The sequence below is a fragment of the Gavia stellata genome, chromosome 11, assembly GCF_030936135.1.
Source record: "Gavia stellata isolate bGavSte3 chromosome 11, bGavSte3.hap2, whole genome shotgun sequence".
Taxonomy (NCBI): domain Eukaryota; kingdom Metazoa; phylum Chordata; class Aves; order Gaviiformes; family Gaviidae; genus Gavia; species Gavia stellata.
Genome location: NC_082604.1, coordinates 5246873 through 5535230, shown reverse-complemented (window position 1 = coordinate 5535230; position 288358 = coordinate 5246873). Strand labels below are relative to the sequence as shown.

Sequence of the window (288358 nt, the reverse complement as noted above, 5' to 3'; positions counted from 1 at the left end):
AATATTTTTTATAAGCCATCAGTGTCGGAGATCGGCAAAACGTCTTAAGGGAGAACCTTCAACTTGAAAGCTTTATTTTACTTTTTCATTTCCAATGCAAAGTTCAGGGCAAGTTCACTAAAGTTTGTGAACCCTTCAGCAACAGTTGGCCAAGTTTCAAGCAAGCCTGAGACGGTATATGGTTTGGGTGCCAATCAGGATGGGTTTGATCCCAAGCTGCTTGAAACACAGCAGTTTTGGCTGCATGCAGCTTTGTATTTCAGCCTTCATTGCAGCCCGGACCTAGACTCACCCAGAGTGAAGCTTTCATTTAAAGGCCTGTGAATGGAGCCTGCTGTACTTTTCACTGATTTAGTACTTGCAGGTACATCTAGCCATGGCATCTTAGTAGTGCACAGAAATGGTGAGCACTGTATACTTGTCTAGGGTGGATGACGTAGGTTCCAGTTCAGCTAGATGGTCATTATAGACACATCCATATGTCTAAACTTCAAAGTTGATGAGGCAACACGTGGGTCTCATCCAGTTTTCCACAGGTAGTTTTGTTCAGAACAAACTCACTCCTGGGGCTACACTAAGGCTCTGGAGAAAGCCGAACTAATTCCAAAGGGTGCATGTTGGCATTCTTCCTAAGCATTACTTCTGCTTTAACTAGTGCAAAGAAATTAAAAAAAAAAAAAAAAAAAAAAAAAATCATTATGGACTTTTTGACCTCTAGAAGTATATTCCTTCACATAAACACTAAAAGGTTTCTCAGTTCTGTTCTGTGTAGTGCAACGTCTGTGGAAAATTTCTTGCAGAAGCCACATGTTAGTTCCTGCAGCTCTCATGGATTTCTTTGTGGCAGTAGTCACGTTATGGTTACCTGCCATGATGGCAGGGTCAAACCTTAGATAATGCAAAATGAGCGGATGATGGTCCTTTCTTTGTGAAGGACTTCGACGTCTGTGGAGTTGAATAGCTAGGTAAGATGTTATTAATAATTATTAATATAATAATTTATTCTTATAAAAGCTAGGAGGACTTTTACAAAAGCTGTTATGGAGTGACTATATTTTGCTGCAAAGTAGTAGTATATCATTATTTTACTACATTGGGTATCCTTTCCTCTTTGTTACACTGAATTGAACAACTTTGAAACTCCAGCTGAGCAAGTCTCCAACCTTTCTGAATTTTCATGGAATGACTATGCCTTGGCTAGGAGTTTTCTGACATGGTAGCATTTGTTCATGTACTTTGCTGGCTTGCTTTCCTCTCTGTGAAGGACAGGTTTATGAATGAGATGACTGGGTAATAAATGCAAGCACCTTTTAAATAATAACATTAGGAGTAAGTCCACAACTCTTATGGCAAGGTTTTAAATGGTTGCCATGTAGTCACTTCCTTCAGAGCCAGGTCCTGTAAGAAAATTCCTGGGGTATGTAAGATGCTAAACCCTGGGGCCCAGGTGAGGCAGAGTTTTTGCCTCTGGTTTTCTAGTGAGAAATGGGTAAGTTACTTTCCCTGTCACTTTGATGCAGTCGTCACTGGCTGCTCCCCAATACCTTGTGTCCATTGTCACCTGAGCAGTGATTAAGGCAACATGTGTATGTCCAGTCCTTGCTAGAGGAAGGAGCTACTGTTTAGCTGTAATTACTTATCTGTAAACACTTTTCAAGTAACACAAGACTGACAGTTTTTATCTTTATGTAACAAGTGTCCAGAAAAGAACTCTCTGAACTTTTCCTTTTATGGCCTCTAGCAGAGGAGTAATTAACAATAATAGGGAAAAACTTGGGAGATGGAGTAATTTTTTTAAGAAGTGGGATTGCACAGTTTAGAAATCTTTCAGTTTGCTGTTAAACTATCTGAATGCTGCCTTGATGTATGAACTTTGAAACTGTTTTGTTCCATAGTCCACAGTGAAACCTAGCATTTGAAATAATTTGACATTGTTGAGTGCCGTTTTTAATGTGTTTCGATATAGGTCACATTCTATTAGTCTCTTTTCACTTCCAAAGAATTACTTCTATTAAAACCCAAACAAACCTAAGCTTCTGATTTTGCAGCAGAATAAATTATATGTGCATGCAGGTAATACAAAGTAGAATTTGCCACAAAACTATCTCTCCAGCAACCCATGTTCACCCTTGCTTGCTACCTCTGCCTGTGCTCCTCTTCCCAGACCAGTCTCAGCTTCCAGCCCTTGGATGCCTGCCTCCCCTGCCTATATGGGAGTTGGCCGATCACTCTAAGCTAATCTGCTAAGCAATAAAGAATTTAGGACTCACTTATGATCTGACTTATATCACTCTGAAGTCAGAGCACGGTTGGGCCGTTTATATAAAGTTAGCCTCAAAGAGCTTCCCCATTGAACTTTTTTTTTCCCAAAAAATTCTTCTGAGTCCCCATCCAGATTGAGGTTTTCATGTGGTAGCACCGTATAAACATGATTACTGTTTTAGAGGGCTTGTACTCTTAAAGAGAAAGGGTAAGTTAAAAGATTAAAGCATACAAACTAACTGGGATACTGCTAGGCAGGAGTTTTACTACTGTGTCTTTTTTTTTTTTTTTTTGCAGTGTGTGTATATAAAGCTTCCTCTCCTCCCTCTTATGCTAAACTCCTCTCTAAGTAACTGTTAGATTTTCCTTTTGTGTTTTAACTGTCAGCTTTTCCCTCTCTTCATTTAACCCACCCTGTCAGAAAGAGTCCTGAATACATAAAAAGCTTTTGCAATGTGCCCTGAAGCATGTATACTGATGAAGCACATACAATGTAATTACGGATAGCACAATGCAACATCATGAAGTGCCTTTGTTTACAGCTTCTCTATCATGAGGGTATAATGAACGGATTTACTGAGGAAATGCAAAAGCAGATGCCTTTGGCTGGCTCCTGTTGTTCTCTTTTTGGCAAAGACAGAGGGACGAATCTACACTGGGACAGCCCCACTGAAGTCAGATGAGTTACACCAGGCAGGAACTGGAACTTTTTTCTTTTCTTTTTCTTCTTCTTATTTTTTTTTTTTAAAGAACACAGTTTCCAGATCTCTTTTCCCTGACTGTCACAATTTCTCTTTCCACAGAAAGCCTATGAGAAAAGACTCTCTGCTTCTAAAAAGGTAGGATAATAGCTAATTTCCTCAGCAGTGTAAGTTCTATATGTATCTACCAATGCCTGTAATCATAAAATTAATATCTAACTATTTATAGAAAAAAGAAATATACTAAAATCATATTTATTGAATGGGACAGTAAGAACAGAGAGTACTGTGAGAGGGATGGAGTACTAACACACAGCTGTGCTGCTTCAGGTGCATGAAAGATGCTCAGAGCTGGTCTAGGTATCAGCATATGGTATCACCTTGAGCTGTATAAACATACGCTGTATGTACTGGGGTGTAACATTGGACAAAGTTTCTGAGGGCGGATGTCTGTGAAAGCACCCTGTTTCACGTGTCTGTGAAATTTTTAGGGAAGAGGAACCTGCAGCAACTCATAGTATCATGCATATTTGCAAATTATGATCTTCAAAACAAGTTTATTGGGGCAAACCTGGGATTACACTTCATAGCATGGTATAATAACAAAAGTTAGATGGGCTGCTGATGCTTTGTGCTTGCTAGTGCTGTGGCCATACTTTCCCGTCCCCCCCCCCGCCTCTACTGAGGGCCTGAATGGTGCCTCTCATATAAAACCTGCCATTTACAATTTGCCTTTTGCTGAGGCCTCCTTTGTGTTCACACAAGGGAGCTGGCAGGAGTGCTGACCTCCCCAGAGCAGAGCCTTGCCAGTGCTAGCTAATCAATATTCAGTAGAGTCGGCTGCTCATTACGAAGCCATTGATTATCTTTAGAAGGTTACTTCCCCTGTGTATGTGTCATTTTTCAGTCTCTTCCCTTTACCACCCCTCCACCCCCCCATCCCGAGCTCTCAAGGGGACAGAGTACAGGGATGGAAATGAGGTTCCTTTTCAGGATCTGAATAGTTTGTCGTCATATGTCAAAACAGTCTTTGGAAAAAAAGTGATTTCCCCACTGCCAGATTTTGTTTATACCAGGTTTGTACTTTTAATTTCTGATATATTTCTAATGATTGCAAGCTGTGGCGCTTGAAGTGTTTGTTGTATTTGACTTAGGCAGGTTGCATTAGTTAATCTGAACCTTGGTCTCCTGTGACCGAAGGAAAAAACGCCACATCTTTTACACAGCTGTAGCTGACCTGTCTAACCTCTTGCACAGAAAGGGAGAGCCATGGTTTCATATTCCATGCTCTTCACAAGCAAATGGACAGGGATGCTCATGGAGAAATAAAAACATGGTGTAAGCCCTGTCTGCTGGCGTGCTCTGCTCCGAGTATACCCACGTACAGTACACAGTCAATTCCTGTTCTCTAACACAAGAGGGGATGCCAGTGAGGTTTGTATGGGACAATACCTGCCCATTACCCTGAAATCAATTTGGCAAAAATCATAACAAATTCTCTCGTTTTAAATGTGAATTGTCCACTTAAGGGTGTATTCAGTCATCAACACAGCAATAGACAACTGTGAGTTAAATATGCAAGTCTAAACACTCTAATTTATTAGGCGTGATAGATAGTTGCCAGGTATATAGACTGATACAAAAGACTTACTAAAGCAATTGTTTTGGTTAGTTTGATTTGGTTACTTTGATTGTAAATATAGCATTAACAATCACAGCAGAGACTACAGGTCAAAAAGGCCAGGTCTGAGGTCTCAAAGGAGGAGAGCAGGCAGCTGGAGCTAAGAGACAGATGGGTAAAAGAAAGGCAGTTGGCAGAGAATACAATACTTATCTCCATAAAACTACTCAGTTCAAGTTAGTACCTTCTCCAAAGAGCAGAAACTGCACTGTGCTGTGACCATCTACCTTATGGAGTGACTCCATTAGCAGAAGAATTGAACTTGCAGTTGATGGGTAGTAATTCAGTGTCCAACTTTCTGTTTGAATAAGGGGATCGACAGTCAATAGCTCTCAAGCTTTATCCTGCTTGTTTCTTCTCGGCTTGGATTTAAGCATCGCTAAATTCAAGCTAGATGCTTCTGTCTGTGTGGGAGTAGAGTCAACAGTGCAAGTCAAAGCACAGCAGAAGTTAACAACTCAGTGAAGGTGAGCATCTTTTCTTCTCCTGCACTGAGAGCACTGAGCACTGAAGGCAGAGCTGTTGCCACATGGAGAGCAGACCTGGCTGTCTGCTTCTGATTTTATACAAAGTGCTGTATTACTAGGGAATGGAAAGCCAGAGAATGCACTATTGCTGTGGCACTCCTGTAGTGGATGGCAGTATTCACTGTTGATGGAACAAAACATAGACCATACCTGGTTAGCACCTTGCATTGGTACATCTTGGCACATCTCACAGAGTGTCAGATGCTGATGATTTAGCCCATGTCTCCAAGGGCTAGTTCAGAAACCAGCTCTGTGACCATTGCCAGCAATTTGATCTTGTCCAGTCATTAGCACATACCAGAGAGATGATGACAGGGATGTGAAAAATGGCAAGCTGGCATTAACTGGGGTTTGTTTAGCCAAGGGGGTTTCCTGTCAGCTCCTTGTCTTCCTAATGGAGGCATGTGACACAATGGATCTGTCTGACTGCCAGAGAAAGTTTGGTGAACCGTAAATCAGGAGTTAAAGTAAAAGTGGATGATGGAGAGACAGCTCCTCAGCTGACAGAGAGGGAGCTGTCCCTGGCATGGGAGAAGAGTGTCTCCACATGCCATCCTGTTCATCAGGAAGTACTTCCTTTCTGATGTCAGTTGTCAGCTGGTTGGCATTAATTAGTGTTTTGGCTATTTTCTGCAATAAGGCTGTGTTGCTACTCGAGGGAGAGGATCCCTGGGATACGGTTTTATAATAAGCTTGGAACAGATGCCATTTACATCCATTTTGGTTTTAAGCTGTCTTTAACACACCTGAGATGTATTTAAAGGATGTGGTGAAGGACTAATGTTATGCCTTGGTCAGAGAATATTACCAGTGTATTACAAAAGAAATCTTAACAGAGAGCATACTGTTCCAATTCCTCTATTTGGCAGAATTTTTCCTGTCCCATTTATATTGACATTAGCCTGTAGTAATCATTGCAGACCTAGAGGGAAATACTGAATTGAATGTGTTTCTTGCTATTACAGCAGATGGAGTAAAGTAAGTTAGCGTGTTGGGACCAAACAGCTCACACCAATTGCCAGCAAATCTATCTGATGCAGCACAAACATCTGTCCTCTGTATTTTCTTTTCTTAGTGTTCATACCACTTGTGCTTTGGAATGTAGTAAGTTCTTAGAGAAGCAGAGTCCTTTAAGGAGTGCAGTGACAGCCAGTGGGTTAAAAAGCAGTGACCTCTTTGTGAAACACTGTATGAAAAACCACCAAGGAGATGTGAAATGTCTCTGAAGCCATCTTATGTGTTTGGCAAGTGAAATTTAACCACAGAGTGTGTTCATGTTTTTCCTTCTGGATTTTCATTATGCAGATTACGCCTTCTAGCTGCACAATGACATTTAAAGTAATAGAAAAGAAAGTTCTCATATAAATAATGAAGTCCTGAGTATGTATTATGTTGAATATGAGAAGCCAGCATTTGTTTCAAGCATGTTTTTTAGTGGAGAAAGAGTATGTGTTCCTGTCTTGGCAGCTAACATGGAAGGAGATATACAGAGATTAACTGTGTAAAGACTTTTTGTAAAATCTTACATGTCAGTGTGGTCATGCAGTCAAAATAACTGTAGGACTGACCTCCACAAGTGGCGGGTATAGAGCCTGAGTTCTCCTATTTGCAGTGTAGCAAATGAAATATCCTTTGGAATTTGTGAGTGTAGAATAAAATTATGAAAGATCAAGAAGGCTTTTGGTGAGAATGTTATTCTTGCATTTTTGAAAACTCCTCCCTTAAGGAACATAGATGTGAAATAATGGCTGGTATTTTGGCCTATGCAGATTCTCAGAGCAACTGTACATCCTGTGGCTAACAGTCTACAGACTTTTCAGACTGCTTTGGTGTGGGTCTGAACCAGTGAGTCTGTTCATATTGGAGATAGCTATGGTCACTGAACCCATATGGACCTCATTTTATTAGAAGATTCCATAAAAAACCTTCATATACTACCGTCTGGAAGTAATAAAACTCCAGCATCCAGAATTGTATGGGAGGCCATGCAGGCTTCAGTAGCAGGAATGCCAGTTCAGATGCTGCTGTGTACTTATCTTTGAAATGACTGGTCAGAAAGTGTTTTTAATAATCCTTGCCCCCAGGCAGCAGGCTATGTGAACCATTTGTGCAAAAGACAGCATTTGACATTACAAATTAAATATACTCCTATCAGATAGAGGTGAGCTCTTACCCTGCATCATCAAATACTATCTTCTGGGTTTTTTTGTCTTTGATTAAATACCAGTAAAAAGGCTTCCTAAGTAATCTGTCTTGTGTGTTTGTTACCTGAATTATGATTATGAAGGTGCTACAGATCTCTATTGCCTTCCATGTTGCAGTTGTGCCAAGTATTTTCTCCTGAATTGATGAAGTGTAATGTTGGTTATTCTCTATTTGCTGTCAGTGCAAGTTCTGAAAGCAAAGATAGAATCTGGATTCATTTGTCTGCAATTATAACTTGCTTTCATTCTGGTACTTCAGAGGCTGTTGTATAAAGAGTACACTGGTGATATGTGTTTGTTTGTACATGACAGCTGCAATTGTTGCATGCAATGATTATACTTCTCAGATACTTGCTCTGCAGTCAAGAGAATGAGTTTGTGTCATTGGCCAAATTTAATTTAAACATGGAATTGGTATGTAATAAATTCACCGTTAGCTTTCTGATAACTTGTGTTAACTTTTAATGTAAAGAAACACTTAGAAGATGACTGTGTCCTTTGCAAAGAAGGAAAAGAGAATGGTAAAAGGAAATTTGTTACTTGCAAATGCTAAAGATTTTTTATGGTAAAGAACAAAAACCAAAAGAGCTTGGAGGAGGAGAACTTTCAGGAGAACGCATAGTTTATAGAGAGTCAGGACAGCATTATCTTTTCCTTTAAATATGCCTATACTTTTTTTTTTGTATAGAACTTTTTTTGTATAGAACTTATCACCATGGTGTCTGAGTGCCTTCTCCATGAATTCAGTCTTCCAGTATCTTTTGTGATGTAGCAAAAGGAGACTGAGGGGTGGATACAGTGAATTATTTACTCAAGGTCATTCAGAAAGTCTGAGACAGAGCAAGGAACTGAATGCAGATAACTTAACACCCATATAGTACCTATCGTTCTTTATTTTAGGAATGAATGAATCCCAAAGATTGAAAGCAACCCACAATATTGTTTCCTATAACTATTTTCAGTTTATATTGACTCAAACCCAGGCTTTTCCTTGGCATCCATTCAAAGCAGTAGATACAAGGCAAATGTATTCAACAGTAAAACCCTGTTTACAGCATGACGTTTGAGCTTGTATCACTGTAGCCTCTCTTTTTGTTATAACTGTTTCTGTGCAGTGTCTTCTTTGTCTGCCTGGTGCAGCGCGTCACTTCCTATAGAAACTGGCTTGTAAACCCCTGGGCTCATGGTCAGTGAGGACAAGGAGTTAGCCTGAGGAGAGCATAGAACTACTTCCTTTACATATTGCTGCTCTGGCTGTCTTCAGTCATTTGTGAAATGTTGCAGGTTATGCAAACAGTAACTCCTGTTCAGGGTGAACCTGGCCTAGCTCCTCCTAGCTCAGCATGGGGGTAAAGTGCATTTCAATATCTCCATTTTATGGTAGTGTTGACATTTCCGTTTGTGGCTGTGCTAGGCATTATATAAAGAGCACTGGGATGCTCGTAAAGATACTTTCTTCATGGTAGATGCCTGCTTCTGTTGGTGGTTTTCTCACTCTCTAGAGTTTATCGCAAGACTCAGTTGTTCAACAGCATGGAGGCCCAACTTGTTCGTATTTCCATCTCAGTGTCCCTCAGCAAGGGCAAAGTTCTTGGCTAAAAGACATCCCTCATCCCCTCAATGCTGTGCTAGCTTGGGAGTTCAAAGTCTTTTATTTCTTGTTTCCTGAACTCAGTTCCTGTCTTCTGTCAGGTGAAAAAGTGAACAGGTCCCTGGGGAAGTTATGCTCCCGTCAGGTGCTTTATCTGATCCAATATGATTTCAAATCAGAATTTTTCCACTAACTTTGGAGTTAGGTGGCAGGATCCATTGCAAGTCAGGCTGCTGAGGAGTATGACTGTACTGTACATGGATCCTACAATTTCTACCTGTTGCTCCAGTGGCTCAAGATTATCAGCTTCAGTCTCCCTTTAAAATAAAACTAAAATTGGTCTATGGCTTGCATTCAGAGAAGTGGAAACAAGGAGGAGTAGAATATTGGAAATTTCTCAGTTAGGTGAAATTGATGAATAATTTCATACCCACTCTTAGTTCCCTCTGGGGACTCTCGGTGCAGATTCGGGCTCATAATTAAGATGCATAATCTGCAGGATATATTGCTTTTTAAGTCAAATACATGGAGCTATTCAACTATTATTTTCACCAGGTTTTTGTGGAGAAACATTTTGTGAGACTTTGGACTGTAGACAGCATGTATATGAAAGTATGTGAGGTACTTCAAATTATAATAAGGAAAAACTGAGTTCAAACCTTGGAAGACGAAGTGCTAAAGCATACATTTCATATGATATTTGCTTGTTTGCAGCAAGTATGCTGCAGCCTGTGCAATTATTCACACTGTCTATGTTATAAAGAGAATAGGGCATCTGCTTTCCAAACACAGATTTACAGTCCAGTGAACACTTCTCGTGTCGTGTACAGCATGAGATACATCAGGAAATCAGGCTTAATCATCACCACCCAGATGAAAACATGTTGAAGGATGGAAAGTAATCCAGAAGTCCTAGATCTATTTCATTCTAGAGAGATTTCATTAGAACAATTGATGTCACCACTTTGCAGTACTGATCTGGAAGATTGATGCAATAAACCAGTATCTGGTGAGCATACTCATACTTTTTATACCTTGTTTATGTTTATTCATTACATGCTGATGTCTGCAGCATATCTGTGTAACAAATAAATTCAGACTGTGGTATTACAACAGACTCTGCAGCAAATATGTGAAGGTGTATAAAGTAAACTCCCTCAATCATTTGATGAAGAGACTCCCTAAGAATACAGTGCTCTCTCCCTCCAACACCTAGTTTAAGGTATTATGTATTTGAAATGGCTGCTGCCCAGCCTTTCTAACTCGCATACTAAGCACAACACACACACTTCACAGATCTCCATATGCCACTTTCTGTTTTTCAAACTGCCCAATCATTGCTTGACACTCAGCGAAAGCGTTTGAGTGTTCAGAGTTCAGTAGGATTTTTTTCCACATGGGGTTGGAATACTTTTTATCAAAATCTGCATCCCTGGAGGCTATGGATGTGTTTCTGTCCTTACGTGTATACCGATCCATGGTAACTTAAGCTCTGCTGCCATTACATCTGTGAAAGGTGTGGGTTACTGGGAGTCCTAACTGTCCCAAAATGGGCAATGAGGGAATGCGATTGTACCCACTATCAGAGTGAACACTCTAACTTCTGAAATGGCAAAGGACCATCTTTTACAGTCCCGAAGAACTTGAAGAATCACTTTTTTGTAAGTTTTTGGCTTAATTCCTAAGGGAATGAGGCAATTGAGAGACCTATGTCTGTCTGTCTCCCTGCATGTAACTTTGGAAACTACTGACAGTTTTTAACAAAATTTAAAAGAGAAGTAGAAGTATCAAAGCTTGCTGCAAGTTTCATTACCACTGTCAGTTGAGCGAAAGAGGAACATCCAAATTAGTGCTCTTACCAAGGGAACTCTTCTAATGCGTGTTTTTATTGACAAGCCCCATCTGGCCAGTCAGCATTTATGTATTGACAGGGCAATGTGTAAGGAGTATGGGTGGGAACAGAGCTAATGTGGTGAGTAGAGGGTATGTTAGAGGACAAAAATCTGTAGGAAACCAAGCTTAGTCAGTTCTGCCTCTTGGGGAACAAGCTGTTGTTTAGCAGAACACAGAGATGCTGCATAGATGCAAAACTTCAGTTACAGTTTAGCTTTTGTCTTTTAGTAACAGAGTATAATGTGTGAAGATTCTTTCAAAATTTGGACAGTGGAGCTGAACAAAAAAGAGACCATTATATGCAATATCTGTGAAGACTGGAGAATGGTGTATACTAGCTTGCCAAATGCAAATGAGGATTATCCATTCATCTAGTCCAAAAGAGAAAATTATATAATTTCTTTGGTTCAGTTAGTTTTTTGTGACAAATAAATAAGAAGAGGACTCCAATATGGCAAATGTTCAACTCACATAGCTTTAAAGGCTGTAGAAATCATACTGCTCTGATGGTAAGCCTTATTTTACATTCTTTGCTCAGAGTCCCTAGATCTTAAAAGTGTTTTATATGCTTTTTTCAGTCTGTTTGGTTTTTTCCTAAGTAGAGAATCTTGTAGAAGAATTGAGACCCAAGTCTCACTTACTTGCCTTGAACTTTTAAGGCAAGGATACCCTCACCTTGGTTGGATTGTGGGTTATTCTCAACCAGCCTGAGCTACCTGATTTACTCTCTGCTGTATTAATTAAAGCACTAATGCAATTTTGTACATCTCTGTCATGAAGTAGAGACATTCCAGATATTCATTTGCAAACTGCTGGTCTGTACCCATAGGTGGGATTGAAGGAACATGGGAGATGTGGAGCTGAAACATGCTGGCTGGTTTCTAACGTATGAGTCCCAGGTGCTTTGCAGAAAGAGGCCACAAGGAAAGGGTTCAGCTGCTCCTCTGCACTTCAGCTGAGTTTGTGAGACTCACCTGAGGAGTCAATAAGGCTCTGGGAAAAAGATGGGCAGGCTAGAGGGGAAGCAAACACACCTTTGTGGTTAGTGTTAAGGTTGACCCTAACTGTTGGTGATGGATCAGCAAGATGATGGGCCAGATTCAGCCCTGAGGTCAACAGACTACTACAAAAGTAGACTGTCACATAAATGACCTTCCTCCACAAGCTGGAGCTTTCTTGGCAAAGTAGCTGTATTTCCTTGCAAAGCCTCACATCACCACCAGCACCATGTTATGGTTGGTCACTCAGCACAAAAACCTCTTGTGCATCATATAGAGATCGCAGACCTTCAGTACCTAAGGCTTAAAGCAGATCTCATTGTTCCCCTTTCACTAAGTCTTAGCGACTTAGTTTAGAAAAGTAAAAAATGAGAAGGTTTGCAACCTTTATCTCCCAAGAGTGTTTTTTAGAAAGGTAACGGACTACCTGGGTTGAAATAGGGTCATTCCAGGAGCCTGATTTGGAGGGGCTCTTGATGTTTGGCTCATCTTTCTCTCCCCCCCTAGGCAGTACTGGCGGGTTCCTGCCTTTCCCCCAGCCCCAGCTCAGTCCAAAAATGTCTTTGCTCAGCTGTACTTGCAGAAAATGGGAAGCGTGAAGCTATGTCAGGAGAGGGCTGCCCGGTGCCGGGGCTGGAGTGGGGGCAGCTTGCCCTCTGGTGGCTGCGGGCACTGAGTGGCTCGTTGAGGAGTGAACCACTTCTGCGGCCTGGTCACTGACTTTCCGAGCTGAATTCATGATCTGTCCAATCCTGCTGGAATATAAACTGATTAGACCCGAAAGGGTGTTGACATAAAAGCTCCTTCTTTAAAGTGGCTGCCATAGGAAGTGCAGTTGTCTATCTACAAACCAGCATGAGCAGTAGGGTAATCATCCTCAGACTTGAACTTGAACCATCAGGGGTCAGTCTAGTTCTGTCTCAAGGGTTTTCAGTGCTGGGTTATACCAATTATCTTCCTACAAGCTCCCTTTCTCTGCTCCCACCATACACACAAGACTGAGGGACAGGTGCTCCCAGTGAAGTCCACAGTACCTTCATATTCCATTGGAGAGAAAGAATAAATAAAGGGAGAGATGGTTAACTCAGGAATAGCGAGAACTGCTTTGTGCATGCTGAAGTGTGTTGCTCTCTTTTACAAGAAGGTATAACATACACACACTGTGCTCTCCTGCTCCCTTCACCGGTTGCAGGGAAGGTGGACAAGGGTGGCACGGTCCCTCCCAGAGCTCCAATGTGCACTGAGGGTTATATAAACTTTGTGCTTCCAAACTTAAACCTGCCCGCCCTACAGCTTCTCTGTCCTTGTGAATTGGTTCTTCAGCCACCTTGAAATTGTTTTGCCATGTCCTTCTGTCAAAAAGAAAAGCTGTTTCCATAACCCTTATATTTCATGTTTTGATGTTAATCCTGACATTCTTTACCCAAATCCAAATAATATGCATTGCCTTTACAATTCTAAAAGAAAAATACTTATCTTGGATCTTAAATGCTTAATTGCATCTGATTAAACAAAGTCGTCTTAAAATAGACCCAAAAAGAAAAAGATCCAATTGTTGGCCTGTTAAATACCAAAATAAAACAAAACCCTGAGGAAATGAATGGGTAGCAGTCAATGGTGTTACAGTTGCTTAGGGACTGATAGTAAGAAAAGTGGCATATGTCCAGAAGAGGCCCACAGCAAAGAGAGGAAACCTCTGTCTCACACCGAGAGTGGGATAAGGCAGTGCAGAGACTGATTTATATTTGCAAGTGCAATTTAAGAGACAAATGTGTATATATTTTATAGTTTGAAGACTATTCATGAAATAATAGGAAGGAAAGTGAAGAAGAAAGTAACTATGATGACAAGAAACAACTCAAAACACTACTGTATTTTTCTTCAGCTCCCTGAATACTGCAGGTCTTTGTGTTTCAATGCATGAGCTACTGTTTGGCAGGTTTCCTGAACCACTTTGTCTATTCACTTCTTGCTAATGTGAAAGTGCCCAGACTCCCTGGAAAGACAGCTTTGTTGGAAACCTTTCATTATCAAGGATTAGCTGTTTGGTAAACCTGTGCCCCCTTTAACAGTCTGACGGGAAGTGCTGGCTAATGAAGGGCTCATTGTGGTGGTGCTGCGAGTGTGGGACTTGGGCCCATTTTATTGCTTAGATTGCAAGCCTGGCTTCTTTGTGCTCCTGAGGACTGAAGGGAAACTGAGTCATGCCCTTTGGCTCTGCTGAAAACGTGTGGTGAAAAATGTGCTTTCCTTTCTCAGTACTCTTGCCATGTAGGTTTTATGTAGCAGGCAATTTTGTTGTATGTTATAGAATTATGTGTGTAGATTTAAAAAGTGTTGTGTCGATGCTTGGGGACAGCTTACTTGAAACATTTCCATGTAATACCAACAGGAAAAACTGAAATAATGCAAACTGTTAAGTGCCTTTATCACTTCTTAGTGTAGTTGTAAAGCTCTTGAAAGAACCAAATCTTAACATCCTCATCCCACCTCTAGTCAGGTAGAAGGTGTGGCAGACAAGTGTAGGATTTACTTCTTTGCTGATAAACTTCCATATGTGTTTTAAATCTCAAGGGAGATTTACCGAAAACCTTTATGAAAGTAATGTGCTAGAAATCCATTCTCTGTGAAAAGTATTCCAGTACAACTTAAATCATTAAGAAATATGCTGAAAATCATCATCAGAGTCTGTGATGTCAAATAGGATTCTTTTACCTCTACAATAAATCTTTCTCATTGGAACTCCCAAGCCACTCACAATGCCAGGGATGCCCAGTGCCTCCAAATGCAGGGGAGTGAAGAAAGGCAGCCCTGTAAAACCTTCGGGAAAGAAAACAAAGCCCTACCCACACCCCCAAAGAGGCTTCATGTGTTTGGGGAGGGGCGTGTGGAAGGACCTAGGGAACTGTTAAGCACCAATGCTTTTAAGCCAGCAGGTCAGTGTGAAACTGCTTGTATTAAATTCAGAGGAGGGCCCAAGCAGTACGAAGAATTCAATTTAATTATGATAATAATTATTATAATATAATAATTGCAACTAGAGAGCCCCTTTCTGATTAACATGGAGACCTTACTTTAAAGCTCTGTAAACATGATTCTAATCAAAATTTTAGAAGTCTTGGACATAAATACAGCAAGTGCTGTCTACCCACTTGTCAGAAACTAGGTGACCACATAAAGGAAGGTGCTGTGCTAAAAGGGGTCTCAACCATTCTAGCTTGGCCTAGTGAAGCTCTCCTGCCCCTGGGCAGAGGATATCTGCTCTGGGTTTGTTCCTCCTACTTTGGTCTCTCCTGGCTTAAGTCATAAGTGGCCCATCCATAACCAGAGCCTGACTTTCCAGTGAAGTGAAGCAGAAACATGGAAGGCACCTGTGGCCTTCATCTGGCCTGTGCACACCACCAGGGTTTTCCTGCCTGGGGCTGTTCTGCAGAACCTTCTTCCACCAGAGGGCAGCTGGTAAAAGGAGTGTGATGGGCTTGCTTGGCTCAAGATGAGACAGGAGCTAATTTGATGCTAATTATTATGGTTGTAATTTCCTCCCTAACCAGATGCAATCCCCTTCAGCCATCTCCAATGGCGTTACACTTAGGGAATGTTTCCCACAATAAAAGCAAAGGCAGTATTCTTTCCCAATTGCCTACAAGATGCATCCTCAGCCTTAATCTGAGCTAGACACAGTACAATTAGTTATTTGTGTTCCTGAATTAGCAAAAGACTAAGCTTTAAAAATCCAATAATGCGTCAGAAAGATGTATTTGCAATCAGTTTACCCCTGAGCTCCATTCGCTGCAGATCTGGCATGCTTTCTGCAGTCTAAGGTGGGAAGAGCAGAGGAAGTCGGCAGCTATTTACAGAGAGCTGAGCACTGCATCTACTCCTTTTATGAATGGTACAGAGCCACTTTGACGTCTAGACATAAAAAGCCTATGGTGAAAAACTACTGTAGGATCACAAGTAAAAATAAGTGACAGCTGTTTCCTGGTGTAGTCACACATGAAGAATATAGGGAATGAAGAAAAACTACTTGTGCTAAGTACTTATTTTGCCTTTCCTTGTGATAAAAGAAGAGTGCAGTAGGAAATCAGCTACCAGACTTGGGATCTGTCTGTGCTAGCATATCCCACCCTCCCTGGGTTTGTGATGTGTGCTTTTACTTTTATGAGTTTCAGATAATCACTGAAGACAGAGCCCAGAGTTTCAGTGTGTTTCAAACAGAGACAAGTAGCAGCTCTGATCACCTCGTAAGGACTAAGCTCAATCTAATTGTGTTTCTTGCTCTTCATCTTTTCTCTTTCACAGTTTCTTTCACTTACTTACCCTTTTATGTATACTGTTACTTTCTCTGTGGAGAGAGATTTTCTCCTCTGTTTCATGTTGAGGCTGAATTCAGCTGAAGTCGGTGTGGTCTATTCTGCACTAACAGCAATTCTTCCTGTGGAAATAAATGGGACTTCAGAGAAGTTGGAGCTTGATGATGCTTGCAATTGAAATATTATTTTGTTTTCATGTTTGATGTTGTAAACAATCATATTGCATAAACAAACCAAGTGAGACATCTCCACAGTACAAGCCTGGAGGACGGGAACACAAATTCATGACCTTCACCCTCATCAGATGCTCACAGAAGGAATTTTCCATGATAAACCAGACACTGAGATTTTCTTCTTTGGCCAGATGATAAAGAAACTCCTCCCACTGTATTCATCTCCCACAAAGATAGCGAAACCTTACTTATGACCAGTTCTTCTCCCTCCAGAGATGTCACTCATGTCAAACCTGAATGTTTGTCGTTATTTCCAAAGTCTTCATTAGGACTTTGCATTGAACTGAGAGAGGGTATGTACTCTCAGAGCTGAAGGCATTCTGCCACTTGTTTCCTTTTTATCAGTTTTTGACTGGGAACTTCACATTTACATATCCGTGATCCCTCTTGGTTTGTGTGGCTGGTGTCTGATGATCAGGATAAACATGGGAGACAGTGGGCAGCAACATTATCTCCAGATGACTACAGGTTGAGGACAGATGGGATATGGAAAGAGCGGAGGGATAAGAAGATAAGAGAAGGACCAGTTGATCTCTAAGGCATGTAAAGAGTGCCTGCACTAGTGAGAAAGCGAGTTCCTGTGCGTTGCCAGAGCTGTAAACAGCAGAAACGTTTCTCCTCCTGGAAATCCATAGTGGTACCCAAATGAAGCCACAGCTGGCTGCTGGCAAGGGAGCATGGGCTGTGCTCTTCTTCCCCACCAGCATGCCCTCAGTTCTGCGTAGCACATGAGGCTATAGAGACATTTTTGGTGCCTAACACAGTTGCTTCTTCCCACTTCTTTGTAGCCTGAACAATGATGATAAAGCCAACTATTGAGTATTGTCCATTCCTGTGTTGAGTGAAGCATAGAACTTGTTAAAAACCCTTTATGTTATATAATTAAAGACTGTACTCAAATACATAAGGGAACTGCTCTAGTGTCACACAAGTAATCTTAATTCTGGTGATTCTTAATGTTTGAGAGCTTGATTTTGCAGCCAGAGTGATGTTCCTTTAACCCTATTTTATATGCATAGTTTTTACTTAACTCAAGAGAGCTTTTTTTTTTTTCCCCATGGGCAGGCAAACTGAAAGCAATAGTACTGATGGCTCCTTGTTCCCTAAAGGTTGAATTGTGGTTTTTTTTTCCTTCCTATATCTCTGCACAGGAGTGCCAAGGAAGTGCTGTAACAAGGACTGCTGGAGAAAGAGAAGAGAGTACTTCTGAGAAAAGGCAGCTCCACATCCAGGTGCAGAGCCATTTCTGTTTGAGTTGGGAACATGTTTTCATTCATGGTATATTCAGCAGGGCTCCTTGTATCTGCGGGGTCTGGAACTAATCATCTGTGTTCTACCAGTTTAAAACAAATTCTGACTTCTTTAAGTGGGAATGTTTGAGCATCTCAAGAAAATGTGCAGAAAAAATCTTTTTCAACATGGTCCATAGCAGGTTCAAGCTTGTAGTCATTACAGCTGTCTTTAAAGAAATTTCAGGAACATCCTTTAATGGAAAGCTAATTTTATAGCATAATCATTCTACCAAGCTCTGACAATACGAAGTATACAGTTGTAAGTTCACTCATTCCTCTTATGCATTATGATATTGAATTATGACAGATTTTTAATTATATGACAGTACACTAAATTTCATATACAGTATAACAGAATGTAATTTAATGATTCATCTGAAGACAATGCAACCTAAAGGTGTTCAGCGCTTCCTATGATTGTGTCCCATGTTGTACAGTAACTACAGCTCAAAAGTTCAAAGCAGCAGTATAATTTTTTTTGCATAATTATGAGCTATGGGGAGTTAACTATTGTTTGTTTCTGTCAAACTATGAGTTTCCAGAACTGAATCCTTTTTTCATATTAGACGGAGTTTTTCTTGGACAAGTCAATGTCTCAGACCTTGTACCTGGAGCCCTGTTTGATGCTAGTTTCACTAGTTCATTTCGTTAATTTTCCTGGTATTATGTAGACCTGTTTTATGAAGGTTAATAATGCTCTCAGAGTCCTCACACCTTTCTATGTAATTCGTGTGCCTCCACTGTCATAGGATGTCAGTGCCTTGCATTCTTTGTGTTTGCGGTTCCATTATAGCAATTCAGGGAGGCACAATTGTCCTTGGGGAAAAGCTAAGGAACTGGGAACATGGACGTCAAATGCTATATCCAGAGAAGTTTTAGGTAGAAATAAATACCTGAGTCCAAGATATAAATCCTCAGAACTTCTTTTCCGTTACTGTGCAGCTGGGGTTGCTCCCTAAGTTCCTCAGTTTCTCAATACGTAGTAAAATTCGTAAACTAGACATTCTTCCATTCATCTTACCTGAGGTGCTTTATCTGGTCAATATTTGTATGGATTTGGGCCTTGCATACAGTGAAAGACTAGGCAGGTGATGGTGGTTTCACTTTCTATACAATAGCTCAGTAGTTAGAACACTCAGGAAGGACCCAGGACACTTATCTTTCATTTCTTTCCTCCATGCAAGGGTTAAACCCCATGTTTCTTACTCTTTGGAAAAGTTTTCTTGCCCCTCATAGCTTAACCATGTGTTGAACTGTTTTGCCGTAGGAGTGTTCTTGTGCCTTCCCATTGAAAATGTTCTACTCTACATGGTATAATAAAGGATCAGCTGAAACGAGAAAGATCAAAAGAGATTACTCTTTAGTTGTTAGGACTGTGGAGGTGGAAGGGAGGTGCAACAGCTATGATACGGCTTGTCTCTGCTCTGTCTTTTCACATCATTGCTCTTAAAAGCTTGGTCTAGTGTCTCCCATTTTGCTTCTTCTCTGTTTCTTGTTTATTACATCTCCATTCTTCCCAAAATGTTTCCTCTGTAGCTAAAACTAACTCATCATATAAAGCAAATTGCTCTGTTTAGGGAAGAGCAAGTTAAAGGACTGTATCTGTACTTGTGTGTGGTTCTGGGTGGGAGTCTTGGGGGGAGGTTTAAGTTGAGAAGAAGCCCAATTTAGAACACAACTAAACCAAAAAAATAAACCTATTCACTTAATTCCAAGTAAGGTTAAGAGGAAAGCTTGCTAGCCAATGCTGTCAGTGGCCTATTTGCCAGCTTATGTCCTTTTCTAGAAAGCACCAATTTAAAGTGATTAATATGCAGTCTCTTCCTTTGAGTGAAATGTAAACAGCATGCAATTTTCTCTGTCAGTTTAATACATGTGAAATATTCTGCCAAACTCTGGAATTTCGTGCTGCAGACACATAAATGTATCCCCTTCCCTGTGTTCTCCTAACAAGAACAAGAACATCAGACAACACCCCGTACATACCTGCCTTTGAAAAGACAGCATGGTAAAACTGGTTTCATAGAGTTCCTGTCTGAGAGAATACCATTCTTCAAACATCCTGGATATTAAATGTTTCTGCTTGCTCCCTGGGAAATTAAGTAGTAAAACAAGCTTGTGTGTATGTGAAACCAGTTATAGAAGGCTTCCAGCTGAAAGTGGGTTGCCTTCTTATAAACAGTCTTAAAAGTGCAGGGTTTTTTACATAATGAAGTAACTTCTGTTTGCTTTTAACATGGGAGCTGATGATCCTTTCTTGTTGGAAAGGTACAGCAAGTGTTTGGGAAGATGAGGGCCTTGGTGTTTCAAAAGCTGAACAGCCTCATCTCACTTCTTTTTCCTGATCAGGATGGTGCTGACTTATAAGCAAGTTCAGACCTTGCAAACAGCACTGACAATCCCCTGAGCTCAAGAGGAATATTTGATACTTCTGACATCTCAAGAGTGGAGTAGGAGACTGTTCACAGTGAGAGCTGCACATCATATTTAAAATCCTAAACATTTTATGAGTCCTGACCCCTGTTTGAAAATAGGCATCCTAAAAGTGAACTGTGAAATGATAGTTGAGATGATCAGCTGCGTACCATAGATATAAGAGCCTGTCTTTAGTACTCCTGTTTGAAAATTTTGGCTGATAGTTACAGTCTCTACAGATTCCTCTCCTTGCAGAAAGAAATTAGGTGTTAATTCAAACCCACCATGGATATTCATGGTTTACCAAATTTAGGTTTCATATGGAAACTATGCTTTCATTTATATTTAGGGCTCCCTAAGCAAGCAAATTTTCCTGGGGTAAAGCTGATTATCAGTGGAACCTTATATGAAAATTTATGTTTGCTGAAACCATATCTGATACCCTCATATCCCTTTCATTGATTTGCAGGAAATGGAAGGCATGGGCTTCAGCAATAGCTCAAAGATGAGATATGCCACATAGACTTATGTGATACAGAAAAGGTTGTGGAGGAAATTAGGTTGTTTTTCAATCTTCATTTTCCTAGTTGTTCTTCAAGTGGATATTACCTACAAAACCTAGGATCCCTGGAAGTAGAAGTACAAGCGCTATTACTAAAGATAAGGCTTGCATGTAGTTAAAATGGAAGAAAATCAGTCTTGTGTGTGGTTTGAACTACTGGTAGGAGAATAAAAAGCTTTATAAAAAGGTGTGCTGTGGTTGCTGACATAAAAATGGTTATGATATAGAAATGTGTAATACAGACAGCTTTGCTGCTCCTCTAATGTTGCCTTCATTAGAAAATAGGTATACTGAGTGAGTTACTTGGAGATGTCATCTAAATGGAGATGCAGTTGCTTGAAGAGTTCAAACAAAATAGCAAGTGTAGAGAAAGGAAAGAGTTGTCCACAACTAAAATGGATTTATTTACTTGAGGAAGGGGTCCTAGCATTAGATGATTGGAAGTTATTTAATTTAATGAGACAGTTGGATGACACAGATGTTTTTCTAGGTGGATGTATGACCTCGGTCAATTTGCAAATCGGAATCAGTTTTCCCAATTTGAAATGGAATTATCTAGAATTCACAGAATCACAGAATCACTAAGGTTGGAAAAGACCTGTAAGATCATCAAGTCCAACCTAAAATTCATTTCATCTTGAATAACTTAGGTCAAATAAATGGAAGCCTTTATTTTCTACTGTACAGTAGTTCAGCACTATGGTTGGTAGAAGAGTTTTAAGTATTATTATTTCAATAGCTGGCATAGCATTGTCAAGACATGAAGCAGCATGCTACTTTCCTGATCTATCAACACTGTCCTAGGAAGTGTAAACTAAAGTGAACTTCTATATGTAGAAAAGATTGTTGGGGTGAGATTTTCCTTAAAAACAGCACAAAGGTCAGGTGAGAAAAAAGCAAGAAAATACTGTTAATTTGCACTGAAGGAAAGATGGCAAATGGAGAATACGGCAAAAAAGAATTTGGCTTCTTTCCATGACACTCTATGGCTTTCACTGTCCTGGAGCTGTGCAACTAGTTTTGTGTGCATGGAGCAGATGGGATATGACAGGCTTAATCTTGTTTTTCTTGATGTTGGTGACTCACCTAAGCTTTAGTACCTGTGATTTGAAGCCCAGTGATTAAACAGCAAGGACTGAAAGGGCATAAGGAATGACATACTCTGTAAGTCAGTGCAGTGCTGTTTCTAGTATGGTTTGGTATATAGCTGACAGCCTGAGAAAACCAGCTCTTCTAATTTTATACGTTCTGCAGGCACATAAGTGTTTTCTTGGAACATTTTTAGTCTGTATCATACTTTGTAGGAAAGAACCGGTTTTGTGGCGAGCCAAAGGGAACATCTGGCAGGCTATTAAACTAGTAGCTAACCCTTAATGACTCAGAAGAACGCTTCATGTCCTGCTTTGATTTACTGCTAAATCATAGACAATCAAGCTGGCTTTCAGTCCAATTACTAATGCCAGGCATACACAAACAACATAAAGATTGGGATGCAGTGACATCTTCCCTGTTTGAAATATTTCCGTTTCTTGCCTGAACTGCACATTTTGGGGCAGCATTCTCTCTTATCACCATCTTCTCTGCTTTTACTGCTCTTTGGAAAGAGATTTTTGCAGGTTACTTCTGCAAGATAGGCCCAGTGCAGTGGACAGGAGCAGAAGTAATGATCAAAGCAGGCTTAGTACTTACAGATGGGTGTGTGCAAGCTTGAACTTGCAAGTACATAGCACTGCATTAGTGCATAGGCAAAGGCAAGCCAAAATATTTTCATTGTGTTATACGCACACTGTGTAAAATTTGGCCTACTACTGTAAAAATATTTTAAAACTATTCTTCATGGGATAATGTGGTTGAATTTCTTTTCTTTATGCCATGAACTCACAAAGGGATCTAAAACATTTAATAGCAGTGCTTGGCAAAAATGAACAAATCTTCTACACTTGGCCCATTTTAGAACATGGATTTGCCAGATCTTCTTTTTTCTAACAAAGTGCTGCTGTTCAGGGTGTTTAGCCAGAGAGACTCATCACCTGTTTTTTTACTGGCATTGGTGTCTGGGTTCTTTGGGCTGTGCAGACAAAACAGCCTGGCAAATGTGAATTCATTCAAGTGTATAATGCTCTGCATCTCTGACTTTCTCCATTGCTTAGGTGATCCAGAGACAGTTTTCCTCTCTGGAGATGTCGTAACTATTTTACTTTTATCTCACTGTCAGCTCTTCTCAGCTTTTCCATTTCTTGTCATTGAAAGTTGCTATGAGAAGGTCTCGGAATTACAATATAATTATTGTAGCTCTTTTGGGAAGCCAAAAAATGAAGGGTTTTGTAGGTTGGAATATTAAACTACTTTTTTAGTTTTTATTGTTCCAAACCTTTTCCCTGAGTTACTCCTGAGCTCTTCAAGCACAAGGACTCTGTTCTTGGAAAAGTTACAACACTGTAAATGGACTTCTGTGGTATGTGTGTCTCAGTGAGAATCATCAGTTGGTAAACTCAGCAAGTTACTGTGTTGTTTTTTCTCCCCTGCAATGCTGAAATCCATTATTATTGTAGAACTGCTTACCTCAAAGAGCAGGAATGGTAGTTACCTGATTATGGTATCCCTTTTCAATTCTCCCTCGATGTTTGTGGGGACATCCTGTCACTTGGGTTCCTCTGGACAGGTTGTTCAACGTGTTGTTAGCAGAACATAACAGTGAACATAAACCATATGTTACTCTGCTGTGCATTAAAGAGTGAGCAAATAGTTGGAGTCCCATAGTATCCAGAAGAAAAAAACAATGTTTCTGGCCCTCTAGGTGTAATAATTGTCTCCTAATCTTTCCTCACCACCTTGAATGAAGCTTTCAAGTTTGGGGGGGGAAGTTAAAATTTTAAGTAGCCAAGTTTGTAGCTGTATACGTCCATTAGGGAACATCCTCTTTTCTGGCAATTGCAGCTGCCTTGAGCAAGATTTTATCCCTCTCTTTAAAGTCAGTGTGACAAGCCTGGGTTTTTGGCCAGTGACTAGGTTGTCACTTGACCCATGGTATATGTGAATAATTACTATCCGAAATATCTCAGATGCACGAATCTAAAAAGATCTTAGTGTGAATAGACATAAATAGGTCCATGAGTTCTTATGATCACCCAAATTGTTTCTGTTCACCCAAACTTAACAATATTTTACCAAACTGAAAATGTTCTGCATAAAACTCAACAATGCAAATAACTGGAAAGGCAGTGAAGCCAGCTGCCAGTCAGGAATGTCATTTTGTCTATTGCTTTGTGCTTGGCATTCAGCAAGTGCAAGTATATGTTGGACTTCAGCAGGCAGAATTAAGAATACAATGACAAGGCCTTATGATCTGAGTAAAATGCAAGTGACAATAAGAGAAGAAAAAGCTTACAAAACTCCTACAGTGCAAAAGCTGAGTATATAGAGACATTGTGTGACAGATGTTCTGGGGCGACTGCATACGCAGTGTGCAGCTTAGCAGTTTAGGATTGTGTGATAGTTTTGGCACTGTGATGAACATGCTGTCTTGAAATCTGAGCAGGAATGGCTGTATCTGTTTTCAGGTCACTCTGCTTGTCCAAGTTCTATCCATAAACATGCAGAGATGCTTCCCTTAGCTTGTAGTTCATAATGTACCTGGAAGCATTACATGGTCAGCGCACACCTCTCCATACTAATTCTTGGGTTTAGCAGCAGGCAGGAAGCAGGCCTTTGCTGAACTCACTGGGACTCCTTGATAAAGCCTTGCCTGTCATCAGAGAGCGCGATCTACATGAGGAGGGAGTGGCTACCTGTGACTCTTGTCACCTCTGGAAAGCAGTACATGCTGAACCTTCTAAGGTATGGAGAACTGTGAAGTATCACAAGACTTTGCAGAACTTACATTAGTTCTTAGAGCTCTAAGCCATTTGAACTGGGATTATTGGAAGAACTTTGATTTACTTTGGAAAACATTTCTGTTCCTTACTGTTGTCCAGAGTGGAGAAAGGCCAAAAGCTAAAATTAGGAAGGTAACTAGATTGAAACTGTATTTTGCTTCTTATAGTGTGGGGACCAAACTAATAGTCACTGCACCTGCGCAGAAGTGGGAAACTGTATGTGTCTCTGTTCCTTCCATAGGGCTAGCTGTCACACAGTAACAACTCTCAGCTTGTTTCGATTTGTACATGCTCTGGCTTTTCTTAGCCACCTTGAAAGCTAGAGCTCTGTAGAACCAGATCAACATCCCCAAGTTGTCCCTTTTGCAGAGATCATTCAAAGGGCCTGTATGCATTGCAGCTACAACACAGGTTGGCTATATAGGGTAGCTTTATCCTACCTGGCATAAATAATAGCCATGAAAGTGCAGCTGTCTGATATCATCCTGAGTTTCCCAGTGAACTTGTACAGGTTGTGCTGAAGTGCATGTAGTGTCATCTTTATTATTATTCCAGCATCAGTATAGCCTCATAAATAGCACAACTCTACTGGCATATAATGCAGGCCAGTATTATAAAAGCTGAGTAGAGGCCTCAGTATTTGATCTGGTATCTTTTTAACAGATGTGCTCAGTTTTCTAAGATTTGACTAACATGAACATGTCCCAGAGAGGAAGTAGAGGAAGAGTAAAATTCCTGGTGGGATGAAAGCACTTACATAGTTACAGTTAGTCTCTTTCCGTTCCACACATTCTTTGCTTGTTAACACTCCAAGTGCAATAGAGACTTCTGCAGTCCCCAGCCATACGGGATGCACATTTAGGGCACAGAAAGCTGAAAATCAGCAGCTGAGATGCACCGCCAATACCAGTTATGTCCCCCATTATGCAATACATTACAAGTCTTGTGGTACTGATCAGTGGCTAAGTTGAATTCTTAGGTATTAATTTAATAGATACCAGCTGCAGAGTCAGTATACACACAGTTAATCCTTGGAACACATTAAATATATGAGGATGACTTGGAACAGCTCGAAGATACACAGCATGAGGTTTTGGCACCTGAGCCAGAGATCCCAACAGATGTTCTAGTGCAGTATCAGTTCTGCATCTGTAACTGCATTTGTCCAGCTTAATCGACTAACAAAGCTTTATTTGTGTTTCACAAATTCATTAATTTGATCTTGAATACAGAACTGAGGAAATTATGGCTACAGGAGCAAGCTAGGCTGGTAGTCTGTGAACTTCACCCTTCCTTCTTCCTGCACATTGCAGTTCAAGCCTGCAGCAGCTTCTGTTGTTCCAGTTGTAATCTTCCTTACTCCTGTCTCAGTCATTTGCACGGAACTGAGTGCATTACAGTTCTGTGACATGAACTAATGAGGGTTGCTTGAGACTGTTCTCCTGCCCAATGAGTTCAGGATTCCAAAATACTCGAGTTAATGTGATTTTGAGGCTTTTAACGCCTGTCCGCAGAGGTGTTGCTATTTGCCATGTGTAGTATGACTCAAATACCAGGTCACGGCTTGCATAACAACTGGAAGTAAGTTGCCAAAAGGAATTAATGCTAGTAACTATGTGTCTTTAACTCTTGCCAAGTGCCATGCCATGCTAAGAATGAAATGCATACTTTCTTATTTTAATCTGATACTTTCTCATCTTTATTGGACCGTTAGTGTCCGGGGAGTTTCCAGGAAAAGAGCTATTGGTAGAGGCTGAGCAACACCTGGGTTTTCCAGTGGTGGGTAAGTATACCAATGCCAACCACCAAATATGCAGCTAAGATGTGGGGTGTGCCCAGTTCTTAGACATCGAGCTAGTTCTGTAGAAGGGTGGAAACTAGAAGCAGGGGACTTGGACACGTATCGCTCGGATTCTCTGTCAATAGAACAAGGTGTTGAGTTCTCTCCTATACAACAAACTGATTACAAGACAAGATTTTAAAGATCTTTGTCAAAAAAAAGTCCTACTCAAAGAAGCCAAATCTAATATGGAGAAGTGAAAACCAGAAAACCCAGGAAATCATACAGACAATACAATACTGCAGGAAAAACACATGCAAGAGGGCAGACACAGTGAATGGATGCTGAAGATAGTACAAGAAATGTATGCCATGATTTCCTGGAAGAAGGAGTGCTGCCAGATCAACAAAGCAGGAAGCAGGAAAACAAGTTGGTCACCATTCTGTATTAAAAATGCAGACAAATATTGTTTCTTATGCCTGTATACACAACACTTTGGACTATGTGCTTCCAGGCTCAAAGGCTTGATCTGCATTTAATATTTTCCACTGTAAAGTGTAGCGATATATGACAATAGTGGCACACTTTGTCTATGGCTATACAATCTATTGTGTATTATGCAGCTATTGTCTATGTATGCACAATCTAATTACTTATGCTACAAGTGAAAGTGTACTATTGCTAACAACACCTTGGTTGAAAACATGTTGGTTAACAAGAACAGCATTTATATGTTAATCAAAGGAATAATTGTACCAAGAGTACAAGTACTTTGTTTTTTTCTCAGTTTTGAAGTAGTTCTTGGCTGAAGAACTGGCCCCATCTCAAATAACTAACCTCATGATGTCACCTGCTTGGGAAGAAAGCTCTAGACTTTCTCACTCCCCAGTGATCAGCTGTAAGATCTCATCAGAGAAGGAGATGGCAGTTGGTGGGAATTTCTCCGTTGTGTCTATTCCTGGAGTGGTTTCCAAAGATCTTTTTCTACTGACAAACCTCTCCATAAAATACTCTGCCTCTGCCACACACATTAAATTTTCTGGATTAGAAATCTGAATGTCATGAGCTCTTGAAATAGTATCATTGTCCTAACCAGAATCTGTCACCTAATTGAAGAGTATTGTCTTATTCCCTGTCTTATCAGATCTCCCCAGAGGCCTGCTTTGATTGGTTCCGGTAGAGTCAGGCCCTCAAAGTGGGACAAGGACTCTGACCTGAAAGCAATCTTTTAATAGCCTTGATATTGGCTGTTTTAATTTTCAGTCTTCCACCACACTGATTAATACCTAGTGCTGGTTTGTGTCTCTTTCTGTCCATACCCCTAATGGCTTGACACTGTAGAATCAGCCCTTCTTCTGTTATCACTGCATCTCACCTTACCGTGGGTGTATCTAGGGCTGATATGAAGATGTGAAAATGGATTTTATGTCCAGTGTAGGGTGCATTGAGATTGATGGATTGGATTCTCATCTGCACCACAGTAACGTCTCCAACCAGGCAGAGGAGGTTTTGACAGCAGACTTGAATCTGAGATAATGGTTATAACTTTGAGACAGTTGTCCTGAGTTTCTGAATAATTTTAAGAATAAAAATAGCGGAACTCTACTTCATTACGCCCTGTCATTTTCATCATCTGCATGTGATAGCACCCCTTTGCAATCCTCCTGGCCCAGAGATTGTGGAGAATAATAGGTGGAGAAGCCAGTCATGCTGCTTCTAACTAGCTTACTACCAGCAGGACTTCTCTCCAGGCACAGGGAAAAATCACAGAAGCCTACTTCCGCACCACATTCAAGTTGCCATTTGTTTGAGTTGTACTGAGCATATTTGAGCACAGAATCGTAGTTTGGAACCTCAGTACTCCCCGTCTGGACTTTCTCCGGACCCAGTAAATTCTTTCTAGAAATTCTGTTTGGAATTAGTTTCATTGGCTTTATTAGGGTCAAAAGCAACTATTACCCAGTGGTTTTTTAGCTCTTCACTGCAGGGGATTTTTAAATGAACATGAATAAGATTTTTTCTAAACCCATAGCAAGAGCTCCCTATTGCATTAGGCTACCAGGCATCTATTTCTGTCCTACCTATTAGAAAAGAACTTTGGAGATCTAACCAGCTTTGAATTAACCTTGCAAGATTTGTAGCAAGGCTGCTGTGTCTCAGAGTCTGGGCTCAGTCTTGAATGGATGTGTCAAACTGGAGTAAAAATATCTTCATCTGCCTGTGGGTATGGGACTGAGAATGTGGTGGTGACAGCAGTGACATTTCTTCTCCTTGTGGCAGCACCAGCAACTCCCCATACATGCCTTGACAGAAATCAATGCTGGTGCCATTACTGACCAAATTCCTCTCAGGGTTCGATCCATGGCTTTTGCTGTTCAGATTTTCTTTATTGTTTTTCTTTAGAAGCTTGTAATTAAAACCAAGTCTTAAACTATCCTGTCATGTAAAGCATAGCCTGAGAAGTTCTAACTTAGTTGCTGTTTGCTGATGTCCGGAAGTAATGGGATTTTGTTGGGCAATGGTGGCCAGTGTTGGTACACGGAGATTTCTGGCTTAGCAGCACAAATGTTTTCCCAGCTGAGAGCTGAGGCTGTGGTAAAGCACAGAAATACTTATGTCAGCTCCCAGAGGTGCAGTTTCCCATTATAAGCCCAGAATCTCTTACCTTCTATGAAGACAGAAAACTTAAATGCTTTGATTACAGGAAGGAAATTCAGAAGGATTTGAAGAGTACTTGAACCAACATGTTAGGCTGCATCAAGAGGTATATTTTTATGATAATGGGAATCAAATCAACTGCCTAAGGGCAAATAAGCAATTACTCCAGAGATGAAAGTGTCTGACATGATCATTCAGACATGAGACCTGTTTGGTCACTTAAGTTATCTTGCTCAGGCAGTTAGTGATGGCTGCCTGCAGCATGTCCCTTACTGCCCAGGTCAGGGTGACAGCTTAAAGTCTTCATTGCTGGATTTTTTTGTTTCAAATTGCAGTATTTCAAAATACAGGAGTCTGGGGATATAAATTAAGGTTCCACTGAGCCATATTCAATGCCTTTTTTAATAGAGGATGGTTAAATCTTTACTGACATGAAAACAAAGAAATCCCTAGACTTTGTACTCGAAGGGGAAGACAACATAGAGCAAAAATTGTTCCTTGGAGGAATCTTACAGAAGCATATGATGCTCTCAGAAGAGGCAAGAAGGCAGGTCCAGTCCCAATCCTCACTTTAAACTATGCAGTATGCACAAAAGACTTCTCTTGTTTGACCTTTGCAGCCATAAAGCTGGAATGACATCAGCATATTTTCTAACATTTGGTTGGTTTGGAAGCCAATGTGATACAGTCTACATAATACTCAGCGATGTTAAACTAATCCTAGTGAATGGTACATGAAGTAGAATAGTTGAATTCATGGGAAGGAAAACATTCCACTAGTACAGTAGTGGAGTTTCAGTGCCACTTGTCTGCCTTTAGGGAATCCTAGTCTCAATGCTCAGCAAGGTTTTGGTACCTAACTTCAGAGGGGTGTTTATGATTCAAGCACCCCATAGTGCCTGATCTACTGAAGGCAGTGTCAGTTTAAACAGTAATTTTTGACTGTGGTGGCAAAAGGCAAAATGGATTTTTTGTTCTATGATCCAGTGACAGTTTAGTTGCTGTTTTTTTAAAAAGCAGAAAAGGCATGTAGATTTAGATAGTGTATCAGTAAGAAAAATGTCAACAGTGGCTGGCCTTGGGCAACAGAGGATTAACAGCTCCATGCCTGCACCAAAGAGAATAAATCCTCATTGACCAAATGAGACCTCAGAATCATACACTGAAAAAATGATCACTGCAGTTTTGCAAGTGAAATTAATGTTAAGTGATAAACACCTCGCTCTGAAAACGGACTTGGTAGTAGTGAACTCCTGGGAACCCATTGTTTGCTTTTAAGGGGAGGGGGAAAAACTGTGAAAGGTTAGCTATGAAAAAACCCAGTCTATTGGCAGTAGGCTGATGTTCTAGACAATGCAAAATTTTGGGCATCAGAAAGCTTTTTATAGATTTACAAATCAAAGTTACTGTCAGGGACTTTTTCATTAGATGTAGGATAAAGGGGGAAGGGAGATCTTTTAGATGTTTGCACATATCATAACACGAATTAATTTAGGTTGCAGATTCTCTTTAATGCTGTTAGGTCTGTTGGTAGTCATAGTGCACCTGCGTGGTGGGGTGACGTTGGCCGGCTGCCAGACACCCACCCAGCCACTCTCTCACTCCCCCTCCTCAGCAGAACAGGGGGAGAATATAAGATGAAAAAGCTCATGGGTTGAGATAAAGATACTTACCAATTACCATCACGGGCAAACCAGACTCAACTTTAGGAAAATTAATTTACTCTATTCCCAATTAAAATAGAGTTGAATGGTGGGAAACAAAGACAAAAGCTGAAATGCCTTCCCCCCACCCCTCCTCTTTTTCTCCCAAGGTTGAAGTTCACTCCTTCATTGCCAACTCCTCCACCTCTCCTCTGACTAGTGGAAGGGGATTGGGAATGGGGAGTTGCGGTCAGCCCATGACAGTCCCTCTCTGCCATTTCTTCCTCCTCACCCTCCCCTCCCTGCTCCAGTGTGGGACCTTCCCACGGGCTGCGGTTCCTTCAGGATAAATCTGCTCCAGCATGGGCTCTCCAGGGGCTGCAGTTCCTTCCAGGCATATCCACCTGCTCCAGTGTGGGGTCTTCCACAGGCCACACTGTGGATACCTGCTCTGGTGTGGGCTTCCCAGGGGCTGCTGGGACTCTCTGTGCAGGTGCTGGCAGCACCTCCTGCTCCCACCCTGCTGCCAGAGGGCTGGTTCTCACACCTTGTCCCTCGCCCTCGCTGCCGGCCCACATTTGGCCCTTTCTTTGACACGCTGTGGCTGCGGCGCCGCCGGCTCCTCTGATTGGCCCGGCCATGCCCTGCCCTGGGGTGGTTGGAACCGGCTGGAACCGGCTGTGTCCGGCACCGGGCAGCCCCCGCCTCTCCTCACAGAGACCCTGTGGCCCTGCTGCCGCCACCTGGGCACGGGCACCTGATACAACCTATATTTTTCAGGAATGTGAAAGGACTTACGTAGCTCTATAATGGTACGTTAAGATGCAGGTTCACAACGGTCTGATTTCTAGAAAGTTTCTTGCATTTTTTCTGAAGTTTTGGACAGCAGAGTTCCAGTAATAGTGGTGTTGTCTTTAAGGAATTGCAGGATTAAGGGAATACTGTGCAATTTGCACATCCTGTGTGGTGAAGTAAACCCATCCAAGAAATGTACCAGTCTGAGGGAAAGATCTCACCTAATTTACAGAAAAGGAACGTCCTTATTTCCAGCCCACAAACAAGTAAAGCGTGGAAGAATAGGGTGAGTGATGGGCAGTTGAGCTTGAACCTTAATTTCAGAAAAGATAAGCAACTGAAAGGGGAGCCAAGTTCTTGGGATAACCCCTTGGCCAGTGGCAATGACCTGCTTCTGGTACGTTGTTTGCAACATGGGCAGTTCTGTAGAAAGTAGAAATACTTGTAGATAAAAATCAGGCAGCAAAAATCTGGCTTTTCATATGCATAGGTTGATTCTTATTAAGAACACCATAATTCGTATGTGAATAAAGCTTTATTTTCCTTTTTATTTGTGAAAACTAAATGCCAAGGCACTGCAGAGCTGGACTCATCTCAGTGGGCATTTCCTTCTGCTCCAAGAGTCTGACGTCAGGGCTCAGGCAAAGAATGCTTCAGCTGAACCTTATGAGCATAGCCGATTGAGTCAAAACCAGGAGAGGCGTGCAGGAAATATGTGTCTGCCTGCAATTTCTTTAATAAGCAGGGTGTAAAAGAATGATGGTAACTTCAGAATAAATAATGAAAAGTAATTCTTCAAAATATTTTAAACTTAAGAATTAACAAATAAAAGCATTGAAAACTCATGAGCCAGGCACATTTCCCTCCAAGGAGATTTGTTTAAAACTAACATTGGATTTTTAATTGTTCTGAGACATTTTAGAATTTTTATCTGCAGTTTTCCTCCCAAATTGTGGGCCAAAAGTTTACTTAAAAAGATTGTTGTATGTATATAATATTGACATATGTGTGTCTTCTAGAAGTAAGATTTAAGGGAAAACACTCTTTTTATCCATGAAATCGTAAGAGATGGCAGGACTGAACATCATTGAAGCAGTGTTGTCATTTGGCAAATCAAACCACAGACTATATTGCATTTGCGCCTTATGTTGCAATTTAGAAATTATTGGCTTGGTTTCTAACAAGTTAGGTGTGCCCTTCCTTATGACTATGTATACTTAACTTACACAGTTCCCACAATGGCAGAAAAATTGTCTACATGGTAAAAGCTGGCTTCCTGCTCTAAAGTATTTGATTTATGCATAAATGTCTTATTGACATGTACTACCAAAACAATAATATTTCTATTATTTGAAATAGACTAACAAGAAGAATGGTTGCTGGAAGCTATTAGAGGGGTTTGCAGTATTGCAACTCCAAGGCAAGTGGGGGCTGTGCTTACTGGAGAGGTGATGACACAGAGATCCCCTTTGCAAGTCAAAGAATATGTTTCATGTTAGAGCCAGTGTTAGTCTTGGGCGAGTGCTGGGGCATCAGACACAGTGGGGGATTTTGTCCCTCCTCCCACCTTGCTGTGTTGTGTGCACTGCACATCTGTCTGGTATTCTCCCCTGTGGCCAGCAGTGTGGAGCATCAGAAGCTACTCTGGAGCACCTCCCTAAAACACCCCTTCCTGGTGTAAAGATTTTAGTAGCGGGTGGTTTGAATAGTTCAAATATAAGCTATAGTTAGATTAAAAAATAAAGCATGCAGTATTAGGCTGTGCCTGATGGTTGCTGTAATGCAGAGTGGTCCCTCTCTGAGAACTTGCTTGCACTCTGTAGTTGCTGTCTTTAATTCTAAGTGCACTGTGAGCAGTCTCAGTCCTGGCCACTAAACATTGATAGATTCTTTACTACATGGTGTAAGTTGCATCTCTGTGTTACTGAATGTTACTGAAGCACAGATAATCTTTAAGGGACTTTAATGTTAAGTGAGAAAAAAGAAGAAACTGAAATTGCATTTACTCTTCTGCACTTCAAAAGACTTGTTCTGCAATTTTTTCTTACCTTTAAAGATAGCAACTAGAAAGCTCATAGTGTGGGAGCCTTTGCTTTTAAAGGCTGCAGCAAGCATAATATTCACTGACTGAACTTGCAGTTGGCAAAAGCAAAAGCTGGGGGGGATGTAAGGGAACATGTGCTGTCCTTTGTAGTTCCAGTTCTTTTAGAAGCACTCACAAATAGCTTTGGTTTCTTTAGCAAATACAATGGCATCATTCTGGGCATGCCTAGTAGAAGTGTTCTGGGGCTAGTAAACTGTGAACAAACCTGTTTGCATTGCTGTACTGTACAGCGCAGCACAGATAAGCCCTAATTGTTATGCAACTCCTTAGCATAAGCTCCTGGCATGGCTCATATGCTTCCCTTGTACTAAGACCGTCCAAAATAGCAACAAGAAAGCATGTAACTAAAGACACAGCAGGAGTGTAGGAATTCACCCAGGCCTTGGATGTTCTAATGATTGAACAATTCCTCATTTTAAATCTTCCAAAATGCTAAGCATAATGTATTTTCTTCGGAGCTTCTTCAAGGTAAGCAATTTCAAACTTTTCCTGAGTGTGTGAGTTTGTTTGGTTTGGTTTAGCTTTGTATTGACAAGAGAGAAACTTAGATTTGAAGTCTTTATATAGGAATGTAGAAAGTAGTTTTCTTGAGAACTGATGCCCAGTAAGTAAGTGCATTCACCAGATTTGCAATTTGCTTTGCTATGTTAACATTTGGTTTCTAGAAAGTGGTTATTTTCTGCTACAATAAAAAGGAAACACTTGTAAATTTACGTTGAGAGATCCTTATATGGTGAAAACTATAAAATTTATGGTGTAAGCCACATCCATCAACAGGGAGTTGTTAGCAGTGAAAGATGCATTTTATGAGGCAAAACCGAATTATAACTCATTTTTAGTATGTTTTCCTGAAGAGTTTGTTGTATTTTAAACATGCCAAATTGAGCAATTGAACATTACCGTGATTGAAAACGTCTTAGATGATACAAAATAAATTATAAAGTGTTGCCAGTAAGTATAAGTTTATATTTCATATTATTAAAACAACCAGACCAAATATCTAAGCTTCAGTGATGGGTATGTAACTCTCCAGGGACAGTTTCATTTTCTGTGAATTCAATAAATTCTACAGTTTTCTGGCTGAGGTCCTGCTGCTGTCTGCTGTTGGACTGAAATAGTTGTTTAAGATCTGAGTCCCAGCTGTGGCTTTCACCCTGCTCAGAATTACGGCACAGGAGTGTTGCAACTGAAGTGTGTGCTGCAGGTTTCGTTAGAAACGTGCACTGCAAAATGCGTAGGTGATTTGGAGAAGTGTGGGTCAAGGGAAATGAAAGTTTAATCGGATTAGGGAATATTGGATTATTCCATGATCGAAAATGTTAGAATTTGAAGTGCAGTAGATAATTATGCTAACTTAGAAGAAAAATACTTAAGGAATAAAATAACTGCAATCAGCTGAATTCCAGCTTCCCATTATGTTGTCACTTACACATTTTCATGCCAAACTACTTCTTGGTGAAGTATGCTGCAGGATTGGAGCCGTAGTGTAAAGTCAGCAGTAAATCTCCACCCAGAGTTGCTCTGTGGAGACCAACTGCTGTTTGAAATAAATGTGCGAAAATGTTTAATTTTGGTTCTAAAACATGTAGGTACAATTAGCACCTGCAACCACCCGATGGTTCATAGAAAACTAGCAGCACTTCTAGATAGAAGGTGGCCTCATTTTTGGCAGCCTTCCTTAGGGAGAGTGTGTGGAGCTGGTCTTAAAAATTGCCTACATTTGGGCTGAAAATATCTACCTAGCTTTTCCTGAATTACTTTGTTACTCTCAACACTGCATTCTTTGGGAGGTAAAAGCAAGGGACAGGAAAAATACAATTGGAAGGTTTTTCTCCGTTACTGGGATATGGCTACTGACTCACCATACTTGCATTGCTGTTTCATCACATGACAAGCTTTGCTTTGAAAAATTTTAGCGTAAAACATGCTGCTAAGGTGTATGTAAATATCTTACTTTAAGGTGGGAGAGTATATACTTCTCAGTACTTAAAAGAGTATTTTTTTACATAAGGATCAGACATCTACAATAGCTTTAAGACACTAGTATTTGAGAAAAACAGGACTGAGTAAAACTGGTAGCTGTCAACTGCATTATGGTGATTACTGGATTCATTCTGAAGACGATCATTTGAGTTCATAACAGCTTTGTGCCATCTCCATTGGTTTCAGTTTGAGAGATTGGCAAAGGTCAGTTTATATCTCTGAGTTTCATTTTGCGTTCATTGACTTAAATCTAACAGTCAGCTAAGTCGGTCAAACTTTGTCTGAAATGGAGATAAAATTAAGAGTGTTTTAAATACAGTTTCCTCATTGTTTTTTGTGAAGTTTTCCTGAAATAAAGGCTCTTAATTGAAAGCTGCCAAAACACAGTATATCTAGAGCTGTATTTTATAGGTCCTGCGCACTAGGCTGTACTCTGATATTCGTGTGTTTTGGTCATGCTAGAATGACCCAAATAGCTTGAAATGCAGTCTGAGGCCTTAGTCACCTTTCTCGATAGGATTTTAGCTCCTAAGATCCCCATATCCATGGCTGGGAACTTTAAAAGTATCACCCTCACCCGACTGGAATGAAAAAGTAGCCTGGGCCAAACAGTTAATAAACATGCCCTCGGCTTCGGGATAAATGCCGTTAGCCCTATGGGAGAGTTACTGTGGTGCCTCGTGTCTTCTTCTGGAAGTTGCGTAAGTGCCACTGCTGCTGGGAGGAGCAGGAGGAAGTGGGAATAGCATAAACCTGTCCCTGCATCTCTAGGAGGGAGCTGGAGCTGGGTGCAGGACTGTGGGGCAGGGTCTGTAGCAGAGAGCTCAGAACCCCCCGCCTGCCCTCATTTGCTTCTGGTTGCAAGGCTTTCGTAGCACAAGAACTATGAGTTTACGATGCATAACTGTGCGACGGCATCATAGTTCCTTTCACTGCGTGTTCAAAGTAGACACAAAATTGCATGCACATCTGATCTTGTGAAGATGTGTCAGCAGACTTATCCTGTTATATCCTGGCCAATCAAGATTTTTATCTCCCATAAGAATCCATTGAAAGGCTTAATATGTTTATCTTTGGTTCTGCCATGAGGAATGGAAAGAGATATTGAGGTTGTTATAGATGCATAACTGCATTGATTTTAGCTGCTGGTTTTTCTCACTAATTTAAATAATTCTCTAATTAAAATATTCTCCATGTCTGTTCACTTGGTGTGAAAATACTTGGTTTTCACAGAAAACGTGCAGAAATCAAAGTGTAACTCCTTATTAAATGAAAAATCATATAAATAGCTCAGATGAGCAATAATCAGTCAGTTTTTGAGAAGTGCAACAGCAAAGTTTATGGAAGTATATTATTGTTTTCTTTAATTTCAAAACCAGAAAATGCTGATTAATACTACTGTCTTTTATAATGATGGCCACAATAAGAATCATGTTTTCACTTATGGCATGGAGCATTTCAAAACAAGCAGCCTGTTGCAGTCATTTTCAATTCCTGTCTAATACCACTGGTACAGCAGTAAACAAGGCACGATGTAGATTTGCCACTAATACCTTTAATGCCTCTAAAATAGTACGCCTATTGTTCTCTCTGAACCAAAGCTCCAGGCCACTAATACCAGCTAAACAATTCCTGACCACTTTAAAAGCCCAGTGTATGCCTGAGCAGTGATTGCTGCAGTCCCTAGTTGCAGGCAGAGCTTTTGGGAACCCTGCTGCTGCTGTCGTCATAGGAAAGAGTGTTGCACAGCTGTAGAGCATCCTAAATTCGTATCAGATTTGGTGTTCAAAGTGTCATGCATTTCTCTCTCTCATTGGCCACAACTTTTGTTTAATTCTGCTCAGAAATCTTTGTCATCTGCTTGGTTGGGTTTTGCAGCCCATCCAGCTTAGACTTTGGATCCAAACCTGACTTTGCTGGTTTTCTCTTTAAACAGTATGCCAAGCTTGCATTTACATGAATCAGACTGAAGAGTTTGTTCACAATATATGTGTTTCTTTGAAGGTTTTTTGTTCTGATTTAAGAAATCAAACACCACATTTGTAGTAGTTTTAGGTCTTGTATCTGTTTCACTAGATATTCACCTATCCTGAAAGGTTAGGTTCCCCGCTAAACTTTGTGGTTTAATTCCTTTTTTATGACCATCAGTCTTTTAGCTGAGCTAATCTTTGTTAGTCTCAGTCTTGGCACCTCTAAGATACCTGTGAAATGAGCACTAAAATAACGTCTGGTTATTCTGCTCTGAGGGTCAGCTCCTCTTTCCCTTCTAGCGTAACTATAGCAGAGATTTCTAAACAAAGTTCTGATTTCAGATGGACCTGTGCCAGACATCTACACAGAGGCAGGGACCCTGCTGAGTGGACATTTCCTTGGAAAGTCAGAGTGTTGTCTCATTAAAAATGTACCTTGTTATCTGCAGAAGCATTGTTTCTGTTGTATGCAGCTGTAACATTGCTGTTGCATGGGGCCATGTCTTCAATGTACCGTATTTAGCTGAATAATGACTGTGGACATTACAGGTTTTGCCTAAAACTAAGGAATGACTGTAACATGCAGCTGTTTTAAAAATGTGTTTATCACTTTTTTGTCATCTAATCTAGACGATGTGGTGTACTAATGTGATCTTTACGCATGCTCAGCTGTCAGGCAAGCAGATACAATGCAGGTATCTTAACAATGTATTGACCTTTGGCACCCTCTGAGTGTGTGGAATCTTGGGTTTCAATCTTCTAGATATCAAGGTCATCCTGTACGGTGGGATTTCTGTGCACTGATGCTGCAGCTTTCTAAATAGCAACAAAAAGTATAAAGAACAGTCAAACAGAACATTTCAGTGTTGGGTGGGAACTGCTTTCTTGCAAAACTGGCTGAAGAATGCTCTCAGTGTTTAGCTAATGAACTTCTTGTAGCATAAATTAAACCAAGCCAATATTGAGCTAGAGCTAAAATGACAATCCTGCAATGTCAGCTTAGATCTTATAGTAACGTCTATAGCAACTGATACTACCTGAGTAACAACTCTGCAAGTAATACCAGAATACACACCTCTTCATTAAAACCTTAAAGAGGGCTGCTAATGTCTCATTTAATATGCAAACCAACAAATTTGTATGATTGCACATATGGTTGTAAGAACCCTTGGGTTATATATACATGTAGAATGAGTATTGTGGTCAATGCTGTGAATATTTATTCTTGTGAAAATATATTAAAAAATTTACTTGAGGTTTTAAATGGCTTTAAAAACACAGCTATCTTAGGAGCGTAAATTCACATATAAAACACCTCTGCGAAGGTCTTGCTTTCAGGGGAACTGAAGTAGCTGTAGAGGAATACTTTTCAACTGAGGTAACCACGAACTTTTAATTTTGTCCACAGAAAGTAAAATGCTTCGATGTGCGTTTTCCACTGAGATAGGGAGTATGATGGCCAGAGTTAAATTTTCTAATAATAGCTTTGATACTAAAGAAGAATGGAATTTCATATATTTTATTCCTGCAATGGCTTCCATCTAAAAAACATTAAGTTGTTTCCCAATACTGAATTAAGCTGCAGAGTGTATGGCAAATCATTAGGATTGGGAATTTCTTATCCCAGACAGTTACCCCGTACCTTCTTAAACCAAAAATGCTGCATAGTGCATGGCAATGGGCAGTCTTCATGGAGGAAAAAACCCTGCAATATGGGAAAGAACACCATACCAGATGAGAGTACAGGACCTCTCCATTTCTGTATCAAAAGCAAATAAATTGGTGAGATTAAACTAAGAGCTAGTTCACATATCAGAAGATTAAAGAATTAGCCTGAAAACACTATTAACTGAAAAATGGAATGAGGTTTGAATCATTCATAGCTATTGTGTCAGTGAAGATATGCTAGTAAGAAAACAAAGTGTCAGATGAACTCTCACTGTTTTTAAGGAGGGAATGCATTTTGCCTGGAAAAGGCTTAAGGAGATATAAAGGGAAAGGTAGAACTGCTTAGTATGCAAAGTATCTTAATAATTAAAAGACAGTCTCTGAAGTGTTAATGAGTCTTTGACAGTAATGGCAGCGAGGTAATTCCTGATTAACCTGCCTGTATGTAGGTAAATTAAAAGGGGTGATGCGTGCGCGCGCGCACACACACACACACACACTCTCACTCTCCATCTGAAATACTGCTGCAGGAGTTAAGTTGTCTTTGTCTTCAATGCAAGAGTGCTATTATCAGTCTAGGAGCGTGGGAGCAAATTCTGCATCCAAATCATTAACATTTGTGATTAATACTTATTTCAGTATATAGTAATACCTGTCACTTATAAGGCAGGACAGACTGATCTATGACTTACATTGCAGAGGTTGTCTACTAAAATACGAGTGTGACAATGGGTACAATTATAATGCATCCATTGACGGGAATTAAGAAATATATCCATTTGCTCAGACCTTTACTTGAGAGGAGGTACTAAGTGAGATTACATTTGATGGAATCACTTTGACTTCTTGGCCACTAGGATTATTTACAAATTGCATGTCAAGATGTGACAACGCAAATTGTAGGCCCTAGATGTTCCAATAAAAGTAGTATTGTATGTTTTAGAAAGGAAAACTTGGCCCATTAAGAGAATACATGTGAAAAGTGACATCCAAGAGTGAAGAGTGGTTTGCTTACAGGTAAAAGTGTGGGAAAAGTTGTGAAGGTCTTGGTCAGCTTTTGTGTAATCAAAGCTCATGTTACATTGAGATCAAGATTTCCTGCAAAGTGGCCATTGGTACCCAGTCAACAGTTTCCAAAATCACCAGGATTGTGACATTGTTGGCTGTGCTCCAGGCTGCTTGGGAGTCACAATTTTCTTTTACCTTCAGAGATGGAATCCTGCACAGCTAGAATAGGGCTTGCTGCTGAGAAACTTCCAGTAACATTATTGAGGTCATACAGATGAGTTTGTAATTACTTAGATAAGCAGAGTTTCAATTAACGTGATTGCAATCTAGTAGCACTTAAACAGTGTTCCTTAAGAAAAGGATTTCACCCTGTACACAACCTATAAATGAAGAATGAAAATCTGTATGATTAAATCACACCACAAAGTTAAAAATTACCAGGACCTATACATAGCCTTAGGTTCAACTTTTGACCCCACAAGAATTATTGCCTGAATAAGAATCCCAGGAGACAAGACAAGAATTTGCATCAGATTGTCAATGACAATGTTTTTGTGGTTTTATGCAAAATGCAAAAAGAAGATTAAAATAATGAACAGTTCCTTGCAACATACAAGCACTCGTTGAATAGGACCGCCTTGTTCCAGGCATCTCAACCAACTGGGGCTGGAGCCTATGGAGGCATTGTAAACAATTCGCTGAAATGCTTCACAGCTGAAACAGCATCTTTCAGATCACACTCATAAAAATAAAGGTGAAATACTGATGTGCTCTTTGGAGGACAGGTCTTGCCAAGATTAAAGGGGGAAATTCAGGCAATGCTTGCTCCAGCAATGGATGATGGCTCCTCCTTCTTCTGATTATAACACTTCTCTGTCTCAGACCCCCTCTGCTGAGCCAATTTTCTGCAATGATGTTAAATAGGTGGGGGCTAATGAGCAATCTGTTACTCTAGGAAATCTCCCATGGTAGGCTTGCCACAGACATTCACTCAGTGCCCGCACATGGCAAGTTGAGGACAGCGTTTGAATTTGAGTGAAATGCTACCTGATCATATATGTGACCTTTCTAAAAAACACAAGACAAGGGCTTTTCCTCTTCAGTGGGTTCTCATAAGCATCTTTGCTTCTCTCATACTAAAAAATTCTCCTTTTAAAAACAGTATTGTGGTCATGAAGGGCCTTGGATAAGACTTCTTTGCAGAGCCTGGGTCTCTCTACTGGCTGAGATTTAACATTTTCAATAGACAACTTTCTGATCTTACAGTATGACCTTTCCAGTTTTAAGTGCAACTTCAACAAATCTGTTTATAGCAGGTGAGCGTCAAGCCCTGTGTATTCCCTGTGCTTATGAAAGAGGTCAAGTATAATAATTTAAGAAGCAAATAACCAGTTGTATGAAGCAACCAAAGTTTTAATAAACAACCTTTGATGAAAGAGGTCAAGTATAATAATTTAAGAAGCAAATAACCAGTTGTATGAAGCAACCAAAGTTTTAATAAACAACCTTTGAAAAGCATCAACAACAATTTGATGCATTATCAGATGAGCATTCAAAAATCAGCGAATTGAGATTGGGTTAAAAATGGGTATTTCTGCAGTTCTGGGAAGGGAAAAATATCTTTCAGTTCACAGTATGTCCCTATTAATGGAGGTAAGCTTCTGCAATTTACATATAAATGAATTCTTGTCTGCTATCTCAAATTCTATCTTACATATATTCCAGTTTTTACTTTGACTTTTAAATGGCAAATATATGTTATTAAATGGTATTTGGGATATTCTTTATATATTTTTCATGGGAATTAAGTTCCATGAGTTGAAAGTCTTAGGGACCTCTGTAATTGAAATTGTAAAAAATTACGGAAAGGCAATTCATGATTGGGGTAGTTTGAATCAAGTGTAAGGGAAATTGTATCTTTTCAAAGTCAGCCACAATGCTGACTAGTAAATGTGATCCCTCTGTCTTCAGCTGACACTCTCCCTTCTATAGATTTATCTCAGAGCTTGTCTGCTAGATTGATTGCCCTGGCTAGTTAGGTGTAACACAGACATTTAGTGGGCAGGTAACTTTCAAGCAGTGAAAAGAACTGCAATGCACTTGAAATCACCAGCAGGCTGAAATAATCATGACCAAATGGAGAAGACAGGTATCTTTCATACTGTTCTTTCATCAGGCACAAAGTTATTCTAGAGCTCTCATGGTTACTGCAGGGTTTCAGCTGGTATCAGATACCATATCGATATTGATAACATTTTTGTATCACACAAAGTTTGTCTGTAGTGCATGCTGGTAGGTGATCACAGTTTCTGTAAGTGTGCATGAAGGTAATGTGCAAGTTCATTTAGCTCCATACAGAACCATGCAAACTCTCCCTATCAGCACTAATACATTTTTGTTTATTCTAGATTTCAGTTAAACAAGTGCCATAATGCCCTGGCAAATGAATCTTAACATAACATCCCACGGTAAAAAAATTCATTCCAGCTTCAGGAGACTGTTTTGAAACAGATGGCTTTAAATATTTGTCACAAATTACAATGAAGACAATTATTTCTTCAGAGGGAATGTCTATTCAGAAGTTGCAGATCATGCAGTAACACCTCAGCTAGCTTGCTTGCTGACAGTGAAGTAACATGGGACAACATGGGGATTGATGTCACAGCAAAATCTGTTTCAGTGTCCGGGTAAACAAGCGAACCTTGGGCTTGCACGGAGCCACTGCTGCTGTACCTGCGCTCTCACTCTGCGGCCAACTCTTGTTTTGGCTCGTGTCTGCACAACTGTTGCAACAGAAGTTGGTCTGAATTTTGAAATTAACATCTCCCAAGTCAGCTGTAGGGGTGTTCTTTTATTTTATTTTATTTTATTTTATTTTATTTTATTTTATTTTATTTTACTTTGGAACTGCTAGCTGATTTATTTGAGGAGACATGTAAATGCTACCTTATTCTGATTTTGACCGTCTTCAGAAGAATCAAACTGATTGATTACCCTTCATTTATTTATAAAATGAAATAGTTTTCTGATCCAGAATAAAACATTTAATAATCCTACAGGTAATGTCATGTGCTTCCTGAATGAAAATGAAAATTACCTGTAAAATTCCCTTTAAAAATTGATAGCAAAGCTAGCCATTCTTCACTGCTATAATAATATACATATAATAATATATGTATATAGGTTATATATATAAAGTACATCCTACATTGCTGTAATCCACCATTTCAACAAAAGAAAGTTCAAAGGACAAATTATATCTGTAAGTGGGAAAGCCAGAGACGTGGTGTTGCAGTACCAGAACAGAGGACTGTTACTGCAGAGGTGTGCAGTTATGGTCATAGTGTACTCCACACGATTGTTTTTTTGTTTCTGAATTTACTCCCAGTATAACATAGCTGATATCCCCATGTTAGAAGAATCAACCAGAAGACTAAAATTTTTTGTGCCTCTCCCTCTTCTCCTCCTTCCTTCACTCACCCCACAAATGCAATAGAAAAAAGAAAAAACAGCCCCACGTAGAAATAAGATGATCTGCTTCCTCAGCTTTTTTTTATCTTGCTGGCGAGAGCTCAGCTCTGCCCATTGCATTCTGCCTGCTCGGCAGGTTCAGCTGGATACTGCGGTCTCTGTGCTGTCGCTCTGTTTTGTTCAGCTTTATTCTGCTGATGAGGTGTTGTGTCTCAGTGCTGGGGGAGATCAGTCTTGTGTATCTTGTTTTCTCTTGGGTTTGAAGTTTAAACTCCTGGAAAAGTATGCTCTACACAGACAGATCTGAAAAGAGGAAAAGAAGCCAAAGTCAGCTTGAATAATGTACTCCCAGAAGTCTTATTTTCTGTGAAGAAATAATTTAAGACTCTTGCTAAGATCCTTGGCCGCCTACCATCACACCTGGCCTCTCTCTGTTAAATGCATCATCCAGCAGGCGGTAAGAGCATGGGCCTTCACACCCTGTTTTTGGAGTGCTGTTTCATACTTGCTATTGCTGGTTTGATGTTTTCAGTTGTTCATCATTCAGGCACCATTAGCTAATATCACAGGTCTTTGCCAGAAAGCCTGAAAGAACTGGAATAATTGTTATTTGCAGTATCTTAAACTTTTTCTAATTAATTTTTTTTTTTCCTTTTTGAACCCCTGTGGCATTTCTTTCTTTGCAAGACATCTGAAATAGGCCAACGTTTGCCTTGCTTACTGTTTGTTTATCCAAATCATGACGAAGGCATTTACTAAAAGCAATTTGTATGTGATCTTGGTATACCATTCATAGCCTTCCTAAGGCCAAGAGTTTCCATGACAACTAATTAATAAAGATTAGCTTTTCTTATGGAGCATAAGACTCTCAAGTACATCTTGTTTTGCGATGTAGATAATCTCTCGATCTGGTTTTGGAGACTGGGTCTTGTCAAAGAGATGCCACAGACAATCTGTTCTGATTTATAGCCAGACTTGGAAGACCATTAGGGGTGAAATCTTTTTGATAGCTTTTATTTTCCTGGTTCTTACACTTGTCCACTTGCTTGTTTGTTTACCTGTCCTTAGTAAGTGAGTTTCTCAGCCACTTTTGGTTTGAAGGACATAGGAGGAAACTACACTCCTTAACTTTTGCTAACTTTAAAATTACCTGGAGAACAGCCAAGGTCTACAGACAGCTAAATTGTGTTGAAACAAAGGTATTTAGGTGAAATGCATGATGTTATATTGCTAATAATACAAGAGGTATTGTAACACAATAAAACATAATTCTTATCTTTTAACATAATTCTTATATTATATAACATAGCTCTTATATTATTAAGAGGTATCACTGGAACTTCCAAAACAAGCTGGATTTTGCCTGCCAAATTACTTTCTGTACTAAGAACCAAATATTTGATTTCATACTTCTTTTTGCAACTGTGAAGTTGCTAACTGCTGTTGTTTTCCATGCATGGGAAAAGGGAAGACAGGCACCAAAGCTCCCTTATTCTTAAGGACTTTTATGATCAGCTGTACTTGGACAACATCTGCTGTATGTTTCAAACAGACTTTGGTGATACTTGCCTGAATGGGAGCCTATTTGTTTTTGTGTACCGGCGAGCCAGGGGCAATCTGATGGTTTACACTTGATTTTACTTGGATATCTGACCAACCTGAAATGCATTTTGTTTGCTAAAACAAAGGGTTTTAGAAGAGAAGTGTTTTAGATTAAATGAAAGATGGTGGCTTTCTGTAACCTGAGAATATAAGCTTTACATCCATGCATTGCTTGTGTTTCTGTATCAAAAAACAGAAAAAATAAGAATGGTAGTCTATCTTAACTTTTGGTTTTGATCTCCCTTTTTATCTGTGCCTTACCTTTTTGAATCAGTGAAGTACTACTTGACAGTTGTTGAGGTTATGTCAGTCCCATGTTAAGCTATGAGAAAATTCTCCCAGTAATAACAATGTAGAGCTGCGTAAGAGTGGTAGCATTCTAGTGACTACTCAAGAATTACACTTCAGCAAAATACTTTGTTTTGCCTTGACTTTTGTACCTTCTTATTGTGCAAAGCATTTTTGCAGGTGAAATCCTTTTTATTGCTGACATTTAGTTATAGACTTGTTGGTTTGGGGGCATCTTTCATCTAGCCATCAGGTACCAGATGCTTTCTGATGTGCTGTCAATAGATTGAGCTCCACTTTTTCTATCATAAACCCTTTGACAAAAGGTTAGTCTTAATAAGATCTGAAAAAATATGTCCTGAATAGATTTATTTTATCCTTCCTTTAGTACAGCAGGTTCTCTCACTAGGCTTGCACACAATAAGCAAGGCTTGACTGACAAAACAATTTTCTACAAGGTCTCTCTGTAGCCATTCAGTACTGCATCCCATTTGCATAAACTGTGCCAAGTGCTTTTGGTGCCCTGGGAATGAGGGCCATGCTCTTGAAAGCTGAGACATAAGCCAAGACCACCCACATTTAGGAGGAAACGTGCATTTGCAAACTGAAAATTAACTGATGCAGCATGTAGCATCATGGCACAGTGCATTGGGCAGAATGGCGATAATGTGGAAGATGGCCTGAAAGGCAATAAGGAATCGGACTGTCAGAAATCTGTGGAGAATCATGTCATTAACTGTAGCACAAAGGTCTGACTCTTGCCAAATTCCCAGCATCTGTTTTACTATACATCAAATTTAGTCACTACTTCTTTGCATCAGCATTTAGAGTCAACCAGAGAGCAACAGAGGAATATCCTGAGTTGCCTTTCTGCAGATGTGCACAGCTGGATTGTGCCCTACAGGGCCAGGAGTGGAGAAGCTCCCCTCCAGGAACTGTTCTGGCCCTGGGCTTTATTCTCTATGCCAGCCCCAGAGAGGGGGCTGATTCTAGTGGGGCGTCATCTTGGTGTCTCTGAGCCGGCAGGGAGGAGGCCGTGAAGAACAGCTGCGATACTAGTGAGAGAACAGGGCTAATTTACACCCAAACCTGTACCAACCCCAGGGCAGGGTAACAACAAAGGCACTTTCACTTCCCAACTCCAACTTGGATGAACTGTGATCCAGCCTGTCTCATACCTTGTTGTGCTCTTGTTGACTGAGCAATACCTCTAAAATCCCTAACTAGCATGCTAAATATTTACATATCTTGCCAGGAGAATTAGGTGTCAGTGTAGAACACAATTATCCTAGAAAGAATTTAACCCCTCATTTCTCTTAAATCACACTTGTGGAACTCCACTGCAATTAGTGGCATATGGGTCTATGTTAATGAATCGTATTTGTTATGAGTTTATGGCACTGGATCTGGACTGATACTTTGTAAGGTGTCACTTGAAAGTATATGAATTCTGCTTTTACTTCACAGTGCTTGTGACTGTCACCCTCCTGTTCCTCCCTCTCATGTTTTTGTTTCGATTTTGACACATCTCTGCTGTTTTAAGAGCAAACTTTCCACGTTTTTAACTCCAGGAGTTTGTTTCAAAGGAAATGACACCACTGCTTCATGCAAAGAACCATGTGAGCTGGGATCTCTGTGCAAATGCAGAGATTAATGTAAATGCAGCTGACTTCCCACGTAAGAAACACATGCAGGAAATGTTTTTGTTGACAAGATTATTTCCACTACTGGGCTGTAGAGGATCCCCAATATTTTGTACTGAAAATTTTACAGAGTTAGAAGTTCTATGTCAGATTATTTGGAAAAGAGGCTTTCCCTCATTTTGTAGATGGGTGAGAATACTTACTCTGCTTTTTCTTATGATGGGAGACAGATAATTCCACCTTTAAGAATTTTTAGCCTGTTGGAATGTCTCCTGCTTCTTTTTACAGGGGTCTTTTTTCAATCAGATCAGTTTCTCAAACAAGAGTAAGGGCACAGATTTGGGCATGAGGAGCTAATGCTAGGCTGAAGTAAATAAAGCATTTGTAGGCACAAGTCACTTTCTGGAGAGATGAATATGCTGGTATGAAATTTGGCCTGAAGTGTGTTAAGAATGAACAATTTCTCCTGCTGACATATTTAGTCAATTTACATATGATTTTCAAAAGAGACTGTTTTCAGCAGTGGGGGGTTATAGGCTTCATTTCTATGCTCAGTTCATACTCAGCTTGAATTTAAACATCAAAAACTATGGCATTAACCATGACACAATAGAAAATTTAAAAAATTCTGAACATTCAGTATCAGCATGAATTATTGTCATGTGTACGTCTGGCACCCCAGATACTATCTCACCCTTCAGAATAACTTGTGCTTGAAAACAAGTCCTCAGGTAACCTGAATCCTCAGGTGACGCCCTCCTCCCCCGAGGACACGGAGGACTGCGAGGACAGGGAGGACTGTGAGGATAGGGAGGATTGTGAGGCAGAGGCCTTTGGCAGTAGATGGTAGTGTACCTGGGCACAGGGAGCAACTATTGCCTGGGAGCAGAGAATATGGGGATCTGGAGCAGGGGCTATTGGGCAAAAGGTCTTTGGAGTAAGTCCTCGTCTTATTATCCACACTTGCATGACACTGCTAAACCTACGTGATGTTTTTATCAACATTTAAATAAGTATGTATTTACTATCTTTAAAATGACAAGATGTTTGCAGGTTTTCACAGGTAATATCTGTGGAAAAGCTTGACATAGACAACAAAATTTCTCTGTCTCACTGTATTTTCTGAAAGAAATCTTTAACTGTGGAAGTAGAATAACCTTTGCTCTCTGAAAACAGTATTCATTCTATTCCAGTCATTCTCATAAATGAGGCTTTCAAGAAAGAAGAAATAAGACTTTTACTTCTGAATCAATAGGGACCTCTTTTGCCCCAAAAGTAAGGGGAACAGAACACAAGGCTGTATTCTTGCAAGCGGGATGCTATTAAACCCCACTGAAGCAAGAATTCAGCCTTGGAAGTAAGTGAACCTTTTCAGATCTTGCTCTTAGTCACTCTCAGTCTTTGATACAGAGATATAACATTATTTTAAAATTATTCCTAAATGTTTAAGGGCTTGTCATACAACTTACACATTGTACAATGTGTACATTGTAAATTTAAGCTGATTCCAGAGGAGTTATTTTTACCATGCTCTTGGAGAACAAGTCCCCAGACCTTGGAAAGGAAAAATTCAAAACTGTAATAGTCTATGGGAAGAATTTGAAAATTGTATTTAACTGCTTAAAATTAGACAGAACTGTGTGTTTCCCTGTGTCGGGTTATGTGTGTATGTCATACCACTTTGTTGTCAGTTTTATTGGTGTCTGTCTTTCCCTGAGGCAGAAGTCGCTCTGATAGAGAAAGTAAACTGTGATGTTGGTAATTTGCCCCTTTGGGATTTTCAGTTTATGCTTGCAAAGATGAACTGAATGAGTTCACCCTCCTTGAACAGCTCTGTCACCTTGGCAACTCCAAAGGGAGAAAAGATGTTGGGAATGCCTTTATAAACAGAGAGCTACTCTACCTCTGCATGGAGTCCTGCCAGTGAAGACTTTGGAGTGAGTCTGCCCTCTCTGTTCTTGCTGAATCATGGCACAGGCCTTGATACTTCAGCCAGCTTTTTCAGGCACAGATAGAAACCACTGTGCCAGTTTTGGCTCTTGACGATCACGTAAATGATTCTAAATAGTATAAAAGTGAAATAGCCTGTCACATTTTGAGCAGCGGGGGACACTTAATGTTCTTCTTGTCTCTGGAGAATATGAAGAAGGTTCTGACTGCAGACGTTTCATAAACTGGATGTTTCAATAGCAGGTCATGCTCTTCAGGTGCCTGGTTTTTAGATCTTCCTTCTCTTCTCACTGCATAGCCAAACACAGATTTATGTCAAAGACATCTTTTGCATGCTGCTTATTATTAAGCATATCCCTGCAGGAGATGCCAGTAAAGCGTTTCATCTATGTGAAGTCCCTGTGGCTTAAAACATAGCAGGGCTGCTAAAAGGATTCTGCTTGAAATGCAATAGTTGTATTCGGTTTATGTCTAGATCATTGCCCAAAGCGAGAAGCTCCAACATGCTGTCAGTGCCTTTTATTCTCTTAAAAAAATGTGTTGGGTTCCTCCTCTGACTTTCTGAGCCTCGGTTACTTCTTCCAAGAACAGTATACTAAATTGATGTCTCCTAATCCAAATAACTTAGAGACAGGTCCTTAGAGGACACAGTACACATGTGCTGGAGTTTGATATGCCAGTTTGGATGTCTGGATTATGCTTTTCAGAGTTGTACAGACAACCTTGTGCTCAGTTTTCTGGATCTCTGAGCTGGAAGCATGTGACCCATTTCTATCAGAGAATCTTCACAGCCATGTTACCATAAAGCTGAGTCTGAACTAGTACGTCCTGACAGATGAATGATGCACAGCTATTGGCACTCACCCGTATGGATATGAGCTAACTTTCCTACAAAGTTTGGTACCAGAAATGGAAGCTAACTAATAGGAAGCACTGATAAAACTTGTATCTGAAATCCCTCTTCCCTCCACTTTGAAGTTGAAGACAACAGTGGAATAATGTGATGATTGTATTTTCTTTTTTGGATTACTCCTCAAACCATTTAAATTTTACAGTCAAAAACAAGACAGTAGCAGTGTGGCTGCCAGAGGGAAACCTTCAGTGGGAGGTGGTATCCTATGTATGAGTGTATCAACTGGCTGTGTCCTTTGGGTAGAACTGTTTGTTTTATCCTTTTGCAGTCATCTTCCTTGCTCTATTCTTGTTGTCAGGGATATTGTGGAGGTCTTTTAGCACAGGATACGGGAGCTTCACAGCAAGGCATTCTCAGTGTGGCCCCTGCAGTTACTGACAGCTCCATATGTCTATTCTGGGTGGTTTGTGAAGTGGGGGGGTTAGGAGGGGGTGAGGATAGAAAAGTGGGCCCATGACTGAGTATAATGGGGTTTTAGCTGGTGGTGAATTGATTGGTCACAATAAAATCTATCAATTTCAGTATTGGCATAGTAGTAAATATTGGATGGGGAGTGAGTCTGGATGTTGCTCTGAAGAGCTGCTCCCATGACCCTTTGATTGATAAAAATTGCAGGGGTATATTGGTGTATTAAAGTTGCAGACGTATATTGGAGTCATCCACAGACTGCAGCAATTGAAACGTAATGGTCCCTGCTTGGAAAAGGAGCAGACTGGCACTGAAACAGTATCACAGATATATGCAGGAAAACAGAAGTGTTTATAGGGTTGTGGCAGTGTCTGACCTTTTGAGGAAGGACAGACTGGAGTCCAAATATAATCCTATGGGGTGGTTTTGTTTAGCCTGTTCTTTTAAAAACACAATAGAGAAGACAGGTACATACTACCTTTCTATTTTGGTAAATACGGTAAAAACAGATATAGCAGGATGCGTGCAATAATAATATGCTGGCACAGCTGTACTTCTAGGTCTCATTACTGCATAGCAAAGCCACCAGCTGATAAACTTCATGGACATGCCCATTTCTGCCAGTAAACGCAATAGGGAGAAATCCTGCCTGAAATCCTGATGGAACAGTGTCTGACATGGCAGCTGTCCAGACATGGTTAAACAAATAGCTAATTATCACCACGATGGTGATCAAGCAGCTAATTAAAACTGAGCAACAGGCTTTTTTTGAGCAATGGGCTAAAACTTTGGGTTTGGTCTCGGAGCTTAGAGAAGCTGTGAAAAAGGGAAAAAGAGAATAGTTTGGAGGTGATCCAGGGGAGCAGTGAGAGACAGGAAGCATCGGCTTTAGCTGGTCTGGGTTGAATCCAGAGGAAGAGGTACTGTTACAGTGCCTCCCCTGTGAAAGAGGTAGCAGTGGTTCTAGAAGTGCTTGTGAGCCCATTTCTGACAAAAGGGCTTGAGAGTTGTGTTTGAACTTTTGATTACCTGTGCAAGAAGAATAATGACTGACAAAAAAAGTTGGAGTGGCAAAAGTGGTGCTGAGCTGGCTTTGGCTGCAGGGCTGTTCCTTGTGTTGTGATGGAGCCCTGCAACCCCAGCCACTGAGCGAGTGGTTTGCCTTGGAGCTCCTAACTCCCTCAGGATGTTCAAGGAAGTGCTTCTGTTACTTTTTGACTTACTCCTGCCACCCACAGCCACACATCTGGTACAACGGACCTACTGCAAAAAAAGAACAAGACTGCATTTGCTCCTGAATGCATTTTTGTTTTGGATTTTTCCCTAATAATAGGGAAAGATATTCCTTCTGCTGATAAATGTCTGGAAACTAAGGACTGTGTGGACGACTCTTACTTGGGAGACCCACAAAAGTCCTGAATCTATCAGAGAAATTGAGGAAATGTTGTCTGGAGTACCGTTGCATAATCTCGCATGTTTTTACATGCTGTATTTTTATTTACACAGTACTTTAGAGGGTTATTACCCCGTGTTGAATTTCAACTTCATGCCAAATGCACTTCACCCAGAGTCAAATGTTTGAGCAAGTTAAATTCTGCCAAACCACATGTGACTTGCACAGATCCAGTCCAAAGCTGTTTCCCTCCTGCCAAGCCCCATCCTATGCCTTCTAATATGTCAGAAAACCCGATCTTTTTACTTTTGCTATGAGCCAAGGTTCAGAGGGAGAGTTGTTATCTTTCATTAAAACCGCTGGTGTATTTGGGGAGAAAAACAGATATCCAACCCCTCTGTTAGCTCTGACTGAGGAAGTCTGGCTTCCTTTGGCATCTCTCTGTTCCCCAAGATGCAATAATATGCGTTGGGATTTGAAAGCAGTGGGACTCTGAGGATATGCCTCTGCCCTGAAAGGAAAGCTGTGCAGCAGCTGTTCTGGGCAAGCTGGCTTCTGAAGCTGTGCATGCTCATCACCTCTCCTAGGAGGCAGCTCTAATGTGGTATAGCTTGGAGCTAATAAACTTGGGGACTGAGTTAGTATCTCCATGTTACAGTGCAGGTACAGTAGCCTACTCAGGGCTTTCTCATCTGATGTCACACCATGTGGGTCAGACATTCCATGTGAAGAGCCTGACTAGGGACCTTTTTTGACTCTTCTTTTCCAAGACTGGAGGGTATTGCAGTCTTGTTTCATAAGGGTTGTAGATTTGTCAGCAGATATGTGAAATATTATGAGGTTACTGACTTCCTTCTTTACTATGAGGGTGGTGAGACACTGGAACAGGTTGCCCAGAGAAGTTGTAGATGTCCCAGCCCTGGAAGTATTCAAGGTCAGGTTGGATGGGGCTTTGAGCAACCCAATCTAGTGGAAGATGTCCCTGCCCACAGCAGGGGTATTGGAACTAGATGATTTTTAAAGGTCTCTTCCAAGCCAAACCATTCTGTGATTCTAGGATTCCCGCATCTAGTCGTCTTGGCCACCCAAACTGAGAGAATTTTGTCATTTGCGACAATCATTCCCTTTCCCCACTGGGCTGATCTCATCCCACGCTTAGAGTGTGAGCCTTTTTGTACAGGAAGATCCTACCTGCCCAGGCAGTGGGGCAACTATGCTTCTGTCTTTGCCCACTGGAATCTGGTGTGGGCTTCTCAAAACCAACTTGCTATGGCCAGGGCTTTCACATTAGTTTGTTCTGTGGCTGTGTATGGATATGTGTTTGTACTGCTGATCGGTGCTATTCTAACACTGACAAAACCTAAGTCTAAATAGAAGAAGCAAAACGTAGAACAGAGTAAGTTCAAGTACCTAACTTCCCTGCAGGCTGGGAGTCCTAATGTCTCGTAAGAGCATTCCAGGGCTTCCAAGCGTGATGAAAAGCTGACAGCCCTCCTCAGTGTGAAGAAAGGTGGGAGAATACCAGCCTGGAAAGGAAGCTCTAGTTCCTAGGAAAGGCAGCTGAGCATGGACTGAAAAGTAATTTCTTTCTCTGCAGAAGGGGAACAAAGAAGTCCGAGATGATCTAGTATGAGACAGGCCAGGGATAAAGAAAATCTGGGCTTTTGGGGAGGGAGAGGTGAGGCTAGGTCCAGAGAGCCTACAGCAGCTGTGGGGAGAGGAAGATAAAGAAAGGGTTGAGTGCTTGGTGTTCCAGAAGGCTCCAGAAGTCATCTTCTCTCTGACAGAAAAGCAAAGAGTCAGTGTAGTCAGCTGTGCAGTGTTGGAGAAAAACAAGGAGCCAGCAACATCAAGCCCCTGATAAGCCTCAGTAATTTAACAGCAGAAGCAGAATTGGACTCCTTAGCATTGCTCTTCATGCTCCAGACGATGCTTACTCTGCCTTCATCAGTTTGGCAAACTTTCTGGACAGACAGCGCTAGTAAAAGAAGGACTATCAGATTCATTGGAGGTACTCTCAAATAACAGAGGGCTGTCAAGTGTAAAGGTCAGGCTTGGGCTGAGCTATGCATGAGAGTTACAAGTCCTTTTCATATTAAATGTTGGCTTCCTTTTCCTCTTTTGTTGTAGAGCTCAGGTAGGGATGAGGAAGTCTCTCAGGAGGGAAATGCAGCATGCAAGATGTTAGGCCTGAAAGGTTCTTCAGAGATTTAGATTCCAGTCCTATAAATTTCAAATGTATATCCAGATGCTGGGCATTGCTTATCCGAGAGGTCTGAACCCCTTATGTCTAAATTGTTGGACTGGAGTCCTTGCAAAATTGTTGAACATGGGAGCGAGATTTCTGGTATGTCTTTGGTTAGCTGTACCAAAGTGGGGAGCCATGTATCTCTGGAAACTGCACTCAGTACATACTTCTCTGGTTTCCTTCAGGTCATCTGGGAAAGGAGTTAAGGAGTTTTGAAAACTTATGAATGTAGATCCTTTAAAATTTTGGGGAAGGGCGAATTCTTCTTCTCTGTACTATGCAGTTCTAGGACAAGTAAGTATAATTTTACTGTGTCAGAATAATCCATTTCTCAAATTCTCCTTGTCAAAATCAGCTACAGGAACCATCAGGGAGTGCAGATGAGAGTAATTTCCTGCACGGGAGAGCATTATGGCCGGGCTCCACCTGCTGCTGAGTGGGACTCTCTGCACTGGGCTGCTGCCGCCAGCCACAGCCATTGGTAGAGCTTGTGCAGAAACGCCAGCGGTCAGTGATCACACCCTTGTTTGTACCTGCTCTCTTCTGCAAGAATTAAAAATAATGGCAGAAAGGAAAATTGTGTCCTTCCTGTCCCCAAGCTGTAAATTTAACTTGCTTTAGGGTTCTCTCTTGTGTAGCTGATGCAAATGTGCAGCAGTTTCTACAGATCAGTTGTGACCTGTATGTATTAATAAGAACTGTACGTAGTACAGTATCTGCTCCTGGAAACTGCCTGAGCTTTGGTTGTTATCGTTAGTCATCTGAATGAAATCTTTGGGTTTTCTCCCACTGAACATGGAAAGGTTAACAAAGCCGAGTTCTGTATATTTTGCAGCATCAGTCAGTGTCTTTCATTAGTGCTGTTAAATAATGTTGTTTGGTCTTCATACTGCTGTAGTTAAATATATTTTTCTTCAGAAGAGCTCATAGTATACTTGGTGCTCTGTAAGAAACACAGCAAAGGAGGAAAACAAGGAAAAATTCATATTTCTTGTGCTAGCGTGATTTTGCCAAAAAGGAAAGCTCTCCTTGTATGTTGACCAGTACTGCCACATTGAATACATTCTTAGGGAACTTGATGAGCTGGCATTTGCTGCTTGCATTACTGTTCAGGCTTTGCGCCTCTTCACATGTGGTGGAGTTTCCATTTTTGTTTCTTATCAATTCTTTTTTTTTCTGCTGTCTCTGAACAGTGTGTCAGGACTCAGGCTGGATTATGAGAGTCTGGAGGCTGTGTAAAGTAGATTGATGCATTGAGCAATAAATGCTGTTTCAAACCACAAAGTGGCAGCATAAGCAGTTAGTTCTCCCTCTTCCTCATTCAATTTTCTTTGTTATGCTACATTTTGCTTTTCATCATAAGCAGAGCACTTAGTGGTGACAGACTGTGCTGTATACATCACAGTCAGGTGCTGGCCAGACTGCCCACATACTGCTTAGGACTGAAACATTTTCAAAGCACCCACACTTGTTCTTCCAGTTCTAGGACTTGTTTGGGCAGAAATTTCTGCTTCTGTGCAGTTCTGGGTTGCTTTTTTCATGGCTACTAGTGAACAGGATGAAATACCCACACTTACTTTTCTTTGAGACGGGCTTGGGCTTTGAATCCAGCTCTTAACAAAGGAAAAGATAACACATTAAACTCTGAAGTACACAACATCCTCAAATATTGTTGTCGAAGAGGAACCCGCACAGAAACAGAGTAAATAGAAGAAATCTAAAGAGGGAAAGACCAGACATGGCTATCAAAGGAGTTGACTTATGATCATTAAGAAGAGCGAGTGTCCTTTTTCCCTGGTCTTTTGTGTGAGCCAAATAACACATTCCAATGTTGAGAATTAGGAGTTGAGAGGTATAATAGGAAACCATAAAAGTTCTTGTTCTCTTACTACTGTCTGCTCCCAGTCCCTTTTTATTGTTTCTGCTTTCTAAAGTATGAGCTACTTCTTCCTAGTTAAAGAACTTTTCCTTTGTCACCTATGCTGTTCACAGCGCTTTCTGGAGCCTGTCTCTGCAGTGGCCGGGTGCCACGGTGGAAGCTTCCACTGGAGCTGAGGGGAGTCTCGAGATGAATGAGTGGTTCCCGGTGTGAAGCTGATCACTTCCACACCTAAGCTTTAGTCTTTATTTTGTGTTGAGAATTTTCCTTTCTATCTGTTCTCTTCTGACGGTTCAGCACATCCTCTTTAGAATTTCTCACTATCTCTTTAAGTCTTTCTGCATTGAGACAGACAACCTTATCCCTTGTCCCCCTTCCCAAGTGAAAAGGGGACTCTGGCCCAGCCTGAACACCATAGTACCCGGCTGGGAATGATGGTGGAGCTGATCAAACAATTGCACAACAAAAGGAATTCAGTTTTCTTTCCTGCTGCACTCATCTTGCATTTCCATTTCTTGACTTTGACCAATACCATTCATTTTATACTCTCCAGACTGATCAAGTATTTCAAATTCAAGTGGCTTGACAATTTGTTTTTGTTCCCTGAATAAATGACTATGGGTAATTCATTATTATTATTTTTAAACAAACCGTAGTTGGGGCTGGGATTGCTTTTTGTCCTTTTGACCAGCAGAGCTGTATTTCTATTAATTTTGAGCCCTTGCCAGTGTAATTCTGTCACCTAAGGAAACCTAACTTTTAGAAGCTTGGCTTTGCACAAAGAAGTTATGCAAACAGCAGCTTGGCAAAAAAACCTGTTGAGAGTTTATTAACTGCAGAAATGACAAGCTAGTGTTGTGTTGGCGTATAACCTCAAACTTCTGAGGTTTCCAAAGAACTAGACAAATATCTTCACCTCAGCTCAAAAGTAAAACCACAACTGCAGTGCCTCAGAGGGAGCCGAACACCTCTCAGGGGCTGAGGGATGAGAGCTGAAGGATGGCTTCCAGATACCAGGCAGCTGCGCTTTGCTTTTGCTTAGTTCCTAGTTCTGAACACAAAGGTGGCCAAGAGAAAAGAGTAGCAAACAGAGTGTCCTCTTAAATGTGGAGAGGACAGTACCCTTCTTTTCAGTAACCTTGAGAGCTTGCAAAACCCCCATTTGGAGACAAGCTTTCCATGGAAACTGCTATTTTAAATAAAGCAGATTACTCTTCTGTTTCTTGAGGATGTGTATTTGTATTAAGTGTGGGTAAATCAAACTGTGCATGAATGTTAGCCTTACTTGTTGAGTTGGATTCATGTAGATCTGGTCTGTGGGTACAGTTCTCCAGGGCAGTGAATAGCTCCTGGCAGGCCTCATTCCTTAGTAATGGGGAGTGGGAAGATCCCATGTGCAGTCGCTAAGGGTATATCAGCACACTGACAGGCCCTGCAGTGCAAACTAGGGGTGAGTTCAGAGCATGTCACCTCCTTTGCGGTGCCAAGTGATGAGTCTGTGTCTAAGCAGTTTCCTCTGATTCATCACTGCTTTTTGTTATAGGCTAAAGATAGTCCTTCATATAGTAAGCTCAATTTGAAGAGTAAAAAGTTGTTCTCCTTTCTCTCTGGTTGCTTTTGAGCTGCTGCTGTTCATCTTCCAGCAATCTGCACTAGCTGCTAGTTTCTCTCCCTTACCCACTCTTATCACTTTCCTCCTTGCCTTCTCTGAAGAGTTCACTTGTGAGGGACTCCCTTAATTTCCTAGTGCTGATTACATAGTGCTGGTCACTGAAAAACCACGCCCAGTGAATCTTGTCTGAGGTTTAAGATTACTATGGGGCAACCCCCCCTGCATGTAAACATGAGGTACGTATCGAGGATTTTCTCTTTTAGCATAAAATCTTTCATTAATCACAAGTCCTCCTGTGATGAATCCCTGGTTCAGAGGCTCTGTAGTTTTTGACTGAAAATGGCATGCTGAAACTCCTGAAGGGCACTTCCCATGATTCAGGGCTACTTACATGAGTGATTTAGAAGCAGAGACTTTGGCCAAAGAGTTTGTGGGCACCATGCATTTGTGTGTTGTTTGTAAGAAATGGGTGGGTTTGCATATGCAATGTGGATAAAACTGCTTAAAGGCAATGGGCAGGGCACACTCCAGCTTCAGATGTTCAGGGTTTCAGAGAAGCTGTGGTAATTTGTAGCAGCAAAAAATATGGCCTAGCGTGCCTTTATTTGAAGCAGTGGCAGCAAGAATGTAGAGGCACTTTTAAGAGTAATATTGTTTGCCAGACAGATGCACTGCAAGTCTTCCACATTTGTGCTAAGGATCAGATTTTGTATCTGGCATTTCTTGAAACATATTTCTGTCTGACAACTTGATATTGTGTCTGAAGGTACTTAAAAAACTGTTGTCTTATGCAGTAAGTGTAAGTCACTATTGTAGTAGAAGCGACACCAAGATGTAATAAATGCACTCAATTCTCATTGTTCAGTGATGCTGTCAAAATAGGAAATCTGCATTCTGCATCACAGACTTCATCCTGAAAAGGCTGAAATACAAGGACTTTACACAAAAAATCCAAGGAGAGCTAACAGAGTCTCATCAAGTGTCCTTTGAAAAGGAAAAAGTATTTCCATTTCCTTTTTTGACAGGGATTTAAGTGTTAGCATCCACCTTGGGTGTATGCTTTTGAGAGAGATTGAGGAGTAACTGTGCAGTGCCAAAAATTAATATTCCTGTAAACTAATTCTTAAGTAAATATATACATTGATTTAAGTAAATTTATACAAGTGTATGTGTCTAAATATATAGTGTGGCATGATTTATAAAGTTCATGTTGTATTTGGTTAGTGTTGCGGATTCAGTATGGTAACTCATGTTGGATTATTACACAAGGGTTCCATAAATAAGACGTGCTTCCCTCAGTGAGATGGCCTGATTAATTATTATGAGGGCCCTAATTGATTTGGCAATGTTCCTTGTTATTGCTGAATAGTATCCAAATTTTCTTGTGTTTGCACTGTTGTGGCTTAAAATTTGTATGACACAGCTACATGCCAAGTCAGCACATGTTTTCAGTCTATCTTTATAATGTGGTGCCAGGCTTTTTTTTCTTTTATAGGAGACAAAAGAAAGAATAGTTACGCAGTTACTCATAGGGGTGGGAAGGCTTTCACACTCTTGATTCTCAAGGGCTTTTTTCCCAAGAAGTCACAATTTAAAGCTCAGTGCTGTCTCGCAATACTTAATTTGTTGGAGCTTTCAAGACTGCTTGAGAAAGGGAACTTCCTTCAGCTCACATAGTGTGAGGGTCCAATTCTCTCCTCATCCTGAACCATGCCCTCCCCAGCAGCAGCAAGCATTCAGGCACTTACCAGTGGAATCACTAAAGTTTTCTGCAAAACACAATCTTGACCTTCGGCTTCTCAGTGCTCGGGAAATAGAGATGTTCTTGAAGCCTTTCTAGTCTTGCCCCAGCCAAAGAAGTTAACTAGCTCCTCATGTGTGGCTGTGGAAAGAGTGAGCCTTGCTCCCTGGGCTCATCACTATTGCACAAAGGTATTGTTTGTCATGAAGATGGAAAGGAAAGGTATTGGTCTCTGATCACTTTGGAGACACAAATCCCCATGTACACATCAGTCATCAGCCTTTTCCAAGCCTGATGATTGCCCTTGGCCTCCCACTTCTGCTGTACTGGGAATAAAAGGAGAATGTACTTGGATTTGTGCACTACAGGAAGTGCGTTTCATTCCTCCAACTGTTCGTTGTCTTGGTGCACAGTTAAGATTTTTTTCTCAAATGAAAAGAATAAACTCATACATTTCAGTTATGTGAAACTTCTGAAACTAGAGTTTTGAAATGAAATGTTGCAGGATACATTCCACATGTCTTGTCATCTTCTGGGAGCTCCAGCAAGAACGTTATAGCCAAGACCTTGTTCAAAAATCCAACGTCTGTGGAAATTAACACTTTCAAGCTTTCAGATTTATCTTAATTCCCCATACTTGTTTTAGACCATAGCAGATAATGTTGACAGCATAAATTCTGCACCTGTATCTTAGACTTCAGGTGGGAGCTAAATGTACACTTGATCACACTGATATCAGGACTGGTCCTGCACTAGTGGCCAGCCGTGGTCAGGTGCATTAATCTTGGTGTTGATCTTGATAATCTTGATATTAATCTTGACATGAATAGCATATTATTTTTGAGTTTAACTGCTGTCTCTTGCACTGTAACCTGGAGAATATCACATAGCTATCTACCTTTCCCTCTCCCTTATCTCCTTTTCTCCTTTTTTCCTTTTTTCTCTTTCTCTTTCTTTCTCTTTCTTTCTTTCTCTTTTGACATTACAGGTTTTTTCCTGGGAAAACCTGAAATTGTTGGACTGTAGAGAGTGAAAGCAATATTGGTTTCTCTGTCTCTGCTTTTCTATAATGGGATACCCATTAAGGCTGAAAAATGAAGCTATTCTATCTTTATTTTACCTCATGAAAAAAACAGGAAGAACTTCAGGTTTACCCTCAAACAATTGGCATTCATCATTGGCACAAGCACATCTTAGATGTTTCCCTCTATGAGCAGCTTTCAACATTTGAATGTTATAACCTGTTATCCCTTAATATTTCAATATTACAGTCTTATTGCAGCTGCTATGAGGGTGGCACTACCATTGCTTCATGGTCAGACTTTTTTCTCAGCTTTTCAATACTTAAAGTGATATGGGAGAACCAAGTACATACCTACAATGAAAAAAAGGGACAAGGATATCCAGAAAATCCTGGGAGCACATTCAGCAATGGTTAGGTCTTTTAAAAAAACTATTCTATCATCTTTTATCCTGTTATGTCAAATGACAGTGAATACCAGTGGATCCACAACCACCCTGTGTTCATGTCACAGATAGAAGCATTGTGGCATAACATGCAGCAAGTCAAGGTAATGCTGGAAATCTGGCCAAGTCCAACTGGATTAGAATTCTTTAAATTGTCTTGGGTCCCAGAGGAGAGGTTAAATCAGAACATTGTTTATCTCAACTTGGTACACAGAGTTGAGCAGTGAAGCAGACAACATTCTGCTTTGGAAAGAAGCCATATATTCCAGTGACTAATGAAAACAAAAGAGGGCAGGGGTAAAAGTGGCAATTAGGACATGGGAAAATGTGCATCTCATTTCAGAGTGCAAGGCTTCACTTGTGCAAACTTGGTGCACATTCCACTGTAGGGTAACAAATCTGAACATTTGCCTCACCTGAAGCTAAGTGATCCTATTCCTAACACCATATATATTTCAACTGGACATCTCCATAAAACTGTGCAAGGTTCACTGGTAAAAAAAAGTCCCCAAGCAATTACCTCATGATTCTTTTTTCATTTTAAAGAAGTAGAAAAAAGCGGCTTCTGCCAACCCAGGAGGTCTTTCAGCTATCCCCGGTACTGCTGATTCACACTTTTTGTAAGAAGTACTCACTTCAGAAACTGTGAAGTGCTTGATGAGTAATGAAAGGGATTTTCTAAAAGCTTCTAGGTAAGACTGTTGGAGTCACAATCTGCCTGCCTCATCAGAGAGCCTTTCTAGTGAGCAGTGTGTTTATTGTGACAGCTTGATGAAACACAGCTGGTGAAAAGAGTACTGTTTTGATAGGGCAATCATTTGCATCAAGCTTGCCATACTGTCTTTCTCTCTGAGGTGTTTAATGATCACTTGGCACACTGGGTCCAGCAGCCACCGAAGAAGAACTGGAACAACAATCTTCTTTATCTATAGAGGTAGGTAGGAATTGGATTAATACAACTCCTCCTCAGCAGCAGTTACTGGCATGAGCTCTTGTACTCCCTGGGCCTGATCCATTAGTTGCTTACTCTTATTAAGGGACAAGAGAAAGGTGGATTTCATGTGAAGGGTTGTTCCTGCCACCTTTGTTTGATGCAGCGATACCATACTGCGTAACTTAAGTATGTAAGCCATTTAACAGATATAGGTCTCCTAGGAGCCAGCCTCATATATTTACAGTCTTGAAACTGATGGAATCCATGCAATTGTAAAATAGTTGATGTAGGTTTTCAGTTCAGACTATTGAACTGATATGGTCATGTTGCAGCTCCTGAATTTATAGTAATGCAGGAGTTTCTGGACTATAACCAACAGAACTGACCTCCTCTTATGCTGTCAATGTGGGAATTGTTGTTTCCAGGAGGTTTAGGTCATTCGTATTAAATGCTTTGACATCATATATGAAAAGCCTTGTGGGACTGTATAAAAGCATCATACTGTGGTGTCATGTTCTTCTTAGTGTTACTGCTTCTGTAGTGAATATCACAATAATCCTGTCTGTCCTGTAACCCTAGGGTTCAAGCTTTGCTAAGATGCACAATTTATGTTTTTAAATCAGAAATATATATATATTAGTCTCTATATGTATATGTATATCACTGCAGATCCTGCCAGTACCTCCTTCTTTAAATACCACTGCTTTCAGTAGGAGCTGAACATTGCCCCTAGTGAGCTGTAGTCACCAGTACAAGGGATTTGTGAAATGCAAACTGGAGAGTCAGTCTCTATAAGCTTGACAGGTACTATTGCAACTCCCAGTGTTTACTGAGATCCAGGTACAATGCCAGCTTTCTCCAAATATGCTCTTGTTAATTTTATACAAACCTAAATTTATTTTTAATCTCATATTATCTTTATTTTATACACCAATATTGACATGTGTTTCTGCTTTGGAAGCTTTAATACTATGTTTGCCTATGCCATAGAAAATACCAAGTGCAGTTTTCCCCCCTTTCCTAATGTTGATGCTCAGTGAGGTATGTGATTAGAAAAAGTCCTTTTCAGTTGATCCTATAGGACCTGTTTCAATGCTGTAGGGTGTTATCAGCATCATCTTCCTTCACTTGAATACACGGTGTATTTGCTGAGAGGGCAAATCAAGCTGCTTTGTGATATCTTGCTTTCCATACACCGCTCTGAAAGGCAAAGTTTAGGCTTTCTGGCCAAGCTAGACAACTCTCATTGGGGGAACCTGTGAAGAAATTCTTGAAGCACCTGGTTCCTTTTATTTACTGAATACTTGCAGATAATAATTTCCTGCCCCATAGGGCTCCAGATGTCTTCCTTTCCTGTTTAATCTAGACATCCCCTCCTTTCTTCAAAATCTCAGTGTTTTTTTGGCAGACAGGCATCTCAGCTGCACTAGAGATAGTGCTGTGGCAGAGGCAGCCGCCCTGCTCCAGTGTGTTCTTTCTATGCCTGGATACATTTTTGCCATGTGAAATTGAGGGCCCTGTTTTGGAGATCTTTCATGTAAGTACTCCTCCTAAACTTGCAGATACTTCCATGCTAAAAGGCAAATCTGGGAAAGCGGAGCAGTGTTTTGTTTCCTAATGTCTTTAAATTCTATTCTGGATTAAGAAGTACATTGCTGAGCTCAGCAGGTTGTACGGCAAAGTCACGTTCTTATCTCAAATTCTGATTTCTGGCCATGCGGCCTCCTTCCTTGCATGTGATGGAAAGGTCAGATGTCATAACGCTGTGCTATGAGATGTTAATTTCATTTTTTTTAATGTCTGTGTCTGGCTAGGTTCAACCAAGGTGTTGTTAGCATGCGAACTCAGGGTTGCAACAACCTTCTGTTTAGTTTAATGAGAAGGGCTCTCTGACAGATGGTTTATTCATTTGTCTGTTTGTAGTGTGTTGTATGTCCTCCTCTCTTCTGTGAAAAGGCTGTGGCTGAGCAGCAGGAGAGGAGCTCTACGTTTTGGGTTAGGTAGACAGCTGGAGTGAAGAGTGTAGGAAAGTAACTGCATGTGTGCAGCTGAGAGGAAGGATGGAAAATACAAAGACAGATATACACCCAGTAGAAGTCTGTGGCATGGCAGGGACTGGGAGAGCAACTGACAGACAATCCACTGTACCTAAAAGATGATGGAAAATACACAGCAGTTCCTTTGCATGGGTTTACTATAACGCTGGCAGCTGTTGCAGGTTGCTGGACTGAGAAGCCCTAAAGAAAGGACTTGTCCTCAAAGGACACTGGGCATGGGAAACTTCATCTACAACGCCTTTGGTTTCGTCCATTTTGTCTGGCTGATCTGAGTTTTCTCTGCTTTAAGTCATGAGTTTTTCTGCTTTATATTCCAATACCGCTGAGGTTTCACAGTTCACAGCCACTTGGGTGTCTGTCCTTCCTAAGGTTAATATGTGTCATGGCTGGCTCAGGTAACCCAGCTACCTCTGCACCTGATTAAACCTGAAGGGACTGGATAAATGTTGCATTCTCAAAATACAGCAAGTACTTCACTCCTTGGCTGTTGAGTTCAGCCAAGCAATGAATGGGAAAAGCAGCCATTGAAAACTGAGTATATGCCATGAGCAGAGGAATTACATACCTCAGAGATCTTTTCTGGGTCAGTTTACTATTTGAAATGAGGAAAACCTTGATATTAGTCTATAGATACTGTATAATTCTTTCACCATAGAGATTGCAGTGCTTCTCAGAGAAATAACTAGAATGGACGACAGATCCATTTGCTGACAACCTTGAAATCAGCATCTCTGAAAACCCACAGCTCTGTTTCTGAAGGCTTAAATCTGGAACAGGGGAATATTTGTAATAATTTTGGTATGACATCCAAGAGAAGTCTCATGTGTTTTTCTGCATTCCACAGATAGAAGGGAGATGTTTGTCAAGCTTTGAAAGTAATCAATACAGAAACAAACTTCTGGCTGTACAGAACTTTTTGTTTGGTACTCACAAAGTATAACTGACCTCAGAGTTGCACTGATAGAAAAAGTTTGCCTAATTGTAGATCCTGGTAAAAACGGATACGACAGGCTGCCCATCTCTCTGCCATCTGGAATGTTACTGGAAGCCACAATAAACCGCAGGGTGGTAATTCTTTCTGCTGATGTCCAATAGAGGGGGAATTAGGCCTCATGGCAAATCAGACTTTTAATTATTACTGTCTGAGACTGCTTGACTGGGAAACCTCTGTTGCTATTACAAGTCACATGGAATCCTGACACTATTTACAGTGATGATCTTTTCAATACCTGATCAGGGATAAATAACATTAACAGTGTTGGCTGGGAATGGATCCTAATGGCAATTATCTTGCAAATACTACTCATGCACTGTGCCCTGGAACAAAACCTGACAGGAGAGCATGATCTTGTTCTCCATTGCTCTGAAATGTATATGAGTGCTGGCTAGATGTGATGGCATTTGGTACTGAATCCATCTTCCCTGAGGCTACCTAACACTGAGTGCAGAGGTGCAGAGACATTTCTTTTAAAATAACAGGCTTAGCTGATGTGAAACCCATATACTGGCTTCTATAATTATTGAGTAGTTAATGCAGCAAGCTAAAATGGGCAATGTCTCAGAAACTTTGGTGCCTCAGTGCTGTCCTGCAGAAGACAAAAGGCCAGGAGATGTGGTCAGGATTATTTCAGCAGTGTATTGCTAAGCCATTGAGATCCAAATGTCCTTTAATACTTGTCAAAGTGAAGAGCATGCTCCACAGCCAACCTGCTTGAATGATAGACTTCTAAAGTGGTGAGGCTGCATAATATACCTGGGAGTACTGGGGCAGAACTGGAGAAATGCTGCTCACACTAAGGCCAGCCTGTGAAAATGTGCAGTTTACAACCACAGGGACTGAGGATACAATTTGTGACAAACGCCAAATGGCATTTAAATCCACCTCTTAGAATGAATTTGCTGAAATGGGGAAGGCAGGTGAAATAAAGAAGATGATGAAAGAGGAGAGATGACATGAATTTAAAAAGAAGAGCAGATTTATTAGTGAAATGTGCAGTGATAAACATATCCATCTGAAAATTTCCATGTCCACAAAGCCCTGTAGATGTACAAGCTAGTATGTGGTTTTCAGCCAATAGGACATCCAGAGACAAACTATATAACTTGCTCTTGCCAGATCACATTATACTCATGAGCCTTGTTTAATATGGTCAGATACCACAGAATTTTAAATCTTTTAAAGAAAAGGTTTTGTTCTTCAATTTTCTACCACAAACTTATAAAACCCTAGCACCTTATTTACAGGGAGGGCAAAGAAACAGCAGCGTTCTTGGCTTTAATCAGTGACAGCAAGTGTTAGAAGTAATGCACTTTTGTGTGTTTCCGGTATTTCTAGTTTAAGTACGTGAGCAAGTGTGCAGTCACTCCTCTGAACGGTAACACAGAAAGTCTCTGAGAAGTGGGTGGGCAATGACAGAGAAAATGCCTCTTATGCAAGGCAGCTGTAATTACTGTTGAAAACTCATGTTCAGTCACATCAATGCAGAGCAAAGTAATAGTTACAGAAAGGAAGGACTTGACTAAAACATGATGTTTGCCATTCAAGCTGGTTTTTTTTTTTTTTTTTTCTTCTTTGCAATATAATAGGGTTGTTTATATTCCCAAGTCAGCAGAGTCTGGAGTGTGATGGAAAGCAGGAACATCTGACCTGCCTGCTTGGGTTTGTCTTGTGGTATCATGGTTTGTAGCCGAGAAGTTTCAAAATGGTATTTGTGCATCATTTTTAATCTTACCCAAAGTTTTTTCACATATTTCTGTCCCACCAGCGTTCTTGCCATGACGGGGCATGATGTGGGTCATGTCGTAACAGTGAAGCCAGAGTAAATGGAAGCTTAGGGTGTAGCCAGCTCTTTATACTTTGTCTATGCTGCACTGTTAATGAGTAGAGCCTAGATAAGTGTCCTGAATGCTACCGCCATTTCTCTTGACTCACAATGTTGCTCCTAACACTGAAGAGTTGTTGGCAATAATATGCCTGTGTGAATTGTGGGGAGTATTATCACTTGTATCAATAGGATTAACAGTTTCCTGTAGAAGTGGCATCCTGCCCACACGAGGGAACACAGAGCACACCCAGAGCTTTCCTGTCTGCCACCACTCATTTGCTCTATGGCATGGAGCAGAACATGCAGTCAGTGACTATGCCTTATTGACGCACCTTGCCTGCTTCACAGGCATAACTCTTAGAAGGATGGTATTCTGAAGGAGCTCTCTGTAGTTTCCCTTTCTCCTCTTCCCCTGTAAATCACCAGGGCAGTCGCTGTTTTGGGGTTCGTAGAAGCATCTCCTTCTCCTGTTTGGTCAACTGTTTCTTTTCACTGAACTCCTGTCTCTAAACAAGCCATGGGCACACGTGCACATCTGTTTTCTCCTAAGTTAGATAGCAGGTGGGGTGTTCTGCTTTTCCTCGGCAAATACCCTGACATTCCTGTGAACTTTGAATGCAGAACTCTCAGGAAGGTAATTAAGACCTTGAAAAGGAGCAAACTTCCTAACAGCTAAGTAGTAATGAAATGTTCTACCGGCATTTTGAGTGGCTTCATGAGAAAATATGAACCCCTTACAGCTAATCCACATAAATGCTCTAACTTGGAAATGTTTTATAATTAAAGCCAAGAACAAACCAAAGCATTGGCTGTTTAAATGAGGGGTGTCTGAGTACAGTTGGAGGGTGTGTCTGGCATAACAGGTCAGTTAATCTGTGCACTCCCAGTTGTCCCAACAGCTGTCTGCTATGACCATTCTGTTTCCGGGCAGGTATTCTGGTACTTGTCTGTCAGGTGATGGGCTGATGGCTCTTGGGAAGGTGGGTGGCTGGGAGCAAACTACTATTGCAAGAGCAGCTTCTCCAGCTCTGAGGAAAGAGAGTTGATGGAGATGGCCAAATTAATGTTGTTATCAAATGACTCATTCCTGGCATGATCTCTTGAAAGGTCACTTAGACATTGTTAAGGAGCACAACACACTCTGTGTGTGCAGGAGTCTTTCTGGACATCCCCAGTACGTCCAATTATTTCTAGTCATATTACACCCAGGTCAGATGGCATGTGTTTGACCCACTACATTGCAGAGGGTAAGAGCTCTTGATTTGAAGAGCTGGTGTAGTTCTAATTGAACTACACAAAGTCACTCTGCAGTGTATTTACTCTTAACCCAACCTGATCATTTTATTTTACTTTCCACAGTTCACAGTAAATGGCTTTGAACACTGATCTTTACAGGCAAGTTTTCCAAAGGAGGCATCAAGTTTCAGGTCTCAATGTTAAAAATTCATCTTGAAATTTCGTGAAGGAAGTCACTTTTTGGCATCATCCTACTTGAACTTGTTTCCTTCTTTGTGAAGTGAGAAGGATGGCCACAGTGGCCAGATTAGCTCAATATCCTGTCTCTGTAAGTGATCAAATTAAGATGTCCAGGAAAAAGTATAAAAATATAGCAAACATATAGTGAGGCTTCTCCTGAGCATTCTGTCAGCTGCCAACAATTTGTAGGGTCTTCTTTAGTCAGAGAAGTCTTTTAAATAGGGTTGTTGTTAAATATAGGGCTGGTTATCAAGAGCTGGGCTGGCAATAGCTTTTGATTATCTTTTGACTAGTATGTTTGTTTCCAGAAGTAGAGCTGCAGAGGGTCTATAGGGTTAATGAGCTGCTGAAGAAAGGGACATGGGATACTGAAGCCACGACTCTTTATCCTGACTTTGTCTCATTTATTGTCAAGAGCAAAACACATAGTGTCTCTGAGTTCCCTTTCTTTATGTGATAAGCGAGTACTGACCTAGGGATGGCATGAAGCATGATGTGAAGATGCTTGTTCAAGGATGTCTCATTCGGTCCAGAAATAGATTTGTAAAGGTAGGATTCAGAGTCCATCCCTTCTGCCTCCCTTCCGCACAATTATTCTTCTAGATTGTCTAATCTTTTAGGAAAGGAAACATTTCTTCATATTCCCCCAATGTGCATGAATAGCAGTTTTCACTTAAGCAAAATACTTTAAAAATTAGTTATGCTGCTGAAACTTCACAATCTATTAACATTATTTGATATTATCAGTATATTTCACTGATAGTTTTGTCCAGTTCTAATAAAGAGCTATTAAGAGTTTTACTTCACAGGAATTCAGACAAAAGGCTTTGTGATAATATTTATTCTTTTTTTGCCAATCCATGCACTGAATGAAGTGACTGTCATTGTTCTTGTGTATGTTAACTACAGCCCAACTCTTCCCATGTCTTTTTTGTTTGCTAGCTTTTGTCAACAGTCACGTTTTAATTAGAGCTCCATTAATTAAATTGAAATAAGGAAGTAAACCAGCACACAGACTACTGATGAATAATTTAAACCCATGTTCAAGTGTGGTAGACCCACATCCTGCCAGGTTAATTCTAGCCTCAGTGGCCTTCCTAAACTGTTGTGCTACAGCCGAGTAGTCCCCTTCATCTCTCCTCAATGTCTTCTGTGGCAGCACCCCTTCAAGAGAAAGGCAGGTACAGCACTTGAGATGTGTGGTTTGCCTCCAATGGGCAGAGTTCTCCTGCCCTTCTCCAGCCATTTTTTATGCTTTATGTCTGGTGACTACAATCCAACTGTAAGAGTGTTCTGAGCAAAGCAGTTCAAGGCACTCTGGTATTTCAAATTTTGCATAGTTTTTCAGGAAGCTCACCTTCATCTCCTTTTGTTCACTTAGCTTACTACCTTCAAGTCAGCTGACCCTGTAAATAAATTGTCAATCTTGTAAAAAACAGTGGGCACTGAGAATTTTGAGTGGCAGAAAAATGATGCCCATGGGGTAAAGTTTATAAAAATAATCAAAATCCGTGTCATTAATCTTATTGCTAAAAATGGGGCTGAGACTCTCCAGATTAATTTTAACCTAAATTCTCCTTTATTAAATTGTTGGGACAATAATTTTTAAACTTCTTAAAGTTCAAGTCTTTGAAAAACGCAAAAGCTGTTGAGTAATTCGGCATTCTACCTCCACCCAAGCTTGTTGCGTGACCAAACCTGTAGTGAAATAGCTGGTATGTTCCTGTGAAAGAGAAATGGTAAAGCAATGGGCAGATATAGGTAAATCCATGAGCTTCTCCAAGGTTGTTCAGGAATTTATTATAGCTGAAGAAAGTGGTTTATGTTACTGTTATTAAAAAAATTGATCAGTACTTCTGAACTAATGGAGTTGGCTTGTTCTTTGAGAAAGGGTACCTTAAAACTGTGATTATCTTGGCTGATACAGAGATTTGCTGCGGAGAACTGCTTAACCCTCCCTGATTACAGGATGGGATGTATAGAATCCTCCGGTCTGTTTGGCTGGGATACAGCAGACACCCACCAAAATACGAAAAAGGGCTAAAAATTGTTCCTTAGTACCATACATATTTGCAGATGTGTAGGGCAAGCAAGGCATCTCCTCCTTCTTTCTCATTATATTTTCTACAACACACTTTTGAGGTGCTGTGTTTCCAGTTGTACCTGCTATGTGATCACTGAAAAAAAGCTGCAAAATGGAGGCAGATGCAGACTCCAGCCCTGAGAAGAAAAATTGCCCATACAAAGATCTTTCTACAGTTCTGCTGCTCTTTCTTACATGCCTGTGAGACTGGTCTCTGTAAACTGCTAGTGAAGTAGTGCCACTTTTGAACAGATCAACAGGCTCTGGCACAAGAGGATGCCATTCTTAGGCATGATTGTTAAACATCGAAAAATAAAGAGCTGACAGCCTGCACCTATGAAGGCAAACATAGGTCAGCCTTGACTTTCAGCACCATCTCATTGCCGCTGTAGTCCTGCTTGCTTTCTACGTATGCCTTGGTGGCACGTGGGGATTGTTTTGCTGGTGAAGGTTGTGCTGTTAATTATTGTGAGCAATGTGTGTAAAACCATCAAACCTGCATTTTGCATTTGATTCCTGTTAAACATTTGACAAGCTTTAGTTTAGGGTGTTAGAGCATGCAACAGAAACTTCCTAGCAGGGGAGACAGTCTTTCCACCTCATTGTCTTGTTTCCTTCCCATTCCGTTTTCTCCTCTCGTGCTCACCTGCCCCCACCCTCGCTGCGTGCATGACATGTATTTCCTGCTGAGCCAGACAACCTGGGCTGGAAGGCAGGAGTCTTTTAAGTGACAAGAAATAGCTTCCTGTGACAAGAGGCAAAGCGTTTGTGATGTGCCTCCATGCTCTTGCTCAGAAGTAGTAGGACCGGTGGACCCACGTAGCGGTGGCAGTGAAGACAAGGCAGTTCCAGTTGCATCTTGCTGCTGGTTTATGTCCTACATATTGCTGGAACTCTGAAATCTCTCAGGCTCCTGGTGTCAGTGGCTGATTGTGAGATTTGGCTGATATAGATGAGTGAAACCTGAAGATTCCCTGAGGACTGTTCTCCAGTCTTTGGATGTGAAAGATCAGAGGATTTTTACAACCCTGGTTTTAGCTGCCTCCTTTTAAAAAACAATGAAGAAGCTTTCAGGGCACATTAAGCCCAGACAGAGCGTGATATTACAGAGGTTCCAGTTCAGGCAGCGGGCACAGCTGCCAGGTGAAACTTTTACAGCCTTTGCTTTGGCACTGCAAAAATTGGCATCAGCCTGTGCTTTCGGCTGTTGGCAGGAAGAGCTGATCCTGGATCAGCTAATTGACAAAGCAGCAGACTGGCGAATTCAGGAGAAGCTCTTGATGGAACTTGATACCTTGACTCTGGCCCAGGCAGTGAAGTTGGGATCGCAGATGGAGAAAGTGTTGCAGAAAACTTGCCCTGGCTTTATTTCAGTACTGACAAAGCAGTGGGAGAACTGGAGCGGTGGTAGTAAAATCTGGAAGATAAGAAATTATAATTGCTGTGATCTGTGGTACTGCCGGGGACAGAAAAAATCCCCAGCCCTCACAACAAAATATCACCAAGAGAAGCAAAATCAATTCATCCCATCTTGTCACAGCTCAGTCTCATCCACAGCAGTTATGGGGAGGCAGCACTTGGGCTGGCAACTGAGATGTCCTGCCACTTCAACTACAAAACACAGGAGAGTCGGGAACTTCCAGGTAGGCTGTTGATTGCAAAGTGACTGGGAAAGAGTGACAGAAAAGTAAACAAGGGCACCTGGGACCAGGCTGTTCAAACTATGGATCTGTTGCTTATACAGAATCCTAACTCTAGGCTAAGTTACAGTCCTCAAGGTTATACTGCAATACTTGAACACTTCCAGAGAAACCTTTCCTCTCTGGAATGAGGGTATTGGCAGTGTGGTATTACGTACTGTGACTTTTGCTTTTTGTCTTTTACAAGACTTAAATCTTGCGTCAAGGCTTTTGATGAGGTCTTAACAATTGTGAAATTGGTGTCTGCACTGGTTCTGGTATATTGATGTGTTGGCTGGAGGCTTCTACTAAAAGAGTTGGCAGAGAAATAATGTTATTAATGGAATTTTGAACTTGGTACTAGAGGAGGCTGCCTACTGCCTCAAGAAAATCTTCTTAACCCTTTATAACAAATAGGAACAGAACTCATTTCTGTAAGAGCTAAGATTTGTGGAAACCTCCATCGCTCCATAGCCATTGTGCTTTGGAATATAATGGTTGTGTGATGAAGAATCAGATTTATATAGATAACTGTAAATAAAGATGATCAATAATAACGTATAAGAAGGGGACAGGCCAATGGGCATCATAGATTTAAGTCCATATCTAACTGAGGTACCTGTGAAATAAGATTGAGTCATAGAAGTTCTGCTGTAACATATCTCTGCTCTATTTTAGTCTAAACTTCCTACTTCTATATAGTGGCAGAAGAAAGGAGGATCAGTTCCTCTCTTCTTTTTTTTTTTTTTTTTTTTTTTTTGTGTTTTGTTGGGGTTTTTTTCATTAAAAGACATAGGATTTCAACATCATCTTTGATTATGACAATCACCCTCTACTTGATTTCTCTCTGGCAGATCAGTGGAACTAGTCATTTGTGTACGATAATAACAGGGTTGGGAAGAAAGGAAACAACGATAAGGAAACTTGATGGAGCCAGATCCACGGACAGGACAATTGTTAGCAGAAGTGATAGTAAAATAAGAGAACCCAAAGCACAGTCTCTGTGGAATTGTGCTTTTTTCAAACAAGGTGATCATCACTGGGCTGCACAGAAGCAAGCTGAAGTAGTCTCTCTCTAAAAGGCTAAGAGGAAATAGGGTTCATGAGTGGTTTTAAGATGATTCTCCCTGTGCTGCTTGCTTTGTCCCTGCTGAATTCTGTGCCACGAGCTGAAGAGGCAAGCTGCATCCCCTCACAGCTGCCTTGTCTTCCCCAAGGCAAGTATGTGTGATTAGCTACCATAATGTAATTAAATGTTTAGGCTGTCCTGAACAATTGAATATTGTACCTCTAATGCCTGTTATTAGTGCTGTTGCTGACAGGTAATGAAAAAATTATCGATGTTAAAAATGTCTGGTGCTGTTTGCGTATTCAGCATTGAAGCGAGTGAAAAGGCTGACTAAAGAGAAATGAACTGTACTGAGAGGTACTCTGACCTGGAGCAGTGATAGCAGCATCTTCAAAGACTTGAAAATGTGTGATTTGCATGTTTTTGTTTCCTTTTAAATGTCACTTGATCTTTGTGGTTAAGCGCAAAATTGAGGTCTGTTTTGTTAACTAAAGTTTACATCTTTTTGGATGTTCATGCAGGTCTGTGTGCCATTTTTTTTGAACTGACCTTAAGATGGTATCAAATGAGACACAACTTTTTCAAGATTTCTTTTTTGACCTGGTAATGGTTCTAAATCAGTGCTGTGCCCAGCGAAATCACTAGGTAGGAGGCTATAGTTACTGTATTCCTGATTCTACTGTGCTGAAAGATGGATTTCGGCCTAAAATGCACATCTCTGTTTGAACTGATAAGCTTCCAAATCTTCCTGTGTATTCAAGTTAGCACTGGCTAGGTGAAGAATTGTGGTATGGATCAAGTGACTGGATCATCGTGTGTGATGATTTATCGCAGCTTCTCTCACCTCTGCCAACCTTCTCTCTAACTTTACAATACGGAAAGCCAAATCCTTCCCACTGAGCTAATGAGTGGCATGCTCTTGAAGTTAACACGTTTTTGAGGCAGGAGTTTCTGCTCCTCCTGTTTAAAAAAATAAATTACTGCTTCATTGCTAAAGTTTAGGGAAGCCAAAATGAACACTTCAGCTGCAATCCTTGAATATCCCTTGGTATTAAATAGGTATGACAGGCAGATGTGCCTAGATGGATTATGCCAAAGGACCTAGGATATGGACAACTTCTGTCCCTTTTGCTGTCTTCTTTATCGTATTGCGGTTTTGAGGCTTGAAATAAAAAACTTAAGTTATAAGGACTGGGTGGTGCCATTTTGCAGTGTGAGGTCTTTTCTAGGCTAAGCAACGGGTCTGGTTCTTTCAGTCTTCTCTCTTATGTCACACTTTCTAGACCTCTCATCTCTTCAGTGGACATTCTTGGGCCTTTTCTGAGCTCTGCATCTAATATGTGGTTGCCTGCAGTTGCAGAGAGCAACATAGGCTGCTTGTAGATCTGGATTGCTACAGGAGTTCTTTGCTTATGACTGCTCTTCTGTGTCACCTCTGGGCCTGTGTATCACAGTAAAATAACTGAATGAGCATCTACAAGTTAATAATTACTGAATCAGGGGGCTACAAGGAGCCAAAAAAGGTCTTCTCATCTCTCCTTCCACTGGAGATCAGATCTACCTGTGTCATTCCTGTCAGATGTGTATCTAATCTGTATTTAAAGTCAGAAAGTGATGGTGACTCCATGCTATCCCCTAGGCAATCCGTCCCAGTTTTTCATTATCCATACTGTTGGTGGTTTATTGCTTTTCTCTAACTTCAGTCTTCTGTTCTTCAGTTTAAATCCCTTAAGTCTTCTTTTATATGTCATACATTTGGAGAGAAGATTACTGCCTTGTATCAGTAGTTAAAGACTGTTTCACATTGTATTCTCTCTCTGGACTACACACTGTACTTTCAAACTTTCCCCATAGCTTATTCATCCTAGATCATTCTTGTTCTTCTTTTGACTACTGCTACTCGCTCCATGTATACTGATGTAGGATACACATCAAGCTTTCTTGAAGGTTCCAGCTGAGGCCTTACCTGTGCCAAGCTTGGGTTACCCATGCCACTGTAACTACTGTGTCTATTGTTTTAGCCATGTGTACTGTTGGGAGTGTCAGAAAATCCCTGGAAGCCATTCACATGAATGAGGCAGGAGTCTTGTGGCAAAAGCACGGTTGGTAGTCATACTAACTCACCCATGTAGTGAGTTAGTATACCTAATCGAAATCAAATCAAGTGACATCAAATGAAGTCATCATTGGGATAAAAGGTTCCTGAGAATGGGCAGTATCTCAGAGAGAGAAGGGGGTATTTTGGTCACGGATTCGTACAACCCTTGTGGATCTTGAAATATAAGGCAGGGCTTATGTGACCTCAATTCATCTCATGAGTCAGGAGATTTCATTCCCCTGTGCCTAGTCACTTAATCTTGTATTTACACTGCAGCTCTGAGGTCAGGAGGTGTTACCATTGTTTTACAGAGGAGGAACATAGGTGAAATCAGGTATCCAAGGTCAAAGGAGAAGTAAGGCATTAAGCTGGATACTCAGTAGCTACACCAAAAAAGGCACCTGAGTCACTTCCTAAGCCCCAGCAGCTGAATGGCTTGCACCCACATATAATAGTATGCAGTACACTTCAGCTTCAGTCCTGAAGTGTCTTCAGGTTTGAAACCCTGGCAGACAGTCAGCAAGAAAGGCTTGCTCTTCCTTGCAGTGTTCCATGTGGACATAGAAGGGGTTTGAGCTTGAGTAGGAACAGTGCACCCTGATCACAGGTTTCAGCTGCAGATCAGGCCTAGTCCTGATGCAGTTCTTGTGCCTATAGTGAAAGCGTTAAAATACCTGTAAATAGCCCTTCTACTTTCTGTTATGTGGGAAGAGAAGTGGAAACAAAAAAAAAGGTCTTTGCAAATGGCACAACTTCACACAGCTAAATCCATGCCCCACAACAGCGTTGCTAGCTAAGTTTTTCTTGAAAGTCATTTTATACAAATTGGCATGTTATTTGATCTCTTCTACTTTTAAAAGCTCATTAAGAAGATCTCTCAACCACTGTGGAGAGAGAAGGAAAGGAGTGAGCAGATTGTTGGCACTAGAATAACTCATGTCACCCAGCTAGGCTAAACTCAAATAAGGTGTGAGGATGCAAAGTTGTACTGGATTCAATTCACTTCCTCAACTCATGAGCAAGACCTAGCCTGCCCTCGTCCCATGTCTGAAAATCATCCTTCCCATGTTCCTCATTTTACTGCTAACTCCAGATCTGATACAGTCTGCTTGAAAGAGCTGCCTTTGGCTGCAAAGCCTGTCAACTGAGTTTCTGTGTAACATTAGCAAGAGTCCAGAGGCCAGGTTATATCCTTCAGGGCAACTGTGTAAGAAGCAACTACTAAAGGTCAGCAGGGGCAGTTAGGGAGGGGAAGTCCTCATGTATTTTATGGATATGGAGTGATACAGACCAGCAGTTAACTGAAGATGAAGGGCAATGACAAGAAAAGGAGGAAAAAAACTTGTCTGACTACCAAAGGCCAGGCTGGCTTTGTTAGCAAAGCTCTTACATAAAGCTATCAAGAATAGGGAGTTTGTAATGGCAAGTCAGACTGAGACATATGAAAGAATAATGCTTTTATTATTCATATATCATGATAGGGGTGCATGTTTAACTGAGTGTCCCATGGAGCCCTATTAAACTCGTCCAAACAATGCAAAATAAAGTACTATACTTTTCCTCCATATTTGTTCTTTCTTCCTGCTTATTTTCTTCCCCTTGATGTCCATCTCACTTCTGCCTTCTCCTTGAGGCCATTCCTCCTTAAAATGCAGTAAAAAAAGAGTCTACAAATGTGTTAGGTGCATTTCTGTTCTGTCAGCCTTGTGAGTCCCCAGCTGATATATATACATACCTTTTAGTTGTGTCTCTTTCCTTACTGCCCTTGAGGCTTTCTCCTCTATTTACATAGTAGTCTGTGTGAGGAGACCTCAACCCTCAGAGAGGCGTTAGACTCAGCATAGAAATGAAAAGATAAAAATAATGAGCAGGGGCTGAGATGGTTGAATTCCTGGCTCTGCAGCAGATGCTCTGGTATGACTTGAGCGAGTCATTTACTCTGAATCTGTAAAATGAAGATAGTACTTCCTCCCTCTCCCTGTTTCCCTCCCTTTATCTTACATAATTAGACTATAAACACTATGGGGCAGACACTCTCACCATGTTCATCCAGCACTTAGCACAATTAGGTCATGGGCTTTGTAGCATCTAGGAACTCAGTAGGATGAACTCAGGGTGTTTGGTGTAATAACATTGCAACATGGCTTATAAAAAAGGAGCAGCATGACCACAGAAATATCAGTTCAAAAGCAAACAACATATTCAAGAGGGAGATGCAGTGGCTGAGTGTATTGGGCAATTTGTGATGATGTTTCCAGCGATAGGAGGAGTACATCAAGAAAGGCAGGATTTTGTATCAGTCACTGCCTTGTGTCTCCCAGGCTTCATATCGGCCCTTTCTTTCAAAGTGCTCTTTTAATTAACAGTCTGAATTATAACTGTCTACAGACTAATTTTCTTGATTAAACAAAGAAAGCCTATGGTTCTAAAAATGGGCTGAGTAATTACATTATAGGACACACAAGCCATATATCTCATGACTTTGTACTTGACTTCCAACTTCATTGCAGTCCCATACTTGAACACTGAATTGCTGATCACTGAGGGAACATCAACTGATGACTTGTGGCTACATGTGCACACACACACTTAGGATTTCTTGGACCACTCTTTGTCTTTAATGGAGTCTTTTTTCCAATAGCTTTCTTCTTCAGAGGAGTTTGCCCTGTCTTTAAAGTGTTTGCTGTCTTTCTACTCCTCCGATTCAGCTTTCCTTCTACAATTTCTCAATGACACTCAGGAAAACAGAATGGCTTCTGAAAAAAAGAATTGAGTTTAAAAAATGTAAATATGTCTGTGCTAAAGTGTACTCACAAAAAAGTGACTGTAGCAAGTTTACAGTGGAAGGACAAACCACCATAGGACTCTCTGCCTGGTCTTCCAGAGCAGAAGTCTCCACTTCTTTCACCAGGAATCCTAAAGGTTCCCACTCAGCAAAGTGTTCAAGCGTGTCCTTAAACACTCTGAAGGGAAACTAACTGTGAGTGCTGTGTTTGTTTAGCAGAGAGTAGCAGGGCAAAATGATCTTTTAAAGAGTATACAAACTTCTGCTGGTAGAAGGTTCTTAGTACTTGAAGCCCCCTAGCTGCACAGCACAAGAGTTCAGCATGGGCCCTGACTTTGGAGGAGGATTTACATAGTTTCTGGGTAGGATTTTTGGGCTATGCAGAGCTTCTGCCAGACTGCTTCAACCTCATGCAAGTGCATCTGCCTTAGAGAAAGATTAATGGCAAAATTTAGACAGAGGCAGATGTACATTTCCCGCCGTGACTCTGAGGCAAGAGCTTCTCTGTGGCCAAGCAAGTTGAATTTCCATTTTAATACAAAAAGTCTTTTCACTGAGGCTTAGTGCCCTGTTTTATGGGAGCGGTGATGTTACCTGCTCATACCTTTACACTGTAACTTCAATGTGAACACAGTAACTTCTGATTTTTTTCTTCTGGGGCAGTCCTGAGCTTTTCTCTGTTAGAAAAAAATAGAGGAAGGGTGTGAGGGAGAGAGGAAGAGTATTGACTTGTTATTATAAGGCAAGCAAAATATATCCCTGTTTCCATGAAGAGATAGTCAGAAATCTAACAATGTAAGCTTTCCATGTGTTGGAGGCAGAAGTACAATGAAGCAATATATTCCCTTTTAAATTTGCCAGCAGAGGGAATATTGGATGCAATGAGTGCAGATAGTTTCAAAGAATAGGGAAGTTTCTTGAGTCTGAATTTTAACTGTTCATTTTCCAAATTTTATTTGGCATGTTATATTGTTGTGTTGACCAAAAATGATCTTTTTATATTTCAGAACAGTAACAATATTAATTATTGATACAGTTTAAACTTTACATTTCAAGAGTGAACCTACATAGTTAGTGCCTTGGCTAAAATGTAGGATTTCTTTTGGTACAAAGAAGCTGTCAGTTTTTAATGTACTTGTGAGACTAAATCTACAAATATTTTCATAATAGTTGTGTCTGATATTGCTGCATTGATAAAAATGTATTTCTGATGCAAACTGTGGTTTGTAAAACTTAATGGAAGAAGTAAACCACAAATACAAGATATAGGGAGCCATGAACTTTTCAGTTTTGTGCAATCATGTTGTACAAATGACATATCTTGCATATTTGTCTTCTACTTAACACAGTAAATCTTTATGCCTCTACACTGCCTCACCTCATCATCTGCTGGGCAGTCCTTATCTGGCTGGAGCTAAAGCAGTACTGAGGAATTTGTTGGTGAGACGCTTGACCTGCAGCACAGTAAGAAACTGGAATACAGCTTGTATTTATTAAAGGAAGTATGTATCTCTCTGTGCAAGCTGAGTCTGGCCAGGCACCTCATTGCAACCTCTAGATGGCACCCAGATTACGCATTGTTACTAGAGCCTACTACACCTTGGCCAACATGTTTTATCTTGGCCAACATTTTTGCTAAGCTATATGTGGTAGTAGGGGTGTTAATGTCAAAGGAGGGAGATAATGTTTTTGGCTTTGGGCTAAAGAGTGTTTTCATGTTGGAATTGGCTTGTTGAAAGGAATCAGAGAAGCTGTGTGGAGTGCAGCAGGCCCCCTGCTCGTGGCATTTCTCTGCTGATGCAGTCCTGTACTTACCAAGTATCATGAGACAACATCATGGTGGAGTCCCAGATTTACATCTGGGGCCAGGTTATTGGGCTGTAATGTTGAAGCACTCACTGAACAGAATCAGAGCACGGTCACTCAAGCTGGTAGGAGGGGGAAACACACTGAGTTTTTGGCAGTTGTGATGCTGTTACAATGTTTAGATATTTCACTGATTCTGTGCATTGTTTTGCCATTGTTTCCAATCCCTTCTCCCTCTTGCCTTCATCTGGCACTACCACCTCGAGTGATGGTAGCTGCCAGAGTCTTATGCAATTGCTCACGTAGTCCTGCTGATTTTGGAATTGCTTAACCATTTGGAGGCTCTCCAATGAAGCCACTAAATACAACCAGAGCAAGACACTTATGTGGAGGATGTCTGCATGTTGTTTCCTCATGCCACTACTTGTTAGTGTAGTGCAAGTTCTCACAAATCAACAGAACTGGCTTTGAGATCTTTTTCAGCAAAAAGTAACTGCACTGTCTGGGAACAATAAAAAAATGATCCATCTCTTGGGGAAAAGGGACATAAGTTATTTTAGCGACTTTCTATATGAACGGTTCTGTATATAAAAATGTTACAGCTTAAGGATGGGGTGCCCTGCAAATAGTGCTATTGCTGTGTATAGGTGATTAACAGAACAATTGTGTCACCAAACTGCTAAAGGACTTAGTGCCAAAGTTATTTTTGGATGCCTGTACATATCTGCACTGACTGAAGCAAGAACTTCCTGGGGAAGTTCTGCTTTTCTCATCCATCTGTGAATTTTGTTTCCTCTTGTGCAGTTAAGATGCAAGTGTTTGTGTCCTGCATCAAAAACTGGATAAGTTTTGCAAGTAAAATGTCATCATTCAGTGGTTATAGAGCACTTTCCTCACTACCTGCAGAGGGTTTCATTTCTAGTGTCTTTCAGAGTGCCTGTCAAACTGCCTGCCATTTGTGCACAGAGTAGAATCAGTCTGAAGGTTCAGAACCACTGCTGACAACAGCATCACTTCTCAGCAATCCTTATCAAGGTGCAGTGCTGCATCTGCTCTTATTCATACTGTTTTGCTCTTTATAAACATCTGTAGCACCTATAACATCCACTGAAATGATAGAAAATTCAGAAAAAGTGGATTTTGCTGACTGAGAAACCAAAGTTCTGTCTGGAGTTAGTGTCTTTAAATCTACTTCTTACTCATTAAGTGTAACAAGGGTTGTTTTTACAAGGAAGTAGTAGAAAATGAAGGCTTTGCCAGTGTGGCCTCTTTTCCTTTTTCATTCCCTTCTTTCCATTATTCATGATGAAGGAAATCTAAGAAAAGGGCTTGGATAGCTGGATTTGATCAGGAAGATAATTTGAGGCCTTGGGGACATTATGTGGCTATTTCACATGATGTTTTCTTTATAGTTTCTAATCTGAATCTCTGCTGGGTCATTTTTGAAGCCTCAGTAGATCAGTGCAGAGGGATTCTGGGTAGGTTGCAGCTACTGCTCTGTACCCTACACTGTCATATCCTGTCTGCAGTCCTTTCCCAAAGGTACCTTTTTTGAGGGGTGGTTGTGTCACCATTAATTTGAAAGTCTTTCCCAAGCTCTATGCTTCTGTATTATGCGAACCCTGAAAAACACAACTCTGGGCATGTGGGATAGCTCTCCCAAAATATTTTGTTTTCTCTTCAGAGAATAAAACTTTACATGTGAATTCATTTGCCATGCAAAGTTCCCCTGAGCTAGGCCTGTGACTCTTTATACCACGTATAATCCAACCTCTGACTGGCATCCAATTTGCTTTAAGGATTTTCAGACATGCTTTGCATTCATTTAAGTATGGAAGAGAGTATGTAAGTTGAAACCATTAATTCTGAGTCTGTATCTTTTCCACAAATGTGTTTGAAGGGCTTTATCTTTATAGCTCTGTGGTGACTGAGGTAGCATGACTAGTTCCCTGGGATGGTAGCTGTGCTCCATCGTTGCCATGAACCACTTTTGAACTGACAGAACACTTTTTGTGCTGTGTTTGCCTTAAATCCAAGAACATAATTTAGTTCATAGAATCATAGAATCGTTTAGGTTGGAAAAGACCTTTAAGATCAAGTCCAACCATTAACCTAACATTGCTAAGTCCACCACTAAACGATGTCCCTAAGCGTCTCATCCACACATATTTAAATACCTCCAGGGATGGTGACTCAACTGCCTCCCTGGGCAGCCAGTTCCAATGTCTGACAACCCTTTTGGTGAAGAAATTTTTCCTAATATCCAATCTAAACCTCCCCTGACAAAACTTGAGGCCATTTCCTCTTTTCCTATCACTTGTCACTTGGGAGAAGAGACCAAGACCCACCTCTCTACAACCTGCTTTCAGGTAGTTGAGCATGTAGATAACCCCAACACAGAGTGCTGAAGTAGGCACAGCCAAATCCCGAGTGCCCGGAGCTCACCTATACTTGCATAAGCAGCAGTTGAGAGTATACAGCACTCTGCAGGATGAGACCTTTTGTAAACGATGCCCTCATGCCTACCCTGGCAATTGCACATTTCCTTTACCTGATGAGCAGGACTGAGGCCCACTGAGCAGAGAGGACAGCTGGCTTACCTGTGTTAACAGAAACTACGTTTTAGTCTCATCACATTGCGAGTCAAAGCCACTGGCCTGTGCCTTTCAGTCAAACAAGGTCTAAAGGGAGATTTATGAAATGTATATTAATAACAACTCAAGAGGAGTTGTTACCATGACCTATGAAGAAAACAGTTGTCTGGATCCTTTGAAATACCAACTGAAAATGCTTTCATGTTGTCTTGAGTTCAAGGAAAAACTGTGACGATATTCCTTCAGCTGGCAATGAGGTAGTAACTAGGGTCAGGTGCAAGTTGGAATGCAAGTCAGGATTGCTTAGGGAACTTGCTTTCAAAGTAAAAGTAAAGACCATATAAATGGTCAGATTCTTTTTTATGGTTGTGAGATTTAAGAATAAAATCCTTCATTAAAAGACTGGTTCAGGTAATACCATTGTCTGTTTAACCAATCCTACCAATTGTTAGGCAGAGAAAATTAGGGAAATACAACATCTGAGAAGCTCACAGTTGTTGCAATATAATATTGTAAGTAAGTGTGAGAAAATTATGCAAATACAGAATCTGATCTAGGGAAAAAATGATACATGACTTCCCCACCAAATAAAAAAATTTCACAAGACAGGAGTGGCTGGGCCCATGGGAGCAGATGTCACATATGAGCATTGTCAGTCCTCAGTTAGAGAGCAACTTGGATGGAAGGTATCTTATTTTATGGAGACAGAGGTCTTCACACATCAAAGTCACAAGTTTTATTTTTCTGGTGACCTTAGGTTGACATGATTATGTATGGCTGCATCCAATGATAGCAAGACAGATCAGTAACTTCAATTTCATCCTTTTTTTTTGGCACATTTCAGAGACAGTGAAAGAGACACAAGAGAAAAGCAGGCAGGGGAACTTTGCTTTGATTTTTCTATTGTCTGTGAAGTGCAAAAGCCTTATTTCAGAAGTAGTTTCCTTCATATTTATTCCAGGCTCTTGTCTTCCAACTGTTTGTCTGTTTTGAGATTGAAGAGATGTACAAACATACAACTCTGTCCATGGGTGCTGAGGGTTTTCTCAAGAACCCTTCCCAGGAAAGAGCCATAATTTGACTTTTGAAATTCTCAAATTGTAATCTTATGGAAATTAAAGACATGAGGACTGTTGTCTAATCAGCAGCCTAGTTGAGGATCACTGCCACATGTCTACTCAGTTCTCAAGACTGTGATTGTCTGTGTTGGGAAGACAGGGCTACATTAAAGGACCTGCCCATTGTAAACTTCCCCCCTTCTGCTTCTACTGAGTCCTTTAGACTCAATATTTACAGAAAAAACCAGTAGAACACAAGAAGTAGTCCCACAAATCCTAACAAAATACACACACTACAGGTTGGGAGGAAATTAAACTACATATGACAGGTGGTCAGAGCAAAGGCCCGGTCTCCCAGAGGCGCTGAGGAGTCAAAGACCCATAGAACCAGAGGCACTGAGAAGTCAAAGGCCCATAGAAGAAGGTAAAAATGGCACCATCGGTGTGTTTGCCCTGGTCACCATGGGAAGTTCAGTGAGCTCATGAATTTCAGGTTTACTAGAGGTCAGCTCTAGGCCTCCCTTGTCTGTTAGGCAGAGGGCTTTGATTGATAGACGTAGCATGAACTAAAGCTTCTATGTCCTCTCCCTCCTCAGGGGAACTCCATCCCAGGGTACATCTGGTAGAGTAGGCCCCACAAGGCTGATCCTGATGCTGCCTCTTCCCTTTAGCAGCAGTGGGGGCACGTGTTCAGTCCTGGGCCTGGTCCAGGAATGATGGTTGACATTAATTGGTGCCCTTCATACCTAGAATTTGTTTCCTCATTTCCCACAAGGTATGGAGGCAATTGTGGGGCCTCTGCTTCTGCTTTAATAGCATAATTTTGTATAATACCCATTAAAAACAAATAATGAATTTGGGAGGGGTCACAGTATGAATATCCTGACATAGCTATGTTTGGAATGATAGATGGACTGTAAGGGATCTCTGCCCGAATTTTTTTGTAATTTAATTCATAATTATCCTTGGGGACAGTTGGGCATCTTCATTACTTTGTTCCTACTTGCCTGAACAGTTTTTATCTTAGTTTATTGCCATCTGTAAATTTGTGTTCAGAACCCTGTTGAAGAGGCAGTGCTGTGACTGCTGAACAGCTGCTGCTGTACTCACTGCTGTGTGAGCCAACTGCTCACAGTTTATGCTGCTCAATCATTATGTGAAATGCTAGTGTGTGCTGCTTTAATGCTGGTCATTTCTGTCCTGGTGATAGTGGGATTTGACATTATTAAAGGACCTCAATTACATGTATCACTGACTGCACACAGTAAAGGACACGTTGCTCTGCTGGTTACGTGACTCATGTTGCCATTATAGTGCAGTTTGGTCAGGTTTAATGATGTGAAAGTGATTTTTGGACTTGGTTTGAAGCACTGAATCCTTCCCCTCCCTCCTCCATTCAATTTGTATTTTTCTTCTTCTGTCAAGAGAAAATATCAATCTTCTTATTGAGACTCCCTTTTGGAAATAACCCTAGTGCCTTCCTTTTCCCAATTTACCCTCTATGTTTTGGAGTCTAGAATCAGAAACTCTGTGACATATCCTTTGATGTGATTTGGAATTTGGCTTCCCGTATGAGGACTCACACTTCCTCTTTGACAAAGCACCCCTGTGAACATGACATGCAACTCAGGCCGAGGGACCTTGTATTCTAGTTTGATGGCTGCCATTCACTTATGGGTTTGGGGTTTTTTAGAAATGTCTTTTATTGTTTATTATCTCAGTTTTCAGATTTTGAAATGTGCTGATCATACTTGTGATGACTGTTATCAAAACAGCATTAGGGTAAAAGGCTGCCATTTATATTTATATAGCTTCTCATTCTAGATGTTAATGGACTGAGGCTGGAATCAGCTAAATATCTTTGTTGGGGACATTTGTAGAACTTCTGACAATAGCTGTACCTGAAGCTGACAGATGACAAGTACTATTTTTACCTCAGGAAAGCTTACTGTGGTTTAATTTTCTACTTTAAATTTGAGAAGTATCCAGACTTCTTTCTGATAGTTAAAGAAAAGAAGACTGAGATTCTCCCAGGGTAGCTGTCTGGGACAAAGGCATTTCCTAATATTGACAGTGTGGTTTTAATCTTTCTGTTCTCAGCCACTGCTTTGGATGTGCTCTGATTACTGATATATGTAGTGCTCCTGGTATAAGCCTTCTGGAAAATGAGATCAGAGACTTCCTTCACCTTTGGTTCAGGCTTTGGTATGGGTAGTATCCGGTTATTCAAGTGCAAACCTGCTTTGCATATATTTATGTCACATTTCTGTAATTTGGACTGTAACAATTACTTCTCAGGTTTATCATATAAACCTTCTCCTCAGATTTGAAGATGGATTCATTAGAGTTTTTAGATCTACTAGCAAGGGATAATTTCCATTTGACTTATTTGAATGTGAAATGATCAAAAGAAGCGTGACCAGCAGGTCGAGGGAGGTGATTCTCTCCCTCCACTCTGCTCTCGTGAGACCCCACCTGGAGTATGTCCAACTCTGGGGCCCCCAACATAAGACAGACATGGACCTGTTGGAGCGAGTCCAGAGGAGGGCCACAAAGATGATCAGAGGGCTGGAGCACCTCTCCTATGAGAACAGGCTGAGAGAGCTGGGGTTGTTCAGCCTGGAGAAGAGAAGGCTCCAGGGAGACCTTCCAGCCTTCCAGTACCTGAAGGAGGCCTACAAGAAAGCTGGAGAGAGACTTTTTACAAGGGCATGTAGTGATAGGACAAGGGGTAATGGCTTTAAGCTGAAAGAGGGTAGATTTAGATTAGATATTAGGAAGAAATTCTTCACCATGAGGATGGTGAGGCACTGGAACAGGTTGCCCAGAGAACTTGTGGATGCCCCAACCCTGGAAGTGTTCAAGGTCAGGTTGGAGGGGGCTTTGAGCAACCTGATCGAGTGGAAGGTGTCCCTGCCCATGGCATGGGGGTTAGAACTAGATGATCTTTAAGATCCCTTACAACCTAAACCAGTCTATGATTCTATGATTCTATGAAATGTGTCTTGGTATTGGGCTATTAAAGATACGGCCAAAAGTCAAATTTTTGCCTCTGCATAACTACATATTTAAAAAAAAAAATAATTAAGAAACAAAAAGTAAGAAATAGAAAGACCTCAGGTCGACCAATAAGTAAAATATCAAGTATAACTTCCAAAGACATCAACATGTATTAAATTGTGTTTCTAACTCCCTTTTCTAATAATAATTTATGCTACCCTGCTACTGTGGGAAATGATTGCTAAATCATTCTTTTCTGTTTATTTATAGACCCCAGAGCCAGTTGAAAACTACATCAGTGAAGGAGAGTTTGAAGACGATCTGAGTTCTTCTACCCCGAGCACGATAGAGCTGGAGATACATGGATCCAGCCAAGAAACAGATGAAGATTATTTTGAGACCCTGTCACATCAGAGTGGATCTTTGTCAGATGTAAAAACTGAGCCTTATGAGAGTGCATCAGAGACAGAATCTGTTTCCAGTGATGTAACTGGGGAAACTTGCTTGGATTCAAACTGCCTTTTTACTGAAAAAAAAAATCTGTGCTGTAGTCTTCCTAAAGCAAAGGCAGAAACAACCTTCCATGAATTTAAGCGCTCAAGGCAATCAGACTTTACCCAGCAGGGGTGGTTAGAAGAGTCCTCCAAAATCAAAGCAGCACCAAGCAAAACTGAATTTTCCATACAATCTGCAAAGTCAGAAGGTGAAGGATTGGGTGATGAAGAGCTAACACTAACTAGTGATACTTCCAACACAGAGAACCAAGTCAGTGTAGAGGGAATTATATCACAGACAAATAGAAAGTTTGTAGCAGTATTGCAAAATAAAGCAGAGTTTGAAAGCAGTAAAGTGCAGTCCTGTACCAACTCAGTACCTACAGAAGGTGATGTTACAAGACAGAATGAACATCCTGCAGTATTAAGCATTGTTTGTTTCAAAGCAAACTCAGAAAGTTGTTTGATTTTTCCTGAGGTACAGCAATTTTCCTTCCAGTCAGATGCAGCATCAAGCTGTAGTTTGCCCAATCTTCATTTTGAGACAAATGGACCTAACCATAAAAGTTACACTGAGACATCTGACTGTAAGTGTGAATTAGATTCTATGTCCAGTATAAAATTCCGCAGGAGGAACTCAGCTGACAGTGAGGAAACTACAGGAAAAAGGATAAAACATGGAAGTACAGAGACCATGTTGACATCAGATTCATTCTTTTACCAGAGTTGCTTCAAACCAAAATCTCAGCCAGCACTCACAAGGTCAGAGATTACAGAAAGTAAAACATGGCATAGTGTACCTGAAAATATCAGTGCTAAAAGCAAGACAGAATATGTGGGGAACTGTATTCATCTGACAGACAAATTTAGATGGTCATGTTCCAGAATACATCTTCAAGGGCTGGATTTTGAATATGCTTGGAAAAACTTAGGAAGGGTACCTGTAAACCCTGAAAAGGCAATAAAAATAGAGGGCAAATCTGGCATAAAAAGATCTCTTCTTAATACTGACATAGGCTCAAATGAGTGTCAGCTTTCTCAACCAGCAGGCTCTCCCCAGTGCGTTGATTATTGTTTGCACTCTAAATCTGAGACGTGTGGCCTTTGCCCAGAAGCAGTAGGTACATGTGCTGATAGCTTATCTTCTACACAGATTGATGCTTATGAGCATAATCTGAAACAAAAGGAGCCTTCATTTGCCCTGGACTGTGAGCCAGTGATCATAAATGCTGAAGAACTTATAGAAAGTGACCAGTACAAAGCTGAAAGAGATCTGGAAGCAGACAGATTCCCTCATGATATTGATGTTGAGTCTGGCATTGGTGACACTGAGAACCTAGCAGCTTGTCATGTAGGTTTTCCTGCTGTTGAGGAAAACAGAGATTGTGATTGTTCCATAAACTGTGTTTCCACTGGTAGAATACAGCAGAAAAGTTTGAAGGAGAATGGCCTTGAATCTGAACTGTCAGGTATGGAGACTGTGGTAGGGAAAAGATGGGTAGATGATTCTTCTAACCTTGACTTTGGTTGGAAAGTCCTGGAAACCACATTGCAACCAGGTGGCAGTAACACTGGGGCAGAGCACAAAGAGTCAATGCAGCAAAATACAAGTTGCAAAACTGGTGCCTTAAGGAGTCAGTCTGAGCTAGTGACAAATGAACATCCTACTCATAAAGGAAAGGATGAAGGCAGTGTCTTTGCTGTTGAAATGACTCGTAGATCAGATTATATAAGCCAGAGAAAGCATTTAATGACTCCTCCAGAGTTAAAGCCTGCCCTAATTATAGTATCTGTAGAGCAGAAAGGATTACAGACCAAGACACTAAATGATAACCTTCTTACTGAAGTGGTAACTGGAACATGGGGAAATGTAGCGAGCAAGGATTTGATGTCTCCTCATGCTGTCAGCAAAGCTCATGATGAGCCAGAGAGAGTTCTGAGTGAAAGCAGTAGTTGTGAAGAACAAATTCTGGCCACCCACCTCATTCCTGGTAGTGCGGAGGTACTCTTGGGTGGGGATACAACTGAAGAAAAACCAGAAGTTTCACAAGAGAAAAGAGAGAAAACAGATGCAGTTTCACCCTTAGGGTTCATCTGTAGTAATTCCACGGTAACAAGTGCAAAAGTGGAATTCAGGAGTGTTACTGTACCACTGGGCAATGATATACTTATTGCAGAAAGTCAGGCAGATCAATGTGAAGAAGCGCTCTTAAAATCACATAGCAGAAGTGGTGTTATGATCTCTGAGAAAGAGCCTTGCAGAACAAAGACTGGTTTTGAATTAGAGACAGAAGAGTTTAGAAAGTCATGGGCTGAAACAAGAGATGACCAGGTGTCTAAGGAAGAGGAATTCAAAGCACATCAAGGCAGAGAGGAAGGCTTGTACATAGCTAGCACAGTAACACTGGAAACGTGCAATGCAAGCAATTTGTGTCAGGGAGATGGTGCTGATGTTGACCTTCAAGGGCCCAGCATCATCTCTGAACAAGCAGTAGGCAGACAAGGAACTGAGGGCTGTAACGGTTCAAAGGAACAAGTAGGTCTTTGTGAAGAACCTTCTCCTAGCAAAGGAAAGGAGGGCTCTCCTGCAGAAGACACAGCTAGCCCTAGCAAAGACAATACACTGAGTCTAGATGTGTCTGATGTCTTTAACTATTCTGTGAAAAGGGAGACCCATAATGCTTGCATCCTGGGCCTAGATAATATAAGTACCTGCAGTATTAACAGTGAGGAAATGGATGAGAACTCATTCCACGTCCTGGGAAGTAACAGCAGTCTCTATAAGGCTGTGCAAAAGCCAACAAAGAATGGGAATAGTGGGAAAGCTTCCAGGTTTTTAGTATTCTCAAAAATGACATCTTTCAGGAAAACTAAGCCTGCCACAGCAGAAAATCAGGGAAGTAGCAGCTTCTTTGGCAGCAAGGCAAAGATGGAAGAACTGGATGCTGGGAAAGAGGATGAAGACACTGAAAGTTTACAGTCTTTCAAAAGTTGTTCATCTGGTTCAGCCTTCCACAGGAAGGAAAGCTACACCTCTGAGTACTCTGATGATGACGATTTATTCTATGAGAGACCTGCAGGATTATTCAACAGAATGAGCCTGAGGAAGGCTTCTGGCTCTGGTCGAATACTAATGGAAGATGTAGATACAAATTCAACTTCTCCCACACTGGCTCCTGTCAAATATGCAGATCGACAACTTTCAGGTTCATCTGAAAACAATGACAGTGAGCTTGTGGAATACTCTGGGATTAGAAAATCATTCCCTGAAAATGAATACAAAAGAAACAAAAACCCCGAGGGCAAGAAGTTCAAGACAAGGTTGGCCTTGGCACACAAGTCCCTCTCAAGCTTATTTGAATCCAAATCTCCAGAAAAGGAAAATACTGAGCAAAGCTCAAGAGTATCACTGAAAAATGAAAAGGAGAAAGCCAAACTTCGCCAAAGCACCTGGAAAGCTTTTCTAAAAAGCAAGGAGGCAGATGGAATAAAAAGGCCTGTCTTAGCAAGTTTATCACCAGCACAGGAGAGTCTTAATGCAACTAGAGGCCATGTAATGAGAACAATGTCAGTAGAGCGACAGGATAGTTCCAACGGACACACATTTTTTAAAGCAGAAACAGCTAATGGCTCCTCAACAGACACCAATTATTTTGACACCTCTGTGGAGCCTGTTGATATCTCTTCACCTGCAGGTATGTGGAGAAAACGAATACAGTCCCATGATCTGGGCATCAGATACTCACAGAGTTCAGACTGTGATGAACAACAGGAGGCTCTGAGCAACAGTTTAAATACTTCTCTAGAGGAATACTGGATGAAATCTCCATTTAGCCCCACTGACTTGCAGTTGTCATTTAGTCAGTCAAGTCCATCATGTCCCCAGCTCTCAAATTCTGATGGTAAAGACGTGCCTTGTAGGCCCATGAGTCCTAAACCACAGAGTCCACGATCCACTTCTCAACACAAGAGCTTCCGTTATCCTGGAAGAATATGTGCCACTTCAATGATCTCTCTTGGGAACAACTCTGCAGTTGAAAGCAATTTGGAGGCTCCTGAGAGACCAAAGACACTGAAACCCAGAGGTAGTCTCTTACTTTCTGTGCATTCATTGGACAATGAATACCAGAGGGATGACAGTGGCATAAGCAGTCAATCCCAGATCAGCTTAAACACAGCTTCTTCCATTAGTGACATGCTCCGAGATGAGGTGAGTTGCCTGGGAATGATCAGGTGGTGGTTTAGTTTGCAGAGTCTTTTGTTTTAATATGGTTTAGGAATTCAAGTGAAACTCCTTAATGGTTTAGTGAACACATTGGTTAGATGGGTGCATAAATATTCCTCTTTGTTTAAGACAGGTAGCACTACGTAAATCTTTCTGTTTCTGTTCAAGACTATATGAATTGATGCATTCTTTAAGGGAGGATTTACCACAAAAATCTGAAGGAATGGAGTCATCACAACAGCACTAATGCATAATATGCCTCAGACAGATTACACAGACACCACCCTGTGTTCAACTCCAGTTTTTAGCTAGGTCTTACCCCTCTTAAGATAAGGCAGAATTGAGCCTTGTAACTAGTGTATAGTAAATAAGTTTCTTGAAGTGAAAGGCAACATAGAAATCAACTCCCATTGCTAGCCGTCACTTTTTAAGAAGTAAAATCTTTTTCTTTAGACAATGGGTAGCTGTCTTTCAAAGTACTATGAGTCTTTTGCAGTCACCATAACTACCCTTTGATTGCCACTAGAAGTCCTTTTCTGCCTTTTCTACAGCAAACAGAAAAAACCCTATGGGCTCAGGGTCTCCTTTTGATGTTGCATTGTATTCTACTCCTGGTAACACATTAATTTCCTTGTGATAGGCTGGATCTCACAGAAAGGATTGTATCTTCAATAGAGATTTCTTGGTTGGCTGAGGCCTTTAAAAGCAGAGACTTCTTCTGTCAGTAGGCTTTTAATCCCAGAGAGGATTTCCCGAGTTGTAAGTGGCTGGGAGTTTAGGAATCTCTTTCAGGGCCTAAGCACAAACCATCAGAGTGACTGAGATTGATCTGTTAGCTGAGATCCCAGCACCTGGCTTGATCATGCTACTTTTTCAGTATTGCTGGTGATGAGTTTTGACATTAAGAAATGGGCAAAAAGATTTTGTCAAGCAGATTTTCAAAAGTGGCGCTTGAAAGAGGGTATGAGATTTTGCGTACCCCAAGCAGACATTTTTCAGAGAGTTCATGAATCTGGAACTGCTTGATCAATTCTGCAGCTGAGGGCTGGTTGTGTTCAACTCAGATGAGCCCTCACAGAGCTTTTGCTGCTGCTGCTGCTGCCTTTTGTCTCTCACATCCCAGGTTATATTAAAGTTTTAAGATACCCTCCAAAATGGTCTTAGCCTGCCCTTTCTCCCTGTTTTTTTTTTTTAGAAACTCCCTATTTTTTGCATAGAAATAAAATGGTTGGTTGGAACAGACCTTGGGAAGTCATCTAAACCCACCTCCTTCTTCAGACAGGACTAGTGGCAACACCAGATAGACAAAACCATGACTTTGTCCAACCAAGTCTTGAAAACTTCCATTGCTGGAAATCTCACCACCTCTCTGGGAAACACGTTCCTGAGGAAAAATTTTTTCCTAATGCCCAACCAGAACTTTACAAGCTACAATTTCTGGTCATTGTCTTGTGGCATTGTCTGGCACTATTGAGAAGAGTTTTGATCCATCATCCATGTAACTACAAAATTGTTGCAGACTGCTCTTACATTGCCTTTAGTGCCTTCTTATCAGCTTGAATAAACCCAGTTCCCTCAACCTCTCCTCACATAGTCCTAATGAAATTTTTTTGATTTATTGTTTTGGGTTTTTTAGCTAATGCTGTCTGGAACCTAAAAAAACACGTGGGTGGCAGTTTGAGAAGTGAGGGCTGTAGTCCTGGAATTGATGTGGACAGAAGGGGAAGAGAATTTGCTTTATTCTCTTCTGTCCTCTGCTTTACTTGAAAATCTTTTGTTTTCATGGGCATCGACTTAACTTAGAAACTTAACACTGGACACCATATTCCAAAGAAGAGACTGCAGTGTTACACCAGCCTAGGAAAATGCAAGATAATTGGACTATACACACTGTCAGCAGATGAAACCTCTCAGAGGATGAATAAAATCATTGACCTGTAAATGATGACCCAAAAGAGAATGTAGAAAAGAGTGGAGAGATGAGGTATATGTAAAGCCTTAATAGGCAAGCCCACATCCTATAACAGAACAATTAGGAGCAAATAAATAATTACTTAAATTCATTGCTAGTTTAAATAATTCGAAGAAAACCATGAAAAACTTAAATGGTATCTAAGCCATATAAAGCCAGTTCAATTTTCCGGATTCTTCTGGAGGCTGCAGAATATGATATCTGATATTGGATAAATGCAGCTGGAGCCTGGAAATTAGTCTAAATGTCTCAGTTTTCAGGACACAACATCTTATCTATTAAAGCAGTTAGGGCTTTTATTTATTTCCATATTAGGAAAAATTTGTTCACTGAAAGGGTTGTCAGGCATTGGAATAGGCTGCCAGGGAGATGGTTGAGTCACCAACCCTGGAGGTGTTTAAAAGACGTGTGGATCAGGTGCTTAGGGACATGATTTAGTGGTGGATTTAGCAGGGTTAGGTTTACGGTTGGACTTGATCTTAAAGGTCTTTTCCAACCTAAATGATTCTATGATTTTCATGACATTGTGAGATGAAGTAGAACTGCACCCTGGCTTTTGTAAGTGAAGTTGTTTTTTCAGGAATCTCTGAAAATACAGCAGAGACATTGGGCAAAGTATATTTGCAGTGTTAAGTCTTTCCAACATAATTATAATCTAAACACTAAGGATGGTCTTTCTTATGTAAGTTGATAAGTAAAAAGGTCATAAATCAAGTTTAATAGTGGATTTGAATAAAAGTCCTTTTCTGTTCCTCATGAGTAAAGACATTATTGCAAAACCAATGCATAATTGTGACATTTCTTGAGCTCACTTCCCAGCGTGCCCTCCACTGTGGGGATATGTATATATTCCTCAAGCCCCCAGCCAGGTATTTTTCGGTGGTATCAGCTTTATCTGTGTTACAGTGGTGTACCAAACAGCAATGGATCAGCTTGCCCCTGATGGCTCTGGCTACCACACTAGCAAGTAATCCTTCTTAGCCTGATGGAGAACAGGCCAGCCCCTTTCTCATTACCTGCTAATGGTTAACATTCTCCAAGTTATACCTGGGACAAAGATTTTATGCTGAAAACAGCAAGACAGAACAATGACCAGTTTGCCGATGTGGCTAGGCCTTCATTACATATTTAATTCATCTGATTGTTTGTGGCATGATTTTACTTACATAATTGTGTTACCCAGCAGGCAAGAGCAAGCTGTCCTAATATGTCCCATGTTTGGAATCTGTGCAAGTTCTCCTCCTTGGTCCTCTCCAGTATGATGAGGTTAGGCACAGAATACCAGCAGGATACACTTTGCTTTTTGCATATCATCTAGTAGATAAGGAGTGTTTCTAGGCTGTGGCATCTCTTGCCAGTGGCAAAGAAGAATTGATCTGGGATTGTTGGTTAATTGAGAGTAGATAGGAAGTGCCTGCAGTGGTTCAAGGGTTGTTGTATTTGGGTCCTTCAAATGAACTGTGAGAAACTGGAGAAATACTGTTGTCAGCACACAACATTTTCTTGGCATGAAAAGAGACTCCTGAGATCATTCATTCCTCAATGTTATTATCTCCCACCTTAAATATTATTGATTCTAACACTGATGCTACCTGGAATAGTAGTTAGATGCCTCAGGGCACACTTAATTTCAAGTTGTTCCAGTATAAAAGCTGTAGTTTTGTGCAACCACTCATTAAAAGCAAGTAAGAGTGAAGTGCAAAGCTATGCAATTCCTTGCTCTCAGCCCAACATCAAGCAAATAAAATGGATAGCACAAAGAGCACATCAAGAAGCACAGGGCTTAATATATCAGACCTGCAGGCATCTAGGAAGCCTTTTCACATTGTATAACTGAAGTACAGTTGGAAAAGCACAGACAGACAAGACTGGTCATTATTCTATTTTCAGAGACACTGTCTGTCTTTGTAAATAATATTACACAGACAGAGTGACCTAAATCCCAGTAGTAATGTTATTGTAATATGCCATCTAGAATGAGGGTGAAAAGGGCATTGTCCTGTGCAGAGTGTGTATTACACTCTCAAAGGATAGGAGAGCTGCTGCTTTAGGGTGGAGTACCCCTAAGCCTATGGAGAAGGATGAGTGAGTAGACAGGCTGGTTTCGGCCAGCCAATACTTTTAGGAAAGCATTTTCTTCTGAATAGTTCTGGGGCTAGGTAATTGAGCTTTACCACCTTCTGTTCAACCTGATTTGAAGCAAACTAAATTTCCAGCCAACAAACCCTATGTTTTCACCTGCTATTTGTAAAACAGGAGTCTAAACAGCAATGTCAAACGCCGCCTGAAAAGAGGCCAAATGAGAAATGGGTTCCCCATCGCAAAAGAAGGCCCCCCCCGATTCCACCATCCCCACGCCCTATCTCCACCCTTGAGAGCAAAGCCTGGAGGCTTTCCTTCCTTGCTCCAGATGAAAAAGCCAAGGAGATTCCAGAGAGGAGGAGGAAGAGACCTAAACCCCTCTATAAGTGCTTCAGCTTCGATGATGTTTGGATGGAGAGGAACCAAAAAAGGAAGCTAGAGAAGGAGACACAGCCAGAGAGAGGGATTCAATTGCGACAACTCCCAGAGGACCAGTTAAAAGTAAGAAACTGTACACCGTCCTCCTCATTCTCTGGCACTGTCTTCCTCTCTGCGCCAGCTGCTTCTTTTTACTGTCATCATATTCCTGTCCTTGCACTTTGTCTGGTACTGGTTCTTTCTGCTTTGGTTTGGGCCCAGTAGTCTGTGGGGACTGATTAAACACTAAACTGGTCCATAAGTGATGATCTCTAAAGGTGGTGAGATTTTTAGTTGCTATAAGTGAGCAGTTCCTGCCCTGTGCCATGTTGAACAACAGGATGAGAGAGCATCAGATTGCTCCGTGAGCTGCAAGATAGGGAGGGCAGGGAGCAAATCAAAGTTGCCTTAAATCAATAGAAATTAAACTGATGAAATAGCATTCTGTGCCCCGTGGCATTGCTGTATAACTTTAAAAAGGGATTTCTAAATTAGATTTCCCTTATATCTGAGGTCAACTCCACAATTCCTACTGAGGCAAATTCCTGCTGTGAAATGCTTGAGAGAACATTGCCGTTGGAGTTTTAACTATTAGTATTCTCCTCTCCACCAGGGGAGACTTTTAGATCAGCGTTATGATTGCTTGTGGCAAACTTTGTGGCTGTTGTGACTCCCACTGATGGCATCTGTTACTCTTGGATCCAGAGCTAAGTTCTGTTCCCTTCAGGGAGAGCCATGAATTTGTATCCAAGAGCCAAATTTAGCCTTCATACATAAAAAAGAACTTGTGAGGAAAAAGGACATGAGATAGAGGGACACTCCATGCAGCATCTGATGATAATATGGAGGAAGCTTCTGAGCAAGCTTGAAATCAAGAGCAAATATTCAAATAAAAGCTTTCCTCAGGGTTTTCTGTTTTGATCTGTTATCTGCATTTGTTTCCCTTTCTCTCTGTTGTCCTGGTTGCCTGTTTCTGGTTGCTCTTGCATCAAAATGACAATCTTTGAGGGGAGCTGAGGCCCCAGTCTTGTCTCCACTTCAGCACGTGCTTGAGCTTATGCGCACAAATAGTTCTGTGGATGGTGAGGGGGAAACATTCACCTGACACAGCTCAGCTTGTCCACTATGGCTTGCCGGGAGTAAACCTGCTGCCTTATACTTGTCTGCCTGAGAGCCTCCCATCGAAGCTGACAGACACCTGGGACAGAAAGCCAGGCCAATTTCAGAAACAGCATTTCTGAAAAACTGCCCACTGTTCTCCCCTGCTCAAGAAAAGGGGCTAAAAATCTGTGCTATTTTGTATTTGTAGGGTTCTTCAAAACAAAATGTTGCCAGTTGATGCTTGGATGAGTGCTGGGTATGGTTCTGTGATGTGTTGCCTACTCTCAATTCAGTGAGGATGCTTCCCTGGCTCAGCCCCACTACTACCTATGTGTTGAAGACAATGAGTAATGCTCCTGAGGCATATATATGTTAAGATTAAAAAAATTTAAAAAGAAAGTAATTGTTTTACTTTTCTACCTTGTTGAGAGTTCTGAGTGCTTAGTGCTGTACAGGCGTGAAACAAGCTAGGGAAGATGAATCCCTGGCTTACACAGGCTCAGTGATAAACAGAAGCCAGTTAAACATGCTAAAAATATGTCTTACAATTCCTTGACAAGCATGGATAGTGATGGAAATCTAGCCCATGCTGCAGGGTATGTTGGCCAGGCCTGAGACCATTAGTGCTTCTAAGAGGAGTGACCAGTTACCTCAATAGCTTCCCCTAGAGCCATCAGATTACACAGCTTGACTGCTGTCTGTTTTGCTGATTGACTGCACATTTTGATGCTGCCAGAAAACAGCTTCTCCTTTAAGTATTTCCACCCTTATTTTCTGCTGCAACTTACCTCTAAATTGTGATCAGCTGTGTAATGATTTGCAGCTGCCCCTGTGCCCACTGAGGTACCCTCATTTAATATTGCCTGCCTGGGGGATTTATGGGCCTGCGTTAGTTTTCTGGTTCATTCTTCTTTGGGTAGTAGAGGTGAGTAGAAGATATCTAGTAGCATGTAGGCAGATTTGGTTTTTACTGTTTCTGTTGATTTAAGTGTGTTATGCAGATTATTGACACTTTTTATCTTTGCAGGCAGGCCAAGAGGGCACAATGCTAACTTTTATTGACAGAACTGTTGGGATTCAAGGGCTATTTCCTCTATGCCCATATAACTGCATTTATTGGACTGTATTTTTTATTTATAACAGTCATCACATAGTTTCTTTTTCCTATTGTGTTTTATTCTGTCTTTGTAGTGCTCTATTCCTGTAATAATGCTGGCTTATTCATACTCCTAACTGTGGTGGGAGTGCTGTCACAAGCTGCAGTGTTTGAGAGCAATTTTAGAAAGATGCTAAATCCCTTTTTATAAGAAGAAATAAATTGTTACAAAAGAAGCTTTGTAAGATGTTCATTGTCTGTTGTGGTTTTTGTGACTGGAACAAGGCAACCGTATGGGGCTTTGGAGATCTGAAATTGCAAGTCTGATGTTTTCTGACACATGGCTGCCTTGGGATGTGTGGCTTCCGTTATAACAAGTCATATTGTGTTAAGTCAAGATCAGGTCAGCATACAAGGTGATGTAATGCTGCAATATTGTGGAAACAACAGGTCAGACCAGGGAGGAATTCTTGATTTTTTTTTTTTTTCCAAGTGCTGATTTCTGATACTACTCTAGCATTGAGATCAACATACACAAACTAGTACAGTGATAATAAGAAGCTATTCTGAAGGCTGGTAGTTGAGATTCAGAGGGGGATGGACAAACAGTCAGGAAACTACCTTTAAAATAAAAAAATATCCACTTGAAATGCCAGTCCTAAACAATTCTATATACTGGTCTTTTTTTTGCTTAGGTCCAGTAAGCTGCTCATCTACTTTAAATGGGAACAGTCTGTGTAAATCCCTAGAGTCAAACTCAAAGCTTGACCCAGCTGTCCCTTATAATGAAATGCTACCAGTAACAAGCTGAGCAGCTTCTGATTTTGTACCTTAAAGTGGTAACATTTAACTGGTCATGGCAAGCCTTTGAAGGCAGCACCCCCTGAAGTGGAAGAAAAGCAACTCACATGATGATGAATCTGTTTTCTTTTGCTTGTCCATAGACTTTGCCCTTCACATGGTGATGTGTTTCACAGTGTAGCCTGGGGTCCTCTTACTTATTTTTAATGCATTATAAATTCCCTAGCTGGAGCAGAGACAATGCCCCAAACCACTGATATATGTAATGCTGTAATAGCAATAGGGTCTGTTTTGGGAATTATTTTTGCAAAAATTGTTTTAGTGATGTCTCTGAACAGCCTGTCTGCTCCCATCCTGATCTTTCCTGTTTTGACAAAAAGTTAAAACCTGACTGTTAAGCTTGATGCCTCTCCAGTGCACAGCAATAGAAGCACAGGCATGGCTTCTACATGCATTTTTTTTAGAGCGCAGTTTCTGCACTGCCAAATTAGAGAGATTCCTAAAAGGCCCATCAGGGGACTATACCCAGAGGGGGTATAGTGCAGAAAAAGCTCTCTCTTTTATTTTGAAAGAGAAATGAGAAGCAGTGAAAAATAGATCTTTGGCTTATTGTCCTGAATACGACTCCTAGAAATCTGATTTCACCCTGTCTGAAATAAGAGAAGATTAAGTTTTGCTGTGTGCTACCGTGGCTGTGAACACTGTGGGCACCTCAGATACACTTCAAGAGAGTAATGAACACAATTTGGAGAGGGGATTGAATAGGTATCTCCCTGTTGTGCACCTGAGAAGGCACAGACACACAACAGGGGTAAATGCCTCTCCCAGGGACTGAACTGCTGTGTGTAAGAGCATAGAAATAACCCCCTTGAACCTATAGCAGAAAATGTAGAAGAGAGGGTCTTCACTATGCTCTAGCCCCTCATTTCCCCTCCCCTCCCTTGTAGGTTGGGGAAAACCCTACCCCCATATTACTAACATCTCTGAAAATGCTTATTCTCCTGACTTTGGGTTGTACAGGCTTGGCTCCCCTGCTATGGCAATCAAATGATGCCTGTACCTGAAATTTGCTCTGATGTCCTGGAGATTAATAAGAGCAAAGCCTGCAGTTTTTGTTGTAATAGCCCTAAGGCAGTATTCTGCTTCTTAGTCTTAAACAGAACAATAATGCTTTCTATCATCTTTCATGTAAATAACCTAGACTTTACCCTTGGCATTTTCAGAACAGTAGCTCAGTAAGTTGCCTGTTTTGCTTGATTTCATTGTCACTGGAAGAGCATGTGCTCCCACTGGGGCTTTGCTGCGACTTTTCTAGACAAACAGGCACTGCTCAGGTTCATTTGAACAGGGTTCATGCTATCCCTTAGGAGATGGTGATTTGTGCCAAAGTATTGGCTGTGTTCTCTTTGTTTTAGGAAAGTAAGTCCAGGAAGAATGAAGCAAACCAGGCACAGAGCAGCAGCACTCTCAGCTTAGTGGGCTTAGTTTGCTGTTTAGCTTTGGAAGGATGTTTGACTAATTGGCATCATCTAAAGAAGAGGCTTCAGCATCAAGGCTAGTCAGCAGACTTTATGCTGATGGGACATTGTGTGGACTGGTAGGGAGAAGGAAAGTTCCTAGATAAACTACTGGACCTCAGTATCCCAAATTCTTGGTTCAGTGAAGGATGGGGAAGTTGTAACTGAATGTCAGAGCAGCAAAAGGAAAGGGCAGTTGTGATACAGCGATGAAAAATGGCTACACCCATGGGACCAGTGCTCACTGACCAGCTGATCTCCCAGTCACCTGTAGTCACTGATATTCTCTGTATGTGCCAGCCATAGGGAGGTATGGGGAGAAAAGAGAGAGAGGAAGAAGGAATAAAAGCATGTTTGCACTATGCATTAAGTACTACAAGTTTCAGTGACTTCTTACTACAATCTGCAGTGCTCGTTGTCAGATGATCTATATTCTTGTAGTATCTTGCTCAGTATCTTGTGATTCCCTGATGAAGTAGCAGGGGAATGTTGGTCTCATTTCCCTATATCAAGCAGACGTTATTTCTGTTTCAGGGTGGATGAGAGGAAAAGAAAACATGGAAAGTTTGTTGGTGTGGCAAGATTGGCAGAAAATACTGGTTTTGACACGGAAAAGGAGAACAACCTTGTTTACATTTTGGATTTTGTTGAAAAATTTTGTATTTTTTTCTTAAACTTAAAGCAAATGTCTGGATGAGAGAGTGGGTTAGTGTGTGGGTGGATGGAGTATCTTTAGGGCAGTGGTTTGTATGATTGTGTGATTTCTTAAACAAACAAAAAATCTTGTATTTTTGTTTATTTTAAGCCTGACTTACTGAGGCATTAGAGGTAATGTACTGTATGTATGTATCTATAAGTTTTCCCCCTTAAACCAGAAAAAGTTATTAATTCAATGAGATCTGGCAATGGTATAGAGTTTTCAAAGTTTCATAAAGTTCTGTAAGTTATGTAAAATCAATTGGCCAGGTAGAGAAGAGAGCGAGAGATACTATTTGTACCTTTAACTGAAGGGAAGAATGCTATTATCCACATCCTATATGGCTGGGGACTGGTACCAATAAATCTCTGAAGGGAAAAGGCTTTATTTACATGTTAAATACCAGAACAGGAATTATTAGTCATAAAGTTGTAGGAAACGGTTCTGTAGCTGAGGGGATGACTTGTTAGGGTGATATGCTTCCCCCTCCCACTAGATACACTTCATAGGAAGGAGTGAAACTTTCTGTGAATGTAAGTATGTGTGGCAGTATGTGAAGTATGAGTCCAGTACCTGGTTATCCACTTCTGTTCTTATTACCTTACAGTTTTCCCTGCCTTCTCACTCTTTTCTAACCTCTCTAGCCATAATCATCCACGTGTCTACTAACGTACTGCTTGCTTACGTGAGCAGGGAACAGAGGTGGAAAGAGGTGCTCTGTGATGAATGCTGTATTTTGTCCTCCAGGGCATCCGAGTTTAATGTTTGTTGTCTTTGTTTTCCCTCTCTTATATCAGCCTACAAGAAGTCCATCCATTACGTCTGCTGTTGCCTTTGACATCCTGCCGCTGAAACTGCATCCATTTTCCCAGAGCACTCCGACAGGCTTAGACTGCGTGGGCTGGAAACGGCGCATCTCCTCTCCTGGTGTGTACACTAGTCTTAGTTGGACATCAATTATGAGAGAATTAAGCTCTGGTGTATTGAGTATGGAAACTATGTGATAAGCGTTCTAACCTATTTATGTGGAATGCTGCGTCCATGTCTGAGCAGAAATCTGCTTTAGAGTTAATTCTTTCACATGCTTTTCATATTCTGGTTTGTTTTCTCCCTGAGCGAATAACCAGGGTGCTGTTTAAAGGCAGTGGTCAGCCTTTTAGTGAAGAAAAGATCACTAATGGCAATGATAGTGTGCTTGATGTAGAAACATTGTGTTGTCTCACAAGAACTCTGTCTCACCTAGGATGATGTCATATATATCACACTCTTGAATTAGGTTTCTGCAGGTGAAACAGACTTCCTGCCTTGTGTTTGCTGGAAAGCACTATGGTAGGTATGGTGAGGTTCCTCTCAAGTTGCTAATTAGGTACTAGAGCAACTACATGAGCCTCTAGAGGTAGTAGTTTCCTGTACTTTAAATAAATCATCCTAAAGAACAAGTATGCTGTATTTTCAAGAGGAATGTGCATGAAGTATTGTGTCTGCTTCATTGCCAATGACTGACACTTTCTCAGAATTAAAATGTAGGTCTCAAGGATTATTAAAGAGTGAGATGTATCTTTGCCAGGTAATTCTCCATCTGACAGTTCCTACCCAAACACTGCAGATATCTCTATCATAGCACTTTGGGGTGGGATAAGAAAAGCAGACTGCAGAGGAGTTGTTTGGTGGTTAGGAATCTAGCCAGGAAAAGCCAACCATAGTTGGGTGCCAAGCTGCTGTTTCTGCCTCAGAAAGTCTCTTTGTACCATCAATTAAACACTGCTGGAATTACCTAATTAAGGGACCATAACATTGTGCTAATTACATCAGAGTTGAATGGCCATAATATTTTGTCAAGGAAAACTGGTTTGCTTTCTGACACTTTGTGCAACTCATGCACAGAGTCATAAGGTTTCATCTGGAAATAAGAAAACAAACTACTTATTATCATAGTGTCAAGAGCCCTGCCTCTGCTCTCTCAGCACTGAGGGCTTTGATCATTCGATGTCACAAGCATCTGGTGTTGCCCTAGCACTTAGGAACAGCTCCCTGGCTGAATTAAAAAAGCTGCAGCTTTACTCCTTGGAAATCCCAGATGGAAACCCATCATTGTCAAATTGTCTGTGCATCTCTGATATTAGCTGAAATCCCTAAGCACCACTGTTATAGAAGTAAATTCTGAGTCACAGCTGATACAAATTTCATGACAGTTCCCAATTGGGAGCTGAGGGAGTTAAAAAATATATGTGAATTTCAGAGGATGAAAAGGGGGAGGAAATGTAGAGTGTCCAGTTGGTAGTGCTGTAGGTGTTTATATGCTATCTGGAAATGGGGCATGAAACCTGAATCATCTACGATTCACACAATATTCCTGAGGTAGGTACAGGTGAATTTCATACTATGACCTAAGCCTGGACCTCAAGAATTTCTGTGTAAATGTAGCAAAAGAGATGAAATGCAGCAGAACCCTTTTTCCACCACCGAAAACATACTAGTGGGGGAGAAAACTGATGAACAGAGGAAGCATTGTAATGCTTATACCGCAGCCATCTCTATTAGCTGCTGCTTGTGGGCTTCATGTGAAGCATTTTGGGGGTGATAAGTGTGTGCACGTGTCCTTCCTGTGGTAGGATGTGGCTGGGAAAAAACCTGCAAATTACTGAAGCAATACCCTTAAATTGTTGGATCAGTTTTAGGATTGGGAATGTTCTTGAGGCAGCAGTAGTGCAGCAGAATGCCCTCTGATTCTTGCACAGCTTTTTTCTGATACCTGTTGCTTTTGACAGAGCTGTAGGTAATTTAAAATAAATATAAAATTAAGTGGTTAATCCATTTAATCTAATTTTAGTGTTCCTAACTCTAAAGACGCAACTACTTGTATTAATGATTCTAGCATATGCTTTAGTCATAAAAGACACTGGATATGAAAGTACTGTGTGATATGCAGTGGTACTATATACTTCCGTGTTGAAAATACAGATAAAATTCTCACTCCCAAAGTCTGCAGCTGGCCACCTTGTGCAGGGGATGCTGTAGTGACTGTGGGGGATGGGGTATTTCAGAGTGCTCTCTAGTTCTTCAGGTGTGAAAGGATGGCTGTCATGATCCCAGCCCAAAAGGTGCCATGCACAGCTATGAGACTTCTGTCGTGTACCTGAGGACAAGAGCTTAGCTGAGCACAAACTTACTATTTTAGGTGAGCTGCCTGTTCCCAACTAGAACATACCACGAATGCTGGGAGAAGAGCTTAACTTTAATGCTGTATCTGCTGTGCTCGTTAGCTTCCTCTGACCAGTCACTGGCACTAGAGCACTGAGACATTGTTCTCTCTGCCTTTATGTCGTGCTGGGAGAAACGAGGCAGGCTCAAACCTGTCATTTGGACAGCCTAGGGATCAGGCATATTGTGGTGCTCTTGGTCGCTGATCATGTTTTGCAGACTGCCTTCCTGTCAGCTCTTCTGTCCGGAGCAGCCACTTGAGAAAACTGTAAGGAACCGGTAGATGGCTCTAACATCTGCGAAATAAAGAGCAGCTGAGGTGGTGCTAAGCTCTATATTCAGTGAAGACTGAATGAGTTGGTAGCCTCCTCCAGAGAATTATAGAGGTTGAACACCCCCACCAACACGCACGTGCACACACACACTCTCACACACACGCACCCCCGAGTTTAGCAAAGTTAACTGTCCTGTTCAAACGTCAGGAATGTTTGAACACTTTGGAAGGACCTTCTTGGTTGCACCACGCACTTTGGCAGGTAGTCTTGATGAATAGCCATCTTTCCCCTTTAGTTGTCTGGTTATGCCCATGTCTTCATTTGTACCTTGCAGTGTGTATCTGTTCCTTACTGCCTGGTTTACTGCAGTGTTTGAATAGGCTGAGCTAGAGTGAAAGACCAGCGTAGGAAATAAGCCACTTCCTAATGTAGATATGGGAATGCTTTTCTGCTTTTTGGCAGCCTCTGATGATCTTGAGAGACCAGTTGACCCAGGAAAGGAGTGAGAGGGAAGGGCCCAAAACATACTGGAAAGAACAGTGGTAGGGTAACAAGGCTTTGGGTTAAAGCAGAGGACCAGCACGTTTGTCTTTAGGCTATCTATCTTACTTATCCTCTCCTTCCCCATTTCTCTCCTGAGTCTGATACCTGTTTATTTGTAACCTGAAGACGTTGCCTAAAATTGGGGATGTTGCTGGGAAGCTGTTTGATGGACAGTGGATGCAGCTGTGAGAATGTAGCTACAACTGGGCTGAAGCTAGGAGATGAGCAGTTCTGGGCATGGGAGCTACTAGCCCACAGGTCTAGAGCAAAGGGAACTTGCTGGGGAGGTTCTGCCATCTCTGAGCTTTTCCATAGTGATTTTTCAGCAGGAGACAATCACGAGGTGGCACAGTGACAGACAGACATACATGGGTAATTGTCTGAGATTTGGAGGTGTAGTTCCTTGAAGTCCCTGCTCTCGCTGCTTTCTGTGTTTCTCACTAGAGATTTTTCTATTCTTGTGCCTGCCCTCATTACCTTCTTCCAGATGTTTTCCCCCATGCTACCTCTCAGAGAATCTGTGAAACTTCTGGATAAGGTTACACGTGTGACTGTAAACCTTGAGGGTTTGTCATCTTCTTGTGGAGGGAGAAACTTACAACTAGTGTATTACAAGATCAGGTTTGTAGCTGTGCTGTAACAGATCTTAAATTTATATTATTTAAAGTCATTATTTAAATGCAGACTGAATCTTTTTGGCAATTTTCCCTGTGTCTTGTCAGATTTAAACAGCCTAAGATCTTTAAATTTCTTGCTATCAGATATGTACAAGAGATGCCCAGGAGTTCTACCACAGTGCTGGTGTTGGTTATGCCAACCAAAGAGGCATTAACTCATTCTGACTGATGTGCACTGACAATGAACACACTGGTGGCCTTGGAAATCTTGCATAAGCAATAAGAATAGGCAAGCCAAGTTCTCAAAGTCTGAATCTTTTGTGGATAATCTGGAAGACAGTGACCACTTAGTGGTACTAAGCTATCCTCTGGCCTCACTGGTATAGCGGAAAGTATTTCTCAGAGGCAAAGGGTCTGTTTGTTAACTCAACATCACGTGGCCAACTTTCATCTTCTTTTCCCAGCTATAGATGGGCTGTTAAGCTCATGCTTGGCAACAGTTAATGTGAAGATGTTTGACAGCCACTGGAGAAATCTATTCAAGAGGGAAAATATTAGCTTAATAACAGGACTTTGTTATGTCTTATAAATATTTAGCAGTCCTGAAGTTCAGCAAAATAACAAGCTGAGCTATTTATTCCATTTTTGTCATTTCTGTGTCCCTTCAAGAACTAAAAAAAGTGGTATGCAAGTCCTCAGAAGTGTATTATTGTAGCTGTAGCATGAAATGTCCATTCCATCCTCATTAACCCATGGAAGTCCCATTGAATTTAAGTGGCTAAAAAGCAATCGTGTTGCCTACTTTATTTTTCACTTTGAATCACAGAAAGATTAGACCTGCTATGTCAATCTTGATTCTGTTTAACTACAGCCATAAATATTTGTGCTCTGTGAGGTCTCTGATAACATATGGTCACTCAAAGATTTTCATCCAACCTTAAAAGCGGGGCCAAGTGATGGCTGAGTTCCTGAATATTTGTCTTAGCAGGTTGAGTGGGATTGTAGGTATTAGCTTCTGAGGTGAAAATTTAGCATATCAATAAAAACTTTCCATGGGGCAAAGAGTGAAAAAAGATCCTAGCAAATCCTGAATGATTCTGGCAATCACCAGTCAAAGGTGCGAGACTACAGGAGAACCCAAGAGAGACTAAAGAAATCCAGCAGATATTTAGGATCAGGCTGTCCAAGGCTCTGGCTAGCTTGACTACCTTGATCAGGCTGCACAGTGAGATCCTTAACCTGTAGTTGGAGTCAGCTAGCACTACAGCAACTTTAGGTAACTTCTTTCTCTAGTGTCACAGAAGAAAATCTCTACGTAGATTTAACAAAAACCCAAAAAACTGTAGTTAGGTGGAACACCTCTGTGATGGGTTGCAGTTTTGAACTCTGATATTATATTGTGCCTTCCACAACCTGGCTTTGTAGTATTTTTCCTCTCTTTCCATTCTATCAGAAAATGCCTATCCAGTACATACATATAATATGCATACCTCTGTAGCATCTTCAGCTAGGATTACAGCACTATTGTCTCTGGCACTGAATAAACACCTTTTGATATTTGCCAAGAGCATTCAGTCCACAGAGTGGGAGGGTTAGCAGAGGAACAGATGGAGTGATTTAAGCAGGTTGAGGGCAGACATCTCCCAGGCAAGGGCAGTTGCTACAGAGCCTCTGTAAATAATGTCGGGTTAAGTTGTTCAGTCAAGGAGAGATACAGGTACGTGGAGGTTTCCTTACTTCTCATGTACCAAGCATCAATTTCAAGGGGCAGGGGTGGGATAATTAAGACTGAATTGCAGCCTCTCCTTAGCACCTTTCATGTCTGAAGAGCTGCACTGTCCCTTTTCTCAATGCCCTGTACTCCACATCCACAGAACAGCTGCATTCATCTTTGTTGTTAATGCTCAACTTGCCTTCCTCCCCATTACTATGATCAAGAAGCGTTTCTCTCCATTTGTACTTTAATGCAGGCAGTTCTAGGAGGCCCTAGAAGGACCATATCAATGCAGAAGAGTGGTTCTACTGCAGTCAAATCAAGAACACATTTCCATTTCTGTATAGGGAGGCATTAGAGAAAGATATTTTTGTCTAAGTAGCTACATTCGGAAGACAATTGAAGGAATTTTTTTGCTATGGGCCACTGTAGAAATGTTATTTTTGCTAGTACTGCAGAGACCTTTCTTGTAAAGAATAGCTGAAATATTTAAGGACTCCAGAGTTGGTTCAGCATTGTTGGATGCTTTGTAGTAACCTGTAGTGATAGAGGGCAAAGGTGTTTTTTTTTCTTTTAGAAAATAATAAAACAAAAGTCTTACTGAAATAAAATAACCCTGCTATTGCACAGATAGTGAGGCAAAGTCAAATGGGTCCCTGTCAGAGCAGGCTGTGATGGACATATAATAATGTGGCTGTATTTACTTTGGACAGAATTACCTTACACAGAAATAGTAAATCAAGCATTTTCAATTCTTGCATGAAATTAAGCTCCCAGTTTTGGGTTTGGGTGCCTAGACACACATTCGCTTTGTAAATGGTAGGAGCAGTTTAATATTTCTCGGCATGCTCCTGCGTGTCCCACCTATGGGAGGCTGTCACCCTCCCAGCTGGGCTAGTGGCGCTGAGCTCCTCATTTACTTCAGTCCAACCCCCTAGTTACAGCCTCACCTGGCTACCTTTGAGCTGACATGGATAATGTCACACTGAAGCCATCTAGTTCTGGTCTTATGCTTATTCTGGTAACTAGCATAAGAAGTTTTACAATGTTTTCTGCTGCATATGGTACAAACCATGTGGCTACTCTTAAATTATTGTGATAGTCTGACAAATCTGCCATTGTAAGGCAGGTGTTTTAGCAGAGTGGCAGTCTGGAAATGTCCTTTATCATAAAACCTCTGTGGTGTCTCAAAGCTGTTGTTAAACAGTACAGGTATTTCTGCATTCTCAGGAAACTAGTATTCTTTCAGAATTCTTTTTATAGGAACACACTGAATCACACGTTAGGTAATGAGAATATAAAACTTTCTAATTAAAATGTAGTTAGGGATGGTGTGTCACTTGGGACTGAGGTCTCTTACAAAGATCACACACTGAAATAGGGACCATCCCAGCTCTACAGTCTGGGAGTGGATGCTAAATGATTTTTTCAAAGCTCCCAGCTGTCAACCTCCCCAGATCTCAATCTGTGTTTTTCTGGCTTTGATTTCATTTTGAATTCTTTTTCTGAGGACTTACAAAAATAGTTTTTTAATAGCAGCAGCCGCAGCCAGTTCTAAACATGATTAGTTTATATGTTAAGTCCTTTCTGAGTTCTCAGGGGAAGCAGATAACACAAGGTCTCTCTCACTTGGGCATTTTTAAAATGCATGAAATTCTACTATTCCCACTTATTTATTTTTAATCTGACAGTTCTGCTAAATTAGGAGGAAAGACCTCTGTCCCACCCTTGCTTTTTTAATGCCTTGAAATCGGCTTTAATAAAAATCAGCTGCTATAAGCTGCAGCTGAGAGCAATTGAGCTGCCACAGAGGGAGCCTCCTTAGTGGACCCCTATGATGTCAGGATGCATCGAGACAAGCAGAGAGGAGGATAGGAATCCAGCTCAGTCCTCAGACAGCACTGCCAGGTACCACTGCCCTGGGAGCAGCTACAGAGCACTTTGCCCGATTCCTCCCCCAGCAGAGCAGAGCCCCTGGCTCTCCCTCTTACCTGCCTGCATGAGGACCCAGCAGTGCCCCAGTGAGTCCAGTGGGGCACACAGTGGAGAAAACTGCAGTAGCAGTGGAAGCTCCGGGCTCTCACCCGGTTCAGATTCAGACAGCAGCGGGGTGGTGTGTGGCGGTGGTGGGATGAGAGGCGTCCTGTCCAGGTACTGGAGCTTGGAGAGTCTTCACTCTGCCACAGGTAAGGGACTTTTTTATTTTTTCTTTTTTTAACTGTTCTGTGATATTGCACTGACCTTGAGAGACCAGATCAAACCTTCTGGAAAAAGTGCATAATTTGGAAATGCAGTATCTTAGTCATGAGAAGTAGCCAAAATATTCAGTGTTTGCTAGTTGTCCACCCTGCAGACTTACAGCTAAAACAAAACAACATAGACCCTTAATACACTGCTTAAGTCAGGAGGCAAGAAATAGGTTCTTAATGGCTTTGGAAACAGTGCTTAGGCTTCTACCTGATTAAAGCTGTCCTTCCTTTTGGAACAGCATTTCTTATTTCAGCTTAATTATATAGAGCCCAACATTGGGGCTGGCATTTCTCTGAGAAAATACCAGTGTAGAGTATTGCTGCCTTTAGAAAATATCCAAGTGAGGTGCTGTGCAGCATATGAGAGCTAGGTAGGTTTGCACTGCTGTGTACTGAAAGAGGGAAAGGCAGTGCCCTGAGCCAGCTGCTCAAGTTTGGTTCCTGTTTTCCCATCCTTTGTTTAATTCCTTTTTGAACCACAGATTTTGGAGGCATGTTCATATAGCCTGGATCTGTTCTGGCTCAGCCTGCCTGGATCTGGTATTCTAGCTTTTAATCACTGATGTGCCTATTTAGGGTTTGGATGTTTGAATGGCAAGCATGAGAAAGAAGCTTTCTCACTCCCAACTGATACTAGCAAAGGAGCCTGGCAATGATTTTAACAGCAATTGCTGAGCTGTTCAGTTTGTTTCTTGACTGTTGCTGTTTAGAGAGATTTTTAGTAGAGCTGCAGCAAATTAGTTCCTTTCTTAGATAAATTCAGACAAGTGCCTTCAAGGCCGCCAGTGTCTGCCATTTCCTTAGTAAAAATACTCAGTGCTACCAGCTAGAGGCAAGGCTTGGGACAAATTTTAGGTATAGTTCTGTGTAATCTGCTTTAGTTGCATATACTTTTAATTATTGAAAGGTCTTGTAATTCCATCTACTATTGTAGATTTGGGGCTGTTTAATAAAATCTCCATTGCTGCTCTTGACGTCCTCTGCTGAAGTGAGAGTAACTGCACTATCATATAGGGAAGGACTACATCAGGGTGGCCAGCCTATCTGACTTGCCAGCCCCCACACCAGACCTTCTAGGTGGCCAAGAAACACTAAACACCTACAGAACGTCCTGAGAGTCCAGGGGCAGGAAAAAAGGCTCAGGGTGAGATCAGGCCATTGGTGCTCTGTTTTGGGGAAACATCTGGGCTGCAAATGGAAGAGGATACAATTCTGCAACTCAGTAGCATCTGCTGGCTCATTTTCTCCTGTAACTGGGCATGCAAATAATCCCCAGCATAGCTCCAACATTGGCATAAAGTAACCCTGGCACAGGATCCTTTTTCAAACTACTACTCAGAGTTGCACACGAGACTGTAGTGATAGTTCAGTCCCCTCTGTCTTAGAGGATTTGCTGTCAGCTGTCCTCCATGGATGCATTCTTGGGTTTAATCAGGTCAGTTGATACAAATTATGTACGGTGATATAAAAGAAGTAAGGTTGATAGCAAAGGCAAACTTTGAAGCTAAGTCTCTCTTTCTAAATGTTCTTTCATTTCTACAATATTCTTGTTCCAAAGACTGTGAGGCATGGTGTCATTCTGTGGATGCTGCATGTGTTTGGCAAGAAATGCAGAGATGAGAGGGAACAGAATAGAATAGAAAATGGTATGGAGACAGACTGAGGACAGGGAGAAACCAAATTAAGTTTCATAATTACAGTATTGATATATCAATACAATAATAAAAGCAGATCACTGTGCTTCAGGCTCCTTGCTGCCTCAAAACACTATGGTTGGTAAGTGTCTTCTCATGTGAAAAAGATGTCTGAGCAGTTTGCCTCTAACTGCTAACAAAATTCAGGTCAGGATTAGGATTAAACCTTGAGAGCAATGCATCTCCCAAAATAATTTATTTTGGTTTGATTCTGCTCTATTGGTATTCTTCCTTGGATTAAACTAAGGCAGCTGTGGCAGAACTGCTCCTCACTAACAACACCAATTGGCTGTCAGAGGAGTGAGGCAGGATTTCTTTAAAGCATGTGCTAAATAACATCTTTGAATTGTAAAATTTAATACACTGCTTAAAACAAACAAAAAAGCCAGCAGGAGCAATAGCAGCTGGCAGTGCATGAGAGCGGTGGTAAGTAGAATGCATGGCAATGTCCACACCTTGGAGGAGCAGAAAGTCTCCAGCATCTTGGCATGTGTTACATCAAGAAGTCAGGGGGAAAAAAGTACGAACTGTGTGGAAACACTGTGAACTGCCCAATGGTGCATTAAAAAAGGGCTGGAAGATGAGTCAGTCTCTTTCTCTGTTTTAAAGCAATTCTGGCCTTAAGGCTGAATAGGTGGACTTGACGGACAGGGGTTTGCTTTTCTTCTCCCAGTGTGCACATAAACTTGTCTATAGGGATCTTCATACTGAGTCTGTTGCTGTCTAAGACTTCAGAGACGATCAGAAAGAAACCAGATTTAAGTGACTGGAAAATGGAGGTGAAAGGGAGGTGAGAGGTCTTCAGTACGATTGGAATGCAGCCATCTCAGTTTCTCTTTTACATAATTTAGATTTCAAGAGAGTGAAAAGACGGATGTCTATGTATGTTTACACATGTATGTATTTGACAACATGTGATTTCAGAAATAGAAACTGACATCCCCTATGTACAAAACACAAGTAGTGTTTTCCAAGGTTCACAAGGGGAAAAAGCTGTCTTCTGTTGATAATCTTCCTCTGCAATCAGTAATGAAGTATGATTGCTTGTGGTTTGGAGTTAACTTTCTTGTAATGTATTGATCAAGAGGGGAAGTTAGATATGATACAGAATGGAAAGAGGGAAAGACCCATTGTTAGGGCAGAAACTTCTGTGCAAATGCCATTTTGAAAAAATGATGCAAAAAACGTAGTTCAGACTTGTATGAAGTGAAAAATTCTACTGTTTTTAACATCAGTCCATGGCATTTTTGGTCTAAATGTCAATATACATTACATTACATGAGGAGGCCCTTCTCCCTGAGGCTAAATATAAACATGGAAAGAGGGAATGCTTTGCAGTTCTACCAGGCTCTCCATTTGAGGATGCCAGAGGACTTCATAAGCATCAATAACCCTGACAGAGGGCCTGAAAGGCTTTCAAAGTTTGATTTAGGATAGAAAAAGAGGTACAGATAGTTTGATACTTGGATCGTAGCCTTGGTATTTTTAAATACTTACAAGCAACTTCCAAATGTTTGGCCAGTGCAGTACTCCAGTGAGAAAATGACTGGGAGCTGGGGTTGCTCAGCAATTCTGAAAATCAGGCCTTAATTATCTCAGCTGGACAAAAAGACATGAAGCATCCAAATTAAAGGTCATTTATGATAGTGCTCCAGCAAGTCATTCAATGGCACTATGGGCACTCTAACCCCCGTTTCCTAGGCAAGACTTTGTATCCCAGGCTCATGCTGCCTATATCCCATTAATCACTGTTGTACAGCTCTGCTGAAAAGTTTGTTTCCTTTAGAATATTTCCAGATTCAAGCTTGCGAGTAGGTCTCTTTGCTTTTCCAGCTCTTTTGTTGCAGGTCCAATCCCGACCTCATTAATACTTCTGTTTATTCTTTTGCTTGTCCAAGTCAGGAAGGACTAGAAGAGCAAAGAAAGGTTAGGACAAAGGGGGAATCGCAACTTGGTGGACTAGCGGTTGCCATAGTTCCGTGAAGAGATCCTCTGCGTATTTGTGCATATGTAGCAATTTAGTTGTACAGACTACACTTCAGTGCACCTCTGCACAGTTTTGTGGCTCCTGATATGCAGATATGCCTGTCTACTAGCCTTGGGAATAGGCCAAACAAACAAAAACATAGAGTATGGGTGGGGAGTTATTTTTTTATTCAGAGCTTAAAAAAAAAAACAAACAAACCCACAGTTTTTTGAAAGGTTTTTTCAAGTCATTCATTTCATTATTGTGGCTGATGAGGGAGCCAGTAAGAGCTGTGGCAAATGCTTTGTATCTTTCTTGTTTGGTGAGAGATTTTCTTTTGAGCTCTTTCTTTTTTTCTTCCCCTAGCCCTGCCGTTTTGGTACTGATGTCTGCAGCTTTGTTCATGGACTGCAGTGCATAATTCCACTGACCCTTCTTTCTCTAGGGTCGCATAGTCAGCAGGAGTTAAAGAGGTCATACAGCGGGACATTGATTTAAGGTTCAAAGTGTTTCAGAATGCTTCCAAAGGAGAGAGCGGGGCGGGGAAAGTTAGTCCCTCAAAGCATACACTATGGCATGTTGATGTTATGCTCCACTCTTGACTTGGCAAATTGTGAGCTAGGATGTTTCAGCTGGATTCATTGATTGCATTGTAGCATGTCCTATGTGTTCCCTCCCACCCCATATATTTCCTGTGTCACCTGCCAGAATATCTTTCACTCATCTTCTGAACAATTAATCAATGAATTTAAAAAAACAAACAAACAAAAAACCCTACAACAATCCATGCTAAATTAACTTTGATTTTTTTTTTCCTCTATGTGGATTCAATTGTAACGGTGACTGATACAGTTATGTAAACCTAAGGGAGATCCTGAACTTTTGAGGAAGAATTACAAGATTAACATCTCTTGGCTGAACTAATGAGCTGCCCTAAAGCTTAAGTAAAGATTTCTTATTTGAAAATACGTCTTCCAAATAATGTGTTGAGTTTTGCTGAACTGTGACTTGGCATCATACTCAAATAGTGAGGGCATCTACATTAATAGTGGTTGAGTTCATTCTAGTGAATGCAACCTCAGTGAATGCTAAGTATATGTAAACTTGTCCACCTAACACATTTAGTACACTTAAAGAAATGTTTTTTCAGTGCAAAATATCCTCTAGCATCATCCTTTTCCATAAAAAGGAATAGAAAATAGTGTTAATGTAGGTAGAAAAGTCTAATCATGTTTTTGTACCTCTGTTTGCAGTAGAACCAATTTTTGTAAGTTCAGCTATTTTGTAGTTCTAATTACATTTTAATGTGTGTGGGGGGAGTGTTAGTTGACTTTCCCTTGAGGTTTTTTTTTTTTTAAAGGAGTAAATGCTTATTCTCATCATGCCTGTGTGAGGCACAGATTACCACCTGTGCCTACCAAGAGATATACATTCCCATCTTTGCTGATGCTGTGTTTGCAGGGGGGGAAAAGGTAAATCTTTGGGACCACTGCCTGTGACACTTCCCCAGGTGTACACCCTGTTCAGGTACACCATCTTCATTCTTTTCCTTCTCTGCTTTCAAAACAACTCCCATGAAGAACATTTAGGTTGTGATTACTATTCCCTTTGCTGAAGAATATGACATCTTCTAAGGCTGTATTTCTTCAAAGATTCAGTTATCTTTAAAGTAGCTTTTCAGACCAACAGTTCTTTCCAGTATATCTATGATTCAGTTGCTGTTATTTCTCTAGGTGGAATTGAAACAGCTTTAAGCCACCTGATTTGGATACTACCAGCATCACAGCTCTTGCAGCAGGAAACTTGCATGGTCCAAATGAGTAAATGGAAGAGGGAATGAGGTGGTACCATAAAGCCTACCTGACCCTTCCTTTCTCTACCTTTGGGTAGACGTGAAAAGGCTTGGAGTAATTGTTGAATGTGCCTGTTCATTTGGGTTATCTACTTCATGTAGGTAAAAAGCAGTGAAAAAACAGGTTATAACATGTGCTGGTAAATAGTGTGTGCATATGCCCAACGGTCATGAAGAATGTGTATAATTGTTGCCGACACATGATGAAGCTTCACTATTACTGCTTAGCAGTTAGTTAGGTTAAACAATATAGGTAACAATCATGCCTTTTCTTTGCCATGGGGATGTATCCTTTAATTTACTATGCTTGTCTGTAACTAAGCTTATTCCCTATTAAGGTATTGTTCTCCAATTGCTCTGAATCACAAGAGGTATCTTTGAAGGATTAGAGAAATATAGCCCTCTTCTGAGGGTCAGTGGAGGTTTCTATTTGAATTAGAATCCTGTCTCATCTCGAAATCCTTCGTAGTCTGAAGTTTATTAAACCAGCTAATTAGTGCAGTAGTTTGCTTACAAATGCTAGGGACAAGCTGGGTGCACTAGCCTGCACAGGGTACTGTTCTTCTGAGCAACCCCAAAGTCTGAAGGTGAGCAGTTTTAGTGAGTACTGAACGCCTTTGGTGGCTGTGCCATTCAACCAAAGCTGTTGTTACAAGTGGTGTGTATGCGCATGAAAGCAAGACATTAGCTTGGGCTAAACTGATAGGACCATAGTTTGCACCTGGTTAACTGTCTTGGATTACACTGTGTGAACATACAAGTGTTGGCACCTATCACTACAAATATACCTCGGGGTATATTTGCCTAAACAAGTATAGAGTTTTATTGTTGTTTAATCTCAATCCCTTCTAAATCAAGGAGCAAGAGATTTCCTGGACTACGATGTTGGCTCATAAGAGCTCAAGTAATATTATTTTTTTTTGCCATGGAGTACAGACAAAGAGTAAGTAATTGCTTTGCTAGAGTAATTGAACCATTTCCAACTTGTGCCCTATCCCGAGGAGCACTCATGGAAGCTCTGGTGCATCAGCCCCACGTGCAGGTAGATTTCTGTATTCTGTGGCCTCCCAGCATGATGTAGGTAGTATAACAGCAGGCAATTCATGTGTCAAAGGCAACTGAGTATGCAAAGAAATAAAATCCGTATCAGTTGTTTTGAATGTCCTTCTTGTTCTTACTCTGAATTCTCTTATTTCATGTTTGGGTGTGTGTGTATACATATGCAGTCATTCACTGGTTAAGCTTAGAATATTCCACGTAGTTATTACCAAAACTGTGAGTTTTCTCGAAAACAAGCATTTCTAGACTTGGCCTCTAAATTTGTTTATCTACCAGTGGATAAGGATAAGGTTTCTTTCAAAACTATTATTAAGGGATCTAATAAATGCCTAAATAATAATTTGAAATCCATTTCCAATGTGCTGTTAAGACATTTGGTACCATCCTGTTGTGTTGGAAGGTAAATTACATATGAGTATTTATAAAATAACTTGAAAAAGAAGGTTTTGTTTTGGGAACATCAGGAAAATGCAGACCTTTTGATTTTATTTTAATTTTTTTAAATCAAAAAACATTATAACACCATTGTAATGTTTTATATTGAGAATAAATAAAGATAAGACTGGCTATGTTTTCATAACAGCTGGCAGAAATTTATTTCTACGTGGGAGTGAAATGGCAAGAGTTTCCCTTTTGGCTAATGGAAATAGCTTCCATGAGGTAGTTTTTGAATTAGCCTCTTTTTTTTTATTGAGTTCTATCCTGAGAAAGGTAGACAAAAAGATGATGTGCCAGGAGGCCCAATATTAACACCAAATGATCTGTTTTAATGGGTAGGATTAAGCTATCTATGCTCTCCCTCTGCCAAAGAAATCTTTCCGTGCCAGGTGTTAAAAGCCCTCAGCTAAGCATGAATCAAGATGACTACTCAGATGGCCATGCAGAAAGACATACTTGGCATTTAGAAATTGCAGTTCCTAGGTTCTTTTAAGAAGAAAAGAAAGACTACAAACAGCACGTATGCACCAATTGGACGTGGCTCCCTGTTCTTGGAGCTGTCACTGAGGTTATTCCTTGCAGTGATCTTTGGAAAAATCAAGGCGTATACAAGTTTGGAGGAGGAAAAGCTGTCTACATAATTACTGAATTTAAAAAAAAAAAAAAAAAGCTGTTTGGAAACTAAAGGTTCAGCTGCAGCAATAAGGTGCAGCATGCAGTGACAATCAGTCTCATCTGCTGAATAGGTGCACCTCAAGGGCTGCTGGAGCTTCTTTTCTTGTGTGACTTCTGTTGCTGTCTCTCAGGTAACTTACCATTCTATTCTGTTATACTGCATAGTCTGGGACACAGTGAGGCTGTAAGGCTTAAGAGAATCGCACAAATCGGCAACACTGTGTGCTGAAGTGGTCAGTTCAGAGTTCATCTGAAAAATATACACCTGCAAGTGTTCAGACCCGACCTCGGTTTCAGTTGTGAAGTGTCTGCAATTGGAAGATTACAGTAGGGTGCTGAAGGCAGGAGTATGGTCCAAAAGTAAGGCACTCTGAGCTCCAGGCCTGGGTTGTTTTGTAGTCCTGCTGCTCATGTGGTTCTTGTGCAGATGTTGTTGTATGGATATATTCAAAGTGTGTCTGTTTCAGATGATACAGAGCGACCTGGAAAAGAAAATACTAGCATGAATTCTGGAGCTTTTGTTTGAAGCGCTGAGTAGCTTCTCAGTTGGCTCAGCTCCTGCTGACTCGACTGGTGCTCTGGCAGGAGGGCACTCTCCCTGAGCAGAGCTGTGTGTCAGCTTGAGGTCACTGATGGTACATCCTGCTCAAGGCAAAACCTACCCTGCATGCCTGAAAGAAGCTTTAACAATAAACCTTTTAAGAGAGTTTATTATGAAAACACAGCGTTACTAATACCCTGAAACAGTGGATTGGGATCAATTTGAAATGTGGCATTCTTATCAGCCTTAAAAGCCTGAATAAATTAAAAATATGCAGAAACCATCTGTACTGAAACTTGTTGATTGGATCTGTCAGCTCTCTTTAGAGAGAGCGCAATCATTTATTTTGGGCTATTTTTGGTCCCAATTCTGAGCTTCACCACAATCTCTATACTGCTGTAAATCTAGGGCCTGGCAGTCCTATTTCATGCTGGCTTAATGTCAGTACTCTCCACAGGCTGAATTCTGGGGGTTTGGTCAAGCTTTCTCCTATGCATCTATGGTCACAGTTAGTGGGATAATGCTCACCTGTGTTCATGCTGCTTTTTCTGGCTCGCATGACAGCATGCACTAGGCAGCTGAGACTTCTACTTGGCCCCCAAGTACCACTTGATCGTCATGTCTAAGCTGCTGGAGGAGGTGGCTCCAAATCTCCAAAGTTGATTCTATGTAGGACAGCTTATGCATCTTTTAGGCAGCCACTTGTGATGGTCTGCTCTAGATAACTATCTGATCTGGAGAACAGCTTTCTGAAGAAAAACAATATACTTCCAAGGGTAAGATAAAGAAATGTCACAGCTTTTCAAGCCTGTGACTTGACATTTGAACAGCATTATTTAAAAACCCACTGAATTAATAATAGCCAGGTCATTAGTTTTGATTCATCTAAATCATTTTTGATATCTCTAGAATCATAAATGTAGATGAGTGTGAGCACTGCTGGGTCAATTCCTGAATGATTGTTTGGCTAAATACAAGGGGTTTTTTTGAATAAAGATAGGGAGTGCAGCCTGGCACTCCGCCTTCCTCTCAGATGCTGCCTTTCCTTTTCTCAGCTTTCATTTTTGAGAAAGGCATCTTGATTGCAAAGATTTTTCCAGTTGCAATAAAAATAAAAGATGAGGATGACTTCTGTTTTTTATGGGAATATAGTGCAAATACAGGGAAGAAGGACAATCATTCTGTCCACTTGTCAGAGGACTTGTCACCTATTCTTATGCTTTACATTTCTATTAGGGCATTCACTGATGTGCAGTGGCACCAGTGCTTTAACTTTGCAGCTGACTGTGACCCAGTTCCTTTATCACACTGAGCAAAGAAGGGGCATTTCAGCAAGTTCTCAGTGCTCAGAGGAAAATGAGTCTTGGCTAAGTGCAAACCGTATGCTGATAAGGGCAGATGTAATTTCTTCCAGTTACTTCCCAGCCTTTACACATGACAAAGGTTTTTAACGATACCTTGACTTGTGTGGTTCACTGTGCTGGCTGGAGTATTGATCCTCTTCTCTGATCAGGCAGCAGAGAGGGATGGAAGCTTCCTCCTGCACCACTGCACTCTGCAAGGACGCTAACTTGTATGATTGATACAAATTGTTAATCATGCTCTTGTTTCAAGGGTCCTGGAGAACTGAAGCATCCTCTGCAGTGGGCTGCTCCTGAAAACTTTGCCTACTGTAGAAAGTTCTAATTTTGCTTCAGGGCTTCTAAAGCAGGTCTTCCTCCCATCCTGAATCTCAGAATGGTTTAGGCATCTCTGGAGACTGTCTAGTCCCATCCCCCTACTCAAAACAGCGTCACCTAGGGTAGGTGGCCAGTCAAGTTCTGAATATCTCCAGGAATGAAGACTCCGTAACCACTCTGGGCAACCTGTTCCAGGCTGTGACCACCCTTACACTGAAAGTTTTATATTTGAATAGAATTTACTGTATTTCAGTTTGTATCCATTTCTTCTTGTCCTTTGATCAGCCAGCACTGAGCAGAGTCTGGCTCTGTCTTCTACGCCCCCTCCCATCAAGTATACACATTGTTAAGATCCCCCTGAGCCTTCTCTTCTCCAGGCTGAACAATCCCAGCTCGCTCAGCCTCTCTGTGTATGTCGGGTGCTCCAATGCCTTTGGATGGCATGTCTGGCCTTTTGCGGGACCTGCTCCAGTACATACATATTTCCCCTGCAGTCTCATTTGCATTGGTTGTCACCTGAGTCCTGGCTGAATTTAATATGCTGGGGTTTTTTTGAGTCCTAACCACCTTAACGATCGTCCTTCTCCCTGTGGGTAGCAGAGCAACCGGTATCGCATCTGAAGATTTATCTGGCAAGTGCTTTCTTTGGCAAAGGAGGTAGGTAGATGAAATTTTCTGAAAACATAAAGCAGAAGTGAATCTTTCCTGCCTTGGTTTTGAGGGCCTTTCACTGATCACTGCAGGGCTTACAGGTTCCTTCCTATTGATCAGGCGAGCACATAGTTGGAGAGGAAGCTTTGTGGAGACAAGACAGGTTGGAGTTGCTTAATTGCAGCAGATCTTGTAGTTGATGGTTCATTGGTGACCTGTGCCTGTACAGACAGTGTTTCATGCCTAAAGCTCTGAAATAGTGTTTGATTTTTCTAGTCTATGGATTGCACTGCGTGAGATATTTTGTTTGTTTGTGGGTTTTTTTATGTGGCCTCTTGCTGCACATTTCTGCACTTGCTAAGCATGCCAGTGGGAAGTGGGAGAGTTAACACCTAGTCAGTGCTGGTTTTGCTTTTCTGAGAGTAATGTCAGATATTAGCTGTATCATGGCCTCAGGCATGAGCCAGGCCAGACTTTGGTGTGCATGTGAAAGGGATCTGGTTGCACAAATAGTTTATGCAAAGGTGAAGACATGCCTGAAGTATCTCTAGAAAGCACTGAGGCTATGTGCTCTTCGATCAAGCCTTGTATGTGGTTTCTGTACTATATACACTGAGACTCATTCAGCCTCTCTATTTATAGCACTCAATAAGTAACAAGTCGTGGCACAGAAGGGAGCGACCATATTGGACACAACAGCCTACTGTTTCACTGCTGCAGTACCATAGTTATTAATCCCAGAAACCTATGTGAGAGGCCAGTGTGCTTGTTAGAATGAGCACTTGTGAGTAAATTCCATTCCACAGCATCCCATGATTGTGAATGTCTTCTCTTGTTGCCCAGCCTGTGGTGCACAAAGGGTGTCAATCGAGCAATTGTTCTTACACAATTTAAAGCATTACGGTTAAATCAGGGTCTTCTCCTGTAAACACTGATCCAGACTACTTGCTTCTTGTCAAACACCTGAGGTAGCAAGACTTTGGGAGGTTCTCGGCAGAGACTCTAGAAGTAGATAGGACTGCTGGGGGAAAAGGGGTTTTGGCATTTGCTAACTCTGTGTGCTCTCTCTGTGGCAGGCAGACGCATCAGCTTCGTTCCTGCTCTGTTTTCCTCTCCTACAAAACCTAAATACAAGGGACAAGCTTGTGTGGGTTGCTAAGCACTGTCTGTAAGATAATCAAAAGGAAAACAGAGCTGGGCCATAGACCAAAACATTGCTTCAAGTACCCTACAAGGGTCATAGAAAAAGCTCTGACTCTGCTGCAGGTTGGCATTCCCTGGCTCCCTGCATAGCACTGATCCAGGATCCGAGAGCCACGAGACTAGGAGTGTCTTAGTGGGTTGTCAGAGTTTAACAGTAGTCATGTGTACCCATTCACTATTTTAGATGGATTTGTGTTAAAAGCCCAAGTGATTCACACATTGTGTAGCTCTAGTAGTGCTGGAATGGTATTTACTGTTTAGGGGTCTGCAGTACAGCAAGAAGAGCAAGGCACTCGTGTTTTCTCTTATAACATGCAGTGTACTGTGCTAAGGCAGCAGCTGGCGAGAAGAGCCTCAGGTCAGGTCCTGCAGTCTAATGGGGCTTCTTCAATGGATGATACCATTTGTAGTACCCTGCAGGGCCTTACTGCTACGTGAACCTCACTTTGCTGTGAGAAGGAGGAAAACACTGGCGAGTCCTTCTGATGTGACTTAAGAAGTTACCTGTTCTTTGCTTCTGTCAGAGTCTTCTACCTTCAAAGCAGAGCTGGTGAAATGAAGCGAGTGTATAGGCCTCAGCTCTTTCAAAATGAGGTTGGGAAACTAAATTTAAACCTTTCTTCACCAGCAGTTAATGCTTAGCTGCTTGACTCTGTACTGGAAAACTTAGGGTGAAGCTAGGCAGCTGGTTCCCTCCCTTCTGCAGCAGGAGAGAGCATGCGTGGCAGAAATGTGGTGATCAACAACTGTGAGAGCACTAGTATCTCAAAGGACCACCATTAATTCTTTGAGTGTTTGCTCACTGCCATAAGGAAGGAACTGGGTTTAAATGCAGTGCAGCGGAACGCTCTGTAGACACATGTCTCTTCCTTCTCTATTTGTTGAAGTCAAATGTCTATATTTGGCACATCCTAGGCTGTTGTCATGGAAATGGTTGTATTCGCACATCGATAGCAGAGCAGCTTTGTTCTGTACAGAAGGATCAGAAGGACGATGGGTGAGAAAGGAAGAGGCCTGTTCTCAGCATAATACTTGTTCTTCAGCTTCTTAGTTCCATTTGGAAGGCATACAGCTGTTGGATTAATTGTTTTGAGCATATTGAAACAATTATGTAGAACAATACCCAACATTTGGACTTGAACACAGAGCTTTACTGAACATCACACAGGATAGGATTCCCAGTTACAATAGCTGCCTCCTACATAGCTAGTATGCTACTCATTAGCACCATTGCAGAGCAGTAACATCTCTGCTCAGTCCTTTTTACCCAGTATTTCCAGTTTGTGTGAGATCTTGCATGTTCTTACAAAAAGAAAATGTACCTACTATTCTGAAAATGGTAGGAAAAACCACTTATCTCATCCTTTGTGCTCTCCATTTGACCATTGTAGCTGGAAACATCAGGGAACTGTAGCCAGATATTTCCTCCTGAACACATGCAAAAGAGTAATATTGAAGAGTTAATGAAGGTGAACTTAGAAGTTAGTAATTTTGGCAGATTTCATGCCTAGTGTGCTTTCTGCTGCTGCCAGGCCACCATGCACTTCCCCCAACACAGGTCATCAACAGCTGTGAGAAGGAGAAGGAATAGAAGAATGAATGTTGGCTCTGTTTGCCTCATGTCGGAGTACTTTCACAGCCTGTTGCTACAGGGAGCTTCTCAGCTTCATGCCAAGAAGAGTCAGAAGATAAGAAACTTCAGAAGCTGCATCCTGCGACTCAAAACTGAGCTCTGCAGGATTCTTTCCTCTAGTGCCTGGATCCTGTGGGAGGAGTTCCTCCCCCTTCCTGTGCATCTTGAACATGGTGGGAGCATATTTCAATGCTTTTAATCGGATATTTGGGGTTTTTTTTCCTTTGTTAAACACGCAAATAGAGGCTGGTACGTGTTTAGTAAAAGCCACGCTGTTTCTAATGTAGTCTGGTTATGTATCCATCATGATCCAAAAATCATCACAGTCAGAATGCAGATAAGGATGGCCTTTTCTGGTTCCATGTCAAAAATCTTCACTTATCATGATGGCCCCTGCAGATTGGACAGAATGCAAGTAAAGGTAGCTCCTGTCCCTGTATGACAACTGTCCCATGCACTCCAGATCCCCTCTGTAAGAAGGTAGGGCAGGACTTGCACAGAATCCACCCCTGCTGTGCTCCCAACCAATTTTAAGTGCTTTAATGGATTTAATATTTTCAGATTTCAGGAATGTTTATTCGTTAATCAACTTTCCAGATTCTGTCATATATGAGCAATCCACATTAGAGGGGTAAAAGGTATTTGTAATTAAAGCTTACCACAATTAAGTTTTCAAATTTTGCATTGCATGTTTGATTAAAAAAAAAAAAAAAAAAAAGCTTTATTGTTTTGCTTAAGGTTTTGATGTAATTTTTTTTCTGGTGCTTTTAGTGTGTGTGGATGTATGAAGGGAACCAGACTGGAAGGATTTTCAGTTTCTGTAGAAATTTGCAAGATTAAGAACATCGTCTTAATTTTTTAGCTGCCAGCTAAAAAATGTGCCAGCTGTTCTGACTGAGAAAGCTTCTGCTTCTTTCAGGGTTCTGTGGCCCTAGCACAAACTGGTCACCCTGTAAATACTGGCAGATTAGGGTTACAGAACCCATACTATTGCTGGTGTTCAAAAAAGAAGTATCAACAGCAGCAACCTGGAACTTACTGTTTATCTTTGATAAAGCCAGCTACTGAAAAGTATTCTGTAAACTTGGCCCTTAATTGTCATGACAAGTGAAATGAAAGATGGTCAATATTTATTATTAGATACCATTATCTATTTATTATTAGACACTATTTATTATTAAATAAAGTGCATCTTAATTTCTCCTCCTCCTTTTTAGGAAGACAGTTCTCTTGATTAGTGATAGCACATCTATATTGCTGCCCTGGGCACAGCTGATGAGAGCCTTGGATGGCTTGTGTCTGCAGGATCTGGTCATGGTTAAATAATGGAATGAACACAATATGAAGTATAATCAGAACAAGTTCCCAGGCAGTTTTTCATGTTAGAAATTAGGAAAGACATTAAGAAGAAATATTTCCCTTTAAAAAGCCATTTTTTTATACATTTTCTTGGAGTGAAGGGACTTTTGCAGATATTCCTAACCTTATGAAGTAATCTTTCCAGATCAAAGAACCTCACCCAGGGAAGGAGGGCCAATTGGCTGCTTTCAGTTCATCTCTCTGGTGAACTTTTTCTTTTTGTATCTTACAATGGCAATATAGAACACTTCTGGTTTTCTTTTTTTTTGATTGGGACCACCTCTGAGGTGTCGAGTGACGATTGTATGTATACTCACTTCTTTGGTAGCATAGCAGAAAAAGTGAAGAAATCACTGGGAACTTGGATATGTGTTCTGTTGAGCTGTGCATTGGCTTTGGTAGAAAATGCAGGTAGTTTGCAGATTCACCTTTTTATAAAGATAACAAAGGTATAGAACTGCTGTCCTTATCTGGCTTCTTCCAGTGGAAGTAGATAGAAATCTCTCCTGATGCTGCAGTGGAAAATTTGATATAGCGCAGAAGCAGAAAACACCAAATGCAAAAATGTTATCATCCCTATTGTAGGATGGCAACTTGGCTAATACAGAAAGTCCGACTCCATTATTTAGCAGCATGAGGCATTTGACACACAAGATACTTTGCCTGGCCAAAACCTGCTCAGTTACACATTGCAACTCTCACCAGTTTCACACAGACAGCGTTTTCACCCTGTTATCTGGTGTATCCAATTTGCATGTGTTTGGCTGCAGTTATGGTAGGCGTCTTGAGTTGTTCAGAAACACTTTTATCAACCAGAATTTAAGGGTTGAGAGGCCTATTCAGGAGGAGCAATATAAAGCTTTGTAATCAGATTCACATAGGCAACTAGTTATGGTTAAAACAGCCAAGTGTTTTACTGTCTTGTTTTGTTGTCACCTCCCTGCCCCCTGGCTTCCGAGTAATTAATTGATATATTCTGTGGAGCCTGTGACTTTCGTGACATCAGTGAGGAAATGGGATTTGGTGGCTGGTTAGGTACTTCTGATTGCGAAGTTGAATGTGCAGAAGATGGTAATAGAAATACTGAACATATTGATGTTTTCAGGTGGGTGACCTCTTGGCTGTCCTTAGCATTTGTGAGTAACATGTCCTGGATCTCTGTCAGTGTCATGTTCTCCCCTATGCTATCCATAGGGTCTACTTTTTTATTTGTGCTCCTACCTTTTCTGCTTGCACAGTCACTCATCAGTCTGCCTACTGTGGATTCCCAGGTTCCTACAGTTACTGTGGATCCATCTTCAGTTCTTCTCAGACATGCTGATTTCATCTTCCTGTCATCCATACATGACCAGCTTCAATCAGCTCTCTTCCCCTCCCAAACTTTCTCCATTATCACTTTCCCATTGCAGAACACCAATCTCATGTGCTCCTAACACAACCTATGGTTTTGGTTTGATTGGTTAAGGGTACGTGGGAAGAGACCCATGAATTTCACTTGGGCTGCATGAAAGCTTTTGACATACAGATCTATTCTCTTTGTTCTCCAGACACCTCCACCTCTGTTGGAGGCACCTTGAACTCTTTATAGGTCATCGTGTAATAAACCTATGGCTTTACTACAGGAGTTTGACTCAGCTCACCTTTCAACACTCTGCTACTGGCCTCTACTGCTGTAAACAGCACTAGGTTGTATCCTCTGCTGTGCACGTGTGTAGCTTCTTCAGTTTCAGGTCTAGATAAACTATCAAGGTGGTAGAATTGAGGTTTGCTGTCTGGAGGGCATCAGACCTTTGCCAGTGTAGGGGTGGTGTGTGCTCAGAGTGGATCCAATCCTTGTGTTTTACAACTTTCAGAGTAACCTGTAACTATTGCTAGCTGACTTCAATTAGCTTTTAGTTTTCCGAAAGTAAATCTTGTAAGTGTGCCTGGAATTAAAATTTAGGCTTTTCAGTGGGTCTATTCTGCTTGTATTGCCATGAACTGAAATCACCTCCTGCAAGAAAGAATAGTATGCAGGTGAGAAAATGCTATCTTAAGAAAAGAGAAAGTTTCCAAAACAGGTGCATAATATAAAGTGACATGGAAAATTAAAAGCTAATTTGCCTGAGAAGTTAGCTCTGACTCACTAAATCTTGCTCTGCTCAACTCTTAAAACTATCTGGAAATAGTGATTTTCAAATTGGGTGTCTCATTTGCATTCTGCAATCCTCATGCTCTGGAAGGTCATTCTTTGATTAGCTCTTCCTATGACTGATTAAATTAGTTTTCCTCCTTCAGCAGCTGAATACAGTTGTAGATAAGTAGCAATTGTGATACATATGACGCAAGTTGGGAGTGTCTCTTTTACCTGTACTCACTTTCTTCTCTATGCAATACTTTGCATAAAACTATTCGTGCTAGTCTTTGACATTCCACTTTGAATCTAATTTTAATGGCTTTCCCTTTATATAGACTTATAACCACATGAAGTGAAATCCATTTAGTTGTTTAATGTATGGATGTCCTATTGGTGGCCTTCAAGGAAATGCATTTGAAATTGGTGACTTGCTCTGTGAACAAGTAATTAGCATGAGGTATCAGAAAAGTTAATTAGCCACATTTGAGCACACAGAAGTGAAGACTTTCTGTGGCATCAACAGGAAATACCAATGCTTTACAGTGGGCAACTCCTCACTGCAAATAGGCACGAGTTAATTGGTTAAGGGCAGAGGAAGCTCCTAATTGGAATGTAAAAAAAGAGGCAAACACACAGAAGAAAAGTTGCAAGTAGAGCACTTTAGTGCTAGAGAGAGAAGTACTCTGCAATATTAGACTATGCCTATAGCATAGTTTTGGTCTGCATGCAGTGAAGAACTTTCTAATACATAGACTTGATGGTCAGTCACTTCATTTGCAGTTAATGCTAATTTATGACTTAAAATAATCCTATCTATCTATTTAGTGGGCATGGTGGTGTTGGGTTGATGGTTGGACTTGATGATCTTACAGGTCTTTTCCAACCTTAATGATTCTGTGATTATCTCTGCTTTGTCACAGCTGTTGCTTGGGAGACTGGATAAAGTAAGAACAAAACAAGACAAGCATGAGATTTGTGTAATACAGCATGGGTTTTGTGACTAAAATTGGAATATCTCTCCATCAGTGGACCTTTCTGGTGAATATCTTGTGCCTCAGGTTAAGAGTGGATATGCTCAGTGTCAGGCTGGCGTAGCTGGTTGTATCCCCTCCTACAGACTCACAGGCAGAGGCATTTAACCCTTGGTATTGCTCATGCAGAAAGGAATTCAAGGAGTGGTCGGTATCCATTTCAGATACATTTTCACACTTGATGAGGTAATAAATACAGAAGCTAGCATACAAAGCTGTTAAGTTTCCGAGGAGGACTGTGCTTTATTTATATTGATGCTCTTTTTTGATGTCAGACAAAGACTGTAAATAATTTCTAAAATGAAGCATCCATTTATGGGTGGAATTATTGGAAGTTTATCACAGGAGATAAATTGGTGCCCCAGGAATTCAGTTCTGCCCGTATGTCTCTCATTCCTGTGCTGGACTTCCAAATTTTGTGCATTCTCTCTCCAGCAGCAGCAGAGACTGTGAGGTAGTGAAAAATACTGGGTTTTGTTTTGGGCCTTTTCTGTGTCTGAAAAGTGAAGGCTTTTAGTATTGTGTTTAATGTAATTTCCTCAAGGTTTCCAATCAGCCCTTACAAATCAAGGACTTAGATACTCGTCAGCTTTTCATGTTGGAACGCTTGCCAGAGGAAGGGCATAGTTCAGCCCCTGGAGCGATGAGCTAGTGGATGGATGTCTCACTGGACTTTAGCTAGATCACAAAGACCACCACTTACCATGGAAGATCCTCTGGTATTTCCTGGCAGCTGGCCATTCATGAAGGTCTTGAGCTAGATAGCTTAGAAACTCGGAGCATGGGAACTTGAGTGGAATTAAGTTGGATGAATCTGGGCCCTAATCCCCGTTTACCTTGGTTTTCTCATCTGTGATTTAGTGGTATTAGTTACTGTATGTGGTCAGGCTGTGGTCTTGATCATTAATGCTGAAAGAGATTGAAGACACTATTATTTTCCATGCATGGGCTTCCAGAATTTCTGTGCTATCTGGACACCTATAACCAAAAGGCTTTAAGTGCTCTCAGTAGCGTGGTGGATCTCTGTGTTGGGTTCAATCTGTGCTGGAAGGAGGTTCTGTCACACTTACTGCTTGTGTTGTGTGACCGTGGTTGGTGGGACATGTAAACCCACCTAAGTTTGTGTAACCTTTCTTGTGACACTTACCATGAACAAAAGTAGGACTGTAATTGCTTAGTGGAGCCTGTGTTTGGAGTGAAATCTATTTCATCTTTGACTAAGAACATATGGAATGCCTTGCCTTCTGAGTATACTCACCACATATGGACATCTTTTCTGGGAGACAAAGGAACAGCTGTTTGTGTTCACACTCCTACTTTGTTTGATCTGATGGGCTGCCTAGGCTTAGCCCTGGGATGAGAGAGGGACAGATAGAAAGTCCCTGTAAAGGGCACTCTGTCGTTCTTAAATGGGCACCAGAACTTCTGATGCAAATGGGATTTTTTGTCTAACGAAACCCAACAATCGTTGGTGCCTCTTTTTACAGATGCCAGTTGAACTCTTGAATATTTCTGTGCAGTTTTGCTTTCAGAGGAATAGGAATGTTTAATGATAATGACTCCTACCTGAGGAACTAAATTTACAGCATCTCTAAAATCTTAGCTTGACACCTAAAATGGAATACAGAAAAGGGCTATCATTCCTAAACCCATAGCAGAGATGAAAGAAGCTGAAAGCATTAGCCTCCTAAGCCAGTGTGACAGCTTTTTTTCTATTTTATTGTTTACTTTAGAAATGAAGATGTACTTGCTTAGTTTGTTCATTTTCTGAGACTAATTTATGTTCTGAGTTCAGACACGCTATTTTCCTTAGTGCTATGGAATTTGGTTATACTAACAATGAAAGAAAAATCCAGAGGGCTGATCTAGAGACAGGCGTAATTTATTATGGAAGGAGGAAACCCAGTGGGATATCTTATCACTCCAGTTTTCAGTAATAGAAGGAAACTATTCAGCTTTTTTTGTCCAGATGTTATGGCAGATAGAACTCCAGAACTTTGGCTGCAACAGTTGCAGAAAACAGGGTTAATCACTTTGACACCTGGGAAGCTAATTTACTACTTGGCTCTGAAAAATGAGGAGCTTGGGAATCTTTATGCAAAGTATATTTGGGAAGAAATAACTATAATGAAGTAAAAATTAATCAGCTAGCCCAAAGCCTGAACTAAACAAATACTTTTGAGAAAATACTACAGACCAAATACATTGTTCAAAGATTTCAGGAGGTGTATTATAAATCCAAGGCTCTTTCTTTGAGAAAATTTTAATACTGGGTATAAAACCCAGGTAACCCAAGATGACAAATACTGCTTCAGCTTTCCCTACTCTTTTGAAGAAACTGTTCGCTATGAAAGCACTACATTTTTTGTTACATGTTGTTGTACTGTGACCTGTGAAGAGTAAGGGCACAAGAACATGAGAAGTTCAGGACCCAGTTTGTGCATTGCAGAGGGACTTGCTTTAAATTTAGAAATCGGACAAGCTGTGTAAACTTTTTTGCATTTTTGGTTTTGGTTATTTGGTAGGTTTGCTTGGCTTGAACAAAAGTTTTTCCAAGTTCCGTCCTGCTCCCATCTGTTCTTGGCTCTGGTCAACTTCACTGGGAGCAGTCAAATGTGCAGTTAGATTCCACTTGTGCAGAAAACATCACCACAGTAAGTTGAAGGTTGGTTCCAAACTCAAATGTCTTTTAATAAAAAGACAAGAATTTCCTGTTTGTATTTTACCCAAGAGTCTCTATCTTTATGCCTCAAACACCTCCTAGTGCCATGTTCCTGGATAGGGGACAATGTCTCGCTGTCTTGGGTCAGTGACCACCTGGTTTTTATTCCTGACAATGACAGCTAACTGAAAGAAGAAAGCACTACACTGGATTTTAGGTTAATATGCTGTCTTAGTTGATTGCATTTTACAGTCACAGACCATAACTGTAAATCTTCTGATATATCACGGCATTATAATGTTACCACTGACCAAAATTAACAGAAACCTGATCTGAATTAAGATTGGGGGAATTCAGTGCTTCTAATTGTGGTTTTACAGCAAGGTTTCAAAATATGATTAAAAAAAATACCTCCAATGTTTGAGGTAGCAATAAAGATTTGAAATGTGATCATCAGTCGAAGACGTTAGTGGATTTCTTGGTGTGTAATAAGTCTTAATCAGCAACATATCACCTTCCCATGGTTGTATTAGGTCTGTAAAATTAACAGGAAGGGAGAATATTATATTTTAATTAAAATAGATAGGTCTGATCAAATGTGCTTACCAGACCTTTCAGTAAGAATGATTCCTACTTTAAGATCATACTTCCACTCTTAATTCAAAAATGCAACTCAAGGCTTTAAATAATTGAGCTACAAGGATGCAGCTCTTACAGGAAGAGCAAGAGCAGGGCTTTTTTTGTTCTCTGTGACTACTGTAGGGTCACAGAATTAGGTCTCGTACCATTTATGGAGGAGCTCACTTGGGTCCGCTTTTCAGGTAGATAAGAAAACTTTATTTAACCATGTTATGCAGAGCATGTTCACTGTCTCAGCCCTATCCTCAGGTACAAGTGTCCACATCAAGATAAACGCAAATGGGGGTTTCTTGTTGTCAGGCTCTGGAGTAGGTTTGTCAATTCATCCCAAGAAGTTCTTCCTAAATAGGACTAAAGAATTGTGAGCTCCTGTAGACAGCTCAGACAGCCTCTGCCTTGGCTCCACCTGCTCTCCAAACAGATGATGAACACTTTAAAGGGTTTGGCAGCCTACTAATGTTTCTCAAGTGCTTACTTCCCATCAGAGCTGAAGGTGCTATTTGGGGACATGCCCTTGCTAACCTTGAAATGAAGTGATCGCAGCAGGAACATGAACTAATTCCTTTTACTTCTTAGTGTTCTGTATGACTTCCCTATGTCCACAGCTAGGCAGCAGCTTGTTGGCTCTGTTTCTTGTCTTCTTCCTTTTGCATCCAGATTCACCCTCTTTCATTTTTAGGCATTTAAGTTTTGATTTCTGAAAGAGAAAGAAAGGAATCTCTGATGAAAGAGGTAGGCATGACCATTCTTCTAAGAAAGGGGAGAAGGAAAAACTGAAGTATTGTGTAGCATGAGTGTTTGCTGAAGAACAGACTATTCAGTGGCACAGACTATTCATGGTTTTATTGTGAAGCAGAATGAAATTCCCAGTGGTCAGAGTTCAGACCCAGAGGAATTGGCTGTAGCAATAGGCAAAAGCAGCCCTGCTAGGAAAGCTTTTTTTTCAGAGATTTTTCTACATGAATAAATTCAGTTTGCATAATGGAGTGAGGAATACCTCTTTTTTTAGCTGACCTCTTTTTGGCTTCTCGGCTTCTTTCACTGTCTAATAGCCAGAGACAAGCTCTATCTGAAATTCCCACAGTTCTTTGCCCCTTTCATTCTCTGACCACCTAGAAACCACTTGCTATTTCTGGATTAGTGCTGGGAAAAAGCTATCTGGGGAACTTGAGAGTAAGAGGGTGCATTTCATACTAATCTCAGGATCACTAGAGCTGGATGATGAGGTATACCTGTGTATGGTATTCTCAGATTTATGGCACTTCTACTGCAACTCTGGGCTAGAATCAGAATTTTTATTTTAATATCTGTAAATGCACTAGAATGTATATTTCAGAAAGAAAACAACCAGCCATTGTAAGCTGGATTCTGATTCCTGCGCTAATTCCTGAAGCCTTCAAGAATCATACTCAATCTCTTTAAATAATGAGAGAGAAGAAGATGATAGAGCTATGTTGTAACCCCTTCTCTACTACTCTCCCCCCCCACGCCCCTTGATTTTTGGTAAAGCAAAGAACAGGAAGGAGGGAGAATATGGTATTTACAGCCGTGTCTTATTTTCTGAGCATTCTGTAAATGCTTAATTGTGTTGCTTTGTGCCATCAGAACAACTGGCTTTTTTCCTATGGAAATCTGGTTAGTTCATGTTTGAGCCCATTTACCAAGACCAATTCATTGGCACATTTCAGATGTGCTGAAGGAAAATACATTGTCTGATCAGTCTTTGCTTAGTAGGCATGTTATTTAATGGTGCCATTAAATCTGGAGAGCAGCCTTTTACTATAGTATTTTCCATGAGATTATAATTTACCTCTTGAGTCATTTATTACTTTATTTTTTTAGAGTGTATGCCTTGGGCTCTTCTCTTTGACAGTGTTCATTTACAGCATTGATCTGCAGCCAGAATGTTTTCATCCTCTTCTGGGTGACTGGTGGTTCTTCTAGAGAGTTTCTTGAGAGAAGTGCATTTGAACCCAAGTTCAACACTGCATGTCTAAACCCAGGCACCTTCTGTGCCTTCTGCTCCAAGCTGGTCAGCAAGTACAGTACAAATTTATACTGCTGCTTAGCATGTTTTCCTCTGGATTTACCAGAGGAGGTAACTCTGTAAGGTACAGAATTAGATCTCAGAAAGATTTATATTGAGGTTTTGAGGTATTTTTATTACTCTGGAAATTACACATGGAATGTAGGTCATGATTTCACAGGGAAAAATGGGTCAAAAATCTTACTGAAACAGTGAGGGTCCCCTGATACTGTAGGTATGCAGAACTGATATATCCTGTACACATTTAGTATATACGCATATCATGGGATCTGCATCTCTCATCCGCAGAAAGTGAGAGTAGATCTGGGTTTATAATTGGAAGCCCAAACCCTGTGCTGTCCATATCTAACGTGCTTGATGGCCTTAGGGGAAGTCTGTGATGCACAAGGAATGTGGGTTTGCTGCCAAGTGTTATAAAATGCGGAGATGACAGCTCTGTTCCACAGAGCACAGTCTAGAAAGATGCACAGACATCTTTTACATGATGCTGGTGTCATTCTTTTGAGCAAAAACATAACACAGACTAGGAAATCCAGTGGTAAAGGTGGCTGAAGGGTTTTATTGTCAAAAGGCATTTTGGAGTGTTTTTATAGTTTTTCTGGTGGTTTGTTTCTGTCTTGGTGACTGAGACTTTTTGCTAAATGGCATTGTTGACTTTAATTTCTCAAAAGCCTATTAACATAATGAATGAGTTTTGTAGCTCCCATCCCTTACCTATGAGCGCTCTTACTGTTTTTAGTCAGAAGTAATGTGCTTCACACCACAGATCTAGGCAAATTGATTAGGCTGTTAATCAGTGAAGTGGTTTTGAGTTGCGATAATTTCAACTAGTTTCACAGACATACTACTTCATCACCAAGTCTTGGCCAAATATCCATTAATATCATAGGCTCTGGTAAAGCAAAGACAATGTCCTTCCTTGCAAATTCTCTCTTACTAGAAAGAAAGAGAGCTTGATGCATACAATGGATTGTCAGTGGTACATTAAAATAGTGAGAGGGGTCTCACGAAACAGAGTGAGATTTCAGGTGGCTGTTGTAGGCTGTTGAAACCAGTGCTGACTTTCAGCTGAAATAGAATTCTTGGAAACACTGGGGCTAAAATCACTCTGGTTTGTCTTGGAAGAGAGGTTGCTGGGGAGTAACTTTCAGGTCTGTCCAGATATTTGTGAACTTTGAGTACTGTATTTCTTAGTGACTACTGAAGCAGCACATACAGTTTTCCAGAGGGCCTATTCTGCAAAACCAAGCTTGTGTCTGGTATCCATCTTTCAGCAAGGTCATCCTTCTAGTGGTGTAAGCACTTCCGCTCACAGTTGTCACGAACACCATGAGCAATTCCAGTTGGAGGCTAGATTCTGAACAGGCAGATTTAGTGCTGCTTTTGGTAAAGTGTGCGTGTGTGTGTGTATATCCTTCTCTCCATACCCACCAGAATCAGCCTAAGCCAGTATGTCAAGTGGTTTTCCAGCACACATCACTAATAACGTGGTTCCAGAAGCTGACTGCACATCCCTGTTTGCCTGTCAGACGCTACAGGGAATTTGTGGAGTATGAGCTTCCTTTGGGACAGACCTTCAGGCTGAGCGTGCTAATTGGTACTGCAGAAAAGGGAAGTCTGAGGGGAACTGCTCAGAAGGAGACTTTTGAACTAGGCTGGCTTTTTGTTTTGTTTCCCTGGAAAAGAACAGCTTTCCCATTTTGTAGTAGTGTTAGTAAAGAGAAGTCATTCTTGTGTTAATGGCTGCTGTGACACTGGTAGCAATGATGCCTCTGCTCTACTTCAAGCAAGTCCACTGTCTTGAAAGTGGTGTCTGACCCACTGCAGCATGTTAATAAGTCTGAAGTTGGGAATGGGAAGTGTTCTGTTGTCTATACAGGCTAAAAGATGTGAAGGGTCTGAAGTCAAAACTGACCCTTTCTTTCCACTAGAGAATAGACCAACTTCACTAGCTCATTCCCACACGTTGGCCATGATTCTGTAGTTTGCTGTGCTGACCTTAGGGCAAAAAAATCCGTTTTGGGCTGCTTTTGAGGTTAAGAGTTAATTTAAACTTTTTCAAGTAAGTATTCTCGTGGTTGTTCTCCCACACCTTTGCCTGCATCACAGCAACAGACCTCTTCAGTAATAGGTGAAATTCTTCACTTTGAGAGTGAAATGTTATTCCAGGTTGATCTCTTTTGCCAGGTGGTGTGTGTGTGTGAACAACTGGCAATTAGAAGAAGTTATGCATCATTGCTTATGCTGGCTTCATGACATTTCTTTGTTTCACTCCAGCAGTATACAATCCAGAATCTCTTTGAAAGACTGTATAACAGTTGATAGGGCAGAAGGGAGAAGTATCCTTCTTCTGTTTCAGAATACTTCTGTGCTGATTGTTTTATTTTAGGGAAATAATAGGTCTCCTAACATAAATCTGAAAACATGTTAATAGCCTTTCAGCCAAATTTGAGCACCTATTATCTTAAAAAAGAAAGAAGAAGAAAAAAAGAAGGCATTAAAACAAGAGATGATGTCAAACTCTACAAGACAATGTAATGTCTTGTCTCATGAAAACAGCTATGAAGATTGGGACTCTTAAGAGGTTTTTTCCTGTGTCTATTTGAACTTCAAAAAAAAAAAAGAAGGAAACTGTTTGAGGTATTAGTAATTAGTAGACGAGAGGCAAATCATAATGTGAAGACAAGTCCTGTGCCAGACAGCTAAATTCAGGCTTTGTTCTCTTAACAAATCACAGATACCTCACCCTGGAATTCATAATCTGAAAGGGAAGCTGGACATGGTCTGGCACTGGGCAGCTGAATTACATTTCTTCCTCAACTAATCAAGGATCTTCATGCTATATGAGCAAGTCAGACCTTGGTTTACTGTTTTGATATTAGCATACCTTTGTTTCCTGAATTACGGATGCAATCCAAAATCTGTTGGTTTCAGCAACAGTAGGATAGTACCCGACAGAGCATATCAGTGCAATAGCTAGTGAGGACATAAATGTTTATCACTGTGAAACATTTGTGAATGAGACTTATTACCTCTTTCCCTAGATGGTGGTATCCAAGATGTCCAGAGGGAACAATTTAGTAGATCATCTGTAATTGACATGAACATTTTGTGCAAATAAGATGTCTAATCCGATAGCAGGTTGGCAAACAAACTGAAAGAGCTGGTTGGTCAGCAGGTGGAAATTAATACCAAATATTTTTTTGCTGCGTCCCATATTTTTGGAAACTGATTGGAAGCCAGAAATGTTCACTGGAAATGTTCATTAAAATGATCCCCAAAGTGGATTAGTCAGCTAGTTCTGGAAGGATACTGCAAATTCTTTTCTGTTGTGCTGTTGGCCTCCTTGCATCACTATTAATTATGCAACTTAGCTCTTTACCAGAATGCTAATTAAATTGGGCTGCGGTGATATGGACCAGTATAGTACCCCTTTCTAATCTCTGCTGAGATAGTCATATATCCTGGGGTTGTCATGAGGAAAAGCCAGCCAGGCTGCCAGTTTCCTTTCCTCTAGGGATGACGTGTCACATTTCATTTGACTACCTGTCTGTTACAGTGAATCTCTCCTTTCTTTTCTTTTAATTTTAGAATTGTTTATCTCATCCTTTTTCAAGGCGAGAGTTCAGCCCGACAGTGCCTTTTTGACTTGGTTTGAGGGCTCTTAATCAGTCAGCTATGTGATTCAATTCTGTCCTGAAGGCAGTGTTGGCCATAGTGTGGAAACTGAAGGCAAGGACAAGAAGTTACTAGTAGTAGCATCTCTATAATCATACTGTCCCCATTCTATAAATCTGCTGAACTCTGATGTTTTTCTCTTGTGACACTTACTGAAGCTACAGGTGCCTTACAAACAGTGTTTCACTCTCTACGGACGCAGCCCGATTTCATCTGACTTCACTGGGGAGAGGTGGTGGTTTCATTGTATCACCTGATTTGGTGTCTGCTCTTAGCTGAAGTAACATGATGATGGAGATGGAGTTTTGTTTCTGTAATTTCATTCTGTAACTTTTTGATGACAAAAGGATGCTGAAGGAGAAGATAGTGCCAGAAGTGCAGTTTTGTGTCATCTCGGTTAAGTAAGCTACTAACTGCTGGCTGATGCATAGTGGGCTATGGCTTGCATCCTCTTGTACAGCTCTTTGTAGCTGGATATCTTTAAATTGGGAAGTCCCTTCCATATTCCTTGCTGACCTCTTGCTGGAAACCTATAGCATGATATTTGTACACCACTGCTTTTTCAATCTATTCTTTGTATGAAAGAGATTGTTTGAACCAGAGACACATCAATTTTTCGCAGAGTAAGGCTTTTGTTGCATGACATGTGGCTGCTATACCCTTCTTCTGCGCACCAGTGGAAGACTGTTTTGGAGAAGTGAGCAGGCAAATGCAATGCCATAGTAAGCAATGAGTTAACTTTCATTTCTCACCTTATGAGTGTTGAATTCCAAAGCCCTGTTGAACAGAAACTGCAACACCATTACATTTTTTGCTAGCTATGCTGTTCAGATATTGATCAAAATCTGCCTTTGCATTCACCATTTTACCTAAACAACTGATGTGTAATCTCTGAGATAGTAATCTTTCCTACCAAAAAAAGAGAAACCTCTTAACTTTTCATGCTCTCTTGTTTTTGATCTAAATATATTCTTCTCAGAAATTTAAAGCTCGTCCAGCAAGTTGTGTGGGTAGGATTTTATAGCTGAAGAATATCGGGGCACTGTGTGCATGTAACCTCCTAGTCCAAATTACAATTTAAAGCAGATCAGAGGGATTTGGAATTTGGTTAATATAAAAGGATTCACATAGATTTGTGGCCTACCCTGTTATCACCATTACATATGCATCATATTTACCATCAGTATATGAGAAGCTTATATATTGATATTGGGTTTTGTGAAAAACTAAGATTAAATTTAATTTCATCTTTTCTGTCCCAACTTTGAGTTTTCTTGTAATATTTTTCTTTTAACTTGGGAAAATGTTCTGGTTTTCTGTTGAATTTTCTTGTTTGGTTTTCAGTTTCTGAGATGTATTGGTATCTTTCCTTGCCAGACTGAAATACACAACTGAGATTTTTATAAACAGCTAATCAAACACTGGAATTCTTCATAGTATAAAAAGCCATGGTCACAACACTGGTTTGTGCATTCCTGTTACAAGATTTACTGTGATATGAAAATGCCTACAATGGGCTATTGAAACTAAATCTAGTGTGGATTAAAAATAGTGTGAATTAAAATCCCCTGTTAAAAAAAGTCTTAAAATACTTAGCACAAGACGACTGCATAATTGTCTTTAGAGTAATGGATACCTTCAGTGAGTTTATTATATTGAGAACACAAGGTTAGCCAGTGTTGTGCACACACGCACATATGAATAAAGAACAAGCTGACTGAAGAAAATTCAACATAGGGTTTGCGATGCAATGAACTCAAAATTGCCAGCCTAAAAAACTGTGAACTTGGCTGCAAACTTAGGACAAAAATTTCCCTGCAAACAAGGGGACTGATTAATCAGAGTTACATAACACACCTAAGGAAGTAATATATAGTAATAGTTTTTCCAAGCAAGTTTCAAATCTTTTCAGGCAAAATTTTGTTGTCTTCCATTAACTCTCGTGGAGAATTCAGTAGATGCTTACCCTATACAAATAGGGAAATCTTGGCTCCATTGAAAAATAGGTTAGTGTTTCCAATTCAGTCTTTATCATGAAGGCTATCATGGATGCTTTGTTATACAGAAAGGATTCTAGCCTCAAAGACCCCTTTACATTTCCTATGCACGAGAAGTTTTTGCAAAGCATCTTCTCACCAATCTTGTTCCATTTTGTGAGTCTATTCATGAGTGTAACAGGATGATCCTGGCAAATAGGTAATGATTCTCCTGAGACAGAAAGAGAAGCAAGAAACTGTTTCACAGGACTAACCTAAAGATGGTTAGAGGGATTTTTCCCCTGCTACCAGAGCTGGGCTGTTTACCACACATATTGATGGGATAGAAAGAAGATCTCTTCACCTATGTTTCCTAACAATATCTGTGTAAGTTTGTAGGTTTGATTGCGACAAGGGAAATTCTGAACAGAAATTAAGTGTTTTTTCACAATTCTGCCATCTCACTGCCTACTGCTTTCACACTAGTGAGGGGAGAAAGGTGACAATAGACTACAGACATTAGATCTGTAGTGGCCACTTCTTTGTGTGTCTGGCTCTCCTGCTTACTTCTGTTGCTGTTTGTGGTTGAAATGGCAGAGCGGTGTCTTATGGCCTACTGGCTGTAGTTGGCTGCTCTAAAGTCCTGGGTATCATAGTTTATTTAGCCTTGTGCACCTCCAAAGCTCAGTGTAACACAGGTTTCCTATTCAAGGTAGCATGGTGGATAGAAAGATAACACTGTGCTCTTGGCCAAATGACACATAGCGAAACCCTTCAGTTCAGTGGCCCAAATCTAAGCTTTGACTTTCTGTTATATGTATATTGTCAGTACTTTATTTAGTGTTTCTTTATATTTCTTCCTATAAGCTATCACTTTCTGCTGTGCAGAAAGTGCATTCACTTTCTGAATTGGTTACTTCATGTATACATGAAGCTCCAGGCTTTAGCTGTGACTATGTTCTGTTTGTGTTGTACACTTTTGAATACCATATTTGGACACTTTTCAGACTGCACATGGTACGTTGAGTGTATTTGGTACGGATCTTGGTTAGCTCTTTGACATGCTACAGATGGTCTGTTCATCAGTCTGTTATCTATCTGCTTATCAGTCATGCTCTCAAACTCCAGTCCTTGTTTCGGTTGCACAGCTGCAGTAATTAAGACTCCATTGTTTCTATGCTTGCATAGCCTTGCTTCAGCCCACAAGCAGGAGTGCTGCAGCAGCCCAAACATGCTTCTGTTTGCCAGTGCCTCCCACCCAGAGTTTGAAGAGGCAGCAAGCAACAAGTCATGCCTCTTCTGTAGTTTAGGTAAAGCCTCTTTTTCTGCTTTCTGCTCTGCTCACTAGGGTAAGTTCTGATCTTTAGCCAGGAGTCTTACAATAAAAGACCACCTGCCAGATAGAAGAGTCCTCAACCACTAGTATTCAGGGAGAGTTGGGAAAGCCTCGCACAAGGGACAAGGCAATGGGAGGAGGACAGAGAGCAATTAATAGAAGATCAGAACTCTTTCCCTTCCTGTCCTCACCCTTTACAAGGTGGAACTTTTCAGTTTCTTTGAAGGAAGCAAGAAAGAACTCCTAGGTTTGAATCAAACCAGGAAATGGCTGCGGCAATACCATCTTGATCAAAATTTTGTAGTGCAGGCAGTGCTTCACAGACTTACTTGCATGAAAAGCTGAAAAAGGTTCCAGCTTTATATCCCCTAGTCAGCCAAAATTTTGCACCCTGAGATGTGTTAAAGGATAGAGCTGTACAGGCAAGAGTTATAGCCCTTCCTGTAACTTACCCTTGGATGGGTGAAGAGGTCTGCAGAAAGGAAATTCGATCAATTCAATTTAGACTAGAGAAATAAAATGACAAGAGGATCTTATTTCTTTTATCTTTACTAAATTCTAGGGTACATTTCCTTACAAGACTTATGTGATAGTAACATTTTATTGATTTAGCATTGTATGCAAAGTAGTTAGAAATACTAGTTTTAAAGAAGCTGGAGCCATACCCTGGCATAGAGAAGTATCCAGATTCCCTTACAGGTTAATGAACCTTTCCTATACACTGTCCAATAACGATTGATAAGGGGTTTTATGTGCCTGTTATTTGAGGGTGCCAAGACAGGGATTTGAATGTCTTGAATGCAGTCAGAAAGGTAGCCCAGGGTACAGCTGAGCACAGAGTGCTTGATAGAGTACTCTTGGACTCCCCTGCCTATAACACTTGGCTCCGCTACGCTTCTTCCTATGCATGTTGAGTTAGCATCCTGACAGGTATGTGGAATGGTTTGTAACATGCTGCAGAGCAAAACCAATCTCCTTACAGGCCATAGTGTTTGACACAGGTGTCCGACTTGGGTGCTTTGTTTATGAGGTTTTTTGGGTTTGTTTGATCCCCCCCCCCCCCAGTGGTGACTGATCTTTAATTTGTCATCTTTATTTTAAAAGAAAATACAGGACCATCAGGGACTTGCTGAGTCACTGTCTTACAATCTCAAATAAGAATAGTTCTTTTTCTCTTGCAGCAAACTCTGTTCTGGGATATCTCTATAACTTATTTTCCAGCACTGTCTCTAAATCAACTAGTTTATCCTGCTCTCATCAGTGCTTTTTAGGACGCTGTTCATAACCTTACTGCTCGGAGAGTTACAAGCCTTCTGCAACTAAAATGTCTTCTCAGTCTTAAATATTCTTACAGCAAGTTTGTACACATTTGTCCTTGTGCCAGGGTTGTCCTTCCAGTTGAATAGCTTCTCCCTCCCCACCCTCAAGTTATGTAGGCATTTCTCTTCCGAGAAGCCCCTATTGCTCTGCTTGTCACAGGGGGCCTTCTCTATGCCAGGAAAACTGGGCTTTGGCATTAAAGGTTATTTCCTCAAACAAGGATACTTTGTGCTTTGTGAATTTTATGCCAACAGTTGAAAAGAACCTCAGCTTCCTCTGACCCGTGGGAGTTCTCCTCACAGAATATGTCCTTAAATAAAAATCCCCCGTGTGGGAACTTTCAGACTCCTGTTAGCTTTTGTGATTCTGTAACAAAGAGAATCCTCAGGTAACCCATGAGACAGATGTTTCTGAGCAAAAAAGGCTGGAGTGCCAGGGATTTGGGCATGTCAAAGTCAAACAATAATTAAAATTACCATCATTTAGTGGTCCTTTTGCACTGAAGAGAGTCTTACCATTGCATTTGCATCGTAGGGACAAATTTCTTTCAGAAACACCGTGAACAAATAAGATGTTTGGGTTAAAGCATCTGGCAGCTTCTATCTTGCATGCTTTTCTGACAATTATAGCTAATGTCAAATTGAAGATTTGGAGCTTCTACACCCCATATTAATGGCCCTGTCTAATTCTTTACATTCCTTGAGATTTGTTTATGTCTGTGGAGGCTAAACAGATTTGATGATGGAAGAGACTATATATTAGCTTAAACTGTGCAGGGAGAGAACTGAATTCCAGCCGCCTTAGCGTGTCTTTGGTTACTTGTGCTGAGATCAGCATGGGACTAACCTTGTCTAGGGAGTCAATTTAAAAAGAGTAATTCCTACTCAATGTTCAAGACTTGAGTTACTGTTCTGTCAGCCATCACATTTAGGTGATTTCTTTGAACACGTGGATATAATTTTTGCTTTAATTTCCTAAAAAGAATAGAATTAATTTGTGTATCATGGTTTAAGCAAGAAATCCCCATTAGCAAGAATGGGAGGTTGGACTAATCGTTGCCTGATATGTTTGCATTCATATCCTAGACCAGCGAGGTTACAGCGTCTTAGATTCTGTGGACGGATTCCTCGCTGGTTGAGACACAAACTGTGACTTGCACTTTACTAATCAACTTGAGGTTTTAGCCATATTTCATGTTCAGCTGAAATTTAAAGCAAGTCTTTTGCATCTGCCACAATAACATGACATTAACTGTGGCATAAATGTTATAGGCGCTAAAATGTAATAGCGTTTGAGCTCCTTTGCTTTGGATTTCCTTATTGTGTGTATGCTATTGAAGGAGACCTCTCTTTTTTTTCTCACTCCCATGCTACTCCTAGCATGAACGTTTTTGTAGCTGGGATGCTGAAAATCTGAAGCAAAATCTGAAGCAAGTCAGAAAAATAGAAAGCACAGGCTAAGAATCATCTTCGCCTCAGTAATGGCCTCAGCCTGGAGCTATCTGCCACTGCTCAGTCTTAAGCATTCTCTCTGTTTCTGTTTTTAAAGCTCTTTCCTGGACCCTTGGTGTTTAGGAGAGGCACTCATCCTTTCAGTAGCAAAGACAGGGTGGTGCCTCCTAATGTGTTGCAATAGAGATATATATCCACAACAGGTATAAGGTTTGTTTCATACACACCAAGGATTGGCACAGGAAAAATGTTTTGTTAAATTGTCTTGGAAACTTCAGTTGTGAGCCCAAATCTTTGCACAGCTAGACTGAGGCAGCTTTAAGACGAGGCTTTCTAAGATAAACTGTGGGTTTCTTTTGTTGCCCCCCCTTCCCAAAAAGTCATAGGTGAAACTTACAATGTGTTTTAAACTATTTTTTCTGGATGAGGATAATGAAGTCTTTTAAAGTAAAACTTCCACGCTTTTCTGTTATTCCCGACTTCAATGCTTCCGCAGTCTCTTGCATTTACTGTAAGCCTAGAAAAGGCTTCTTCAGAATTATTTTTTTCTCTTTTACGTTTTGTTTTCCTGATTCATCCAAAGTTGCCTAAATAGTGGGGAATGGGAACAGCATCAACCCAGGGGCACTGAAAGCTTTTTGAGTTCCAACATAAGCAAGATGTAGCTAAGCACAGGACCACCAGGCCACAGAGTGCCATGTTGCAGTTTGTGCAAGTCTGATGCTTGTTCAGCATCTGTGATGTGTCTAGGATGAGGGATTTGAAAACTGTGAAGTATGAGATTCTAACTTGGAGAGTTTTTTGTGGGTTTGGGTGGAGGAGGGACTTCTTGCCAGCATGAGTCCATGAGAACAATAACATCCTGGCCCGCTGCTAGCGAAACAGCATGCTTGTGTGCATTAGGAAGCTTGTGATGCACATCCCGAACGTGACTGTCGGCAATATGCTCATATTCCCAAGAAAATCAGAGGACTATCCTGGTATGAGTATGGATTGAAGGGATAATGTGCAGACTGAATTACAGAGAGCTGATTCTGTGGGTATTTTGAAGCACAAAAGTGTGTGGTTCTGGCATCTCACCACTTGATTCTGGGTATTGTCTTTTTCCCTGCTATTTTCTTTCTCTGATGTAATTACTGCTGGGTATGTGACCCAGCTTGCTGGCTTTGGTGTCATACCTATTTTCTGTGCATATAGTGCAGTAGACAGGCATTCTGGGTGTCTGCTGCTGCCTAATGAGAAAGCAAAGTTGAGGTATGCACAGCAATGGAAGAACGACCAAATGCTGCAAACCCCAGCTTTTGCTTCCTTTTTTCAAAGCATAAGTTCAGGGGTTTGCTGCACTTTTTCCTTTAGGCCAACCATATATGTGGCCATTCCCCCATCTGGGCTTCCTTCTGCAGCTTGAAAAAGTGCAGCCAAAATAGCACATTTTAGTCCATTGCAAATGTTGTATTGCAGTAGCAGTGGAGTCCTGCCAATCCACTGCATTATTCCAGTCTACGCGGTACAAGCAGACCGTGGAGGCAAGTCTGCCTTATGAGGGCAAATCTTCTCTAAATGGTTGGGCTGCATAGCATGAATGTAAGTCTTGTTGCTGACCTGATCAGACAATAACCAGATCAATAAAAATGTAATCCTTCTGGCCAGACCTCTTGCAAAGTTGCCTTTTCATTTAATCTATAGCAATAAAGTCAAGCCCTTGCTTAGGTATTTCTATTAATATTTTTACAAGTGGTAGAAAAGTAGCCTTAGGCAAGTCTTTCCTACCTGCATGTCTCAGGACATTATAATCTGAAATGGTGCTGTCATGGCTGATAGCAGTTGTATAAGATGATTACAAAAACAAGTGAGCTTTCAGGCCTGTTTACAAAAGCCATGATATAGAATAGAATAGAGTATTTCGGTTGGAATGTACCTACAATGATCATCTAGTCCAACTGCCTGGCCAATTCAGGGCTGACCAAGTTAAAGCATGTTGTTAAGGGTATTGTCCAAGTGCCTCTTAAACACTGGCAGGCTTGGGGCATCGACCACCTGTCTAGGAAGCCTGTTGCAGTGTTTTGCGAGTCTTTCTCCCAATGGCAAGAGTTCCAGGAGCTATTTTACTGGGGAGTGCAGCAGGGGAATTGACAGAAATTATTATTTAGTCCTGTCTGAGTGTGATTGCAGGTAATGACATGCATAAGTTAGTGGTGCAGCAAAACCTGCAAAAGTAAGAACGAGGAGATCTTGCTTCAATTTCAGTACTGTTACCAGCAAATTGCTTTGTCTGTCTCTGCTTTCTACTGTCAACCTTGTGTCACAGTTTGTGCCCTTTTGTACTCCTACCTAGCAGAGGGTCTGTATCCTTAAATTGCCTAGCAGAGTGGTGTTGTGATCCACTCTGAAGTCTCTTTGTACACTAGTAACACAAGGAGATATTCAAAGCTTTTATTGGAAAAAAACTCCTGTTACAATTTTGGAACATGCTCATACCGAGCATCTTCTGCAGCAAAATGTAATTGTATTCTTGGAGTAGATGGGCAGCAAAATGGTTTCCAAGGGGATATTACAGACCATGACTAAGATGTGACTTCTGCAGAGCTTTGATTTAATGACAACATATTGCTGTATATAAAACACGTACATTGAGGTAAATTCAGATTCTTTGGCACTGGCATCTGAGAGGTTATTGCATGTTCATTGTAACCAGGCAGGCACAACAACAATCTTATTTTGAGTTGGCCTGTAAGCAGCTTTGGGATTATATTGCAAAAAGCTCTGTGGTGCCTGGTTTTTATGCATTTACATTAAACCCCAACAGTTCCAGGAAGTGTCTGAGTTCTTGTGCTGCTGATCCCTTGTCTTTCTCCTCACTAAAGACTATGTGGAAGAGAGCAAGGCTGCAGTTATGGCCTAAATCATAGGAACAAATAGAGGAATGTCTTCCTCAATTATTTTTAAAATTAGTCTGCAGCTTGAGCACCCTTTCCTAGCACATAACTCCCAGTTCTTTCAAAACACTGCTTGCTTAAACAAGATCAGAAAACTGTAAACTACTACATCTTCCGAGCCCACAGTCCCCACTTGCTGTGCCTGGTTACAAGCCTATACCGAAAATGGGAGCAAAGTTCAAGACATAGGGCAAAAGATAAGAGGGCAGCTGAGGACATGTTTCCAGGATCTGGGGCTGGGAGGCAGGCCGGATTCTGCTCTGGACTGTGCTGTGGCACAGTATGAATTGGGCTCCACTTACTCAGGCTGCTGAGCTGTTACTCACTTGTGACATGTCAGTGGTTTACAAGGCACAACTGCAGAGAGGATTTGTATACCAAGGTGAGCAAAGGATTCACAGTTTAGCCTGTGACATTCCATTTTGTTTTGTTGTGGGCCCTGTTTTACCAGAACTTTAAATGGAATTTGGTATTTCTTTCCTGGAAAGATGTGTGGATAGAAAGCTTGAAAGTTAGCTTCCACCTGTCAAAACAGAGCACTGTTAAAGACTTCAAAGGTAGTTACGCATGAGCAGATATGTCTGTGTGGGTTAGATCTTGGTGGCCAGGTTGTGACAGGGACAGTGATTAACACCCTGGCTAATCAACCTGGCTGAAACAGTGAATTCATGTATCCATGCTCCTTCTGGAGCTAGGTCATTGTGGGCTAACTTGGGTATTGATCCTTCCAATCTTGAATTAAAACTTTAAAATCACCTTGTGCTTCCTGATGCATGTGTTGTGACAATAAGCTGAGACACTCCCTTTAATTAATAGCTTCATTCCTGACCCTGGCACAGCCTTGCTGTTCTGGTGGCCACAGTATACTAGATGTGATACAATCGAAAAAACTATTGTGTTTGCTGCCCTGGTGCACTGCCCATCCTAGGATTGTGGAGAGCAATAAAATTTTGGTGCAAGCCTAACCGAACTCTTAGCTGGTCCTAAATCTCAGCATCAGCTAAGTGGCTTGTATTGCAGAGTGGCTTCAGGTCCTTGGATTCTCAGGTCTCCACACCAGAGCATAGGCATGGTGCTGCATCAGAGCAAAACCAACAGCCAGGTTTATTGAGAGAATAAAATGCAAACTGCATCTTGGCCAGAGCAATTTCTTAATGGTGCTTGAAGTGAGGCTAGAAGTCATGCTCCAACTGCAAACTGCTGTTCTCAGGACAGTCGGCTAATGAGCAGCCATGAGCTAGTTGGAGCAAGATGGAATTATCCAGTGCGGCTGTTCTGTCATTGTTTGCACAGGCGACTATCACTCAGACCAAACCTTGCTGGTCAAAATCTTTCAAAATCCAGTGAGAGCTGTAGGCTGAGAGAGAGTTGTTCTGCTCCCTCCGACTGAGCTGCTCCCTGTTCCCCTTGGCTAGAGACGTGGCTGAGTGGGAGTATTCTGCTCAGCATGAATTCCTGCCCTAAGCATTCCTCCCTCCCCGCGGTGCCCCAGCAACTGCTTGGTCTGCTGTGCTGCATCAGATTGTCCTAATCCCCTGCTTCTCATATCCTCTTCCCTTGGGGAGCTGGGGGAGCCAGTGTGTACCAAGCCCTTGTTGTGAGTGCAGCCCAGCTAAGGTCTGTGGGCTGCTGGGGCAGCTCCCCTTGACCTCAGCCTCTGCTGCAGCAGGAGTCAAGTAGCAGCTGCTTAACCCAGTCCATTAGTGCTCCTACGATGGCATTTGACAGGGCCTATGCTTTATCTAGAGGGGGAGCTTTAACCAACACAAATAATAATATCTGAAAATTTTTTGCCAGTGACTGAGCGCAATTAAAAGCTAAATGTTACACAGCAGTGTAGGCTGCACTTTCCTAGTGAAAATATTACATGGTGATTTGGTGGCAGCAGTTAATTAGTTTGTGCAAATCATCTCTTGCTGTGGATGTTTATCAGTGCAATTACATTTATAGTCAAGCTAACTGGGTAAAAAAAAAAGGGAAGGGAATACTCTGTCTGCCCTTTTGCATTAGGGAGAACAGATCATCAAGCTGTGTGACTCTTTGCAATACAGGGACCTGGCTCCATGCTTTTTTCCTCAGTTCTTTGCTAAACAAAACGCTCAGTGGCAGCAGTGTCTCCTGAAGGTCACTGAGCTGCACACAACAAGAACTGACAGGTCTCTTTCCAGGGTCTGACTGAGCTGCAGTATGTAAGAGAAAATGAGAGACATCCAGGTTGAGCAGAGCTCTAAGGAGGAGTGTGTGGAAAGTTCAGGCCAAAGTGGGTATCAGTGACTGTGCTTTGTGTGCTCAGTGCAGATCAAGAGAGGCACAGTGAATAAGAGGACTTCCAAATTACAGGGCATGATTGTGCTAGAACATGTTGCGCTGGGTTTATAGAGGAGGTGTGTGACTGTCTGGCACCTTTCTCAAGGAATAGCGCTGAATTTCCATGAAGAGAGCAATGCCTACTGGTGCCCAGAAACATAGTGCCCTTAATTTAACTAAATTTGAGTGAGTTCATGACGCATATGTTCTTGTTGACCAGTCTAGTCTAAAATGCTCTGCATCAATCTTCTCTATAATTTAAAATAAAGCTGACTTGAACTCATAACGTTATAATTTGAATATGCTTAGCTTTAAGTATGAAACAGTGTGTAGGCTGACTTGTTAAGTGTATGTGTAGTTTAAAGGATATATAGTGCATATTTTTGGGCACCACAATAAGAATGCTGTGGGATGAGTTGGAGAGGATCCAGAAGAAAGTAACAAGAGTAATCTGGGGAATGTGATCTACAGGAGAAGTTTGGATGATTTTAGGGGTATGCAGTAGAGGAGAATGGGGGAAAGACATGAATCTTGAAATACCTAAAAAAGCTGTTGTGAATGAAACAATTTGTTTCTTTGTCATGGGCTGGGGAGAGTTGGGGGATAGAGGGGGCAGGGAAATCTGTAGCAAAGATGACTCAGATTAGATTCTAGGAGAAGTCCTGAGAAAAGATTATCTGGAGAGACTATGAAGTCTCAATCAGTGAAGATCTTGAGAAGGAGGTTGGGGAAACCTTTCTCAAAAGCTACTATGGCTGTTGATTCAGCTTTGGAGCAGATGGACTGGCAAGATGACTTTGTGAGGTTCCCTTCCAGTCTTGCTTTTTGAAGACAAGGTCAGAATGAACACTGGGCCACCGCTTATGCTTTGAGGTGCAGTTCAAGTAATTGGCTTAATTGATCTTTTTGTTTTATTACTGCACAGTAAATAACTTTGGTTCAATTCCAATATTCTTTACTCTGGAAAAAGTTGGATTAAATAATTTCTGCACAGTTAGGAGCATGGCTATGGTTTCAAGATATTTCATGCTAACTTGTTATGTATTTAAAAGCATTTTATGTATTTGTAAAGGATGAAGATGACTTTACAGGCTCCCCTTTCCACTTTCAGTGACATGTTGTGTAAACTTTTGAGTTGTGACTATTGTAGAACCCAGTAGGGTATTTGGATGGTCCCACAGATAATTCAAACTACCCGAGACATGCAGGGAGGAAGTACTATATAAAGTTTGGGGTTCTAGGTGGTTTAGTACCCCGTCTTGGAGAACTTATCTGTGGTAAGTCTCCATTCTATTCCAAAAATGAACAAAACTCATCACTCATGACTAATTTAGATATGATAGCATTTAACCTTTTTATTGACATCATCAGTTCCTGGTGTGGGGGAGACAGAATGCAGATGCCAAACGTTATCAGGGAATGTTTTCAGCAGCAAAGCACTGCTCAGTAGTTAATGGTACACGCAATTTTTGGTGGGTTGTCTCACGCACTGATTGTCTTCCAGCAATGCTGTGCTATGTCTGCATTTTCTTGCCTTCCTGACCCCATTCTTTCTCCAACATGGGTCAGAAACTACTAAAAATGGTATTGTATACCCACGGGGAGTGAGGGTTCCAGATTCTGCTGTGATGCCTCTGGGACCATCTCTGCGGTGTTGAGTATTATCTCTAAGTGGCTGCATTCAGCTGCAGACTTGGTCATCTTACAGCAGGGAGATAACTGGGAAAGGATTGAAGGAGATGTAAATCAACTGCTGGACCAAGAAAAAATTGAAGCAGGCTCTGAACATCTTTCTCATTAGAACCCACCATAAGTTGTTCATGGGATCTGGGAATACAATTTACAAGTTGTTCTCTCAAGCCAAAATTTGCCTCTTGCCTCTCACTGGATAAATGCAATCCATTAGTCAGAGACTGAAGGGTCTTGTTCCAGTAACGGAATTGTTTCAAACTGGTTTCTGGAACAAATTTATGTGGCTTCATATGTTGTTTCCAAGGCCCAAATCCTCTCTTCTCGCTACAGTGGACATTGATAGTAGTTATAGTAGGTTGAGTGGGAGCAAGAGGGAATCTGCCCCTTCTACAGAATACTAATTGTGGCTATGGGGCTGGGGGACATGCTCCCCTTCCTGGGGTGAGGGTAGGAAATCAAGTAGAATATCTTGCTGGCATCAGCTTGTAAAAGCCTACAGATGATGCAAGGGTAAAGAGTATGTTGATTTGGCCAAAGATACTCTCCTCCCTGCTCTGTTTACCTGCTCATTCCAAGAAAGCAAGCTGGTGGGTTATGAGGAATTCTAGAACATACTGAGTTCAGATATAGTATTTATAGTTTTAGAGATTGTTTTTTTTCTTAATAAATTGAATAAATGCAATAGAAAAATGAGGACTGGCATACTCTTATAGGTTTATACTGTAGCTGCACTGCACTAATGATGTATTCAGAAAATATTCTGCTCTGCCAGTATGTTGGGAGTGGGACCCTTCCTCATCAGGGGGAAAAGAGCTTTGAATCATGGGGCTATTACGGAGAGAGGGTTGTGGGTGGAGAGGGGTATAGACTGAGTACAAATTTTAAAGTTCCTTTCTTAAAAGCAGAAGAGAATTTTCAGTTTGTAGATGTGCCTTAGTATGGGAAAAGAAATTGCAATTGTAGTGATTTGGGGTAGAACAGTACTGTGATGCTCAGGACTTTCTGTTTGCTTGTCCTCCTATTCAGCAGCATGCTTTGGCTTGTTTTGCTTTTTCCACATCACACAGAGGAAAGTGAGAATTTACTTGAGTATGGGTAATAATAGCCTCACTCACTGATGCTGGAAGTCTAAGCTAATAACTGGGAGAAAAAATGTTTTGCATCATGGGTCCTCCTGTTCACGATATGATGCAGCCTGCACCCTTCCTCCCCTTTGCTTGCAAATATTCGATAAAGCTGCTGCTGCTTGCTTTCTAATGGAAGACGAGGTGGTCAGCTGTAAGTCCCCTGAGCAGTGCTGCATGCTTACTTCTCTTCCTGCTAACTCCTGGTGTGATCTTGCCTTTAAGGAGAGTGTCTGCTCTGGACTCTCTTTGCACATTGTATAATTCTGGGTTTTGTTGTCTTCCCAACTGTGGAAATACCTGGAATTTTAATGTAAGAAACTTTTCTGCCTAAAACTCCTATTTCCAGGTAATTAATTCTGTGACCATACTGAAGATGTTGCTTTTTGTACCTAGGAGAATATTGATGGGAGGCTGAATTAGATGCAAGTGTTTAGGGAAAAAATAAATAAAAATCAATGAATCAAAAACACCCTAAAACCAAACAACAGCAAACTTCTCTTCCTGCAGTTGTATTTCAATTTGTTTTCAAAAAGGAGCTCTAACTGTGATTATTCTAAGGAGCAAGGTGGATGCTCAGTTGAGGAAGTAGCATCAACTGTGGTGAGATGGGGGTTCACACTATTTCCATTCCCCAAAATGGAGAGGAAAATAGCAGTTAAGTCAGGAAGCCATCCTCACACAGACCAAACTCAGCTCTTGCTTGGGTTTGGCTGATTTCACAGGTCAGCTTTTCACATGTTCTAGCAATAGCTAGTGCCAGGAGAATCAAATGTATTTTGTATGCAGCCATGCCTTCAACATTGTCACCAGGAGTGTTAGAAGCCTTCTCCTCACAATTTCCAGGTCAGTTTTTCAGCTGTCATCATTTTGGAACTGAGAACACCTACTGATTTCTTCATCAACGCCAGTCTTTGTTATCAGTCCCAGAACCCATTGCTCAGAAAAGTAACATCCTGATAACAAGCTTCTCTGCCTCCTAAAAGGCTGGATTAAACTGAAGTTGGCTAAAAAGTGAAGTTGTAGATTTAGTGGTGGAGTCATTGGAACTGTGATGATCTGTGACCATAGTATCTGAGTAACAAAGGTTCCTCGATTTCAGTTGTCAGTACCCAAGCCCCCTCCTAAGTGACATCTCATACCTTTGGTGATCCCAACCACTGCACAATGTGATGAGAAATGATGATGGGTACAAGCAAAAAATTCATGTATTGTGCCTACAATATTGCTTTCACCTCAGCCAAAATCTGGGAAGGCTAACATCAAGGGATGCTATTTTCTTGCTTTGGACTGGGAGTAGTAATTATAATGGGAGTACTAATTATAATATTTTTTTCATAATCTCTCTGCTAATACCTTGTTCAGTTGTGAATTCATCTGTTCTTTTTTGTCCCTCCCACCTAGTTTCTGTTCACCATTAAGAGAGAGATGTGTACATGGAGAGCATTTTTCTTTCACCTCTGAGAGAGCTTTCTAACCTTTATCAGTCTGGAAACGCCATGCTGTATTGAAACAAGGCAAGCACAGTTGTGCCTGTTTTGATTGTTTTGCTGTTGACATTTTTGAGATTATGCAGTCAGGGATCTGTGCAGTTTGGTGAAGAGAATGAGCTCAAACCTTTAAGGTTACTGTGAGGTTAATAATGAAAACTCATACAGCTCAGAAAATGTGTCCTGGAATTGATTGGAGACAGTGCTGTGTACAGAGCAACTAGTCCCAAGAACAACAATTTCCAGTTCAAACAAGCTCAGACTGTACTTACAGCGAAAGGATAGTGGGGTCAAGGGGATTGTTTAAGTTCTGATACGCTTTGATGACATCCGCTATGTTTTCAGCAGGAAAGATAAGCAGACGCCAGGAACATAGTCTAGAAATGGTAGTTTCCTGCCTTCAGTAGAATTGCACCTGCTGAGTTCAGAAAGGGACTCAAGAGGAAAAAAAAAAGTCCCATTTTCAGAGCCTGTCCTTTGTATTTGTGTTTGAAAGGAAAGAAGGCAGACAGAAATGTAATTCATGAAGGTGCGAGGAAACAGGATTGTAAAGAGATTTATATACATCATCTGCACGTATAATGGTTCTGTCAGCTGTGTGAGAGCCTCTGTGAAGGAAGGTGGAATTTAGAGCTCTACAAGGCTGAGGCAGGTGAAGGTGGGGAGGTTGCTACAGGGTGATGTGGGTCCCTATTTCCCTCATCTTTTGGTTTTGTTCTGATCACTGCAGAACTGGGAGAAAGAATGGGAGAACAGAGGGTCAACACAGTTTGTTCATATAAACAAAAAGCTAATTTGTAAAGATTTGTGAGTTTACTTTGGGCTAGTTTGTGAGTGGAAGGGGCATACCTGAATGGCTCCTCTTTGCATTTATCTGTCATTGTCCTGTATAGGACTGCAGTTGCTAGCAGTGCTGGCTATCTCCAGCAAGAGTGAGGGATGAGGTCTGTTAATCATTTTGCTTTTCTAGGCTATCACAAAGGTGCTGCATTGCAGCATTGCCCCCTAACTCAGGTTGATACTGTGTGCTGCAGTTTAGCCATACACTCTGAATGCAGAATGCCAAATACCAAATGTATGTGCATGGAATATCCATCATTACTATATCCACATAGCCTTGCGGACTCAAAATGCATCCGGAATTTTTTCATTAATTTTACAGCACACTAAACTTCCATGATCCCCAGTATGTGCTACGTGTCTCATTCACTGGTTTTGGTCACTAGAATAATCCTCTTTTAAAGCTCCTTTAGAATATAGCAGCAATACTCGCACTATTCTCTTCTGTCCCTGAACTCTGAATTTTACAGAAACTGAGAAGCAGTAGACCAGTATCTCCCATGATTGCTTCTGGGGAAAAATCTGGAGAAGTTCAGTGAACGTTAAGGAGAACCACTTCAGACCTGCCATGGTGTGTACAGCAGTACAGCATGCAATATGGGCCTTGCCCTGCTGCTTTTTTCCACCCATTGGTCTCTCCAGGCCACTCTTTACACACTCCCTACTTGTCAAATAAAACAAATGTTTTTGGTGCTGAGAGCACTGGTCACTGTCAAAGCAAAGATAGATGGCTTTCCAGGCTGGACGGATATCTTCTGGGAATTTGTTTTAGAGGGGTTATCCTTTTTTAAAATTGGAGGAAGAAATTTATATCTTTTGACAGTAGTCTTCTGGGGGACGTTTTCCTTTATTGATACTTCAGTGTTGTCCTTTGAGTTAATAATCCTGCATTGCGTAGTCTGTCACTCAGAAATTATGAAGCTGGGCTTCTGGTGCAGGGGAATACCACCAAAGCTGAAAATAAAAATAATTATTTAAATCTACAAGACAGAGACAACAGCTATGCCTTAACTTAAAGGAAGGTGCTGCTGCACAGAACTGTTCATGATGAATATGAAAATAAGCCAGCAGCTTGGTTTCACAGAAATATAATCTAAACTGGCAGATTTTGTATTTACACTTCATCCAGCCTATGTCATCAGCCAACTTAAAATACACAGATATTTACAAGTAGCCCTTTCATTGCATATTTTTTTTTAAATATACCTCAACCCCATCCTGCTCTGTAGCAGTTTTCTCTTTGGGGAAAATAATTTGTTTGTAAGTATGGGGGGATTGTTTTTGTTTTCCTTGGAACTTCATTTGAAAATGGAATAAAGGTACTAAGACTACCAGCCCATAGGATTTCAGCCTGGAGAATTTGGGTTGCTTTGTTCAAAAGATCAAATTTTGATGTATGAGAGTAGAGCTCATAGGCAAAAAATGGCCTGCAAAGACAGAGAAATTAGCTCGGTTAAATTGTCAGGGAAAGGAGAAACTAGACACTTAGATTTCTCATCCTAAGTGAACATGCATCTGGTATAAGACCTTTTGAAAATAAGGTTAATTTAAAATTCACTTCTAAATTGGCAAGTTGTTACTGGAAGAATTCCTTCACCATTTGCTTTAGTTCTGAGGAACAGTGATTTTTAGACACTGAAGGACCAAATAATTGTGTAACTAGTAAACCACAGCACATCCTTCAGCGTATTTGAGGATAAAGTTAATTTTATACATTGAGCACTTCTGAAAACTAGGTGGCATGGGGCTTGGGTTCATTGTTTCTCTTCCCCTGACCCTCAGTCGGATACAGTGTAGCTGGAGAGATGTTTGGAAAACTAGAATGTGTTTCTGGAGTTGTGAGCCTGGAGCAGAGTCCGGAGCAAGTTATTTGTATTTTTTTTCACTGCTTTGAAAAAGCTAAGGATTGGGAAATAGTAAATGTAAGTTTCTGTTCAGAAACAAAGCATTTTCCTATTCTCATCAGTGGCACATGGGATCTAAATCAGAATCAATTCATAAATGGAAACAGTAACAGCTGCACTGTGGAATTAAATGTTTTAGATTTTGGCTAACCACAGGAAGGGTCAAGTTTGATATATATGCTTTTAAGTGAAAGGTTTATTATGTTTATTTTATAAGTTCAAACAATTGATAAAGAATTGCAGGTTTGTTGACCAGCGCTGTGCACTTGAACAGGCGAACAGAGTTGCTCTGCAAGGCACTGTCCTGTTTTAGCCTGTTTTGATTTTGCAAGTTACACCACTAATGTCAAATTTGCAAAGATCATTTTGACTGCTTCAGCTATCTCTCTAGAAGAACGTCCCTTTTTTGACATGTGCCTTAGGTAAAGCTGCATTTGACTGTACGCTGTACGTACTGGTCAAAAGAAGGGTAGGCTTGCTTTAGGTAATGTGACTTCTGAAAAGGCTTCATCTTCTCTTACCTTTTTGAGAGACCTTGTTCAGTTTGGTCACTGCTAATCAGTAATGCTCTTTTATTAGTTAGTATTGAGATTACGTTGCTGCCTGTGTTAATATACTTTTGCCACTTAATTTTACCATCTCCAGCTGGGGATGGGCTCAACTTTTAAATCAGTCTCCAAAGCTTCCAAAATATTCTGTGTTGCACCCAATGATCTGTAAGTGGTAATGTGTCATTTTGAATTCATAGTTTAAAATGCACACTTAGCATCTCAGGCTCATGATTTGCTGAAATGCTGATCTTACCAATTCTGCTATTCTTATTTCCTTGTTGAAGCCCGCAGTAAACATCCTAAGTAATGAATTTAACTATTAAAGGCACCCTGACCAATGTGACCTTGCCAGAATGCTTTCTCCTTTTAAAAGGATGATTAATAATGGCTTTGAACTGAATACTTGATGTATTCCAAGAGGAATAATGTTTTTCTTGGAAGAGATTTCTTGCTGTAGGGTGAGATTGCATCTGACACGCTCAGCTATAATTCGGATCTGGAGCTGAATGTTGTGAAAACGCTCTGAAATAAGGTACCTTCTCACATCAGTTTCCTAGGAAACTTAAAATTATTGAATATGAAGGGGTTCTTTTCCTGATATTTGAAAATTTATTGAGATGCATCAATCAACAGGTTCAGTATCTTGAGCTTAATTTTTTAAATTTGATTTGCAGTAATATATCATATCTGCACCCTCAGATTCCCAGGGACCAAATACTTCACAGTGGGCAGCTCTGTTCCTACTACAGTATGAACAGTATCAAATGTATAAGGCTGTAAGGCCTGTCCTTGAGTTCTTAAATATTTTTTATAAGCGTATTGCTGTCCATGTACAGTTTGAAATTATTTTGGTGCAGAGTCTTTCACTTCCACATATATCACTGGCAGGGAAGTCTGGAGGCCCTGGGGAGGAGAGGTAGTGAAGGCTGACTGGTGTGGGGACCACTGTTGGAGCTGGTGTGAAGCACACTCCCAGCCATGCAATGAGGGCAAGAGACAGCACCATCCTCTCATCCAGGTCACCTCTGTGCTCCAACCTTCTTCCTCCATTGGTTTGCAGAGCTGGCCTTTGACACAGGTGACATAGCAGTACTGGATATTAAAACCAGTCAGTCCTGGACTCTGGCAGCGACGTTTACACTCACAGAACTGTAAATATGCAATGTCTGAGTGAGTTTGAAATTTCCACCTTGTCCTCTGTCCATGAGGTCCCTCTAAACTGAGCTAATGTGGCACTCTCCTATTCTGCACCCATCTTCCAGTGGAGATGCTCTTGTGTCTTTGTCTACTCAGAATATAAAGACTGGGTTACACTTGGCCATGTTCAGCATCTCTCCTGTAGCCTGCTCAGAGCTGATCTCCCAGATCTGTTCTGAATAACACAAAGAAGAATCACCCCAGCTAACTCAGAGCCTGACTTTGCCTCCTTCATTTGTGCAGTGTTGTGTGATTCAAACATGTATGCTGCAAAGACCCTGATCCCTTAGCTATCATGACAGGTGTAGTTAAATAATACTAATCCTTGATTTCCTGTTTTCCCTTCAGAAATATTTGGTAGTTTGATCTTAGGGATTTTCTTAGAACTCAGATTAAAATATAAACAGGGACAGAGGGATTTCCTAAAGGTAAAGCAGTTTTACCAGTATGTTAATGAAAAGACTGTAGCCCCAGTATGAAACCATAAGATCTGTTGTGTGTTACATGAAGACTGGTCATTCAAAATAATGTCAACAAAACAGTCTTGCTGCCCCTTGAGACTTACACTTGATAATGCACAAGAGCAATTGAAAGTCTTCTCATGGCATTCATTTTTAATTACTTCTGTGGTACAAGGTCATAGATATAAGCCACTTGTCAGCCTGGATAGCTTCACAAAGATAAAGAGTAGATTTATAGCATAATGCAGAATTCTGGGAAAAAACAAAGGTCACATTTTTCAAATTTAAGTGTTCAAAGTTAACCTCTTAAATCCGTCTTCAGACACTTATATAAACAGCCTGCTTCTCAGAAGTGCCAAGCAGTGGGTCTTTCTGCTGACTTTGCTGGAAACAGTATGCGCCCAGTGCATCTGTTATTCATCGTATCAGTTAGCTAGCTGTAGGCTTGCAGGCCTCGTTTCAGGTTCTGGTGTTAAATAGTTCTGTCTTAACCAAAGGTGGCTGCGTTGTCAAACTTTTTAAATTATTATCAAGACGATTCTTCATTCTTAATTGTTTGAGTTATAATGCAGATTGCTCCATTATAAGAAAGACTCGTGTCTTTTTTTTTTCCTTCCCCTGCTCCAGGTTTGACTGTCATGAAAATAGTGTAAGGAAGTTGATATTTCCATGCAAAGTTGGCATGACTGGGTGCAACATTTTAAAGACTTTTTGTGATATGAATTGTTTTACTTCCTAGTGACATTTCTTCATAAAAATGACCTTAGCCATTCTTTACAGCATGGTCTTTTCCAGGCAGGAGTTAAAGCTTAGTGTATAGTAGAATTTTCTTGTTTTTAGACTGTGACTTAAGACTGAAGAAAACTGTATGCTTTCTGGCAACAAAACCTTTAGCAAAGACTCAGCTTCCAAGCTCTTGATCTTCTGAGGGTGTACTGGGATATAAAGACATAATAAAAGCACAGAATCTTTGGAAATATAAATCAACCGGAATTTCTTACAGCATATTTACATTCTTTCCTTTGTTTAATAAAGTAACAGGTACAAGAAAGGAGGCACTATGAGAGCCTAACACTCTCCTGTGAGTGCTCTTAGGAAGTTGTTTTAGAGGTGAAGCAAGCACCGCAGCTAAATCAATATAATTAAAACAGACAAGGGCAGTGTGAATTTTGGAAGATAACAGCACTTGCATTAAGAAAACTCCAATTAAGTCCTTGGAAAGTAGCTGCAGAGGTAGGAGGAATAACAATTCCTGAGAGGATATGGGGGAACATTTTCTATTCAAGCTCTTCATTTGAGGACTGGTGATGACTAGAAGCATTGGTTATATCTGAATTGTTTGAGGCTTTTTTGTTTGCTTTCAGGAGGAGAAAAAAAAAATTAAAACACAAAGTTTGAGTATGTTTGAGTATGAACCAGGGCTTTGGTTCAGATAAACTCAGATTAAATAATGGCAGAGCTGTAAGACCTGGTAGCAGTAAGATAGTGTGGCTCCTTTGTTTGCATGTTCCCACAGGCAAGTTTTATATACTTGTGCAAGCAAAAGATGAGAGAAGCCCAAAGGTGACCTTTAGGGGTGACGCCACATGTAACTGTGCGCTGAAGTAGGGGCAGGTGTTGAGATCATATAGGGGAATCTGTGGGAATAATCTTTTAAGAAAACAGTGTGTCTTTTTTTTTGCCAGATTATTGATCTTCCAACATGTAGGATGTGCCTGTAAGGTTTTGAAAAGCTGGAGCAGATGATCTCCTAAAAATAATAATAAAAAAAAAAAAATGAAATGCCTGAAATCTTATTGACAAAGCCCTTTCAAATTCATATTTGTCAGGCTTGTCAGCTGCACTAACACTCTTTGATGTTGCTTTTGCCTCTTATGTTTGCTGAAGTAGGTGTTGTCCACTGTAAATAACTATTGTTCTGATTTCCTGGCTCATTTGCTTCAATTTCCTCAGTTGTTGTTACACTTTTGGGTAAGAATGGGTGGATGTGGAGACACGGACATGGTATTTTCATCTGTGCAGGTGAGCTGAAAGCTCATCTGAGGTTACTGCTGATCTGAATTGACTCTGATCATGCTCTACTAGACAGTGTCAGATATGTTGTTTCTCAGCCAGCAACCTGTCAGTGTTTTGGGAGGCAGTTGTCTGATGAAGGGGCAGCTTTGTTGTTGTTGTTTTTCACTCCAAGGGAGGGGAGTTTGGTCTGGGTTTAATTTTTATTTCAAGGCATAGGGCTAAGCAGCAGAGTTAAATGGACAGGTAAAAATTCAGCATGAGTTTGGAATGTCAGTGTTTGTTACCTGTTAGAAACGAGAAATGCAACCATTTTAGTCTTCCACAGAGGAAACTTTTGAAAAATTATGATGGATGGTTTCATCTACTCCCCCCCGCAACTCCTTTAAATAGCAGCTACGTCAATGAATAAGACTTGTTGTTGGGGCAGTAAATGACATGCCAGGTATTCCAACCAGTACATGCTACTGAGGATACAGTAAAGAATGTGCCTGGATACTAGAAGGGATTTGTCTGCTAGTTTTAATTGCTACGATTGATTTAATGTTTAGATTGTGATAGGGCTTAAAGGACTGAACTAGAATTGGCCCCATCGTGTTCAACATTGTCCAGACAAAGTAAATATCATTTCCAAAGACATCCATCTGAAAAATGAGAGCAAACAGGTCAGTATGGATGAGTAATCAGACCTGAGCAAATAAACAACAAATACGTAGAGTAGGAGGACACGTCTGCTTTTTTCCAAGTCAGTAGCTGTGATGGGAACACGGCCAGTGAATTAATAGTTTGTATGCAGTACAACAGAGGGGCTTTTCAACAAAGGATCAGGCTCTGGATCAAGAAAGTACATTTATGTGATTTCCTATCTGTTTTTCCCATTGTTTCCACTCTTCTTCAAATCTAGTTAAACTGCTCCCCCTCTTCTCTCCCACTCATAACTTCACTCAACAAGGAAGGGACCGGGGGTAGCTCTCTGCCGCATGTCTGCCAAGGCAAAGCGGACCAAGCTGCAAGTGCATAGCAAGTGATACGTGGGAGTCGGAGCTGCAGAGCCATTCATAATCCGCATCTCTCTTCCCCATAATTATCTCCGCTACCCGAGAGAGCTGAGAACTCCCTTAAGCCTCCCTGCAAGTCATTTAGATTCTAATTGGGATTTAAAAACTCTTGAAACCTGAGTGGGTGGCTCAGTGCATTATTGCTGATGAATGTTACCCTGGGTGATGTGCCCAGCAGACCCACAGAGGACCTGCGCTCAGCTTTCCATTGAAGAACTGTGTCCTTTTTGTTTTCGAGCACAGATTTGTTCTTTGCCTCAGCTAATTAGGAATTAGTTTTATTCACAACAGCAGTTCCATTTGTAGCATTATACCAAAATATTAATTTGATTTTATTATGTTGAATCCTTTCCCTTCTTAATGTGTCTTTAAAATGGAGGTGATGAAGCTTGCTTTCTCCACTTAAATATTTTCTGCCTCTCCTCCCCATTATGTGTTCTTTTTTTTCCTCAAAGATTCACTGAACACAGTATAATTTCCTGCTCAGAAATGTCATCATGAGGACCTTAGCTCTCTAAGACTTGGCTTTGCAGGCCCATGTCCTTGGGTTTTTTTGTGGGTTGTTTTTGGTTTTGTTTTGTTTCTTTTTTTTTTTTTCCCCTCATGAATCTCATACTAACTTGTCATTGTTCCCTTGTTGCTAATTCCCTGCCAGACTTCCCTCTTCCTGTTAAACTGGCCCACAACCATAAGCAGAACGATGTGAGAGGGTCCATCAGCACAGTAAAGAGCTGGAGAATGGCCCTGCTGGGGCAAAAGTGGGATGACATCACTCTGATGGATTTTACTGTGGCAGCTGCATAGGGACCTCTGTATATCAAGCAGCTGATAAATGAAGCACATAATTCAGAACAGGACTGATGGAAGCTGCAGCACTACTGTGGCAGTTATTTCTAAGGGAGATGAGGGTTTAGCAATTCAGAATGGGCTAGGAGGAGGGTGGAGGGGGTCTTTTCACCTGGGCAATGTAGTCTGGGTTTGGTTTCCCCACCCCATGCACCCCTTTCATTTGTTTATCATCTTAAATCTCTTGAACTACTCCCTTCACCAGCTGCAATGCACTTTTCTGTGGGCACTGCGCACAGCCACAGCAATCTCTGCTCAGTGAGGCAGAGGGAATGATGTTGTTAGCTCTGAATTAATTTGTTCTGTGAGTGTAAATCAGGCTCCTACTGTTATTTCGGTGAATTATTTTAAATGTAAATGCTACAGAGAGAAATTAAATGTGTGGATGTGGTACTGAAAAAGCACACTTGAAAGAGAGATACTTCAAATACACAAAAGTTGTTCCCTTTGTCATTAATACAACGTGCTTTTAATAAACTATGGATGCTCTTGGCGTTCAAAGCTGTCTGTAATCATCATGGATTCCTGTCCCACCCTTACTCCTAAAAGCTGTAGGCTGTAAGTCAAGTGAAAACAGATAACCAAAATCTTGGGGAAACTGCCTCTAGCCCATTTTCCTTCAGTCCTGGGTCATTGTTCAGGTTCTGACCCAGGCACACGGCTGGAGCCCCCCACCAATGGGGAGCTACGGGGGTTTATTCTAGATGAGACATAAACCTATGTGGCTTAGAGATCTCTGTTAAGAGGCTGTGCTAGATTTGGGGCTGCAGTGTCCAACTGCTCTGAGGAAACTGTTCTAGAAATTTATTCTGTGTTTCTCCAGTGAGAGGGTGGGGGTTTTTTTTGGTGGTGGTAGTATTATTTTTTTTTCCCCAACAACAATTTGTATTCACTAATTCCTGGTACTTGGAATGTATGAAGCAGGTCCATCCTTTGAGAGAGGAGAGGAGCTCAGACATGGCAAACAGTGGCTCCTGTACTAGGTGACACTAGTCTTAACTGAACTCTGGACTATGGTTAATATTTGTTTTCAGTCTGTGGCCTTCAGTAGATCATCTAATCCCAACTTCTTTTGGTTTCCCACCGGTTAGATGAACAACACAAGGCTTCTCTCATTTTTTCCCTCCCTGCCATCTTCTGTTGGTTATTAAGATCGAGGCTGTCCCAGTGTGGCCCAGCTGTTTTGTCCTCCAGTGTCAGATAGGCTTCATCGTGGCTCCCAGGAATAAGCATCCTACCATACAGGCAGCTGCCTGTATGCATTTCAAATTATCCAAACTTGCCTATAAGCAGGTTGCAGCTGGCAGGCCGCTAGCTGGGGTGGCTATGAGTTGTAGAGCTGTGGTTTATACTGCAGCCATTGTGTGGCTTGTCTCTCACTGCGGGCACAGACTGCTCTTCTGATAACAGCTCCAATGGCTTTCTGATGAGATGGAGAGCTCTGTAACTGTGTAGGAGAAGTACCTCTCAGGGTTGCTGGCATCAACCTTTCACATGCTCCCTTTCAGAAAGGTGGGGGTGCAAGCAGAGCCCAGCCCAGGACCCTTCCCACTGTTGACTGCTTATGCCTGCATTCCAAAGCCTGTAGGAAGGTGTAAGGGTGAACCTATATACCTTCTTCCTCTGGACCATTTTGATCAAGCTTTATTTTATTTTTATAGAATTCTTCCCTTTTGTGACAGTCCTTGAATGCAGCCTGTTTCAGTGCTGTCTGCTCAGGCACTTGAAGGCAGACCACCTGTGCCCCTTGCTGTTTTCAGTACCATTTTTTGCATGACTTTTGCTGCTTCACATCCTCAAGATATTTCTTCATGGAGTCAGGCTCTTGATACCTTATTCTCTATTCAGATGCATAAAAAAGGGTTTGTATGGCATTCTTTCATGAGCTACTATTGCTAGAATTATCCATCTGCTTTTGTACTTTAATGACATAAATCCCGAGCCTGGGCTTGGACTAACAACAGTATAAAGCAGAGTTTTAATACTTGCACAGAAGGTTGTAGTACTAAATGTTGGTGACAACCCCTTTCTGTGTTCCTGTGTATGCAATTTGTTGCCATATTTAGTGAAATTTATCAGGACAGCCATATAAAATATGGAGAAATCTGCTTGAGTTAACTGGATGCTTGGCGTTATTTTTTGACAGAACATTGTTCTTTGGTGTTGCCTGATTGCCAGGGACAGGTCAGATCAGTGGTTTCAGAGAGACACAGAGAGACGAGCTGTGACCATACCAGTGGATTTTAGCATTGAACGGAGACGAGCATTTGCGGGGATAGGAACGAGGCATCCGAGTCAACTACCGTGCAGCTTAATAGTTGCCTGTCTGACTAGTACTGTGCTGTTGAGGAAGCTGATAGGCTACTTCAGCAGTCTCCACTAACTTGTCTTAAAGATTTTTGTATAGTGCTTGCTTCTTTTCTGCTTGACCTAGTTTATGTTGTGCATGTTGAGTCACTACCTTCATTCTCCTACTTTCTTGATGGATTTCTAGTGCATTGGGTTACCATTCCAGACTACTGTTTTATTTTTTTTATTTGTAATCATGTCTCCCATGTAAGCTGCTTCAGAGCAAATTCTTATTTTTCATTAGTTTTATTCTTCCCTGGAACTTTGTTAGTTTGAGAAAATGTATAATGTCTATCCTGGGTCAGTCTTCCTCAAGGATTGAGAACTTTCGTATGACTATGAACTGCGTTTTTTGGCGATATATGTCCACGAGGACTTTTCTGCCAGGAAAACTAACCCAGGTTTTGAGACTGCAGAAAATTGATGAGCTTGGTAAGATCAGAGAGGAAAAACAGATCTGTAGTAAAAGCAAACACAGCTTTCAAGGCACTTAGCAGAGGTATAGAGCATTTTAAGTAATACAGATAAATGTCTCCCTGGAGCTTTTGCTTTTTCATCTAAGCACAGATCAGAGAACAAATAGGAAAATGTGGGGGTGGAAAACAAAAGCTTTAAAGATGTCAATGAACATTTTTCAAGATGAAAATTACTTTTAGCAGTGAAAATAGCAGAAGATACATAAAGCAAAAGCAATGAAGCCATGCATAAAATAAGGGAAAAGAATGAGATCAGAGGGATGCAAAGAAAGTTTTGAATTAAGTGACTGCTAACTCCCTTCTTATAAATTATTTATTTTTATTTGTTCTTGAAAAACATTTCTGATTTGGTTTTGTTGCTGTACTAATACACTGAAAGTTGTTCATTACTATCAGACCAATGTTTTTCAGTGTATAAGCAAAAAGTGATACTTTAATACTCTTTAAAAAAAATAAGTTAAGTGCAAACCATGGTAATTCTGCATAAAATTGTAATATCAGTGGCATTCCAGCTGTTTTTGAGTTTTTTATATTAATGGGCTAGGTCTTAGCCCCAGAACTACTTTATATGCAATCTATACTACTGGCATACATTCGGTGGAGAATTTCTGTATAATGATATGACATGTCAGAGCAGAGCTATGAGAATGCTTGATTTTTTTTTTTTTTTTTTAAATGTCACCTAAAGTTGAATGGTTGGGTAGTTACACACTTCCACAGAAAATTCTGCTTTAATCATAAGCTCATATGCACCTCCATGTCCTGAACTGCCATCAATATTGAGTGGGTTCCAGGTTTAGACAATGAATGTGTCTTTGCTATGTGGTGCGTATTTATTGAATTCAGAGCATAAACAATCAAGTATTTAGTTCAAAAATAGCTCATACTCCAGTCATTTTGATGTCAAGTTACTGCACTGAACTGATAGCTGCTATGCTGAATTTACACCTCACCATGTTATTAGAGGTAATCAAGTGATGTGGCCTTAACAAAACATCACATGTAATGAAAGCATTGACGAGGACAATCTTTGCAGGTCTTGCTGTAACTTCTGACAGCACTTTATTTTGTATTACTGGGGAGCTTTGCTTTCAGGTAATAATAAGCTAATGAACCTTGAACACTTTTTCTTGGCCCATCGACACAATTAGGTTCATAAGATGCACTTGCGTTATGGAGTGAAATGAGGGCTCAAGAACAGGCTTATGTGTCCCCAGACTCTGACTGGTGCTTTTCCTATCCAAGCTGTCCAAGATCAAGCTCAAAGGTTTTTTTTCATCTGTTCTGCAAAAATTTTGAGTGTGACATCATGTGTAACTTGGACAGCCAAGACTGTCACCTGGAGTGCTCATAGCAATATCTGTGTTTTCACTTCATTCCGTTCTACTACTGTAGCTGTGTCGAGTCCATTAAACTAAAATTTTAGTTATATCAGCTGTTGTTCTCTGCATCATGTTTGTGTTAGCTACTTACTTCATGCATAGAAATCTTTGCGAAGCCCACCTCTTTGTCATGGAAACTGTTGTCCTAGGAGTTGCTAATCCCCATGAATATGTCAGCAAATATTTTCTTTAATCATTGACATTTTTCACAGATTTTGAGAAAATAAAATTTATGCTCAGTAGCCTATACAGGTATGGGATGAATTAATGATTGGACAACAACTTCCCGCTGAAGGCTATTTGCTAATACCTTGAGGAGACCTTAGGAAAAGGTTCCTGCCTGTGAAACAGATGAAGTGCCATTTTCTTCTGTGCAAGGAGTATAAAAGCCATATTTTTATTTCTCTCAGGCTTATGCTTGTGTCATGAGACTTCAATGCTTGTTCTAGCTACAGACTGCTAACCCTCCATTATCTGTAGCTTATTTGGGGCTGTGCTGAGCAGAATGGCCCTCCTGCGGTAATAATGGATGCTTCTGTAGCAAACACCCTTTTAGGCAACAAATTAAGTAAGTGTGTGGACAAAGAGGGAGATGAATGTTTTTCCCAAAGGCTCGGAGTTTCTTTGGTCTGATAGGATTTACCAAATCCTAATCATCAAGGTATGAATTAGTGACGTGAGCTTGTTACCTAGTCAATTTTCCTGTCAACACAGCAACATTGTAATGAAATCATGTTCATGTCACCTCTGCCCTGCGCCTTTTTATGGAGCCCGTTTTCTTATTCTTGATCTTTTCTTTGCAGCAGTTGTTGAATTTTTAAAAATCATACTTTCCAGTCTGGAAAAAGGCAGAATCATTTATGGTAACAAAACATGAATAGAGAAAAATTCTCTGAAAAATGGGCATGCACCAGGCTGGAATTGTGCCCTGAAATTGCCTGTATAGTTTCCTTGTCTTTTTTTTCCTTTAAACTGTGTTATAGTGTCCCTAACCCTGGCCAAGCTCATATAATTGATGCAGTGCTGATAAGGATCTTGTGGTCTATACCAAATTGTTCTTTTTGTTGTTGCAGTGATCACTGATGGGGCACTGGATAAGACAGCTCTAACAGACGATGTTGGAAGTGAGGAGGACCTGTATGAGGACTTCCGGAGCTCCAACCACCGCTATGGCCACCCTGGGGGAGGCGGAGAGCAGCTTGCCATCAATGAGGTATTGCGCTGGTTGGTTTCTGACAGGCGGGATAAAGAAGGATGCTGGTTCTTGTTGTGAACCATAAGACAGGTCAACAACCAAACTGATGATGGCAAAGTGGATGGGGCTTCAAACATCATTTACTGTGGGTACCACTTACAACTGGGTAGTGACAGGGTCTGGGTCTTCCATCAGGGTGCTGTCCCTAACAGTAAAGGACAACGATGCAAGGTAATGCAGAGCCACAACTCCTGAGCAGGTAACTCTCCTCTTAGATGTTTTTGGAAGGGAAGTTTAAAACCATTAATGAGCAGCCTGGTCAGGGCTGGTGTAAGACTTGAAATGTGGTGTACCGAAGGCATAAATGAAATTTTGGAAAAAAACCTCGTCTACATACTTCTTTATTGGTAAATGAGCAGGGTGCAAAGTTTAATGTAGGCTTGGTCTTCACTGCTTCTTCCTGTTTCCCAGTAAATTCACTCTAGGGATGTGAAAGACATGCCTTTTTAGCTAGTGCTTTTAGCTGTTTTCTTTTATAGTGCTGACACTGATTAACTTGAGAGCAGCAATTAAAAAATGTACTACTTAGTTTAACTGATGCGATGAGCAACATATTAACAGGATTTAAGATGTTGTTTCTGGAAGAATACAATGGCTTTGTCTAATGCATTAGAACTGGCATCCTGTTACACACAGAATGCTTTTTCGGTGGGGTGAACTAATAAGCTTTTTCATTGGAAGAGTGGTCTGCAAAAAAAAAAAGAGTTATTGGTCTGCAAAAGCTGCAGAAAGCTGCACAGTGAGGATAGCAGCTTTTCTTCAAAACCAGCAACAGCAAATGCTCTTCTAGCAGTTTTCCTGCTCGTAGTGCTCAGAATCCCTGACTACAGCCCTGGGTGCCTGGGGTAAGGAAGAGACTTGCTATATTTTCTTCCCCTATTGCTTACAGCCAGGAGTTGCCAGAGCTTTTTGATTTAACCTCAGCTGTTTTGGGCTGTTGTCACTGGCAAGCAAACATTAGTAGAACACTAGCAAATCTTGAGTTGCGTTCTCCCACATTTAACTGGTGTGTTTGTGAGAGAGTCCCAGCCACCACAGAAGTCAGTCCCATAGTGTGCACTGGGAGTGTGGGAGGAGGGTTCTGCTTCCCTGCCATTCAGGTGCTTGCCTTGGTAAGTCTTTTAGTGTGTCTCATCAAATAGAACATCCTCTGGGCTTTTGTTTCCTTTTTTAAAGGAAAAGGCAAAATATTTTACATTTTCAAAGGAAATCCTTACTACTCTTTAAAACCAGGAAAAAAATTAACTTGGCAGTGGGTCTGTATATCCATCATGCATGTTGTGGTTTTCTCTTTCAGCATTCATTATTATCGAGAACAATTGTTTTTCTTTCTTTTCTTAAAAGTTAATTTTATTAGAGTTAAATTCCATCATTTAACTTCTAATCAGGAAAGCAAATGGATGTGTCCAAAGCAGGTGTAATTTGTATAGTCTTTGAAGCGTATGCGGGGTTTTGTTGGCTAGTTGACTGGAAGAAAAAAGATTATTTTTGGCTTGTTCCCTAGAAGCTTGCCTGTTCAGGGGCCAACAAAACTGTAAGAACAGGCAGTACATTATTTACTTTGTCAACTGGTTCCTACGTGTAATTAATCCATCACTTAACTTCACTGAGCCTTAGCAAAGCGCTTTCCTACACAATCACTTCCTGGAACAAAAGAGTACAGTAAAATACAATATCTCTGAGGTGAAATACTAAATCTGTGAGGTAGGGATTTTACATGAACAGTCATCTTAAACGTTGGAATTCAAATATCTCAAATAGCTGGCAATTGGACAGGCTTATCTTCATCTTCCCTGCTGGACCAAAAGCTGGGTATTGATTAGTCTTGAGTATTTTCTGTAGTAGTGCTAGGAGGGTGAAGGTGTCAATGTCCAATGATTTACTCACATTTTGTGAGTAGTCTTGTCTTTTCTTTTATTGTATTCCAAGTTGCATTTTATTGGTCGTGGATAAGGAAACTATGGTAACCGTATTATTCTTAGCCTTCTTGGAAGAAGCAGCATTCAAATAAACAGAGGAGATTGAAATACTTTTTTTTTTAAGGCATTTAGCAGACCAAGTGTTGCATTAAAAAAACAAAACACCCAACCACTGAGTTTTAGTTCATTTTGGATCAAGAGAAAACGGTTATGAAATGAAAAAGAAACCTTTCATAAAACTAGAATAATTTATTGGCAAGAAGACTGACTAGAGGGATGAAAGAAAGCTGCGAAGGTTGTATATAGCCCACCTAAGAAGATCAGCATGAGAGTGTGTAAGAGCCAAGAAAAATCCATCAAAAAGTAATAATAAGGATTTGGGATGAGAAAAGAGGCAGGGGAAGTCATCTGTCTGACATTCTTTCAAATACATTCTTGGTGCTCGTGCAAAGAGATTTTCATGTTTAGATTGTACTTGGTAGAGTTTACTTTGTGTTTGTTCCAGATAAAGACCCTATCCTTGTATCTTTTTGCTTCCGTAGTATAATTAGCTAAAATGCGGCAAGAGAAAAATCTATACTGCAAATGCATTGTGGTTCTGCCCTTGCAGTGCAGAAATATTACATATAGGACAGACATAGCTTCAAGCTTCATAAAATGTGTTATGTGTAGACTGAAGTCAAGAACATGAGGGATTAAGCATATGAAAAGCCTGCCTGCCCAGCTCTCGAGTGATCATTGTGATAACAAGGAAAACTATACTGCTTATTAAGTAACTGACCTGGGTGAGTAGGCTTAGGCCTGTTCGCTTGGAAATATCTGGTGTGTACAAAGGGTTTGTTCTGTCCTGCTGTGTGAAGGGTCCATATGGCTCTGTGCTTTGGAAGAAATGCTATTGCAGTTCAACATGTGGAGTGGTTAGCCCCTTGCAGCCCTAGATGAACTGTACCATCACCATCTTGTGAAGGCAAAGTATGAAAAGTTTGGAAAATAATGGCAAGACTCTCTATTTTTTCTTTATCTCTTATGGCTCTATGTTTGATAAGTTTGGAATTTGACATGTGAAGCCTTGTTGCTGAGGAAATGCATGACTCATTGGCTTCAGCAGGCCAGGATTTTATCTAAGACATGCAACACCATTGCCTTATGTCTTAAAGTGACAATATTGCAGTATATTACAGATGTTTGTGCTAATCAGTGCTTGTTGACAAGATGCAATTAAGCTAATTGGTTCCAATGTATATGTTTCTGATTTAACACAGTAATACCTACAGAAAAATGTTCAGAAAGCGGTGCAAACAATATATCTGCCACATACAAAAGGCAGCAGGTACTGTAGCAGTCTTCTCTTTGTCTTACTGAGCAGTGTGCAATTGGGGCTGTTGAGTCTCTAAAGCATTATTCTTGTGCTAAACTCTTTGATCTCTGACTGGGAGGTTGTTCTAGTCTCACCCAATGCTCCTCCAAGCACAGCCAATTTTAAACAGGACAGACATGTAAAGTGGTTTTGGTTGGTTTTGTTTGTTTTTAAAACAAACAAACAAACCCCCCAAAAACAAACCCCAAAACTTATAAAATGTTAATGCAGATGAAATCAGAACAACATATTTTAATTTTGTTAAATGTGAATAATATCCTTCATAGAATTTTTCACATTATCTATCTACATTCCAATTAATAGAAATCTCTCATGCACTATATGAGGACAAATTTCAAAAGACAGAAAAAAATTAAAATAGTGCTGCAAAATGTTATCATCCTCTTTTTTTAAAAGAGTACAGAACAGGTTGAAAAAGCTATGGTCACAACAGATTTCCAGACTGAAAACAGAATTAGAATTATTGATCATATGGAAGCAATCTATAACATTCCTGTGTAATCTGGGTGAGGATTTATTACCACTTTTATGTCTTAATGTGAGTATATTGCTCTCGCAACTGATACTAAAGCAAATAGAAACCAGTTAAAACCAGTTAACAAATCCCGCCCCCCCTTTAATTTTTTTTTTTTCCTGGAGGGCTTAATTCCCACTTTTGTGTCTTGCGTACTTCTGCAACCAAGCTTGACAACTGTGGTCCAGAAGCAGCAGTTATGATTTATTTGCAGAGTACTGTATAAAGCTCAGTGCTGTCAAGGACAAGAAATAATGTTCCCCAATGGATGTAAATCTTTACTGGATCCGAGTTTTTGGTCCCAAGTGCTTGCGTAACTTTGTATCGGGCTCAGACGTGAATGTTCAGAGTATGGACTCAGAACTGTAATTTCTTTTACTGCCTGATGGGTTTAGTTTTTACAGTTCTCAGGTCTGCAAACTTCTAAGGGTGTTTCAGAGGGATTTCTGCAATGGATTTAAAGCAAATCAGTATATTCAAATACTCTGTAGCAATTATGTCTCATCAAACATCAGGATCAGGAGCTAAGTGGTCCCAGTGGTTACCAGAGCCATATTTCTGCTTTCTACCATGGGCAGCTGTGGCTGCTCTGAGCTGCTTTCTCATACCCTCACCAGCATTAGGACTTGGTCCTCCCCGACACAAGAGATCCTCCCCCAGCAGACTGAAGATGAAGAGAGGGTGATGGAAGCCAGTGTAGCTCACTCAGCACTGTGGATTATCCTTGTCTGAGGAAAGACTATCTTGTAAGTGGATATTGAGGTTTTTTGGAAAGGTGGGAGAAATGGGATGAGCTTTCACACTTGTAGTCATGTAGTGAGCCCTTAGCAGTCCAAATGCTTGTCCCACACGTACGTGTGAGGTGTGGGTAAGTAGCTCCCATACCACATACGCTATGGTCTGTAGCATACACACAGACCACCAGCAGGAGTTCAATCCACACAGAAGCATTTCTATAAAATATATAAATTTTTGCTAGACCCATGCTTTCTCTAAATAGCCCTATCAATCTGATACTCATTAGGAACAAGCAAAAAATTCTCAGGCTTGTCTTAGTTCTTGGGTCAAGAATAGCACATGGGGGTCTGTCACCATTTTAACTCCTAAACAAAAATGCTGAGGTGTTACAGTGGAAGGGGCCCTGCACATGCCTAAGGGAATGACTGGGTTATAGGGTCGATCTCTGAAAGGACCTAACTCCTCCTTCCAGAAGCCAAACTGAAGAAGCAGAACAGGAGAGGTAGCCTCTGTGTTTCACCTCTTTGTGGGCATGGGTGCGTCCCCACACACATACCGACACGTTTAAAGAGCGGAAGGTACTGCCCAAACTTTCATCTGTGGCTGTAAAACAGACCTAAATATGTCACTCAAAGGAAATAACTGGAGACAGCACGATGGCTTTGGAGTTCTTGCATCAGCCCTGCCAGCTGTTAAATTGTAAAGACTCTAACAGCTTCTGTTAACGCTTGTTAATGATAGCTTGTGAGTATTAGGGGACTCTTAATAATGTCTGTCGTTTGCCGGCATTAAATGTGTTCCCAGTTACTGGGGTGTAGAGAGAGGCTTGGCTCCACAAACAGTTTTCCCTTGGAGAAAAAATGATCCAACAGTGTTTTAACTCCTGAAGTTACTTGTGCCAAATCATCTCAAAGTCTGCCTGTATTTTATCCAGTGTATCCATGGGTTCCTAGAACTCTGTCTGATGCTCCCCACCACTTAAAGATAACATGGCATGTCTACTGATGCTAATCGCAAGAGGTGGTTCTCTCTTTATGGTGAAGGCTGCAACCAACTTCCAATACTTTGGCATCCTGTTAAAAGAGTTCTTTTAATCCATATCAGTTGCATTGTGTCCTGTAGGGTTAAGGGTTACATTTGCAGAAGGTCTTGGCTTCCTGCCTGCCACTTCTAGCACATGAGGGCCATCTACCATGGTGCCACTGAGGTCTTCAAATCCTTGCTCTGCTGCACTTGAGTTAGTGTGGTAGGCTAACCCTCTGATGGTCCCTGCCTGCTGAGGGCTCTCACTGGCACCTAATCATAGGCTTTCTAATCTGCCATCCTTCAACCAGTGTTGCCTGCAGGACCTGATTGTGGAGTTCACACACTTGATCAGGCCTTGTGTGACAACCTGTGAGCAGAAGACGAGTGATTTCACCATTCACGTGTAAGGTGGGAGCCTTGCTTTCAAACCTGCCCTCTGATAGAGAGAAGGAACTTGCCCTGTCCTTGATGTATGTCACTAGCTATCCTTGGGAGCTCCTTGTTTGGCATTCAGGGATCCTTGATTTGGTACCTAACTCTCTGCTGCTGTTCTATGGAAGGAAGAGCATTAGAAGCACTGCGATATTTGCACCCCTTCTAAGATCTGACTTCAGAAGTGTAGCACAAATTAAACTGCAATTATTCCTGCTTGAAATGGTAGCTTGATGGTGTGCGAAGACAAGTCTGTTTAGCAGAATCTTGCTGTTACAATTCACTCTGCCAATGTCTTTATTCTAAAAATAGTTTTGGGGATGTCCATGCTCTAATTTGCTAGTTCAAGAAACACCTGTGATGGATAAGAGCACAATAACAAAGTGGATATTGGAGTACAAAGATTTGCTGAGAGAAGGGGATGAAGAAGGAATGTGACAGTGTAGGAATGCTGGGTAAAGGTTAGTCTAGAGGTTATTCCAGGTTTAAGTGTTTGCATAGAGACAGAGAAGTGAATATATCTGGTTTTATACCATACTTGTGCCTCGGGTTCCTCTCAGCATGGTTTTGATATCAGAACATATCTTGGATTTGTTCTCCTCTCTCCAAATCCTGATTTAGAGCAGCTCCTCTCAGCAAAGTTTTGCTTTTTTTCCTAATCCCCAGAAGACATTTGAACCCTGTAGTGGAAAAATAAAATCCTTCCTGACTCTTCTGGCCCTTCAGAGAGCACTGTTAATCCCTCAAAAGATCTTCCCTGACAGCTTCAGCCCTGTGCTGTGACCAAGGCCCCTTATCCTACACTCAGTAAACTGGGGGCAGAGTTAACAGCAAGTTCAGCCATGCTTTAATGCAGTGAAGGCATTGGCATATTCCTTGCAGTTTTATATTACCACTCTGATAAAAGCAGCAAAACTGTGGGAGCTGTAGAGGGAAGAAAGACCAGTGAGTACAACCAAGCTGCTGAAGTGCCAACCCCACTTTTACTGAGGCCGGTGGAAAGACTCCCCCTCCCTCTGGGGCGCTTGGGGCCAGCCCATGCTCGGTGCCCTCGGCGTGCCCTGGGAGAGCCACTGTTCCAGTGCAGGTCAGTCATATGCCTGCTCCTTGCAGCAAAATGAGGAAATGTTACTTGCATTAACCCCGCTACTCCCACACTGGAACACACGCACGCTCCATAGGCAGGCGAACAGAACAGCCTTTGTCCCTAGCAGTATGGGAGTGAGTGGCACACCTCCATGTGGCACATACTTGTCAGGCAGATTTGCATGGAGTTGTGGAGTGTGATCAGGGCCTCAGAGGACAGTAGCGCTGTGCTGCTTTACAGCAGCTGAACACCAAGTTCAGCTTCTTTCTTAAAGTTTTGGGCTGAGGGGCAGGTGCAGTTGTAGGGAACAGTGACCTAGAAAGGTGTTGGTGGGGGTTATTTTTTTCAAACCTACTTTTCTAAAGATCTATAATCTTTAGAGAGGATCCTGCTTCTGGCTATTCCACTGACTTGCCACTGGCAAGTCTTCATGTCAACGGGTTTTGTGAAAAGAAAGCAGGCTGCTTGAGCTATCTAATATGGACTGAATATCCTGTTTTTTCAGGTTCCTTTGCCCTAATGGATGCTTTGCTAGTAAAGCAGAGGGGCACCTTGTTCATTTACTGTTGGGGCTATCAATTTCCCATCCTTGAATGATCCTTGCTGATCATCTTGACAGCCACTTGCCAAGTTTCCTTCTGAGCTGTATCTTAGATTGTGACTGATTTCTTGGTCAATGGGGCAGGCTCTTGGAGAACAGCCCATCAAGACTCGCTCTTCAGGGTGTGGTGTTCTGCTGCAGTTTCCAGCCTGCTGGCTAAAACAGAGGTATCAGGAAAAGGTGGCTTCAGAAGGCTGCTTGACCATGTGAAATTTCTGCCCTGCTTTTCTGTTGTGTAGGACATAAAAATGTCTAGCCTGTTTCTTATACACAGCTTATGTATGTCTTTTATCATCTCATAGCTTTTCTCATTATCGTACTCCATGAAGCTTGTTGTTCTCCCCAGCCCTCCTATAGCTCCTTTAATTGCATCAGAAGACAATGAAGGAGGATTCTCAAATTAACAGTATTACATGCCAGCTTGGAAGAACTTTACAGAGCTGTTACTTGTAAGCAGTTTTCCTGTTTTCTACATCCGCAAGACTGGTATATTCTGTAAGAGGTGAGGAGGCTGAGCAGTCAGAGAAGTGTCATAACACTGCTCTGCAACCAAATGCATTTTTTTAAAGATCACAGCTAAAGGAACCCTGTACTCGTATTTTATAATATGTGGGCTCAACAGAATATGCCAGACAGCCCAAAACTACATGGCTTTCTTGAAAACTCCTGTATAGTCAGAAAGAAAGGAGACTTATGGTCTAGAAACAAGCAAAAAATAAAGCTTGCCCCTGTTGCCCCTGCTCTCCAGCCACCTCTCTTAAAAACTCTTACAGGGATTACCTTTTAGTGTTTTTCAGCTCTGTACATTACGCATCTTCCTCTACCCCATGTCAGTCACCACATTCATCTTGTCACTCACCTTGCACTGTTATACATCCCCTTCTTTTCACCACTTTATCTATTTTCACTGGTTTCATTGCAGCTTCCTCTGACCTGCTCCAGGTCTCACAACTCCACTCACACCTCTTCCCTCTCTCCTTTCCCTGACTTTTCTCAGACTATTTGTCTGTCTCTGTTTCTTCCGTATTTCTCTGTTCCAGCCCATGTAGTACCCAAATGAAGACTATTCCTTGTCTTTGTGTTATCCATACGTGTCAAATTTTCAGGTCAAAAACAGGATAGCCAAAAAAAAAAAGCATTAAAATAATTTCTAGGACCTCCTGAACACTTCCTCCCTCGGTCACTAAGGATGTTGTTGGCACCCTGTCTGTTCCTCAGCAAGAGTGTCATCTTCTATTCTGACCCCTTTCTAGCTATTGCATTCAAGCTGTTAATCTTGCCAGGTCTGTAAGATGCAGCATTTCCTTTCCTATCCATCCGTCTTACCGTATATCCCATTCAGCCTGTCTTTATTTCAGACCATCATTAATACAGCATCCTTTCTTCTGCCTGTGTCCAACCTTGTATTGAAAAGATCCATTTTCCTAGGCTGTTGCATGGACTGTGCCAGCCTGTCTTTGCTTTTCTCTGCTTGTTCCTTGCTCCACCACATCTATCATAACATGCTTTGTTTTGTTTCCCAGGCCATTTCTGTCTGTATCCCTTGCCTGTCATCTGTCATTGAGTATTGCAAGAGAATTTTCCACCTTCAGTCAAACCCAAATGCACGCCCAGCAGTGCTCCAACCCACCCTGGAAATGTGTCATCTTCTGTACATGATGCTGGAAGCTCCCTTGCCGCAGCTCACAGAAGCGCGTGGGATGTGTTGTGTTGGTACGTGGCTCACAGCAGCAACACGGTTCCTCTGACACTGGAGCTCTAGGCTATGACAATAATTCCCAGATGCTTTAAACATGTTAATAGTTATTGTTGCTGTTGTTGAAAATAAAACTTGCTTTAGGGGAACTTGGAAGATTTTGTAGCTTTAGTAGCATCTGAAAGTAAAAGACTGGTTGCTAAGCAGATTCTGTCTTTTTTTTTTTTTTTTTTTTTAAAGTTGTTGTCAGGGATGGCCCATCTAACTGGCAGTTTTTCTTGCAGTGTACCAATATGGCCATGCCTTAATCTATGCACTACACAAAGAAACTATCAGGCCAATTTTCTTTCCATTGATAATTATCTAGTGAATCTTAGTACTCAAGCAAGGGAACAACTTGTAACGTTTTGGCAGTATTACATGAGTAAACTGTCCAGGGAAGTGCTGGCTGTAAAAGCTGTGTGGGCTTAAACCATGCAGTACTAGCTAGAGAAACATGCAGTGGGAGTAACTGTGCTCTAGTAACAGTGTGTTACACACTGTAAAATTCAGAGCAAATTGTGGGCCTTTGACAGACTGTTTTCCCTTTTATAAATATATGATCGTATGCTGTTTAAGAAGCTGTACTTGTTCTGATGTTTTCTGGCCATGGCTCAATAGTGAATGACATCCTTTTGGGAGGTGTTAGCTGCAGTTGTTACTGAGGATTAATTCAATGCATAACAGAGTTGATAGTTGCTTAGTTTGGATGCTGGGCAAAATGTCATAGTGCGATATTTGGGAGTCAAGAAAACTTGGTTTTCATGGATTGATTTGCAGGTATCAGTGTTTGCCCCTCTCACAATTTCATTCTCAGTCCTTGTTTTCAGTTGCTGAAATAAAAACTGAGAGGAAATTTGTCCATTGAACATCCGCTCAGAGCCTGCATTCTTTTTTGAAAGATGCATTTGAAATGTTTAGATCACCCCAGTGTTATTAGGTGGAATTATCTTCATCACCCAATTAAAAAAATAAAAATTAATAGAAGTCTCTTCCCCAAGAAGCTCTTTAACAGCTTTGTGTTATGAAAGGGGCAGTAATAATTTGGTGATTTTTATGTCAAAGAAAGGTTAAAGGGGGGAAAAAAACCAGTCATATGGATCCAGGTGAAATTTATTACTTTGGCTGTTGAACTGTTGAAGGTTTCTGCATGTGCTGAACATGTTCTTTTCCTCTGTAGTTCTGCATACACAGCATCCGAACAGCCAGTGATGCCAACCAGACGGACAGGGAAGTTCATATTTGGGTCTGTGGCTTCATTGGTGTAAAAAGAGACAGTAATGCTATTTCAGAAGATACCCTATTTAGGAACATCTTAGGAAAACTTGTAAAGAAGTTAATATTTTTATACTCCGTGCTGTGTTTGCACCGTATGCAAAGCTCTGTTGAACACAGCAGGCAAAGACACCACCGAGCTGACTGCCTGATTTGTCCATGCTCTGTGCCCTGCGCAGAGAATGAGGCAGTATGGCTGGGGCAGAAAGTATGGGCCTAATCCAGGCTCAATTCTAGCACTTCTTCTCCTGTCTTTGTTACGTGTTAATATTTTGACACATTTTTCACCTCGCTGGAGAGAGGGTGTTGATAAATGACCCAGTAGAGTGGTTTTTTCCTCTAATGATTTTTAGAGCACAGTTTGTTTGTGCCTACAATACTAATGCGTCCTTGGCTTAAAAAGGAGTTGAATTGCGTTGTGTGTCTTGTACTTGTAGCAAGCATGTCCCTGTTTGTGCTAAGTCAAGTATAGGAAGTCCTGGAAATATGCTTTAGCATGGTGTCTAGCTTGCTACTCGGAGCCTTGCTTTCCAAGTCTGCTGTCTTATGAGAGAGGGGAAGGGTGCTGATGGCGGGGCTGGTCTCCTCTGCGCGGCTGCCCTCGGGGGCCTCACTCTGGGGCACGTGCTCTTTGCTTTCCCAGTACGTTGGGTACAACTTCAACTGCTTGTCTTCTCCATTACTTATTTGCCTGTTCTACTGACGCACCTGTGCTGCTTATTACAGTTATTAATTTTTCACATTTATGTACATGCGCCTTTCAGTTCCCAGTTCAGCTGCTACAATATTGAGCTGCTCTTTTTGTTTGGCAGACAAGTGGGTTTGTCTGTACACTCCTGGCCTCCTCAAACTGACACCTGAAACAGCCTTCAGAAGCTTAGGCCCCATTTGCTGCACATACAAGCAAGGTGACAAGTAAAGCCTGGACAATAATCAGTACCGTTTTGATGAATAGTAAAGAGGTGTCTTTCTGTTTCTGCTTTATCTAATATTAGACTAGGGGTTCTTGAATAACTTACTCTCTGAAGGCTTTGTCACTGACCACCTTCTGTGACTGCAGCATGGCTTTGTGTGCAATCAGGCCTTCGAGGCTGCTCTGAGCTCACCATTTGCACCGTTTGAGCGGCAGCATTATTCCCTCGGCGCAGTCCTGGCTGAGGATGGCTTTTAGAGGAAGGATTGGAAGTAAATTATTACAATTGCAAATTAGGTTCCAATGAAGATTGTGCAACTCTTACTTGAAATATGCTCCCTCAGTGATAGTTATGCAAACTAAATCCCACTCTACTACAAGCCACAAGGTAAAACCTTCAGCTATTTCATCTCTTGCTGATGCCACCTACCACAGAAGCATGTCTGATCAGTGAGGAGCAAGAATGAGGCTTTATTTCTGTCATAGAAAAATGCCACATGGTGTTTAGCAGCATGCGGCAGGAGCTGGAGAGCCTCTCGCCCCTGCAAACACCTTGAGTTACCATGAAAGTAACTCCCCCATGCACAGACCCTGCGAAGGACTGTGTGAGGGGATTCACTGCATGGGAGCGAAAACAAAAGCCAGGTCACAGCTACAGTCACTCTACAGTTTTTGTCCTTGTTGAGACCAGTTTCTGCTCGTGCTTGCTTATTCTCTGTGGGGACAGAAGGGTGACTGCAATTTAGCATTAATTGTGTAATACTTCAAGATGTACAGAAGGTAAATGTGTTATATATGCCCAGGCAATGTAGTGCATGAAGGCGCTTAGTTCTGTACATCAGAGAAGCAAAGGAACATAGCTGTGGCTTAGGATGTTTCTTAGAGACCGCTCCAACAAATGTACCCTCCATTACAATTTTGCATCTTTTTTTTCTGCATTTTCACCTTGGTATCAGTTTCCCCCCAGCTTCTCCTTCCAGGTGGTCTCAGAGCAGTGTCCAAGAAGTAAACTATTTTCCCCTTTAAGATGTTTTTATACATATTCAGTCAAACTTTCTCTGCTTTCAGCTTCAAATGCTCGAGCACGTTCATGAGTGGCAAAGATTTCAGGAGATTACTGGAGAATTACATCATCAAGGAATTTAGAGACTGCCTGGTATCTTATGGATACCTCTGGCAGCTTGACTCACCCGTGTGTGTCTTGGTGCGTCACTGGAGTTTATCTATTTCTTTTCAGTGTAACTAAGTGATTAGAGAAGATGGTAGTTGCTGTGCAGGTTTCAAAGAAGCATGTGTGATCATGCTTCCCATTCATCATGAGTAGCTTCTCCTGAAGATCCGCATCCCTCCGAAATACTGTTCAGTGACTTATGCCCGATCTCAATCTGTTCATGAAAAGCCTTCAAAACCAGACAAGATTTGCAGAATGCCCAGGAGTTGAACAATGCAATGATATGAGTCAACTGTGGACTTGAAGAACTTTCATTAAATTGAAGTCTGCAAGCTTAGGAATCTAAGTATTATGCTGTGGTGCATATGGCAGGGAGAATCGGTTTTTCAAAGCCAATAAGCAAATGCAGGCCAAAAACTCAAAAACACCTGGGAGCTTGGGCAGCCCGTGATCCCCAGTAGTTTGCTCCATATGTGAAGTTCTGCTTATCAGGTCTTGAAGCTGCAGTGAGAGCACAAGCCCTCATCCTACATATTATTCCTCTTGTTCTATATTTAGGCTAGAGACAAGGAGATTTGCAGGATCTTTAAGTTCGGAAACCAAAATAATTCTCGACTTGATTTTGTAATGCCTAGAAAAGACATACATCTTAAATGTTACAGAAGCGTAAGGAGACAGTGGAAGCTGTTTGACTGCTTAGCGCTTTCTATATAACCCCTGCTGAGGTTAGCACAATTTGGGAAAAAACAAAATGAAAGAAAAGTACCCAGCCAGACCATAACTCTTAAACCTTTTCCCTTTTAAATCTCTTACCTGCTGTGTTCCAGGATACATACAGGAGCTATACAGAACTTCAAGAAACATTATGGGCATTGATGTGCTAACACCCAAAAAATAGAGCAATTTTATATGCATTCTCTCAATTGTGAGAGCAGCTGAGTGTGTTCTGTTCATACGCACATCATGTGGCTGCTCTTTGATTGCCCTTCCCAGAAATGGATGCTACCATGGGTGTTCAGCAGTTAGTATGTTTTAGGGGGGAGCCATGACTTCTGGTTCCTGCTCCTAGGAATCTCTGTGTGTGTGTGTATATGCACGCATGTTGGGTTTTTGGATTTACTTTTTGTTTCGTGTTTGAAACTATTGGGTAAAGTACAGAGTCATTCTCTTTGCACCCAGCTCCATGCACTAGCTACTGTATCATCTAGCCCTAGCTCCAGGGGCTGGATTGCTGGATTCATATTTCTGTTTCACGAGGCGGGGGTGTAGAGTGAGCACGTGAGAACTGGAAGATGTGGAATTACCTCCAATAGAGGTCCTGTATACTGGAGGGTCCTCTTCCTTTCCTGGGGAGTGCTATTACTGTCGGCTGTTGAGTAAAAGGTGGTTTCCGCTTTGCTGGCTAGAGGAAAGAAAAGGGCTGCAACCGTAGTCAAATAGCCTGTCTGTGATGGGTGCTCTCCAAGAACCATCCCTGACCTTTCCAAGGAGGTGTGCCTTTTCATCCTGATCCTGATCAGACGTTGGTGGGAGCTATGCTTAGGCTGGGGCATCTGTGAGTGTACACCAGGCAGCTTGCTGCTTGGTGAACTTCGCAGTCCAGCAGCAACATGTTACTCTCTACAATTACCTGAAAGGCGGTTGTAGAGAGGTGGGTGCTGGTCTCTTCTCCCAAGTGGCTAGTGATAGGACAAGAGGAAATGGCCTCAAGTTGCGCCAGGGGAGGTTTAGACTGGATATTAGGAAAAATTTCTTTACTGAGAGAGTGGTGAAGCATTGGAACAGGCTGTCCAGGAAGGTGGTGGAGTCACCATCCCTGGAGGTGTTCAAGGAATGTGTGGACGTGGCATTGCGAGACATGGTTTAGTGGGCATGGTGGTGGTGGGTTGATGGTTGGACTTCATGATCTTACAGGTCTTTTCCAGCCTTAGTGATTCTGTGATGTTAAGTTCATAAAAGCACGTTTAGGGCTCTGCAGAGCTGACTAGGGGTTTTCTGATTGCAGAGATTTGGGTTTTAAGTGCCTCAGTTCCACAGATGTGTTGGCAGAGGTAGCCAAGTCTTTTAGACATTCTGGCTCCAGGATCCTGCCAGGAAGTGGACGGTGCAGTCCAACAGGGGCCGCTTCTCCTGGACCCCCAGGAAGAGCGCTGCATCTCCCCCCGTCCTCCTCACAAACACCCAGCAGCTTGTTGCACGCTCAGGTGTGAGGGAAGCCATGCGTGCCCGCGCCGTGCCCTTGCACTGTCGCACAGCCAGCTTTCCCCAGCCCCACCTGGAGCAGCAGGATTTGCCTCCTGGCAGGACTTGTCTCTATTGCTGGCACGCTCTTAGTGCGGGTGGAAGGATTTAAAAAAGCAACCGCCTAATCCACTCCTGACCCTCCTTAAAAGCCTCCCCTGCACACCGCCACATTGGGCTGGCGCTTGCCGCGTTGCTAAGGCCTGTATGTAACCTGGAGACGGCGCCCAGCAAATAGCTGAGCTGCTCTCTGGAAAGCCAATATTGCAGCCCGGATTGCAGTGCTCTGGCACGCTCGGGCTTTCTGCAAGAAGGAATTCAATGTCTTCCTTCTGCTAAACCGATGGCGACGGTTCCTTCGACAAAGAAGATGTGGAAACCCACGGATGTGCTGATAAGCATCCTCCTGAGATAAGGGGGTGTGGAGGGGGCGTTTCGGCACACGTGCTGTATGGGACCAGCAATGGCTGTGTCAAACCATTTAGACTTCTGCTTTTGAGAGCTGCAAAACAGCTTTTGTTCTCAGCCCTCTGCCCTGATCTGTGCCCCTGCTTTGGGCTGTACAGCAGTCACTTAAGAAGCCTGCTGCTTTTTTTTTTTTTTTCTGGGGGCTGAAGCCATGGCAAAGGTCCCTGACCGAAGCAGGCACAAATGGAGTGTGCTTCACACTTTCCTCCGCTGCAACATGAACCCGGAGACCCAGCGGGTAGTGGTCTTTGTCATCCTGCTCTTCCTCATCATCGTCAATGTGGTGCTGATGTTTCTTTTGGCATTTCACTGAAGGAGGACTGCCAGTAGTGGTGTGGTGCATGGGGGTTTCCAGGACTGGGCGACAAATCAGCAGGTCAGCTTGTCGTTGTCTGCCTCTGGTCTGCTTGTCTGCCGTTACGGTAACTGTGTGTCTCAGAGTATCCCTCCTTTTGTTTTTTTAATCATCGCCTCCTTCCCCACCCTTCTTCCCTCACTCTCCTCCTGTCATCACCTATGCCTTGCAGTGTGGATCACCATTAAACCAGAGAAAGGGAAAGAGGTAACAGAGCCAACGTGCTTAATTGTAACTGCTCTCCGTGGCACTAATCAGCCTCGATTCCTAACGATGATGGTACTGTGCCTATATGTAGCACTTCTCAGCCCTGGAGAAGCCCACAGTGCTGCTGCTTTGTTTGCAGAGGGACAGTCATCCTATAATGAGCCCTTACACAAGGACCTGCTACATGTAAATACCTGCTGTAAAAAGCTGAACCCCGTAATGCCTCTGTTGCTCTGCCATTGTGAACATTGTGCTGTGCGGTGGCGTAATGCCCAATTAGCCAAAGTGATTGATCAATAGAGTGCATCAGGAATTCTGGCTGAATAAATGCTGCAGCAGTGTGGAAGGAGTATTTTGTTGGCTTTTATCCGGTTTTCTTTATTGTATCTCAGTGCTTATCTGCTATGTGCATTAAAATGGCTGGCAGAACCACAGCACAGGACACTGCTTGCAGACCACGTGTTTCTCACTGGACAGCAGTAGCCATGCACAGTGGGGAAGCGACTCAAAGACCACTCTTGTAGACCCGTTAGGAGGGAAGGGCAGCAAAGCAGTGTGCTCACTCCGGGCCTGTTCACCTCGATGATGTTTTATCGGCAGCCCTGTACATCACAGCACTTCCAGACTTGGGCACTGGCACCTCAGTGGAGCAACCTTCTACTTGATGGCATTGAAGGAGAACGGTTCCTGGAGGAAGACAGACTGGAAAGGAAACTGCGGTGCGCTGTTCTAATGACACTGCTTGTATTTGTGCTGGAGACTGTGCAAAATATCCAAGCCCTTAAAATTCAGCAGGATCCTTCATTTTGCGTGTTAAGTAATCTGCAATTTATGTACAGCTTTCACGAGGGCAGTGCATTTGCTGGCACTAGTGGTTGAAGTTAATGCAGTCCTTTCAGACCTGAATGTTTATAGCTCCTGGAGTCTGATATGATGTTGAGAAAGGCCGGATGGTGATGTTGTCTCTGTCATCATGAGTGATGTACTTTGTACCAGTTGTTTATGTGATTGTGTGTAATACATTAGTGTTGTACAAAACCACGTCACTTTAGCACACAAAGAAATGAAATTTGTACTTGCTGAGCTCCTTTCTGTTACATCTGAGTATGGAACATCTTTTCCCTGAGAGAGGAGAGTGTCCTGCAGTGCTGGGTGTGGGGCAGCAGCAGGCCCCAGCTCTCTGCACTTCTCTGGGAATCTCTTATGTAGATGAACAGTTTTGAACTATTAAAAGTCTCAAACAAGGCTATTAACTCTATTAGCTAGACATTGTGATAAACAGCCACTGGAACCATCCAGTACATGTTGTTTTCTGAAGTTACCATTTCAAAAAAACCCCGAAACCCCGGCACACAACACTAGCTTTCAAACAAATCTGTTTTCTTAACCCTCTAAACTTTACCTGTGTTCTCAGTTACAGCTGGAATCAGAACTCTATGGTGTAAGGTGGAAAAAAGATTGTTTATTGGAAAGGACAAGTGAAAGATGTGAAAGCATACCTCATTCTTCAAATGACCAAAGTATGGTTTTGGGGTCATAGGTGACAGTGACAGAAAGCTTTTGGCAGCTGCTTGTGAGGGCAGATCATGCACGAGGTTTGAGCAGGCTCTGAAAGTGCTTGAGCATTCAGAAGCTCTCACCCCTCAGCTAGTAGGTGAGTGTGTTGCTCTCAACAACAGTGGCAGCAGTAACAGACCTCAGCATCATGGCAGCCCCTGCAATGTGTTTGAACTGTCAGTTATTGCTGTCTCACCTGCTCTGTATCTTGAAATAGTGCAAACCACATCTGATGTTAGATGAGAACTGTGGTTATTCACAGGGCCTGCACGTACACACGTAGCTCTGGAGAGTGTTTGGTAGGTCAACTCCATTCATAATCCCAATGTTTGGCTCAATACATAGAAGCCATGTGGGGCAGCTGGTAAGCTGAGCACAAATGTCTGCCAGCCAAGACTGTTCGTAGATTCACGAAGTGACTCATGCTCTTGTTTAGCTCGGTGTCATGTCACTGACATGCTCCTTGGGGTGGCTTTTGTCACTGAACTGGAGACTGGAGCTGCCTGTTACACTCTGGCTAGGAAGGTGCTTCAGGGAAGTTTTCCAGGAACTTTGGTTTAGTGTCCTGCAAAATTGGTAGCTGGAGCTGGTCTTGCGGTGATGAAGTAATTCACCCTTTGCTAGCTGCTGCTTGCTCAGTTTTGGGATGCCTTATTTCCACTGCTCGCTAAAGCACCCTTCTGGGTTTAGAAGGGATCAAATACCAAACCTGATAATGGTGGGCTCCTGGGGCAGGCGGCATAGCTGTGCTGTGAGCAGGCAAGTGCTCCCACAACACTGCAACCCTCTCCTTCCCTTCTCTCTCTCCGGCCCACTTTTACCATGTCTACACCATACCTGGTACAGCACCCTTATTTCCAAAAAGTTCCCTTTGCTCTGCCCAGCTACAGCAGCTGTGTCTGTGGGAGCCAGAGCTGTTTGCCTTTGCTTCTTTGACACATCAAAGCTTGTGCAGAAGCAGCCAGTGCATGTAACAGGAGGTGGAGGGGTGTCTTGCTAACAGCTGATCCAGCACCCCAAAATGCTCAATGCTAATACTACCGAGAAAATGTAAGTCTCGGAATAGCATGAGTCTGGGCAGTTAATGCCTCTGAGGTACAGAGCTGCCACATTGCTTCCTGCAGGGCAGCTCTCCTCTCTGGGAAATGTGGCAGTTTGACACAAAGGACCCAAGACTTCCCCAGTGGGAGAAGACCTGCTGGCTACCGGAGAAATAAAGCAAAGAACTGTTTTCTTCGAGGGCTGTGGGGAGTCCACGACAGTGAGGGACAACCTGGAAGAAAAGTGTGTTATAGAAAAAGGTAATGCAACCCCTGGTGAAATTGCCTCACCCTTCCCTGTATGGGGCAATTTGTATTACCCCTGCATAGGGCAACTTCACCAGATTATTGGTACCAGAATAGTTGGGAGCAAAAAAAGTAGAATTGTTCTTGCATTTAAAAATTCTGATAAGACAAGATTACAAAGTACTCATTGGAGACGTGTTATAACACTGCCTGCCACAGGTGTTAATGCTGGTTGCTAAGAGCCTGGGAGGACTTTTCCTCTTAATATTTAATATTAGGTGAATTTTAATATTCTCTTTCCACTCCTTATCTAGATGTTTGATACCTGACTAATCCTGAAGTATGTGTGTTGAGTTTTGTTGAGTTTTGTTATGGGGAACCCAGTGTTTTTCTCCTTCCTCAACTTCACCTACAGCTGTATACATTCAGCTGGAAGCTGTGGTTGACATATAAGCATTAATCAGTCTGATATTAGTTGTGACTCATTCAAGCCTGCCTCACATCTTGGCTGAGGAAGCTGTGATGGCCGATAAAGCCCAGGAAAAATTAAGCTGGTGAAGGATCCCTGAATCATGTGCAGGAGCTGTAGATGGTGATAGAAGGACAGTGGGGGAAGAGAAGCCTTTGGCATTTCAATCAACAAAGTTGGCTTTTTTCTTTGCTCTCAGTGCACTTATTTGACACCAGAGACGGGTGCTCTGCAGGAAGGCTGTGATTGCCTTCCCTGTGGTCATCTAAACACCAGGGTCTGCCATGGCACTGGGGCCGTAGCTCCAGGGAGGGAGCAGCACAGCCATGGAAGGGGGAGCCACGCAGTCATTGCCCCTCTGCAAAGCACTTGGGGTGCCTGGTGCCCACTGCACTCTCTGTTCCTGCTGCGGACCAGGTCATGTCAGCCGGGCCCTTTTGTGGCTGCTGGACGACTCCTCCCCAGGGTGCAGAGTAAGAGGTGTGCCTCCACTCTTTTCCCCGTGCCGCCACTGCGGTGCTGGTGTGCTCCAGCTGCGTGGCAAAGCAGCGTGCAGGGATGGGGCAGGGTACCCCTGCATGGGTAGTTGGTGTTGCTCCTGTGTTGGGGCAGGTTCACCATAATGTTTAACAGGCAAGAGCTTTATTCTGCTACTGCTTTACTTTGAGCCTCACAAGTGCAAAGAACATCTATGAACAGGAGTGAGACTAAGGCACCATTTCCAAAGGGAGAGCTGGGCTTTGGATTGTATCTTTTCTTAATTTGTTCTCCCAGGCTAAACTCATTTCTGTGGTGATATGTGGTATCTGCTGTCTTTGTGATTTATTCTTGGAATCTAAGGCATGAGCTGGCCAGATAAGAAACACAGTAAGCATTTAGGATGATACCATCAACAATTACTTTTAATTAATGCTTCCAATGTTTTGATTTAAAGAAAAAAACAAAACAAAAACCAAAAGAAGTCCCATTATGCAGGTTAAAGAAAGATTATTTTTTTTAAGAGGGGGAGTACTTGTTATTTATGCCATGTCACTGGGCTTGTTAACTACAGAATGTGCTGGAAACTCTGGAATAAAATGATGTGTTATTTGAATGTTTGTATCTGTTCTTTGGCTGGTATTACTCCAGGCATGGCTGTAGTTTTCACATATAGTGCGCCCACTCTGTGTCTGCAGACGCAGAGTGGGCAGTGGTGGAAATGTGGTGGAAATGGGCAGTGGTGGAAATGTGACTTGAAGCGGTCGCCTGGACCTGCTGAAGGCCCACAATGGTGTTCTCTATCCTGCTGCATGTGTGCAAGCCTTCTGTATTTGTAACTGAGAGAGTAAGAGTCAGCTCAGCTATGCTGGTAATGCTGAAAGAAAAATGTCTCTCCAGGTACCAAAAGGATGTTGTTGAACCTTTCAGTAGAGGAGTCAGTCAGGTGTGAAGGAGCATGGAGAGGGAAATTTGGGAATTTGCTCTCCCTTGCAGCTGTGCAGCTGATCTGGCCCCTCTGGAACAAGGGCCTGGTGCAGGGCTCTGGTCCCATGCCTCCTGCTGCAGCACTGAGATCCCACACCTTCTCCTTCTCCCACTAGGGAGGGAGATCCTAGCGCAGTCCCTTCCAGCACGCTTTTCCCTCCAGAGACCACCAGTTTCACCCTGGGCACCTGAATCTCTGCTGTCCCTTGGTGGCAGAGCAAGTAGGGCCTCCACCAGCTGGGGGAACAGGGGCTGCCTTCACCCCCCTCCTTCCTTCCTGCAGCACCTCCTACCCAGAGCAGGGTGCTGAGCAAAGCCAAGGTGACACAGGGCACGGAGCAAACCACCATGGCATCCACGCTTAAAAATCTTGTGCTTGTTTGGTGTGGCATCCATTTAGGATATCAACACAAGAATGGAATTAATATGTTGTCTTCTACTAAGCTGTGCTGGTTTGTAGTGACCACTGTGCCAGGGCAGTACCTGAATGTTATTTATATGCCCGGTGCCTATAGCCTTTGTGGTAATGTGGCTCAGAACAGCATCGTAGAGCTGGGTTTGACTGCTTGTGGTTGTTTTAAATCATTATCTTGTCCAGTCTTGGCATGTTGAATGTTTGCAGAGTTGTGGCAAACTCTGTATGGAAATACAAACACTGCCTATAGGTATCACATGTGAATCTAAAGAGCTGAGAGAAGAGCTGAGAGAATCTGAGAGATCCAGGATCTCTCAGCAGCAGCCTAACACAGCTTTCTTCACCTCACCAAATGAAATAGTTCCAGCAGGAGATTAAGAGAAGACAGGCTGATAAGGAGTCATGACTTAGTATTTTTAGTATCCCAATTCACACCTGTAGTGCCCAGGAGTCAGGACTTGTTATACTAAGCACTATCTAATTATGTAGTGAGAAGATTTGCACTAGACACCAAGACAGGAGAGCCAGTATCCCATTGCTGCCTGATTTACCAGAACGTGCTCTGTGTCGAGCTGCTTTTGCAAAACTACTTTGTTGTACTGAAAAGCCTGTGGCCACTATGGGAGGGTTGCACAGGGAGCCAAGGCAACTAAACTGAGGACCTGTGGGGAACAGGAGATAACGTTGATCTTTTCCTATTCGGACTAAAGAAGCCATGTTCTGCAGGAGGAACAGAAGGTGCTTCAGCCTCCCATAGTTAGAGGGCTTGTTTGCAGTGTGGTCTTGGAAACAGGACTGTGGTTCTGGTTTGAGGCTTTAGCTTTGTTTAGGCCATTAGGTCTCTTCATCCAGATGATGTGGACTTGAGACAAATGAATAAAATGGGTATATTCAAAAGCATGATAGTGGAGGCTCTCAGATCCCAGGAACCTGCTGCTTCTTGAATCATTCTTCATTACCTAGCACAGGACATTTGCAATATGAAAAGGTTAGTGTTTTCTTCTTTTTTTTTTTTTTTTGAGCATAATTAGCTTGAAGAACCTTCTGTAGGGACTACAAAAGAAATGACTCATTTTTATGTTTACAGATACTAACAAAAAACAAGGCTAGGCAGCCTCCTTTGCCTGACAGTGAGACATTATCAAGGTTTTTTGTTCTTTTCCTTCTCTCTATCTGATATTCAGATTTTCCTCCGCCCCATTTTCAAAGAAAAGGACAGACAGCAATTCTTAATTCAGTGAAGAAAGGATCTAAAACAGTGTATGTGCATTGGGAGAGAGATCACCAGAAAGGGGGGTGGGTGGAAATCATAAGTTTTGGATCACAAAAAACCTGCAGGGTTTCTCGAGAGAGAGAAGATGAGGAATGGAAACAGATACTAAACTGTGCATGGTTCTTTTGAAGCAGCGAGACCATCTTTGAGAGCCAGGTCATGGAAATTGCTAAACAATCTCTGTTGGCCCAACATGTCCGTCAGCACCTACCAGTGTTGTACAGACTTTGGCACAGTGCTGTTAATCAAAGGGAGATGTTTTCACAGGAGATAGGAGCAATAAAAATCATTTCAGCGTGTTCTTTGCAGTGTGTTCCGTTAAAATTAAATCACACACACACATGAAAAGGAAAGCCATACGCTGTGTTTCTGGCTTACTGCCCGCTGTGAGCCCAAAGGGATGCTGACCTTTTGATGATTCAGAGTGGTTTGCTAGCAACGCAGTTTGTATCTGCTTTTAAATGTTTTCTTTAACCTTATTTGTAAAACAAATTTAGATTAATTTGCCTTCAAGCTGTAACTGATTCTGTAACTTGCTGTATCTTCTGGGGGAAGGGAATAGCAACAGTCATCAGCGGGCAGAGAGCTCTGGGAACTGTATGGTTCCGTTTCCTTTTCTTTTGCAAGAGCCAGGATGCAACATTTATCCTCAATAAACCCTTGTGTCAGATGAGCTGCAGCTGAACTGTTGTGGATATGTTGTCCTGGCAGATCTGTACAGTATATTCCTCATGTGTCCAAAGAAATAATGGTGAAGGAGGAAGCAAAAAAGGAGGTAGAAAGGAAAAATCTCAAATTAAGTCATGGGAGAGGCAGTGGAATCTGGAGCTGTCCTGCAGAGAGGGGAAAGAATGGAAAATGTCCCAAGGGGATGTGCTGGTGGGAGTGCAGAGGAAGGGAAATGCTGCAGGCAGCAGCAAGAGGACAATGGGGCAAGTTTGTAGCATCAGTGACATAAAAATATGTTAACATAACATTAAATAAAATGTTCTAAAGAAAATAATTTCTGTTTGGGTGCCTAAGAAATCATAGCATAAAAAAGATGCAACAGCAATTACCCTTAAATCTGAGAACAACCAAACAGAAATATCCTGGGCTATTTCCGTTCCCAAGTTGTACAGTTAAAATCAGGGCATCAGGAAATGTAAAAATGGCATTAACCTGGTATGCTTCATACTCTGCAGTAAATGTAGGCTTCAGAACGGTTGGTGAGGTGAAGAGGGGAGTCAGTCTGACACGGTTTTCATCTACAGCCAAACTGTAACCAGAAACTAGAAACTTTGTAGATGTGTGAGCTCTACGTCAAAGTCTTGTTCAAACCTGAGAGTTCAACCCCAGGCCTCACTCTGTTCCAGTCTTTGAAACCAAAGAAACTAGGAGAAGAGTGTGTGACTATTTCCAGGTGCTCTTATGGCACCAGCCCAGTAAACCCTGTTACAAACCTGAGTCGTTGTGTGCACCCACCTCCAGCCGCTGCAGCCAGAGCTGTCGGCTGCGGGATGTGTGGTCTGTGCTAAGCCAGGAGAGAGGGGCTCAGTGCTCCCCAAAGCACCCGAGAATAGCTGGAAAGGGTGGTAAGAAGAATGATTCTGTCAGAGATCTGGGCTGTTTGGGGTAAATGGGACTGTGGTATTTGGCTCCTACCTTAACCTGGACTGACAGGTGCCATGCAATTGGGAGAGGTTTGAGGAGTGGGTTTGCCAAAAGTTAAAGATACTTAAACCACTTTTAAGCCTTAGAGTATTTCAAGCTCCTTAAGCCACTTTAAGGCTTTAGATGGGTTTAAAATGCTTAAAACACTTTAAGGCCTTAGATGAGTTTAAGCTGTTTAAGCTGATTTAGAGCTTTGGAATGACTTAAGTTCTCTGGCTTTGAGTGCTTAAGGAGGTTTTGAGGTCCTTCGAGCTCTTAATTGTAAAGGCCTTTCTGAACATTTTGAGTGAGGATGCAGCACATACCCACTTCTGTAACCTGTGCTCAGGGACTCCTTCTCCCTGAATGCCTCCCAGGCAATGTCTGAACAGCCAGGTTTCCCTGGGTACACTGTCATCTTCCCTTTTTTGTACCAAAAAAAAAAAAAAGACCAGGAGTTGGATATCCATGTGGTAGGGACGAATGGCTACTCCAGGTGTGTGGACCTTCCTTCATGTGCCTGGCGAGTGTTGCATGAGTAGGATAAACAGTGTGTGAGATCTGTTATGTCGAAGTGCTGCACTTACCTCAGCCTGAGAAGTCCCAGCCAGGAGGACGACAGCCCTACCCCAGAGGACATTCTAATGTCCTTGTAATTACTGTGTTAGCAATTGCTAATTTTCCACCTGAACGAGAGTGTTGCTGTACCTTAGGGAACATATCTGTCCCGGTCAAGTTAACATTTTCAGGGCTCACCATTTTCAAGAAGTATTTGCAGGTAATATGAATAGTCGACGTTTCTTTTGTGTTTTTACTACCCTGATGTCCTAGGACAAGCCAGTAACACTTCTACCTGTGACTTGGGGTAACTGCTCAGGACTAGATGCAAGTACCGCCTGGCTCTTTCCCTTGTGTGCTTTTCCGGGTGTGTTTAAGACACCTCATGGACCGTATCCAGATACAATGTGTTTAAATGGCCCTAAAGGACAAACATTTGCTTAATCTCTTTTAAAATAATCTGTGTGTGTGGCTCTGTGGCATCCTGTGGCACAGCTTAATTATGTACCACAGGGGAAAAGTACTGCTTTTGTACTAAACTTCTTGCCTGGCAATTTCACTTGGGCACCCACGGGCCTTGTGTTACAAATAACTATTTTGTAAACCTTCATCTCGTGGCCACCCTCTGTCCACCTTTCTCTATTACAGCTTCAAGGTCTGTTTAGCTTATACTGGCTTAGAAGCTCTTCCCACTTCTGATTCGTGCTGCTCCTTGTGCCTTGTCTAGTTCTCCTCTTCCCTCTTTCTTTCTGAGTCATTCCTGACATTCAGACTTTCTGACTCTGATGGAGCAGGTTGATGTTTTCTTAAATCTGTCTGCAGAGACATTACTGAGGAGCAGCTCATTTAGTCAGTCATTTGTGTTAGATATTGCTTGTGTTACATTTGTCAGCATGTAATTTCATTTGCCATTTTGTCACTCTGTCACTCAGCATTGTATCTGCTTGTTTGGGAAAAGTTTGAAAAAATATTTCACTTATACCAGAAAATAAGTGTCTTACGTAAGTTTAAATAAGTATCCTCTGGAAACTTGTATGAAAGATTAAAATGGAAGCTGTTTTACAGCTTTACTTACTGTAATCACTACCAGCAACTGCAACATTTAACTATAAAATGCGATACAAAGATAACCTTTTGCAGAGTACTGACAGGTTTGAGAAGGGCTTTACTCCTGTTGTTTCCTTATGCCAAAGCTTAAGGATGTTAGTTCCCAAAATTAGCAGACTCCCTTGATACACAGGTCATGGGAGAGTGATGGTTGTGGTACTGAGGGCACTGACAGGATCTAGATGAGTACGTGTCCTCCTCAGCTACAGGTAACTATCCCCACTCTTTCGTAAGAACTTCCCTGGCCTATTTCAGCCCAAAGTAAAATGGTCTAAAGAAATTTCAGTCGATTTGTTTTGCATAATAATAATCAGCTCCCATATCTTAGGTGAGGAACTGAGAACTTCTTGCATCACTCTGGAGTTTGAAAAATCACATTTAACTGGACTTAGATGGACATGCACCTGGTATGCTCTCTCACGCTGTACTCTTCACACGCGGGTTCAAATAACATGGAGCACAGCTCTGCCTCCTCCGCTTTCTGCGAGGGTTGCTTCCCTCCTCCTGTAGCACTTGATAAAGGGAGCTTTCAAAGCTTCTCCTTGCTTGCTGCGGGGGGACCCTCCTCCTCTTCCCATCTGTTTAAATCACTTCTGAGGGGGAATCAGGACTCTGATGATATAAATAAAAGGGAATAATGGAATTAATGCCAGTCAGAATGGTTTTGCGGAAAATAGTTCTTACCAAATAAATGTGATGACAAATTTTGAATGTTTGGTAAATGGAGGCAGCTGTACTAGATGTCACATGAGGATTTTGACTACAGGCACTGATTAAAAAGGCAGCACTATAGAATATCAGTGTAGTGCACTTAATTGGATTAAGATCTTGGCTGACTGACATCTCAGATTTGTTAAGGAGAATCACTGTCAAATTAAAATATTTTGAATGGAGTTCTGCAGTGTTTGGTAAATGCCTGAGTATCCTCCACTATCCTCAATCAGTGCTCTAAAATCTATGCTGAAAAAATAGCTGATGACACAGCAGGCAAAAGGGCAACGAATGCCAAGGGCATGGCTTGACTGGGGGCATGGTGTGCAGGTCTGTGCTTCCGAAGCAATGAATGCAAACCCACTGCCTATGTGGGGACACGTGTCTGGTCTAATGCTGTGGCAAGGAGGGCTTGTGTTATCCTGAAACATGTAGACAGAGGAGTGGCGAGAAGCAATGAAGTGTTTGCCGTGGCTGTGGAGTTGTGTCAGTGGTTCTGGCACCCTGCAGCCAGGCAGCAAGTCTTAGCTAGCCCAAATTCCTCCCTGGCAGTGAAGGGAGACAGGACCCCCGCGGGCTTGATTAATTCATCATGCTAAGATAGATGCCTAAGATGAACCCTTCCCTGGGGTGTCTGTCTCTTTCCACAAAGGGGAGATGCTCCGTAAAGACAATCAAGATAACTCATTCAGAATAAATGCCTGCTGTTCAGATGACAGAAGCTCTATTTCATCTCTGTTGTCCATCATTAAACAGTGAAGCTAAAAGTTTTGAGAGGAAGCAAGAACACGCTTTCAGGATGATTTGAAAACTATCCCATGGGTTCAGTTCAAGGGAGAGGCTAGCTGGCTTCTACCCACATTCAGAAAAATAAGTATTTGCACTTTGCTTGAGAGAAGGCAGAAGAGAAGCTCTGGAAGCAAAGTGACGGGTGAAGGAACTGGGCTGAGGCATGCTTTGCCTCTGGGGTCAGGACTGCTGCAGGGTTTAAATGTTTGATGTGCTGACCCAATTCAGCTTCAGTCTGCAACATGCAAGTTCGGGGGGCGGGAAGTGGGGGGGCAAACAAGGGACACAGGCTTCACAGCGACCATTTTTAGTTCACCAGGAAGGGCTTGGGTTCAGGTGCTCTTCATGGAAGGTGTCTGTTTTAGGGTCACAGAGCTGAAAAGTAAATTCCATTTTATTGGCACCTTCTCCCTGAACTGCCCTCTTCCCGGGATCTGCTGATGTTCCTGGGTTCATTTTTTTGCTCCATATGATCCAGTGTACTTGGCATTATCAAGAGAAAGCTATTCAAATTTCATCCAATTAGAACCAAGTAGCTCAAAGATAAATGTTTCCTAAAGAAGTCTTCATTCTTCCTTCTGTAAGTTGTTGAGATCTTTTATCTCTGTTAATATTGCCTGGAGCTCCCGTCAGAACAAGACCAGGACATATGAGGTAATTATGTTAAGGTGTCCAGCCTAAGACAAACAGGGAGCAAGTAGCTGGAATGCAAACAAGCCCATAGACGTGGGCCTTGGCATGCCAGATCTGTTTGCCCACGTGTAATGGACTTAATTTGGGGCAGCTACGTGCAATAGCCCTGGCTGGGTCTCCTATTTGGCAGCCTGTGCACAGGCATTTCTTGGAGGAGTAATACAGCAATCCTCCCGCCTCTGTCTTTCTGTGACACATTGAGCAACCTGCACAAGCGCTGCTTTACCGACACCTTCCCTTAGTATCTGCCGCGTTTGTAAATGAGCAGTGAGGCTGTAGCTGCATGGGCAGTAGGGAAAGCAGCTGCAGATACACAGAAATGCCAATGCAGTATTAGAGCTGCAGTCAATTTTCAGTTTCAAAGCATCAGTGTTAGTACTGCCTTTGGGTTGCAAACACTGCTGTTTACAAACTTAAATGTTGTTATAAACAAAGAAAAATTGCCAATTTCTGTTTGTTTTCACTGCTGCCAGCTGCAGTAGCTAGAGCAGCTGCAGGGTGGCTGGGTTTGCATTCTGTCTTCTAATGTTTCTCTTTTAGGGACTGGTTTGGGGCCACTTGAGAACATGTACTGAGTTGTCCTTGATACTACAAAGCCAGCACATAAATGTTGTTCCATATGGAAATTAATAGTTGTTTTTCAAACCCTGCTTTAATTGCAAAGATCAAAACCTGTGGCAAGATGAGCCTTTTGAGCCTAGGAGCTGCCATGCTTGGAAACGGTGAGCATTTACTTTAATACATGCCTCTCTGGAAGATAAGCAGCTCTCACAATATAGCTGGTTAATTCTGTCATGCTCCAACACATTTGCAGGAAACCTTTTTATCTGCTGGTGTGTTTTATCCATCCCAGGATAGGGAGTGAGAGTCCTAACCCTTTTTTCCCCAGTAACAGTATGCTCCTTGGAGAGGACGCTGCAGTGTGCTCTGCCCCAGCTGGAGCAGCTCTGCTTGCTGCAGTGACATGCAGTACCATAGGTGCTTGGAAATGTCAGTGACATGCAGTACCATAGGTGCATGGAAATGTCAGTCCTGGCTCAGAGCTACCCTTTAGTGTTTGCTCTGGGAAAGGGACTGTTAATCTGGGTATATTTGGTATTTCTGTACCAGCCTAGGAATTGGACTGGATACAATTGAAAAAATAGCGAAAGGTACAGACAGATACAGATTGAAGGCTAACAGAAAAATGAGCACTGGGCATGGTGATTAAACACTTGTCAGCATTTTGTGTCTGCTCTCCTGCCCTGCCATTCCCAGTATACAAACACAGACCGAAGAAGTGCAGGGAGGAGACTGGGCAGAGCCTGTCAGCCTGCAGTCATGAAGGTGTTTCAAGTGCTGCTGTACTAAATTAGCTGAGACAATCCAAAGCATATATAAAGTATTTTTTTCCTCTTTCTTTCTTGCTTTATTCCATATTGATCGTTCCTCCCCACAAACATGGTGTTTGGTGTCAGTTAAGCAAATCCTGGCCTGTTTTTCGGGTGTCTTTTTTAAGTCACACCTTTGCATGAGAACGGTCTGTAGGTAGCGGCTTGTGTGCTTGCCTGTGCCTATTTGGCCAGGCTGGTGATGAGTCGGTTGTGACCTTCTGTATTTGGCAAATTATATTCACAGTATGGCTGTTGTTGAATAGAGAAAATTTAAGATATTAACATCAGTGGACGGATTAAAATACCAGCTGAGGCTTCACTAGTCAGTCACGTGGCTTTCAGTGACTCTGAGAAGAACCATGTGGCTCTGTCCCCTTGTGAGCTGGGTCTATCAACCCTAACATGCTGTTAATGCTAGGTCAGGCTTGGTCTCTTGTCTTCTCATGGAGACACTGAGATCTGACAGCTTGGTACTGTAAGGTATTCATGCCTTCACATCATCAGTGCTCTGCTTGTGGGATCATCAAAATGCTACAGAGGAAGTTCATTTAGTTTCATTCTGGTCATGGTCGTGGCATGTGCGCCAGCTACCACATCATACTCAGAGCACTGATTCAGAGTAGCATATTTAAACACACAGCAAAGGTATTTTATCTCCAAAATAGCAGTGTTTTATATGCTGGTCACAATTTATATGTTGAAAAGCCTGCTGAAAGCCACTCTTTCCAAAGATTTATTAGCATATGCCTGTTTCATGAGCAACAGCCAGCCCTTACCCATAGGGATACATATGAATAACTCAGTGTGGTATGGCAGCAGCTCCGGTGTGACCTGGTGGTAGGGCTTACCTCAATGCAGGTGACTCCCCAACAGTCTGTGTGAGATCGCCATTAACCAGCTCTTCTGTATAGGGGTGGCCAGGCACTCAGCTCCAGCCACCCCATCACCCTGTTACTGCTCTTCTCTCCTTGCAGAAGGGAGGCACTGGGCTCAGCTTGTGGTCCGCACAGTCGCTAGTTGCTGAAGTTGGACTGCTAAAGCAAATGGATGGGTCATGCACAGGTGGATTGCTCAAAGCAGCGGCAGAGCTCTTTCCAAGAGTAGCTAACATCTGCCGCCATCATCCACAGCCCAGCTGTTGTTCTGCAACTGAAGTCTGATAGCTGACTTTGGAAAAATACACACTTTCACATCCACTCTTTCCTACTCTAGTAATCGCTACTTTATGTTAGAAAGCTAAAACCCCAAAGTTTCTAGAAGCCTGACAAGACCTACAAGTGTTTCAAAAATACAAATAAAGGGCTTATTCATAATGCTGGGTATGCTTCAAGCTTGTAAAACTATATGTAATATGCCTGTTAGGTGAACTATGTGTAAAAAGCACCACATGTAACTTTAACAGCAGTATGCACTAATTGTCAAGACAAATATCCTTTCCCTCCACAGCTCATTTGGATAAGTACCGGCCATTTGACTGGGTGTAGCTGCCTCTGCTGTCTGGTGCATTCATCACTATCTCTTGATGTTTGGTTTTCTGAGACTAATGATACTACTTCTCTACTTGCCTTGTGATCAAAGCCTGTCCTATAGGAGCTAGTGAGACACTGTTGAAGACTCTGGGATTATTTTCCCGTCATGCCACTGGCCAGCTGTATGACAGCAGTATGTCCCTTATGTTCCCTGCCTGCTGGGCCTCACCACAGCAACTGCTCATCTCTGTGACGAGCAGAAACCTGCAGTAAGGACGCACCGAGCCCTGTGGTGGTGGAGCAGAGGGCAGCTGAGAAAAGGCAATATGGGCAGTGCGGGCACACTGGCTATGTAGATAAGCAGGAACCTCTCATCCTCCCCTTCCCCATCATCCTGTTATTTTTGTCAGAATGGAAATACTGCGTTACACTGTTTCTGGTTCAGTGAAGGGGCATTTGCTATGCAAAGGCAGACTCTATTTGAATTTTCTTTCAAATGCCTCGTTAATTCTCTCCTGATTTACTGTATGCATGATTATCCTAACGCTCTTTTATAACATACATCTTTCTATTTGGAGGAGTGGCAAAAATAGTAACCCAGAGCAGCAGGTAACTAACTGTGTGACCGAGCAACCTAAGGTGCTCAGCATGGATGATACGTGCATTATGTGGCTGTGGTGATACTGCTGCAACGTTGTGAGAACGTAGCATGGACAGTGGGTTTTGTACAGATGGTCTTTCTCCCTCGTGCCACATAGACTGCTCTTTCTGTTGTCTTCCCAGAATTTATCGTTGCACCATTTGCCTGGAGAAAAACAGGGCTCCACTGCCACTCCAGAATGGCTGAGTAAATCCTTTTTATCAGGACTGCAGTATATGCCTTGCCTTCTTGGGGAAATCCTTGGTGTTCAGCAGTCCCAGCCATGCTCAGGCTCTGAGAAGCCTGTGCATGTACTCTGTAGTTGTTGAAATTCAAAGGAGATTCTGATGTGATAAACCTGTGGGCATCAGGCAGGGACTCCTGTTGTAGTGGCTAGCGGGACCAGCTTACAAATACACCAGTGCACCATAGCTAAGGTGTGAATGGTTGAGAACGGCATCAGGCAGGTATAGACACAATCATCGCTGTGTTCAAGAGCCCCCTCACAGCCTCTAGCCATGTGGGTTGGGTTTTTTTTGTTTGTTTGTTTTGGTTTTTTTAATTGTTGGGGGTCCTTTTTTTCCTAGAGTAGGCCCTCTATGGGACATGTAGTAAATAACTGTTGTCCCTCAGCATAATTACTTAAACTCTCCAGAAGACTTATTTTAAGCAGCTTAAGTGCCAACTTTAACCACCTTAAAGACTTAAGGCTCTATCCATCCTAGACTAGTTCTGAGGCCTCAGAATACTTTCTGTTCTGAAGTATGTCTCTAAACATCGATGCTCAAGGTTTTATTTCAAGGCTTTCCAAAGCAGGGCTGCACTGGCAGCACAAGAGCATCCACCACCACCAATGTACCATTGAGCCTTGTTTGCTGGCTGAGGCAAAGTCACCAGTAAGAAATTCCAGAGCATCAAATTTATGTTCTTTATGGCAGTAAGCGTACTGTGTCCAAGTGATTCTGAATAAATGCTATTGAGAGCAAGGTCAGTCGAAGCAACTGACAGACTAGCACCAACTCCTTTTCACGTTGCTCATGGGGAATGAACAGTTATCAACACTTGTTTGGCTCTGCAGCAATGGTGCCAAAGCTGCCGCCACATTGGCTGACTGTGCTGCTTTCTTGGGGGGAGCTGACAGTTTGACCTGCTCTGTCCACAGCTCATCAGTGATGGCAGCGTGGTGTATGCAGAAGCCCTCTGGGACCACGTCACGATGGATGACCAAGAGCTGGGATTCAAGGCCGGCGATGTCATTGAAGTAATGGATGCTACCAACAAGGAGTGGTGGTGGGGGCGGATTCTGGACAGCGAAGGCTGGTTTCCAGCCAGCTTTGTACGGGTAAGAGCTTGATGTTTCTTTATACCTCTCCTAAGTATTTGTTCTTTTTCTCCAGGTGTAGTGTTCCGTAGTGACTCCTGAGCACTTTTACTGCTAGAGATAGTTGGTTCAACATGTCTTGTTACTATTCCTCTACACATGGCTACGGTGCATCAGGCCCTCCTGGCTGAGCTGCCACCAGTGTGGAGAAGTCCCTCTTTACATAAGTAAATCAGGACAGACTCTGGAGCTAAGCTGAGCTGTGCCAGCTGGGGAGCTGCCCTGCATGGTGGTTTGCAGCCTGGGCTCCTGCTTACTCATATGGATATTGGCTAGTTTGTGCCCCAGCAAGCAGCATCCCCTTCAGGAGCGAGCAACAAATACTCTCCTAGAGGAATCCCAGACGCAGCTGGCAGAGGTCTTCACTCTAGTGTCCACTTCAGACGGCATGGATGAGCATGGCACCAAATTTAGCTTTCTCCATCTGGTGCTGGGTCCAGTGCAATGCCACATCCCAAAGTATGCAACCACCTGACTCACGCACACACCTTCTCTTAGCCCTGGCATTTTAAAAGCATCAGGCTGCTGGGCTACCACACAGCACTGTACTCCAGGCATTTAAAAATGGGGGAGAAAAACACAAAAAATGTCTTGGAAGTCATGTAGGACAACTGGTGAGGGGGGAGATATGAAACACTCGATGCTTTTGGGCCAAGGCTCTCCCCCGGTGCCAGCTACAAAGACCATCTAGAAATAGCTATATAGAACAGTCCAGACAGTCTCAGCTGTATACTCCCAGAGGCTGGATTAATTTCCAACAGAGCAATCTGAAACACATCTGAGTTCTCTGTGCAAGTGTGGGGTAAAACAGGAGTCTGGGTAACTGCTGTGCACTCCTTTCCTGCTGTGAAGAGAAAGGCTTTTTTCCTTTCTTTGGGCTGTGACTGTTGGTGTGGATGCCTGACTCTGCTTCCATCACTTCAGGGCAGGCTCCTCAGTACAGCAAAGACAATTAGGTGCCTAAGGGCAGAGAATCTCAGCCCTTTAGCTCTTTATGCGGATCACTTCAGATCACAAGTGACCCAAAACCAGGTGAAGCATGAAAGGAGGTGATACAAGGTGATTCCGTGTCTGTAGCAAAAGTCCTTGGAGAAGTAGGGCAGATAGTGCTATAAAACTTTTGAAATGCTTTGTTACATCTTGCAGGAGACAGTCTCAGCTGGATAACTATCATCACAAACGGTTGATGTTTTTGCAAGTAAGATTACTAGGACCAAACTCTCAGCACTGGTGGGGACCAAACTGCTTTTTTCCCAGTCAAAACACAGGCCTTTTTTTCTTTCATGTTACTGATAAGTTGACTTGCTGTCCTGGCTGGACAGCAACCTGTGAGAGTACTCCAGGGGAAAGCAGACTAGTGCTAGCCATTAGGGATGCAGAGTAACAAGTTCTTTTAGCAGAGTAATTACAACACTTACTCAAGCATCTGAGTGAAGATTTCCTGCTAATTTATCACTGGGTCTCAAGCTTACTGCTGGGAAGGCTGGTATGTTTGGGAACTTGGGTAAATCTGCCGGTGTCTCAGTTACTCCACACAAGTTTCAGGCCAAGTTTAAGACTAGCCAATGTTGTTCTGCTCACAGTGAAGGAAAAACCAGGATTGCACATCTTGAGGGCTTCACCAGCTGTAATCAGTGAGTAAATGTAATCTATGCCTATGTTGACAAGGGATGGGTATGCACTGTTTTTTTTTTTTTATATGTAGATATATGTGTATCAAGTGGTAAGTAATCCTGCCTAGAAGAAACTACATTAAAAGTTAAAAGTGGTTCTGTGTCACTGTACTAAAAATGCCTATAGTTACTCATGTTCCTCCTTCAGTGTTTTTCACTTCTTCTCTGTGCTGTGTACAAAATATTCCCGTGGGCACTCTAAGAGCTACAATACCACCACATAAGTGAAATGCACCGGTAATTGCCCACTATTAACTAAGGTACTTTACTATCGTTGACAATATAGACTCTGTAGGACTGTGTGCCTACAAAACACTGGTGGTGTTTTTGCTCTGCTCATGCTGTGCTGCCATCTGATGGGCACTATGCAGGAACCATGAGCTTCACACACAACCACACACAACCCTGTAATGTAATGCCATTCCTTACCACGTTATATGCCCATTGGCATCTGTATTGGCTCTATATTAACAATAAATTATCTTTAAATAATATTGGGGAAGCAGATACTGAGAGGCCACCTGTTATTTATAGTATGGAACAACAATAAAGCTATATAAAAAAGCAACCGTTTACTGGTTTCCCTCTCCCTCCATAAGCGCCCCTTCGCAAGTAAGTACCTCAGCAGATTTCATGTGATAAAGCATTTCCTATCCTGACTTTGTACGTATTCTTCCTGGAGGACTCCGTATCATTCCTGTGACTTCTGTCCCCATGAGATGCCTGCTTTAAACCACCCATGTCACACAGTAGGAGCAGCTTGAAAGTAAAGTACCCTCCCAAATCTGGCCTTAGCTTCCCCAAGGGGAAAACATGGTTACAAGTAATATACACGTAGCAGCCCTCTTTACTCCTAATTCTAGCTCAATCTTTGTCTGCCATTCAGTCAACTGTCCCAAACTTCTTTTCCTTGGAAGAGCTGTATTTAGCAATACAAACGGTGAATGTCTTGTGTGTCTGGCACAGCTCCGAGTAAACCAGGATGAACCCATGGACGATTATCCCCTGAAGGTAGAGGGTGGCAAAGAGGACGACTCCAGCAGTGGCACTCGCCGCTTTGGGATGGGGCAGACCACCAAAGATCAAATGAGGACCAACGTCATCAATGAGATCATAAGCACAGAGAGAGACTACATCAAGCATCTGAAGGACATTTGTGAGGTAACAGAATAAAGGGGGAAGTAAATGTCTGAATTTGTCTGAAAGGAGTATGTCCCATTCTTGCCCAGAGAGTGACTCTAAGCAGGTAACTTTTCTTTTCTGAAAATGAGACTGTATTTCCATCAGAGCCTGCTCTGCTAAATGGCGTTGCATGCTCAGAAAACAGGAGACAGTTCATTACAGCAATATCCCAAATGCCTCTCTATTTGGAGCACCCTCTTGGGCTCTGATTAAGTGGAATTAATTGAACTTCCCAAGCCAGAAAAAAGTAGATGTCTAGCATTGCTGTCCTCTTTAATATATGTTCTGAGGTAACATAATCAGCAGCTCCAGCCTTCAGGCAAGTCATGCTCAGATCAAAACAACTGGAGGATGTTCAGCCAATTAGATCTTTCACTTGCAAATATGCTGAGTATTTCAACACCTCTTCCAGAAGGGACAGGCTGTCATATACACTGGGGTAAATGAAGGTAATTGATAAGAGTTTTGCAGGAACGTAGTTCTTCACTGAAATGACATAAAAATGTAGCGCCTTCCAGGAGAGCCAGCTGGGGCAAAGCAGCACACACTTCCCAAACAAGCCTTTCCTCCTGCAGTGTCCCCCCCTACGTCCTTTGTGCCCTCCTTCTCCCTTGAGTCAACCAGGCATTTCCTAACACATGCATCCAAACCAGATCCGCAATTGGATTTAATTGGCCTAAATCTATCAGTGGATCAGTGCTGGGGCCAGAACACCCCGTAGCCTGCAGACAGATAAAGGTGTTTTTAACAGGAGAGAAAGCAGCTTGGAACTCCTTCAAGAGTGGATTACAGTATCATTTAAGGCAGGGATGTAACTGTGGCTTGGTTTCTATTTCTACCATGTTTTGGGTGGTATGAGAGGAAATAATAGCTAAAACTTGCATGCACTTATGCAGGAAGCGGGTACCGGAACCTGGTGTACAACTTACTACAGTCCATGGCGTTTTCTGTTGATAACCAGAGGCCACAAAGCAAATGCCCAGGAAGCTTTTCGATTTGGTTTCCTCCTAGGGTTACATTAAGCAGTGCCGCAAAAGAGCTGACATGTTTACAGAAGAACAGCTGAAGACAATCTTTGGGAATATTGAGGACATCTACAGGTGCCAGAAGAAATTTGTTAAAGCACTAGAAAAGAAATTCAACAAAGACCACCCACATTTGAGTGAGGTTGGCTCATGCTTCTTGGAGTATGTAAGTAAATTTGACTTCATGGGAAACGGGTAGCTAAGCATGGATTAGGCCAGAGGATTTAGAAATTGATCTGACAGAACTGAAGCTCTATTTAAAAAATCCCACCAACCCAAATTAAATGCGCACACCCCCCCCCCCCCCCCCCCCCCCCCCCGCTACCCACCTCCCAACCAAACATCCTTTAGCTCTTGTGGCTGTGGAAAGAACACTTTCAAAGTGCCTTGGCACTTTTACTCCCTGCCAGACCATTCTACTTTAGGCAAAAACTAGGAAGATTCCAAAATCTCAAGCTGGACCTCAGTTTATAGCTTTTCAGGTCAGTGCAGGATTAGCAACTGCTGATCTGGTCATTCAGAACATTCAGCTGAGCACAGGCCAGAATACGTGGAAATGTCTCTGTCTCTCAGATAAGCTGCATGTGCTGTAACTTGTAATGTACCCTGCCCACCCCCAGCTTTAGGACTCCAGGCTTCAAAGTCTGGGGAGGATACAAATTACCGAACAGCCTCATGTGATACAGGAGTAGGATCTACACAGGGAACTCACACACAGCAGTTTGAGCCAGGCCATCACCCTGAAGAACATGGACAGTAAAGCCCTTCATTTCCCTTGCAGCAAACAGAGTTTCAGATATACTCTGAATACTGCAACAACCACCCCAACGCCTGCATGGAGCTGTCCCGCCTCACCAAAGTTAACAAGTACGTCTACTTCTTCGAAGCCTGCCGCCTGCTGCAGAAGATGATCGACATCTCTCTGGATGGGTTTCTTCTGACTCCCGTGCAGAAAATCTGCAAATATCCACTGCAACTGGCTGAACTGCTCAAATACACCAACCCCCAACACAGGTAGGTCAGCATGGTGGGGAGGGAAGGAGCGAGACTGGTCTCATGGAAATGGACTAATGCAGAATCGTATATTGAGAGCAGCTTGCCAAGAGCAGCCGATACTATGATTCTTCTGTGTTACCTTGTAGAAACCAGGAAAAAAAAGTGTTTTTCTATCAAATACGTAATTTTACATTACGGTAGCACCAGGCTTTCCTGTCTGTTACAGACCTGGAGTTGCAAGGTCCACCTTATTAATGGTACTCTTTTATTTGGCCCACATATCTGTGACACCAGCACATACATACTTCGGAGTTAAATGTTTCTGGTGGTGGTGCTGAAAACCTTGCCTCCAAAAGCACTGACTGAATATACCCAAAAATGTCCACGTAACTACACCATAGCACGTCGGGGCTGAGTGGTAATCATGAATTTTGCCCAGTGCTTCCCCAGTGGGAAGTCGTGGCCTACAGCAGTCAAGCCATGCACAGTCGGTGCCTCTTCAGCACTATCTCAAAAGCCTCCAAATCCATTGCTCTGTTTCAGGGTGAAGGCACTAGCCTCGGCTCAGATAACTATGTCACTTAATCAAGCATCTGAAATAATTAGCTACAGAATTAAAATATGAAAAATCTTTATTAAAGGAAAGTGTTGATAGTGGTCCATGTGGCTTGATTTAATTTTACCTTCCTACTTACAGCACTGCTATTTCTCAGAACAGTTTTAAGCATGGCTTATTAAATCTGTAAGCATGTTGTTCCGAAGCTGACCTCTTCACAGAAAGCTCCTTAATGCAGTACACAGATGTTTGAAAATTGCGTTAGAGACAAGTTGTGCAGAACAGCTCCTTCCCAGCTACTCTAAACTCGGCAGAAGTAGCTGATGGCGGCAGATGGTGTGTGGGGGAGGGCAGATCAGCTTCTGTCCTACCCTTCCAGATAATCCATCGGCTCCTATTTGAAATGAAGCCAGTCACTGCTGAACTGCCTTACCTATGCATGACGGAATCAGTCCCTGTATGAAAACAGTGGCATTATGAATACATTGTATTACGTTGCGGGGAAAAAAAAACAAGGCTTGGAAAGCCCTGGAGATTCTTCCAGCAACTTGTATTTACACCTCTGTGGCTGAATTTGATTGCTTACCCCCTTCCCTTCCACAAATCAGGTCTGTATTTGTTACAAGACTATAATCTGTGCCTCAAGACCAGCACGTGTGCGAAAAACTGCCCACAGAAACATGTACCTCCAACTTCAAGTATAAAACAGCTGGGGTAACTGCAAGTGGAACTCATGTTTTCTGCTGTCCAGCCCTACACCATGGGAGACTGCACCTCCTATTGTACCTACAATAAGCACGTGCCGTTTTGTCATGTCTAACACCTCTGCCCTACCCTAGGGATTTTAAAGATGTCGAAGCTGCCTTAAATGCCATGAAGAACGTTGCTCGCCTCATCAATGAGAGAAAGCGGCGGCTGGAGAACATTGACAAAATTGCTCAGTGGCAGAGTTCGATAGAAGACTGGGAGGTAAGAGACTTACTTTCCCCATGAATTGAATGTTCTGTGTTGCCCTTCTTCCCCCCTCTCTCCAACAGCTTCTGCCTACAGCAAGATCTTCATAAGGATTACTATCTAGCCCTACCTCAGTTCTGCTGCCGCCCCCCGTGTGTGTGGTTTTTTATTTAAACAGCTGTCATCTTTTAGTACAACTGAGAAGGTTTAGCACATAACCCTGCTAGACCAGCTGCCTTTGCATGCGCTCTGGGATTTTTGCTTCCCCATTTTCCTTGCAGAATAAAATGAGCATGTAAGTTGGTGAAATCCTATTAGTTTCTTCTTGCCTCCCCCCCTTTTATCTTGAGTGATTTCAGACTCTCTAGATGGGCAGCACTGCCCCTTAATAAGCCACATCATTCTTGCAGAAAGGCAAGCTCTGATACAGCAGCAAAGTCAGTCAAGGTTCCATGTAGACTAATTTAAAAAAAATTGCTAAATAAAAGAAACAAAACAACTAATTTTTCTCAATCCTAAACTCAATAAAACCAGACCGTCTCCTGCCCCAAGGATGTCAGGCTAAATTCTCATCTCTCTGCTTATGTGCCTCCTTTAATGTCAGGGATGGATCAGCTGCCCTGAGCAGACTTCCTGGAACAAGAGATTTTTTTCATTTAAAACAAACACTATTATTCTTACCAAATTCAGTTCCCATTCCCTGGGTGCCAAGGGCATAGTGTCTCCCTGATGTGACAACTACTGTCCTCTGGCACAGAGGCTCCCTCTCATTCCCAGAGGAGAGTTTCTACAGCAGCAATTGAGGCCCCATAGCCACGCAGGCCCCTCAGCCAAGCTATGAGACTGTGGGCTTATTTCTTCTCCCCCGTGTTCAGATGGCCGAGATCAACCTGTTCTTTCTGCTGTTCTCAGGGTGAAGATGTCCTAGTCAGAAGCTCAGAACTCATCTATTCCGGGGAGTTAACCAAAATCTCCCAACCTCAAGCCAAGAGCCAACAGAGGATGTTCTTCCTCTTCGATCACCAGCTTGTCTGCTGCAAGAAGGTAACCTCACTAGCCAGGCACAAATGCCCTCTATTTATTACAATGCTAAAGAATTTGCGTTAACTCCTTCTCTACCCCTTTGTTTCCTTAATACTTACTGGCATCACATGTGCTTCTGGCACAGAGATTTTTATGTGCATTCACTGCAGCCTTTTCTCTGACGTCCTGGTGTGTTCTGTGCACCTGACCACCTCAGTAAGCTACAAGAACTAACTACTGGCCTAATTCTATAGCGAGAGAGGAAAGCATTGCACTGCTTTTAGGGTTAATGTATGGGCTTATTTTATACAAGTCAAGGACGAGCATTGCCACCCATTTTCTTTTAAATGTGGGGTTTTTTTCAACTGAAAACTGCCATGTGAGATTAGTACCATATTCAGAAGGTAACTGCAGCTTTGATGCAAGAGCTGTGGGCCTTGACAGTCAGTAAGACCATATTAACATCGTATGTAAGTAAGCCTGTAAGTAGAGCCCATGCTATTTTTCATAACCTAAGTAATAGGTTAAATAATCTTCCTTTGTAGAGCAAATGAAAGGTATCGTCCATTGGAATTCCAGAACTGAACACACCAATTTTTTTTTTTTGCATAATCCATGGCATACAGGTAGCTTCAGGTAACTTAGGCATGAGACCCACACAGTTTTAGCACTGCTCTCGAATTTACTTTTCATTGTCAACACAAAAAACTCCAAAGCTAATTAGTGTATTTTTGCTTTCTAACCCAGCCTGTGGGATTCAAATACTATTTTCTGACACTGGCTTAATGAGGATTTGGGATCATGTGTAAGAACACAAGCTTGCTTCTCATTCAGAGCTCTTCAGGGCAGCTGATATCCCACAACAGAAGATACCAGCCTACCCTGACCCCACCACTCTCAGAAACCATGTGATTCCCCTCACTGCCAGCAGTGTCAACAGGAGCTTAGGACTCTGCAATTCCATAGATTCAACTCCAGTATCAATTTTTTTCTTACAGGACTGTCATGACTGCCCAGAAGCTTAAATTACCCCACCCTATCAAAGAAAACAAATGTTTAAGGAAAGGACAGGACAGGAACAGTAACATCTGTATGAATCTGTGTGATCTCTCTTTCAGGACCTTCTGCGTCGGGACATCTTGTATTATAAGAGTCGGATCAACATGGATGATATGGAAATACTGGATGTAGAAGATGGAAAGGACAAGGACTTTAATATCAGCGTGAAAAATGCATTTAAGTTGCACTGCCGAGACACAGAGGAAGTCCACTTGTTCTGTGCAAAAAAGCCTGAGCAGAAACAGCGCTGGCTGAAGGCATTTGAGAATGAAAGGAGACAGGTTCAGCTCGACCAGGAGACAGGTATGGAAAGAGCAATGCTGTGAGGCAGTGGGGGTTTTTTTCTTCCTTTTTTAACCACCAGCCAACGCATAGCAGTGAAAGGTGGAAGCCAGTCCATGCTCCAGTCCAGCACTCGACTGCTGAATTGCACATTCTGAATGAATCTGTGGAACTGAAAAAACCACAAAACCCAAATCACTGTGAGCAGTCTGTCCTCAGGGAGGCTGATGTGTCTTTAATGAGTTCAGGCAGGGTTTGACAAAATAGTCAATACATTACATACAGCTTCCATTATTTTGCAGTATAGTGCGAGTCCCCAACTTGGCAATATCTACACAAAACACGTTCAGTCAAAGGTTCTCATTATAAGAGAGCATTTTCATTGTTTTGTCCAAATCCTGCTTAATTCAAACATGTGATCTAATGAGATTTGAACCACAACTGGTGTGGACTGGCTTCTTCACCCAGCAAAGTGGGGGAGGGAGGGCAGGCAGTAAACCTTGCATGAGAGCGAGCTGTGCAGCACAGCACAGGCTGGGGGGGGGGGCAGTATGTGCCCCTTCCAGCTTTGGGAATAATTTTAGCTTGTGACTTCTCACTTCAGGCATTTTCCTACCCCTGTACCTCCCTTACTGCCTATGAGTACTCCCTATCTTCCCATGAGATACAAAATGAGGACCTGCTGCTGACAAACTCTATTTTATCTTCAAGGTTTTTCAATCACAGAGGTGCAGAAAAAGCAGGCAATGCTGAATGCCAGCAAGCAGCACCACACTGGGAAGCCTAAGGGTGAGTCACCTGAATGTATACATGCTGCTAGAATTGGGGGCGGGGGTGGTTCTACATTTACTACATGAGAATAGTTTCAATGAAGCAGCATTAACAAACTCTTCAGAAAGCCAGATGGTGAGCTCTGATGTGACAATCTGCAGTATAGTTCCTGGCAGCTTCAGACGGCTGGAGTCAGGAAACTATTCCTAACCAACTACAGGAGAGCTGCTTTGCACCTGATCGCTGAGCGCTGTGCCAGAAGTCAGTTAGGTACAAGCAGGCAGCTTCTGTTCAAAGGCGAGTTCACAGCCGGGCCCTAGAAGCCAGGCTCTCCAAGAAGTATGGCATTCCCTTTGTGAAAAGGCAAGATTAAGTTTTGTAGTAAGCCCCATGATTGCAGATGGGACTTGATGATCTTAAAGGTCTTTTCCCACCTAAATGATTCTATGCCTCTATGAGGCAAAGAGGTTCGCTAAAGGTCACTGCAGCAGGGAACATTCCTGCCTGGGCAGCTGTGCCTGTGGAAGATGATTTGAAACCTGAGATTTTGGCAGAATACCACAGGTAGGTACCATGCTCATTGACAGATCTGTTCCTTCAAACTTTAAGAGACAAGGAAGATTTAACAGCAGCCAGGGGTGTGTGACCTCAAGCAACAGAAAGGAAGGTTCCTTGCCCACAGCGCTGTCAGCTGAGGAGTCCTGCTACCCCGCTTTGTGATGCCACCACCCCTATTTATATGCAGGGATGTCACTTACTTGCTTTCCTTTGGACCCACAGAGAGGCAACCACTTCCTCGTGGTGGTACCAGCCAGCAGCTACATCCTAGCCAAGTCTCCAGTAAGCAAGCTTGGCTAAATTTCAAAACAAGTGAGAAGTAAGATTTGGCTGCAAAGAGAGGGAAGTAAGTCTGGAAGGAGGCCAGGCCTCTCCAGCAGAGCAAAGCCCTAAGGGCAAAGCAGTAGAGGAGACCCCCACAAGCCAGCCATGTCCGGAGGCTAGGCACTGGCCATTACGACTCTCAAATCCAGGGCAGGAAGTTCTAACAGGCAACAGAGACACACGCACATCAGCTTCTTTGCGCAAACTAGCCAAAGTCACTAAGTTTGTCACTAACGATGAGCTACAGCTATGTAGCCCTGCTCTAGTAGTGACAGAACACATGCCAGTTAGTTATGCTTCACATTTCTGGGACTTCCACAGCACCACCTCTAATCCTAAAAAAGCAGTGCTGAAACTAGGGGTAATATTAAGACAAGCCCAATTCACTCCCCTGCAGCTTTAACAGGGACTGGACAGGGGGTGGGGAAGGGAGCTGTGCTCAACTAACATGCTTCCCCATCTATCTCCTCCTCCTCACAGCTGTCACCAGGCCATACTATGACTTTCTGATGCGTCAGAAGCATCCCACCCTGCCTACTACGCTCCCTCAGCAGCAAGTCTTCATGCTGGCAGAGCCCAAGCGCAAGCCCTCGAACTTCTGGCAGAACATCAGCAGGCTGACGCCCTTCCGGAAATAAGGGCAGCCCCGTGTTTGTGCCTGAACCCCTTCTGAGAAAGCACTTTATCCATCAGCCCTGGGAGGTGGAGCCCAGGTTCTTCCAATCCTTTGTTTACAGAGGATGGCACATGTGCTCCTGCCTTCCCTATTTATTTTGCAGACCGACTGACCGCACTGGCTCTGAGGTGAGACACTGCGTGTGTGCTTGCACCCACGTGTGCATTTGTGCCAGTCCCATGGAGCCAGCTTTGCACAGCGCCCAAGATGCAACCTTCCAGGAAGCGATCACAGGAGGGAGCCTGACATGTTTCATCTGAAAAGATTTTGCCTGTCAGCTATACTTTGACTCACTCCTTCCCGCTGTGAACACTGCTGCTGTTTGGCAGCTGTCAGGGAGGGGATGGCAGCTGCCATCACCTGCCAGCTCGGTGTCCCCTGACATGCTCAGAACAACAGTTCAGAGTCACTGACACGACACATTTTCCATGGAGGGACAAACCCTTCTGCTCCCTGCCCACACCCACTCCCCACGTTTCTCAGAGACATGACTCTCTCCACACTTCTAACTAATTCAGTTAGCCTTTGCAGGCACTCAGACAACAGTGAGTATTGCACTGTGACCTTTCTCTTTCCTTTAGTTCAACACCCCTGATGAACTATATAGTACATTAAACTGTGCCAATCAACCTGCAGCATGAGTAAAGTTCAAGAATCTCTCTAGTGGGTTTGAGTTACGTAAGTTAGAAAAAAAATGTGCCTAATTAATACCTTACTCAATTCCTTAGATTCGCGTCTCTCCATCATTCTGCTGTATTTCCTGGCCAATGAAAATGCTCATTGTTTGTAATGTGTTTATTTATGGTAAAAATCAGAACTGTGTATTTTGTAAGTCTGTAATTGTTCTTGTCAGATGTTGTTAACTTGATGCCTGTTTTGTCTGTTTTATTTTATTATTTTTTTAAGGAAGGTCAATATTTGCAAACCTTGCTCCCAGAAGTCAGAGTCTACAGTTCAACTCTGAAAGACTAAAACCGTGGTTGTTACGCAAACTCCCACAGACCCTCAATTCAAGGGGTATTACTACAGCTTTTTAATACCTTCAGAAAATGGAAAGCCACTTTAAAATTTTAAGTACCCAAGTTTCAAACTGTGGCCAAAAAGAATTAATTTAAACCTTGGTTAGCAAAAGGAAAGATTTGCCTTACCACAGTGAGAGTTAGAAGCCATACTGTCTGAATTCCCTAGCTTAGGAGACATCCTGTAACACTGGAAGGAAGACACCCGCTCATTCCAACATGATGCTGGTGTGAGTGAGCACTAACTGTCTGCAGAGCTCGGACATCCAGTGTTTGTTGATGCTGTAGCTGACCAAAGTCTGGTCATCCAGGGATATCTGAATTCAGTAGCATGTACAAAGTCATTCTTGCACTATATCTCCCCCACCCCCCGCCCTAGACCCAGGGCAACATTTAATTTCATAAAGAAACTTGTAAAAGTGACTCTCAGCCTGTGTTTGTCTCCACTGTGTCTATCTGTGTGAACTTGTTTCTCTTCAAATTCACTGTAGAGATTCTGCTCTTGCAGCTTAAAAAAACCCACCACTGATCAATAGAAGCCATGCTAGAAGGCTGCCCTCAACAAAGCCATCCTTTGGATGGAAGACTGGTGAAGCAGAGACCGTACCAGAGACGGATCGGTCACTTACTTAGAACACTGATCAAGGCTAGCAAGTCACCAGCTCCCAAATTCCTGCTATTTACTTACTTTAACAGAAAGCATGTCTAGTAGACATCAAGAAAGCTGCAGGGGATGCTCAAGCCCACTTTGAGCAATATGGAATTAAAGAGGAACAGCAAACACCAAGTAAGACACATACGTGGAAGAAAAGCCAGCTGCTCCTCCTGGGACCTGCCCACCTGCACAGCCTGCAGCCTGCTCCCCTGCCCTTCTTCCTGGGAAAACACACAACTCCATGCTCTTCTCCTAGGCAGAACCAGATGTGACATCACCATTCAATACAGTCCTACAGAGAGTGGTGACTAAAAACCCCTGTGTTTCTTCTCATGCAGAAGCACATGAGATGTCTGCCCACAGAAGGTTTAGTACTTTCCCCACTCCCCCATGTCACCCTACAGTGCAACAGAGGAAAATGGGGCTTACCAATGTGGAAGCAGAGCCTTGAGATGTTGCGACTGCCTCACAGTGACCAGAACCAGCACAAACACTTACAGGCCTGGTCTGTCATTTGTCAAAAAATGCCTCTCTAATGGCAGGCAGCAATTGGGAAAACAAGCCAGTGGGACACTGCAGGAATGGTCTTCAAACACTGCGCAAGCAGGTGTGGTTCACTAAAACTGGGAAGGGGAAAAAAAAAAAACTAAAACAACCCCCAACCAACGAAATAAATTTAAAAAAAAAAAAATCAGCCCTCATTTGCACATTACATCTGCATTCTCAGCCTCACAGTGCATTGCCCGTCTTCACCCTCTTGGCCTTTCAACCCACACCCCCTCCATGAGCCCTGCCTAAGCACTCCTCATGGTCCCCAGCACAGCAGCAGCCTAACCTTTAGCAGCCAACACGGAGCTCTCTTGACAGTTGGGCCTCTCAACCTGAACTAAGAAACAGAATATCTGTTCTCTAACCTCAAGAGGACAGTGGGTCAATACCTGGGGCGGGGGGCAGGGTGGTGGTGTGGTGTGGAACTAAAAATAAAAAAATTTAGACTCTAAGAAGCCACTGAGAAGAACAGGCACCACTACTTAGTACCAAGTACCAAAATTAGCAGTGGCGCCTCCCAGACCCATGCCAGGTTACTGAGTGCTCTGCATGCCATAAGCATTACATGGTTTGGACATTTGCACCACACCCCCCCCCCCCCGCCCCAATCTAAAGGTTAATAAGAGCGGCCTGTCCACCATACAGCCCTGCTACATCCCCTAGGCTGCCCTGACCCCCTGGCAGGAGGAGGTCAGAAGCTCTACTGAGCTAATCCAGACACAGCAAACTGTGCTCCTCGACACTGGGGCTTTACCTGCAGCCCCCTGTTCCCACAGCCACACCAATATTAGCATGATACCTTTTTACAACCACAAACATTCACCCCAGCCAACAAACTTACTTAAGCCTTTGCATGCACACACTTGCCTTTTGGGGGAACAACCCCCTGCTTGCTGCCTGACTCTCAGGCCTAAGCTTAAGCCCAAGAAGTACTGCTGCACTCACACTGAGCAGAGCAACACTGCAGGCAGGACATCACAGCATCCTTGGCTGAACTACCCTTGCTGCATTGCCACAGCCAGAACAGGGCCAGAGAGTTGCAGCCAGCACCCCGCAGTAGCAGAAGGCAATTGTCACTTTTGTGTTTACCCTAAGTGTCTGCACCCTCCTTTTCCTTACCCATTGCGTGTTTGTTTTGATTGGCCAGGAAGAAAATCCATTGGCACGGAAAGGATCAGTTTTTTGAGCTTATCAGCTTTGTAGTAAGAGGGGGAGGAATGCTGGATTGGACCTGTGAAGCGAGGCTGGAAGGGACCTTGGGACAATTCCCCCCCACAACACATGCACACACCCTCAAAGCAAGACCAGCTGCGCAGCTGCATCAGGTTACTCATGGTCTCGTCCAGATGCTACCCGAGTGTGCTCAAGGCTGGAGATTCCCCCAAAAACCTCTTTTGGTCCCTGTTCAATACCTCACTGTCCCTGTTACAAAAAAAAAAAAAAAAAAGTTCTTACATCTATTCAAAGTTTCCCTTGCTGCAACTTCTGATCTGTTTTTAATTTGTATGTTGCTTCATACACGCAGCTGTATGTCTACATTGAAGTCACTCCAGTACAAATCCCGATCTGTCTTACTGAATGAAATGGTGTGACAGTGGCACAGTACCTTACAATGCAGCAGCTTTGAAGGGCAATAAAAAATGCCCCTGCCCTCCCCCCACTAAAATGCACATAAGAATTGGCTACTATTAATTATCTGTGTAGCAATACTCTGAACAGCATCGAGTTGTTTAAATTATCAGATTATTTACCATCTCTTCCAGAACTTACTCCGTATCTGACCAGTACACACAAATGATTTACAGAGACAAATTTTTTATAGCAATCTTTCTCAGTGCCAAAACAGACTTCCCTGACCAAACAGTACACCAGTTGATGAAAAGTTATTATTTCTGGTAGAGAGAAATACATTCTCGACTTGACTGCCTATCGGTACTCTTCCTAAAAACTGTCTTCAGGTGGGATTCTAGTCTTGCAAGAAACTTTTGGAGCTAGGATCCGATCCCCTACGCAAGACTGAAGTCAGGTATAAAAGCTGATCACACTGAAAGAGATGGAAACCTTGTAACACAGTAGGTGGAGTTACAGCAGCGACACTGATCAACAGGTAAGAATCAAACTCACTTTTCTCCACATACCTACCCATGCACCAGCATGTCAATAGACCGTGTTGTAAATCTGCAAAGGATTTCATCAAGAAATGCCATCCTTTATTTTCTACCCAGCACTACTTCCCGATTCTCTAACCACAAAACCTGTTATTTCCTGAACAAACTGTGTTATCAGATCATGTGTCACCTCCATTGGTTTTAAATGATGAGACACTCAAAAGTCATCTCACTCCTAAGTTACCGATTAAATGGTAAAACGCGTGTATGTTAGACAGTGGCAACGGACTAACCAACACCGAACTCCCCTCCTCGTCACCCTGGCATCTGGATTTTGACTGGAGTTACTCACATTGTACCATCAATTAAAAGTATCAGGGAGAATGCCTGTGTAGAACAGAAAGGGTTCATCCAGACATTACACCGATTCACGAGGTCATCATCTAAACTCGTACTAAAAGGGGTTTCCGACATATGAACAACAGGTCAAGTACAGCTTCTGTCAAGCCTTCTGAGCTTAATGGACAATGCAATCTTACCAAATTCACAAGAGGAGCCCATTTGAAGCATGAATAAGCAGAGACGTCAGTACCCACTCCTCTGGAGATGCACCTTCTACATGGCCAGAAATGCAGATTTCATGCAAAACAAACTGATGCTCCTGACACGAGTCTGAACAGCACCAATCATTCTGGATTTCAGGGTAGAACCTACCTAACTACTCAGAAGAATACTTCTGCATTGAGTTACATAAAGAGGACAAAAAGACTTGATCCAGGGGTGGTTTGGGTTTTTTTTAGGGGTTTTGGATCTATCTGTTCCCCTCCTTCTGTAGCTATCCATTTAGGAAGCTTCTTGTGAAAAACAGCCAGGTTTCTCAATGAGTAAAATCTGCCCAGATTTCACTTGGACAAGTAAGACACAGACTTATGTAAAGCATGTGAACCAATCAGAAGAATGATTTGCTGAAGCTACCAGTAAAATGAAGAGAACCAGTGGCTGCTAAATAATCTAGTTTCTGCTCTGACAAAAAAAAAAAAAAAAAAATCTCTATTTTGAACTATTAGTTTGGAATAACTGAATCAGAAAAGGTGGGTGTACACACTAGAAAAATGCCTATGCTTCAAGTTTTGATAGTGTCAAAAGCAGTACAAACTGTCCTTATACTAAATCAAAATAACAAATAGATCAATTCCCACAGAGCTAAAAGTTCCCACGAAGCAGACTTTAAGATCTCTTCTGTTTTGTCTGTTACCTGAAGAACAGTGGGGTGTAGGGTGGGGAGGAATCCTGTTCCTGTCCGACCTAGTCCGTCGCCTGACTGCTACACGCCGCAGGGAACTCCGGCTGTCCAGGACACTGCTCCACAAAACCAGCACTTCAGTCTGTCATCCAGAATCTGGGTGTCCAGACAGCTTCCCGAAAACATCAAAAAGCCAGGCCTCCCTCTCATTGAAACATTCAGGGACAACTGAAAATTGAGACATCTACAAGTAACGGACATTACAAGAGAACCTCAGCTTTGGACTGAAAATGCTACATTTCTTGGGATGCCAGACTAACACAAGTTAGCTTTTCTTAATAAAAAGGCCTTTCAGTTTTTACAATATATGTCCAAATATCAGGCTGTGCTCCTCCAGATTTACTGTAGCGGAAGCTTATCTTCATGTAACAGCAGAATTAAATACAACAATCTCGCCACTGATTTTTAAATGTTAACTCTTTTGAACAAGTATTGTACCACTTGCTACACAGACTGCTTAAGAGCTTTGTCAGCATTTGTGAGGTGGTACGGCTTCCAGCAAGTGCCAATTTCTTACCTTACTGTTGTTACGTCAACTGTTTTCAATTCTCATGTCAAAAGTTTCGCCGTGTACCTGCTAATGAGGGTTACGGCACTGCCATACCTTGTGGGACAGCCAACAGGGTAGTACAGTAATTCCTAAAGCTTTAAGAATGGAGCTGTTCACACTTCATTCAACTGCTGGAGCCTCAGCCGGTAGCTGCTGCTACTCAAGTCTTCTACTAAAGTTAGCAGGACTCGCCACTGCTATCGACAAGTAGCAGTACCACATCGGTACGATCGTAAGGTCTCTACTATGACGTCCTGTACCAGCCTACCAGTAGAAAGTCCCTGCCCCCAGAGCTCCCAGCCTAAGCAAAGCTGTAGGATCAGGTCTTCAGGTAAGTAACGGGTTAAAGAATAAGAGCTTTGTTAATGGATAGAAATTAATTGAAAAAAAAAAATTGAAGTGTTTTCAGATGATTTTAACCCACTGTAGTGTCGTTCATTTAGTTCGATAGCGCAGGGGAGGGAATTAATCTTCAAAGCAGCAGAGACAAATCAACTCAGCTCCTTTCAGAGCTAAGCTAGTGCAAGAAGGCAGTCACAAATATGACACCTCAGAAACCAGAATGCACCCCTGCATTTTTCTGCTGAGTGCTACACAGATCAGGGTGAGGGATCGGAGGACGGCCTACCGCATGCTCAAGAACAGCGGCAACCTGGATTTCACTTGCCTTTGTATTCCCAGCCACACAGCTGCAGGCTCACGAGAGGCCAAAGGGCTCTCCTTCCCGGCCATGCAGCAATCACAGCTTGCCCTGCCTTGGGATTAACACCTCACACCACACTTCATTTCTCACCACGTCTCCTTAACAACAAGCTACGTTACTAAAATCCCATGGCTTTGGCAGTGCTGGTGGTTTTAGGAAAAATACAGGCTGCTTGTTCTTTTTACATAACACTCCCACCATTTTCCTCCCTGCAACTACGCCGCTCTTCTCTGCACGTAGTGAGCCTTTTACACAACTTTGCTACCAAAGCAGCTCCCCGTTTTACAGCCTGTGCAAATGAAATACCTGTGATACTTAACCCAGACTTGTGTACCTTTGTGCGTGACTGTTTACATATACATTTGTGAGATGGGAAATAAACAAGCTATCAACTTTACTCTTGTCTAATTCTGTAATCCTCCCACAAAACATTAACTACTGAGTATACAAAATAAGCCTTTGTATCTGCCATAATCAAATGTAGCTATGTAACAGTATTCTGCTTAAGAGTTCCTTCTATCTTTCCACACCTGCTTCTTCCCCCTTTTCTTAGGAGTAGCAGCCTGCCTGCACATCCATTACCTAGGCTTGATAATAATTTTCTTTTTCTTTAACCTCCAGCAACCTGAAACAATACACCTGCTATCTAAATCGCACCGTCAAGAAAACCCTTAGCCCCAGCTTCAGCCATGTTAGCATTCATGCACTGACAGACGGTACAGCATTTGATCTCAGCTGTGAGGTTCACGTGACCACAATTCTTACAATAAGGCTGGTAAAAGAAAAACTGTGGAAAGGTGTGTTGCCCTCCCTCCTTCTGAGGCATCAATTTGTCCATGCGCTTTACGTTTTTTTCCCAGAAAAGAACAAGATATTGTGAAACACTACAGAATAGATTAATATAGCCCAAAAATGAAGGTCCAGATACACTAAATTAAGCTGCCAGTTGGGCTGCTTGGTGCCAAGTTTTCTCTGTCAAGTTTGCGTTTGAAGTATCTTTTAGTGCACCAAGGTCTACAGCTATGGGTTACTTGCACCCACGAGGCTCAGTCTTCCCTCTAGGTCTGCCGTTCTCTCCGTAACACGGACAATACAACTTCCCATAGCTACCAAAGACCTCTTACTGCTGTACAATTTTATTTTTTTTTTTTAAAGTAGTCACATGGACCCCATTCTATTCTTCTGGATGATTAAGACAGGATAGCTAATAGCCTGATGGATTCTGAAACAAAATCGAGGAGAGCATTTAGCCTCCCCCACCACACAAGTTAGACATTTTATCCATGTAATGCAGCAACACCTTCTACCCCAGCACTATGACTGACATTTCCTACAAAGGAAAACTCCCAGCTAAATAATAATCAGTACATCACTCCCGATTCCAGGGGAGCTCACCGACAAAACTATTTCTGTTACCTGACTTTGTCTACAGCAAGCCATGGAGTTTAGAATCTAAAGCAAGACATTAGAAAAAGCAAACTTTCTTTTTGTCCATAATCAGTTACAGGAAAACTTGAAATTCAAAACTTCTTGCCTTATTTCTGACAATCGCTAACTGAGTGGTTACTTTTCTGGAAGGGGCTCTGGCTGTTATCAAGTGTTCAAAGCTGCCTCTAAAACAAGGGGAGTTCTTATCAATACATCTAACCTTCGCAGCAAGTAACTAACAGCCACTCATTAGCAAGTAAGCGGGACAGCAATATGCATCACAACGCCATAGTAAAATGAATCTGGGAAGGGGGGGGCGGGGGGGGGGAATCAAACCATTACTGACCCACCATTTTGGTAGTTCCATGGATACATTTAAAACAAACAAGAGAGAAACCCCGTATGCAGACTTAAAAGTTCAGTACCACGTTCTTATGAGTGTCAGATACAGTACAAAGTAATTCTTCACAACCATAGGCCGACACGAGAACAGCTCCATCAGAATCCTGCGAACCCAAGAATGACCAGCATCATTCTGAAGAACAGCATTTTCCCTTTATACTCCCCCAGATTCCAGCAACCCACTGGTTTGGGATTATGAATCTTCACCAGCTCCAGTGATCTGCAAAAAACCCCAAAACCCAACCCCAAACCTATCTCCCCGTAAAATAAAAGTGATCCCAGGGTAACTAACCAGCAATTAGCTTGAGGTAAAACACACTGAAAAAAATCTGTCCATGGGACTTCTAGTGCTTGGCTACTATTTTAGAAGCTCAACTACCTGACTGAACAACAAAAAACACCTGTAGCAATAATCTCAAAAACCAAATGCTATTTCTGCAGATCGATGCAGTTACTGACATTACACCTTCCTCTTCCACACGCGTCGCTTTTCACAGGAACGTTACCGGGTAAGTTATTGTTGGTTTTGGAGACCTACAATGAATGAAAATAGCCAGTTAGTTCAGGCAGTATAGTCCTGTCCCCCCCAAATACACATACTTCCATTTTAACATTAGTGTCATTTACGGCCACCCACTCTCTAAAGAAACAGGATCATTACCGACACCTACCACCTACTCAATTCTTTTCCTTCTGGGGAACACTCAAGACACTGATTTATAACAGCTTTCTGCTCAAGGCCTGTCACCTCTGAGACAGCGCTGATTTGGTATCAAGCAAATGCTAAAGCACTGTGAATTTTTACATCTGTTCCATTATCTTTGTTTTAAGCTATAAAATAAAGTAATAAAAACTCAAACCCCAGGAAATGCCTCAAAAGGCAATGAGGCAGGGTTGCACCATCTTTACCATACTCCCACGCAGGGGCAACTTAGGGCAGCTCATTCCCCAACAGGAAGCCTCTACTACTGTGTTTTGTTAGCCATTAAGAAACCTTATTGAGAAGTCACAGAACCAACTTAAATGTTTTGCTTTGCTTGGATCAATCACCAGATTTCATTAGCTTAAAGAGTTTAAACATACTGTACTGCTACCCAGCGACAGAATCTGTTCTAAAAGGATGCCAGCAAAGACAGCAGGAAAAAAAACACAATAAGCAACACAAGTCAATCTTTATTGAAAACTGAAGTATTAATACATAACAATCCTTGTTACAATAAACGTGCTTTTAAGAATTTAAATCTGAGCTCATCTACTCATTGAATTGCATAAAAAATAAAAAAGTATGAATTTTCACAATTGAACTGGCTCAGAATGGAATCTCCACTCTTTGTGTTGATGCGATAGTTCAATGCAGGAGTGAGTGATGCCTTAAAACTTATTCTGGAAGACAACATTGACCTAAACTTAAAAAAGTACCAATACAACTGTTCGTAAGACAGTTTTTAAAAAAAGTCATAAAAAGGAAACCTGTGTCTATTTCATTAACAAACATGGAGAACTATTACTGGGGCCTCTTGTACTTCCATTGCATGCACTCACTTTTTCAAATCTTAGACAGGAGGGCAGCCAATAATAGCATTACAATAAAAAAACCCACTAACAAATCCATTCTACTTAAAACAAGTCTGTACAGCAGCCAGCTAAACAAGCTTTCCCAGTTTGCCTGCTAAGTGCCCAAAAGTCACAACAGTTTAGAAGAGTCATGTTCACTTTCTTGATGTTGAAACTTCAGAGCCCATAAGTTGTTTAGAGGTTTTTTTTTTTTTTTTAAAATCACAAATGGACCCTTACTACCTGTGGAATTCAGATGTTTCAGTGTTACATTCAACCCACCCAAGAAAAGGTCTCCTTGTCCCCAGATAAGCACTGCTCCTCTTCCCTCTCTTCTGCCTACAAAACACACCTTATTTTCTCTCAACACCCCGCCAAACAGAGGTGTACACAGCCTGCTGAAAGAGTCCCCACTACTTCAGAGATCTCAGAATGAGCTTGATTCTTGGTGAGGCTTGATACACAAAGCTACCCTGACTTTGCTGCAGTTGTTCTGTTAACTGGCAGTCTACTTCGTCAAATCTGAGGGTCTCTGCAGGAAGCTTAGAATTGATAAAATACAGGATTAGAAAGCTGACACTTACCAATGAGAACAATCGGAATGAGCTTAAATCTTTATGTCTTTTGAACAGGTGTTCGCAAACAATTCGACATGAGGATGAATGGATTGCTCTTGACCCTCTGAACATGCTAAGGTCGGCCAGTGACACCCACTGGAGAAGGCTGCGTATGGATCATGACTATTTCCTACCGACTACTGCACAAACCATGTCCTGGGCAACTGCAAATGACCATTCAACAACCGCAGCATCTGTCCTCTTTCCCACAAGTTGCAGCTGAAGCATCGCTGTTGTTCGTGTTCCTAAGATGGGAGGTTTCACATACATGGTATTTACTACTCTCTGGTATGAGTTTAAGCCTAGAGTTAAGTGGTGGTATCGGACAGCTGTGCTTACCTATTCAAGCAAAAGTATGTTCTAAACCCAAATGAATGGTATATAATACAGTGCTTAAGCACTGGGGAGTGACTCCAAGTCAATTCTGACCATCTCTTGCTCAGATACCTTAAGTGGCCTTACTACCCAAGTAGCAAAGCCAGAATCCTCCATGAAGAGTAGTCAATGTTGAGTACCCTGGTATACAACTCTGTACCATGAACTATTCTCAGACAACACTAAGACATGGTGGTACTTACAGGTGGTGGTGGTGGTTTGGTTTTGTTTTTTTTTTCAGTGGATGAAACAATACAAGGAAGGACTTCAACCAAAATAAAGGATTTTTTTCATCTACCACTCCATCTAAGCATTTAACTTGCATAGTACACTCAAAAAGAAGCTTTCTTGAACAGCATTCCTGCACGTCTCCTAGAAACTTCAAACAGGAGATGGTTACAACAAGTATAAGCAAGATATAGTAGAGGTTCTCTGTTTTCCTTCCTAGTGTTCCGTTAACAGCCACCGCGCCACTGACTAGGGCTGCATGTTTTTGGTGCCAATTATTAGCCATTTCTCTTTTGCTGCTGCTACATTTAAAAGACATTTTCATCAGTTGTTACTGACATAGGGAATACCTCAGTTTTTAAAAAATACTTATCTAAACTCAACACCTGAAATTTGAATTTAAAAAAAACAAACTTTCTTGGACTTCTCTTTGTTATTGCTGCAACAGTTATTTTCAGTTCCAGGTTTAAAGTAGTACATTTTTTTCTTTAATCATATAAAGCTGCCATAAAAGTTTTTTTGTTTGTTTTTTTTTGTTTGTTTTTTTTTTTTTTAAAGAGAAGCTTGATCTGAAATGTCTCTACGGCACTAGCTCTTTTCATTTGCTGAGGAGCTCTAGTGCAAACACATACTGCGTATTTATTTATAAAGGAATTCTAAATAGGGAATGTTATATAAAAAGCAGGAGAGAATGTTTCGTAAGACCCTCACTGTGTAAACGCCTATTTAATGATGTACAGCTTCCCCCGCCGCAGTTTAATATCCACGCTTTCTACTATTTGCAACAAAATACCATTAAGATAGTTATATATACAGATATTCCCCCCGTCCCCTGCACTGTGCTTTTGGTTACTTTCCGTATCAACTACTGGAGACATGCTCCACCCTCCCAGTAGATTATAATCGATCAAAACTGGAAGGCGTAGTACCTTTTAAAAAAGGTACAGTTTCCCCCTCGTGGATGAATCCCATAATGCAACTCAAAAAAAAGTGCTCAAGTAAAAGTGAGACTGCCTAAATGTTATGCAATACTATACAGAGACCAATTCCAAGATGACATTTAGGAATCTGAAGTTAGAGCAAATATATAGGAAGTTATATTCATTCCTTAACTATTTACCTATTGCAGCATTCTTGAAAGTTCTCTCCTATGATTTTCAAAGCTTTAGTTTATTGGGTGATGAGACAGGAGACAGCAAAGCTTTGAGCTTGTTCTTTATAGCTTCTCCCCAATATAGCACTGTTTCATACTTCAGCTCTTTGTTAAAATCATGCTCAGACAACAAAATGTCACTCTCCACTAGCTAAAATGGACAAATGGCCTGTACTGATGTTCACTGTACCCTCTGGCACACCTGACTAATCAAAGCTGCAAATCTACTACACAAATGGAATCATTAAACAGACTTGAACGAAGAAGTACAGATTCAAATAAGTTTGTCTGGGGTAATTTTCTGCTCCATATAAAAACATATGGAAGTCCCTAAGCTGCAGTAAGTGCTCATGAGTAAGGTTTAAAGTACTTACTCCAACAATATAACTATGTTCAAGGCATTAGAAATAAGGGGGCCATCCACTGACAGTGATTCATGCAAAATAAACCTAAACTTTATTAAACAAAAAAAAAAGGGGGGGGGAAGTACAAAATATGGAGAGTGCTTACTGTAAAAAATAAAGTTACTGAAGGCTCTAACCACCAACGGGTTATGAAGGTACGTAAGCCTCCCACCAGGGCAGAGTACTGGAATGGCAGCATTAAATCAGCAGTGATGCTACCCTGAAGTAGCTGCCAAATCTGTATAGGAGCAGAACACCCCAAAACAAAGCGTAACTAGATATACAACTTAAAAAAATTACTTCTGAATGGAAGTTTACCTACAAGAACAATACAGCCTGATATACCTCTGTGTAAACGCTTAAAAGGGAACAACATTTTATAACCATTTACAGCATAATTTATTGCAGACAGAATGTATCCAAAAAAAGAAAATTGCATCCTTCTGGAATTGTAAGTCAAGCAGGTCTAAGAAAAACCTTGACTTTATGTGCAATATTCAAATTTAAAAATTTAAAATCTCCCCCATAACAATTTTGGTATACAAATGGGTTCTAAGGCTAGCCCTTTATCCCCACAGCATTTGCTTTGAGGTACTTTTTAAAAATTGAAGTTGCAAGAAAGAATATCAGAAATGACTCATTGCAATGCAATGCTAATCTGCAGTCAGTCTTATTTTACGTGCTTCCAAGTGCAATTTAGGAAGTAAGAAAAGAAAATACGAAGAAAACACATCAAAATGCTGTAATCAACAAATGGCTCCTACTTCAATTACAAATATTTTCAGGAAAAAAAGGACAGGTATTTGAAATCTCTATATTCTGGCAGCCCTACTACAGCATATCCATAGTCCATACTGCAAGAAGCTAAAATAAGGAAATTGTGTTAAAATTATTTGTTCCCCTTTAACATACTCATCAGGCACACAAGCTTTCCTCAGAATAACACGCAGCTGAACTCCTCCCATTTGTTGTAGAAAGCCCTAGCACTTCTTAAGTTTCAGGAAAGCAAGCTGGATCAACTGCACATACATTTTCAACTGACTACAACATTCTTTAGGAAAAACAGCACGGACTTCCTGAACTGAGAACTAAAAGAAAGTGTTTTTCTATCTGTCTGTGTGGCAGTCTCACTTTGACACATCTTGCATCATATGAAAGATAGTACTGGATATGTATCTCCCCAGGACATGCAATTCATTATGCAGGTGATGTCACCTCCTACTACTCCTAAGAGCCAGTTTTGCCTCAAGGAAGTTTGCTTTATTTACTGGCACACAGAGCATTACCTTTGTCATTTCATTCTGATCCTTAAGAACATCTGTATAACACTGAATCCATATAATGAAAATGAAAAGGTATGAAGTAAACTAATTGTGTGCGGGATTTCTACAGCTTGTCTGACTCATTTTCCAGTCACTCCAATTTAGTAATTGAATTTGAAAAGAATACATCACTTAAATAAAAATATGCCCCCTTTAAACTGGCAACTCCATCAACCTGAAAAAGGCTGAAGCACTTCTCTAATGTATATTATGGTATTCTATAAAGAAACTCACTTTCATGATTCTACCTTTTAAGACCCTGCATACATTACAACAGTGCATTAGTGATACAAGTTGTAAAATACTTTTCGGTTCCTTTGGATTTGCATATGATGGTTTTTGCATCAGTCACTGCAGGTAGATTGAGCAAGCTTTGTTTTTGTGTTTTAACATGCATTCAACTAGATATGGATCAGAATAAATTTATACTCCCTTTTTATCATTATAATTAGCTAAAAAATTGCAAGACAGTCCACAAAACAGGATTTGCTTTAAGACTAACTGCTGGAGTTCCAAGATGTAAGATATGCAGCACTGGAAAATCTTCAGTGATCAGGAATTAGTAGTGTTTAGCCAAGTGTTGAAAGCATTCAGAAGAAAAGTCCTGGTTGGAGGCATGAGGGCTTCAGCACCAACTTTTAAACCTCAATTTCTTGATTGCATATCTCCCATCTTCAAACCTAGGTTAAGATGGGGAAAGAAGTAGGAAATATTCTCAATTATGTGAAATGCTATTTGAGTATGGCAGAACATTTTAACACCGCACACACCACATTGATATGCACACACAACATATGTTAAGCATTACATAATGCTTCCCTTGCACTTATCCAGTCAACTGAAATCTATAGGCTTCTAGGTAAAAAACTCACTACACTGATTTTCTCCTGTCATGTCCATTCCAGCTCTCTGCAACACTAGTAGTTTTGTCTTAAGCGGAATGCACAGTATTAAAAAGGTATTTTATGCTAAACTTAATTATCATCAGTCACAAGTTTAGTCACAGCAGAACTCTCACTTATTATACTCATGTAATATGACACTCTTGGATGAAATATTATATGTGAAACATTTCAGATCTGCAGACTGATATGTAGCATCATAGCAAAATGAGAAATGGCTGTTACATTACTAAGTCAAAGGGAATACAGTCACCTATAATTACAGAACACTGGACTCCTAACTGCTGAAACAGAAACCCAGAGAAAGTTAAAACAAAGTTAACTTTGTCATAAACTAAATGGACTAAAAGCGGTAATTTCTAGTTCAGTTGGTCTGACAAGTCCGTATTTCAAATGAAGCTGTTCTCAATTTATGCTGAAACAAACAGAAACAGAAGTGAGGATCCCAAAAAAAAAAAAAATATCAGGCCTTGTGTCAGTTTGACGCATATTACACCTGCAAAATCCATCCCACCTTATAGCAGGTTTCAAAATTAAACCCTTTTCTTGAAACCCATGATCTAAATTTTGGTCTACGCTAGAAATGTTTTTTCCACGCTGACTGCAAGAGGTATGAACTGAGACTTACCTGAAACAGAGCAAATACATGAAATTACCTCAAGGCTGTGTATTTGCTTCAGCAGCTTGTGAGAAAGATTCACCCTCAGAGCAAGGCAAAACACTTACCTTGCCTACATACTTAGCCAATCAAAAGTAAGACTGCAAAGTTACACACATTGCTTCATTCAGGAATCACAGTACTGCTGAATTCAACGATTACCAATGAATCCAAAATACTGAATACATTTAGTCCCAGATGTATTTTAATAAGGCAAACTTGAGGCTCATATTCAACAATCATGAACCGTGAAAATGACTCATGATTTCTGAAGATACAGACCACTGAAGACATCCCACTAGGCTTCTCTCCTTTGCAGGGATCAGCTATTAGATAAGCAATGATTTTTGTGTATTCTTACTCAAATAGAATACTGTAGAAGTATCCCAGACTGCTTACCTTCTGAAAAACTTCCCCGAAAGAACCTGCAATACTGTCACTTATATGAAAGATTAACTGCTTTAAATCTGAATCGGTAACTTACACTGACTGCCAGGATGATCACCACTGTGGGGGCACATAACTATAGGTTGGTGTTCCTGGAGCCCGATATGTGGGCATAGTAACTGGATGAGGGGCTACTGGAGTTGGGGAATGAGTTGTCAACAAAGTACCTAGGATGGAGAGAACATTATTTCAGTAAGCACAAATTCTAATACAGCGGAAAAAAAAAGGGGGGGGGAGTGTTTGTGTAGAAAAAGAGAGAGTTAATTTTAAAAACAATTACAGCTTGCTCATCTTCCGATTTAAAATTACCAGTACCATTTTGCACTCCAGCCTCAGTCTTCCTTCAAACATTTATGCAAAGGGATCATTTTGATGTTTAGTCCAATACACAGAGATACTCATTACTCAAAAATAGCTCTAGCAGAAACCCTACAACACAGGCATTAGTCACTGCAAAACTTTTTCCTCATAGCAGGCTTTACATGCTGTAAGAATATCTGATGGTAGAGATAACTTGACTGATAAACCAGAATAAATTAGTTCTTGTTTGCATTATTACAGATAGGTTTTTACAGACTATGGGGCTTCAGAAACAAACAGGCTGAGATGGCAGGATCTTACTCTACAGCAATTTGCAGAAACAGTAACAAACACCTGGGATAAGCTTGCCCACGTGCAAAACTCCAATGTTTGCTCAGTTTGTGACATGTAACTTCTCTAGTTTTGAGATTCCTCAAATTCAATGATAAATTTGACAAGATAAAAACCAGAATCTGAAAACAAGCTCACAGCTCTCATTTTTTTGTATTACTGAATTGAGCATCCTTTGAGTGAATATGGACATTTCTTTGTGAGTTAACACCCACTGAGTAACAAACCATCACACCCCCTCAGTATACACTCAAAGTTGAGTCTAGATTATTGGTTACACAACATTTTCTCCAAAACACTACCACTAAAAGAGTGTGGCATTAGAAAGTAAACATCCCTAACCATTGCCTATGACACAGAAGACCTGCAGGTAGTGCAAACACATAAAATGCTATATCTCAGCATACAAAGGTCAGCAATATGAGGGGTGGGCTGAGAACACTGCATTTTCCTCAGCCTTAATAGGCTGTGTTTTCAACTAGGCATAGAGAAATGTACTGAGAAGAGGAAGTCAGACTCTTAACACTGGTAAGATGACAAACAAAGGATGCAAGAGTAAGTGAAATTCCATACAGAAAAACTATTTTACCATAATACTAATATCTGAAAAGAGGATGCAGTATCTCCATCCTTAGAAATGATCAAAGTATCACTGAACAAGTATGCAACCTGATCTAGCTGGACCCACTTTGAAGATGCTGGACTAGATGACCTACAGAAGTACTTTCTAATAGAAACAATTTTATGATTCTGCCAAGTACACCTGTGGCATCACATTTTTGTAATGAAGCTGTGTTCTGCCTTGAACTGAAAATAAGAAAACATAAGGGTTGTATGTTCACATACCTGCTGACATTGCCATAGTCGTTCCAGCCACCATCCCCATAGTCACACCGTTTCCTCTTGGTGGCGGAATTGGAGCAGGATACATAGTTGCTGGCATGCCATTAGGCTGCACAACTGTGGTGTGGTGAATTACGTGGGGTGGTGCTGCATATAAAGGCTGTGTGTAGTAAGTGCCTTGCTGTTTGAGAAAAAGAGTAAATTAAGTAATTACAGTATATCTGGTGGGGAAAATAAATTATGTCTTCTTTCACGAATGTATCATAAAATAAAAGCATGATTCTAAAGATGCAATGTATTTACAGAGCAGAAGCCAAAACATTAATTTCAACTATTCAAATTGCATTTCACTGGCAAAGTTTTTAACATTTAGCCCGTTTTTAAGGCATTTAGGGTAACATTCAAAACAGAGACCTTTGTACAACTCCAATGCTGACTGTACCTTCAACAATAAGGGCTTATTTGTCATTCATTCCCTTCGTTTCGTATCTTTTCATATATTAATCCATGACAGAAGTTCTCATTCTTTCACAACTTTTTATTCAGCTGCTTTTAGTTACAGAACCAAAGGTTTCTGACAAATCCAAACACACTAAGCAGATTGGATAAACGTTGTTACATGCTTATTAATTCCCTTCAACTACTGAGTACATGCCAGGTAAATATCCTCTATGCAAAAAGAGGGCCAAATTTTCCCCAAAATACCATGTTTACTGAAGTGTCTTAATTTTATCCTTTCTAATAGTTTTCAACAGTTTGCCTCGTGTGAGACAGAATTAATGCAAGTTTATGATAATTTTTGACAAAATGAAATCAGGACATGGTAGTTATAGCATCCAGCAAATGGTTTTAAAACTACTGAACCTAGCGTCTCTTCAAAGACTTAACACATTATCATTAAGTGCAGAGTAACTGTCGTTCGAGAATGTAAAAAGTACACACACACTCTGTAAATCACCATACTAAGAATTCTTACTGTAGGCAGATAAAAATTCTCTCCATCCATGAAGAAATAAGTGTCATGTGAAGTTAAGAGTTCCAGCAGATATTACAAGGTAAGCAAAATACTATCCAAACTGACAGTTTTTTCGTTTTGTTCATTTACCTGTGCATATGGATTCTGCTGCGGATAGGCACTTCGAACTGGGTACACAGCAGTCTGATAGGGATTTGGTGACGAAGAATATGGCGGCACTGCTCCACTAGTGGGTGAACAAGATACTTTATATGGGGTGCCTGGTGTATAACCTGAAACAAAAGGTAAATCTGCATTAAAAACATAAAGAGCGAGCATCAGTACACTGCTTTCGAAAGTCAGGGTGCAACAATTTTCTTCATTTCCAAATTCCTTAGTCTTCATGTGAGTACTTAGTAGGCTAGTCTCAATATCCAAGCACAACGTCTATCATTTACATAATACTGATAACAGTCTGAAAATAATACTTGACTGTGTCAACTAAGCATGAAAAGTTAACTGTATTTTTGCACAATTTGCTTTACAAATCTATGGAAATGGGATAAAAAAGTGGATTTGGATTTTCGTAGTACTATCACTAAATACTTGGATTCAGCCTATTAGGCAGCATTCCTTCATAGGAGGATTTGGCACATGTTAGTATCAGCCCAGTTCTCAACAAACCCCAAATTGTACTGGCAAAACATAGTAATGGTTAACTAACCTGCAGTTACCTTCTGTAGAAGATGGTAACAGCACAAGAATAACAATTTCAAAAAAAAAGTCAGTATCATGTAAAGAGCTCAAGATGGATTTTCAGAAATAGAGAGACACAATCTGCAACCTCTACTTCAACCTACATTTATTCATATTTGTTTTCTGGCATTTTCTGAACTGGCTAGAATAAATATGAAATGCCATACCTTTAAAACACAAGCACTGTAGAGTTCACTGCAACCTCAAATTAGACTTTGAAGGCACTTTAATATCTTTAAATCTTCTTTGTGTGTTACATACATAGACATACCCTTAATCATCACTTAAGAATTTTTTTTATACATCACAATAAGACTTCAGATGCCATCAGAAAGAATTTTGCATTCCTATTACAAGGCCCCCAACATCAGTCTGTCTTGTAACTGTTGGGAACTGTTCAATTTTTAGAGGGATAGGTAGCAACTGCTGGCTCAGACCCTGCCTAAAGACAGTTCTTCCCTAATTTCTTCAGCCCTCATCAGACAAAGTCTCAGGATAATAGAAGAAGGGCTTGATGAGGCACGGAGGAGATCTACCAAAAGCACCATTGCTGCTGCATGCTACACTCCCAAGATTATACTATGGCTTAATGGCCAGAAGGGGAATACAACTACCTTAGCAGCAGCATCCACCAGTAATGACATTTAGGGTAGTAAACAACAGGCGCAACCTATTCTGGAGAAAGCATCAAGGCCCTAGCCTGTGCTATGCTGAAAAGATCTTCGGTCTCATGCAGGTCCACCACACTACGAGACACAACATCCACAGATATGATTTCTATTTAGTTGGAATTGTACAAACTAGTACTAGGGCAAAGCAAGGAAGAAAATATACTTGTTAATTGTAGAAAAAAATGAGACTATCAGAATAGACATTAGGTTGACTTTAAAAACTGTCTAGAATGTGCTGACTTCAATACAGAGAACAGATCTGAAGCCATATAGCAGAGAGAACACTGGCATTTGTGTTGTGAAAAATCAGCCTGTGCAGACAGCATGATGGCAGATGACCTTCATTCTTTTTGCAGAAGTCTGAGTTTTTTTCCAATTTCATTCCACCCTTCAAACTGAAAATTGGTATGTTAATGAAGACATAGGTTTACTACGTTTTTCTTCTTTTTTATAAGTAGAATTTATCACCTTTAGAGACACTAAAGAAAGTTACCACAGAAAGCTACCTTAAACTCTTGTTTTTAGAGATCCTAAGTATTTGACGAATAGAGCGTGCTGAGGAAGTAACTTCTATTTCTAGTATGGGGAGCTATTTGTGTTGAAAAACTCGGCTACAAAATGCTGAACACGAAGCATCACTACTGAACTACAACTGTCCTCAGTCAAGCCCACTCTCATTCTAAAAACCCACTGATACAGCTGCACAGGCAATTTAACTTCCATTCTTGCAAAGTGGTACATCTGTACAAGAGGTATTCTGCCTTCCCATTTAATTTTTTTTCTCCCTTACAGGGAACAAAGACCTTAGAAGTAAACCACATAGTTATTCAAAACCACGGAAATTTAAGAAAGATACCTGTAAAAAGGTAGCCTTTCTCAACAGCAGTGTCATGGCACATTCAAATACTGCTGCGTGATGTGAATTTACAGAAGCTTTGATTCTACAAACAAGTAGTTACATCAGAAAAGTTTAAAAAAAGTAAGAAATCCCAGCTGTTAGGACAAAGTACTTCAAGTTGTTATCTGCCTGAATTAGAAGATCTGGACATTCTGAACTTTAGTTCATAGCTTAAAGAGTAGCTAAAAATTACAGCTATTCTTAGTTCTGAAATAAAAGCTTATTTTCTATTCAACAGCAAGAAAGACTCTAATGGTACTAGCTTCTAAAAAAAACTAAGGACATTTGAAGACAGTATATGACTTCTATAAGTCTTTATTCCTTTTTCACACAGAAGTAAAAAATTTCTTACTCTTTGTTATATAGTATAAGATATATTCCAAGATTAATCAATGCAAACTAATCTTACAACACAATTAAGTGTAACAAGTCAAGAATCATCCCCAGAAACCATAACCTTCTATTACAACATAACTGACACGGAGGAAAAAACCCAATCAAACTGGATAAAATCATCAGTCTTGTGATGTGGTAAATTGATTACATGCAGCTTACCTTCATCTTCCTGCAGTAGGATTTGCAAACTGCAACCAGTAATAAGACTGGAACTACCTTTCAGTTATCTGATCCTAGGATCAAAAACTACAGCTACTCCTCAGCACAGCTGCAGGAATCCTGATGATATATATGATGGAGCACAGACGGCAGACACACATCACCAAGGTAATCTCAATCGTGAAACTGAATGGCCTATTAGTAACACAACCCAACAATAAAAGCCCACATAGGGTTTTGATTCCCATATAGGTTATAGCCCTAATGGGAACTGGTCTCCCTTGAACATCACTCAAAAATGTTCTTAAGTGACCCAGTGCAAATGCAAGCTGGTACCCCTAGACATGATACTTGCACAGAGGCAAGTATCCCCTAGCCAAAGGGCAATTTTTTTTTAATTTATTACCAGAACTTATAATATCCATCCATTTCCCTACCTTAAATTCAAGACCGAAGACAAGCCAAAATCACTTCTGCACTCACTATGCCTCTAAGCAGCAAACTGAACGGAGGCACAGAGGTTGTACCAACTAGAATACTCCACAGCTCCAAGGAAAGCTACACAGCTATACACTTTAACAGGTTCTGCAGGCAAACATTTTAGATGACTTACTCTCTCTTGCCTCAGTAATTGCTGCCACACCCTTTTAAGAGTCTCCTGGTAGTTAATGAAGTGCCATACATTACAAACATTGAACTTCAATACTGCAAACAGGCTGCCACACCGTAAGCTTCCCAATTTCAACCAGCGTCCTTTACTATCCCCGTAAGTTACACAAGGGCATTCAGGGACAAATTTGGTTATGTGTATCTCTGAAAAACTGGCATAACACATGCAAGTGAAAGAGTTCCTGAAGGTGGCCCAGATCTACATTAACAAAGCAATGTAAGGAATCCCTTAGTATGCAAAATAACCACAGGGAGAATACTGTTCTATCAGATGCACGTTCCTGGTTTAAGTGGAAATTAAACACTACCAGTTTCCATTTTGTTTCAAGCATTAGCACATCAAAATCATCTTTTATTAGCGAAAGCAGAACTACATGAAAACAACTTAGGTCAGTGCTTTGGTTTCTCTTGTGTCTGTTTCTCCACCTCCCTTTTCCTAGGGTCATCACATTCCCTTTCTCTTAAATGATGAGCATGGAAGTGCAGTTACCTAAATCCTCCCCCAGTATCCACTATGGACAAGACAGTTTTATTGAGCAACCAGGCTTTCCAGACAATTAGTTCGTGCAAGACAATTTTAAGGGCAGAAAGAAGGCAGCAAGCTGAACTTCGAAAAATAATGATTTAAGAAAAGGATGAAAAAGAATTTTGAAGACAACTGGCAGAAGAAAATACAGGAATCTGGAAACAACCAGTAGCATGCAAAGCAAACAGAATCACAAAGGAAGCAGTGAAGGGAAACACGATGCAATCCTCAAATATCAGCCTGAAATATAGAAACAGCTAAAAACTCAGCTTTTCCCTTCTCTGAAGGTGAAAGCAGTATGAATTAAGACAAGATTATACTCATTTTAATTTATCAGATGATTCTTTATGAGTCATATTCAAAGTAATGTAAAACTTATCCCACAGTGTGTTAATGTAAGCCCCTACAGCTTTTCCTCATTCTTGGTTCTAACAACTTCCAAACTCCAGGTTACTGCTCTGACATACCTATTACACATACCTGTTTGGAAGGTAGGATTTGCTCCAGGATACATATTAGGGGAATAGGCAGGAGCAGCCGCTGCATAGCCCATTGGGAAGCCAGCTAGAAGAAAGAATATGTCAAAGTTATTTTCTGACTGCACAGTCTAATCAGACTTTACTCTCAAAGATTCTCACTGTACGTCTTTTAATTGAGATAAGCTAACAGATGGCCTTCAGTCACACCTCCTTAACTAAAACATTGGGCTCCTCTTCTCCCAAGCCACCTGAAGCTGAATGCTAGATGAAGGAAACAGCTAAGGAGTCACAAGTGCCATTCTCCCTTACATACCTGTTTCAGCAAATCTCAAAGTTGGCCAAGTAACTCTTAAGTTAGTTGAACAACAAAGTTTTGTGCAACTTTCCAACCCTCCTCCCCCAGGAGTTTTAAGACCTGATGTACATAAAATATTTTATCTGAAGAGAAGGGACTTCCCCCACAGAAATAAATCTCTAAAAGTCAGAGTGACTCTGACTCTCCAGATCAGAGATATCCCAAGTCGACAGTACAAAGCAACCTTAGGTAGTCCAAAATGCTTGTTGCATTTGACACAGATTTGTTATTACACTCAGGTATCAAACAAGCTCACCAGTTTCAGGCATGTACTGTGACAGTTAACAGTAACAAGTGATTCACTGAGGTATCAGCAAAATAACAGGTAAACACTTCTACACCAGACTACAAGAACCACTATGGCTGAACTAATATCGTGATACACTGGCCTCCAACATAAGGCAAAAAACAGCATCAGCAAAAGCTACAGTTACTTGAAAGATTACAATCTAAAACTTCATATAAGTGAAATTTCTGAATTAATCACAGCTATTAGTTTTTCCAGGAACTTATTTACATTATTCCAAACTGTAGAACTGAGTAATGTCTGTATTTGGAAAGACAGAGTTACTATCACATTTTGTTACCAACAGAGAAAGATTTCAACTTCTCCAGATAAAAGGCAATCACTATTTGCACATATACTGTCAGGCTTAAAGCTGCTAGTTTTAAACTGCTATTCAAATCTGAAGGGTTTCTATTCCACTATAAATCCCAGAGTCCTGAGCAATTACTCCTAACAATAAAAATTCCTTAGCTCAGGACTATATACGCTAACCTAGTTTTGTAAAGCGCTCTGTAAACATATCAAGTGACATACACTTGGCACTACTGTTAAGTGGTCAGCATGGATAAGACTAAGAAAAGCATTAGGCTTAAAAATCAAAGGTAAAAATAGCATATCCAATTCATAACAACTTTTCAGAGTGTAAATAGCTCTCAAGTTTTCAAATCGACAAGCTGCTAGTGAAAAGCTTCAGTACAGCTTTACACCTTACTCAAACTGACTACACATCTGCAACATTATTTATGTTGTATACATTTTCAGTCCTCTATTCTTTCTTCACAGGTTTAGCTCCACAGTAGAGCATTCCAACCTGCTCAAGAAATAAGTTGTTTGTGAAAAATGTAACTACAACAAGCAGCAGTTTTAACTTCTGCACAGAACTTCCATCCATGTGAGAACATTCGGATATTGATTCCTTGCTACTGTAAACCCATCCATCAACCTCAAATAGGTGTAGTATAATATAAGCAGCTATTAAATATGCAACAGCTTTAGAAACACAGTGCCTTTAAATAATACATTCCATCTAGCGATATGTTCATTGCTGTCTATTACCATGCAACCCATGTAAAGTCAATGATTCTGAATGGAGAATCTGTAGCTTTTAAATTAGGAGAGGCAAAGAAGGGAGACTTAGTCATGCAACAGTTTTTTAAAAAATCCTAAAATGCAAGTCTACTTTTAATTTTAGAGAATGTGTTTATCCCACAATCTTTAAGCCTAAACTAGGCAGCTCAGCAAACTGTAACACTGTGGACCTCATCGACTACGCTGAATTTAAGTGTCACAGTTGTGTAAACTGACTGACTGACCACTCTAAGGAAGAATTTTGAGTGATCAACTTGCAGCATGACATTTAAGGCACTTCTATAACAATTCCACTTCAATTCCATGTATTTTAGTTATGCTAACTTACAACCAAGTGAAGACTGGCAAATATACAGTACTTACATAATTCAATATGTAGTCTCATACATGTAACAGTACACTAAAAGATTAGAAGTTGCAATGTTGTTTAAACTGCTATTTATGAATCTACAATAGTATATTTTCCCAAGCAAATCAAGGTGCCACTTAGATTACTGTAAGCAGGAGCTTCAGTGCAATGTGTAAATGGTTAAGTACAAATGAAACCCCGGTTAATACAAATCTGCGTTTAGAAAATGAGCAAAAATGTAATACAAAGTTACATTTAAATAATTCATAATAATCTTTATCTAAAGCAAAAGAAAGCCTTGAAAAAGCAATCCATTACGAATATAGAAATAATTGTACTGTAACTGGTATTAATTAGTAAACCACTGGTGCTTGCTTTATTATAAAATCACTGTAGTCCATATAACTAAGACAGTTACAGAGAATAAAACCATCCTGTGGGACTTATGGTCACACAGCATCAGCTTTACAATTTATTACTGCACCATTTCAGTCACTCAATAGACTTAAACATTGCAACACAGTTTGTGTTTTCCCCTTATAAATACCGCAGAAATCAAGAAAGGTACACTAGTTTGAGGAAAAAATATAAAGTACCTGAAAAGCAAAAATAAAGATTAAAAGGTTGAGACAATCAAGTCAACAGTAAAGAAAATTCACTTATACACCAGTATTTAGAAGAAGGAACAGAGAAAAGTGGAACAGGAGAACAGGAACTCCAGTACACTACCTACACTGAAAAACAGATTTAAAAACTGTAAATACCAGTAGGAAAATGTAGTACAGCTACAAAGAATATAAACAGTAACGACACAGAATGATTTCTAGCTCCCAACACAGAGACCAACTAAATCACTGAACAGCCTCCCTGTAAAAGCTACAAAAGTTTAATTCGTTATGATACATAAAATCTGAGCTGGAAGATCCTCCAGCATCTCCCAGGATGGAGTAATTCCCTTACCCTGCAGATATCAGAAAAAAAGACTGCATCAAGACATACGGCTTGAAATGCCTCACAGAGGCACACAGTCCTTCTCTTTGGCTTTCCTTGAAAGTTCTGTCCAAGTCTAATTATTGCCTTATCCAACTTCTGAGCTATGGGGACATCAGAAATGAAGCCAGCTCACACACGCATTAGGAGATGGGGGCGGGGGAGAAACCCTGGTGAGAAACTTGAAGCCAAATGAGAAGCAGAGAAAGCAAGAAATAAATTTAATTTCTGTTTTAAAGACATTTTTTGGCCATTTTCTTGGTCCCACCTTTGATGCTACGTTTTGCGTAGTCATAAAACAGATAGTATAAACAAGAACTAGAGGACAGAAAGGTTAACAGCACCAGCCAACTAGCAGCAGAAACAGGGTGACTCCTCTTCTTGCAGGGCGTAATTATTAGAGCTCCTAAAATAAGCGGCTTGAGAAGAAATACTGAAGTTAGAAATAAAAAACAACTTAACATCGCTCTCAAAATGTCACTTTTTAAACTTAAAAAACCTCCACCCAAATCCCAAAACAGATGGCCATACATGAAGCCATTCATAAGTGACTATTTCTTCTTGATTACAAACAAAGATCAGTGTAACTGAAACTCATTAAAAATCCGAGTTACTTACCTGGATAACCGATTCCTTTGGCATTTGCATAGGGAACCCCAGAAGATCCAGGGCTATACACAGGATTCATGATTTCAGTAACTGAATCAGGAAAAAAAGAAAAAAGTATTTACTCAAGTATAGGGAAAGCTTGAAATCTCAGCCACTAAAATGGAACTGGAAATGGGGAAAGCGTATCGGAAGAGAAAGTAACAAGAAGAAAAAACAGCAATTCAAATGCTCATCAACATTAAAACTGTAGCTACAAGCAAGAGAGAGTCACTGCAGAAGTAAGTTTCAAAGCATCACAACCCTCAATCGGCTAAAGAATGTCTCAGGAATGAAACATTCCCAGTTGCAGAGCATGCTTTCAAAGTATTTCCATCCCTAAGAGTTCCCCCATGGCATGCAAATCCATAGCCCACTGCAGGAGTTCACATCCATGTTGGACTTCTCCCCTCAGGTCATCTATCAATCACTTATCATCTATCTACCATCTATCAATCTTGGTTTCTTCCCATTTCTTTCTTGAAGCATCTAGCCAAGGGATGCCAATACTTATGGTCTATTACTACTGGCATTTCAAGCCTGGGATTCCAGTCCTTTACCAGCACTAAATTCATCAGCAGCCAACAGAGCCCAAATATTACAGAAGTGGCAAAAGACTTTCTGTATGAGACAGCTAGTTTACATTCATTTATTTGTTTACTTGCTGCTAAGTTCTTCAGAGCCTATGACAAGCTGACAGTTGGGTCCAGTCATTTCTGAATTAGTATTCACACACCAAAAAGGCACCTACAGCTAGCATCACTGGCAGGAATAAAACCAAATCCCCAGTTTTAAAAAGTCTCTTGTAAGTAAACACCAGGAAAAATAAAATGGCATTGAAGATGCTTCTCAAGTTTTTCTAGTGTGCCTATGTACTTCTGGGAATATAAATCACTCCATCACAGCTCAAAAGCAAGCCTGCCATGTGCCTCTTACAAGAGTACTGTTCGCAACTACTTCTCTCATATTTTAGAAAAAAATCCCCGTATTTTAACCCCAATATCTTCAATCATCCAATTTTCTGCATGTATTTACAGATTACCACTTCTCTTGCTGCAAGCACCCCTTTTTCACTACAAATAGCCTCCGATGGTGAGACAGGAGAGCGCACTATGAAACCAGACCATCTTATTAACTGTTAATATCCGATACTTGAGTCACTTCCTCTTCTACATCTTGAGATGCTTACTTACACGAACAGCGTGTTAAGCAGTTTAACACGGTTTAACAGAATTTTGTAAGTAAAGTTTATGAAGCAAAAAAGAGTCATAATTACACATGCACTACTTTAGTTACAGAATATGTTATGGCAGAAACCTGAGTTAAGTTTCAGTATAGCTGCACTGATAAACCTATGCTAAGTGACTGTATAAAGCACATGTAGTTTGCTTTTTGAAGTAACGCTAAAAACAGCTCCGTGCCAAGAGTTTTAGCAGCACCTAGTACACAACAGAAGTAAAAGAACCATTTGTGCACAATTAGGAAATCAAAAAGTAAGCGCTGTCAGAAAATTTATCATCAGGTTTCACAAAACACTCAAACTCCATGTAAGAGAATTACAAGATTCACCAGTTTCTTGGACTTCCCCACACACACTGAGCAATAATACTTGTTTAAACACAATTGCTTTTATTTTTTCCAGCTTCATACTCAATTACATATCAAGACAACAGAATCCATTAAGAATGAGCTAAAAAACAAGCAACCTGCCATTTACTTTGCTTAGTATGAAGAAAGTTTCCCAGTGCGGCATGTTTTAATCGCCTGACCAACATCAAAAAAAAGCAGTTTGACACAAATCTCTTCAGAAATGTTCTACAGCAAACTAGTCGCCTGCAAGTATAAAGCATTATTTTCCACTGAAGCCCCATGGAGTTTTAGTAGCATTAACTCTGCTGCACCATAACCAACAGGCATATTTTGCTGGACTAGCATTCCACTGTAGCAAGACTGTTCTTTTCTCCCATACTTTCTCCTGTGTATCCTCCTTTCTAAATAAGGACTCTCATTTACTTGAAAACTTCCAGTCTGTTCCCTTAATATCTCCCTGCATTCCCTTCTCACTTGCATCTCCGCTCCTCTTCCACTGTTGATTTTGTCACATTTTGTCTCTAAACTTACAAAACCCATAAGAGGTTCAAGCCACACTTCAGTCTCAGGATTTCCGAACTGTGGGGTAAAAGTCTTGAGGTGGATATACCCTTCCACTCAGATATAAACTGCACTCTCCCACAGCCCCACATTCCTACAAATATGCTGCTCCTCCTTGCAGCCTCTACAGCAATGAGGAGGAAAGACAACCCTGGAACCCTCTCACCATTCTTCTCATTGCCATTCAGAAAGAAAGAAAGAGGACTGGAAAACCAGCAAGAGCATTCTATGAATATTTGGGTAAAATATAAAAAAAATCCCATCTATTAGAAGTATTAGTAGTCAATAACTGCAGAAGAACACAAGGACATACATTTTGGGGGATGACTTAAACAGCAGCCATACAAAGCTAAAAGGTACCGAAAATGAATAGAAAAGGTCAGACAACTCATCAGGCTTGATCTCAAAGGAAGTGCAGATTAAGAGAAAGGAATTCCACTTAAGCAAGGGGAAAGAACCTACAGCGCTGGCAGCCTGCAAGCTGCCTCTTACTGGAAACAATGTCAACTTCCACTTCAAATGCATCCATACTTCGAAATCCATGTGTGTATACACACACACTAATTCAACTTAGGTTGAACAGGTACGTATTTTCACCACTTCGGCTTTCACACTCTAGCTTTCACCACTGAAATACAAGTAGAGATCCACCAGCCTACAAAAAGTGCTTACAGTTTTTGCAATGCAGACAAAACTTCAGATCACTTCTAATTAAAAATAATTATTTTCAGTTCTTCTCTGAAGGACCCAACATGTGTAAGTATAATTATATAGTATTACCCAGTGGTTGCAATCATCCCACTCTTACCATGATTTTACTTGGAAGGGCATCTGTTATATTGAAATATGGAACCTTGCAGTCCACTTCCCTATAACGCTTAAAGTCCACATCAAACGCCAGGGAAACTAGTATAAAATGAACCCAAAGAACCGTGGCTTTCAACCTTTTTGTTGGCATCCCCTCCAAAGCATTCTCATGTTAATGTATATGTAAATAAGTGTCTACTGTGCATCATCTGTATACAAATTGCACAGTCAACTGTATGTAAATTACAGTCAACTAATTCTTTCAGCTGAAATGAAGGCAATCATACTTATTAAAGATGCTCGATTAAAGACTATGCAAGCATGCTTGAGAAGTGCAAATGCTTCACCTCTCATTCTTGCCAAAGCCAAACAATCAGACTCGGTTTTGATCAAGCCTGTTAAATCTCATCTTGGTACAGATACCACGACAATCGTCTTCCTCAAATCCACGTTTCAGGAAGCTGAGCACAAAGGCCAACCGCTGCTAATGCTGAAGCTCTAGCACTCACAATTAGATATGCTTTTGCCCGTAGCTTTTCCTGCTACACTCAGAATGAGCACGTTTCTAGGAAATTCTGCTTTTAAAAATCATTTTACAGCGATACAAGCAAAAAAACCACAGATCAATGCAAATACTGTAAAACAAACTGCACATTCGTTTGTAACAGATACGTTTTCTTACTATTTTCAAAGTTGCGCAGAAACGCTACCAGAACAAGATCTACTGAATGCCACTTTGCGCTCATGTTACGACAATTCCATCACAAGATTTGGGGAAGAATCTCTAAGTACCTTGCCTAAAGCACACTATTGTGGTGCACTAATGGTTTCATTCTTGGAACTTAAGCAGACTTACACAAAGTCATTATAGTATTTAACATCTATCCATCCTGGAATACTTTTAGAATGCTGTTTGCTATGAGACTGTACAAACAACCCAGTTTCCACTTACATACAATTCCTTAACAAAGTTAATTATCATCTTAGTAATGTTCTATATTTTACCCATTTGATTTCCAGTCAAAGCTTAATAAAAGTAAAATACAATTCCTAAATGCCTGGTAGTTTGTAATGTAAGAAAAAAGTCATTTCCACTGCTAAGTAACAACGAAAATAATTCAGGAGACTTCAGCTCTTCAAATAACTGACAATGATTAAAGTCTCAGTCGCATTACATTCTGTTAAAACTTCAGCCACCAAAGTAGGCCCTTTGATGCAAATACTAAGCCAAATAACAGGCACTTTTGTCACGATTACTTTAAAAAAAAGGGCATTCGTATCAGCAGGGATTCAAGGCTTCACAGAGTCTAAAACAACACTTCCCATGCTGCACTGGTATTTGCAGGTAGTGCATACTTCATTTCTTCCATACATCCAAGACCTCAGAAAAGGTCACTGAATTTTACCAGGATGCAAGCATTACCCCCGTTCAAAACAGGGCACAAGTTTATGGTAGTCCATGATTGAAACCAGCTAGAACCAATGCTTACAACAGAACTGCCATGCTTCTGGCAAGCAATCCCACTCCCTGCACCAGGACAGCACTGGCACTCTAAGCCCTCAGTAAGTTAGATCAGCTAAGTCGGTTGGCAGAATTCCGGGTTTTGCTGGAGTTTTTGGGGCAAAAAGTTGCTATGTTTTCATCCTGCCAGCTTGAGAGAGCTGAGACACTTCACCAAATGGCTAAGACAGCACCAGTTCCAATGCAAGGAAGGGAGCAGGACTGGATAGTGGCAGTACAGATTGAGGTTGCAGAACCACAGCCTGGAAAAGGACAATTAACAACTCTGGCCAAAGCTCACACATAAAGTAAAATACAAAGCTTGAAACATCATTCACATGCAAGTCTTCCTCCCCTGCTCGAGTTACAAGATGTTCTTGTCATGAAAGAGAAAGAATGAGATGCCTGCAATCACCCTTCTATGTTTTGCGCGCACGCAATTTTTTTTTTTTAAGACTACAAAGGAATAGAGCAGTTCAGACATTTTAATCCGTTCTAATGAATACAATTCTCATCTGTAAGCCTATTCTACTCATGGTTTGTTGTTAACAGGTTTTTTTGTTGAATATACACATTTTGAAATACACATACCTTAACACCAATACTACTTGTACCCAGTAAGGACAGAGACAATTGATTATATATTAAACACTCAGCAGAATTAGCTCTATATGTCATTCACAAAAAGAAAACCTATACCAAAAATTTAATACTAAGATCCTGCTCATGAACCAACTTCATTTGTACATTAGTGGCATTGTTCTATTCTTCAAAGAAACCAGAACATTACCAAAACCTTTTTTCTTCAAAAAACCCCACTACCTATGGAAAGATTAAACAAATGGCCCAGCATTTCCTGAACCCTACAATTTCTGTTGTTGATACTACACAAAGGGATAAAAGTTGTCAGCTCCAAGCCTCGCATCTCCTGCCTAACTTTGAGATCGTGTATATTCTGATTTCAAAGAAGTGGAGTGCTGCAGCAAAATCGTCCATTCCTCCTGTTAAGAATCCTAGAAACCCGTCTATTGCTAGATTTAGAGGAAGTTAACCAACCAGGAGAAACAGGAAAAAAAAAAAAAGAAATTGGAAGAATAAAATTTCACTATATGAAGGAATCAATTTCACAACTTTTTGGTTAAATCCTGAAGCTCTGCTTCTTGGTAAATTTTGCATCCTACAAAGCATTTTCCCATTAGTTCATTTTCAGTTTATTCTACATTCCTTCTTGAAATAAGATGAAACTGTCACAAGTTCCAAATTGAGATAGGATCTCCAAAAGCCTCTTAATTCCTCCTACTTTTTAACCTGAAAGTTAAAGTGCATAATTACTACCACAAAAAGTACAGGTTGGGAAGCGTGCATTATACGAGCATGGAAGTTTTATGATACTAACAATTATACATCTTACAGTAAAATCACATTAGAGCAGACAGAAAGTCTAGTCAAATTAGGTAACATGCACACTACTACCGAACATTTAAGAACAAATTAAACCCAGCTCTTCTGATGCTGAGAGCTGTCTACCACCCCTTACTTAAAACCTAACTTTTTACCATTTCTCAGAGCACAGATTTCATCATTTGGCCAGTGCTTATGGTTTGGTTCCAAATGTTCTAGAAAAGCGCTGAAAGTACAGTTTGCACCAGGCCTTTTTTCTTTTTGTCTCACAACTCTTCCTAGAAGCTACAGACGACTAAAATTCTAGTCTTTCCTCCAGCTCACAGATAGAAAGGTAACAGAGCAAACACTACATGCAAGCCACACACAGCCTTCTGCACACAGCTGAAGCTTACTGATACTATTGATTTGAAAATCCAACCGACTGACCCCCTCATGACACTATACCGAATTTTTATGAAGTTACCAACTGGACGATCTTCAGCCTACACCAATAACCCAGCATTAAAGCCGCTCCAAGCATTCAAAAACAACCTACTCCATAAAGGTAACCCGAGCTCCCGGCAGCGACAGAAAGCAGAAGGGGACGAGAACCCCGGCGGCCGCGGGCCCTGCCTACACCGGTGCCGCGAGGCGGTTGGTAACTGGCTCCCCCCTCAATGAGCCCATCACCTGCCACCGTTTAAAGGCCATTTTAGACACCTGTTACCGAGAGCCCTCCGACCCCCGCGCGACGCTGAAGGTTACTCGCTGCCCCGCCTGGCGGAGAGCGGCGCGCCGCTGCCCGCCGGGCCGCAGCGCTCTCCCCGGCATCACCCGCAGCGCTGCCCGCGCCACCGGGGCGGTGCTGGGGCCCGCCCCCCGCCCCTGCGCCGGTTCCCGGGATGGCGCCGCCGCCGCGGCCCCACCGCCGGAGAAGGAGTCCCCCGGATGGCTGAGGGGGAACTGCGAAGCGGGGCGGCCCGCCCGAGAGGCCGGCGGCGCAGGCCGCGGACGAGGCGCCGGGGCCGGGCTCCCTTACATAACGGGCCCGGCGCGGCGGGGAGGAAGGAGCGGCTCCGGAAGCCGGCGCCACGCGCGGCGGGCCTCAGTGCCTCACACTCACCGGGCTGCGGCGCTTCGTGGTGGCGGCCCGGCCGCGGCTGGCTGTCTCGCTGCGTGTGTATGTGCGTGCGTCCGTACGTACGCGGGTGCGGGAGGCGGCGGCGGGGCGGGGCGGCGGGCGGAGCCGGGCGGGCGCTGCTTGCGCGGGGGCGGGGGGGGGGGGTGGTGGCAGTGGCCGCCGGGCGACTCCGGCTCCTCCGCGCCCGGCCGCACCGAACAACTGCGCACCGACCCAGCGCCCGACGTCACTTCCGCGGGGGAGGGGGCGCGCGCACCTAGCCAAGGGGGCGGAAGCCGCCGTCACGTGCACGGAAGCCCCCGGGTGCTACCCTGCCCGCAGCACGTGACGCACCCCCCCCCCCCCCCCCGCCATCCCCCCCACCCCCCCATCGCCCCGCCGCCATTAGCGGTGGTGCGGCGCGAGTGGTGCGGGCGGCGCGCGGTGCCCCTGGGCCGCACCAGCGCCGGTCGGCGGGGCTGGGGTCAAGCAACGGCGGGACTCGCGGAAGGGCAAAGGGAGCTACAGCGGGTCTCGCCTCCCTCCTGGGGAGGGGGAACCCCCGGCCAGGGCTGCCCCGGGGCGCTCGTTTCCTTGGGTGCTGCGGTCCCGGCCCAGGGGACGGAGTGCCCCGCGCCTGCTGGCCCCGACAACGCTGTTCCTGCCCTGCAGCGTTGGACGCTTTCTCCTTCGGACAGGGCTTTGCCTGTGGCGGGCCCTCCCGCCTGCTCGGGGTTGGGCACCGCACGAACCCGGTGGAAGGGTCTGGCCGAGCACCCGCACAGCCCCGGTCCCGGCTGGAACAGGCGTCCCGTGGGCTCTGGCCGCCTTCAGGCCACGCAGCACGCACTGCCCACAAAACTGCGCTGAGAACTAACCGCTGTTGGGTGTACCTGGGTGCCCGGGGGAAGGATGCTGTACCGGGGGTGACGGTCTGCACCGTGCGCTGCCGGTGTGGGGAGACAGGCTTTGGGGAAGAGCTGGGCCGAGCCCGTACAGAGCAGTTGCCGCGTAGTGAGAAGGGTCAGGTCAGAGATGCTGAGCTCGGGCAATGAATAAAGACGACCTCTGCCAGGCTGCCTGGCACGCTGGCACACGCGCTGAACCGCGCTGAGGAAACAGTGAGTGGCAGACCGGAGGAGCTGAAGGTCTGCTAAACGGAAACGGGAGGAAAAGGTAGATGGCTTAAACAGCACCTCCAAGAGTGCCAGTAGCTAAGGCAGACACCTGCACGGTAGTTCTGTGAATGCAGTAACTCCTCACGGAAATGTTTACTTTTTCAATAGTTTTTGTGTGCTCAGAGCAGGCAGACCCGTGAAACTTTTCTAGAAATCTGAACGGTACTGAACTTGGTACAAAACTGAAACAGATGAGCAAGGCAAGCTTAAACAAATTTTATCATTTTAGGTCAGGGAGCTTTCTAAGTAACTCTCCATCCTCCAACTGATGGGTGGAAGCCAGCCTTGCAACTCTCAACCTAACCAGACCTGTCAAGGTCACGATTTGATCCTCAGACAAAACACTCCTCACCTGAAAAGATCTAGAATTAACCTTTTGATAAAGCACTAAGTATCTGCTGAGGATGGGACAAGATAGCAATGTATAGTAGATGAATTTTACCCAGAGACTGTGGACATTATTGAACACGCAGCAAGAGCCCAAAGTGACAGCCACACAGAATTCATATTGCTGGTCCTTAAAAAAAGGACACATGAAGCTGCATACACTTCTGGTAAAGGCCCAAGCCAAGACAATGCTGAGCACTGTTCAACAACTGTTAAGGAAATGTAATTTTGCGAGCATCTGGAGGCAACCTTGAACAGAGAGGGTTTGTGCAGGAAAAGTCCATACAGACAGTGCCATTAATTCAGAGGTGTTCTCGACAGGCAGCGTGACTAGTACTACCAAAGAGTGGACTGCCAGCATGACAGTAAATACATTATTAATTGATGCTAGGTTGTACATGAATACGTAAGCCAGTGTGCTGCTGGAGAGAGTGATACTGGCATAAAAGCCAAACAAACCGCAGCAGGTGGGAGGCAAATGGCCAAGCGTCGTACCTCTGGGGAGAACTGGTGATCGCATGCTGCAGGGATATTCTGAGCAGCAGCCCTGCTGCTGTAACAAATTGCCAGTCTGGGTAGAAAAATGTTATGAATCAACCAACAACTCCTTAAATCTCAAAGGGATGACAATAAAAGATACCAGATTGGCTTTTTCATAAAGAAGGTCTCCAGTACAACAGGTTGAGCCCTGGCCAATACACATTCCACACAAACGGGCCTGGCATCCGTAGGCTTACCTGACGTTCAGCAGGAACCTGCTGAACTCAGATAACTAGTTTCACTAAAATTTCCCTTGCTTAGGGATACGCAACACAATTAACACCCTTTTCTGTTGTCCTACCATGCATTATTACTAGAAACCATAGGGGTATTACTATTTATGCCAGAGCATTCTGCAAGCGATGCCTAAATTGTGAGTTTAAACTTGTCTCATGGTGTAATACCATACAGCATGGTGGAAAATATTCCAGCCAAACCAAAAATCTGATACCAAAGAGGTGACAAAGCAACAATCTGAAGTCTTACACGCTGGCAGCACATATATAAGCCAATCGCTGTCTGGTTTCTGCAATTACTAGTCTCATATATTAACTATGTATCGGTTGTATGGTGCGCAACCCTTGTCAACCAGTGAAATACAAACATATAAATGTGGTTGGACAAAAAATTGCAAAAAGATGGAAATTATTTTTAAAAACTAATAAAACTGAAGACCTCCTGATATTTCTCTTGTACAATGTCATCGTTTCAGTAGTAAAATGTAGAAGTGATAATGTTCTCTGTAGCAGAATTGCAAATTGATTCACAGCTTGCTGACATTTATGACAGGTAGGACAGCTTGCTCTTTTCTAATCATTCTCAGATGTCTCCCTCTTACTGTAATACACTTTCCAGAAATGGGAACAGACATTCATCAATCATGCTGGTCAGTTGCAGAGGAATAGTACAATAAACGGAGAGTTGGTGCATTGACTCTAGCTACATTACAAAAAGAATGGTACCATTAATATCCAGGCAGGAATGAGTATAATGGTGACTCAGAAATACTGTCTCCAGCACTACAATGCAATACTTTTCCTCTGAGTGTGGTTTGTTTGGGTAAGAGGAGTGGGACCTATCTGGGGAATGAGAGGACATAACTGCTGTAACCACACTAAAGATAACCAAAAAATTGCTTCAGAAGAGGTAGTCTTACACACTTCAATATATCTGTTGGAGGGGACTAAATTTTTAATAATGAGGAAGTGACAAGAAAGGCACTATAGGGAAAGATACCATCTATGGTGAGATATTTGCTCCAAAATTAATTCCCATGTTTTCTGGACTATTCCATAATATTTGAAACACCCAACACACCACCCCCCACTATTCTGCACTGCTGAGATTTCCTCTGCTATCATCTGTCTCATCTGGAATTGCGTGAACTATTCTGGAAATCTGTGCATCCACAATACCTATGGACTTGCCCTGAAGAGGCGGATAGCTGACTTGGATAGCCACCACCCAGTGGCAATTAGAAGCTATTGCAATAGCGTGACAATTATTTTTATCTGGGTAACTGTTTTCCAGTTTTGTATATAAACAGATGGATAGTCATTTACTGTCGTCTTAATACTTTGTTTGGTGGTTTTGAGTTGTGTTGCCTTTGTATTTTAAACCCATAATACACATTCTAAAGGCAGCAAAACTTAACTGGCATGCAAGTAAGAGCATGCAATGGAGCTATTGTTCAGCAGTCTCAAATGAGCCTGTAATTAAAAAATACCCCTAAGAGTTGGTATCTTGATTGAAAAGTAGATTTTAGGCCGTTTTGATTGCCCTCAATAAGACTGGTAAATGCTATAAAATACTCATGAGCATTTCTCATTTTTGGCTTCTCCTATTCCTACCCCTTTCTTCACCATTCAGGAGCTCTTCTCATGCTTCTCCTTCTTAGTTTTTTCCACAAGATCGAAATGCGATCTCTATAGGCCTTATCACTCTCTCCATCATTAAAAGTCTTCAAAAGTCAATTTTTTGATCAAACACTTTGGGTAACAAACACAATTCAAAGGGTGGTATGCGGATGAAGAAATGTGCAAACGTGTTCTGATTTTCCGAGGGCATCTGCCAGAACCCTGCTGACACATTAACCATACAAAAATATCTCAGAATGCTATTTTCCCTGACTCTGTCTTAATAGTAGACACATATTCCCTTTTTATATGAGTTTAATTCCTTGAGGATTTCTGTATAGGACACATGCTTTTCTGTAATGACAAGTCCATCACAGGTATCCTTCATCAGGTACACAAAAGCCTCTGAGAAAAATAGTCCATGTGGACACCAGCTGTAGCACAGATCTAACTCAAATTCAGACATGAAAGATTTATTATTCAGCAGAACCATTGCTTTGGTTCTGTTTTACAGGCATCAGAAGTATTTTCACTCAGTGCATACCTACTTTATGCATAGCTAACATAAGGAAAGTCTGCTATGCCGCAGCATTTCCTTTTCCATGATGCACATGGGGTTTTTTACAGGCAGTCAACTTAGCTCTTAATTCCAAAGTACAATATGATAAAAGTAATTAATATATGTAGTTAAATAACCAGACAAAGTACTATTTCCATTGAAAATGTGCAACAGAAAACATGGTAAGAACTTCATAATGACCCCAACAAACATCTGAAAGCCAGGAATTACAAAATTAAAGACAGACATGGAATTAAACAGATTTTGGAATGTATGTAAATATCAAGGTCTCATAAATCAGTTCAACTCTACTCTGTTATTACACAGATAAATATAAACCTACAAGGTAAAATCCTTAATCTACTGGTTAGATTTCTTTTCCACTAAATGGAGGCAGATTTTAAGCCACTGTGTCCTATTGATAAATATGTGGACAGCTTTTGTAGACTAGGTATATAGTTGCTGAAAGGTGGAGCAAATAACAAGGAAACACATATTTCCTATGTTTCTGTTAGTAAGAGCTTACAACAAGGATCACTGCATTGTGGCATTTAGTGGGGCTTTACAAATGTTCCTTACTGTTGTGACTTATTTTAATGATGCAAATCATCAGCTACAGTTTTGCTGAATACTGTTGAAAGCACTGCAATAATCTCCTTTAGTTTCAAAAACAGAGGAGAGAGACTTCCAAACCTATAGGCCATTAGCAGTTGTTCTGGCAGGGTGAACACCTGCTCTGTTTTTATAGTGCTATAAGTCACCGGGAGCCTCTACAAATAAAACTGACAAATTCTTTTGTTAGAATTTAACAACAAAAATTCTACATAGAGCTAGTTAGAATTCCCCTCCCCCCCAACTTCAAGATAAGTAAACTGCTACAGATAAATATTTAACATCATTCAGATTGGTATTAGTAAAACATTTTACAATTCCCAGAGAGTGTTATGGAATACTGTATTCAATTTTGTCCTGTATTTGCCAGAATCAAGAGTAAGAATAATAGCACTTAGAAAAGGAAGCCAATTTGTATTCCCCGTCACTGACCTGTTGCTTTTTATTTGATGCCAATGTTTTGCAGAAGACAGAGAAGTAGGGTTAATTCAGTGTTGTGAAGAAGGAAGGAAAAATGTTACCATTTTGATATATTAAACAAAAAATATCTATTAATTTATGCACCCTTTTTCATTTGTTCTTTACTAAAGTGAAAGAGTATATTTGATCTTATTTATTATTAAGGTCATCAATTCCTGATTCTATTTATTTCTCTAGACACTACAACAAAGAATGACTTAAATCAAGCAGCAAGAAGTTAGGAGCTTTACCGAGTCTTTTGCCCATGTTCCAGCCTACTGGAAACTAGCTAACAGTACTAGAGCAGAAATCACCAGAAAGTATTTGCTTCAGTTCAAAAGTTTGTCTGCAAAAATTAGAATTATTTCCTAGAATCTGGAAGGAAGGAAAGAGAAAACATGACTATTTTCCTGGTGTTCCTAAGTTTTAAGCACATTTCAAATATATCTGATGAATGCATTTTTGCACAATGTAATTGTTTAACTTTGGTGTACCTGCAAGGATTTTTCTGTTGCTATTTTTTCTTTTTCTTAAAAATTGTTTGCTGTTGTAAATGAGGGCTATGTTCTGGAATTCATGGGTATAAACCGTTGTCTTTTAGACAGGGTAAATGTAGGAAACATACAATTCTTTATGGAATAGACCATGGAAACATTTAAGTGCCACCACCCAAAATACAGACTGCATACAAGAGCTCAGCAATCCAATCTGTGTGGGTGAAGTGATTTCGGTGACAGCTGCATGCAAGTGCAGCAGTAGGCAGGCTGATACAGTCTGATAGCATCGTGTGCATCTGTGCAGGACAGCTACCACACCAGAGGACTTGATGGAGGAGCCAGAGAAAGCTAAAGCGGCAATAAGAACTACCTTTAGGATCATGGCCAGAATGAACTTGTCTGGCCAACTGCTAACTGGAAGAGACTAGATACTATGAGTAAAGAAACTGTCTTTGCTTAATTCCTCCTGTGCCCTTTGTATATTCTTTGGGAAAAAAAAGGGCTACATCAAAGTAATACCCTACTTCATTCTCAGTTCCTCCTAATGGAAATCAACTGACAAGATTCCAATACAGACCACTTAGGTCAAAACCAAAAGCTATATTCTTGATTTATAATTTCACATGAAGCAGTGTTCTGGGGATGTAAGGTGAATGGGGTGGAAATGGGAAAGACAGAAAGTTTGCAAGGGATGCGATTTGAGAGATTTGGGAAATGGCTTTGTTAAAAACATGCAGCGCATCCTTACTCTGCAAAGCCTTTAAATACCTGTTTAATGTTAACCATATGTGCAGGTCTCACAGAAGAGTCCTTCTCCCTCTCTCTCTCTCTGTTTCTGCTTTCACTTCTTGTCCCCAGTCTACACTGAACCCAAGCAAAGGCAGTTAGAGATCACGTGTCGTTCAGCCCCGAAGCAGCAGAGTGGTGCACGCTCAGTCAATTGGGGATGGCACGCATTCGGCCGGTCAGCACGCAGCAGTTCTTAGGGACTAAATTGTGCTTTATGCAGATAGAAATGTTAGCAAATTCAAGCTGTGAATTTTAGGAAGGCAAGATTGCGTATATGAGAGATGAAATTTTTCAGAGGATTAAAGCTTGGCCAATTTGGATTAATTCTTAGTAGGACAGCAAAAAGCTGTGTCTGTGACAGCAAGGCATCGCCTATGTGCTCCACAGTCCTGGTCCAGGGCTTGCCGAAAAAGCTGTAAGAATCTTCTCCATGAGGGCAAAATGTTGTTTTCTTCCATAGCCATATTCTTGGCTACAATTGAAAAAAGTTAGCTGAAACTTCAAATTATCAGCACAAAAGAAATCTCTGGAGGGTAAATTGGGCTGAATGGCATTCATCCTGAGTGGCCTCAACTTGGCAAAGTTATAAGAAGTTGAAAAATAAAGATTTACAGTGGGATATGCCATTGCCAGACAACGTTCATGACAAATATATGTGTCTGTGCATGTATGCCTGTACACACACACCACACACACTTACAAACGTACATATTACAGTACTACTACATCACTGATGATTTCATAAACATATATAGCCCCCCAAAATTATATATACTGGCAGTAAAATTGTAAGAAGACAGAGTTGGACATTTCAAGGATGTTAAAATTGTGGCAAAACATGTTCAAAGTGGCTGTGAAGTTAAATGGGTAGTTGCTATTTACAAATATGATTATTACATGCTGTTACCGTGGAAACTTCAGATGGAAAATAAAAAGCTAGTTTAGCTTCATCTTGAAACTGCCCTGATTGGGAGGAAAACAATATCTGACATTCCTCCAGTAGAAGACTAATTGCTTCTCTTAAAGAATGTACAGTATGTTTCTCCATATTTTTACCTACTATGCAAAGTTTTAAAACTGCAACCAAATGAAAATAAGGCTAGGATAATAGATACATATGTTGTTAAGAATCACAGCACAGTATGATTTGTTATTTTTCCTAAGCTATTTACTGAAATGGTAACTATTAAACGTTTTCTCTTCTAAGTCTGTTTCAAGTGATTTTGTGTCACATCTAAGTATACGGCCTGGTAATTGTCCCCAAGTACATTTTTTCCTTATCTGTGTTTCTGCTTTGACAATATAATGAGTGAAGCATGCTCTAAGGATGTGACTCATTTCCATCAAAACAAGCTTCCTGAGAACCACAAAAGAGGCAGGGAGATGACCACCAGCCCTGGAAATTTTTAGGACAATTCTAAATGTGAATCAGTTGGCAGCATAAACTGAACAAGTTATTCCTAAATAAAAGATGTACCCAGTGAGATTGCAGCAAGCACTGAGGCTGGAAATCAGAAGACTACACAGATGGTACCATCTGTCTGTCTTCTGGGAATCATTCTGGTGCTGAAAAAACCCTTCAGAGACAGATGCTCAGAGCCACAGAAGTGTTTGCTGAGAGACACACATGCTGCACCTGGAAATGTTGTGTTGGATCCCCAGTGTTTGCCAGGTATCTGTACACAAACGGAGCTGGCGTATTCCATGTGCCAAGGCTAGACAATCAGTGAGTGAAAGGTCTTCTTACCATAGGTTGGAAGTTCCACTGAAGATGTGATTAAAATCCTGATGTCAGCCTGAGTTTGAATGCAGTAAAAATTGCACCTGTTTGGCCTCTAGCTCCATCCCCATCTTGGCGGGGTGAAAGTTGATGACCCACTCCACTTGTCCCACAAAGTCTGGCATTCAAAGAAGGGCAGCAGGCCAAGAGTGGCACGTATATGGATGTACACTGAAACTTTAAGATGAGTCTTCAAATTTCTTTGATATTACTTTGTCTTCTTTTATACAATAAGTTTGTTCCTTTTGTTATACACACCAGCTTACAAGCCAGTAGTTCATTTTATATGGACACACAGAGTCCAATTTATATCAGCTGCAATTCTTACCCTAGTGCATTGGGAAGTGCTGTTATTGCTATATGGAAAGAAATACCATTTGCAAAACTCCTGAACTTGTTTTTTTTCTTCTTTTGGGGGACAAACTCCTTTCCAAAAGCTGTGCTATTTGACAGCCGAATGCCCTTCAGCTTTGTCACTTCTTACAGTGTTTTTAAAGTTTTTCCAAATTATTAAAATTAACAACAGTGAGACACTGCACTGAGACACTTTCAGATGGTAATGGTTCTACACTTCTGCTCTGATAGATACCTATCTCACTAAAATACACATGTGAAGCACTTTAAAGCAGAAACAGCCACTAAGATTAAAAAACTCAGCTTGACAGTTGCTAGTCCAAGTGCTTATAATGGCAGAGATGAAAGTCTTGAGTAGTTATTGTAGAAAAGCAAATGATAATTATCTGCCAGACATTTCCATGACATTGTAAAGAAAAAGTGAACATTCTTTGAGCTCTTTGCACCTCCTCTTTGATAATGCTCACCAGTGATTTCCGTTTGCCTATCAATATATTCTGCCTGGAAAGTTCAAATAATCCAGCCAATCTGACACTTACGTGACAATAATAAAGCCCTACAGAGAACAGGTTTCTTCAAGAACTGCTGTCAGAACTTTACTAGAATTAGGAGAACTCAATATTCACTAAAAATGATTAAATAGTTCATCCTTGTGTTCACTCTCTATCAAGCCTGTACCTAAAATTTTCTTTAGTCCCCTATACTGCCAGGCCTCGTGGCGTGCACGGACTGCTTATGACAAACCCTGCTTATAACAAGCCTCTGTTCTTGTAACACCAAGCCCAACAGCAAGAGTCAATTATTTAATTGTTAATTAGACGTTAGCCACAAGGCTGACCACAGCCGTGAAGATGTGAGTAAGCACAGGGAAATGGAGTTTAGATATGTCTAGTTTGGACAATATTGAATACATTTCAGTTTTCAGTGCAAAGCCTGACCCACCAAATTGATGGTCTCCCTCTCATTTTTAATTACCAATCTCATGCTATCTGATCTAGACTCAACCTTTATCAGGTAAGCATATTCCCCCCATACCATGTTCTGCATTGTTTTTTTCTTACTGTTGAGTAATACCCAGGGAGGTACTAGATCTTGAAACTCCATTCTATAGGGATATTTTTCATTATTCTGATGCTGCAAATTGTGAAATCCTCTTGTGGCTAACTCCCTCATTAAAGAAATATTTGTTCAGGTCCAGAAAACATTTTTATGATGAAGTTAGGCTACATTTAATGAAATAGCTCATGTTTCATAGCCCTCTACCACGGGAAAATACAGTTCTCAGTTGATGTCTTCATTTACAATATGCTATTTTGCATTGTGGCTCTGTTTAGTGTACAAGCAAAGAGTGACCCTTTACTGAGACTGATCCATAAGACATTAATTAAATACAAATACTGTATTGCTTATCTTGATATAAGTAGTGTTTTCAGCTGCGTTCTCTGATACTTGATGTTAAACTACCACATAAAATTAAAGCTATTTCAAATCTTCATGGTGCTTTGGATTTTACATTTCAATTTCTGAATTTGCTAGCAGATATGTTAAAAATCTCAAGCAGAAGCTCTTCGTACAGCTATGGATCTAAGAAGGGCCTGGAATACAATTCATTCTACCAAGTAAAATATGTCACATTTTCAAGACAAGAACAGAACATTACCCCTTTTCCAGAGGCTTCATGTGAATAACTAATGTGTCGAGTCTGCAACTAGCAACAAGAAGGCTTGTATATCGACCAAAAGTTTTAATGCTTTTTTAAACCTCTGGAGTATGTAATGCTGATGTTATTCTTTTCTCTTCCCTGCCCGCCCTCCCCGCCCCCCGCCCCCCCCCCCCCATGCTGCTGTTTTTAGCAAGCTTCTGCAAAGAGATGCAATCCTTCACACTTGTTTGCAAATGTTGGGTGCTGTCATAGCTTGCACAGCTTAACACGGAGTGTGTTTATTAGCATGTGCTGCTTTCTGTGGGACCTTGACTTTGAATTCTTCATGACTTTCTGCTGCTAGTTTCTTTTTCTGAAGTAGCTGGATTTTGTAAACTGGTATTGGTATGAAAGTAGTACCTGACTTCCATAAATTGAATTCTGGACTAGGTGACTCTGCTTGCTGTCTTGTAATTGCTTTGCTGGTGGGTTGATGGTAGGTGTTCAACCGTACCTGCCTCTAATAATATTTTACTTTTAAGCACAGGTAGTTTACAGAATTTAACAGTTGATCTCTTTCCACAAAGTCAACTTTCTAAAATCATAAGGTTGGATGCTGAACTTTAGAGGAACCTATTTCACTTTCTTTTCCTACTATCAGTTTAAGAAGGTATCATCTAGTCACAAAAAAAATGTTAAAAATATCGACTTCATCACACAACAGTAAGACTTAAATTTCTTTTGATAAGTAGCAACATAATGCAAATAAAGACAATTCTGTAGCACAACATATTGATGAAAGTGTGGCTCACAATCATCATTAAACATCTGTAAACAGTTTACTAAGAAATTGAAGGCAATAAATCCAATGGAAATAAGTAATGCATAGGAATGCAGACAATATGCTCTTCACAGCTTTCTGTATTACCTTGCCCTTCAGAGTCCTGCATTTGGACATAAGGATAATGCTTGTTGTGGAATCTGTGTTATTTTATGTTTCTTAATGACTATATAAAGCTCTTCTGAACTGGATTATGTCTGGTATTCTTTCTAACATCCTTCTTCCCTCATGTAACCCATACCTTAGAGGAAACATAGGACAAAGCTATGAAACATCTCTGATAAATATCAATTCTGTTCAAAAAGAAAAAAAATCAACAAATTAATAATTCTGAGTATCATGAGCTCACTGCATTTCTGAAAGTATGCAGAAAAAGCCAGATACATCCTATCTAAACAACCTCTTAGTACATGACCTTGTGGTACAAGTCTGATCAGTTCCATGGAATTTCCCCTGCGCTTTCCTCCCAATTCAGCTGGCTGACCTCAGCGTCACAGATTTTTTCTCTGCCGATGCAGAAGCTTTCAGCAGCAAAGATTAAGAACAAAACAAAACCCGCAAACGTGGGATCCTCATGAAAGACATAGTGGCTACAGCCACACTCTTCTTGGTTCCTGCTTCAATTCAGCTCCTGTTCCTGGAGCCACATGACTGCAGCCAGCTGCACTCCCACCGCCTGTGCCCGCATCTGCATGCCCGGAGAGCCAGCTGGCTCTCTCGACTACAGCCAGGGTACAAACTGATGTAGGCACCAAGGGATGTAGGGTGAAGAGTGAATGCAGACTACCCTGATGTTACAGACACAGCGTACCTTGCCAGGCTTTGATTAACCAGAGCCTAAAGCGGGTACAGGTTTTGAAGTGAACCAAAATACAGAAACAAAATAGTCAATTATCCCCCTAAACAATTACTTTCAAACAAGTCCAAAGCAAATACGGACAAGCTACTGATCAGCACATACTGGTAGACTGTATATCCTCTGAGGGTTCTATTTCCACAAGTTTTCTATTTAGATAGGCAGCGTCAGGCATTTTTTAAGTATTGCTGGCTCATAACAACTGTATCTCACCATAATAACAGCTCCTACAGTGAGAATGTTGCTCTGCACAAGCGAGTCACGATGGGCTTTGTTACACTGGATCTATTCTTACTGTGACACTGAGTTTTTAAAGAAATCAGTAATATCTTCTCAGCTGCAATACGCATCTTTCATATACATGCTGCTTTCATAGCACTTACGCATGTGACGAGCGCTGGAAGATGTAAATCAAAAGAGCATTCTCCTCAGCTGTCCCCATCCCCTTGAAAGCTCTGTTTATTCCCTGCTAAACTGGGTGCACTCAGTGTATCACTGACATGAAAATAATTAGGCTACTGTCTCCATTCCTTCAGTGTGTACCTCACTCCTTGCCAGTCCTCTCAGCTGAGGCTGGCAGAGATGATTCCAGCAGTGATGATTTTTTCTTCAGCTTCATGGTATAAAGAGTAACACCAGGAACCAGATACCCTCTTCTTCCCTAGCTGGCAGTCTTTTGACACAAGTACAAAATAGGAGTCCTGTTTCAACTTGGCATCATTTTTACCTCAATTTTATGTGAAAGCAAAGGGCTCCCAGAAGGTCAAGGAAAGTTTTGATGAAGGCAAGTGCATGGAGGTAAACGGGAAAAAATCCATTTGCAAAACCTGACGTCTGTGTTGTATTTCTGTTATGGTTAGATTAGATGTGGAGATGATGTGTTTTATTCCCACACATGCTCCATGAATGAAGTATAAAAGAGAACTGACAAGTTCATAAGTAAATTGCTGGGGATGCTTTTTATTGTCTCATAAGGGAAGGGCATTGCTGTAGGTCATCTAATTTACAGCTCTCTCTATCATCATCTGCTCATGAATTCAAAGCACAAAGACCGGAGGTGGGAGCATTAATGCCATACAGAGGTTCAACGGATAAAACCAAAGGGGAAGCATGAAAGTCAATTAGCAGCACAACTTAGCAATGACAGCAGCCAGCTCTCAAAGACAGAAGTTTCCAAGAATGATTATTACAGTGCACAAGTGCTAGGGCATTCAACTCAGCAAAAGGAAAACGTACTAGACTCAGACAGAGAACTTGCTGTCATCACCTGCTTATGTGCATTTTAAGGGTAATATAAATATTAATGTCTTCCAGCATTTTTTTGATGTACCTATGCTTTTTAATGGAACAAGCATTATTTAGGTATGGGGTGGAGCTCAGTGCTATTGCAGGGCAATGCAATATTAATGAGAGTACTATATATAGTTCTAAGCCCTTCCCTCTTCCCCAAGGAAAAAGCTAACAGGTCTTTATGCAAGCTTTGGAGAAATGACTACTCCTGTCCAGTGCAACTGCCTCAGGTGAGCAATAGTGAGTGTTAGAGCTGCTATTAAGTTGAAGCCAATGTTCTTTTTGAGTCAAAGTGAATGCATGAACCCCTGTGCTCTGTGCTTCTCAAGGAATAAGTCATCTTGGACCGCATTTTCAAAACACTTCAAGATCCAGTGAGAAACCCTAGATCCAGGTTTTTCCTACTTAGCAGTAGGCCCCTGATACACCTAAATTGGGAGCAGGATCACTCCAGGGCTTCTGTTTATTCAATGGGGAGACAATGGCACCCTTAAAGAGTGACTGAAATCAAGATGGGTGGAAGCACTCCCTGGAGAGGCCTTTCTGTCTTCTGGAGATTATAGAGGGAATCTAAAGCAGCTACATCATTGTCCCAGTGCCTAAATGAAGTGTCTGAAGTTTGATGGGATGAACTGGTACTGTACAAGTATTTGAAAAGAGCCTGAGAAAGTTAAGAAACAAGATGCTGCACCTCCTTAGATTATTTATAAAATTGATTCCCAACTGCTTCTTTAGGCACCTAATAAGCTGGCAAATCTGGACTTCTAGCTATACAAATGGGGACAGTCTGAGGAAGCTTCCAGGAAATCCTATTACACATTACAGGTTGGCCGGCTTCACTTAGGCTCTGTCAGCAGTGGAATTACCATCCTACAGTGGCTCAGTGGCTGGCAAAGAAAAGGGCACCATGAAGGGGCTCAGAAATGAAATGTCTCCAGATTAGCGATTATCTTCATTGACTCAAAGAGTTTGAAACGAGAAGCACGTTCAGTTAATCTAAACTTCCATACTCTGAGTCCACTACGTGTTCACCCATGTATGCAATGTGTTTTCCTTCTCCCTTACAGCGTATTTTCCAGAAAGCTGTCCCACTTTGAATTTACAACTTAAAAGAATGACCATTGAGCACAAGCAGTTAATTTTAGGAATGACTTACTATGCCACTGCGTCAAAACCACCGGTTGAAATAACCTCTGCAATGCAAGAATCTCAACACCAGCTTAAGGGCTTTCAGGTTCTGTCATGCCAGGAGCTTTATGTAGAGGTAGAGCATTATCATTTTGAAGCTTGATCTGGTTAGATACAAACAGAGCTCCAGAAAAGTTAGGGCAGAAGTATAGATGACACACTGATGTGTTTGTTGTGAATGCTGTGGAAGAGACATGAATAAATGGATACTTGGATTTTCTATATGGAGATCCCTTGTCGGCTCCAAGTCTCTGAGGTGTTGTCAAATGCCAGTCAACAGGAGCCAATCCTTGCTGAACGTGAGGGCTGGGGATATATATTTTTTACTACACTGGCCTAATGCTTTGATTCAGCACAGATGCCTATCAATATGAACAGTCCCAGGGAAGTAAATGCCTGAAGTAGACACCTTTTATACAGTGAATTAGGACTACCAGATCTCAAACTGTGCTAATTCTGAGGGAACATGAACTCTCTTGATATGCCTTAAACTTTGTAAGTGCCTGTTCTGCAATAATTTTTTCTCTTACTTACATTACAGGAGGGCCTGGCTGAGACAAACCCCCATTGTGCAGGGTACCACACAAAACATAGCAGGAAGAATTCACGTCCCACAGATCTTACATTTTTCTGAAAGTTTGTAGCTTTTTTAGAGTCGAGTGACACTTGAACAAAGAATATTTAACATATTGCCTTAATTCTTATGTTTTCGGCTCATATAATTTCTTTGAAGACATGGATGTTGGCCGAATGTTATTGCAGAGTTGCAAACCAGACAGTGCACCCTGAAGTACAGACACAGCTGGCAATAAACCTACAGTGAAACCACAATCCCTGAAATTACTCTATCTGCTTTTCTTGCTTGAATGGTTTTGGAAAACAGCCTTCTGCTTTGGAGTCAACTTATCAACCTGTTCAAAATAAGTACACAGCACCTTATCTGTCAAGTTCGTCTCAGAGATGGGTCGTATTAACCCTTTTTGTACAATTTCTGTTTAAATGATAAGTTATTGGAGGAAGGGCTGCCTCTTTGTCTGCATACATATAGAGCACAGAGATGCCCAAGCCTCTGTAATTACTGTGATACAAACAACAACAGAATGTTCCATTTCTGGTTGTTGTTAGATCATGGGTCAAGTCATGTAAAGAGCTTTTAGTGCGCGCTTGGAAGCCTTTTTCATATAGATGAGGTTTTCAGCAATTGATCCACACACTGTAAAAATCAGTTGCATATTGGCTCCATGCCTGGAGCTTGATTGTTCCCATCACCAGTTTCTGGTGAATGCTTTCTGCAAGGTACATAGAAATTGTCAAGTGATTGTCTCTTATGCTTTTGTATATGCAAAGGACGTACAATATGGAGAGCATTATCCTCTCTAGATTTATCAACTACTGCACAAATAGGCATTGTCTGTAGTATTTTTCACTACATTCTAATTAAGGGCTGTCTCTTCCAGTGCTGGCCCAGCACATTAACATAGGGGAAATGCCTTCAGTGCTTCAAATAGTAATCTTTACAGTGTTCATTTTGATGGCATTTTATAGCAACCTGCAAACACTTCCAGACCTGACAGAGTAAGGAAACAAATGGAGATAACATTTCATCTCTGACTCAAATCCAATATGATTATCATAGCAAAGTTTAGGCTGCCAGACCCTATAGCACTGTTGTACTATCATGTTAGTGGCGAGGGAGAGAAGGGATGTTTCTTAGCTCAACCTAGGCATATACTTCCATCCTTTGCCGCCTTTCTACAAGAGGGAAAGCTACGTTCAGGCTGGAAGGGAACTAATCTGCATGCCAGTCAGATTCGTAACTGGAACATTTCAGCCTGATACGCGATCTGTAGTTTTGCTTAGACAGAGTAGATTTTCCCATGTTTCCTCGGGTGCCCACCTCTTTCTACTAACTCTGCAAGTTGAATGCTGATGCAAGGTGCTGAATTCTCTATTCTTCCTCTTGCAGCCCATAGGCCTAAAAGATTCCTGCTTCAGTGTCCATGTGTGTGCAAGATAAATATCCAGTCCCAGAAGTGACAGAGTGGAGGTTTGAAAAGAAGGAGAATTAAGTGTGAATGATCATTCAGGACACCTAAATACAAAGGAGCAGATGGAGAGACACTTCTGAGGCACAATTCCACACTGGCCTTTTCCTTGTTCTGGTGGGAGGTAATTTGCTTCTGGCTTGTCTTAGCAACAGCAAATGGCACTATGCTCTGTGGTGGCCCTAGTACTGCAAGTCGGTCAGAGGATCTCAGTGGGAATACATAGTTTGGGAGAAACTATTCTTAGCAAAGAATTCAGAGTACCTAGGTTTGGGTGTGTAGAATGCGCTGGCCCTCTTTCAGGACTGTTTCTGAAAAGTAGCTGTCAGATTTTCTTATTTTCACATGAAGAAAACCAGAACACCTCAGGACTGTATAGCAGAGATCAGCTGTAGAAATAAAACACTGTCAGTCAAGAAGCTCCACCCTTAGCCAGAGCTCCTGCTGCTTAATCAAAAGGCATGCAGAGGCTTCTGGAAGATGCAGATATTGGATTCTGTCCCTATAAAAAAACAGAAGTCAAACACACGCACTTTACTACACATTTCAGTGTAGCTAGTAAACAGCACAATAACTCCCAAGAAACAACAGACAGTCATCCTCCACTTTGTGACAAGGTGTTTTAATGTCTGACTGCTGGAGGAGAAGGGAAAAAATACGGGGCCTAATGCAAAACCTTCTGAAGACATGATTTCCACTGATTCCAGTGTTTGGCATGCTGGGTTTAAGAGGGCAGGCTTACTATGCATTTGAAGACAACACAGAGCAGGGTCTTCAGAGCAAGATGAGGGAATTGACTTTTAACTGACCGGTTCCAATGAGCTTCAAGAATGAAATTAGGCAAAAAAGATGCCCCCTCATCAACGGTTCTTCCAAAGTCAACTCCTGCCCTAAGCACAAATCTTCACTAACAAGCACCATGTAACTGAAGCTTTCTTACCTAGGTTCAAATACAATGATAGACTATAATATAGACGAGGAGCTTCTATGGTGGCATCCATTGGGCTATGGCAGTCTGATGAGGGCATGCAAATATATGATGGCTTGGCAACAGGAGGTGTAGATCGATTTTACCACATTGGCACAGATTTCTAATTGACTGTGTCTAAGTCCTACTGTCCCTGTGTTTTAGTCCCTTCAATGAAAATGGAGTGTAACTACTCTTTTGATCTCTCCCTCTTCCCTTGCCATGTCTTTCTTTTGGCTATGAGTGTAAATCCTCCCTTTGTGTATGTAACACTGTCTTTAAATGCTAATGGAATAGTACAGCCAACATAAAGTAAAGGTGAGAGTCAGAGCCCAGATAATGCAGAGGAAATATTCCCACTGATGCTGGCTGGCTGTCAGGCCCAAACACAGTTATTAGTGGAAAACTGAGATGTGTTGTACAAGGTTTTTTTCCCTCTTCGGAATGGCTGTGATGAGACAGGAGCTTTTCTGCAAGCTGCAAAGAACCTAGCCCATACCTGATAATACTGTGCTTTTCAAAACTGCCCACAAGTAAAAGTGAAATCCAAAACTCTTTTCCTGCCAGACGGGCCACATCGCTAACAGTGAAATGACTTTCTAGTGGCGTGACCTGCAGGGATGTCTGATAAGCACGTGGTCTTTCTCCTGCCAGTGTGTTTTTAATCAGATCTGAACAATCGACACTGACAATGAAATCCCAGAGTCTCACCCAGAAAGTTCCTCAGCTTTTGGCTGGACTTTTTGTTTGTCTGTTGTTCTCGATGTACTCTGCAATCTGCTGCCTGGAGAGCTACACTGGCCTCGCACCAGGAAGCTGCAGACAGCATCCTATTTGCACATACTTCTCCATACTGTTTCCTCTGGAGTAAGTGTCTGAAGAGATCCCTTCATTGCAGAAGCATACTGAGGTGTCTGGAGTGCTCCACAAACCACAGGCCAGAGGGAGGCAAGTGAAAGGAAGCATGGTTTCAGTTATAGGTCAAGAAGGAGCATCCTCCACCTCTGCCACAGCCTTCTCATGCGCTTGGGCAAGTCTGCTAGAGCAAATCAGGCATTGTTCTGCTTAAAGGCAAGTCCCATTTTCAAAAGCAATGTAGGCTTTTCTCAGCTCTGAAGCATTAGCCCACAGATTTTCCTAAGATATAGATGCCTAAGTTCTTGAATTGCTCTGAAAAGCTTATCTATTCTGTCAACACAGTAGATTGTTACTCACATCACTTTTAGGAAAATCCAGCTCTCAAGGCTAACGAGAGCTGGGAAGACGAGTGGCACAGCCCTTCCTGTGTCTGCAATCACAATATGCCCCCACGATCCCTGGGAGCTTGGCTGCTAGTGCATCCTACAGTCTGCACTGCTGGGGTCTTATGACTACCTACATTCAGTGGGAGCAGAATGTTTGTGCAGTCTGCAAGTAAACTTCATCTTCAGGTATGTTATACAGATATGCTATGTTTTGCAATTACATGTTATGTTTTGCTATATGGATACGTTATGTTTTGCAAATTTGAGTGGAACAAAACGCAAAGTGATTTAAAAATTTGGGCCCTTCACTTCAGTTCCTCACATGGAAGCCAATACTCCTGTTAGGAGACCTGTCTGGATTGTGGTTCTTCAGAGGGAAGGCTGTGCTGCGCTGCCTGCATACTGCAGCCCTGTTCAGGACCTGCCCACTGACACCACAAGAACCCCCTTCAGTTGCTAGGCAGACACTCATCTCACGTGACAATGTGACAAAAGCTGATCACACAGATCCACTTTTGCAGGTAAAATGTGCCAAGGAATTTTGACCCTGGGTGCAGGTCAATTATCCACAGGAATGGTAGGAGCTAAGAGTCTTTTCCACTGGAAAGAAGGAAGTATGTTAGGGCAGTCTGGATAAAGATTTTTGTCCAAGTCTATGATTTACTTTTCTGTTTGGGACTATTATATACACGGCTAAGACAATACAACCTTCTGGAAAACTAGAAATATGTTCTTTTCCATCTCCCCCTCATCAGGGAAACTTTACAGGCTATGTACAAACTATTACAGGGTTGGTTAGTTTTACAAACACTTAATCAAGCTTGCTTTATTTTTGGACCTATCTTCCGCTCTGCTATTCTCACCTAATGCCTAACTACTTTCAAGTTGCCCATAACCTTCATATTTAAGCTTTGAAAAACTAATAAATACAGTAATAATCATATAACAAATTTGGAGTCCTAGTTCTTTTACTTCCTTATTCAGGTGTTCTCCAGAAGCAGCTCTCCTGATCTTTCTGTTGCAACCACGGTTGTTTGGTCAGTTTATTAATATTTTTCTTGATTTTAATATTTTTCATTTCATTAACTTACAAGCAATGCTGATTCTTAATATGATTTTTTTAGCCTGGTTGAGCACTGTATTAGTTGTAGTAGTATTAACAGCATTAATTATAGTACTTAATAATGCTGGCGTGTATTTTGTTTAAAATAATTTGTTTATCCTTAATGAAAATATGTGTTCTGCTTGGTTTAGATTTGAATTATGTTTTACGACCCAAAGTAGGAAATTTGAAATTTAAATTTCAGCAGCATATAAAGAATCTATGAAGACCCTCAAATGACTGTGAAAATTCAAACACTTACGTTGGTGGCAGTCAAAATTTAGCATGTATTGAAGAGATGCATTATGTCAGCTGCATTATGACAAAGAATTAGAAGTCACCATATGGCTCAATTTTTCCAAATACATTTTTCCAACTAGCAATTTCTTAGGCATTTAGAAATCTAATTTTCCAATTGAATTTTAACAGGTATGTTGTAACTACAACTGGCAAGTTGAACTTCAGCCTTAGTTCCTTTGATTCAGGACAAGAAAGGGAGTAAAAAAAAAAATGGGGGGGTTGGTAATTCTGAAACATTCCAAACATTTTTGTTTAAGTTATTAGTGAGGGATGAATCTTACACCATGCCTTGAATGTGACCAAATTGAAGTTGCAATTACGAATAGGCTTAAAATTTCAACAAAAGCTTTCACTTCCACGCTTCACTGGCAAACAATTTGAAAACAATCCACATTTGCAATAGTATTAATCAAATTATTCTAGTTCTTTCGCTCAGGGTGCTAGGACTCAGGCCTTCAGCTCTGCAGCTGAGCTAGTTAGAAACTTCCTGATACAAGTTTCATCAGCAAATGCAGAGCCCAATATATTTAATTCAAACCATTTCAGAATTTAATGAGATGATAAGCCTTATATATGTTTGCATGGGTTTCCAGCATATGCTTGAGTTCCTGGTGGACTGAAGATCTGGTGTTTCCTGGATCTGTGCCTCTGTTGTGCACCTTCAGATAGGACCTGGGTGGCACAGAACTTCCATGACAACGGCCCTGACTCTGGGTTCACAGCCCTGAGTTTCCAAGGTCAAGATAGTGCAGGACATGGTCCCAAACAGCTACTAAACAAAATCTTGATGTTCTGTGCCCAAGGCGGTAATTCGTTCAGGAAACACCATGATAGTTTCTCAATTAATTTTAAAATGGTTTTAACCCTAATCTGAAAACTGAAGTCTTATACGAACTCAGACAGCCAACACTTTGAACACATGCCAAAAAGGCAGCTGTCCCCTAGTGACTGCTCGCCAAGGATAGGATCTGCTGAGGCTCCCAAATCCTCAAGAGGAGTATTTTTTGTTCCAGAAGAAAACTGCTCTCTCCCCCAGTCTAAGGATTGTCTTACCTTCCACCTCTAACCCAATACCTCCAAGTTTCTGAAAATACTTTTTCAGCAATGAAAGGTGAACAATTTTAGCCTCAGAGAAAGGATTCCTACATAAACAGAATTTGATCTACATAAATCTCATTTACTGGTTGTTTCTGAAACCTGCAGTTCTATTCACAGATAGATGATCTCTCTTTATCCCTCCTGTTCTGCCTTCGCCTCTTTTATGGTATTTCAAAGATATATCAAAGCATGGCTACGTATACAGCCACGAACTACACTATCACAGGCTTTCTATGTAATTTCTAGTTTGAATTGCAGTTGTGTTCAAGAAGAGAGAATAGATGGGTAGGAGGAAGTCTAGGAGCTTCTTGACAGATTAAGTGAAATTGTAACTATGATGAATACTGTTTCTGTATTGTCCAGTCTTAAAACAGACTGAAGCCAACCTGTATTTTTTCTTTTTACTTACTGTGATGATAGGAGTCATATTCCCTCCGTTACCAGGATGAGCCTGGGAAAAGGTCTAATAGGAAGTTCCATCATCCAGGGGAAATACTACATCTCCGTAAGAGGTTTTCCTCATTTTAAACTGTAACTATCTCATATATTTTGGGTTAGAAATGGAAAACACAATTTGAGTTGTGAAGGTAATTAACTAGTGACACAGTGCATTCTCCATCAGTTCAGATTTTGCAGTGTGCGGGCAGCACTGACCCAAATAGAGTTTAGAGCTGTCATGCAAGAATCACTGAGATGCAGTTTCTGTTTTATATAGGAGATCACAGACTAGCTGGCTTTTTCTGGCCTTGAATATTTCTGTGACTGCTTCGACAAAGCGACTCTGTCATTCTCTGTTGCAGTTCCATGGCATGAGATCAGAAATTGTCCCTTTTATAATCATTGTAAATATGACAGGAAGAAAAGAAAGAAGCCTAAATGTCTTAGCGTGATGGGGCTGACCCTGTGCCAACTGCTAACCCGTGCAGAAGGGGGTGCATTTAAAATACTGAGGAACTGCGCGTCTTGGGGGAAGGCGACATTAAGCGTAACTGGGTCACTCTCCCGCGCCACACTCTCCCCATGGAGGGATTCGAACAGGGACATGCACGTTCCCACCAAACGCCGCGGGGTCCCACGGAAAAGCCGGCGCATCCCGCAAGGCCCCGGCTTCGGCGGCGGGGGGAGCCCGGGCCCTGCGGCCTCCGGGGCCGCGGCCGGGGCCGGGGCGGCGCAGCGCGGCGGACTGACGTCAGGAGGCGGCTGGCGCTGCCCGCTGGCGGAGCGGGGCCGGCAGCGGGAGCGGGGCCGGCAGCGGCAGGTAGGTACAGCGGCGCCCCGCCACCGCCTGGGCACGGCGGCGGGGGGCGGCGAGCGGCACGGCTCTGTGCGGCTGCCCGCCTCGACCCGACCCGGCTCGGCCCGGCGGCCGCGCAAAGGTCAGCGCGGCTGCGGAGCAGGCCGGGGCCGGCGCGTCGGCGGGCCCGGAGCTGCCGCGGCCGGCAGGGGCTCCCCCGGCGGAGCCCCTGTTGTCGGCCCGGCTGCCGGGTACGCGGAGAGTGAGAGGGAGCTTTCGCGGCAGGGCTCGGCGGCCTCTGCGGGGGGAGCCAGCCGCGCTCAGCCAGCTGCCCGGCGGCGGGTGACGGGGAGGGAGGGTGCGAGCGCCCCGGGGGGACGCGGGCAGCGGAGCTGCCGCTTTGCCTTGGCCAGGCGGAGCAGCGGGCAAGCTGCCGGCCGTCACGGCGGGGCAGGAGAGGAGGGAGGGAGCGAGCCCGGGCCCGGGCCCCACTTGCCCCCAGGAGGCCTGTCGCGGGGAGCGGCCCCCGGGGGAGAGGGACGGTGCCTCTCCACACCGCCTGTTCCAGAGCAGTGCCCCGCTCACGAATGAACAGGCTTGGAACTGGGAGCCACATCTCTCACTAGAACTAGGCATTGGTTAAAATAAACACAACTTCATGGAAAAACAGCCTGCATGTAGCTAGTTGCAGAGTCAGAAAGTTCCAAAAATACAAAACTTGCTTTGTTTTAAGGGGGAGGGGGGCAAATAGCGTTACACTTGAACAGTTCTCTGAGCTTTGTGTAGTTCTGTACCTGATGTCTTGGGAATAAAGTAACAGTGAGGTGTCGGTGGGCACAGCTGGTTGCCTGGGACTCAGCTCTGTAGTTAGGTCTGTGTGGCTGAGCCCTTTCCATCTACATGGATTGCAGAATTGGGTCCATTGCTAGTTTGACTGCGTTAACCAAAATTGTTCTAGTAATTACAAGCTGCACATAGAAACACTTCATTTGTTTTGAAGTTTGCTTTTCCTACCAGCCACCTGGGTTTGAGAATGAGAAACCAACTGGAATAGACTATTGGATATTCCACATTATATTCTGTGCAAAAACCTGCTGTTCCAGGGAGCAGGAAGGAATAGCCCCACCCCTTTGCTGCATTTACTCCTAACTTGTGTTCAGTTTAGGGTGTTACTACTTTTAGATTTCAGTCACCAAGGAACATCTGTTGAGGTTGGTGATAAATTGATCTTTGATATCTTTGTTTAAATCCCATTTTCCATGTTGGTTTGCACTGAGCTAGTTTAACAAGCAAATAATAGTTGCAACTGATCTTGCCAGGCTATCTTCTAGCTCTGCAAATACTCTTTTAAACATAATGTGGGTTGGTTGTGAATACTGTATTGGACTTCAAGTGAGTGCTTGTGCCTAAAAAGGACCAGAGAAGAATATCTAATTGTTTTTGCACCTCCTACTTCAGTGCTGACAGATTGTTCTGTGTGATTCCTTGCTTTCTATCCAGAGCTGAAGTTTTGGGCGCTTAAATTCTGTGTTGGGAATACGTAGTTGTTGAATCTGGGCTTACATGCAAGGTGCTGTACAGGTGCTGTACAGCTGCTGAAGCCTCTTGCTGTTGTAGCCCTAGACAGCTGTGAGGCATTCTGTAATGTGGGACTTGGATGGTGAGGCATTCTGTAATGACAGGCAAAGCTTAATTTGTCAAGAGAAGTTTTCTTCATTTCTTCCCCTTTATGTGTCTAAGTTAATCTAATTACGCTGTTGTGTAACAGAGTAGGTTTAAAGGCAGCAACAAACATTCAATGGCCTAATCTAGCACTTGCGGCAGAACTGAAGTTCATGCAAGTTCTTTATTGGCTCTTAGACTGACTATTAACGGGTCTGTGGAAACCTACCGTGATTTCACCTTAGTGGGCAAACTGGAAGACATGAAAGCACCATTGGAGAGACCCATTCCTCTGAAAACAAAGCAAGACAACTATTTGCTCGTAAAGGAGAATCTAGGGGGAGAGGAGCATATACTGGGGTGGTGGGAGAATGAGGCTCAGGTCCTTTGTACCACTTTGTGACTTAGGAAGAATAAATTGGCCTCTAGTTCTGAAGTTCTTCCTCTGTAGACAAGTGACAACGGCATGCTTAGACCTCAGAACAGAACCTGCTGACCAGGACTGAAGCCAGATAGGAGTCTGACACTCCCTTTCAGTGGGCTGTCAGCTAAATGTTTGTTTTCCCAGCGAGCTGGTACAAAAGCTTACAAAAGTAAGACGTTTATCTTGGAGTTTAAACTTTACCTACAGGTGGTTCTCACCATCACACCCGAGCTTGTGCTGGATGTGGCATACCTTCAATATGAAATCCTGCTGGCTATAGTCTTTGCTTGTGTGTTACAGAATTTGCTCAGTATTGTGAAGAGAACACAGCTACAAGTAATCAAGTAATATCCAACAGATGGCATATATACATCTATGAGAAAATAAGTGGATGCTTACTAACTTCATATTTTACTAGAAAATAACAAAACTCTTTTCTCCACCCCCGCCCCGAGCTTTAAACACATTCCTCATCGGAGTTCCTCTGGCTATCAAATCTACTATGCCACCATTCCCCTTCTCTTCTTATGCTGCTACAAGTAGAATGTTGTCTGGTAGGTTTAAGTATGTCTCACATATTGGCTTACAAGCCCCACAAATAATTTCTAAAAAAGGCAGCCTTCTCAAGGGAAGCTTAAAATGCTTCTGGTCTTGCTTTTCTAGCTCAATTGCATCCAGATAGCTGTGTTTTTATTAATCCATTTTAGAACAATAGTCAGAACACCATTATGCTATAAAATAAAAACTCATCCTCCAATATATCTTATGCTTGATCTCTTTTCTTTAGCATGCTCATAAACCAGAGTGCAGTGGCCGAGTGCTTAATGTTATGTGTGATAACCTGAATTTAATGCAGGGTCCTTCCCATGCCATTTCAAGCTTCATTTAAAAGTTGAGGAGAAATGAGAATCTCACTTTATGGGCTTAACTTATTTCAATTCATCTTGGAGGGAGCTAGTGACGATTTGGAAGAAATATAAGTCATAAAAACAGCTTCCTCCTTCCTGTTTAAGATTAAACTACTTCAGCTTTTGGTTCAGCTGGACTTTGAGCCAGTGAACGAAAAAAACAGAGGAGGAAGTACAGAAAAAGGGAGATAGGGAAGAAGTGAGGGTGCTTAGTAACTTGTGACTGCAGAATACAGGAAGCACACGTATGTCAAGAGAACAACTTTGAACAGAACTGGTGGTGAGTCAGGAAGCAGTCACTGCAGCCTGTCTCTTCCCCATATTGCAAGAGTAAGCTTGTGCATTTTCCAGTTAAATTTAAAAGTGGTCTCTGATAGTCATGTTGGATTGCTACAATTGCACATTTGTTCCATTTATTAAGTCCTAGAATACTAGTTGTGCCATACTGAGTATCTTCAGCTGAGATCTACCCTGTCTCTCTGCAATACTAGCTGGGTACACACAGCTATAATGTATGATATTATACCTTGAAATGCCTCTTTCTAATGTATTATTGTGAAATACTGAAGACTGCTTTTCTCCCCCTCACCCTCCTCTTCTGTCCACTAGATTAAGCAACAATGGCATTTGTGAAGAGTGGATGGCTGCTCCGGCAAAGTAAGTCATGGGCCTTTTACCTCCTGTTCTCCCCGCTGTGTCTAACTTCTTCAAAACACATCAGAGCAACTTAGTAATTCCCAGGTCTTTCTTAAAACAAGTCTCTAGCTCTGTGGGTTGTTTTTCGTTGTTTTGGGGTTTTTTTTAACCTTAAGGACCCTTCACAAAATGAGCTGTCATGACAGCAGTTCCATGTGACCTTTTGGCTATACCAGTGGGAAACAGGATATACTATACCTGAGGTGTCTGACTGGCATTCAGCTTAAGATGCTGCTCTGTAATTAGTGCTGTATAAGTGGAGACTTGGAAACTTTACCTGACACCTTAAATTAATGTCTTCAATTAGTCATGCCCTCTGCTTGTTCTTGCAGCAAGTTAGAACTAAAGCGCCAAGTTATGCACTTAAAATAAACTCAGTTGTGACTTTGAATACTAGATAAAATATGGAACCCAATTCTGTAACGTTCTGAAGCAGGGATATCGTAATACAGGATTTTGCTTGGCACCTCAGAATGTCTGGGGCAACTGTGAAGGATTTCTTGGTTTACTTTTTATTAACTCTAGGACACAAATACTTCCCAATATGCACCCTCAAAAGTGACTGTCTGATTTTTAAGGTACTATTTTACGGCGTTGGAAGAAGAACTGGTTTGACCTGTGGTCTGATGGCCGCTTAATATTCTATGATGATCAAAATCGCCATGATATAGAAGATAAAATTCACATGCGAATACATTGCATCAATCTCAGAGTGGGGACCGAATGTCGAGGTAATAATGAAACCTTCAGGATCTGTATATTCAGAGATTCTTTACAACATCAGTGCCTGCCCAGCATGCCATTTACAACACTACTGCAGAAGTAAACGTGTCCAAGAAGTGCGCAATTTCATTGTTATTAAAAAACCCCACCATCCCCCATCCCCCCCCCCCCAAAAAAAAACCCCATACAACCTAACCAACTACTAAATTTCCTTATTTGGTACCCAGGGCATGGTATCACCATGGGCAGATTAAGTTAGGGTTTGGTACTTCCTTTTAAAACTCAGTGAGGACAGGGTGCCACATACGCAGGTGGCAGACATGCATGTGAGAATGGCATGTTCACAGTAGAGTTGTGTGTCTGATGATAGACTGTTACTGGTGTAACTGTAGTGCTAGCTGGAGCGAGAGGCAGGACAAGAAATGGGAAACCTCAGAAGATTTTTTTCAAGTATTACTAAGTTCACTTCCAGTATTTGTTAGTACTCCACTTGATGCTGACACAAGTGAAGGACACAAGTGTTGGAGAGTACTTATTGCTAAGTGTGGATTGGTTCTACTGTAAGACACTTGCATTTCTTAGGAATGATGTTCAGAGCTACTTACTTTCAGGACACTCTAAAGAGCAAGAACAGGTTATTTCCTTCTGTAATTTGTGCTGATGCCATGGAAAGCAGCTACAACTGGCCTTAGTTTATTTTGTCCAGACTTTTGCATAAACTGTCTCCCTTCTTGTAAATGCGATCATGAAATTCTGGTTACAGATATTTCATAACTCGTCTCTTTTTTCTGACTCAGATTTCCAGCCTCCAGAGGGGAAGCAGAGGGACTGTTTACTGCAGATTGTTTGCCGTGATGGGAAGACAGTCAACCTCTGTGCAGAGAGTGCAGATGACTGCCTGTAAGTCTGCCAGAGAGTATTGGTTTTGCTGCCTCTTCCTCTTTTATCTTTCTTTTTCTTTTACTCCCTAATTCATTTCCTTCTTTCAGACATTCAGAGACACATTTTAAGAAATTTTTCAAGCAGGTAAAAGCAGGCTTTCAGTGACAAAAAATACAGCTCTCCTGTAAGAAGTTGTCTAGCTCATGCAAACTAACTGCAGGTTAAGTCACTGAAAACACCGAAGGTTGAGGAGGAGTATAAGAATCTTATTAATATGGTTAATCCAAGACATGCTGAACAGATTTTTTTTTTTCACTTTTCCCATTCTTGAAGTAGTACCTGACCCTGCATAGCCCAAAGACATCCCAATCAGTAGTGAAAGGAATAATACTCATTATTGTGAACTCTCAACTGAGCTTGGCTATGTATGATTAGATAGCTTCTATCATCAGTGTTTGCCAAGTATGCATGGTGCATCAAGCATGCTCCCAGCCATATGGCATGGGAGTATCTGTGTGAAGTATATGTACCTTCTATTCAAACTGTATTAGCGTCAAGACCCACAGATGCAACTGTTCAGGCAGGAGATACAACTTCCCTGGTGCATCTCTTCCTATTTCCTTATCCTGAGCATGGCTGCATCTTACCTGGCTGTTGTGCTTGCAGTGAGGACTTGTAAAATTGCATCTGTTCCTTCTTGTGTGCCTCCTCATTCCTTCTCAGCTCTGCACAGAAAGAAATTATTTCTCAATCTTGGTGTAACACTTTTGTGCATTCATTTTAGTGTATCATTAGGCTTTGACATATGCAGTATCTTAAACTCTGCTCCTGCAATACCTTTAGTTGCTAATCTTGGGTTTTTCATAGTCCTAAAAAGAACAAGTGGCATTAATTTTTATCAGTGTTGCACTAAACAATGGGGGTTTTTTTGCAGGGCATGGAAGATTGCTCTCCAGGACGCCAGAACAAACACAGTAAGTGTACTACCTCGACTTTATACTGATAGAGAAGCAGCACATCAGTGTGCTGTAGTCCAGCAGTTTACTTCTGAAATCATGGTCCATTCTTCTCTGCTAGAGAAAAACAGGGTCATGAGCATGATGGTAAGGCTTGTGGGTGGGGAGAAGAATGATCACAAGCACAGATCATCCTTGCAGCCAAGACCAGGCAGATACATGCTGGGTGGAAGTGAATGATTTCAGGGAATGATTTCTCTGGGTGGAAGTGAATGTTTGGGAAGCTGGTCTGTAAGGGAAGTGGGCACTGAGGCTGTGGGCAAAAAGTAAATCTTCTGCAAGCAGTAAAAATGCACTTTCCACTCCTAGTGTTTGTTGCCTACTAGGTGCAGTGCTAAAGGAAGCTTACTGCAAAGAAGCTGTTTGTTAATGTAGATCCATTACATTGTGGGATGCTTCTTGGCAGAGACTAGGGGAGGAGCAAGAGGTGCTTGGAGGGGAGGCATGCCAAGGAGTATATTACCTCTGCATCGGCATGCTAGACGTTGAAAGTGAAGAGGTCAGGCAGGAATCATAAAAGCCTCTCTGTGAGTCTTGGAGTTCTCTAGAGAACTGTATCTTTGGGGAACCACATCCATCCACTTGTGGGTATTGTTAACTTGTTTTTCCTCCAGACTGCCTTCCAGAGTACACTTCAGCACTAGCTTTCCTTAGATGGCTAGACTGAACCAACTTGAGATGTTTCTGTTTCATGGGGAAATACTGGGTTTTGTAGAAGCCTACCTGAGTTCTTGATGGGTCACATTAACATTGCCACTGTACTGAGGCATCTGTCATATGATATAACTTACATCTGTCGATACCCAAAGCAAATACTTGTCATAGCAAAACTACCCTGGACATGATTGCCTCTGACTGCAGCTATGCTATGCTGCTTCATGGTGTTAAATAAGAAGTAAAGGAATTGACCTCACGCATGGACACAACAGTCATGGTCTGTCTGCTCTAGGCTTAGGGGCTTTATCTCGCTTACATGTGAGAACGGTGACTCCTAGTTTCAGGAGTTAGGAGCTGCTGCTTTTCATGTCTCTCACACTTAGCCACCAGCCCTGCTAGATGGCATTCAGAACTTGCTAGTCCATCACCTTTGTCAGTCAAGGCAGACCCCTGCTACTGAAAGTAAGGCAGGTAGCTCTCTGCACAAGTAGTATCATAATTTAGCACTTCCCAAAGCTATTAAAGGTCTCCAGCAAGGACTTGAACTAACCAGGTAACTGGGTTTGAGTCCATCTGTAGGTGTCTGACACAGCTTTCAAAAATACTGAGCATCTAGTAGTGCCTCATAACTTTACTGGAATAGCATGGTGATCACCCTAGCTTCATTTACAGACACCTGCAGGCTTGTGTCATGCCTGTACAGAGTTGCCTGTAGCAGAACAGAATACATTTCTTGCCAAGATGTGAGCATTTGCTGGACTTTTTCTCAGGGGGTGAAAATACCTGCCTTTTCATACAGTGCTTTCAACAGTGTCTTTCAAGCAATCCTTAGAATCTCCACCACAAGCTTGACCTGGGATATGGCCAGAGTATGACCTCAAAAGTCTTTCTACAGTCCAGGTACAAGAGACAATAAGAGCATTCTCTATTGAGCTATTAAAGCGTTCACTTGTGAATTAAAAAAAGGGAGCTGTTTTTTTTTTTTTTTCTTGGAATAGGGCACTAAGAGCATCACTGTAGATTTCTGATATTAGGGGTAAGAATACTAGGCTATTGTGACAAATCTTAATTATCTTTGAGAGCTCCTTGTAAATGGATTCAAGTAAGTAATCACCTTTGCCTCATGGCTGCCTTCAAAAAGGACCAGAATTATAAGTGGCATTTGCAAAGTAATTCCCTAAAAACAACGAAGCCCCTCAAATCCCTCCATTTAAACCTCTCTTACTGCATTTTTTTTTAACTGTCCTTACAGCCAGAAAGTGAGAGGTGGCTAAGAACTGTGACAGTGTTCTGCTAAAATGTTCAGGTGCCACTTGTGGCTACTGCATTTGTTTCCTTTATCTGATCTTGCAGAACTTGGTGATACCACTCTAGGGTGCCAGGAAGCAGATAGCTTAGTTGTGAAGACTTTTTTTATCTGAAAACGGAGGATGAACAAGAGGGTAGTTTCTAAAACTAAGGCTACGAAATGAGGGAAGGAGTCAGTATGCTTGCGTGCACACGTATGCATGTGTGTGTGCACACACACACAGGTAGGAAATTTTATGGGTCCTTCCTGTGGTTGATCAGGCATTTGTGTTCTCCCAGGTCTGCTCTCCAAGCAGTTTCTTTTTGCAGTGCTTTATAAGGTACTCACTGCTTTCTTAACATGCAGCACATCTAAAGGTTACTCTTTCTTTGGGGTCATTAAGTTTTAATCCTTGCACTACTCTAACTGGCTGTCTGTAGGAAAAGGTGATAACTGCTACCTTTCCATGGTGTTTAGGGCTACGTGGGATCTGACGTGATGTATGATGAGACAGCCATTTCCTCAGCTCCTCCTCCTTATACAGCTTATGCCACACCATCACCTGAGGTAAGAGCCACAGTCAGGAAGCATTAAAATAGGCAAGGTAGCAGAAGCGGCCATCCTTCAAGGACCCAAACTGTACTCCCAAAGCGCTGGGTTTCACAGTTAGATCCAGCCTTAACGTTTGTACAAAAGGAGAGTGAGACACTAACAATCTACTGCCATGCCTGTTTGAGATGGATTTCCTTGGAAAGGGATAAGGCAGATTTGGTTGGGAGGTATATAAAGGGATGGCTGCTCGGTGAACTTGGAAAATAAAGCTTCTTAAAGACAGGGCAGACATTATTTGGCTAATCTTGAAAAAATATCGGCCATGCAGCTTTTAACATAAGGAGGTGTGACTACGCTTTCACATTGTGTAAGCACTGGAAGGATATAAAATCAGGAGTTTTAAAAATAGGATTTAATGACTGGAGCTGTCACTTTTAACACGTAAGGATTTTGTTGTATCCAAGATGTCATAGCAACACAGTAACTCTAGCTTCTGGATGCACAGTTCTTTTGCAGTGGAGAAGGAGCAGCACTGGGGCTGAACCACTATACATTGGGGATTTCTGGATGTTCGGACTCCCGCGCAGTGATACAAAAAGAGATAGTTTGGGGTAGTATTACTTGTTGCACTATAGGTGCTCTGCTCCAGCCCCTTGCTGTTAGAAATAGTTGTTAAGAACTAGATGTGGTACTGGGAGCTGTATCAGGGTTAGCACTGGGCTTCCTCTTTGGGAGAATAAAATTGTTTCCAAAACATATGGCTACAGAGTATTTGTCCTGAATCTGACATTTACTTGCAGTATGCTAAAGGAAAGTTGGTTGGAGTTTCTTGGGATCAGCTGATGCCTACTTGGCACTTCTGAGCTCTCCAGAGGGCTGTTGTTGGCATGAGGGCAGAGAGGAGAAGCTGATAAGGCTGCTGCTGCCTCTGCCATTCACCATTCGGGAAGGGTGGAGAGTGAATGCTGCTTAGGAGCACTTATTTTTTCAAGCAGCTGTTCTAAATCCTTTCCAGGGAGTAGATAGACTGTATCAGTACAGACTGGATATTTTAGTGAAACTTCAACTGCATTAGAAACGAGGGACAATTGAACAAAGTGCATAATCGGATACATAGCAAAGAATACTTTTGTAATGGACATTTTTAATTTCACCAGGTTTATGGCTATGGCTACGATCAGTACAATGGTGCGTATCCCCCTACGGGTCCTCAAGTCTTCTATGCCTCCAACGGCCAAGCTTATGCTGTCCCCTATCAGTATCCATACCAAGGTAATCGGTATCAACCACATCTCCACCTTCCTATAGAAGCTATTTAAGTCAGTCTTTCTGGCTTTAATTCTATTAATCGCCATCCTTTACCGCCCACCATTCCTGCACAACAGAGTGGTAGAAAGAAGCTTGACTTGTAACTGGAACCAAGTCCCCTTACCCTTTCAGGAAAAGCGAGTGCAGTGAAATTTGTATTGAGTGATTTAACCTTCCCAATATGATCCCAACATATTTAAAAATTGCTTCATAAACTCCTTCTGAAGCACACAGAACTCCCTAACTATAGTAGGCAGCATGTTTTCTACGGAAAGATATAAAAGCCAGAACAAGATTGATTCAGTACTCCATGCTGGGCATTGATAGAGCTTTTGATTCATCTGTTGCTCTTATACCTAGCTTAATTATTTCAACACTGATGTTCTGCTATGACCTCAGAATTAAATGCAAATTTCAAAGGTAAATCCACTCCCAAAGCATGGTGGTAACTGGTTACTTCCCTGCATGCTGGAATTGCTGTAAGGCAGTACATTCAGCCTTGTGAAGTCTTCTGTTGCTCTATGCAGGTTTGTATAGCATTCAATCCCAATAAAAGAGGAGAGAGACTAACATTTTAGGGTGTGCTTTTAAGATTAGTCAGCTTAATATAGGATTAGCTTTGCATAGAGAGCCCTAGTCCTACAGAATTGGGGCTTTAGAGTAGTGCGGGTAATATAAATTGGAAGATTTAACTTACTAATGGTTTATGATCTGGTTCTGCAAACAAGAATTTCTATTCAGAAATTTTTTCAGTTTTGAGGGAGATTTTTTTTTTCCTATTTGACATTTGTCAGGGTGTTTCATTTGCCTTTTCCATTTTTTGTTGCAAGGGAGGTGGATCAGCCTAAAGTTTTTCAAGCTTTCCTCATCTAAGTTAGTGAAGTCCCAAGATACAGATCGTATGTATACAAACACAGAGGAAGGTGGTTTCTGTTGGTTCTCAGCAGCTGAAAAGCAGCACCTTGTTGAAAATCCCAAGAACCATTTTTTAAAACTACCAGCAGGCCTTGAAAATCAAGCCTCAGAAACCTGTGTGATAAAAATGCAGCATTAAATAGTAACTCTCCTAAACAGTTTTCAAATCCACTGTGTTAAGATACTAGTTATAGGTTGAGCATAGTAACCAAGCCTCGATGTTTTCCTTCACTAGGGTTACTGCAACTAAATCTTAGGGGTCAAGTTCACCCCTAGCAACTAACTTAACCCCGTATGTTTGGCTTCATTGTTCATTTTCTGAATTGACATAATCCTTCTCATGAGGTTCCCAGTCATGCATCACTGAGAGTCAGTGAGAGCCTTTTCCAGTTGTATTAGTTGGATTACTTCAGTTTCTGTTACAAAAAACATTGCAGTATCTTCAAGAATACTTAATCTTCCTGAAATGTCTGGAAGGAAAAGCAATGCTATTATGTTTGCTTTGCAGGTAGGAGCTAAGTCACAAAACATGACAGGTGGAGCTTGTACAAGTCTGTTGCAGAGCAAGGGTCAATTGGTGGTTTCTTGAGTCTTAGGTTAATTCCTTACTACTGGGACAATCTTCATCTGAAAAGAAACATAGGAGCTGTCACTACACAACAGATCAGTCTAGGATGTGAAGGCTGAATTAAAGTAGTAGGCAGTAATTGTAGAGTAAATAACTGATACACAGTTTCTGACAAACCACTGGCTTAAGAGCTGCCAGAGATTTTTTTTTTTTTTGGGGGGGGGGGAACTACACTATTTGCCTTAACTTCAAGGTTGAATCAATTTTTAGACCCATTTCTTGCATTAAATCCATTAAGTATTTGATAGAATGATACAAGTAATTCATAGGTTTTTTGCTAATATAAATGCAGAACGATGTTCAGTTTTACATTTGTGATGAGCTTTTCTCCCAGCTATTAAACTGTTACAAAACTAGAAGTGTTTGCTAGGTCTCTGGATTTATTTAATAAATTTGGAGGCTGAATCCAAAGTAGAGATGTATTCTACCTTTGTAGCTGACATCATCTTAGTGTTCAATGGAAGGAAGAGGGTGAGAGAATGGGCATGTTTTGAAATTGCAATGCATGGTATTAAGATATAAATTTCTTTTGCTTTCCTCCTAACCATCTCTTATTGCCTAGGACCTTATGGCCAACCCCCTGCAAACCATGTCATCATTCGAGAGCGTTACCGTGACAGCGATGGAGACCTTGCACTGGGCATGCTTGCTGGAGCAGCAACTGGAATGGCTCTGGGATCATTATTCTGGGTCTTCTAGATTACCCGTTCCTTATCTTTGTAGTTCCAAAAACCTTTATTGTGTGCAATAATATATTGGCAATGTTGTTTACTGTTAAACTTTAAGAAACGCAATAGTTATTTTTCAGTAGTGACATCTTAATAACTGATTCTTAACTAAGGAGAGTTTAAAGGCACCATTTAGTTAAGTGGTTGGAGATGGCATGTGCTGCTCTTGATTTCTGTTCTGATGTTTGGAGTTGTAAGGATTTGTACTGATAAGGATCAATATGAGCACTGATGTAACATGGTAGCAGTCACTAGCTTTATGAGCAGACTATTATTGTAAACACCATAGAAAAAAATGGATTTTTTTGGGGGTCTAAAATCTGGTCCAAATAGGAGATTTACAGGAGCCCTGCATTAGTGTGTATGTACTATTGGCTTCTGAACATTCCCTTGACAAACATACAGCTCAGCAAAAACTCCTTGGCATTAGGTAGTCTGCCATGCTCAAGGATTTTTTTGTTTTAAAACTTGCCTGCAGATGGTAGTGTATTTTCTTAGATCGAGTCCTATGCCTGTCTCTCACACCATCCAGGTGAAGTTGTCTTTGAGAATGTATAAGCAAACCGCTAAGAAGTGGCAGCACTCCTCAGTTCTTCTATTCTCCCTGAAATGTGAATGACCAATGACAAGGAAGACCGATGTTTGTTGCTCCACCTCCCTTTTTATCCTGAATCACTCTTCTCTGGTCAGATGGAAGTAATAGATCTTTAGCTTTGCAAGTGTGCTTCCTTGTCTCTAGGACAGTCACCTCAGACATTGTAACAACTGCATTGCTGAGGAAGAGGCCATTGTCTAGTGTCTGTGCTTACTACTGCTGTTGCTCTGCAGTCTGCAGGAGAACTAACTTGAACAACACTTGTCCTGTTGGGCCTACCAGAACCCCTCTGCAGTAATAGTCAAGGGGGGAAAGACAAACAGCACAAGTAGACCTTGCACACAGGCACTTTGGTATCAGCTGCCTTGCCATGGCTAGGATAGAACGTCTCCCTCTTAGCCTCCAAGGTTTCCTGAACCAGGTTCATTATTTGCAACTAGTTTTGAGCACAGCTAAGCCTGGGTTTGTTCTATGCACGCTTCCCTCTCACATTCAGCAGGTCTCTTCTTCCCTCCATGACTTGTTAAGGAAAACACTCCAAGGAACCTGGCTGGCTTTGCTTGTATGGCTGGTTCCTTATACAGTGTGCGCTTGCAGACTGCTGTGGTATGGACTGTGATGTGGAGTGCAACTGTTATGTGTGTTATGTGGCCTGTTACTGTATCCTGTTATAATCCATGCTGAGCTGTGCTTGGCAGGGGTAAGAAAGCTCTGAAGAAATGCACATGCTTTCTTATTCAGGTAAGAGAGGCAGGGTGCCTAAGTTGAGTTCTTTATAGTAAGAGGACTTATTTTTATACTTCCACTTTCAGCTTCCTGTACTTACACTGGTTTAGTATGTTAAGTCTTTTTATGCTTTCATTCCGAAGTAGGTTAATTTCCTTAAGGTTCATGGGATTTCAGGTATGTCAGGAAAGATGAAAATAGATTAGAACTTGCACCCATATAAATTTACATCAAGCCCCAACCTTTTCCATTTCATCCTAAAGCTGTCTTGGTTCTATCCTACATATTTAAGCAATAGAGGTCTTGGACAAGAGTTTGGGTAGCAGCTGGAGGAAGCACTAAGCTTTCATGGCTCTTAGGACCAACTCAAACTGAAATCATTGAAAGGAAACAGACAGATGTAATCCTGACTGCATTATTAAGAGTGGGCCTAATCCAGGGAATGTAAACTTCTTTCAAGAAACTTTGGCTCGGAGCCATATATCTATGTGCATGCATGTCCTTTCACAGATTAATACAAGCAGCATATGTTCTGCCAGTGGTAGATACTGAACAGACTTGATGGAGGTTCAGAAGAGGACTGAAGCAAAAGTGTCCTATTGCTGGTCCAAACCAAAAGAAATGGGAGTACACTACTGAAGTTCTCCTAGAGGCCTGGTACCCTAGAGGTCAGAAGGAGAGGGTGACTGTCTGGAACTTAAGTGAACAAACATGGCTACCCTTTTTAAGCCTTGAGATAACCTTGAAGCTGATTACAGGTCTATATTGCTGTTTAGTTTGCATTTTGCAGTGTAACTAGTTGTGCAGAATGCCTCCATCTCCTCTTCTCCCTGTATGATATTTAGCTCGTAAGGGCTGGGGGAGAATAAAGCAATTGAACATCATCATAATTTCTTTTGAATTTCATAACAGTTGTGAAAGAATAACACAAAGTGAATCAGCTAGTAACTTATTTTAAAAGTTCAGAGTTTTGCTGCATGGGTTTGTTGTTGTTTTGGGGTGGTTTCCCCCCGCCAAGAGCTGTTGATCACAGCAGAGGAACATGTCTCTTGTGCTTTCAGGAGATAACTGTATCTAGGTCCCCAGTTTCTTCAAGTGAGGTATAGAAGATAAAGACTTTGTTGATTGCAAAACATTCCTGGGTTGAATTCAAAGCAAGAAATGATGTTTTTAAAAGTTCAAATTGAAGTAAGTCTCCATTAAAAAAAAATAACCTTACCTCTTCTCAAGGGGAAAAAAACCCCAAAAACAACCACCCCAAATTGAAGCTGAAAATTCTAGTTCCCTCTTGGTAACAATAGGCTGCTGTTATACAAAAATCATGAGCTACTTTTCTATCCTGGTAGCACAGGCATTTAGAAGTTAGAAAGCAAATGTACAAAACTGTGCTAGAGCATAAAATCAAGAGAGTAGTTATCTTACTGCAGATGCTTATAGCCTTTCTGATCTCACTGAAGAAACAGAATTGGAAATGTCTTAGGGCACAGACATTTCCAGCATGCAGCAGCATGAGGATAGCCACTTGAATTCACTGGGTGTTAACGCTCGTAGACTTGCTTTCTGAAGACATGGCCGTACCTCCTGATGCTCAGGAGCAGAGCAGAGGTTTGGTCATAGCTATAATAACGTCCAGGCAGATACAGAGTCAAGACTCAATAGCCTTTCTCTGCCCAGTCCAGTACTTCCTTTATCTGCAGTTTGTGTAGATGGTGGTGTGAGCGGAAGGAGCAGGGCCAGAGTGGATTTTGGGGCTTGGAAGGACTGCTATGCCAGCTTCTGCAGATAGATGATACCATAGTGTTGGGAAGAGGCAGTGGGTGTGGCAAGATCATTTTCAAAACAGATTGAAATGATAGTCCTAAACATGTGTTTGTTTCTGAATGGCGCTGTTCATGATGCTGTCATTCCAGTTATATCTGCACAGCACCCAAGCACATGCTTTCCTACCTGGGGCACAATACTTGGCCTCCCTAAAGCTATGGGACGCCCACAGCCACTACAGTGCCACTGTTCTTTGTGGTGTATGCTATCAGTTAAGGATGACTACATCTGTTGTATAGCAGTTACAGTCTGTTCAGAATTAAATAGCAGTGCTTACAGAGGTCACGAGCCTATATGTTCATTTGTGACTAGTTACTTTTGGATTCTCAGTTATGGACAGCTGGACAGAGCCAGGCTTCCAGAGAGCAGCGTGGAAATGCTCAGCCTTCTGCTAAGTCCGACCACGTTAAAGAGGTGAACCAAGGCCCCCTCCCAAATTCTTAGTTACATGTGAAAACATAGGTATTGGCTTCTTTTGCTTAAACATGGTGGGGGCTAGGGAGCCAGCCTCTTCTAGTGAGCAGGTAAAGGCTTATGAACTAGAGAAGAAGGGGTGGAAAGTGTTTACGTACAGAGCAACTACACTGGCTTTTGGCAAAGACACATCTTTTCTAGTGCTGAAGCACATTCTGAGCTGCATCTAGATGGAGCTACCCTAAACATCACGCAACGCTGGCTTCATTTTGTTTGTTCTTCAGTGGAGATTCAATAGGTGATGGAACCAGCTCAGCAAGTTCAGCAAAGAAGGAAATTCACACCCATGTTCCTCAAATGTGTTTATGGCTTTTCCTCCTCGTGATATGACTAAGATAGATACATGTAAGTCATGGAGGGTAGCATGCAGCATATGTCCCCCCCCAAGATCTTTCATGTTCTTGTGCGCTATCTTGTCTGCTGCTTTCACTATATGTCCTCATTCTCATTATTAATTTACAGCAAAATACTGTTAGCAATAAAAATCATATTTAAGTGTAATTGTTTTGTCTTGACACGTTTACTAGCCTTTTTTCAACATTTCTCACTTAGCTAGTCTGTAGACAGGTGTATGTTTTTCAAACATTGTCAGCCTACAGGAGGTTTCCTGTGCAAGGAAATAGTGCCATGATGAATTCTGTGCACCTCCAGTCTTCCCTAAGCAATTCGAAGTGTGACTTTATTTGGTAGGAAAATGAACTGAGACAACTGTGGCTGTTGGAGTTAGAGCTCAGGCTGACATACCTCAGTCATCTCAGTTACCAGTTAATAAAGATGATGTAACATCTGTGAAATCAGCAAAGTAACCCTGGACTAACAGCACTATACCAAGATTAGAATTAAAGTCTATTTGTTTTTAATGGAGTTGAAGGCTTTGACTCAGAAATGCTTAATCTTGGATATACGCAACGCGGATCCAGATTCACCATTTGACATTGTGTTATCAAATCAACAGATTTGTTTAGTATTACAGTAAGCAGCTTGGAGCACAGATGTTGCTCTGGGCAAAACGCTACTGGCTGCTGTATTGGTATTTCCTGTTTATGAATTGCTTCAGTGGACTTGGGTACAATCAGTAAGTTTGCTTAGACAAAGACACTAAATGACCACAACTAGTTCCGCCACCTAAAGGCAGACTATTTGTCAGAAGCACTACAGTACATTTCATGAACCATTATCCTTGCTTTATGCGTATTTTGGTTTTACTGTTGAGAGGTAGTGTGTTTTTTAGCCACTAATCTGGGGGAGGAATGAAAACAAACCTGCTATTTCAACCAATCTGTTAGTGTAGGAGTACAAGTCGCTCTTCTCCCCAGCATGCTATGCTGGCTATGCTTATTTTATCGGTCATCAGTTCTATACGATGGATTTACTAGGCTAGCAGACCGTTATGTATACTTAACCCTGCCCACCAGAGAGCCCACCTTTACTGAAATTTCTGCACCAGAACAAGTTAGGGAACAAAATTTGCTGCACAAAGCTTAGCAGCTCCATACCTTCCTGAACTGCCATACTCCTGATCTGGCAACAGCTTAGAGAATGGGTTTTGCCTCTGTTACTGCTTTCCCTTCTCTTACTGCATTCCCTGTCCTATTTGTGGTCACTAAATGCAACCGCAGTAATTAACTTAGGTTGTATTCCTAGAAGTACCTTTATTTGTCCCTCTCTCCTGTTGCAGTTCTGCTACAATGCACTGTGGCACATTTGCTGTTCCCTCCATTTCAGTGGAACGCAAAGTTTCCCCCAGTATGTTGTGAGCTTAGTAACTACTACTTCTGAATTCAGGGGAGCTTATTAACTACAAATAAGAGCTTGTAACAATGGACTAACACTAATGCACTGCTTTGGGAGTCTTCTGATTACCACAGGTTATCTCATTAGGCTTCAGAGTTTGAGGCATCTCTAAAAGGCTCAAGACTCACAGGGCAGATAAAAACTCCAAATGTATCTGCATTAATAATTTAAAGCTTAAGACCCATTTGACATTGATTTTTAAGGTGCAAGTCTTGAAAGTTTCAGACTGACAACACTGGGCTTAATCTGACTGAATATGGTGGATGCAATACGGATACCACTTAATTCTCCAGATACCTTCGGCACCAAACTTAACTATGCATTTTGTGAAGTATTAAGTCTTCAGATACAACAGATGAAGTCAAGAAGAGAGTGACCCACAATGACCACTGACAAGCACCCAGAGTTTCCAGGGCCCAGGTGCACGCAGGGGCTAAGATGAGCTTACCCTGCTTGGGGTGCTCCCTGAGCAGCAGGCCGCACAGCACCCCGTCTCTCGCTGTAGACCGACCAGCACCGCCGGGCGCTCCCGCCTCCGGGTTTTGGAGGGACAGCGGGATTTTCCGTAACCACACCGCCCCTCCAGCTGCTTCTCGCGGTCCCGCCCGGCCCGCGCCGGGCAGTCACCGCCCGTGCTCCTGCCCGCCGGGCCCGGCTCTCGTCACACCCGTCTGGACCCTCAGCGGCACCAGCCCCGGTCAGGCACTCGCTGTTTGAAACCAACGGCTGCCCTCGCGCCCAACGGCTGCCCTCGCGCCCAACGGGCCGAGCACAGCCCCGCCGCCGCCCGCTAGATGGCGGCCCGACACCGCAGATGGCGGAGCGGTGGCCAAGGCCCGCAGCCTCCCCGCTTCCCGCCCAGGGTCACCTGGGCAGCTGCACCCCCCGCCCTCCTCCGCGCCTGCGGGAGCGCCGGCAAACTCCGACTACTAAACCAACCCCAAGGCACAGATTTCTTCTTCGCGTTACAAAACGCTGACGGCTGACCCTGGGAACCCCACCAGCAGCCGCCGCCGGCGGCAGGACGAGACCGGCCCGCAGCCTCCTGCCCAGGGATGCAGCTCACGCAGCCGGCACCAGCACAACCCAGACAGCCCGCGGGGACGGGCCCCCGGGCAGCCGATTTCAGATTTCGCCAGGAAACAAGGGCTGTCCTTGGCAATCCTGCCAGTAGGCAGCTGCCCCCACCGACACACCTCCCCTCCACCCCGCTGGAGCTTGCCCTCGCTCCCCCCGTAAGCATCACAATCCTGCAGGGAAGCAGCGGCATTTCTCTTCCCTGTTTATAAATGGGTATATCAGCATTGCTTCAGCCCTCACAGGAGCTCTGAAGCACTCCTGCCCTGCAAATAATAGTCTGGGATAGTGATAATGATCATATTCGTGGGTCGTGAAAAAAACTGCAGGTTTGCAGTTTGCAGGCAGGGTTGCAATCTCCGCAAGGCAATACTTCCCAAGTCTGCTGCTGATCAAAAGCAGTTTTTTATGGGAATGCTCAGAGACACGATGGTAATGAAGGGCTTCTTCCATGCCAGATTTACACGCTCAAATCCCTAGCTGCTTCAGCTGAAGAGCTGTTTATGATAAAGTCATAGGATTTTTCTTTTGCTTGACGTGGAGCGGGTATTTTGGTTCTCCTCCTTGTTCTGCCAAACTAGCAGATGAACTGGCTTTGCACTAACCAAAGTCTAAGCCGTGGGCAGCTACCACACTTAGAAAACATCAGCCCCCCAAACAGGAGTGCTCCTAGTTTGCTGGGAAGAGACTGGCTTCAGTCTCACCCAGCCTTGCCAGGGTTGCTGGCTGAGTGCATGAGATGAATAAAAGCCAGCAATAAGCTTAGCGGGGCTCTGGGATCTGGGTTTCCCAGCCTGTGCTTCAACACAGGAGGATGGGCCAAGAGCCCTGGCCTGGGTCTGGCTTGTTCCGGGTCAGTTTTCCCAGTTCTGTCACAGGCAGTTTGCCTGGCATTGGAAAAAGCCACTTTACATTGTCACATCTCACTTCTCTCATTCCCAAAAGACAGATGGTGACACAAAAGAAATGGACAAGTTCATGAAAAGCTGTAAACTGTTCCCCTCTGTGTGTGCACTGAGGATATGGGGATATCAGTCTTGGTTGACATTTTCAGAGACCTTTGATATGATCATAAACAACAGCAATTAACAGTGTTTAAATAAGAAACAGCCTAGAATACAGAGGGTAAGGGCTGGTAATTCAGGAACAGCATCGTGTTTCTTTACACACAGAATATAGGATGTGATGGCTGAAAGATGTTTTAACCCTCTCTTACCCAAAGCAGGCTCAGCTCAACCCCCTTGCACACCCACAGCAAACCCAGCCCTCCCCAGAAGCCCAAGCCCTAGGAAGACCTGTTGTATGCAACCTCTGCCTGATGCAGGCAAACAAACGCTGCACGTTATTCCAAAGTGGGGGAAGGAAACGGAAAGAAACACAATTCTCTTTGCCAGAGATTTTTAAAAGGAAATGTTAAATTTCAACTTCCCCATTTCAAGCTCATTCCAGCTATATAGACAGGATAAATCAATTTAGAAACTGTCTTCAATTCATAGCAACATAAGCATCATCAACACATAACTTTTGTTACCATCTTCCAAACAACTGCTTAGTTCAGCAGATAGAGACACAACTGTATCGTGCATATCAGACCATGCATGATAGCAGACAGACTCTGAATACATGAATTTAATGTCTGGATTGCGACTCTACAGACTGCAAATTTGTTTGCTTTTGCCATGACTGGCTGACAAAGAAGGGGAAAACAGAGACCATTGTTCTTTAACTACGCTGAAAAATACTAAAGTCAACCATTTCAATACCCAAAATGTCTCCGGATGTGGAGGTTCGCTATAATGCCATGTACCATCCCTCTGTGCAGGCATGAACTGAGGCAGATAATCAGAGGTCTGAAGAAAACACATTCAGGTAAAATCTCTCCCATCAGCATAGGACCATTTGCTTAGTTCTAGAACAAATACTAGTACTGATTTCTCAATCAATTTCCGTGTTCCTCAGTTTGCAAATATGACAGCCATCTCCTAGTCCCAGGAAAGTTCCTATTCCCAGGAAAGTGATGTGCATATGGACTTTCCAGACAGATTCTGAACAATGGCCCTTTTTACATCATCCTGATTAAATCTAGGTAGTATTTTCAATCTTCAATTTGGATGGCTGAGAAATAATCAGGAAAATGACCCTGGCTTCCTATACTCCTCCATAATTTTCTCTGAAAGATGTTCAATCACCCCTGCTGCATTTTTTTTTCTTAAAACTTTCTTTAAAGATTATTCTGAAAGTTCACACCACAGCATCCTGCTGTGTTAAGAAAGCAAAACTGTACACTGATAGGCCAGAAGAATCCCCTTCAGTCAATCAATAGCTGTATTTCTGACTGTTTTAAAACCAATTGTTTCAGATGTCACTATTCCAAACAGCTTTTTTCCTAATCGATATCTCTGGCAGCTGTTCAGATAACCTATTGCTGGAACTAATTGCTATTAAAGCTATGCACCTACGATCAGTCAGGGTATGATGCGTTTTCCTTAAGTAATTGCAATAGAAAACCTCACATAAGTTCAACCCATACA

General features: G+C 41.8%; 3 protein-coding genes across 3 annotated transcripts; 2 read left to right on the top strand and 1 right to left on the bottom strand.

Annotated features, from left to right (window-relative positions):
* Positions 1–90886: 90886 nt before the first annotated feature.
* ARHGEF4 (Rho guanine nucleotide exchange factor 4) lies at positions 90887–210438 on the top strand. The gene is given in 13 exon segments (XM_059822572.1): positions 90887–90939; positions 101435–101564; positions 165942–166081; positions 198782–198961; positions 201640–201834; positions 202867–203046; positions 203662–203894; positions 205272–205401; positions 206299–206430; positions 207528–207771; positions 208462–208539; positions 209884–209981; positions 209984–210438. Coding segments are annotated over 13 exon segments (1848 nt in total). The 5' UTR covers positions 90887–90924; the 3' UTR covers positions 210077–210438.
* A 9511-nt stretch (positions 210439–219949) lies between these two features.
* Positions 219950–244193, bottom strand: FAM168B (family with sequence similarity 168 member B). Its single transcript, XM_059822422.1, has 7 exons — positions 244139–244193; positions 237147–237227; positions 233461–233544; positions 229056–229198; positions 227954–228131; positions 226494–226623; positions 219950–225129 (listed from the first exon to the last, which is right to left on the bottom strand). Exons 2-6 carry the CDS (start codon positions 237214–237216, stop codon positions 226511–226513), a joined length of 588 nt encoding a protein of 195 aa, XP_059678405.1. The 5' UTR covers positions 237217–237227; positions 244139–244193; the 3' UTR covers positions 219950–225129; positions 226494–226510.
* A 22753-nt stretch (positions 244194–266946) lies between these two features.
* Positions 266947–283451, top strand: PLEKHB2 (pleckstrin homology domain containing B2). The gene is made up of 8 exons (XM_059822604.1): positions 266947–266977; positions 270557–270604; positions 271222–271374; positions 272164–272266; positions 273183–273222; positions 275687–275776; positions 276919–277033; positions 279175–283451. The coding sequence occupies exons 2-8, from the start codon at positions 270568–270570 to the stop codon at positions 279309–279311; spliced, it is 675 nt and encodes a 224-aa protein (XP_059678587.1). The 5' UTR covers positions 266947–266977; positions 270557–270567; the 3' UTR covers positions 279312–283451.
* The last annotated feature ends 4907 nt before the right edge of the window (positions 283452–288358 follow it).

Coding starts and splice junctions, on each gene's coding strand:
- FAM168B (XM_059822422.1), bottom strand. CDS start 237,216: ATGAATCCTGTGTATAGCCCTGGATCTTCTGGGGTTCCCTATGCAAAT. Junction 228,132..229,055: donor AGCAGAATCCATATGCACAG/GTAAATGAACAA, acceptor TTTCTCAAACAG/CAAGGCACTTACTACACACA. Junction 226,624..227,953: donor GACTATGGCAATGTCAGCAG/GTATGTGAACAT, acceptor TCTCCATCCTAG/GTACTTTGTTGACAACTCAT.
- PLEKHB2 (XM_059822604.1), top strand. CDS start 270,568: ATGGCATTTGTGAAGAGTGGATGGCTGCTCCGGCAAA. Junction 270,605..271,221: donor TGGATGGCTGCTCCGGCAAA/GTAAGTCATGGG, acceptor CTGATTTTTAAG/GTACTATTTTACGGCGTTGG. Junction 275,777..276,918: donor ATGCCACACCATCACCTGAG/GTAAGAGCCACA, acceptor TAATTTCACCAG/GTTTATGGCTATGGCTACGA.